We start from the raw sequence: 218,111 nt of genomic DNA on the forward strand, positions 1-218,111 counted from the left end.
GAACCCGGGAGGCAGAGATTGCAGTGAGCCGAGATCGCACCACTGCACTCCAGCCTGGCGACAGAGCAAGACTCCATCTCAAAAAAATGAAAACAAAAACAAAAAACTCAGAAAACATTGTTTCAAAGCATGGAAAAGGAAATAATAATAATAATAATAATAATAAAAAGGCAGAAACAAAATAAGATGCCATAAAAGCATATATGAATATGTTAATATATAAGATGTTTACAAAATCTTCATATTGCATTCCCTCACTTCATTCACATCTGTCCTCAAGTGTCCTGTTCTCTGAGGGACTTCCTGACTACCGTATCTACAACAATCCTGGTGTCCTATTACTCTTTATTCTTTTACTCTGCTTTATTTCCTTTTTGTATGGAACCTGATACATATTTATGTATTTGTTTCCTATCTCCCACACTAGACAAAACAGGGACAGTATCTTGTTCATAGATGTATCCTCAACACCAAGAATAGTCCCTGGCATGAAGTGCCTTCAAAAATTATTTGTTGGGCCAGGCATGGTGGCTCACACCTCTAATCCCAGCACTGTAGGAGGCAGGTGGATAGCTTGAGCTGAGGAGTTTGAGACCAGCATGGGTAACATGGCAAAACCCTGTCTCTACAAAAAGTACAAAAATTAGCTGGACATGGTGTTGTGCACCTGTAGTCCCAGCTACTCAGGAGCCTGAGGTGGGAGGATGGCTTGAGCCCGGGAGGCAGAGGTTGCATTGAGCTGAGATCGCACCACTGCATACCAGCCTGGGTGACAGAGCCAGACGCTGTCTCAAAAAAATAAAAAATAAAAAATAAAAAAATTGTGGAACAATAAAAACAAACACCTCAAAAAATGGGCAAAGGACTTGAATAGACATTTCTCAAAAGATATACAAACAGCCAATAAGCACTGAAAAGATGTTCAACATCACTAGTCATTAGGGAAACACAAATCAAAACCACAATGAGATACCAATTTATACCCATAAAGATGGCTATTATAAACAACAACAACATAAACCCAGAAAAATAAAAACGTTGACATGGATGTGAAGAAATTGGAACCCTGTGCATTGCTGGTGGAAACGTAAAATGGTGCAGTCACTGTGGAAAATAGTATGGTGGTTCCTCAAAAATGAAACATAGAATTACCTTTTAATCCAGCAATTCTACTCTGAGTATATACACAAATCAACTGAAAACAGAAATTTGGTCAGGCACAGAGACTCATGAGTGTAATCCCAGAACCTTGGGAAGCAGAGGTGGGTAGATCACTTGAGCTCCCGAGTTCCTGACCAGCCTGGGCAACATGGCAAAACTCTGTTTCTACAAAAAAAAAAAAAAAAAAAGAAAGAAAGAAAGAAAAATTGGCCGGGTGCAGTGGCTCACGCCTGTAATCCCAGCACTTTGGGAGTCTGAGGTGGGCGGATCACCTGAGGTCAGGAGCTCGAGACCAGCCTAGCCAACATGATGAAACCCTGTCTCTACTAAAAATACAAAAAATTAGCTGGGTATGGTGGCGCACACCTACGGTCTCAGCTACCCAGGAGGCTGAGGCACGAGAATCGCTTGAACCCGGGAGGCAGAGGTTGCAGTGAGCCGAGATAGTGCCATTGAACTCCAGCCTGGGATACAGAGCAAGACTCCATCTCTAAAGAAAAAGAAAAGAAAGGAAAGGAAAGGAAAGAAAAGGAAGGAAGGAAGGAAGGAAGGAAGGAAGGAAGGAAAGAAAGAAAGAAAGAAAGGAAGGAAGGAGGGAAGGAAGGAAGGAAGGAAGGAAGGAAGGAAGGAAGGGAGAGAAAAAGAAAAGAAAAATAAAAATTAGCTGGGTTAGCTGGGTGTGCTAGTGCATGCCTGTTGTCCCAGCTACTCAGAAGGCTGAGGTTGGAGGATGGCTTGAGCCTGGGTGGTGGAGGTTGAAGTGTGCTGAGATTGCACCACTGCACTCCAACCTGGGCGATAGAGCCAGATGTTGTCTCAGAAAATTAAAATACAATACAATACAACACAATACAATACAATACTATAACAGTGATTCAAATAGAATTTGTATACCGACATTCGTAGCAGCGTTATTTACCATAGCCAAAAAGTAGAAGCAACCCAAGTATCCTGATGAATGGATAAGCAACTGATGAATGAATAAGGATGCTATACACATACATGGGAATATTATTCAGCCTTAAAAAGGAAAAATTCTGATACATGCTACAACATGGATGAACCTTGAAGACTTTATGCTAAGTGAAATAAGCCAGACACAAAAGACAAATATTGTATGATTACACATACATGAGGTACCTAGAGTAGTCAAATGCATAGAGTCAGAAAGTAGAACAGTGGTTGCCAGGGACTAGGGGAAGGGGGTAAAGGGAAGTTTTTGTTTAAGTGGGTTCAGAGTTAATTCAGGTGGGCATGATGAAAAAGTTCTGGAGATGGATAGCAGTGATGGTTACACAACAATGTGAAGGTAGTTAATGCCACTGAATTGTACACTTAAAAAGGCTAAAATGGTAAATTTTATGTTATGTATATTTTACCTCATTTAAAAATATAAAATTTTAAAAAAGAAGCTCTGTGCACTTGGCACTACACTTTCCATCACATAATCAGCCAATGGCCTACTTGGAATTGAGACTTCCAATTCCACTTGCCTTTTGATTGGGAGAATTAAATCTATGAAACATGGCTCCATCTTATCTTCTAAATGCCTTTCTTCCCCTTTTTGATTTCACTTGTCACTATAGGAAGAAAGAGAACTCCATAAGAGAGGCCAGTGACTGCTTGGGTTTTTTTGCAATACTGACCCAATGGGCAGAGACTATTATTTCACTCCCTTCCCTTTTTCCTCTTCCATCCTCTGAAGATCTCTAGTGTTGCTTTGCTGGTTGTTATAGTGATCCTTGAAGCAATAGTCACTTTTGCAGCTGTTTTTTCTTTTTTTTTTTTAATTATACTTTAAGTTCTAGCGCACATGTGCACAACATGCAGGCATGCAGGTTTGTTACATAGGTATACATGTGCCATGTTGGTTTGCTGCACACATTAACTCACCATTTAAATTGGGTATTTCTCCTAATGCTATCCCTCCCCCAGCACCCCACCCCACAACAGGCCCCGGTGTGTGATGTTCCCTGCTCTGTGTCCAAGTGTTCTCATTGTTCAATTCCCACCTATGAGTGAGAACGTACGGTGTTTGGGTTTCTGTCCTTGTGATAGCTTGCTGAGAATGGTGGTTTCCAGCTTCAACCATGTCCCTGCAAAGGACATGAACTCATCCTTTTTTGTGGCTGCATAGTATTCCATGGTGTATATGTGCCACATTTTCTTGATCCAGTCTATCATTGATGGACATTTGGGTTGGTTCCAAGTCTTTGCTATTGTGAATAGTGCCACAACAAACATACGTGTGCATGTGTTTTTGTTTTTTTGGTTCTTTTTTTTTTTTTTTTTTTGAGATGGAGTCTCGCACTTTCACCCAGGCTGGAGTGCAGTGGTGTGATCTCGGCTCACTGCAAGCTCTGCCTCCTGGGTTCACGCCATTCTCCTGCCTCAGCCTCCTGAGTAGCTGGGACTACAGGCACCCACCACCAAGCCTGGCTAATTTTTTGTACTTTTAGTCGAGACGGGGTTTCACCATGTTAGCCAGGATGGTCTCGATCTCCTGACCTCGTGATCCGCCCATCTCAGCCTCCCAAAGTGCTGGGATTACAGGGGTGAGCCACCACACCCGGCCGTGCATGTGTTTTTATAGTAGCATGATTTATAATCCTTTGGGTTATAAATCAGTAATGGGATCGCTGGGTCAAATGGTATTTCTAGTTCTAGATGCTTGAGGAATCGCCACAGTGCCTTCCACAATGGTTGAACTAATTTACACTCCCACCAACAGTGTAAAAGCGTTCCTATTTCTCCACATCCTCTCCAGCATCTGCTGTTTCCTGAGTTTTTAATGATCGCCATTCTAACTGGTGTGAGATGGTATCTCATTCTGGTTTTGATTTGCATTTCTCTGATGACCAGTGATGATGAGCATTTTTTCATGTGTCTGTTGGCTCATAAATGTCTTCTTTTGAGAAGTGTCTGTTCATATCCTTTGCCCACTTGTTGATGGGGTTGTTTGATTTTTTCTTGTAAATTTGTTTAAGTTCTTTGTAGATTCTGGATATTAGCCCTTTGTCAGATGGGTAGATTGCAAAAATTTTTTCCCATTCTGTAGGTTGCCTGTTCACTCTGATGGTAGTTTCTTTTGCTGTGCAGAAGCTCTTTAGTTTAATTAGATCCCATTTGTCTATTTTGGCTTTTGTTGCCATTGCTTTTGGTGTTTTAGTCATGAAGTCCTTGCCCATGCCTATGTCCTGAATGGCATTGCCTAGGCTTTCTTCTAGGGTTTTTATGGTTTCAGGTCTAACATTTAAGTCTTTAATCCATCTTGAATTGATTTTTGTATAAGGTGTAAGGAAGGGATCCAGTTTCAGCTTTCTACATATGGCTAGCCAGTTTTCCCAGCACCATTTATTAAATAGGGAATCCTTTCCCCATTGCTTGTTTTTGTCAGGTTTGTCAAAGATCAGATGGTTGTAGATGTGTGGTGTTATTTCTGAGGCCTCTGTTCTGTTCCATTGGTCTATATATCTGCTTTGGTACCAGTACCATGCTGTTTTGGTTACTGTAGCCTTGTAGTATAGTTTGAAGTCAGGTAGCGTGATGCCTCCAGCTTTGTTCTTTTGGATTAGGATTGTCTTGGTAATGCGGGCTCTTTTTTGGTTCCATATGAACTTTAAAGTAGTTTTTTTCCAATTCTGTGAAGAAAGTCCTTGGTAGCTTTATGGGGATGGCATTGAATCTATAAATTACCTTGGGCAGTATGGCCATTTTCACGATATTGATTCTTCCTATCCATGAGCATGGAATGTTCTTCCATTTGTTTGTATCCTCTTTTATTTCATTGAGCAGTGGTTTGTAGTTCTCCCTGAAGAGGTCCTTCACATCCCTTGTAAGTTTGATTCCTAGGTATTTTATTCTCTTTGTAGAAATTGTGAATGGGAGTTCACTCATGATTTGGCTGTCTGTTTGTCTGTAGGAATGCTTGTGATTTTTACACATTGATTTTGTATCCTGAGACTTTGCTGAAGTTGCTTATCAGCTTAAGGAGATTTTGGGCTGAGACGATGGGGTTTTCTAAATATACAATCATGTCATCTGCTATCTACAAGCCAGCCAGATTTAGATGTGTTACTCTAGGACACCTGAAAAAACTTATGGGCCCTTTGGGGGTGGCTGGGATGTCTAACCCCAGAGATGTGAGCGGACCCAGAGAGCAGAGCCAATGATGGGAGATTGACAAAAATACCTGCAAAGTTTCTCAGTCAGGTAGGAGTATTCGAAAACATTGTTAAGCTGTGTTTGAAAGTAAATATAGTTCTCTGGGCCAGAGGAATTGAGAAATGGAAGGAGACAGGGTGGGAAGAGACAGAAGATAAAAGTGAGAAGGAAGGAGCAGAGAAAGACATTTGGAAGGACATCAGAATGAAACAGGAAGAGAAAACCCAGGCTTTTCCTGTCTAATGGTAGATATTTGGCCCCTTTACTCACAGGTGCTAGCTATAACAAAATAGCATTTCTGCCCACCCCACCTCCAGTTTGCACAAATACACACTTCAGTGTGAAACTTACGACTTCGAATGTTTACATCAGAGCAAGAAGAAAAAACAGAAGTTATTTTTCTGCTATAAATGTAAGTTATTCCTCTTGTCCTCTTCCTTGGTTTGCAGGGCCTGTGAATAGTTAGTATAGTACTCAGCATCTGCTTCTAAGAACCACCTTGGCCAGCTCCATTAAAAATGTCATATATTAAGAGAGCTCATATAGTGCAATTGGAGCATAGTATTGTTATTTGTTTCTTAATCTAATCCACTGTCTTTACATGCTAGGAATGAGAATTAGTCAGAGTCTAATCTCTCCGGGGATGTTTTCTTTCCAGGCAAGCCTGGTTTGTCTCCAATAGAAAAATGGATGAAATCCAATCGTGGTGTGATATGACAGGAAAGGAAAGGAAAAGAGAGGCCAACAGGGTTGAGAGAGGCTCAGAGGATGCAAATGGTCATAGAATGTGGAGAAATCCTTTTTTTGTAGAATCTCCAGAAAATGGGGAGCTCCTTTCTGTTTAGAGTCGACATGACCAATCCCAATCAGTTGATGTGGCTGGGCTAAAATAAGCCTCAATGATTGCAGGGGACCCAACTGAGGAGAAAAACTGTTGAATGCAAAAAGAAGAATAAATAATGCCACGAGAAAGATCTCATCCCTGTGCGTTATTTTACTTTTTATTTTTTATTTTTTTTGACAGGCTCTCACTCTGTCACCCAGGATGGAATGCAGGGGTGCAGTCATGGCTCACTGCAGCCTCGACCTCCTGGCCTTAAGTGATCCACCCAGTTCAGCCTCCCAAGTAGCTGGGGCTACAGACACTCACTATCACGCCGGCTAATTTTTTGTATTTTTCGTAGAGGTGAGGTTTCACCATGTTGCCCAGGCTGGTCTCGAACTCTTAGGCTCAAGCACTCCTCCTGCTTCAGCTGCCCAAAGTGCTAGGATTACAGGCGTGAGCCACCATGCCCAGCCAGCTTCTTTTACTTTAAAACAATTGAATATTAGTCAGGGCATATACTCAGAATCAGAATTTCTGCATTCAGAGTCAGAATTCTTTTGACTTTTACTTTTTGCACCAAGTTATCCACTGGTCTCTTTCCCTTAGAAGCTCCACACTAAGTCCTATATATAAAGATCTAGGCTAGGTGCAGTGGCTTGCCCCTGTAATCTCAGCACTTTGGGAAGCTGAGGCAGGAGGATTGCTTAAGCCCAAGAGTTTGAGGTCAGCCTGGACAGCATAATGAGACCCTGTCTTGACAAAAAAAAAAAAAAAAAAAAAATAGCTGAATGGATGTGGTGGTGCTCCCTTGTAGTACCAGCTACTTGGAAGGCTGAGGGAGGATGATGGCTTGAGCCCAGAAGGTTGAAGCTGCAGTGAGCCATGATCGCACCACTGCACTCCAGCCCAGGTCACAGAGTGAGACCTTGTCTCAAAAAGCAAACAAACAAAACAGATCTAGCCTGGGCAACAAAATGAGACTCCATCTCTACAAAAAAGAAAAAAATAAAATAAAAAAGTCGAGCGCTATTATAAAAAATTACCCATTCCAAAGGAGAAAACAGAAAGCTTCTCTCTGAGTCTCATGTATTCACCTGCCTTAATGACAAATTGTACCTTTGTCTACATAGAGTTCCTGCAAACACTTCTAAGCCAGAGTAAAGGAAATATCAAATATAGACAGGAATGGAATCTATAATTGTACTGTGGACTGATAGCATATCACGAGCTGTGTGGGTCACAGGCACACCATGCTGTGTATCCCTCACAGGGGAAGGAGGGCATCTGGGGATGAAATCTGAAGGAAAGAACAGATGGAGGTTGATGAAGACAAGAGATGGAGGAAGGCAGCAGGAAGTGGCCCTGAAGTTAAGGCTCTGCCACAAAGAATAGCACAAACTGGGGGAGGCTCTGGAAAATGGCTTGGATGCATGGAGATAAACTAAGAATCTGAGTATAAAATGTTCATTTTTGGAACCCCTGGTGTATATATGTAATTAGCATGCTAAGGGCCAATCTGAGGGCAAAATAGGGCCTCCTGTCTCTTATTCTTCTGTTCTTTTTGCCTCTGTTTCCTTAGAAACAGATCCATCAATATCTGAGAACCCCATCCAAGAGAGAACCGCTTTGAAGATATTCAATTCCCAAGTGTTTTGAAGGCAGATGCCAGCTATGCCAAATGAGTCCTTGAAAGACCTAAATCATTTCCTGATTTAAAGCAGTACGTAAAAAGCCTACCCATCTTTCATGGTAGGATGAGGTAAAATCAAGTGCTCAGATGATTCAAATCTTGTGACAATGAGACTGAGGTTCTGGGCTCAAACCCCTTGTGGCCTGTTTGATTCTCTCCTCCCCAGTTCCAAGTAGTAGAGACTGTGCTCCTGTCCACAAATTGGTCCTCCTGACCTAGTCGGTTATCATGCAAGAACAAGCCACAGATCATATGAGAATCTGGGCAAGGGTCACAGTCATATGGGGCTTAGTTGGTCAGGCGCTGCATTTAGACAGATCTGTGTTGAAAATTTGTCCTTCTACTCATTACTAGGGGCACCTTAATCGAATTACCCTCTAAGCCTCAGTTTCCCCCCCATGGTTAAGATAATTTAGCACATAACTACTCAATACATCATACCCGTTACTATTTTTATCATTGTTAATAATGGGTACAGATTGAGATCTAAGTGTAAATTTGGAAGCTGATCGCTACTGCCATGCTTCCCTCAAGAATTCTCAGAATGGTGGCACATGCCCGTAGTCCCAACTACTGGGGAGGCTGAGGTGGGAGTATTGCTTGAGCCTAGCAGTCTGAGACCAGCCTGGGCAACATAGCAAGACCCTATTTCTATTTTTAAAATTCTCAGAAGAGATGCAAATTCACCTGACCCAGGGACAACCTTTAATGCACCCCAAGAGGGGATGTGATTATCAATACTACTTAGTCATCTGAAGTCAGATGAAATCTATCTCCTTTCCCCAGCTGACTGCACCACTGGAACAAAGATCAAAGCTCTTGGCCTGTCGATGAGGTTGATAGCTTTATCTTCACATGTAACATGGAAGAGACAGTACCAGGTTAGGGTAGGGGACTTGTCTAAATCTAGAATGGATGTGGCCAATAGCTCTCAGAATTCTCCAGGGGTTCCCCAGCTAGCTTTCCAAAACTGCTTTCAGCATATTGATTCCTGACAGCATTGCACTTCAAGAAAAGAGCAACTACAAACTGCCAGCTTGCCCGCATCTCAAAATCAATCACACATGTAGCAGATGCTTGGGTTTCTCTCTTTCTTTTCCTCTTCCTCCCCTGCAGGAAAGTGTGTGGTTTCTAATAACACTCCTGCTATGTTGTGGCAGGACAGGATGTCAGTTGCACCTGAGGCTACAGAAGTAAAGGGTATTCAACAGAAAATTGGCCTACTTAACCCACTTGGGGTAGATTTGATTTCTGCCTTAGTATTAAAACATGAATATCTGTAATTGAAAATGGGGATATCCCTAAAGCAAACAATTATTGAGTGACTTACTTGCCAGACAGGGTACTAGCTAGTCTCCACACAAAGTACTTCACTGATTTTCACAACCACCCTCCAAGGTGGATACATGAAAGAACATATCACATATGAGGAAAAAGGCTCCGAGAGGTTAAGTCACTTGCCTCGGATTGCAAGAGTTTATCATTGGCAAGGATTTGAACCTGCACCTCTCTGATTTCAGATCCAATCTGTTCATATACTTTGTTATTCAAATATTGATTCATGAAATAAACTTGATATTTACTTTATGTAAATTTCACCCTCAGGGACTTAAAATATTTCTTGCAACATCCAACTTCTGCAAAAACAAGGGATTTGCATTTATGCATCCTAATGCTTGAAATATATGTTGTCTGTGAAATTTTAGCTATAAAACGCCTGTTTGTACATATTACCTAGCACACAGTGGCACTCCATACATGTTTATTAAAACAACAACAACAACAACAACAACAACAAAGGAGTGTGAAGAAATGCAGGCATTGGAAATGAGTCTTCCTCAGGAAGATGCTGGGTCTTCTATCTTCCATGCACCTGTGACTAGCTTAGCCTGGAATGAATAGGTTTGTGTCTGGATTCAGTGGAGCAATTCCTTCATTACTGTATCATGGCCTAGACAGAAAGGAGGAAAAATGAGCAAGGAATCCAAGATTCTAAAGCACAGCCTGAATTTGTAAGGCCAGTTTTTCACATCAACATTCCCAGTTGAAAGGAATATTAAAGCTAGAAAGGGCAAGGCACGGTGGCTCACACTTGTAAACCCAGCATTTTGGGAGGCCAGGCAGGAGGATTGCGTGAGGTCAGGAGTTTGAGACCAGCCTGGTCAATATGATGAGACCCTGTCTCTTCTTACTAAAGAAAATATAAACAAAGAAAAAATCTAATAAAGCTGGAAGGGGACTTAGAGGTGAGTGACTGAAATCCTTTCATATTCTAAAAGACAAAACTGAGGCCCAAAGAGTGACTTGCTCAAGCTAGTCAGATCCAACCCAGGTGTCCTGGTCACCATTTCCCTCATGTACTTTCAACTACATGATACTGCCACCCAGCCAAGTTTTTCCAAGCTGTGTCAAGGGCAAGGCCAGCAGCCTGAGTCCTGAAGAGTTCTCTGGCTTGCCCAGTATGCCACAGCAAGTTTTTGGCTCTGCCTGAGACCATGACATTTAACCACAGACCTTTCTTGGAACCCCTGGAATAAAGACTACAGCCTGACTCCTTCATGATTTAAATAGCCAAATAATGCCAAGTTGAGTTTTTTTATGATAAGGTAAGTGGCAGTTTAGGATTACAAGTCAAGAAAACATTTATCCGATGATAGTCAATTAATAGAATTAAGGGAAGGTTTAAATTTGGAAGCCTGAGGAGTAATTTGTTAGTCTTGAACTTTGTTTCAACTTGGTTTGGGCTTTCTAGATTATAAGTAAATGTTTAATAATGTCAATATCTGTTTAAAGTTAGTTTACCTCAAACCAAAGACTTTTTTTGTGCTGTCACTCAAGTTTTTTTTTTACTATGTATTTGATTGTACATATATGTACACATATACACATATGTGTGTGTGTGTGTATATATATATATATATATGGCTTCCCTGTGAAAGCATGCTTTTCTCATTACTGTCTTATTAAGATTTAATGATAGCAATCACCTTTTGAGTTGATATATCAGCAATATTGCAAAGAGCACTCATGTGTACAATATTATTTGTCCTGGGGATATCCTTGTGAAGCAAGGAGAGTTTGGGATGTGTATTTTTCTTCCAAATATGAGGAAAACGAAGCAGGAAGTGGGTTAGACAGCAAGTCAAGGACCCAAGGTTAAAACTTAGTTTGTTTCTCCTAGCATAGTGTTTTTTTCAACCATTAGGTCAGGTCTCTTATCAAGTGATACAGTGGGGAGCAAGTGAAAATTGCTGATAGAGGGATCAAGTAGGTTAGAAGTTGGAGATCCAAACAATGAAGTAAACTGTCAAACAAAAATAATCCACCAGATACTAGGGAACCATATGGAAAAGTTAGCTTGATATCTAGAGACTATGGGAGACTTACAAATAAAGTTCAAAGGTTGAAGGACAGAGTTATAGAGAGGAAATATAATTAAACCAAGAAATAAAAGGCAGGACGGTGATTCTCCACCCATCAAAGCTCTGATTAAAGAATTCTGCACAGTGGGAGAACTAAAGTTATTGTTGCCTCATGCTAGAGACTCTGAATGGAGACAGACAGTAAAGCTGCATCTATATGACTAGACTCATCTAAAATGGTTGTATGGTTTCTATGATGGGGAGAAGAGCTAGCATGTAGCAATGGACTTAGAAAAATTCAGAAATTTGGAATTGCCCTTAAAAATAAAATAGCTGCCAGGCTGGGCGCAGTGGCTCATGCCTGTAATCCCAATACTTTCGGAGGCCGAGGCGGGCATATCACCAGGTCAGGAAATCGAGACTATCCTGGCCAACATGGTGAAACCTCATCTCTAGTAAAAATACAAAAATTAGCCAGGGCTGGTGGCAGGCTCCTGTAATCCCAGCTACTCAGGAGGCTGAGGCAGGAGAATCACTTGAACCCAGGAGGCAGAGGTTGCAATGAGCCAGGATCGCGCCACTGCACTGCAGCCTGGGTGACAGTGTGAGACTCCGTCTCAAAATAAATAAATAAATAAATAAATAAATAAATAAAATAAAAAATTAAATTAAATTAAATTAAAAAGTAAAATAGCAAGGAAAAGGAGAGCAGCTGTGTCCAGTTTGTGTTATTTTGGGGTCAGCCATGGCATTCTGGGCTCAGTTCTGATGGAGAGTACAGGGGAGTATGAGGACTTTACTGAACTTTCACAAAGTAGGGTTGCACCAGGAGTGCCCTCCCTGCCACTCACATCCCTCACCTGCCAAGTATTAATCATGCTCTTTGGGATCATTCTGAAACTGGGAGGATCAGAATGCTTCCCATGCTCCTGGAGTCTAGAGGCTGAACTTACTGCAGCACACACTTTCCTCTTATTCCAGGAAGCTGGGTTCTGTTGCTTCCCAGATTGTGTGAGGTTGATGTATTCCAAGTGTCTTGAACAATTCTGTAGACATATGCTATCGGGACCCCATTGTTAATATCAGCTGTGGGATCACCACTGGAGTTATGGTGCCAGGGGTGGAGAAGGGCTTCTTGGCAACAGCAGTTCCCAGCTCTGCAATTAAAGACCTGAGCTTTGTCCTGAGTCTGATTGGTTTAGCATCTTCTACGTTCTTAGCATTCATTTCCTGACATAAGAAGTGATCTGATGAGCCTCACAGACAGAATGCTGAGCAAAATAAGCCAGACACAATGAATTAAATGCTGCACAATTCCATTTATATGGCATTCAAGAGTAAGCAAAGTGAATCTATGGTGATAAAAATCAGAACAATGGTTACCTCTGGGGGTAGGGATTGACAGGGAGGTGGACATGAAGATCTGGGTGGTGATTACAGTGGTGTATACATTTGTCAAACTCATGGAGCTGTACACTTACAACTAATAATGCATCTTAGTGTATGTAAATTGAACCTCAAGAAAAAAGAGAAATAAATTAGGCCAAGCACAGTGGCTCACACCTGTAATCCCAGCACTGTGGGAGGCCAAGGCGAGTGGGTGGCTTGAGCTCAGGAGTTCAAGACCAGCCTGGGCAACATGGTGAAATCCCATCTCTATTAAAAAAAAAAAAATACAAAAATTAGCTGGGCGTGGTGGCACAAGCCTGTAGTTCCAGCTACTTGGGAGGATGGCTTGAGCCAGGAAGGTGGAGGTTGCAGTGAGCTGAGATTGCGCCACACCACTGCACTCCAGCCTGGGAGACAGACCCAGACCCTGTCTGATAAATAAATAAATAAGTAAATAAATAAAAAAGAAAGAAAGAAAGAAATTGACAGCAGTGATGTCTTAATGGACAGTCAGCTCATCTACCAAGAACAGTATTGTGTATGGGTTCGGGTTACTGGCTTTGGAGCTAGCAGATCTGGGATAAAATCCCAGCTTTGGCACATACAAGCAGTATGACTTAAGCATACATTTTCACATCCATAAAATGGGGATTAAAACAATAGTACCTATTGTTCCAGGCTGTTTGTCATAAGGCTTAAATGAGATACTGTATGCAAAGCACTCAACCATTTAATGGTGTTTGCTCACCCCTAGTTAGATTTTCTTGCTTTATTGACTAGACCCATGGTAGTTTCCAATCTTAGTTTAAAAAAAAATATCCATACTGGCTGGGTGCGGTGGCTCACGCCTGTAATCCCAACACTTTGGGAGGCTGAGGTGGGCGGATCACCTGAGGTCAGGAGTTCAAGACCAACCTAACATGGTGAAACCCCATCTCTACTAGAAAATACAAAAATCAGCTGGGTGTAGTGGTGGGTGTCTGTAATCCCAGCTACTCAGGAGGCTGAGGCAGGAGAATCGCTTGAACCCAGGAGATGGAGGTTGCAGTGAGCCAAGATCGTGCCACTGCACTCCAGCCTGGGTGACAGAGCGAGACTCTGTCTCCAAAAAAAAAAAAAAATTCATACTAAGACTCTACTCCCAAAGCTTCTGATTGTATTGGCCTGGAGTGGGGCCTCCAAAATCAGTATTTTTAAAAAACTGGCCAAATGACTCTAAAACAGCAGTCCCCAACCTTTTTGGCACCAGGGACTGGTTTTGTGGAAGACAATTTTTCCAAGGACTGGTTGTGGGGGAGCAGGGTGAGGGGGCGTGGTTTCAGTATGTTTCAAGAAGGTTACATTTATTGTGCACTTTATTTCTATTATTATTACACTGTAATAAATAATGAAACAGTTTATACAACTCACCATAATATAGAATCAGTGGGAGCCCTGAGCTTGTTTTCCTGCAACTAGATGGTCCCATCTGGGGGTGATGGGAGACAGTGACAGATCATCAGGCATTAGATTCTCATAAGGAGTGCGCAACCTAGATCCATCACATGCGCAGTTCACAGTAGGGTTCATGCTCCTATGAGAATCTAATGCTGCCACTGATCTGACAGGAGGCGGATCTCAGGCAGTAATGTGAGTGATGGGGAGCTGCTGTAAATACAGAAGAAGTTTCGCTTGCTTGCCCACCACGCGTCTCCTGCTGTGCTGCCCAGTTCCTAACAGGCCACAGACTGATATGGGTGTGTAGTCCAGGGGTTGGAGACCCCTGCTCTAAAGTGCTGGAGCCAGAGCTAACATCCAGTAGGTTAGATTTATTACATCCTCAATCAAACGTTGCCTCTTCCTCTATGAACATGTTCCTGGCAATTCCTGCTCCTGGTGTTTTCCCTCTTTTCTGAACTTTTTTTTTTTAATTGAGGCATTACTGACATACAGTCAAATGTACAACTCTAAAGTGTGCACTCTGTGTAGGTTTACATATGTATACATCCATGTAACATCACCCAGATCAAGACACAGAGCATTGCTAGCATTCCAGGAGGCTTCCTCCTTTTCCCTTCCTGTCAGTATCTCTAGGGTATCTGCCATGCTGACCTTTCTCTCCATAGATGGCTTTACTTGGTGTTGAACTATGCCTGAATTCTTCTCACTCTCCTTGTTAGTAAAACTCACTTGACACATACAAGACTTGTTCTTGTGGTAGCAGCTCATATTTGCCTGGCTTGTGTTTATACTTCCCTTATTTATTGTTTCCTAACCTCCCTTGTTTGTGAGTATCTCCCTAGCTGAATTTTAAGCTCCTTGAGAGCGGACATTGCTCACAGGCAATACAGCATTCCTATGAACATAATAGAGACTCAGAAAATACTTACAGAATGAATGCTGGTGTCGAATGTTTTGCATGGTGGCAGAAGCAGTAAGCAGACCGTCAAATTAAGACAAAGACTTCTCTCTTCATCCCCCATACATATGCAGTTTATTTTTACTGCGAACACTTCATATAATGTTGGGAGTGTGCATTGTTTTTGCTTGTGAAAGATCATGTATGCATTCGACTCTCAGGTTCCATTGTGGACAGAGTGGTAGGAGTTGATTCAAAGAATAAAGTGCAGGAGGAGAAAAGGTAAGATGATGAAGTCAAAGAGAACGAGCTTGCTCTGGCTCCTACTGTTGAAAGATCACTGGACTGGGTGTTAGAACATCAAGTTCTAGTCCTCACTCTGCCACGAACTTGTGTGACCTTAGGCAAGTCACTTCACTTTTCTGAACCTCAGTTTGTCTGTGGTACAACAGAGGTTATAATTTCTGACACTTCCCTCCACAGTAGGTCAGCTGTGTTCATAGCTGGGAGGCACTTTGGCCAAAAGAATTTAGAGCATTGTCTCCCCAGGCTCATATCTCCAAGTCAGGTAGGTAGATTATCTTTCTGCTTTAAGATTCAAACCAGACTGGGATAAAAAGGTGGAAAGGTTGAGTTCGTAGAATCATAGAAGATTAATGCCAGCAGGTATTTTAGAGACCATTCTAGTCCAACCCTCTCATTTTGCTTCTGAGTACACAGATGCACAGAGAGATGATTTTCCCCAAGGTTTCACTGAACCAAGCCTGGATTCTGGGCTCCGTTTTCACTGTTGTGCTTCAAGGATCTACTTAAAAAGCAAAGTTGATTTGCTCTTGTTACTGGTTGGAGACAAGAAAGCTCTGGCCTGTGTCCCAGCAAAGATATGATCAGGACTTTTGCCTGCAGCTTTTGCAGTTCTAAATTCAACATACCATTTCAGCTCAATTATTACCTGCCTTTTACTTATGGGGACAACAATCTCCTAGTGCTTATTTAGTGCCTACTAGGAGTTTGCCACTCTGCTAGGTGCTGTGGGTGGGGTTTAGAAAAGATTAAGATCCATTCCCAGCTCTCAAAGAGCCTGGTGTGGGAGACAAGAGTCACAATGAGAGAACAATGGAAGGCAGTATGTGATTCAGAATAAAATGAGTAGTGCAGGCAATAAATGCTGTACAAGTTCAGAGGAGGGAGAGAGCTCCGGGAGCTGAGGGAGGGGGATTGGAAGGAGTGAAATTTTACGTGGGCTTTGAAGGATGGTAGGATTGTTTATGCAGATGTGGGGGAGGGCACTGAATTTGAGGTTGTGTGTGCGTGCACGTGCTTGGGTGTGTGTACACATGCAAATGCAGGGATGGGTAATAATAGGGAGCACTTAGTGAACCCTCTCTATGCACCAGACACTACCTTATGGTCCCCAACATTCAGCTCATTTGACTGTGCATAACCTCATCAATTTGATAATAGTATCTTTCAATTAATAGATGAGGCAATTGAGGCACAGGGAGGTTGAGTAAATTGTCCAAGGTGACACAGCAAGTAAATAATATAAATGGGGTTAGATTCGAATCCATATCCTAAAAACACTTTGTTATTCTACTTGTAAACCCAGAATAAAATTTTAAGCCCCCTAAATGACTGAACAGACACACCCCCCAACACACACCCCCTACCTTGGCTAAGAGGACCTGGAAAGAAAACTTGAAAAACAAGCTCAGGCTGGGCAGATGCAGTGGCTCATGCCTGTAATCCCAGCAGTTTGGGAGGCTGAGGCGGGCAGATTACCTGAGGTCAGGAGTTCAAGACCAGCCTGGCCAAAATGTGAAACCCAGTCTCTACTAAAAATACAAAAATTGGCAAGGCATGGTGGCACATGCCAGTAATCCCACCTACTCAGGAGGCTGAGGCAGGAGAATCACTTGAACCTTGGAGGCAGAGGTTGCAGTGAGCCAAGATTGCACCACTGCACTCCTGTCTAGCTAGGGGATAGAGTGAGACTCTGTCTCATGGAGGTTGGACGTTTTTTTTTTTTTTTTTTTTGCTTAATGGGTATAGGAATTCTATTTGGGGTGATGAAAACTTTCAGAAACAGAGTAGTGATGGTTGCACATTGTGAATGTGATTAAAGTCATTAAATTGTACAATTAAAAATCGTTAAAACAACTAGGCGCAGTGGTTCACGCTTGTAATCCCAGCACTTTGGGAGGACGAGGTGGGTGGATCACTTCAGGCCAGGAGTTCGAGACCAGCCTGGCCAACATGGTGAAACACTGTTTCTACTGAAAATTCAAAAACTAGCTGGACATTGTGCATGCCTGTAATCCCAGCTACTTGGGAGGCTGAGACAGGAGAATTGCTTGAACCCAGGAGGCAGAGGTTGCAGTGAGCCGAGATGGCACCACTGCACTTCAGCCTAAGTAATAGAGCGAGACTCCATTTCAAAAAAAAAAAAAAGAAAAGAAAAAATAGTTAAAATGACAAATTTTATATTTTACCACAATAAAAAATCATTAGAAACCTTGACAGAAACCATCACAGAATTTCCCATGTTCAAAAAACCTCGAGGACATTCTTCATTATACCCCCTCTCTTTGGAGTTTATGCACAATTGATCAGCATTCACATTAAAATAGAGATCATAAGACTGACAAAACAGACTCTTCGTGACAATAAAATACCAAATTCTAACCTGACCCTGGTATAGCACCACATGACAGAAAGCAGGCCCTGAAGGAAATCAAAGTATTTTACCCCAAAATACATTTCTTTGACATATTTTGAAATGGCCTTGCAAAGCTATCTCTTGTGGAGAAAATCTACATTCTGTAGAGAATCTCCTTCCCTTTCCAGGTCCTTTCATGATCCAGGAGAGATTTAACTAAGAGTCAGACACGTTTTTAGGTCCAATAAGAGATTTTACATCTATTCTCTCTGAAGGTTGCTACCTGTAGGCTTCATCTACATAGCAAGAATCTTGGCTTCCACAATACCCCTTATCTTAAGCATTTCTTTCTGCTGACTTCAACTCTTTTACTTTAAATAAAGCTTAACTTTTTCAACCAATTGCTAGTCAGAAGTCTTTGAATCCACCTATGACTGTGAGCTTCCCCCAACCACCTGAGATGTCCCACCTTTCCAGGCTGAAACCAATGTATACCTTACATGTATTGATTTATATCTTTGCTGTAACTCCTGTCTCTCTAAAATGTATAAAACCAAGCTGTAACCCGACCACCTCAGGCACAGGATCTCAGGACCTTCTGAGGCTGTGTCACATGTCATGGTCCTCACATTTGGTGCAGAATAAATCTCCTCAAATATTTTACAGAGTTTGGCTTTTTTCTTCAACATGCCTGTGAAAAAGAAAACTGGCCTGGCTACAGTCATTATTAACCATAGTCATTGTTGCAAACTCAGGACAGTCTAGGCCAAATTCTCAACAGAAGCTCAGCATGGAAATTGGAGGGATTACTGAAGCCATTGGCTAAGTGCTATATCCTCATTCTTGCTTCCTTGAAGATAGCAACTTGAGGTCTCGGGATGCTGTTTTCCATTGCTAGGTGCTCCACAGCTTTGTCCTTAATGTTTCTCGGTTATGTTGCTGAGGATTTAACAAAACACTTAAGGAGAATGAACTAGTGAGCCTCTGAATCAAGCCTTGTTTGTTGTTGTTTATTAATTGGCACTCGTATTACTGGAAAGGGGTCTGGATGCAGACCCCAAGAGAGAGTTCTTGGACCTCGAGCAAGAATTCGGGGCAAGAAAGAATTCGGAGTAAAGTCAAAGCAAGTCTATTAAGAAAGTAAAGGAATAAAGAATGGCTACTCCATAGGCAGAGTAGCAGCTTGGGCTGCTCAACTGATAATTCTTATGGTTATTTCTTGATTATATGCTAAACAAGGGGTGGATTATTCATGAGTTTTCCGGGAAAGGGGTGGGCAATTCTAGGAACTGAGGGTTCCTCCCCCTTTCAGACCATATACGGTAACTTCTGGACGCTGGTAGGAGTGACTTTTAGCATGCTAATGCGTTATAATTTGCATATAATGAGCAGTGGGGACGACCAGAGGTAACTTTCATCACCTTTTTGGTTTTAGTGGGGTTTGGCCGGCTTCTTTATTGCATCCTGTTTTATCAGCAAGGTCTTTGTGACCTATAATCTTGTGCCGACCTCCTATCTCATCCCGTGACTTGGAATGCCTAACTTTTTGGGAATGCAGCTCAGTAGGTCTCAGCCTCAGCCTCATTTTATCCAGCCCCTGTTCAAGATGGAGTCGCTCTGGTTCTAACGCCTCTGACACTTGGAGAACATCAGGCCTATGGTAGATGTTGTACAAAACTTGGAGTCAGACAAGGCTACCTGGCTGTACTTGTTCGGAAAACCAGACTTGGAAAAAACGGGAGGGCGATGGCCTGATAATACAGTAGATTGCATTTTATGTTTTGAGCCTGGCTTGCAGCCAACATCCAAAAGTGTTTCCTAGGCAAGGTGCCTAACTGTGTTTTTCTGGATATTCTTCTAACTCATCGTGAGTCTTCAATAAATATTAAATCAACATGAGGAAGGTCCTGAGAAGGTCCTTTTACTGTCCCTTGTCTCAAGAAAAGCAAACAGCCGATCGGTAAAAAGCAGCAGGTAAGAAGAGGGAATTTTATTTCCGTCAGTTGCCCTTATCCAGGTTTTGGGCTTAGAGCTGCTCCTCCACACTCATATAGTCCTGGCTGGCTTTTCCACGCATAGGTTAGGAAGTAACTGCTCTCGGGAGGGGGAAGGGGGGAAGAGGGGGAGGGAAAGAGGTCACGAGAAGCCTCCCTTCCTCCCACTGGCCTACCATTGAAGGCCTGTCAGGAGAAAGGGGAGAAGTGGGGTGGGGAGAAGTGGGGGAGGGAGAGGGTGTGGCAGGGGTGGTCTGTGTGGCAAGAGGTAGAGAGAAAATACTGGATCAGAGCAGGAGGTGGAGGAGCAGGGAAATGAAGCCCCTGTCCTAGGCACTTAAGTGTGGAGTGGGGCTGTGGCTAGAAAGGGGAGAGAAGATGCCTTTCTGGTCTTGCATGAGTCGTGGCAGAAAGGAGGAATCGCGAAGAGGAGCCGGCCATACCCAGCACACACCCCAAAGCCAAGCTGCTCATTACTAGAAAGGCTTATTCGCTGCACAAGAAGTTAGTGCGGGCCAGCTAAGTGCCTACTACGTGTCCAGTATAGAAAGAAGTGCCCTGGAGAACCAGGTCGCGGGAGGCGGAGCCAGTCAACAGGGCTTCACCGAGGGGGCGAATTCTGTTCACGGTTGTGAAGGAGGGTGGCTGTGCACGCGTGCAGGCTCCGAGTGCAGAAGACGAGGCAGGCCAGGGAGGAGGCGGAAGGAGGCGGAGCCTGAGCCGGAGGAGGGAGGAGGAGGGAGAGCCGAAGCTGCGGAGGGTGGGAGGTGTGAATGGTGGACGGGTGAGGGGAGTACCAGAGGCAGAAAAGGGAAGGAGGCGAGGAGGAGTAGTCGTGGCCCGAGGGCGTGTGGTGGGGCCAGAGCTGAACTGGACGGGAGGAGGGAGGCAGTGGCGGTGGCAGCGGAGAGGGGGAGGAGAGAGGGAGGGGAAGAAGGAGGAAGCGAGCGCGGCTGCTGCAGGGGGAGGAAGACGGGGAGGAGGAGCCGTGCGCCGCGGCGGCGGCCGCCAGGGGAACCGAGCGCCCGGCGCCGAGAGCGCGGGAGCGGAGCAGTAGCCGGATCCGGGGCCGCGGGCCGAGCTGCCGGTGAGTGAAGCCCCGAGGGGCGCGGCGGCCGGTCCCCGGGGCCGGGCGGGAGGTGCGGGAGGTTGCGGCGCCGGGGAGGAGGGAGGGGGCCGGCTTTAGTCCAGGGGCCAGCTTTAGTCCAGCTCCCGGCTGGCCCGGCCTCCCGCCCTCCCTCTGGCTTCCTCCCTCCGCTGCTTGCGCGAGGGGGGCAGGTCCCGGGCGGGCCGCTGGCTGGGGGTGGTGCTGCCGGGAGGGCGGGCGTCTGGGGCCGGAGGGTGGAGCTGGGGGCTCGGGGGTGTACCCGGGGGCGGGAGGCTGGACCAGGACGGCTCTAAATTGGCTGGAGGGGCCCGTCGGCGGCGCAGTTGCTAGCTGGGGGCAGAGACGGCCACGCGGTTGCAGGAGTAAGAGATCCCTCTGTGGCGAGTGCGTGAGACGAGGAGTCCGGCGTCCCTGCCATCCCCGTCGCCCTCCCCGCCTGCCCGGCCCCGCTAGCTCCTCTCCTTGCCTCCGCGTGTCCCCTAGCTCTGACCCCTTTTGGCTCCCGGTTCGCTGCCGCAGCACTGCCGGGTCTCCTTGGCCCCCGCCCTGACCCTCTCGGCCTCCGGCTTCCCCTGACCCCTGCTTGCTTCGCCACTGCCCCGTTCCCGTTTTCTTCCCTCGCTAGTTACCCCTCCCGCTTCCTAATTCCCGGTGCAATTGCCTCTTTGAGACCTTTTTTTTTTTCCTCTCCTTCCTTTTAGATTGGCCAACGGCTCCTTTCAACCCTGCCTCGTTGGTGGCCACTGGAGAAGCGCGGGGGGCTCCCCCAGACAGCCGTGGGGACAAGTTAGAGCCAGCACTTTACCCCGGGCCTTGCGTGTAGCTTCCCCTCCCCTACTCTCGGTGTCCTGGTGTCTGGAGGGGGGTTGTGGGGGTGTGCCCGCCTTACATGGTCCACCACCCGGGCAACCCTCTGGGCTTGTGTTCCATCTCACTCTTGCTTCCTGTACTGTGGTCAAGGGGAACCACTTTGCATCATGTCCCGGTATAGCTACCAGAGTCTCCTGGACTGGCTCTATGGGGGCGTGGACCCCAGTTTTGCAGGCAATGGGGGCCCCGACTGTGCTGCCTTCCTCTCTTGGCAGCAGCGGCTGCTGGAAAGTGTGGTGGTCCTGACCCTGGCTCTGTTGGAGATCCTGGTGGCCCTGCGGCACATCCTGAGGCAGACGAAGGAGGACGGTAGGGGTAGCCCTGGCAGCCAGCCAGAGCAGGTGACCCAGCGGCCAGAGGAAGGCAAGGAGAGCCTGAGCAAGAATCTGCTCTTAGTAGCCCTGTGCCTGACCTTCGGGGTGGAGGTGGGCTTTAAGTTCGCCACCAAGACCGTCATCTACCTGCTCAACCCCTGTCACCTGGTCACCATGATGCATGTGAGTCTGTTGACTTTTTCCTGGGCAGCCTAAGTGATAAGAGTCATTTATGTGCTCAGGACACTCCATAGTGTACAGCACCTCATCCCGGCGGGCAGTGGGACCCTTAAAAATGATTTTCCAACGAGTGGCTGCCTTTCTGCCGATTTCAGGTTTGGCTTTCTTTCACCTTTGCACAATGCGTCAGCCCCACAGTGGAGGTGAGGAACCTTGTGCCTGAACCCTAGGAACGACTGGCACTCACCCTGGCTGCCCCTCCCTTCCAGCCCAGCCCTGCCGTGCCCTGGCCTTTCACAAGCAGGAAGTCCAGTCCCAGCCAGGTGCCCTTTCTGAATCACATCAGTGGACCATGACCCAGCTCCCTTACCTTCTGTGGTAGTTAATTTCCCAGGGGCCTGGTGACACTCTTTCCTGGAGGTGGTCGCATAAACTTTCTCATCTACACTGTGGTACTTTGGGGAAATACTTTTACAGGTTTCTCTTAATGACTCTTTCATTTGGGAGTGTATGCTCTTAGAGTGAGGTCTGCCTTTGCATTTTGAGGCATTGGAGCAGCACCAAGCTCCTACTAAGTGAGTTCTGAAGCAGGTCCCCAGGCTGACATGTGAACTTTGGGCTGGTGATCACTGTGGTGAGAGGGTATTTCTTTTTTTGCGAACCTCTCCATCCTATTACTGTCATTCTGTCTCCTGTGGTCATAGTCCAAGGGTGCTTAGGAAGCTGATTTCTTTACCTCCTCGACTTCCACCCATTAGCGGTGCTAAGGAAAACAAATGGGATTGAAAAGGCAAGTTGCCAGATACATAAAAATAATCTGGGTGAGGACCAAGAGTGAGACTGTCTGTACTCAGCCTGTGTGGAGAGATGTTCTAAAGCTATAAAATCATGGAGGAGGAGGAAGAGGAGACTGGGAGAGCAATCAGTCTTTTTTAGATTTCAGGCTATGGAAAACCCGGTGTGTTTTATTCAGGGGCAGTTTTGAAACCTGTCATTAGCATCTTTACTGCCTTTATGTTTGTAGAAGGTTATTCTTTGGAGACTTGTGACAGCCTAGCATGGGGCAGGAGGTTGAGATTATTGTCTCCATTTTACAGGCCTGGAGGGGTTTAGGAATGGCAGGTCATTTGCTTGCAGCCAAAAGATGAATTAGTGCCTGGGTTGGAAAGCAAACTCATCCACCTTGAGGTTGCAAGCTGTCAACCCCAAAGTGAGGGTGGCGGTGGGTGGTGGGGCAGTCCTGTGGGAAGACTCAGGCAGATGAGCACCACACTCTCTACCCATGGCTTGGATACTAGGAACTCATTTGATTGCAGGCTTCTGGATGTGGTGAATGACCCCAGCCCCTTCCCTTCTTGCGGATATGGTAAGAAGGTATGGATAACTTTGGAATAAAGCGGCTGTTTTTGATTGGATGGCTGTAAGCATCGGGGCTGGAGTGGGCAGCATTTTTTAAGAGAGGGCTTCTTGGGAAGTGATGCCATTCACAGGAAGTCTAGGGCTGTCCCAGCTAGACCTTCTGTGTAAATTTGAGCCAGTCTTCTTTCTTTCTTTTTTTATGAATGGGCTTTTTGTTAATGATAGGAAACAACGCATCTCAGCCGATGCTGTGTGAGGCTGTCGGGACAGGAGTGCTTTTTTAGGATGGCAGGTGGTAAGGGTCAAAGGGTGCATCTTCTACAAAGTGGTCTTGAGGCCTCTGGCAATCACATATCTAGAAGGTCAACAAAGGACTAAATTCAGCCTGACTGGAGCTGCGGCTGATGTGATGACGTCAAGACTGGCAACACCATGGTTTTTAGAAGCAAGATTTTTAGAGGCTCTTAGAAGACTCTGGAGACCTAGTGCTGGCATTAATTCATTGTGTGACTTTGGAGAAAGTACTCTTCCTGGGCCTCAGTTTGCCTACCTGTGAAATGAGGCAGAGTTGCCCTCCTAGCTCTTGACAGTCTATGTGATTCTTGTCTCCATAAGTCGTAGATGGGTATGCAACAGAGAGCTATTCTGAAATGCTTTTGACCTCCTATGTGGAAAAAAAGGAAGCTAGTTTCTTCTCTGTGGAAGTTGGGTGGCCAGTCCCCATTCATTGTTTTCTCTCTGTGTCTCCCCAGGGCCATGCTTGGGAACACATGCAGAGGCTGATGGCACTTTAGGACTCTGAAGCCTTAGGATGGGGGCATGGAACAGAGCCATGCCGAGGAGTTCTTGAGCCCCATCAGAATTATGCTTCTTTGCCCTTTTCCCCTAAATCACTGCTTTGTATCATTTAAATAGTAACCCCTGGCGTACCAGGAGACCTAGCCTCTGATTAATCAACTTTCTATACCCTCCATATGGCTTTTCCTGGGAAGCAGGAATGTATGGATTTTTAAAAGTTGATGAGTCCTAAAAAAAAAAAATTAACAGCAGATGGTTGGAAATAATTTTCTGACTTGGTTGCAGCAATGACCAATGATAGTATGTATACCCAGAATACCATAATACCTTGCATTTATCTAGCACTTAACTGTTTATAAGGTACTTTCATATACGTTGTTACTTTTAGCTTAGGCCTGGAGAAAGGGATGTTAAAATGTTTCCTGCCACAGTGTTTATTCCAAAGACGAGATACTATGTACAAAGAAATGTTTGGCAAGTGAACTAGCTGAATTAGGCTATGTTGTAGTGGCAAATTCTGTGGAATTTAGAAGTCCTAACAAGGAAAGAGAGATATTAGCTGAAGTGAAAGGGATAGCTTAGCAGAGACATGTCTGATATGTGTCTCTCAACAGCATGACTCAGTTTTGGCTTTATAAAAAGGCCTTCTTCCTCAGAGAGTCAGTGTAAGTTTGTAACAAGGGAGGTATTGCTTTAGGCCAGGAAATAGATAAGTTGGAGGGAAATTGGTTAGTCTCCCCATCTCTCATTTTTCAGTCTGCAAAATATTCATTCCCAAGGCCTTGTTACACAGGCTGTCATCATAGCCATGCTGCCTTTGGGTGACTGCCAACTTTAGTAGCATAAGGAAGGGCAGTACTTGTGTCCAAGTTCTGTTATTGATTAATATTCGTCCTGTCAGATTTCTTTTTGGCCTTGTCTGATTTCTCAAATGTGTCCTGGGACTGTAGACTGATACAGGCATGTATGGTTGACCTAGCACTATCTCACAGCTAAGCCTCCAGCCAGAGATACTTGAGTGTTCTCAAGATCAGCAAGCACCAAGGTTACCACATGGTTGCTAAACCCCTTACTAAATATCAGTGGTGTCTATCAATTATACCAGTAAGTATTTCTTCAAGCATGGCTAGTCCCTTTTTGCTTATGATTTTGGCATGTATGGGTGATAGGGAGTGAATTTATGGAGTGACTGTACTGTTTACCAAAAATCACCCAGTAAGTTAGTGGCACAGGTGGCTATAGAACTGAGCTGCCACAGTGAGAATCTGGGCTAGGAAGAGATTCTCATAGCTATTTAAGTCTTAAAAATCTACAGTTTCTCAACAGAAGGGTTAAAATGCTAGATAGTTTGACTGATTGTTGTAAAGACTGGTGGTCTTAATTTAGTGGCCCTTTACCCTCCTTGAGTCCAGTTATATTGTCTTTGTCTTAGAAACTTAAGAAAAAGATCCCATTTGGGATGTCTTGTTTAATTGTCCAATTCCTGTTGGTTCTCTATGTGTCTGTGCCAACATCTCCTGATTAGGCACAGAACTTGGTGGAGTGCAGCATATGCAGTTTAACCCTCTATGTCTATGCGCATAAGGCAGGCTGTATCCAGGCTGGACATTTGGCAAAGAATAATTGGTGCTGTTGACCCCTTAGTCCCAAGCTGTTGGTTTTTAGTGAGTAACACTGAATCCCATCCTTTTTTAGAGTTGCTGTAGCTATTTGATTTTTTGTCTTCTTTACAATATATTAGAAATCTAACTTCAACCAAATATGGCTTACCCGCTTTTGGTTCACTGTTTGATTTTCTTACTTCCTCTCTCCTTGCTAAAAGTGTAGAATGACACACACTCAGAAAGTCCTGAGCTTTTTGTGAAACCCTTTGCAGCTCACTGAATACACACTGTTGCATTCCAGTTGTTATGTGATGAATTTGTTTTAGAGAAAACCTGATGGATTTGAGAAACTTGGCTTTCTGTTTTCCCCCTTGACTTCAGACCAGACACACCTCCTCATTCTCCATCTGTTGTCTGGAGCACTGATTATCATCCTGCTTGGAATTGACGTTGGTGGGTAATGGGTACAATAAGGGATCCAGCCATCTGCTGACAGCTTATCAGATGGACTGCGTCCTGTGTCATCAGTCCAGGGGGATACAAGGGGATGATGTTTATATGGGCTTCACTAGTGAGGCATGACATTCCTTTTTAGTTTATTTCTCCCCCCAGGGAAATTTGCAGAGAATTTTTCCATCTTTCGTTGTTACAGTCATTGGGGGCGTCCATATAAAGAGAGGTGTTGTGGATCGGTGAATTAAACAACCCACAGACAGCCCCAGGATTTAAAATTATGATGCTAGTTTTGCTCATGGCTTGCTACAGGAACCTCAGCAAACTATTTAACCTTTTCCTATCTCAGTCTTCTCTGTGAAACGGGCCACATGGAAATGAAGCATTTGAATTCTCTGAATAATTATGTGGTCACTTAAGCAGAGAAGCTGGGCAAAACTGGTCAAAGATGGCAGATGACCAATATAGTTTTAACTTCAGACTCAGAAACCGACAAAGCTCAACTCCTTATACCTTTCTTGATAGCTTCTAGAAGGCATTCCTCTAATCATTTTTGTTACTTTTCTCTGGATCCTTGCCTGTGTCTGGATACCTTTCTGATGCATGGCATGTAAAACTGGACACTGTAACTCTTACCAGAGGTCCAGCCCACACCAAGCAGAGAGGAAATATTTTTTTTCCCAGTCTTTTCATGCCTTGCACCTGTTAATACAACTCAGCTTGCTTTTAAATAACAGTATGTTGCTGGCCCCTACTCAGTGGATGATCCACAAGCTCACAGAATTTTTCTTTCTTTGCCACAGATGTGCCACCTTCTTTTCAGTCTTTGTGGGACTTGTTTTTAGTTTCCTCCCCCTCTGTAAATACTCCCCTGAAGATTCTCCTCTACGAAACCTTTCCATAGGAGCCTGACCTGACTCCAGTAACACTTTTTGTCCTTTCCCAGCCATCTGAATACACGTCAGAATGTTGGGCTCTTTAATGAATACCTTTGTATGCATGTAGGTAATCCTGTGTTTGGCCAGATCTTTTTTTTTTTTGCATGTTTCTTTAATGTTTCTCCACCATTAGTGGGAACACTTTTTTAAAGTAAAGAAATAGTGGGTTTTTCCTTTGTAACTCTTTGCAGAGCTGAATATAATCCTGTATATGCACATTAATTGTTTAATGTGTACCTGGATAATGGTGACTGACTGATTGATGGAACTGACTTTTTGCTTTCCTTTTTTCTCTCTCCACTGGTGGCCCTATGTTCCTATTAAGAGAATCTTCCAGCCAGGCACGGTGGCACACGCCTGTAATCCTAGCACTTTGGGAGGCCGAGGCAGGCAGATCACGAGGTCAGGAGATTGAGACCATCTTGGCTAACACGGTGAAACCCTCTCTCTACCAAAAATACAAAAAATTAGCCAGGCGTGGTAGCACGCGCCTGTAGTCCCAGCTACTTGGGAGGCTGAGGCAGGAGAATTGCTTGAACCCAGGAGGCAGAGGTTGCAGTGAGCCGAGATCGCGCCACTGCACTCCAGCCTGGGCGACAGAGTGAGACTGTCTCAAAAAAAAAAAAAAAAAAAAAAAAATTATTTCTGCCTGTTTTTTGAAATAGCCACAGGAGTGAGGCAATCTCAGCTCCTGCTTACACATCTTTTTGTAGAATTTCCATCACAAAGAGCTGGTTATTAGAATCTCTACTCTTGGCCCAAAGTGTCTGTTTGCTTTTCTCCCAATCAGGAAATTACACTGTTGGATCTTGATCTTAATCTCTTGGACATGCCAACTTTCTTGCTTCTTAATATCATATAAATAAAAAATGTTATTAAGCCAGAGACTCACTTTTCCTTTTTCTCCCCTCTTCTCTTTTTCATTGGATACCTCATTGTTATGCCTCATTGAAATGAAGAGCCAGGTTTCTCTGCTTCTCCTGGTCTTTCATATATTTTGTTAAATTGAGAATGTCTTGTCTCAGGTGCTCCTCTCCTGCCAGTAACTGGCTGAGTGAATGCGAAGAGACTCTGGATGTGGAGAGCGGTGATTGTCAAACTTTATTTGTAAAAGAGTCTCTTGGAAGCTTGTTATAATGCGGATACCTTGTTCTCTACACAGTGATTCTGAGCAGGTCTAGGGTGAGGATGGGAATCTGCATTTATACTAGCTCTTGGGTGATTCTAATGCTGGTCAACCTTGGACCCCACTTTTAGAGACATTATCTAGTGGCTGAAGTAATTAGGTGGGAAGTTGGTTTCAGTGCCCATCCTAATTGAGCATGAGTCTGGGTGATCTGTGGGCAAGGCATTAAGTGTTCTGGCACCACCTCAATACCTGTTAAATAGTGTGATTCAGATTAGAGGATAAGGGCCCCAAGTTATTGTGAAGAGGGTTTTAAGGTAGCTACAGAGTTCCAGTGGCTTGTTTGGTGACTGTTAGTTATGTCAATGGAGTATTTCAACCAGGCCACCTTTATTACCTTCCAGTGATATATGGAATATATCCCTCCAGTCCTTCTATATCCCCCCACCTTCCAGTCTCTAAGATCTGCAGGGACTAACAAGAGGGAATATTGACACATGGTTTGTTGCATGCTAACTCTCTGTTTGCAGGACTCTTGTTTTAAATGTTCGTGGGAGTTTTTCTTGGGTTCACTCAACAGATACTTATCGAATGCCTATTGTGTGCCAAACATTGGTGCCAGGCATTGGAGATTCAAAGAGCAATAAGAAGCAGTCATTGCTGATGTACTTTCAAAAACAAAACCAAAAAAAAAAAGAAGTAGCCTTTGTCTTCATTTTGCTCACAGTTTTGATGAGAAGGACAAGGAAATAGATGAACTAAATTACAACATTACATGTATAGTAACAGATTTGAACAAAGCATAGAGGACGGGGGTCTTTTTTTTCCCTAATGCAATTAAGGAAAGCTTCCTAGAAGAGGTGGCATTTGAGCTGGCTCATGTTAGCTCCATGAAAGCAAGGACCCTTGGTTTTTGTTCTCTTAGTGCCTAGAACAGGGACTGGCTCTAGCAGGTGCTCAATAAATGTACTTGAATGCGTAGGAATTCATTGGGTGATGGAGGAAGGAAAGCAATTCTAGGCATAAGAAACAATAAGTGCAAAGGCTATGTGCTATCTCCCCATTTCTCCTATTTAATATCTGGTCACTTACCCAGGGTTCAAGTAGACAGGAAGAGGATGGATGTGGAGAGCAGTGATTATCAAACTTTATTTGTGAAAGAATCCCTTGGAAGCTTGTTATAATGTAGATGTCTAGCTCTCTTCACAGCAATTCTGAGCAGGTCTAGGATGAGGATGGGAATCTGCATTTATAACAAACTCCCAGATGATTCTAATGCCTGTGAGCCTTTGACCTCAATTTGAGAGCTCCTACCATAAGTTCACAGAGTTGCTTCCTCCTTCACAGAAAAGTGTCTCAACTGTAACCTGGAATTATTTGCTTATTATTATCAGGGGTAGATGTCTTACTTCTCCCTTGGCCAACTAAGTGAAACTCTAGGAATGCTCTGTCATTTCTAGGCTGTTGATAAGCGAACTGCAGATGCCCTTGAATCCTCGATAGGGGATGAGATAGAAAATTGTGTTCTCTGTGCTGTCCCAAGGAGGGCCCACACTGTCAACAACAGAGGCACAGAACATTGGGGTAAGTGAACAGACATTAAATGTGAGAAATGAGATAGCAGGCATCCCACCTGCAACCAGTAGATGCTTTTTAGTGGCTTGTGGATAGTTGCTGCTCTAAAGTCCACAGCAGCACTAATGAAATGTGGTGCCATCTTTCTACCTTTCTTTTTCATATCTCTTCTTTCCTGTTTCCAAGTCTGTCCACCTGATCCACCCCACACAAGCTTGCCTTCTTCCAGAGTACTGCAAGCTCCAAAACAATCCTTTCTATAATTCAAAATGCCCATCTCATCAGAGGAGATGATAGCCATGGGGGATTAGGAAGAAAGCAGTTTTATTTCAGAGGTTCATACTGAAATGTGAGTGGACAGACTTCACTGGGCATCAGGGAGAGGATGAGTTTTAAAAAAGGGCCTTGTTACCCTAACATTATATCTAATTGGTAGACTGTGTCTAGTGTTTTTACGCAGATGTCATTTCTCATGTCCCTTGCTCAGGTTTTGGCCTCTTCTCTCCCCCTAAAGCCCCTGATCAGGAGAACCGGAGTTATCTATGCCTTGCCACCCTACATGCTGACCCCCAGGGTTTCATATTAATGTAAATCTCCCTCCACAGTGCTTGGATGCAGCAGTTAATCTGAAGGCCTGGGGAGGACCCCTCTTCTGGGCACCAGTCAGTCCTCTGTGTTTACTCAGCTCTTTCCTGGCTACACAGGGCATGCTTGTACATCTGTCAGTTCATGGGCATCAAGGCACTTGGACCTGTTACCAGCATGAGATCCTGAAGGGAAGGGTTTGGGGGATCTCTTGATTGGTTTTGGTTCCTGTCTAGTAGCTGCTGGAGGAAATGGCAGAGGGAGGAAGGATAATATGAGTTTTATTCTGAGCTGGGTGGTGTTGAGGGAAGGGAATGGATTGCAGGAGCCAGGAGGTCAGACAGGATTGGCCTGTTTGGCGAAAACATTGCAAGCTCTGCCCTGTGGCCATGTGTTTAGGTGGGTAGGAGAGGGAGGAGTGAGATCATCTGGAGGGGAAAGGAAGCATGGTACCATCCTAATTCTAGCCCAGTGCCTTCAGTCTCCCCATGTCCATCACATGCCAGTAGTGGTATAAAGTCAGGGTGTATTTTGCCTGTGAATTGAATTGTCTTTGCCAATCGACCAGCTGTGTTTGCAGAAAGACTCTGACTGACTGTGCTCTGGCTGTTGCAAGCAAAGAGACATTTCATTCAGGTGCTGATTAAATAAGGTGCAGAGCCAGATTGCACATTAAGGCCCTTAACTATGACTCTGGGAGTCCTGGGTAAACACTTATTAGATGTTCTGGGCAGAGCACAAAAAGGCTGGTAGTCAGGTGTTCTCTTCAGAAATCAGGTTGAAGGAAAATGGGGTAAAGAGAGACTTCTATAAAGAGTTTTGATCTTCTTTTCCTACGCTAATCAGATCTGAGTGGCTGGTGTGTACACATCAGGGCCAGATAAGTTTCCTCATTGGCATTTAGTTGCCAAATTCTTGCTAGGACATTGTAGGCTTGGATTGGGATACAGCGAGGATCCTGACTTAAGTAGGGCAGTAGAAATGCTTCATTTTCCTAATGCAAGTTCAGCTTGGTGGATAGAGCCTTTGGACCACATTTCCTGGGTTTGGGTTTGAGCTCCATCACCATGTGACCTTAGGCATGTTACTTAGCTGCATCTGTAAAATGGGAATAATGGGTTGTTGTGAGGGTTAAATAAAATAATTTAAATCAAGTATTTAGCAGAATTTCTGGCTTATTGTGTGCACTAAATAAATGTTAGCAGTTTTTAATAGTAATAGTATTACTTAACATTTCAAGATCATAGTGGTGTATTGGGTAAGAGTACAGGCTCTAGGGTGGTAAAAGCCTAGATTCAAATTCTACCACTAGCTCTGTAACTGTGGGCAAATTACTTAACCTCTCTGAGCCTGTGTTCCCACATTCATAAAATGATATGATCAAACTTGAACATTACCAGAGTTGTTGTGAGGATTAAGTGAGAAAAATGAGAAAATATTAATAAAGCATTTAAGATAGTATCTGGCACATAAGAAACATTCAATACATTTAAATGACGATGATGATGATGACAATGATGTCGGCAACTAAGATGGTGAGGGTGATGATGACAGCCATCATCATTCTCACTATGGCTGCTGCTTCGAGCCTGGGTGCCTGTTGTTGCAATGAGATGGTAGGGATTTGATACAGGAAAGCTTTTCCAGGAAAATCTTCCCTGGCATCATAATTTCATGCAGTGGACAAAGGTATTGGTTCCATGAAGTTAGCACCCATGTAATAATTTCTGCGGGACAGGGTTGTTTGGCTGTTTGAGGATTAAGGACATGTTTGTGGGTAACGCGAAGGTACTTTAAATTATCCAGTCCTTTCTGCGTGACTGGGTGATTCTGTTTAAAATGGCAACTCTTCTTACATCTCTAAGATTTAAAGAATTTAGAAAGTGGCTCTCATTGTTAGGAAGCTTAGCTTTCCGGGGACCTGCTGGCTTAATTATTACTGCTCTTTATCAATGGGCTGGCTCCATGGTGCAAACTCTCTTGAGATTGGTAGTCTAGGAAACCAGTGAGTTTGTGACAGAAGTATGAAGGCAGTGAGCTTGGGGGAATGGGGTGGGCATAGACTGGTGAATGGGTTTTTTGTTGTTGTTTTCTTTTTTTTTTTTTTTTTTTACTTTTTCATTTATTTCTTTTGATTAAGGGGAGTGCAACTTTCTCCAGTGCCAACTATTACCAGAGTTGGGTAACTGTTGGAGGAGAAGGGGCCACCCCCAGAGTTCCTGGGTGAAAGGCAGGTTTCAAGTGAACAAGTATCTTAGCTGAAGGAGAAGCACGGTATAGTGGAAACTGTGCTGCTTTCAGGAGAAGACTTCACTGTGCCTTGGCTTTTCGCATCAGCAAATGGACAGAAAAAAAACAATTATTCTTATATCTCCGGGATATGGTAATCCTCTCTCCTTAAGACCAGCTCTCCTCCTTTTCAAGACTTTGTTCTGGGGCCTCATTTTCAAGACTGAGGTCTGGGGCTTAAGCCATCAACCACTAGAGAAGGACCCCTTTAAGAGCAGCCTTCTGGGGCCTAGACCTTGGTCATGTGATTTCAGGCCTTGGGATGTGGGGGCTGTGCTGTATCCTGCCAAGGCCATTGGAAGGCCTCTGGGCATATTCCCAAGCATTGTGGGTAAGAAGGCTGTTTCTTAGTCTTGGAGGTGGGAGAATTGAGAAAGCTAAGGTCATGTTTTCTATGACCTGGTTCCTGGAAGAGGAGCTGGTTTAGAGGGCATTTCTAAACAAACAGCAACCCAAATAAACAGCAGCGCTTGGAAATTAGTTATGAAAGTTCACACATTCTAAGAGCTAGGGAAGATTGTAACAAAGGGTCCTCTTCGTATCAGCACTTGTTCATTGTTGGTTTGCATTTGTTAAGAGTTTCCTTTTTTAAGTTCCAGCAACTTGAGTGTGTGTGTGTGTGTGTGTGTGTGTGTGTGCGCCTGTCACTTTATTCTCTGCACCCTGCGGGAATGTTGCTCAGAGTCATGTGCACAAGCGCCTCATTATCAGCAGCGCTTTCACACTTGGTCCCTTGGGCTGTCACCGCTACTGGCTGCTGCTTCATGTGGGTATTTCTCCCTATTTCCTGGACCCCCAGCCCCACAGGGAATGTTGGCACCCTGAGGAAAGGGGCCGCCTCTACATTTGGATCTCCCTTCTGCTGCGCGGCAGCTGACTTTACTCTGCTTTCAAGTTCACCTTTCCTCAGAATAGCCCTGCAAGCTAGCACCAAGCCAAGGTCATGTTTCCTTGCTTGCATGTGGGGTTTCTGGCCAGTCAGCCAAGTGAACTGATTGACCCCCAGCCCTGTGGGGAATTTCAGGAGGGTATTGTCTTGGTCATCGGAGTCAGGGGTGGCCTTTAGGCCAAGGCTGCATTAGCTTTGTGGAGAAGAATGTGAAGCCCGCCGTGTCACAGGGTCTCCTGACCGGCTGGGTAGTGTTTGGCCATATCTCACAGCCAGTGCTGTGTTTGCTCAGATGGACGCACATGGAAACCAGGCTAGGATCATCTTCCCAAATGTCTTACTCCCTGCTTTGGGTCTGTCCTGAAAAACAATTTGCAAAGTACATTGTGGTCTGCACCTGTTGTTTTTTCATCCCCCTTTTCCACAGTCAGTTTGCAGTGAATGGAGGATTAATCCTGGCTCTTGCCACTTGTATTTTCTCTTTCCCTTCTTTCCTTGAGGTTAGGTTCTTGCTTTTCAGTTATAACTGTCCATGGACATTAAAGACAGCTGGTGCCCCTGCTCATTTAGGACCTCCCTTAGGCCTTTTAAACGCTGGAAATGTGTAACAGGGCCAGATGGGCAAAAAAGAGTCGAATTTAGGAGAAAACTCACGATAATTTCTGGTTATCTTTGTACACTCTCAGAAAAGGGAGGAGTGGTAGTAATAACAGTTGTAACATTTTTGAATACACGTTAGTTATGCTTTAGGCATGGTGCTTAGTCTGCTGCCTATATGTTACCTCATTTGCAGCCTTCCAGAAAGGTTGTTTTTTGTTTCATGTAATTTTTTGTTTTTTTTTTGAGACAGCGTCTTGCTCTGTCGCTCAGGCTGGAGTGTAGTGGTACGAATATGGCCCACTGCAGCCTTGACCCCTTGGGCTCAAGCGATCCTCTTGCCTCAGCCTCCCAAGTAGCTGGAACCACAGGCATGCATCACCACGCCCAGCTAATGTTTTTATTTTTTGTAGAGATGGGGTCTTGCCATGTTGCTTAGGCTGGTCTTGAATTCCTGGGCTCAAGCGATTCTTCTGCATCAGCCTCCCAAAGTGCTGGGATTATAGGAGTGAGCCACCACACCTGGCCTGTTTTATCTAATTCTTCTTTTCTTTGCTTCTAGCTGATTTCCCCTTTGGTAGACTATAGGCACTGGATGTTCTAGCTGTACTTTCTCAGGTTGTTAAAATGGCAGAGTGATATCAAATCAGAGCTGAAAGAAACCTCTGAGATCAACTAATTTGTTTCTCCTTCATCCCTTGTTTTCCAGATGAGCCAACTGAGACCCAGAGAGGTGAAGTGATGTGCCCAAAGTCACACAGCTAAATAGAAGCAGAGCTGGGCCTCCTGACTCCCATTTCAGTATCTCTCTATAATACCACACATGGCCTCCTTTTATCCTTAACCTTCCGGCATGAAAGGAACTAGACTTTTCTTCTTGCTCACTATTAGAGAAATGGAAATCTTGTGTTTTTTGAGCATCATTGTTTATTGCCTTCTTGAAAGTGAGGATCTGCTGGCTGCAGGCCACCTCTTTCTTTCTTTCTTTCTTTCTTTCTTTTTTGAGACAGAGTTTCACTCTTGTTGCCCAGGCTGGAGTGCAATGGCAATGGCGTGATCTCGGCTCACCACAACCTCCGCCTCCTGGGTTCAAGCGATTCTCCTGCCTCAGCCTCCCGAGTAGCTGGGATTACAGGCATGCGCCACCATGCCCGGCTAATTTTGTATTTTTAGTAGAGATGGGGTTTTTCAATGTTGGTCAGGCTGGTCTTGAACTCCCGACTTCAGGTGATCTGTCTGCCTCCACCTCCCAAAGTGCTGGGATTACAGGCGTGAGCCACTGCGCCCGGTCTGCAGGCCACCTCTTTACCTGGCTGGTATAGCAACTGTTTTTCAATTTACTTTCCTGCCCTTGCTTCCTGTCTTCCACAGAGGAGTATGGCCCTGGTGTCACCATTACTTGCTGTTTGCCCTAGACAGGCAGTTCACAGGGATGTGTGTGCTCAATGAGCCTGCATGTAGAGCCAGTATGGGTTGCTTGCAGATATTGGTTGTTTGGAAATGGGACCCACTCAGCTGTGGATATAACTGAGGCCATCATTTCCTGCCTCCAAATAGAGGCCTGCATCTGATCCTAGTAAACAGTTGTATGGGGCTCCAGGGCAAGGGATCAAAATTAGAACCTTAGTCTAGCAGAGGTGACAAAGGCCAAATAAGAAAAACATCAGAATAATCTGTCAGCCCAGTAGTAGAAGTTAGTTCATCTTGGTAAATGATGTTGAGTAGTAGAAACAGCACTGGATTAAGGGTTAGCCAGACCTGGTTCCTGGTTGTAGGTTCATCACTAACTGGTTGACAAAACTGAGTAACTTTGGCCATTCAGGTAGCCTCTCTGTGCCTCAGTCTTCTTATATAATAAGAAATAGAGTGTGGTAGTTAAAAGTGCAGGCTCTGGAGCCAGACTAGTCAGGTTCAAATTCCAGTTCTGCTGCTTTCTAGCTGTGCAACTCTGGGAAAGTTAATTGACATATCTAGGCATGGTTTTTGTTTTGTTTTGTTTTGTTTGAGGTCTTCCAAGTTCATTATTTTTCTTGTTTATTGCTAGATCAGTATACCTAAAGCCTCTGGGCCTGTTTTCTTATCTGCAAAATGGGGATTAATAGTAGTATCTACTTTATGGGATTCTTGTAAGAATTAAATGCATGACTACATGTGAAGTGTTTAGAATAGTGGTGCATGGCAAGTGTTTAATAAATAAGAGTATGGCTGTTATCATCTGTAAGACAGAGATGATCTTTGCCCTTCTTACCTTATAGGGTAAACATGAGAATCAAGTGAAATAAGGTATGTGAATGTGCTGTGAATATATGAATGTGCTGTGAATATAAGAAAGTGCTATCAAAATGAGAACAATCATCACGTCTTGAGAGCAGGAACATTTAAACATTCCTTAGCCCCCTGTTTCTAGGATCAGATATCGATGGTTATTTCCTTGGTAGCCTGGCAAAAGGGAGAAAGGTAGGTTTATATGTAGGGTTATATAAATGTTGGGGCCATCAAGCAATGTAGATTCTGCTTTTTTATTCCCAGTGTACTCAAGAGGGCTTGAAAGCCATGCATCCTAAGTAAAGTGGTTGGGGGATTTGGAATGAAAAGGAAGGACTGCTGTGATACTGTTCCTTCAGTACTCTTATCTTATTTAACAGCATCACAATCCATCCAGTGACTTGGGTTAAATCCCTAGAAACCTTGATACATCTCAATTCCCCCCCTTCCTCCTTTTCATCATCATAGTCTCAGTCATCTTGATTCTGCCTTTCATGATCTCTTTCATTTCTCTTCCTTTTCTTCTTTGATTCCCCTGCCCTGTTTCATGTTGTTGTTTATCACTGTCATCATCATCACCTGGCTTGTTAGAGCAGCCTTGTGATTGATCTTCTCTCCTCTATCCTTTACACTACTCTATCCTTTACTCTATGTACTACTCGACCGTTTACACTACTGCCAGAATGATGGAAGTAAAATACATGTTGGATCATGCCATTCCCTTCCTTCAAAACCTTCGATAACTCCTTAATGCCTTCATCAGGGATGGTAAACACATAGATAAATACACTTTATATTGTCCCTGGTCGACTGTGCTAATCAATCGTAGGCACGCTTTCCCAGGGAGAGTCCAAGTAGATTTAAAATCTTTTTAGCATAGCATTCTAGGTAGCCACTTATCAATCAGTCAGAGTTGGTATTAATATATAAACTAGGGATGGCACATAGATAAAGCCTGTACAGTAATCCTAATCTCCTTATGATAGGATTCGGTATCTTCTATGATTTTGGTCCCAACCTTTTTTTTCAGCCTTATTATTTAGTATATTCTTCCATGTGTTCTCTGATCCAGCCACCAGCACCATGCACTTCCATTCTTCTCTGAGTTTATACTTTGTTTATGCTGCACTGTTAGACAGAAATATTCTTTCTTTTCTCTTCCTGTTGAAATGCTAGTTATCATTCAAGGCTCAGCCCAAACACTCCCTCTTGTGAAGCTGTCTTCAAGCCTCTAAGCCAGATTTAGCCTCTCTTGTCTATTTTAGCATGTTATTCTGCCTTGTATTATGTAATTGTTTGTGTATCTTCCCTACTCCTTAGATTGTATGTTCCCGAATGTAAGGTCTATGTTTTTATTAATTTTTGTATCCTCCACAGCTTTTGGTACATTCTAGACTCCTAATTTTTTAAAAATTAAGTCTAGTCCAGTCCCTTTGTTTTCCAGATGAGGAAACTGTGGCTTAGAGGAAAAGGTCATTAGTTCATTTTGGGATTTGTTGATTTTCAGATGTTTGAGATGTTGAGGATGGATTGTCCAGCAGGCTATTGAGATGTGGTGAAGGCTAGAAATGTTGATTTAGGAGGTATTGGCTTTGAGAAGATAAAGGAGGAGAAGAGGAGAGCATCATGCAAGCTGGAGAAGAGAAAGAAGTATTCTGGGGAATGTCTCCTTTGGGAGCAGAAAGAAGACTCTGATGGAGCAGCCATCCAGGAAGTGGAATGAGATCCAGGAGAGGAAGGAGTTTCAGAAGGCAGGGAGCTGGTCCTCTATGTCATGAAATGTAGAGGGTGAGGCCAAGGAGGACCTGAGAGAAGGTAATTAGACTTGGTGTTTACAGGCTGGTCCCTGTGGCCAGCCACCCCACCCACTTTAAAATATTTACTCTACAAATGTTAATGTGTGAAGAGTTGCATGCCAGAATATTTATGGCATCAGTGTTGGTGGATACAGAACATTGGGAAACAGCCCATTAATAGCAGAATGGTAAATCTGGCCAATGAATAGTATAGCTTTTTAAAGGAGGCTGATGTCTGAATTCACTTTCAAAGTTATTCACAACATATTGCTAAAATACAAAAATGTTGGAGAACCATATGTATGAGAGAAACCCCTTTTTCTAAAAAAAAAAAAAAAAAAAAAAGCCCAAGCAGCCCCTTCATATGTGCATGTTTATGAGCACATTTAAAAAATCTGCAAGAATGTATACTAAATAGCACTTACTCCTGAGTGATTAGGGAAAGAGGGGAATTCTCATTTTTTAATGACTACATTTCTGTATTATTTGAATTTGGTATTAGTATAGATTTCTTTAGTAATTAAGAGAAATACTTATTTAAATAAAGAAAGGATGATTGGCAGCCTGTGAGAATAGTTTTACTAAAAAAGATTCAATGGACAAAGGAAGCCAACTCACGAGAGAACATTTGGCAACTGAGAAAACATCATGTGTTTTGGAGGCTGTGCCACAGGTGCCTTGCTGTCTGTGTGGCTGGTGGGGGTGAGGCAGGGGGCATGGAGAGATTATGGCTGGAATGAGGCAGTTATCCCATTGCCAGGAAGTTCAGCGGAAAGGCAGGGGATAAGTAGAAGAGTAGCTAAGTGGCCAAGAGGCAGGCAGGGGCTGATTAAGAAGGAATTAAAAAAGCAAATCTCTGTGTGTGTGTTTGTGTGTGTGTGTGTGTGTGTGTGTGTGTGTGTGTGTGTGTGTGTGAGATTCAGTGCTGAGCTGCAGAGAGAGAAGGAAGGGGACACTCATTGCTATGAGGAAACATCAGTGTGAAGCGGGGAGCAGGGTAGTTGAGAAGGGACAAATGAAATACCAATTTTAGTAGTAGGGAAGCTTCCAGAAAAGCATGAGATCTCAGGCCAATTAAGCCTCTGATACATGTAATGATTGGGGACTAGGCTGGACTAGCTAATCGCCTTCTCTAACGGTAGGTTAAGAAAGCTCCTTTTTGTTTATGTTTTGGTTACAAAAAATGTTTTGGCAGTAGCAGACTTATTGTGCTGGTTCAGAGAATAGTCTGGTGAGTGACTGAAATGGAATTTTTGTGAGCCCTTGAAGGCCTTTAAGTCATCTGGACCTGCCGCTAAGTTTGGGACTAGAAGTGGAGATGGAGAACAGTGGAGGTCAGACTCCTCAACCCTGGCTGCATCTCTCAGTCACCTAGGGCAGCAGATAATAAAACACAAACCAATGCCTGCTCCCACACCCTGTTCTTAGATAATTGATTACACTTGGGGCCTGGACATAGGCATTTAAGAAAAAACTCCTCAAGTGATTCTAATCTGTAGCCAGGGTTAGGAATCAATAGTTGAGAAGACTGGATTAAATGTGTTCTGAGCCTAAACTGACCACTAGAAATTGTGTGTGTGTGTGTGTGTGTGTGTGTGTATTGAGTGATATCTCAATATAGTTATTTCCTCCTCTGTATTCCCAAAGCCTTGGGAGTGGACTGCTTGTAAAGTGTTAGTTCCATTGCCTGCTAGTTAGTTGTTTACTTGTCAAGAGAGATCTAAGAAGTAAGATTCTCAATAATAGTAACTACCTTTATTGGGCCTTTTTCAGGGATAGGTTTTCAGACTTACCCTGAATCATACAGCTTGTAGGATGGGTGCCAGCACTAGGACCCATATCTGCCCCTTTTGAGCAGAGTGCCTGGCATATAGGTATTTGATCGTCACATGATGTGACAAGGAGCTTTGTTTCTTTGTGCAATGCTTCTTTTTATTAAAAAACCCAGCGGTGGTAAAATCTGACATATTTGAAAAGTCTGGTGGGAGAGAGGTTTGAGGAGAACTGCCTGGCATTCAAAAAGCTTATGATATGTTAGGTATTGTGTGGTGAATCTAGATCACATAACATGTATTAAGCAATTACTCCAAGCCTAGTCGTACTAGAGAGATACAAAAGTATTAGATGTGGTTTCTGCCCCCAGGGAACTTATTATCAAGGCTCATTAACAGTCTGACTACTGTATTTTTAGGTGGCAAGTATGTACAGAATTTATGACCAGAAAATGCTAGAGATCAGAGAGGCTTTCAAGTTCCTGAAGTTCAAGCCCATTGTTTTGCAGATAGAGAAAGAAGCCCAGAGCAGAAAGCTGCTTGCTGAAGGTCACACCACTTGGGAATGGCAGAGCCAAGGCTGGTGTATATGGCCTTACCCTTTGAGGTCCTATTACACTCTGTTCTGTCGCCCTTGAAGGACAGGTGAACCTAATGGCCCATGTTAAAACTTTAACGATATGCTTTATGCCTCCAGGCCTCCTTATGGTTTGGGGGAGGGGAGGTTAAATTTTAGTCTTTCTTAAAACGTTGAGTGGGAAGGGCCAGCACTGGTTACCTCTGGCTCAAGCCCAAGAGTTCTAAAGATGGCTAATTTTCCCTTTACTGAAACAACCACTGATTCTAGTCTAATTAGGGCACTTTTCTACTTCTCCTAAGGGTCTTTCCCAAGCTCAGTGTGTTTATGACTTTTCTACTTCAGTTCCTCATTTTTTTTTTCCTTTTTGTGAAACTCATCTTAAAGACAAGAGGTGCCTGTCCTTATGGGTGGGCCTGAGAATTAGAGGAGTGGGGCCAGTTCCTAGTGATACTAGCATCAGGCTGGTTCTTTTGACCTTGTCTCCTGCTGCTTCCCAAGCCAGAAATTTAGATCCAAGTTTGGGGCTTTCTCAGAAGATTCAGGTATAATTCAAGGTAGAGGTATTCTTCCTTCCAGACCCCTGTCCCCACACAGTTAGTATTAGGGTATAATTCTAGTCACCACTAACATCTATTGAACACTTACCAAGTGCCAGGCACCCTGTGGAATAGATGCTATTATTTGCATTCCCATTTTATAGATAAGAAAAATAAGGGTCAGGGAGGTTACGTAACATACCCAAGGTCACACAGCTAGAAAGTGACCAAGCTGGTATGGATGTGTAGATCCGGCTGACTTGTTACTGTTAGGCTAATAGAGCCTAACATGAAAATAAGTTACCAATTATATTTTTGTATTGACGAAGAACCATTTGCCAATTTTCTGCAAGCCAATTTAAAGAAATGGTCGAAAGAGAAGCATTCTACCTATAGTTCTGTTCCACTGTGGGGTGGACTGTATCAAGAGGCTTGCCAGTCACCTGCATTTGTCAAGTAAGTCACTTCCCTTCTCTGAGATTCAGTTTCTGCCTCTGTAAATGAGAGGGTTAGACCATATGGTATCTAAGACCTTTTCTGTCTTCATTTACTACTTCCTGGTAGAATGGAAAAATTGTAGAATTGGATGAAGGACACAATGCATTAGAAACACAAATGTGGAGAGAATACATAGTTCATGATGGATGGGTCAGTTAGCCAGTTACACACTGTTTCTGTTTTCCCTTTTGAATTTATAATGAAACATTTTTTTTTTTCTTTTCAGCAAGCTCCTTGCTAACATCAGAAAGTACTAGCTTTCCTTTTTTGTTGTTTGGTTCTTTTGTTTGAGACAGGGTCTTGCTCTATCACTCAGGCTAGATGCAGTGGTGTAATTACAGTTCAACTGTAACCTCGAACTCTTGGACTCAAGATTTCCTTCCACCTCAGCCTTTCGAGTAACTAGGACCACAGGCACATGCCACCACACCTGGCTGATTTTTAAATTTTTTTGTAGAGACAGGGTCTCACTGTGTTGCCCAGGCTGGTCTCGAACTTCTGGCCTCACATGATCCTCCTGCCAAAGTCCTGGGATTACTGTTGTGAGCCACTGTGCCTGGCCTCTAGCTTTCTTAAAGTAGCTGTTATTTAATTTCAGGGCTTGTAGTCTCTAAAACTGTTGGTAAACGTTGAATAAAGGCTGAAGGGTAACAGGGCACTTAAATATGAGATGCCATGTTTTATGGCTCTGTGTGAGAATTAGTAAAATTTGTGTTCTGTTTTACAAGAGGGCCTTGGGAGATGATGGTTTCTAGAAGAGAAGCAATTGAAACAACAGATTATACATGTAACTTTTATCTCCTTGCAGGGTTTACGAGCAGGCAGATACATAACTAGGTCTAGTGTATGGTATCATTCATTTATCTGTGTGTCGTGAAAAGATCTTGTATTCAGGAACACTAGGTTAATAATCTACAAAATCTAATACTATTAGAATGGTAGGCTTGATCTTAAAATTTTTGTGTTGTTGTTATTGTTGGGTGTGTGTGTGCGTGTGTGTGTGTTGGCATATGTGTTCTTGAACCCAGTGGCCTTTATTTTGGATGGTTTGTATATCAGCTTGCATCAGGGAAGGCTCTGAGGGCTTGTCCCCAAAGCCAGGCTCTTTCCTCCTCTCCTGCTGGCTCACATATGTCTCCAGGTTCTTATAAGGCAGAATAGACTAGGTACTGCTATTAGAAGGAACAAAATTATTTACCTTGGGACAGGAAGGAGAAGCCCTAACAGGTGGGCTCTGATGGCAGTGCTGCTTGGCACACAGTCAATGCTATACAAATGTCAAGCATTCTGCTCACTGGTCCTAGGTCAGAGTCCTTGGGATGCTCATCACTTGTGGGCTCAGGTATCAGGGCAGCTGAGTTAGAAAGCCCAACAATATTGCTATACAGAAGGAGTTAAAAACCAGATGGCATCAAAACCCAAGCTTCACACACATCTTGTTCTTCAGCTGCCAACCCTGCACCTCAATCTGATTTTACCTTATTCTCACCTAGGTCTGGGTAAGCTCATGTAATTGCATGTTCCTGCCATGAATATCCTGGGTTTCAGAAAAAGAGTGAGTGAGATGAGGCCACAGTGTGGCAGTATTTGTTTTGTTTGTTTGTTTTTGTTTTTAATATTGCTCAGTCATGCCACGAAATGGGTACCTCCTAAACACTAACTTGGATACCCCGCTGGTTTGCTGCCTTTCAGTTTTCTATTCACATAATTATTGTTTGCATTCCCATTCTAATTTTGGCCTCTGGTCTCAGTAAGAAGGAGAATTGAAATACTCAGCGTCACACGCATTACACCCACGACCCTCATTCATTTCACAAACTAGCCTCCTGTATTTCTTCTCTTCTTCTGGCTTGGCATAGGGCTTTTGAGTTAGATCTGAGCTCAAAGCTAATTTCTATTACTCATGAGCTGTGTGCCTTTAGGCAAGTCACCCAATCACTGTCATTATGTTTTTCATTTGTAAAACGGGGCTAAAAATTCTATCTACCTCTTCAAGTTATTTAGAGAATTATGTGAGTTAATATTTCTAAAGCTCTGGGAACACTGTGTGGTACATATTAGGTATTCAGAAAATATTAGTTACAGTCTTCCTCCTTGCTCCCCAAGAAATAGAGCCAGTAACAACAACCTTTCTTCTAATACCTCATGAACTTCTCCTGGCATTAGCTGTCTGAAGGGGCTGAGGTTTGCCTTTTCTTTTGACGATGGAGATTAGTCATTAGAAACTCTGGATTTCATCCTCACAGGAAACTTGAAGTTGTTGACTTTTGTTCCTTGTTAAAGAGTTGGTACGACTGGGGCGGAAATCTCCAGAGAAAAGGGCGTGTTCCTCTACTAATTACTCTGTAGACGGCAGAGGGTGTGTGAGTAATGAGCTGTATGCTGGGTGTGGGAGTTCAGTGCCCAGCCTTCGGGAAAACATGGGTAAGTTTCATTGGCTCTTACAGCAGTTTGTGGCTCCCTGACTATCTACCCTGGAGATGTATTGGAGTCCAATAGTTAGAACCTCAGATCCGCGGGTAATAGGCCTATTACTTACTTCCTCACAGTAATGGTAACAGCTCACATTTATTTTGCCCTTACTTTGTGCCAGGCACTGTCCTAAGTGCCTTATGTGCATGAACTCATTTAATCCTCACAAGAATTCTAAAAGGTAGGGTGCAGAGCAACTAAATAGCTTGCCTACAGTCACACAGCTAGTGGGGTGGAGCTCGGATTAGAATTAGGCAGTTCAGAGCCCATAAACTTAACCAACTGCTTGGTTGAGTCTCTAGTCCTTCGGTTTTCTTTTTTAACTTAACATGTTGTAATTTTGTAACTGCTGGTCTTTAGAAATGCAGTTGATCTTTGTGCATCATTTTTGTATCCAGCAACCTTGCTAAATGCTTTTAAGTTAATTATAATTAATATATCCGAGGATTCTTTGGGTTCTTTATGTTGGCAATCGTACATAATCTGCAAATAACGAGAACTTTGTCTCTTCCTTTGTGGCCATTATTTTTTTTTTAATATCTTTTTCTCAACTTACTGTTTTAGTTGAGACCTCCCGTATAGTGCTTAATACAAGTGACAATGTTGGGCAACTCTTATCTTGTGTTCTGCCTTAAAGGATATGCTTTCAGTGCTTCATCATAAAGTATGATCTTTGCTATAATTTTTTTTTGGTATTATTTATTAGATTATAGAAGTTCCCTCCTATTCTAAGTTTGCTAAGATTTTTAAAAAATCATGAATGGATGTTGCATTTTATCAGAAGCTTTTTCTTCATCTGTTGAGATGATCATATTGCTTTTGTTCTTTAGTCTTTCAGTGTGGTCAATTATACTGATTGATTGTCTAATATTAAACTGTCTCTGTATTCCTGGAATCAAGTCACCTTGATCATGATGTATTATCTTTTTTATTGTTCCTGGATATGGTTTGCTAGTATTTTACATGGTATTCTTAAACACTGTGAGTGGGCTGGGCACGGTGGCTCACGCCTGTAATCCTAGCACTTTGGGAGGCCAAGGTGGGTGGATCACCTGAGGTCAGGAGTTCGAGACCAGCCTGACCAATATGGTGAAACCCCATCTCTACTAAAAATACGAAAATTAGCTGGGCGTGGTGGTGTGTGCCTGTAGTCCTAGCTACTCGGGAGGCTGAGACAGGAGAATCGCTTGAATCCGGGAGGTGGAGATTGCAGTGAGCCGAGATCATGCCACTGCACTCCAGCCTGGGTGACAGAGCAAGACTCCGTCTCAAAAAAAAAAAATAAAAATAAAATAAAATAAATCTGTGAGTGAATCTGTCTCTAGTTTTCACTGTTCATACTGCCTTTGTCAGGTTTTCTTATTAAGTTTGTGCTAGCTTCATAAAATGGATTGGCCAATGCTGCTTCCTCTTTTTCTAAACTTTGGAAAAGTTTGCATGAGATCAGAGTGATTTGTTTCTTAAAGGTTTGTTAGAACTTGCCTATAAAACTATCTGGGCTTTCATATTGTCTTTGTGGGAAGATTATGGACTACTGATTCAATTTCTTTAATGGTTATAGGAATTTTCAGACATTGTATTTTTCTTTAGTCAGTGTCTTTATGTTTTGCTAGGAATTTGACCATTTTGTCTAAATTTTCAAATTTATTGGTATAAAATTGATAATAGTCTCTTAACTATAAACACTACAGATATTTAAAAGATTTCTTCCTTTTCTCTCATACTATTATTTGCTACTAAAAAATCAATCTCACCAGTAGTTTGTAAGTTTTATTTATCTTTTATAGGAAATAATTGAGGCTTTGTTGATGGAGCTATTATATGTTTGTTTTCTATTTTGTTAATTGCTGCTTATTTTAAAAATCTGTTTTCTCCTTCATATTTTCTTTGGAGTTATGTCTCTTGTTCTTTTCCTAACTTAGGTGGGATGCTTAGCTTATTTATTTTTAGACTTTCTTATTTGACTATATGAATTAAAAGGTTAATAATTTTTGCTACCTAATGTTTAGCTACATTCCACTAATTTTGATATGTTATAACATTTTGTTATTGCTCAGTTCCAAGTATTTTGGAATTTCCATTGTGCTTTCTTAACTCATGGGTTGTTTAGAAGGATTAACAGTTTTTTCCTAAATGTTTTAAAAGTCATCTTTTTGTTGCTGATTTCTAACTTGATAACATTGTAATCAGAGAATGTGATCTGTATGTTCTCTTTCTTTGAATTTTGTTGAGATTTGTTTTGTGGCCCAGTATGATACAGTGTCCACTAGATCAACCTTGTTAATTTTGCTGCTCTTCAATCACTTTACCTTATTTTTTCTCTGCTTAATCTGTCAGTTACTGGGAGATTTTTAAAAGTTTACCGCCACAGAGGTATATTTATCTATTTCTTTTTTTAGTACTGTTAACCTTTACTTTATATATTTTTGAGGTTGTGTTATTAGGTATAGTATGTTAATTTTTGCATTTATTGTTACATCTATTGGTCAAATGTTCAATATAGGGGTCCTGTGGCAACTTAGAGTGTGGATAGATCTACATGCTATAAGGGTGGCTTGGTAATGGCGAAAGCATCCCTCTGGGTGGGCTGGGTAAATTGGATTTTCAGCTCCAGGGAAGAAACACCCTTAAAATCAAAATTGCACCTTCTTGAAGAATTCTTAAATTTGACATTGCCAAACAAAATTAACACCCTCATATCCTCAAGTGCCAGAGGCTTTTGTCGTTATTGAAAACACTCTTAAAAGCTGCATTCCTTCTGGGATGCATGAGGGGTTGGGAAGGAAAGCTTTATTTTTCATGGGCCTTACAGACATTACTTCTGGTTGGTCAGACATGTTTCAGACCCTTGGACTTTCTTCTTCTTATTGCCTAGTATATTTTCTATGAGACCTGAGCCAAATCCTGTTACCTCTCTGCTTTTTAGGTTCAATGACTGGTTCCCTTTTCCCCTGACAGAAGTGAAGTGTGGAGAAATTGAAATAATAGTTGCATAGGGATTCTAAATAATTTATTAGTTCCCTCACTTGCTCTGCTGGAAACAAAAATAAAGTCTATAGAAGACAGTGTTCACAAGGATCAAGCAACAGAAATGATGTCAGCGATTCCCCCTTTTATTAGATTTTCGAATGGAATCAGACTGTGTGAAGCTGGAAGGCATACAGAGAGACAAATTACATTTGGTCACATATGGGTGGGAATGGAACTTTTCAGTCCAGCTCTTGAGCCTATGTGGTGCTGTGAAATCTTATTTTCATGCTCTGTTAGGGCAGCAGCTCCTGATTCTGATTGCGTTTCCTAAATAAGCACTCTGAGCTGGTCCTCTTTGCTAGCCCTTCCTTACTACTCAGAGAGTTTCATTGAAGTGGGAGCAGGTGACCCAGTTAGGGTCCCCTGTTTCAGGTGTTCTTTCATTTGCATGTAACAATACTTCTCTGTCTCTTTTTTAAAAAAAATTTATTTTTTGATTATAGAAGTAGCATATGATCATAAATTAAGAAATTAGAAATATAGAAATATATAAAACAAAAGTGAAAGTTTCTGGTAATCTGTCTCCCTGACCTGTTCTCTTCTCTCCCTTTTTCTCTCTTTCTCTGTTTTTTTTTGTTTTGTTTTGTTTTGTTTTGTTTTGTTTTTGAGGCTGGATCTCACTCTGTCATCCAGGCTGGAGTGCAGTGGCATGATCATGGCTCACTGTAGCCTTGACTTCCCTGGGCTCAGGTGATCCTCCTGCCTTAGCCTCCCGAGTAGCTGAGACTACAGGTGCATGCCACCACACCTGGCTAATTTTTGTATTTTTTGTAGAGACAGGGTTTCACTGCGTTGCCCAGGCTGGTTTGAACTCCTGGGCTTAAGTAATCCTTCTATCTCTGCCTCCCAAAGTGATGGGATTACGGGCATGAGCCATCACATTTGGCCTCTTTTTTTTTTTTTTTTTTAACATTTTTTTCATGTTTTTAAATGTGCGTTTTATTATTGTTCAGATGTGAAAAGGCCAACGGATCAAGAGACAGTTGCCATTTAAAAGATAGTACCTTCACTGGGTGCAGTGGCTCACGCCTGTAATCCCAGCACTTTTGGAGGCTGAGGTGGGCAGATCACAGGATTTCGAGACCAGCCTGGCCAAAATGGCGAAACCCCATCTCTACTAAAAATACAAAAATTAGCCAGGTGTGATGGTGGGCGCCTGTAATCCCAGATACTAGGGAGGCTGAGGAACTAGAATTGCTTGAACCCAGGGGACGGAGGTTGCAGTGAGCTGAGATCACGCCACTGCACTCCAGCCTGGGCGACAGAGCAAGACTCTGTCTCAAAAAAAAAAAAAAAAGAAAAAAAAAGAAAAAGAAAAAAGAAAAGATAGTACATTCTTTTCAAAAGGAACTATTATGGTACATTGTGTCTTATAATTTTTAAATTTTTAAAATTTATTATACTTTCAGTTCTGGGATACATGTGCAGAATGTGCAGGTTTGTTACATAGGTATACATGTGTCATGGTGGTTTGCTGCACCTATCAACCCTTTGTCTACATTAAGTATTTCTCCTAATGTTATCCCTCCTCTTCCCCTGCAACTGCCAACAGGCACCGGCGTGTGATGTTCCCTTCCCTGTGCCCATATGTTCTCATTGTTCAACTCCCACTTATGAATGAGAACATGAGGTGTTTGGTTTTCTGTTCCTATGTTAATTTGCTGAGAATGATGGTTTCCAGCTTCATCCATGTCCCTGTAAAGGACATTAACTGATTCTTTTTTATGGCTGCATAGTATTCCATGGTGTATATGTGCCACATTTTCTTTATGCAGTCCATCATTGATGGGCGTTTGGGTTTTAACATTTTTTAAAGAGTTGATGTCTCACTCTATCACTCAGGCTTGAGTGCAGCGGCACGATCAGGGCTCACTGCAGCCTCAAACTCTGGTGCTCAAGCTATCTTCCCACTTCAGCTTTCCAAGTAGCTGGGACTACAGATGCACACCACCATGTCCAGCTAATGTTTTATTATTTTTTTAGAGATGGGGGTCTCACTATGTTGCCCAGGCTGGTCTCAAACTCCTGGCCTCAAGTGATCCTCCTGCCTCAACCTCCCAAAGTGCTAGAATTACAGGCATGAGCTGCAGTGCCCTGCCCTAGTCCTCCTTTTTGTAATAATTTTAAAAAGGTTTTTTTGCTTATTGTTATTATTTTTACTTAACCCATAATATTTTATATATTTTTGGAGTACAGTGTGAGATTTTGATACACGTATCCATTAACCAATGTCTCCCTAATCCTTCCTTTCCCCCTACCTTTCCCCACCTCTAGTAACTACTACTGTACTCTCTATGAGATCAACTTTTTTAGTCCTGCTCTTTTTTTTTCTTTTTTCTTTTTTTATTATTATTATACTTTAAGTTTTAGGATACATGTGCACAACATGCAGGTTTGTTACATATGTAAAGACCTCGGCTAATGTGAAAGAATATCTCCTTCTCTCTGATCTTTTCCTTTAAATTTGCATTTCTCACAAAAGTGTAGTGTGAAAAAAAATCCAACTTGATGGGGGAGAGGGCTCCAGATTTTATAGAATATGGCTGCATGAACTAAAGGTCAGGGGTTGAAGGAACTGGAATTAAAAATATCAATTACTCATCTTTATTTAAAAATGGGTAAATATAAGGCAGAAAATAATATTTTAGGTACACACATCCTGATCTAGCTATGTTTATGTGTGTTGGGGTGATGGATGGACAAGAGGTATAGTTCAAATGAGATCATTTTTGTGAAATGGCTTTGTAAACTGTAACATGCCCTATAAATATGAGATTAGCTTTAATATTGGCCCTGACTCTCCAGTGTGGCTTTGTGTGTTTGTCTAAACAGTTAGTATCTGTCAGTGCTCCATTGCACAAGGAACTGACACAATGGTATCCCGTGCCTCTGTTGTTGTTGTTGTTTTTGTTGTTGTTTTGCAGTTCTAAAAGCTTAGTTAATTGCCTTCATTAGCTTAATATATACCATGTGAAAAGCGTAGAAAAGCAGAACTCAAAACTCAGAGAATAAAGGACAGAACATAACTAACTACCGATGTGCACAGTAGTTACCTGCTGCAGGGAATTGAAGCATATAAGCTTCATCTAGTACTACCTCAAATACAGTAAAGTGGATGACAGCACTCTATAAACTGTAAAGCTGAATAATAATGCCAAGGATTGTTGTCATCATGACTACTGAGATTGGCTGTCACCCAGCGACTCAGCTGTGATATGCTTCCAGGCAGTTCCTGAGAGCTCCTGCAAGCCCCTTTCCTGTACAGGTGCTGGAAAGTGCCATAGAAATACAGTCTCCTGATGACTGTAAAAGCCAGGCAGCTAGATTTAATAAGACATTTGTCAAGGAGATGGAAGATTATGGCCAATTTTGGTAGACAGATAGTTGCCGGCTAAAACAAAGCATGTATTGAACTGTTTTGGAGTAGGAAGAAGCATTGCTATGACAACAAATTACTTATATTTGATTTAGAAGAAGGAGAGCAGTGTAGCTTAATGGTTTAGAAAGCTCATGAGAACAATTGTTGGCACGGGTTTATGTTAAAATATAAAATGTTAAGTATGATCTGTTAAATAATTGAGCACCTCAGTGCATTCTGTCTCTTCTCTCACTCTCTCTAACCAATAAAAGACAATATAAATAAATTCAAAGAAAAAAAAGCTAGCAGAGTTACATGCAAATTGTTCCATTTTATAAGGTGCCCAGATGAAATTCACAGCCAAAATTTGCTGGAATGCAAAAAATGTTATTTCTTTATAGGAAAAAAAGAACCCAGAGACCTATTCACTGTGTTTTCATGCCATGCAAACCTGATGATGGTAGTTTGGAGTTTCTCATTCTGTAGGTGATTAATCTTCTTTGTGATCGATAGTATGTTTTATTTGAAAAGAAACTACACTTCAGACCATTTCTGTCCTTTGACTGTGTTCATGCCTGAGAGAATGAGTAAACAGTCGTTTGTATGAACTGGTTATTTGTAGTTCCCCTGGGGAAGTAGGTATCAGGCAGGTAGCAAAGGCATCTAGCATCTGGAGGAAGCTTGTGGATATAGATGCTTTCTCTTAGAAAGATAGCTCTTTCCTGTTCCTAAAGGTAAAACCAAACAGATGGCCCATATTCACTGGGGATAGGTCTCAGGGTCTTCTTCATCAGGTTCTGAGGGTGGGTAGATCTAAGGACTCCTTGAGGGCTCTTGAGGCAGAGAATCAGATACTTTCTAATCTCTCCTTTTTTTGCTTTTCCCTGATCCCCACTTTTACCCAGTACCATCTTCCTGTTTTCCCCTTATACTTCTAGAACAGTACAGTAAAGTAGGAAACAGGGAAAAGCTTGGAAAATGGAGGACTGACTCCAAGAGGACAGGAATAACTACCCTCAACTTTTAAACTGCCTCTGCAGGCAAAACTCACAAATTTGTATTCCCCCCACCCCACCGCCCACCCAACTTCTTTGGAGGGAAAACTTCCATTGGTCATTATTACTGGGAGGAGACCGTGTCATGGAGTTCATTCAGAGGAGGAAGACTGAAAATAATAAGCCAGATCTTAGGCTAACCTCCTGTGAAAGAGAAGTGGCCCAATATCACAGCTGTTTGATGAATCATAGAATTTGCCTGGCATATAGTTTAAATTTCACCTTTTTATGCGACTTGGTGTTCTGTGTTTTACTAGTTGGCATCATGTCAGATCATGTTCTACCCTTCTCGGAAACTTCTAGTGCTCCCAGTTACTTACAAAATAAAATCCAGAATTGGTGAGCTGTTCCTTAAGGCCCTTCCTGATGTGGAAATAGACCTCTTAGAAAAAGGTTGCAAAAGCAACACATACTCATTATAGAAAATTTGGAAACTAAAGAATTTGGCAAACTTTTTCTGCAAAGGGCCAGATAGTAAATGTTTTAGGCTTTGTGAACCATGCTGTGTCTGCCACAACTACTCAACTCTGCTATTGAAGCACAAAAGCAGCTACAGATAATGCCAGTATGTGAGTGAATGTGTGTGGCAGTGTTCTACTAAAACTGTATACAAATCAGTCAGTGGGCCACGTTTGGTTCGCAGGTTATTGTTTGCTGAACACTGCTATAGAAAATAAAAATCACTCATAGTCTTGCCACAAAAATGTTAACATTTTTGCTTATTCTCCTTCTTCTCTTCATATTATTTTATGTGCTTGTGTCTATACTGTACATTGCCAATTTTATACCTGATTTTTTTCACTAAGCATCCTCATAAACGTTTCCTATGTTATTTAAAACTTGTTGGCTTAACTCTTAATGCCTATATGGTACTCCATCCTGTAACTGGATCATAATTTACCTAGTCATTTCCTTTTTGTTTTTAGGCGGGGATGGATTCTTGCTCTGTCACCCAGGCTGGAGTGCAGTGGCACGATCTCAGCTCACTGCAACCTCTGCCTCCCAGGTTCAAGCGATTCTCGTGCCTCAGTCTCCCAAGTAGCTGGGACTACAGGCTACCATCACCGCAGCCGGCTAATTTTTGTATTTTTTAGTAGAGATGGGGTTTTACCATGTTGTCCAGGCTGGTCTCGAACTCCTGATCTCAAGTGATCCGCCCACTTCGGCCTCCCAAAGTGCTCCTATGGTTTTTTTTGCAGTTATAAACTTTAAAAAGTTTCTTCTTGTACAAATCTTTGTGTTTCACATTATTTTGTAGGTCACTTTCCTTGAAGTGGAGTTACCAGGACGGGGGTATGGATGTTTTTAAGGAGCTTAATATCTCTTTTTTTTTGTTTTTTTTTTTTTAAAAAAGGTAGTGCTTATGTACATTCCTACTAGCAGGGGGACAGAGAGAGCCTCTTCCAACTCATCCTCACCAACGTCAGATATTGTCACTAAAGCAAAATCTTTTTTTTAAAACAATTTTTTTAAAAATGGCATCTAAGTTAATGTGTAATTCTTTGATTATTAAGGTGATTGGAGAAAAAGTTTCAAATGATTGTTGAATGATGAGTGGGATCACATAGTTCTTCTGTGGCTCAGTTTTTCATAAATGTACCTTGGGCCCTAACTTGCTTTTCCTTTTCATCATGCAGTTCCCCCCTTTCATCTTCCTGGCTCCTTCTGTTAAAATTTTATTCATTCTTTAGGGCTCAATCCTATCTGTATTCATGTACCTGTCTGTGGAGTCCTCCCTAGTTCCTCCTACTCGATATGATCTCTCTGTCTTTGAATCCCTGTAGCACTGTGTACCTCTCTTGTGGTATTTATCTCTTTTTGCCCCTTTTTGTGGTTATCTCTGTACTGGCTTTATGCCTATGTCATGGACGCTGGGTAATATTATCTTTGCATTGACTCCCAGAGCCTAGTAGAGAGCTTAGTGTACAATGGGCTGATTAGCCTACCAGAGCTATGTTGAAAGGTGCCTGAGGACTGCTGCAGATGACCTTTCAAAAAATTCGATGTTGCAATTACCTGTGATGTTTACAGAATGGATTGGGATCACTGATAAGAGATGCTTTGCTGGTTACTTAAGATGGGCTGTATCTATAAGTCCTAGTCACTCTTTTTTGTGAAATTTGAATCATCAAAATTTCCAAGTAGTGATAAAAAACAGTTTTAGCATATGTTAGGCTATTCTCTTGTGTATCTGGTAGTTTATGTGATGATGGAAATGTTTTATATCTGCACTGTCTGATATGGTAGTCACTGGCCACATGTGGCTGTTGTGCACTGTATATGTGGTCACTGCAACTGAGGAACCGATTTTTTTTTCGTTTTACTAATTTTAAATACTTTAAATAGCCACATGTAGCTAGTGGTAACCATATGGGACAGTGCAGGATAATGTAGAATATTTAAAGTTATGGTCTCTTTTTTGTGGCCAAAAGAAGCTGGATATGTATAGTGACCCACGGTAACATTGACATTGTAGTTTTCTGGAATTTTGGAGAGGCAGTCTAGACCCTGATAGAACCGTAGAGAGAGAGAGAGAGGGGAAGCCATAAATTTGGTTCAAAATGGAAACTGATTCCAGTGGGAGGTGTATGTTGTGCGAAAAGGGAGATGATGCCAGATTGGTAGGGTAGAGGCAGAGTACAATAAGCTGGAATACCTAGAGGAGACATTTGGACATGATACAATTGTTGATAGGGAACCATTAAAGATTCATGAAAAGAGGAGTGACAGATGACTGTGGGGTTGCAAGGTCACCTTTGCCTGGCATATGAAGCTGCTGGGAAAGGATGTGAGTTATTGGCCCCTCCTTCAGTGGATAGGGTTGGGCAGTAGTGATTCACAAACTCCATCAAAACGCAGCCACATCAGAAAACACAAATGATTTATTTTTGCATTAGCTTCCAGTTATTGTGTGCCTTCCTGTGGTTCAGATATACACCACCATATATTGCGGAGGGCTTGTAGCTGGGGGGCTGTGGAGAATGGCGGCCTGCGTGACAGGAGCAGGCCAGTGACCTCTGCTTAGCCACAGGCAAAATTGCCATCTGTGACCCTGGTACCTTGAAAGGTGTGTCTTGAATGGCTCTTTGACTCTTCAGAAACAATCTGGGAGCCCATTCATTCTGTTCTCACTTGCCTGCTTCCTTTAAGGGCCGATAGCAAATTTCTAATTTTACTGTTAGGAGAATATTTTCAATCTCATTTTTTAACCTTTAAATTAAGTTGAACCTTTCAATTAAGTTGAATTAATATTTCTTCCCACTACCTACTCCTTACTGCCCTCACTCTGTCCTTTATTAGATTGCTTATATTTCCATAACTGCATCGTGACCTTAGCACATGAACTTAATCATTAACTATCATATTCCTAAAGAACAGCCTTTGGACTCATTTTTAAGAAAAAGAAAAACACTATTAAAGGGATTCTCTCTCTTCTCACACTCTCCCACATGCCCAGCTAACCCAGCCACCCTCGTTCTCTACCCTACCTGTACTCCCACCCTCCATGCCCACTTTGGCTCAGGGAGATGGTCCAGCTGAGGAACAGCCTCCCTTTTGGGAAAACATGCTCCATTTAAATCATACCTAGTAAGTCTTCAGAAACCCTGACCCAGGAGGGGCTTTGGGACACAACTGACAATTAAATCTCTCAGTGTCAGGAGATCTTGCAACTGAGAACTGAGTGCCCCTTCCACCTCACTCATAATTGACAGGGGCCAGTGGCTTGTGTGAGCCTCACCTCACCTGGCATCACCACTCCTCACCCCACCTTACCTCACCTTACCCCACCTTACCCCACCTTACCCCACCATACCTCACCTCACCTTCTCTCCTGCTCTTGAGAGACAACTAGGTAACTGTGAGTAGCACTTCTCCCTCGGCAAAGTGAAGCAGCTTCCTCACTGATGCTCAATTCAAGGAAAGAGAAAAGTTCTTGCCTTGAGTTACCATGGGGCGGGGGGGAAGGGGAAATTTTTTTTAAAAACTACTTTGAGCTTCACACTTAAGATTTTTACAAAAATCAATTATATTTGGTTTCTCTTTTGATCATGAAGGCGGTATAGTTTAAGGGTTGAGGCATGGATACTACTGGAATCAGACACTAGTGGACTAGAATTTTGGTTCTATCACTTGCTAGCTGTTTAAACTTAGGGAAGTTTCTTAATTTCTTTGAACCTCAATTTACTTGTCTGTAAAATGGGGATAATAATGCTTGCCTTGCATGGTTGTTGTAAAGATTAGAGATTGTCTGTACAGCATGATTCCTGGGACCCAGTAAGGACTCAATAAAAGGCAGTTGTTATTATTAAAGCAGGTCATTTATGTTTGTAACAACCACAGGGTTAAGCTCATTGTCCCAACATCCTTTTTTCTCATCCCTCAGCATGCTTGCTTTTGCCTTCCTGAAGCTGAAGATATTTATCCTCAGGGCAAGAGACATTGGGTGTGAGGGATTTAATGAGACAGATTTTCTTGACAGAGGGATTCTTAGGTAAGGAAAACTCGAGTAAGGAAAACTCGAGAGCTGGATGAGTAAGGAAAACTCGAGTAAGGAAAACTCGAGAGCTGGATGAGTAAGGAAAACTCGAGAGCGGCCTTTGCCAAGGAAATCTAAAGCAATTGCCACCCTGTTGGAGAGGTTTCTGTCCTGTCTGAAGGTAGGGATGGGGGATGGATGGATGATTGGGATGACAGCCTTCTGCTGGCCTTTTAGAGTACATTCCCAGGAAGATAGCCTCTACTTTCTGCATTGTGGGAGTGAGGGCGGGGGATGGATATTGTTTTTGAGTGAAGGAAACCTTGTGTTCCATACTTAAGCATCATGTTCCCCCACCTGGGATGCTCTGTTGGCCTGATTTAAGGAAAGCTTTCCAGTTGATCTTTTAATCTTCAGAAATAACACCAGAAATCAGTTATGCCATCACTTTCCTTATAAAACTAACTAGCTTTCACTTAGCAGATTTTGTTCTAGGGATTCAGTGTGTCTGGATATTGAATTTTTGTACTGCCCAGGCAAGGTTTTCTGAGAGTAGTATGTGTGATGTGTGTGGATAAGGGGTTGGGGGTGGCTCAGAGGGTGAGGGTGTGGAGCATTGTCTTCAAAATCCCTGAGCAAGGCTGAGGGTGTTTCCATGTCTACTGCCCTAATGGGGATTCTAGCAAATAGGGGCAGTGCTGGCTCATTCATAGATATTAAAATAAAATGTTAAGGGGGCTTCCTTCTAAGAGCCAACTCTAAGGCATTCTCTCCAAATTTACTCGTCTCTGTTGCTATCTCTTTTGTTAGAATGAGAAGATACTCTTGAAAAACTGTTTATGATACAAATCTATATGTTAAATCCTACTTTTAGTGCAGAGAGGCAGCTTGCAAAAAGTAAATTCCACGGAGAGCCTTTTAGACAAACTCCTTTGGTAATGTGAATTGTAGCCTTTGAATTTCTTGGTTGTTAAATCTTGATTTTTATATATAGGTTTGCTTCAAGCAGTTTACCTATTTTTTACATTTTAGTAGAATGACTGGGTATGTTCCTTTTATAAAATACTCAGGAAAATGGAACCAGTGTCATGGTCTCCCTTGATCTAAGTTCCCAGAGACTTAAGATCTCAGAGCTGTAGCAGCAACTCAGTGAGTTCCATCAGCATACCAGTTCCCAGCAGCTTTTCTCTATCTGTATTTTAAGGAGTTGTATACAGAGTCACTTTTCATGATGACAAGATGCAGGGTGATATGATTTGAAAAAAGAACTGAATGAATCTTTTTTTTCCCTCTGTATTTTAATGGAGGCAAACTGAATGAATTCTTTCCTTAGTCCCTTCTGCTGGTCTTTGCCTTGGTTGAAACCTCCTTTTCCCTTTGCTCAGCCACCCTTTGGGGTTACCTGCTGCTTGGGCTGAAGTCCTAAGGCTTAGCGACAAGTAACCATGTTGCCTCCGAGGCTAGTGGGCACAGCTAAACACTAATATTTGGGCCCTAACTTTCAGCTTGATTTGAGGAAATGCCACTGCTAAATGTCATCTTTTTTTGTGGATCCCTATTTGACTGACTCTTTGGATAAAACAGGTGGGCAGGCAACAAATTAAGTGGGAAATGTTTCTGTGAAACAAATCCGTTTAATAGTGTTACCTCATAAATAAGTAACAAACACAACTCTATCCCCTAACCCGCAGTAGCCCATATAGCCAGAAAGGAAAAGTAGATTGTTTCTTTGTCGCTTCTGTTATGGTTTTACTTAAGTGAATTATCAGATCAGACCCCTGTTTGTACAGAAGTTTCAAAAATGTTTGTTGTAAATTGATCTGAGCCAATTTGGTTTTCCACAGTTAATTTGATTCTATTCTGGTAGGTATCATTAATCTCCAATAGTCAGAGGTAGGTAAGGGCTATAGGTTTTTCCCCCACAACCAGTAGATTACAATGAAAGGAATTCTGATTAAATTCTGCCATGTAACTTTATTAATAATCAGGCACAAGACAGTTACACAGCCTGACCTGTACACCCAGAGACAATTCCAGTACTTTTTTTGCAAACCACCATATTGTGTGAAAGATTCACTGGAGATAGATGTGACAATATTTTAGCAGTAGGATTCAGCTTACCTTCTAATTAGAGGGCACATCTGAGTCCTCCATTAAGTGTCTGGACATAAGATTTGTTGGGACTCCTGAGCCTAAGGTATCATTTTAAAGGAGTGAAGAATGTTGGGCTAACCAGAGTCTTATATCCAATTCGTGCAAAAGTGGGAGCAACTGAATATTTCTAAATGATATACCTGTCTTGAACACTAGGCAGTTTCCCTAATGAAATATTTCTAGTATTCATTGTTGTAACGAACAAACGATCAGAAGTACTTCAGAGCTGAAGCATGTAAGTGTGACTTTTTTCCCCATTAGAAAAAAATTAAGGTATATTTAACATACAGTAAAATTCACCCTTCTAATGGTACAGTTCTCTGAGTTTTGACAAATGCATACAGTTCTATGAACACTCCAGTCAAGATAGAGAATATTCCCACCACCCCCAAAGATTCCCCTGTGCCTTGATTTTGGGATTTTTAAAGAGCAGCTTTACTGAGATATAATTCATATACCATAAAATTCACCTACTTAAGGTGTATAATTCAGTGGTTTTCATATACTACATTTAAAAAAAATTGTGGTTAAATATATACATATAAAATAAAAAATTTGCCATTTTAAGCATATTTAAGTGTACACTTCGGTAGCATTAATTTCATTTGAGATGTTATGCAACCACCACTCCTATTTCTAGCACTTTTTTTTTTTAAATCACACCAAACAGCAGCTCTGTACACATTAAGGAATAACTTCCAATTCTTACCTTCCCCAGGCCCTGGTAACCACTGTTCTACTTTCTGTCTCTATAAATGTGCCTATTCTAGGAACCTATTATCGGTGGAATCATATAATATTTGTCCTTTTATGTCTGGCTTGTTTTACTTAGCAAAATGTTTTCAAGGTTGTAGCATGTATCAGAACTTTGTTCCTTTTTTAAGGGTGGGTAATATTACATTGTATGTATAGATCACATTTTATTTATCTGTCAGTGGACATTTAGGTTGTTTCTACCTTTTGGCTATTGTGAATAATGCTGCAGTGAATGTTGGCATACAAGTATTTGTTTGAGTCCTTGTTTTCAGTTCTTTTGGGTATGTGTATACCTAGGAGTGGAATTGCTGGGTCATATGGTAATTCTATGTTTAGCTTTTTGAGGAATTGCCAAGCTGTTTTCCACAGCAACTGGCCGCTTTACGTTCCCACCAGTAATGTACAAGGGTTCCAATTTCTACATATCCTCACCAGCACTTGTTATTTTCTGTTTTTAAAATTATAGCCGTCCTAGCAGTATGAAGTGGTATATCATTGTGGTTTTGTTTTGCATTTCCCTGATGACTAATGATGTTGAACTTTATTTCATGTGCTTATTAGCCATTTGTATATCCTCTCTGGAGAAATGTTTGTTCAAGTTCTTTGCCCATTTTTTGAAAAAACTGGGTTTTTGTTGCTGAGTTGCAGGAATTCTTGATTGTAGGCTTTGATTAGAAATTTCAGTTGGTAACTAATATCACCCCTGGAGTTTGTATTCTCGATTAGGGGTCTTCAGATGTTAACAGTGGTGTGTGGTAAATGTTTAAAGCTCTGATTAATGGCATTTGCCAATTTCCATGGTCAATTTCAAGCTACCAGTCTGGCCCCTCACTAAGGTAACAAAGGAGTTCGGAAGAGATGTACACAATCAACTCTTTCTAGCCAGTGCTATTGGGCTTCCAGTATGCAACAGAATGTTAACTCACCACCCTATGGTGTAGAATAAAACTAACACAGAGGCATATTTATCACAGTGTCTACACTGAAACTATTTAAATTAAATTAGAAATAACTAAAAGTAAATGAAAATAATTTTCAATTACAACACTTTAGCTCCTTCAATAAAAGCAAGAATAATTATTTGTTGAGCACATCATATGCTAGACATGTTCCAAGTATTAATAGATATTATCAGTAAATAGAGGAGGAAATGTAGAATAAGTTAGTAGTAGGCTGGGACTTGAAGTCAGACTCCAGAGCCCATGTGTTTGATCTCTTTACCGCACTGTCTTCTATCCCATTAGTGGAATTTACTTACTGAGTGTTGACTACTATAAACAGAGTAGACTACTTTCTTCTAACCCCAGGGATGCTTCTGTGTTACTTTGTACCCTCCAGCCTCTCTAAATCCTGTTCAAATTGGAATTGAAAACTAAAGCTGTGGTGGTACCACATATCAACGAACTGTAAGGGGTTAAAAATATCCTTTTCCTGGTTGCAAAAAAGCATGTGTTGTAAGAAACATTTAAGCAAGTGAGAAATGGCAAAAATAGAAAGTGAAAGTACCCCATAAACCCATCTGCCAGAGATAATCATTATCAACAACTAGCATTTATTCTTTCAGAGCTTTTTCTTTACACATTTTTTAAAAATAACAATGGGATGATTCCTTATAATCTGAGTCTCTTTTCACTTCATAATATAGTTAGGCTATTTTCCATGCCAGTGTGTATAGCTCTACTTCATTCATTTTAACAGCTTTACTTCATTCATTTTAACAGCTACATAATATCCCTTGTGTGAAGGAAATGTAAGGGATTTTGAAGGGCTATTTTGAAGTGATGATAGGTGGCACATGGGACAAAAAGGTTGAAAACTACTGTTGGGTACCAACAATAGAGGCACTATACTTTCCATTTCTCCCCCCAGAGGCTACTATAACTTACCTGAAACGATAAGACGAAAATCCATGAGCACTGGGAAGAGTTACAGGAAAACTCAAACTAAGCTAGTCAGGGATAATTGAGAGATAAGACTACATATCAAATTCCTTCACATGTCTTTAGGGCTTTACAGTTCTGGTCTTTGAAACTCTATTTGGAATCTTTCTTAATCTCCAGTAGGCCCTGCTTTGAGTTTGGGAAACATTGTTTTCCAGGAAATACAACCTTTTAATTTCCCCTCATCTGTTCCTCATCTTGAGAGATTGCCACCGTCATGTTTTCTTGCTGTGATAATCTGTCAGGATTTTTTTTTGTTGTTGTTGTTATTTGTTTTTGAGACAAGGTCTTGTTCTGTCACCCAGGCTGGAGTGCAATGGTGTGATCATAGCTCACTGCAACCTTGAACTCCCAGGCTGAAGCAATCCTCCCCACCACAGCCTCCTGAGTAGCGGGGACTGCCACCATTCCTTGCTTTTTTTTTTTTTTTTTTTACTTTCTTCTACAGATGGGGTCTCACTATATTGCCCAGGCTATTTTGGAGCTCCTGGGCTCACATGATCGTCCTGCCTTGGCCTCCCAAAGTGCTGGACTTACAGGCATGAGCTGACATGCCTGGCCTGATATGTCAGTTTTCAGTGGTTGTCAGTATTTCTTTGTTTTCTCCTCTGTCCTAGGCACTTGTCACTAGGAAAGTGCCTAATGACTCCATCAGGTGTGGCATTTATTATTGTTGCAACAGGGAATTGATAAGACAAAAGAAGGCTATCTGGAGGATGAGTTAGCCAAGAAGTGGAAGAAGACAGCTGTTATTAGGTTGCTGTCAAAATAGCTTGCTTTACTCTCTGGCATGTATCACTCCAGGGAATGAAATAATCCAAGAATGATAAGCTCTCAATTGCCATCTGTTGGTTTGTGATGCTGCTTGCCTTGTTCTAGTTAACATTGAACACTGACCTCACATGGCACTTGGAGAAACTTAGAGGAGGATAAGATGATCATAGGGTGTAAAGCAAACTGACTGAACGCTTGCAGAGAGATGGGCTAAAGGCCTGTGGTATCAGTTTATCAGGATTTGTCTGCCTTACACTCTCTTATCCTTCCCTCTTTACCGCAGGGAGCTGGCAGAATGGTGTTTCCTCTGTAATATGACATATTTAGATTCTTTTACCAGTTTAAAGAAGTTAATTTAATGGGGGTAAAGGGGGCTAAGTTTTTAGGGTTGGGTCAGATACTGTCCTTATAAGAAAGATTATGGGTGTTTGAAGCTCATGAATGGACATGTCATTATCTTTCAAATTACATGCTAAGGATCAGGTTTGTATCATATGTATTTTACTATGCCTTCTGGTCCATATCTCAGACAAACCACTCTATGCCAGCTGTGCTAGGTGCCAGCAGCCATGAACTGTGCCAGAGATCCTGCCTCCCTGGCTTAGGTTGATTGGACTGAGTGGCCACCTGTCACCAAGACAGCCCATCTACCACCTAGCAGGTAACATGGGCTTGACGAGCTGAGAGCTGGGCCTTTCGTATTCCTCTCTTAGGAAATTAGAATTGGGAAACTGAGAGCCTAAGGCAGTTTGTAAACAGGGAAAAGAGCCAAAAGATGATGGGGAGTGGAGCAGTCATGACAGTCCATGTCCTAGCTGGTTTTATGAAGGGACAGAAACCATGAGCAAACAGAGGGACCTTGCAAGGGAGGAAGAGAGATGCCTTGAGAGACAGAAGAGCTGTTTCCTACAGACACCATGAACCCAGAACCACTTTCCAGTTCTCCTGAGGACCAGCTTTATCCTACCCTAGGATTCGAATGGGATACCTGTATTCTTTCCACAAACCTCCCTTTTCTTGAGCCAGCTTGAATGAGACTCTGTTTTCCCACAGTGGAAATTATTAGACCAGATCTAGGCTCCTACCTTTACAGTCAACTTCTGGGTTGAGTCAACAACAGTTGGTTTACATTTAAGGCTAACATGAAGTGCTGAAGACTATTCTAGGTATTACGGGGAACAGTGGAAAAACACAGATACCTGATTATTTCTGTCAAGCTCAGTGCTGACGTTATGGGCTTTGAATCCGTGTTCCTGGCAAACAGTGAGAATGAAAAGAGGCAGGGATCCTGACTGTTCATTTATCACTTCACAGCTCTCAACCAACAGGGGGCCTTCTTTATCCTATTTAGCCTCTCAGTAGAGTATTTGCCTTTTGCTTATTCCTCTTTCCAGTCAACTCTTGATTATTCATGTAATAGAGGAAAGCATTAATGTGAATGATAGAAGACTGCCCCACCTTGGCCTCTCTTCCCTGCCACAGCAGCATCCAGTCACAGAAATGGAAACAACTAGCAGGAGAGGTAAGGAGGCTGAAAAAAGGTGGGATGGGGCCAAGCAAATTAACATTGTTTCTTCTACTTTTATACCTTCTTTCTGTTAATAAATGCTGCCTGTTTGAGTTTCTCTTCTGGTGTCACTAGGAGATTGCTGGAACAGCAATGCCATTTGCTTGATTTAAGTCAAAATATGGGATCTTTTCAAAAACTGAAATAGAGTTGGGAGCAATTGACTAGGCTGTTAGTTTCCTCTCCCATCTATTGTACCCCCTTTTTGTCGGTGCCACCCAGCTTTCTTGTTGGCTGAGTTTAATGTTGGGCCACTAGCAACCATTCTTCGTTCAGGATTTTGGACTCAGCTAGCCAAAATATCCACAATAGTATTTCTCAAAGTATGGTTCTTGACCCACTTGCATCAGAGTCACCATGGGTGCTTTTTAAAAATGCTGATTCCTTCCACCTTGAATGCATTGAAGGAAAAATGCTAATTCCTGGGCCCTATCCCAGAGCTATTGAGTCCAGATATTGGGGTGGGGGACAGAATTGGCTTGGAAATATGAATTTTAACTCACCCACCTCCAGGTGATATTTATGTGCTCTCAACTTTGAGAAAGGCTACTCTGTAAAATGGCCTGAGGGGATTTGGAGGGTAGCTCTGGGAAATTACCAACACTTCTCTTTCACTCACTATTTGTAGAGCAAGTGAGTGCGTGGGGAGAGGAAAGTGGGGAATTCCAGGTGTCAGAAGGTATTTTTCTAAGTGCAGATAGTTAAAGGCTGTCTACTGAAAGGAAAGTGAAGAAAAATAGTAAATGCCAGCATGCTAAATTAGATGACACTTAACACTCAAATATTTGTTGAATTAATGCCTGAATAATTAAGAGTTGATTGGGCAGAGACACAGGAAGATTGTGTTTAAGTTACAGACTTGGCTTGCATCCGTGTTTCCTTCCAAAGAGACCACCTTCTCCGTTTCTGCATTGTCTTTCTTTAGAGTGAAAATTGCTAGTCATCCCCAACATATTTGGGGTTTTGTGGTAATTTAAATATCTAATAGGCACTGCATAATGCCATTCAATGGTTGTACCTAAATGTAACCCTACTAATCAAAATGAGGATATTGTGTTTAAGAGTCTGGCTATATAGTCTCTGGTCTGATTATAGTGTTGAGTCTTTTTTCAAAAACTGTCTCTATGGAGTAAAGCAGGGTCCTGTGTTTCGTTGCTTTCCAGACATTCCCCAACAAGTGCTGAATGGATTTTGTTGCAAAAGTTTCTTTGGAAGTCTATTTAGAATTCAGATTGCATTTTCCCAAGGACACAATATTCTTCTTGTGGTTCAGGTTCCCAGACCAGCTGGCAAAAGCCTATTTAATGTGAAGTAGAGTAGAAGTCCAACCCCACCAGCCCCTTACCAGAATGCCTAAAAATATTTTTGATGGGGAAAATCCTCAGCGTTCAGACCTGTGATCCTAGGCATGCATCCCAGCTTCATTCTCTGAGCAGCATCATAGGGATTTATTGTTGGAGGGAACAATTCAAACTCCTTTTCTAGGCCTCCTAGGCTTTGTGTGATCTGACCTTTCTGCTCATCTCTCCAGTATCATTTCTTACCATGTTTCCTCTGGCACTCTATACTATCCAGGCAAAAGGAACTACTTTAAGTTCCCTGAACGCGTCTTTGTAACCTCTGGGTCATTTAAGCCTTTAGCTATGCTCTTCCCTCTGCCTGGAGCCTTCTCTTGCCTACCCCTTCTCACTGGTGTTTTGTGTTACAGCTCTCAAAGCTGTGATCACCGTTTTTGTTATAGAGTGATTTTTATGCTTTATGTCATTTATCTTCCCTTCTGCCAGACTGAATACTCCACAGAAGCAAAGACCATGTCTATGTTACTCACTGTAGTATGCCCAGCACTTAGCATAGTGCCTGGCAAGTAGTAGGGTCTTAATAATGATATGGCCGGTGAATGAATGATCTTGTCCAGGGGTTCTCACCCTCTTGTACAGATGTGGACCCTGATATTTAGAGGGGCCAAGTTTTTTTTTTTTCCAAGTCCATAGCAGCTGTTTTGGAATTAGAACTTAGGCCTTCTGACTTCCAGGCAATGGTATTTGCTTCCGGAGGTATACATTTCTATAAATAAAGTCTGAATGCATTGGAATAACTTATCCTGGGGGTTATTTGTAGCAGTCTCAATCATTTGATGAGGGTCACTACTGGTGATATATAGAGGGAAATAGGAGAGTGAAGTAATGCAGAATATACCTTCTGTAATTTAGATTTGGATCATTTTTGCTGGGCCTGGAGAGGAGGAGCTAGGGGAGTACAGCTTACCCATGGCGCTGCTTACGGAATTTAGACATAACAGATGGCTGTTCATTATTCTGGGATTCCACATCTGTACAGAGTGTAGAACATAACTGAATACTCAGTGGGTATTTCTTGATTATGCAATTTGCTAAAATCACTCTGCTAGTGTGTTAAAAATACCATTTAGAGTTTTCTATACCATTTGCCATTTAATTGATAAGCATGTGGTTTGATAAATGTTGTTATTAGTAGTAGTAGTTTAATGTAGTTCTTATAGAGACATAAGGGCCTTTAGATCATTTGATTTGGTGCCCTGCCTCAGCTATTAAAAATTGCATTGTGCCTTAAATACCTGTTGCCTAATATTATTTGCCTTCTTATTGTGGCTCTTGGGGGTTTCTGTTGCTCAGAATAGAATGGAATCTTTCATAAGACTGGATTAAAGGGCATACGGCCTAATGCAGCAGTCTCTAACCTTTTTGGCACCAGGGACAGGTTTTGTGAAAGATAATTTTTCCATGAACTGAGATGGGGGGTAGGGGAGGATGGTCTCAGGATGAAACTGTTCCACTTCAGATCATCAGGCATTAGATTCTCATAAGGAGCATGCAACCTAGATCCTGAGCATGCAGCCTAGATCCCTCTCATGCTCCTATGAGAATCTAATGCTGTCACTGATCTGACAGGAGGTGGAGCTCAGGCGATGATGCTCATTCATCTGGCACTCACTTCCTGCTGTGTGGCTTGGTTTCTAACAGGCCATGGATTGGTACCATTCTGTGGTCTGGGGCTTGGGGACCCCTGGCCTAATGGATCATCTTAGTTAAAGTTCAGAGGCATTTAGGAGGAAGACCCATCTGATGACATGCAAGGAGGAAATATCTGTAGACCCCTGGAGAAGAGGGAAAGCAGTGCTTTTCCATATGTAAGCTTGGGACTGAGGGTTGAATTTTTGTGGTAGGTACATGACTGGGTGGAGAGGATGACATTCCTTAGTTCTCCACTTGGCTTTCAGTAGGACACACTTCAGGAGTCCCACATCAGGATGGCTTTTTTCTCCCTGTGGTGAAGAAAACAGCTGGCAAGTGGCTAATTAAAACCATCGTAAGCCCAAAAGCTAAACTCAAAGGCCTTTGAGAGCCTTCCATTGGGCTGCCCAAAGTCCTTAGAGGCTGGTTGGCCAATATAATGAATAATAAAGGAAATTCATTGAACACCGTTAAGAAAAGGTAATGCATGTCTTCCTTCAAACCATCAATGCTTTGCCCCATCACTGATTTGCTTGTGTGACCCTTTTATGTCACTCTGAATAAACTCCCCTTTGTCTTTCTGGGCCGAGGGAACCAAATGAGTATAGAGGGACTCTTCTTGGAGTCACACATTTCTTTCCTCCTTGTGACTGCCAAACCACCAAACTCTGGGCCATTTGTGTGTGTCTTAATTTCTCCTCATAATGTGGCAAAACACGTTTTGGTGCTAGGTACGATACAACCCTTTCTGGAGTGAACCAAATGTGGAAATTGCTGTAATTTGAGGCAGTTTTCAGAAAAGAGTCTCTTCTGGTACAGAAAGGCCCTTTTTCCTTTTTCCTTTCTCTTTTTTCATTTATGCCTCATCATATTTTGTCCAATTTCAGCTCATCTCAGGCTGAATTTTCCTTTTGATGTCTGCTTTATAGAATAGCCCTTGCCTGAGAAAAGAGAACAAAAGGCCAACTCTGTGGCTTTCAATTTGCAGCATCCCCAGCCCTTTTATCCATCTCAGTGCTTCCCTGGTTGGGAACAAAACCCAAGCTCCAGGGTCAGAGCACATACGGAGGAAGAACCCTTTTTGAAAATCCAAGCACATGAGGAATTCATGTTTAATTGTCATCCTGCTTTGCAATTGGGTCAGGTACATATGGGGGGAGGAGAGAGTGGTCTTGGAAGAAAAAAAATTGTGGGCTTGGAAGAGTGGGCTTGGAAGAAAAAAGCAGACATTCTGATTTCCCCCCAGAAGTTCCATTAAGAAGAAAGCAAGTTTTTAAGGGTTTAATTGCTAATTCAGGGTTGCTGTCAGCCTTAGGGTATCTGTATCAAGGCGCCTAGTTTGGGAGGTGGAACAGAAGTTTGACGTGCTAACATTTGGGAACTTTCTCTGACAGGATGTCTTTGTTATCTAGTTTCTTTCCATTTTTCAGTACCTGCTTTCAGATCTCTACTTTTTCTCTTCTGCTTCCTTTGGTTTCAAATCACAGAAGACCTATCTCTTTGTGCTCCCAGCTTGTTGTCTTGGTTACAGGCTTCTTCGGCTTGCCTTCCTTTGAGGGGAGTATACAGTGTAAAGAAGATTTTTTAAAATGGTGACTAAGGTCCCTTTCTCTAAGGTTACTGGGATATTAAGCAGTGGGTAGAACAGTGACTTGTAAACCAGGCTGTACATTGAAATCAGCTGGGGCACTTTAAAATACTGATGCCCAGGCCCCAGGCCCAACCAGTTGAGTAGGGATCTTGAAGAGTAGGTCCCAGGAATTTTTTTTCTTTTATGAAACAATAAACTGCCTGCATGAGTCTAATGTGCATTCAGGATTTAGAACCGCTGGGTTTTACAGCAAAGCCAAACAACTTGGTTCTAGCTGTTTGAGCCAGGTGAAGGAAATAGAATCAACTTTTCTGTACCTTAGTTTTACCTGCCTAGAACAGAGAAGCAATAAAGCTTAAGAATTTAAAGAGGCTCACTGTGAGCCCCCTGTCATTATTGTTGCATACAAAAGAGAGGTAACTTTCTTTAAAAAAAAAAAAAAAAAAGAAAGAAAGAAAGAAAGAAAGGAAGAAAATCCAATTATTCAGCTGGCTTGGCTTCTGGGCTGTAACAGTGGCTTGAGGATTAAAAGAAATCTTTCCAGTTGCTTGAAGAAGGGTTATCTGTATGGAGGAACAGCAGCTTCATTCCCAGTATGGTTTGGACAGCACATTCCAGGTTTTCAAACCTGCCCCAACTTCCAGCTGACTTCCTTCTCATGCCCCAGGTGGTTAGCAGAGTTAGGCACCATACTTATATTTTTAGTGAAATTGCCTTTTAATAGTATTTTCCTAACATAAAAGCAACAGATGTTCATGATTCAAGCCCGGAACATTATAGGAATATGACACATAGCAAACAAAAGTCCCCTAGAAGTCGGTCTCCCAGACGTATCCATTGTAAGCATGTTTTTCCTTCTGATTTTATCTCTGCATATGCTAAACATTTTATATTTTTATTCTAAAAAGGGGATCATTCAACAATGTTTGTATTTTTTTTCCTTAATATCTTAGCCATCAATCCATGTTAGTACATATAAATCAACCTCATTCTTAAGGACCCCTGATTCTTAGGATTTTAGTCACACAAGGGCACAATCTCCTTCCGCTTCCCTCCAAGATTTTGCTTTCCTATGGAAAGCTTGGGTTTTGTTTGTTTCTTTGGGCTTCAAATAGAGCAAATCCATTGTATCTGGTATATTTATGTTTGGTTGTTATTTAAAAATTCATACAATTTTAAGGGAATAGAATAGCATATATGATTCCCTCCAATCTCTGACCCCTGATCCACTAGTTCTTCTCCCCAGAAACAAACTGCCGTTACCAGATTCTTGGAAATCTTGAGAATTACATAAACAAGGCTTGAATATTCTAAAATGGCTTTTGCTTAGGTAACCAAGTCTATCCATATTGTATAGAGACATCTTGTTTCATTTATTCATTCAGCAAGTACCTGATGAGCATCTCATATGTTCCAGGCACTGTGTTAAGTTCTGGACTTACAGTGAGGACCATCACACAGCTCCTGCTCTCCAGGAGCTTATGGTCAGCAGGGAAGATCAATATTTAATGAAAACATAGCTAAATATAAATGAGAAATGGTGATATGTGTTGTGAAGGAAAAGAACAGCGTTTACATGCATCTTTTTTTTTTTTTTTTTTTTTGAGACGGAGTCTTGCTCTGTCGCATAGGCTGGAGTGCCGTGGCGCCATCTTGGCTCACTGCAACTTCCGCCTCCCAGGTTCAAGCGATTCTCCTGCCTCAGTCTCCCGAGTAGGTGGGGCTACAGGCGTGCACCACCATGCCCAGCTAATTTTTTTGTATTTTTAGTAGAGATGGGATTTCACCATGTTGGCCAGGATGGTCTGGATCTCTTCACCTCGTGATCCACCCACCTTGGCCTCCCAAAGTGCTGGGATTACAGGCCTGAGCCACTGTGCCTGGCCTACATGCATCATTTTTTAAAACAGTGATTAATGGAGTCCCCTTTCCCAATTTTTTAATACAAAGGTGTGGATGGGAGATTTGCAGCAAAGATAGGAAAGCAAAGATATAACCCACAATCTTTACTCTTGCCAACAGCTCTTACCTTCTTTCCCACCAAAATTTTCCTTTGATAAAATGTCTTGCTGAGAGTTAGAGTGACTCACCAACCAGCTTTATTTTTGGTTGACAGGGTGCCGTAGAAGACCTTTGCTAGCCAGACTGTGAGCTTCTTGCAGACAGATATTATGTCCTGCATCACTGTGTGCTCAGAACCTCAGGAAGAACAGACTGATGTAGGCACCAGGAAATAGGTGCTTTTATTACATTCTCATTTTATGCCTTAGAAGCACTGCAAATGGTAGGTATTCTTATTTCTGTTTTAAACGATGAGAAAACTGAGGCTTAAGGAGGTGTAAAAAATACTTCCTTTTAAAAAAATAAACCTCTCCCCCACCATCATAAAGACCCCAACTTTGGCCATAGAGTTCATTGGTGGTGGAGCACTGCAAACATTAGCTGTCCCATGTGGCTTTGACTCTGACACAGTTGGTCCTCTTGCTTCAGGGAACTGGATACCATCCATCCCTCCCATGGGTTGGCCTAGGCTCTGTTATTTCAGAGTTTTCTTGACGAGTTTCAAGGTAACCAGGCCATCTTGTTCTAGATATTTTTCTGGGATTGAGGTCAAAGAGCAGTATGATCCTCTCTTAAAAGGGTCAGAGGAGGAGGACTCCTGTGGCTCCCTGAAAGGTCAAGCCCCTTCATGCTAACTACACCGTCTTCCCCTCTCTTCCAGCTTATGTGCTGGGCTGGGCTCTGGACAGGGAGCAGAGGTAGATGTGCGCATGTGTTCTGGAGGACTTTTATATGTCCGATGGTGTGTTAGGCACTATGTGGAGTGGAGGCAGAGGGAACTCCAGAAAAGACAAATTATCTTATGGTGGAGACAAAAGGTAGTATTGGCAACAAGCATGACCTCTGGAATCAGATAGTTCTGGGTTCCAGGCCTGATTCTTTGACTCACTTATTAGTTGTGCGACCTTAGGCAATTTAACCTTTCTGTAGCTCAGTTTCCTTGTATGCAAACGGGGAAAATAATAATCTCTTACACAATAGGATTGCTATGAAGAATATATGAACTAATACGTGTAAGACATTGACTGTAGTGCCAGGCACCTAGTAAGCACTCAGTAAGGAATAACTACTGCTATTATTGTTGTTACTAACAACAGTATGAGACTAATAACTGATTAGTGTATAAGTACCAACAAATACCAATGGAGTTCAGAAAAAGAATGCTTAATTTTTGTGACTTATCCAGGAAATCTCTAGAGGAGACAGAAGAAGTGGAATGAAATATTCCAGATGGAGCAAATATGAAAGTGGGAGGCTGAACTGAACTGGAATGGGGAACAAAAAGAAGAAACAAACCCAACATCTGGCACCCTTGAACTCTACCACCAGCTCACCTGTTGTCACTACCAGTATGTCCAGTCCTTTATGGCTTTCCATTTTGGAGTGCCCTGAATTACTGGCTGCAGTTTTGACTTGGCCAGCTAGTTGGCCAGCTGCTCTGGCTGAGCTTGAGGGTGTCTGTGCCTTGGTGGAGTTGACATGGGTCCTAACTCTGCAACTTGGTTTGTAGGTTCAAAGCCTGATTTTTATCAGCTTACCCAGGGCTGTTGGTTTCTAGTGGATTGAGTCACACTCCCCAACATTACAAAACACTTCTTAATAAATCATCAGGCTGATAAGTTGATTGATGATGAGAGAGAGACCTTTATAGAGATGAGAACACTTGTGTGTATCAGCCCTTTCTGATATCAAGGTACCTGAAGCCAAATTAAACAGGGATTGTTTTATAACCTAAAATCAGAACCTAATGGAGTTGAAAAGTCTCATGAGCGAGACCATATAGGCTTTGGTAGTCCATGGAAAACTGTACCTTTTTTGCATGTCTGTCATAGCTTTGTAGTGTGACCAGAATGTGTGTCCTGTTCTCTCTCCACTGCTGGAGAAACATCAGTAACAATTTTTCTCTTGGATGTTCCTGTTTTCAATTCCATGCAAATGCTGTTTGTGTGCTATGACCATGCTATTCTCTTGAGTTTCTTTTTTCTTGACAAGATTTTTGAGTTGCCTACTTCTCAGCAACAACATAGTGATTCTCTCATTGAGTGTTCTTTTTGGCTTTGTTCTCAAACACTAGGAATTTTTCCAAGCAGGGCCGCCACGCATGGCTATGCACTGCACAACCCTAGGAGAGGGTGCCATTCACATAGACTATAATTGAATGGCGCCACTAGGGTTGTGCAGTGCACAACCTACACAACTGTACTCGGCGGCCCTGGCATAATGTAATGTCAGTACTTTCTTCATCAAGGTACCAGTTTGGGATTGTCCTCAGGGTAAGGGGGCTGAAGTAGTGAGCTGCTGCTGTGACCAGGAAAGGAAGAAAGAAGTAAAGTTGTGGCTTTGGGAGGATTATCTTCTCTGTAAATGAGAGCCATCATATAGAAGAACTACGTACCTTCGTTCTTTCAGTAAATAGTTTTTTGAGTGCCTACTATGTGAGGGTTGAAGAACAGGGAGGAGTTTGCATAGGAGGGAGCATTTGAACTGGGCTGTGTGAAAGAAGTAGAATATTAACATGTGAAGATGAGTCAGGAGGAGAGAATCTCAGGGGGAAGGAATAGCGAGAGGAAAGACAGATGGGAGACCACAAGGGGTATATGGATAATGGTGCATAATTCATCTTGGTTGGATAGAAAAGCATGTAAAAGGGAGTAGTGAGCAGTGATGCTGGTCGGGGGTCAAATGATGATGCAGGAGGGGAGGGAGTTGAATGCCCAATTAAGGAATTTGGACTTTTATTTATCAAGCAATAAGGAGCTATCCAAAGTTTGTTTTTTAAACAGCTTTATTGGGTTATAATCGTATACCATATATAATTCATTCGTTTAAAGTGTACAATTGAATGTTTTTTAGTATATTGACATATATGTGCAGCCACCACCACAGTCAAATTTAGAACATTTTCATCATCCAAAAAATAACTCCATACGATTTAGCTCACCCCCCTCCCTACCTTTCCCCCACTCACCAGCCCTAAGCAATGGTTAATCTACTTTCTATTTCTATAGATTTTATCTATTCTGGACATTTCATATAAATTGATTAATTATAATATGTGACCTTTTTCCACTGGCTTCTTTCACTTAGTATGTTTTCGAGATTCATCTATGTTTAGCATGTATCAGTGCTTCACTTATTTTTATGGCCAATTAATATTCCATTTTAAGGATATGCCACATTTTATGTATCCATTTGTCTGTTGGTGAGCATTTGGGTTGTTTCTGCCTTTTGGCTATTACAGATAATATTTCTGTGAACATCTGTGTGTAAATTTTCAGGTGCACATAGGTTTTTATTTCCCTTAGACATAGATTTTCATTTCCCTCAGGTATAGGAGTGGAATTGCTGAGTCATATGATAACTCTATGTTTAACCTCTCAAGGAGCTGCCAGACTGTTTTTCTAAAATGGCAGCATCGTTTTACATCCCTACCAACGGTATAAAAGGGTTCCAATTTCTCCACATCCTCATGCACACTTATGTTTGCCTTTTTTATTTTGGCCATGCTAGTGGGTTTGAAGTGTCATCTCATTGTGGATTTGATTTGCATTTCCCTGATGACTAATGATGTTGAACATCTTTTCATGTGCATGTTGAGTACCCGTATGTTTTCTTTGGAGAGATGTCTATTCAAGGTTATTTGTCTTTTTATTGTTGAGTTTTTTAATACTTTGGCTATTTTTAATGTACATATTTAAGGTTTTCAACTTAATGATTATGTATATATGAAAATCACCACAATCAAGATAACACATACATTACATCATAGAGTTATCATTTATGTGTGTATGCGTGTGTGTGTGTGTGTGTTGGAAATACTTAGGATCTATTCTTATAGCAAATTTTAAGTATACAGTACAGTATTTTTACCTATAGTCGCCATGCTGTACATTAGATATCCAGGACTTACTTGTCCTGGAAAATTAAAACTTTGTACTTTTTGACTAACATCTTATTTTCCCAGCACCAGCCCCAGCTAACCATCATTTTATATTCAGCTTCTATGAGTTAGACTAATTTACATTTCATATTTATGTGACATCATAAGATATTTTTCTTTCTGTGTCTGGCTCATTTCACTTAACATAATGTCCTTTGGGTTCTTCTGTGTTACTGCAAATGATAGGATATCCTTCTTTTCAAAGGCTGGATAATATACCACATTTTCTTTATTCATTCATCCATCGATGAACATTTATCTTGTTTCTGTATCTTGGCTATTGTGAATAATGGTGCAAGGAATATAGGAGTGCAGATATCCCTTTGAGATCTTGATTTCAACTCTTGGATAAGTATTCCAGAAGTGGGATTGCTGTGTCATAGAATAGGTCTTTTTTTTTTGGAAACTATACTATTTTTGATAATGGCTCTATCGATCTCCATCAGCAGTTTTCCAGGGTTCTATTTTCTTCACACTCTTCCCAATATTACCATCTTTTGCATTTTTTGTAATAGCCATTCTGACAAGGGTGACATGAGATCTCACTGTGGTTTTCATTTGCATATCCCCAATGATTAGTGATGTTGAGCACCTTTTCATATACCTGTTGTCCATTTGTATGCCTTCTTTGAAAAAATGTCTATTCAGATCCTTTGCCCATTTTAAAATTGGGTTATTTGTATTTCTGCTATTGAGTTTATGAGTTCTTTACATATTTTAAATATTGACATCAAATTTGTGGTTTGCAAATATTTGCTATATAGCTTTTTAGGTTGATGTAGTCCTAATTGTTTTTGTTTGTTTGTTTTTTACTTTTCTTGCATGTGCTTTTGATGTCATATTCAAAAAATCATTGCCAAGACCAATTTCAAAAAGTTTTTCCTATGTTTTCTTCTAGGAGTTTTATGGTTTCAGATGTTACATTTAAGTCTTAAGCCCATTTTGAGTTGGTTTTTGTGTGTGGTGTAAGATAAGAGTCTAATTTCATTACTTTGCATGTGGATATCCAGTTACCCCAATATCATTTGTTGAAGCAAGCATCTTTTCTCCCATTGTGTATTTTTGACCCTCTAAGGTTCTTTATTCCTTTTCATCCTTTTTTTTCTTTTTCTCTTCTGATGACGTAATTTTAAATAACTGTTCTTCAGATTTGCTGGTTCTTTCTTCTGCTTGATAAGTCTCCTGTTTTTAGTTCAGTCATTGTATTCCTCAGCTCCAGAATTTGTTTGGCTGTTGTTTACAGTTTCTATCTTTTTATTTAACTTTTCATTTTGATCATACATTGTTTTCCTGATTTCATTGAGTTGTCTATCTGTTACTTTTCTTTTTTGTTGTTGAGTCTTAAGAGCTATTTATTCTGAATACTAGACTCCTATTAGATACATGATTTGCAGATTTTTTTCTCCCATTCTTTGGTCCCCTCCCCTCCCCTCCCCTTTCTTTCTTTCTTTCTTTTTTTTTTTTTTTTCTTTTTTTTTTTCCAGACAGAGTGTCACTCTGATGCCCAGGCTGGAGTGCAGTGGTGCGATCTCAGCTCACTGCAACCTCTGCCTCCCTGGTTCAAGCACTTCTCCTGCCTCAGCAGGAGAAGTAATCCCAAGTAGTTGGGATTACAGGCACGTGATGTGCCACAACGCCTGGCTAATTTATTTTTTAAATTTTTAGTAGAGACAGAGTTTCGCTATGTGGGCCAGGCTGGTCTCAAACTCCTGACCTCAAGTGATCTGCCTGCCTCGGCCTCCCAAAGTGCTGGGATTACAGGTGTGAGCCGCCATGCCCAGCCTGGGATGTCTTTTCACTTTCTTAATAGTGTCATTTGAAGCATAAAATATTCTAATTTTGGTGAAGTACAGTATATTTATTTTTTCTTTTGTTGCTTGTGCTTTTGGTTACATCTTAGAGTCCATTACCAAATCCTAGGTCATGACATTTATCCCTGTGTTTTCTTTTACAAGTTTTATAGTTTTTGCTCTTACAGTTAGGTCTTTGATTTTGAGTGAATTTTTGTATATGGGTTATGAGGCAGGGGTCCAACTTAATTCTTTTGCCTGTGGATAACCAGTTGTCCCAGCATCATTTGTTGAAGAGACTATTCTTTCTACCGTTGGATGGTCTTGATACCTTTGTCAAAAATCAGTTCTGAGGATTTATTTCAGTACTCTCAATTCTATTCTGTTGGTCTCTGTGTCTTTCCTTAGGTTAGTACCACACTGTCTTTGTTACTGTTGCTTTATCATAAGTTGAAATCAGGCTGTGTAAGTCCTCCCACTTTTTCTTTTCAAGGTTGGTTTGGCTATTTGGGGTCCCTTGCATTTCCATATGAATTTTAAAATCAGCGTGTCAGTTTCTACAAAAAAAAAAAGTCAGCTGGGATTCTGATAAGTACTGTGATGAATCTGTCATTTAAAACTTTCAAGGAGGAGTGTAACAGGATCAGAATGCTATTTTAAGAATAGGAACCTGACAATACTATATAAAATTAGAGCAAGCTTGTCCAGCCTGTGGACTGCATGCAGCCCAAGACAGCTTTGAATGCAGCCCAACACAAATTCATAAATTTTCTTAAAACATTATGAGATTTTTTTGCAATTATTTTTAAAAGCTCATCAGCTATCATTAGTGTTAGTGTATTTTATGTGTAGACCAAGACAGTTCTTCTTCTTCCAGTGTGGCTCAGGGAAGCCAAAAGATTGGACACCCCTGAATTAGAGTGATGAAGGAAAAACATTGGATACTTGGAGATCAAATAGGAAACTGCAGTAGTAGTTTAAGAAAATGATAGGGACCAAACTAGGAAAAGATAGTGAGGGTGGATTTCAGATGTATTGAAAAGGTTGGGCTGGGTGCAGTGGCTCACACTAGTAATCCTAGTGCTTTGGGAGGCTGAGGTGGGAGGATCACTTGAAGTCAGGAGTTTGAGACCAATCTGGGTAACAAAATAAGACCCCGTATGTACAAAAATAAAAAATAAAAATAGCTATGTATGGTGGCACATGCCTGTAGTCCTAACTACTCAGGAGGCTGAGGTGAGAGGATTGCTTGAGCCTAGGAGTTTGAGGCTGCAGTGAGCCATGATCACACCAATGCACTCCAGACTGGGTGACAAACCAAGACCCTGTCTGAAAAAAAAAAGAAAAGAAAAAGAAAAGGTCTAAGTGACAAGACAGGATTTGGGGACTGAATACATGTGGGGCTGAGAAAGGTGGGGGATCAGGGATAACTCTGAGGTGTGAAGAGAGGCTAATGGATTAGATTATAGTACCTTTTAAAACTTTGTATTATTTTGAAATGACTTTTGACTTACAGAAGAGTTGTAAAGATGTTACAGAGAATTCATGTATATCCTTCACCCAGATTCCCCAATGTTAACATTTTACATAACTATGGTAAAATTATTAAAACTGAAAAATTAGCATTTATACAATGCAATATGAACTTAACTACAGTCTTTATTTGGGTTTTACCAGTTTTTTTCACAAATGTCCCTTTTCTGTTGCAGGATCTATCTAGGATCCTTAATAGCATTTAGATATTATCTCTCTTTAGTCTTCTCTAATCTGTGATAGTTGCTTAGTCTTTGCCTTTCACAACCTTGACTGTTTTGAAGAGTACTGTTCAGTTTACTCTGTAGAATGCCCCTGATTTGGGTTTATCTGATGTTTTTTCATGATTCCATTGAGATTATACAATTTGGGCATCCAATAAGGATGATGCTATCAATAGCTCATGCTTATTTTATTCCCTACAGTGTGCCAGGCATTTGAACTAGGTACCTCAAGCATTTAAATTTTACAGTTACCCTATGAAATAATACTATTGTAATTCTCACTTGACAGATAAGGGAACTGAGCCTAAAGGGTTAAGTATTCTCTCTAGGCAGCTGGACAAGGGAAGCTGAGTAATATGTCAGAATGTTGTTATTGCAAACATGGAATTAAAACAAGTGAAGTTAGAGGAATTGAAAATTTAATATGATTTGTTGCTGAATTGGCTCATAGTAGGGATGAATTTTCTATTGAAATCAGGATAATTATAGCTATTATGTATTGAGTGCTAGCTATGTGCTAGGCATTGTGCCAAATGCTTTTCTTGCTTTGTTTCATTTTGTCCTCTCCCAAACCTTGTGAGACATAGATACTATTTTTGTCCCTATTTTACAGATGAAAATTCCTCTAATCTCTTGCCCAAGGCCAGAGTGCTGGTGAGTGGCAGAGCCACCATGTGGATCCAAGTTTGTCTTAACTCTAAAGCCTGTATTCTTAACCACTTGGCAATGCTAACTGTCCTCCTTCCATCTTCTTAGTTGGGATGAATTTGCCAATGGGACTAGAAAACATGATATTTTTGGCCTTGGATGTAGACACTGCTTGGTTGTGGACATTACCAAATACATGTTTGCAACTCTCCTTATTTTATACCTCAGTGGTTGGTCAACCCCATTCTTTCTTTGGGTATATTTCAAGCGGGTTACAATCTGGTCTTTCAAGTCTGGGATTTTAACGCTTAACTCTTAGTAGGCACTCTTATTTCCCTTTTATTCAAATTCTTGAGGGAAGCTTCTTTATAAACTCCTTAGACTGACAAAAATAGTAAAATCTCAGAAATAGGCAAATCAAGGGAGATAATGAAATCACCAGAATGGGCGTTTAACCGTGGAGTGTAAGGGCAGCTTTCCTGGAGAAAATAATGTTTAATTTTGCATTTGAAGGGTAGATAAGAGCCACAAGAGGAAAGTTGGAAAAACCATCTGGAAGAGGGAATAGGATTAGCAAAGGCACAATTTCTTGATGTTAGAGATTTAAATTTAAAAAATAAAATTATGAAAATATTAAGAAAACAATAGGTGACTCTGTAATCCCACTGTTATAAAAGATTTTCAAAGTGTGATATCAAAGACAGAAGCCATAAAGGGAATGACAAATACATCTAATTACATAAGGATTTTAAAAGCTTCCATAAATAAAAACCTACCATAAACAGAGCTGCAACAATGACAGCCTGGGAAAATTTTTTGCAATAAATTTCAAACAATCTATATTAGCTGTCATTAATATATAAATAGCTCTTTACAACTCAATTGAAAAGAACACACCAGCTGAAAAATAGTCAAAGTGCACAGATGGTCACATCCCAAAAGAAGAAATATGACTGGCCAATACACCTGTTAGAAAATAGTTTAACATTTCTGGTAATCTGAGGCATGCAAATTGTGTGTGTGTGTGTGTGTGTGTGTGTGTGTGTGTGTGTGTGTGTGTGTTTTGCCTTTTAAACACATGATAATTACCAAATGATAATGACCTGTTTGTCAGGTTGCAGCAGAAAACAGATTCTTGTATATTGCTGGAGGGAATAGAAATTTAAATAATTTTTCTGGAGGGCAGTTTAGCATTATGGGTCAAAAGCCTTCAAATGGATATTCCCTTTGAAGATCTAGACTGTCTTCTACCAATGTGGGCTAAGGAAATAATAAAGGAACTGAAAATTTAGATGTAATTTACATGTGCAACCAGAGGATATTGGTTGAGTAAATTATTGCATATCCATATAATTGAATAAAATGAAGGTATTGGAAAATGAGATAGTAGAAGTGTAGTAATTGACATGAATACGTTCAGGGTACAGCTTGACATAACGCACAAGGCTGTCATGCTGGAGAGGTAGGCAGGATCCAGAGCAAAGAAGGCCTTGTCTGCCATCCTAAGAACCTTGAGCTTTTTCGGTAGGTAGTGGCAAGCCATGGAAGGATTTAAAATGGCAGATCAGAGGGGCATTTTAGATAGATCCCTCTTGTAGCAGTGTGCCTGGAGGCAGGAGACCAGTAAGGAAATTATTGCAGTGGTCCTGAAAGAGATGATGAGGGCCCGAGGGTATGAAGTAGATGCAGTCATAGGACCAACTTTTTGGCAGCCCAGGGAGTTAATCTTCCTTATGGTGGGTAACAGTCATAAGCACTTGGCCTCAGCGATCCCCAGATAGCCATGTGCCGTCACAGGAGGCGGTGACAGGAGAACTGGAGCTTGGGGAGATTGTGTGCTAGGCCAAACACCACTCTTCTGTACCTCTCTCACTCTCTGTTTCCCTTTCATTTAGTTTGCCCATATCCCTTCATTGCTTACCCTGGCTAGCCTCTCATTTAGGATGGCCTGTGGTCACTGGCCCTCCTTCCCAATTACATTTCTCATAGTACTAACACTTGCTCCAGTGTACAAAAGCTATCTTCTTTAAGTGCTATGAAAATGGGGATTGTTGAATGTAACACTTGGGTGGAGCAGAAGTGGATGGGAGGCTGAACAATGGTGGCAGTGAACTTGGGGCTGATATGACTAGGGGAACAGGAATGGGAAGCAGGCAAGGTGTTGGCTGAGAGGTTTGGTAGAGAAGGTGGGAACCTGGAACCAGAGAGGTTCACAGGTAGAGGATGAACTGGGATAACAGCTGATGCCTAGATTGGATGCTTAGGAAAGAACTAAAGGTTAGTACAGGGATCTTTCCTGAGGAAGCTGAGAGAGTGTGTGGTTTTGAATGGAACCTGTGGATTTTTTCTGGGAAAACCAGCCAAAAAAGACCTCAGTTTTATAAGGATTGCAAGTGCCTACCAGACCTGGGGATGAGGCAGGTGGAAGCTATAATAAACCTGTCTTTGGGACTCTGAAACTCATCTGTGTAAATGCAATTTGCTGTCCAGTTGAGTTTGTGTTTTGAGATGTCTCACACTGTAGAGAGTAGATATTATGAGCTGGCTGATGGCACAGGTGTGGGGCTGTTGGGGTGACTCCCTGTGTGCCATGTGGTCAAGGGCCAGGGCTAGAGTCTAAAGAAAAGGAGCTCCCATGAGCCCTGGTCTGTGTCAGGTGTGAAGTGGAAAGTGCATTGAACTGGGAGTTAGGGGACCTAGGCTCTCGTCAGAAAGCTTGTCAGCACCTTTTCCCCTCAGTTTCCTCATCTCTGAAATGGTGTTTAATAATGTGGTTCTGCCTGCCTCCCAGGCGATGGGAAAGTGGAAGTGCTCGGTAGCACTTCTCTATATGCTACCTGCTCATGCCTTTTGTTTCAGGTGCTGAGCTGGGCAGATTTCAGCATGAATGCAAAGTGCCAAGTTGGTACTAGGGTATGCTCAGATATATTCTCATCTTTGTACCATCCTTGTTTGAACTTCTAAGTCTCATCTCTTCCTATTCCATTTGCAGCCAAAGTGATAGTTTAGCTTTTCACCTCCTAGTCTAAAAATGCATGCCACCAAAATTTTCAGGCAGTTGGAAGCCAAGCAAAGAAGAAAGCAAGGATATTCAGGCCAAGGCTGGGGGCCCTTGCACCTCTGAATTAAAATGTTAGTTCCATGTGGCTCTGTTGGCTAATGTCGAATATGAATGTGACTCTAGCATGATGGGGTGAAGAGGTTCAGTATCATAAATCTGAGAAGTTGCTAAAGGAGGCCATGAGTTTTCTGGAAATGGAATATGAATAATCAGGAATCCCCAGGTAACTGTGTACCATCATAGGAGGTGGAATGTAATGTAATAAGTAATCTTTCAATCAGATACATTTAGTTGTATCAAGTCAGCAGATTTGAAAAAGGATCCTAGAGGCCAGGCAGAGTGATAAACCTGTAATCCCAGCACTTTGGTAGGCTGAGGCAGGAGGATTGCTTGAGGACAGGAGTTTGAGACCAGCCAGGGCAACATAGTGAGACTCTGTCTCCACAAAAAATAAAATAAAAAAAAATAAAAAATAAAAAAATTAGCCAGGTATGGTGGTGCACACCTGTAGTCCCAGCTACCTGAGAGGCTGAGGTAGGAGAATTGCTTCAGCCCAGGAGTTGGAGGGTGCAATGAGCTATGATTTCACCACTGCACTCCAGCCTGGATAACAGAGTGAGACTGTCTCAAAAAAAAAAAAAAAAAAAAAAAAAAAAAGATACCCTCTATGCTGCTATGCTGGTGATAGAAATAGGCAAGACAGAAAAGATGAAACGACTAAAGTTAGATCCACGACTGATGGAGGATAACAGGACAACGAACTGGGTTGAAACTGGAGGCTTGTTCTCTTTAGTAGTTTTCTGGGCTTCTAGCCTAGGGAAATTGTGGATCAGAACCAGCCAAATGGACTTATAAGGGAAATTTGTCCCTGAAAATCTGCTTACCTCCTCTTGTCTGTGGGTATAGAAAAGTAAGATTTAACTGTGGTGCCCAGTGTTGCATTTTTACTTCTCTGTTTAGCATGTTGGAAGTGTCTTGGGTATTCCAGAAGCTCAGGAAGGCTGCTGGCATGACTCTGGTGACTCCAGAAGTATTGAGGACCTTTCTAAGGGTTGGGGCCCCTGCCTCTTCTCTGTGTACTGTAGCTTCTGAGTGTAGACTTTGATGGGCCTGATGCTGGGTAACTATGTGCAGCCTCCAACTTGGTCCCTTACCTAAGGTGAGTAACTTTACTGCTGGATCAAGGGTAAAAAATATTAGCTTTGTTTATTTCTTGGACTGCTCCTGAGGGGTGGGATGGGGAGTGGGGATAAGTCAATGTTTGGATAATTGAAATTTCAAGTCTGTAATCCTTATCCAAAACCATTAAGATCAGATATATTTCAGAAATCAGATTTTTTTTGGATTTCAGAGAGGCTGTACAGTGAATGTAGAGTCTTTTACATACACTCCCAGTGGGGTTTGAGGCAGCACCCCACAATTAAATACATTATTATTTTTATGGGAAACATGAATATTCACCATAAGTGGAAGAAATAAAGTCTATAAATAGCCTCACCTCAATTCAAGTCGCATTTTGCTGTAACATTAGCTTTGAAGAAAGCAAACTTTCAGTTTTTAGAGCTTTTTGGATTTTGGGATTGCCAACAAAAGATTGTGGACATGTAATTATCATCAGCTTTGTATGTTTAATGAAATTGATCAAGGGAAAAGGCATGTTCTTGACAGATATTTCCTTTGATGAGGTATCATGCAGGTGATGGACTCCTGACTGTGTTCTTTTAAAGACCCTTTCTCATTTTCATTCTTCTTCCTCTTCTTATTGGCAGGGATTCATGCAGGTGTCTTTCCTTATAGTGATTTTTCTTATAATACCCTTTTCTTCTAAATATGGACTCTGAGAGAACAGAAGAACCACATACTAAAGAACATACAAGTGACAAAGCCAACAAGTCCATAATGCAGATATCCTATATTAATAAGAGCTCTCAACAATATAGGGACACATGTCAATGATTTCTAAACCACACCATTAAGTCACTACAGGTGAAGAAACTCTACAAACATGAGTTTCATTCCTTTGTCAATCCTCAGTTCTGCTGAATGTTTTTGACTCCTGTAGTAGTTCAGTCCAAGGGCAAAAATTCAGCATCTCAGGCTACCAGGAGTGATTCAGTCTCCTGGGACATTTGTGAAACATGATGATTCCTGGAGTCCCATACTTGGGGAATCAGAATTCTTAATGGGGGAACCCAGGAATTTGTATGTTTTACAAGCTCTGCATAGGACTTTTTTGTTCTTCTTGATGTTTGAGCACCACTGCATGGGGGAAGGTCAAACTGCCACAGCTGCAGGTTTCCAAGGGCTGTAATCTGGGCCCACGTCACACCAGGTATCAGGGAACTGATTTGTCTGTTAGGACAAGGTTCTTTTCGTTTGGTTTTACCTGGGAGGAGAATGGAAGAGTAAAACCACCTAGGCATGCTTACAAACAAAAGAATCAATCAGAGGGAGGCTTGGAACCTGGGGGTGGCAGTTTGATAGGGTTGCCAGCTAAAATAAATACAGGACATATTTATACTAAAACTATTCATTGTTTATCTGCAATTCGAATGTAACTGGGCATCCTGTGTTTTTATTTGCTAAACTTGGCAATGTTGAGTATTGATAAACCCACCTTCTCCCCTGGGAGGCAAACCAGATGGCATGGTGTGTGTGTGTTCCATGCTCAGAATCTATTTTTACCTGCCCTGGGTTAAATTTAAGACTGACTACTTGTGTCATATTGAAACTGAAGCATTGAAATATTGAGTCTTCTCACCCTCCTTCTCCCTTTCTCATGTGTGCATGTGCACGTGCGCGCACACACACACACACACACACACACACACGCATGCATGCAAGCACAAACATGTACCTGTTGCCTTTAAAAATTTTTACATTACATTATTGTGTTGGAGTTTTGGTTATTTTTTGTTATTGTTAAAGTAACATTGTCTCACTCTGTCTGGCATTTTTTCTTGCTAACCATTCTTAATTCTTCTTCAATTGCAGATCTTTCTCCTGGCCTGCCCTCCATGTCGGGGAGCTATCGTCGTCTTCAAGTAAGAGAAAATTGGCTTTTGCTCTGTTGCTCTTCAGAGTATTTTTGTCTGTTTGCTAACAAGACTGATAACACATTGCTGTGAACACCTTGGGATTGTACCATTTTGTCTTTGCACTTCCCAAAGGGATAAAGGTCTGTGAGGGCCTACTGAAACAGGGAAATATTGTTTGTGAAGACCTGGTTTTTGTCAAGCCATCAAATCCTTTTTAGCAAATCCTTCCAGTAGGGGATGTATGGCCAAGGCATGCTCCCTTGGAAGGTTGCTGCCCTGCTAAAATTTCTCTTGAGAGAATGCTAGGGGCCAGACAGCTTCCTTTCTCTCAAGAATCTTTGCTTTGTGAGCCTACTGCTCCACTGAGCATATGGTTCTTCATATTGAAGGGCATTGTTCTTATGTTTTTATGGGGTTTTTCCCCCTAAAGTGCAAATTAAAGTGAGGAGAGAAAAATATCCACTATTACAAGTTTGGACTTTCATAAAAATAGCAAGCATCAAATCTATTAAAGTATATTGCAGGCAAATAGTGTTTCTCTGAAGGCAGGTTTATTTAAATGAAATTATCAAGAGTCCTGGAACCCTCATTTTAACCATGAGTTGTGACCACCTCGCTTATCAAACCTTTTATTAGAGTTGCTAATGAGAAGCCAAATCGACTGAATTAATTTCATCTCTTTTCTCCTTTCCTGGCCCGGGTTCTGGAGATGTTCCTGAGCAGTGAAATGGCTGCAAGCCAGAGGAAGGGAACAGGAAATAAAGAGCCCAGCAGATTCTTGGATAATTGAGAGTGGTGTAAATGGCTTTCTGATTTACTTAAGTCATTAAAGTGTTAGGTAGGGGAAAAAGGACCCCATTTGCTGCTTCAAATAGCACCTTGAAATAGCCACTTAGTCTCTTGCCTTAGGTGAGTAACTTTCAGCTGCGTGAGGGATAATGGATCCTGATTTCATGTATTTCCTACTTGAACAGCTCCTAAGGGAAAGGGGTATTTAACCCTGTTTTCCTTTCTTGATTTTCCAAAATGAGCTCAATTATTCAGTGTAATGTTTTAAAAGTAACATTTATTGGTTCTATTTCATTATGAAAGTAACAATTCTCATTATGGAAAACACAGGGACACATAAGGAAGAAACATCATCCATCCCTAATCCAAGCACCAAGAGATAATTTTGCTTATTACCTTTCTTAAGAAGCAGAGATCATATTGTAGATTGAGGTGTTTACTGTATCTTTTCTGAATTTAACTTGGTTTATTGATACATTCGTATACGTGTGTAAATCATAAATATGATTGCTGGATTTTTTTTTGTAGTGGTCCTTTCTTTTCCCTTTTTTTCTTCAGCTCCTAGTTCTACCTTTCCACACTATCCCTTTGTATTACCAAAACAGTATGTATCTTTTCACATTTTTCTCCATGTGCATAGATACACACACGCATACACACATACACACACAAGTTTTGGAATGTTTTGTTGTTGTTCATTGTTTGTTTTACAGAAATAGAATATTACATATACTTTAATATATCTTTTTCATTCTACAATATCTCATAGAAATCTATCACAGTCTATTGATGTAGCTCTTATTCTTTTATAATGTTGTAAAATATTCCATGAATGCACAATAAGTTATTCAGCCATTCCCCCTACTAATGAACATTTACTTTCTTTGCACATTTCTGCCACTACATTCAATGCTGAAATCAACATGATTTTGTATACACCCTTATATACTGTTGCTTTCAGTTTAGATATAGATGTAGGTAGAGGTATATAGGTATATGTGGATGTTTAAATACATATTCATGTTAATAGATGTCGCCATATTGATTTACAAAAACAGGCTGTTATGCTACACTTTTTGCTTTTGTATGTAATATGTGAGATTATTATTTTCTTCATATCCCTATCAGCAATAGGTGTTATGGTTCTTTTGTAATTTTGACAACCTAATGGATGCAGTTTCTTGGCTACTAGTGAATTTCAGTATTATCTCAATTTTTTGTCCAATTAAATTTGTTCCTCGAATTGTCTATTCATATCATCTGCACATTTTCCTATGGGTTGTTTATATTTTTCTAATTTCTAAGACCTCTTTATATATTTTAGATTTTAGCCCTTTGTCTATCATCATTGTTACAGATGTCTTTCCCAAATATGTTTATATTGACTTTGTTTTTTTTTAAAAAAATTATTTTTTTAGTAGAGATGGGGTTTCACCATGTTGGCCAGGCTGGTCTCGAACTACTGACCTCAAGTGATCTGCCTGCCTCGGCCTCCCAGTGCTGGGATTACAGACGTGAGCCACTGCGCCCAGCCTATACTGACTTTGTTGATGGAATATATTTCCATATAATTGTTCGCATTTTTATATCCAAATATGACTCTTTTCTTATATAGCATCTGAATTTCGAGTCTTGGTTAAGATAGTTTTCTTGAAGATAGGTAGCCAGTTGTATTGGAATAATATGTTAAATGATCCCTATTTTACCCTGTGATCTCTTTGCAGCTATTAAATGTTTTATATGCTAGGATCTACTTATGGATTCTCTATTCTGTTTCCTCTTTTTGTCTGTTTGTGTACCTAAATCTCATATATTTGATTACATTAGGCTTTAGAAAATATTTTTCTGGGGCCGGGCGCGGTGGCTCACGCCTGTAATCCCAGCACTTTGGGAGGCTGAGGCGGGTGGATCACTTGAGGTCAGGAGTTCGAGACCAGCCTGGCTAACATAGTGAAACCGCATCTCTACTAAAAATACAAAAATTAGCCAGGCATGGTGGCACATGCCTGTAATCCCAGCTACTCAGGAAGCTGAGGCAGGAGAATCACTTGAACCCAGGAGGCGGATGTTGCAGTGAGCCAGGACTGTGCCACTGCACTGCAGCCTGGGGAACAGAGTGAGACTCTGTCTCAAAAAAAAAAAAAAAAAAAAATTCTTGGCTATTTGTTGTCACTTTGTTCGTACACACAGGTTTTAAGATCACTTATATTCACCTACCTCTCTCAAATACTAGTGGAATTCTAATTAGAATTGCCTTAAGTATATATTTCAGTTTTTAAATTATATGGCTCCTTTTATCTAAGAAATGGTATTTCTTTCCATCTGTTCACGTCTTATTGTTTCAATTAGATTTATCTTTTTCTTCATATCTGCTCTATGCCTTTCTTGATGCATTTATTCCTCAAGAATTAACAGCTTTTCTGCCAGGTGAAGTGGCTCACGCCTGTAATCCTAGCACTTTGGGATGCTAAGGTGGGCATACTGCTTGAGCTCAGGAGTTTGAGACCATTGTGGACAACATGGTGAAACCTCGTCTCTAACCCCCCGCCAAAAAAAAGAATTATGAAAAGAATAGAAAAAGAATTAACAGCATTGCCCCCTACCCCAACCACGCCGTAACGAGTGGAATATTTTTCCCCTTTCTATTCCTAAGTGCTTTTTGCTAGAATAGGAAAAGATTGTTGATTTTTAAAAATATCTTATATCTGGCGATCTTACCAAATTCTCTTGTTCTTGTAAATTTTATTTTAGTTTTATCTCTTCTTTTCTTTAGTCATACCAGTTATTTCATTTTCTTGTTGCATTTGCTAGACATTCAGAGTTAAATAAAAATTGTGCTGATGGGCTACTCTTGCCTAAAACTGATTTTAAATGGAAATATTTTCTGTACTCCTCCATATTTGTTGTTGGTGTTCGTTAAATAGTCTATTATACTTAAGTAATTTTCACATTTATGTAGAGATTTTTAAATATTTATTTATTTATTTATTTATTTAGACAGTGTCTCACTTTGTTGCTAGGATGGTCTTGATCTCCTGACTTCAAGCAGTTCTCCTGCCTCGGCCTCCCAAAGAGCTGGGATTACAGGTGTGAGCCACTGTGCCCAACCAAGATTTTTTAAAAGAAGGAATGGTAGCTGTATTTTATCTAATGCTTTTTCTACATCTATTGATCATGCGGGATTTTTTCATTTAAATTTTTGATACAATAAATTACATTGATAGATTTTCTGGTTTTGAACTACTCTTACATTATTGAAATACACCCGCTGATCATAGTATATTATTATTTTGATACGTTGCTGGGTTCTATTTGTCAATATTTTATTTAGAATCTTGCTTCAGTATTCCCGAGATTAGAGTCATGTTTTTCTTAGTGTTCTTTTCTTCAAGTTTAAGGATTGAGGCCAGGTGTGGTGGCTCACGCCTATAATCCCAACACTTTGGGAGGCTGAGGTAGAAGGATTGCTTGAGGCCAGGAATTCGGGACCAGCCTGGGCAACATACCAGGACTTTGTCTCTACAAAAAAAAAAAAAAAAAATTAGCAGGGCATGGTGGTGTGTGCGTGTAGTCCCAGCTACTTTGAGAGGCTGAGGCAGGAGGATCACTTGAGCCCAGGAGTTCGAGGCTGCAGTGAACTATGATTGTGCCGCTGAACTCCAGCTTGGGCTACAGAGCAAGACTCCGTCTTTTAAAAAAAACGTTTAAGGATTAAAGTTATGGTGGCTATGTAAAATATGCTGCAGAATGTTCATTCTTTTTCTCTTGCCTGGAATACTTTAATTACCATTAAATTACCAATTTAATTCTAATTACCATTAGAAATTATGTATCCTGGCTGGGTGTGGTGGCGGGTGCCTGTAATCCCAGCACTTTGGGAGGCTGAGGTGGTCAGACCACCTGAGGTCAGGAGTTCAAGACTAGCCTTACCAATATGGTGAAACCCCTTCTCTACTAAAAATGCAAATATTAGCTGGGCATGGTGGCAGGTGCCTGTAATCCCAGCTACTCGAGAGGCTGAGGGAGGAGAATCACTTGAACTTGGGAGGCGGAGGTTGCAGTGAGATGAGATCACACCACTGCACACCAGCCTGGGCGACAGAGGCTCCGTCTCAAAAAAAAAAAAAAAAAAAAAAAGAAATTATGTTATCTTTTAAAGGTAAGATAATCTGTGAAGCCATCTGGTCTTGGTGCCATTTTTCAATGGGTAGACCCTTAATCACCTTTCTGATGTGTTCTGTGGTAATCTATTCAAATCTTTTTGGGTCAATTTTGGTCGTTTGTGTTTTGCTAGGAAATTATCCATTTCTTCTAAATTTTCAAATTTGTTACCAAATATTTGGTTGAGTATGTAGTATCCTCTTATTTTATAATTTAAAAATATCTCATCTGTAGTCATGTATTTTTTCTTGGACTTGATCTTGTCTGTTTTTGTGTTCTCTCCTCTATATATTAATCAGGTTAGTAAGCACTTATCTGTTTTTGGTTGCTACATAGAACCATGTTTTCAATTTATTTATTCTTTCTACCTTATTTTTTTTTCTACTTAATTTTCAGCTTTTATCTTCATTAATTCCCTCTTCTGTTTTTTTCTTAATCTCTCAAGCACAAGGACGAGTATTTATTCCTTTATTTATTTTTTGTCTTTTTTTTTTTTTTTTCCAATTCTTCTTCTAGATCCAAGGGTTACATGTGCAGGTTTGTTACAAGGGTATGTTGCACGATGCTGAGGTTTGGGGCATGACTGAACCTGTCACTCAGGTAGTGATGAGCATAATACTCAATAGGTAGTTTTTCAGCCCTTGTCATCCTCCTTCCCTCCCCTCTCTCATAGTCCCCATTGTTTGTTGTTTTTATTTTATTTTATTTTTTTTGACAGGTTCTCACTCTGGTGCCCAGGCTGGAGTGCAGTGGTGAGAACGTGACTCACTATACCCTCGACCTCTTGGGCTCAAGTGATCCTCCTGCTTCAGCCTCCCAAGTAGCTGGGACTACAGGCACTAGCCGTGATACCTAGCTAGGTAATTATTTTAGTTTTTGTAGAGATGGGGTCTTTCCATGTTGCCCAGGCTGGTCTCAAACTCCTGGGCTCAAGAAATTCTCCCGCTTCAGCGTCCCAAAGAGCTGGAATTACAGGCATGAGCTACTGTGCCTGGCTTGTTTTTCCTATCTTTATGTCTATGTGTATCTAATGTTTAGCTTCTACTCACAAGTGAGAACATGTGGTATTTGATTTTCTGTTTCTGTGTTTGTTAGCTTAGGGTAATGGCCTCCAGCTGCATCCATGCTGCTGCAAAGGGCATGACTTCATTCTTTTTGTGGCTGCATACTATTCCCTGGTATACATGTACCATATTTTCTTTATCCAGTCCACTACTGATGGACATCTAGATTGATTCCTTGTCTTTACTATTGTGAATAGTGCTGCGATGAATATACGGGTACTTGTATCTTTTTGGTAGAATGATTTATTTTTCTTTGGGTATATACCCAGTAATGGGATTGCTGGGTTGAGTGGTAGTTCTGCTTTTAGTTCTTTGAGAACTCTCCAACCTGCTTTCCACAGTGGGTATGAACTAATTTACATTCCCATCAACAGTATATATGCATTCCTTTTTCTCTACAGCCCCACCAGCATCTGTTATTTTTCAAATTTTTAATAATAGCCATTCTGATTGGTGTGAGATGATATCTCATTTTTGTTGTTGTTGTTGTTGTTCTTTGAGACAGAATCTCGCTTTGTTGCCCAGGCTGGAGTACAGTGGCCTGATCTCGGCTCACTGCAAACTCCTTCTCCCGGGTCCAAGTGATTCTCCTGCATCAGCCTCCCAAGTAGCTGGGACTACAGGCACATGTCACCATGCCTGGCTCATTTTTGTATTTTTAGTAGAGATGGGGTTTCACCATGTTGGCCAGGCTGGTCTTGAACTCCTGACCTCAGGTGATCTGCCCACCTCAGCCTCCCAAAGTGGTGGGATTACAGGAGTGAGCCACCACGCTTGACCTAATTGTGGTTTGATTTGCATTTCTCTAACTTAGTGATAAGAGACTTTTTCATGTGCTTGTTGGCTGCTTGTATGCCTTCTTTTGAGAAATGTCTGTTCACGTCCTTTGCCCACTTTTTAGTCAGGTTATTTGTTTTTTGCTTGTTTATTTGTTTAAGTTTCTTATAGATTTGGGTTATTAGATCTTTGTCAGATGCATAGTTTGTGAATATTTTTTCCCATTCTGTATGTTGTCTGTTTGCTGATAGTTTCTTTTGCTGTGCAGAAGCTCTTTAGTTTAATTAGGTCCCACTTGTCAATTTTTGTTTTTGTTTTAGTTGCTTTTGAGGACTTAGCTATAAATTCCTTGCCATGGCCAATGTCAAGAAGGTATTTTCTGGGTTTTCTTCTAGGATTTTTATAGTTTGAGATCTTACATTTAAATGTTTAATTCATCGAGTTAATTTTTGTATATTGTGATAGGAAGGAGTGCAGTTTCATTCTTGTGCACATGTATGGCCAGTTTTCTCAGCACCATTTATTTAATAGAGAGTTCTTTCCCCATGGTTTACTTCTGTTGACTTTGCTGAATATCACATAGTTGTAGGTGTATGGCTTTATATCTGTGTTCTCTATCCTATTCCTTTAGTCTTTGCATCTGTTTTTGTACCAGTACCATGCTGTTTTGGTTACTATAGCCTTGTAGTATAGTTTGAAGTCAGGTAATGTGGTGCCTCTGGGTTTGTTCTTTTTGCTTAGGATTGCTTTGGCTATTTGGGCTGTTTTTTGGTTGTGTATGAATTTTAGAATACTTTTTTCTAATTCTGTGAAGAATGACTTTGGTAGTTTGATAGGAGTAGCATTGAATCTGTAGATTGCTTCGGGTAGTATGGCCATTTGAACGATGTTGATTATTCTAATCCATGAGAATCTAATACTTTTCCATTTGTTTGTGTCAGCTATGATTTCTTTTAGCAGGGTTTTGTTGTTCTCCTCGTAAAGGTCTTTCATCTCCTTGGCTGGCTGTATTCCTAGGCAGTTTATGTTTTTGTAGCTATTGTAAATGGGATTACATTCTTGATTTGATTCTCAGCTTGAATGTTATTGGTGTATAGAAATGCTACTGATTTTTTTATATGATTTTGTATCCTGAAACTTCACTGACGTCGTTTATCAGTTCTAGGAGCCTTTTGTTGGAGTCTTTAGGGTTTTCTAGGTATAGAATTATATCGTCAGTGAAGAGAAGATAGTTTGAATTCTTCTTTTCCTATTTGGATGCCTTTTATTTATTCCTCTTGCCTGATTTCTCTGGCTAAGCCTTCCAGTACTATGTTGAATAGGAATGGTGAGAGTGGGCATCCTTGTCTTGTTCCAGTTCTCAAGGGGAATGCTTCCAGCTTTTGCTCATTCAGTATGATGTTGGCTGTGGGGTTTTCTTAGATTACTCTTATTATTTTGAGGTATATTCTTTCAATGTTTAGCTTGTTGAAGGTTTTTATCATGAAGGGAAGTTGGATTATATAAAAAACCTTTTTCTTTGACTATTGAGATGATCATATGGTCCTTGTTTTAAATTCTGTTTATGTGTCAAATCACATTTATTGATTTGCATATGTTGAACCAACTTTGCATCCCAGAAATGAAGCCTACTTGATTTTGGTGAATTAACTATTTGATGTGCTGCTGGATTCAGTTTGCTAGTATTTTGTTGAGGATTTTTGCTTCTATGTTCATCAGGGATATTGGCCTGTAGTTTTCTTTTTTCATTGTGTCTTTGCCAGATTTTGGTATCAAGGTGATGCTGGCTTTGTAGCATGATTTAGGGAGGAGTCTCTCCTCCTTGATTTTTTTTTTTTTTTTTTTTTTGTAATAATAAGATTGGTGCCAGCTCTTTCTTTTTTATCCATCTGATAGAATTTAGCTCTGAATCTGTCTGGTCCATGGCTTTTTTTGGTTGGTAAGTTTTCTTTTTTTAAAATTACTGATTCAATTTCAGAACTTGTTATTTGCTCAAGGTTTTAGTTTCTTCCTGATTCATTCTTGGGAGGTTGTGTGTTTCCAGGAATCCATCCATTTTCTCTAGATTTTCTAATTTGTGGGCATAGAAGTGTTCATAGTAGTCTCTGAGGTTCTTTTATATTTCTTTGGGATCAGTTGTAATGTCACATTTGTCATCTCTGATTGTGATTATTTGGGTCTTCTCTCTTTTTTCTTTGTTGATCTAGCTATCAATTTATAGATCTTGTTTATCCTTTCAAATAACCAATCTTTATTTATTGATCCTTGGTATGGATTTTTTTGGGTTTCAGTTTCATTCATTTCTGCTCTGGTTTTAGTTTTGTCTTTTCTTCTTGCTTTGGAGTTGGTTCTTGTTTTCTAGTTCCTCTAGACACAACTTCAGCTTGTTAATTTGAGTTCTTTCTAACTTCTTGATGTAGGCATTTAGCACTATAAATTTTCCTCTTAATACTGTTTTTGCTGCATTCTATAAATTTTCATATGTTGTTTCTATGTTTTCATTAATGTCAAAGAATTTTTTGATTTCTGCCTTAATTTTATGGTTTATCCCAAAAACGTTCAGGAACAAGTTGTTTAATTTCCATGTAATTGGGTCTTCTTGGTATTGATTTCTATTTATATTCCACTGTGGAACAAGAGTATGCTTGGAATGATTTCTAGCTTTTTGAATTTATTGAGACTTACTTTATGGCCAAACATATGTTTGATCTTAGAGTATGTTCCGTGTGCAGATGAGAAGAGTGTTTATTCTGTGATTGTTGGGTGGAGTATTCTGTAGATGTCTATTAGGTCCGATTGGTCAACTGTCAAATTTAAGTCCAGAATTTCTTTGTTCATTTTCTGACTTGATGATCTGTCTAACACCATAGTGGAGTATTGAAATCCCCATTATTATTGTGTGGCTATCTAAGTCTTTTTGTAGGTTTCAAAGTATGTGTTTTATGAATTTGGGTGCTCCAATGTTGGGTGCATATGTATTCAGGATAGTTAAGTCTCCTTGTTGAATTGAAGCCTTTACCATTATGTAATACTCTTATTTGTCCTTTTTTACTGTTTTTGGTTTGTAGTCTTTTTATCTGGTATAAGAATATTGACCCCTGTTCTTTTTTGTTTTTCATTTGCATGATAGATTTTTCTCTATCCCATTACTTTGAGCCTGTGGGTGTCATCACATGTGAGATGCTTCTCTTGAAGACAGCAGGCAGTTAGGTCTTGGTTGTTTTTATCCATCTTGCCACTCTGTGCCCTTTCAGTGGACATTTAGACTGTTTACATTCAACATTAATATTGATATATGAGGTTTTGTTCCTTTCATGATGTTGTTAATTGGTTGCTTTGTAGTCTCGATTGTGTAGTTGCTTTTTGGAGTCTGTGGGCTATGTACTTAAATGTGTTTTTGTGGTAGCAGGTATCGTTCTTTTGTTCCCATGTTTAGAACTCCCTTAAGGAGCTCTTGTAAGGCTGGTTTAGTGGTAACGAGTTCCCTTAGCATTTGCTTGTCTAGAAAAGATTTTATTTCTCCTTCTCTTATGAAGCTTAGTTTGGTGGGATATGAAATTCTTGTTTGGAATTTCTTTTTTCTAAGGATGCTGAAAATAGGCCCCCAGTCTCTTCTGGCTTGAAAGGGTTCTGCTGAGAAGTCTGCTGTTAGCCTGACGGGATTCCCTTTGTAAGTGATCTGACCCTTTTGTCTAGCTGCCTTTAAGATTTTTTCTTTTTCATTGACCTTGGAAAGTCTGATGACTATGTGTCTTGTGGATGGTCATCTTGTATAGTATCTTGCAGGAGTTCTCTGAATTTTTTTAATTTGCATGTTGTCTTCTCTAACAAGATTGGAGAAATTTTCATGAACTGTATCCTCAAATATGTTTTCCAAGTTGCCCACTGTGTTTCCTTCTCTCTCAGGAATGCCAGTGAGTCTTAGGTTTGGTCTTATCACATAATCCCATATATCTTGAAACTTTTGCTCATTTTTAAAAATTCTTTTTTCTTTATTCTTGTCTGACTGGGTTAATTCGTAGGACCATTCTTTGAGGTCTGAATTTCTTTCCTCAGCTTGGTCTAGTCTGTTGTTAATGCTTCCAGTTGTATTTGGAAACTTCTGTAGTGAAGTTTTTCAATTCCAGCAGTTCTGTTTGGCTCTTTCTTAAAATGTCTATGTTGTCTTTTAACTCTTGGATCATTTTACTGGCTTTCTTCGATTGAGTTTCAGCTTTCTCTGGAGTCTCATTGAGCTTCTTGCCATCCAGATTCTGAATTCTGTGTATGTCCTTTCAGACATTTCAATCTGGTTAGGATCCATTGCTGTGGAGCTAGTGTGATCCTTTGGATCATCACATTTTAAAATTAAACTTTAGGTTGGGTGCAGTGGCTCACACGTGTAATCCCAGCACTTTGGGAGGCCGAGGCAGGTGGATCACCTGAGGTCAGGAGTTCGAGACCAGCCTGGCCAACATGGTGAAACCCCGTCTCTACTAAAAATACAAAAAATTAGCTGGGCAAGGTGGCGGGCGCCTGTAATTCCAGCTACTCAGGAGGCTGAGGCAGGAGAATTGCCCGAACCCAGGAGGCGGCGGTTGCAGTGAGCCGAGATTGCGCCATTGTACTCCAACCTAGGCAACAATAGCGAAACTTTGTCTCAAAAAATAAAATTAAATTAAACTTTATACTTTGAGATAAGTATATAATATGAGGAGATTTCAAAAAGTTCACAGAAAATGGAATTAAAGATAAAGATAAAAATTATAAACTTCATTTCTCAACAGAAGCTCCATGAACGTCAATTTAATTCATCCCTAAAGAATGCAATTTAATTCATCCCTAAAGAACTGAGGGTACTGGGAATGTAACTGTCAATGCATTCTTTTTTACATTATTAACTAAAGATAAATGAGGGCCTTTAAGATATATATTTTTTTAAGTTTAAGAAACAAAAAGAAGTCAGAAAGAGCCATATCAGGACTTTGAGATGATTGCCTAATGATTTCCCATCGAAACTGTCACAGAATTGCCCTTGTTTGATGAGAGGAATGAGCAGGAGCATTTTCCTGGTCAAGAAGTATTCCCCGGTGAAGCTTTCCTGGGCATTTTTTCACTAAAGCTTTGGCTGACTTTATCAAAACATTGTCATAATAAGTAGGTGTTATAGTCCTTTGACTCTCGAAAAAATCAACAAGCAAAATGTGTTGAGCATCCCCAAAACCTGCTGCCACGACCTTTGCTCTTGACCAGTCCACTTTTGCTTTGACCGGATCACGTTCATTGCTTGGTAGACATTGCTATGATTGTGCTTTGTCTTCAGGATCATGTTCCATCTCCTGTTATAATTCTTTGAAGACATGCTTCAGGATCTTTATCCCACCTGTTTAAAATTTCTATTGAAAGCTCTGTCCTCTTCAGCTGATCTGGGTGCAATTTTGAAACCCATCATGGGGAAAGTTTGCTCATCTTTAATTTTTCAGTCAGAATTGTGTAAGCTGAGCCCATTGAGATGTCTATGGTGTTGGCTATCGTTTCTGCTATTAATCATTGGTCTTCTTCAATTAAGAAATGAACAAGATGCAAACTGATGTAGGTAGTCTGCCACTGCAGGCTTCATCATCAACATCTCACCCTTTCTTAAAATGAGTTATCATGTAAACTGGTTATTTCTTCTGGGCATTGTCTCTGTAAACTTTTTATAAAGCATAAATGATTTCACCATCCCTCCACCCAAGCTTCACTATAAATTTGATGTTTGTTCTTGCTTCAATTTTAGCAGAATTATTGTTGTTCTGGTAGGGGCTCTTTTCAAACTGGTGTCTTATCCTTCTTAATGCCTCAAACTAGATCCTGTTCAGACATGTTAGAATAAGTTAGCACAAGTTTATTTTGGTGCTAAAAATTTGAAATCTGTGCATAGTTTTTTTAATAATATGTATTTCCCATTAACTTATTGAAGACCTGTTGTCTATTAAGTATAATAATGTAGAAAAAATAATATAGGAAAAAACACAAAGAAATCCCATGTACCTTTTACCTAGTTTCCTCCACTGGTAACCTCTGGCAAAACTGTAGTGCAGTATCACTGCCAGGATATTTTCATTGATCCGGTCTGATAAAGCAGAACAGTTCCGTCACCATGCAGATCTCTTCTGTCATTCTTTTATAGCCATACCCACTATCTACATATCTAAACCCCATCCCTGATCCTGGCAACCATGAATCTATTCTTCATATCTATAATTTTGCTATTTTAGGAATCTTGTGTAAATATAGTTATACATTATATTACCTTTGGGGTTGACTTTTTAAAAATCACCTAGCATAATTTCCTGGAGAGTTATCCAACTTTTTATAATACACAACATTTTTTTCTTTGTTTTCGAGACCACGTTTTGCTCTGTTGCCCAGGCTGGAGTGCAGTGGTGCATTCACGGCTCACTGCAGCCTTGGCCTGCTTGACTTAAGTGATCCTTCCACATCAGCCCCTCAAGTAGCTGGGACCACAGGTGTGCACCACTATGCCTAGCTAATAATTTTTTTTTTTTTTTTTTGTAGAGACGGAGTCTCATTATGTTGTTCACACTGGTCTGAAACTTCTGGCCTCAAGTGATGCTCCTGCCTCGGCCTCCTAAAGTGCTGAGATTACAGGAATGAGCCAACACGGTGGCTGATACATACCATTTTTAATGGGTGCATATTATTCCATTGTGTGGAAATACCATGTTGAGTTAAAAATCAGTATTTTAAAAAGTAGAGAGCCCTTAAAATACTTTCACTTTACATTAGTATTGTTCTTTACTGTTTAAAAGTTCTTTGCTTTAAATTTTCTCATCTAATCTTTAAAATAGTATTGGGGGATAGCGAATACATTATCCATACTATAAATAGAGCAGTAGGGGACCAAGAAATATTATATAACTTGGCTAAGATTACTTCGTGGCAGAGTCAGGATTCCTATTCTTTCTTCTCTTGCCAGTGATCATAACATAATCAGGTTTACTGTGTGCCTAGGCATGGTGGGAAACACTTAACATTGATTATTTTATTTAATCCTTCTAACAAAACTGTGTGGGAAGTACTAATAGTAGTACTGGTACTATTAATAGTAGTTTGGTCAAGAGAACTGAGGCTCAGAAAGTTTACATGACTGGATGTGGCTTGCATGTGGTACATGCAGGATTTGATCCATAGTTTCTCTCACTCCAGAGCCCATGCTGCTAATCATGACCTTGTGTTGCTGAAGCGAATATTTTCTACTATCCCATTGTTGTTTAAATTGTTAAAAGTATGAAAGCATCTTATTTAAAATTCCCTATGTCTCAGTATACATGGATGAGCTCTGTTGTGATCTTTATGCCCGTGTGTTCTTTGGGTTTGTTGACTAGCATTGTATACCTATCTCTCTTGCTTTCTCTATGGGCCCTTTGCTGTGCCAGCCACACATGAGTTTACCAGCTTCCCAGCTAACCAGGGGCCAGCATGTTCTTCCTGGAGGCACGCCCAGCCACTATAGGAAAGGGGTATGACGTGTGCAGCAGGCTGCATGTCCTGTGCTTGGCAAAGGCTGGCAACTCCCATTGGGGTGGAGAAGGGACAGGATTCTCCACATGGTTCCCATGGTACACTTGACAAGAGGGAATGATAGTACCACAGTGTTATGTCTGGGTCCTGGAATGCTTCATTTATATGTACCTCAGTTGACATGTGACTTGCTAAGTCCTGCTGCTGTAGCCTGCTGCTGGAAAGGCTGCCTCAGTGGAAAGCATGCATCCAGGGTGTGGAGCCAAAATTAGAAGGGGTTTCTACCTGGCCCACTACCACAGCAACCTTGGGCATTGTGTTCTTTTGATCTCTACTATCTCCAACTCCTAGAATTCCAGCCTGGCAGCCTTCTGCCTCTGAAGGCCTCTTATCCTTCCTGTTCTTGGCTCCTCTTCTTTGTGAATGCTTACATAGCAGCGTCAGAGTTGTTTGTTGTATTGTGTCTGCACATGCAGTGCTGTTCTATATCTCTTTGAATCTGAGCCATTTTCTTTTGACTCATTTGGCTGATGTGAATGGTACTTTCCTGAAGAGCTATCTACCGGTGCCGTTGACATCCAAGCCACAGAATTCGTTTCCTCACTTCGGTTTGAATAAGACCAACATATCCTTAGAGATGGTTTCGCACTTACTATCCTGCTACTAACTTGGAAAAACGTTACATGTCTCATTCACCTTAGGGAACCTACCCAGTCCCAAAATATGAACTAGCCTGCCTCACCAGTTATTAACAAATAAGATTTCCTTTTGAAAACCTCAGGGATAGGATAAAGGACTGTGTTGCAGTGTAACCGGACCTCCCCCTCACCCCCCAGTTCCCCCAACATATCTCACATCTCACTGGTGGCTTCTCTTTTCTTTTTCCCTTGTCTTTTGCGTCAGTTGTTTTTTCTTTCAAATATCATTATAGGTAATTTGGAACATATACATAATATGGTTGTTACTTATATCTATTAGCTATTTACATATTTTATTCTGTAGATTGTCAACTCATGGTCTCCGCTGAGTTTTGATGTACAGGTGTTTCCCTTGTTGATTTGTATGAGTTTTACATATATAAAGAGTGTTAATCCTTTATCACTTTTGCAGTAAATGTTTTCCCCAGATTGTCTTCTAACTTTTTAATGATGCTTTTGATAATAGATTTGGTTTACATTTTTATTGGTTAAATTGATTGATTTCTAAACCCCCTTCAGATCATGGTAATTTCTTCCATTGCTTTTACACTTGAAAAGACATTTCCCATTCTAAGGTTAGATAAACAATCCAGTTTTAAAATAGTTTTAAAAATATTTAACTTGTCAGCCCATCAAAAATTCATTTTGTGACTAGTATGAAGTAGAGTATAGCTTATATTTTCCCCTAGAGAGTCATTTATTTGAGCACCATTCATCAAATAACTATTTTCCTATGATTATTGCTATTATACTTTTATCATACATAAATTCTTATATATGCTAGGATTTATTTTTTCAGCTTGTATTATTCATTGATCTCTCTCTTGGGTTTTCCATCAGTTTCATACCCTTATATTTGCAACAGCTGGTAAACCAGATTTCCTTTGCTTTCTCTGCAGCCTAGCACATTACCCACACTTTTTTCTTAGCTAGTCTCAACCATTTTTTGAGACCTACCAGGATTTTGATTGGAATTACTTTAAACCTAAAATTTCATTGACATCATCACAACACTAAGTCTGTCATCCAGGAAAAGACATGATATGTTAATCTATTAATTTTCTTTTATCTTCCTTAGTTGGTCACATGCATGTGTGTGTATCTCATATATTTCTCATCAAGATCATCCCTGGATAGTTGATAGTTTATGATATTTATTATATTTTCAAACTAGTTATTACTGGTAGGTAGGAAAATTTTTGATTTTGTGTGTCTATGCTTAATTCTTATTTCTAATAGTTTTTCAGTTGCTTCTCTTGGATTATTTTTGAAATTAATCACATCAGCTCCCATATGATAACTTTATTTCCTTTTAAAGAACAAAACTGCTGTTTTGCTTTCAAACCTGATTGTATTGGCTAGATCTTTTGGGATAATGTTAAGTAATAGCAGTACTAGCAGGAGTCCTTGTCTTGCTTTTGATTTTAATGGAAATGTTTCTAGTGATTCACTTAATAGAAATGTTTCTAGTGGTTCATATTAGTTGGCTCTGATGTTGGCTATTGGTTTAAGTTAGATGTTTTTTATAATATTAGGGAATTACCTTATTCTTAAATTATCAAGTCCTTACAAAAATCAAGAATAGTTGGCCAGGTGTGGTGGCTCACGCCTGTAATCCCAGCACTTCAGGAGGCTGAGGCAGAAGGATCACTTGACATCAGGAGTTCGAGACCAGCTTGGCCAACATGGTGAAATCCCATCTCTACTAAAAATACTATATATAAAAAATATATTTAGTCTATATATAGAGAGACTATATATATATATAATGTATTTAGTCTATATATATAGAGAGAGACTATATATATAATATATTTAGTCTATATATATAGAGAGAGACTATATATATAAAATATATATATATAGTCTCTCTCTCTCTCTCTCTCCATATATATATATATATAGACATGGTGGTGCATGCCTGTAATCCTAGCTACTCAAGAGGCTGTGGGAGGAGAATCGCTTGAACCCAGGAGGTGGAGGTTGCAGTGAGCCGAGATTGTGCCACTGCACTCAGCCTGGTTGACAGAGTCAGATTCTGTCTCATAAAAAAAAAAAAGAATAGTTGTTCAGTTTAGCTGATGTTTTCTAGGAATCTATTAAGAGGTTCATTTGTGTTTTCTACTTTGATCTCCCCATTTGGTATATTATATTATAGATTTCCTAATATCAATCTTTGTTAGTTTTCTAAGATAAATTTTCCTTTTCCTTTGCATGCTTGGGAGAGCCTCATATTTGGCTTCCATACTATTAATTTGATTGATTTTGCTCTCTGCTGTCTCCAGTGTGAAATTTATTTATTTTTGTTACAATGTTAATTTCTCTGTATTTCTTTCTAGCTCTGTTGAGCTACTTACCCTAGCTTGTCTTTCCTTCTTAATGTTTTATTCTAGTGGCTTTCTATACCTGTTTTATAGAGTCCATGTTTTCTTTCATTCTATTGAGGATGTAAACAGTTTTCTAAGATATTTCTTCTGGTTTATACACAAAATTAAGACATTTTTGTTTCCTCTGAGTTGTCAGAGTGATATGCATTTCCCTTGTGCTGCCAGAGGTTTTCATATGAACTATTTTTTTTTTTTGTAAAGCAACATCTTGCTCTGTTGCCCAGGCTGGAGTGCAGTGGCATGTTCATAGCTCATGGAATCCTCAAACTTCTGGGCTCAAGTGTTCCTCTCACCTCTGACTCCAAAATAGCTGGGACTACAGGAAAACACCACCATGCTTGGCTAATTAAAAAAAAAAAAAAAAAAAAAAAATATATATATATATATATATATATATATATATGGTTTTGTGGTGTTGCCCAGTCTTGAACTCCTGGCCTCAAGTGATACTCCCACCTTGGCTTCCCAGTGTTGGGAATACAGGCATGAGCCACCATGCCTGGTCAGGTTTTTTGTATGGTTTATGAATATTCAAAAAAGGATCTGTCTTTCATCAAATACAGGGTATATAGATTGCCTTTGACTCTCCTCAAGCTCAGATTCTCTTTCATATTGGTTAGAACCCTTTTCAGCTCCACTGTTGGCAGGCAGGTTGATACACATAGCTTTTAACCCGTTTCACAGTGTCTGTCAGCTACTCATCTAGTGGGTTCTGCTGGACCCATATGGAATTGTCTACCCCTACTACAATGTTCTCAGATGCTCTGAACCAGATAAGCTATGCGAAACAGTACAGCCTCCCACATGTGTTACTACCTGAGTGTTACTTGTGAGGGCTCCCACTCCTAGCACACAGTGTTCCAGCACCAATTCTGCCACTTCTGCCCTTTTGATTTTGGGGAATTAGAGTCTCCGTGTGAATGTAGACCAGTTTTGAGAATTGCTGATTTCCTCTGCAAGTAGTAACCACATAGTCCAAATGGATGTCCAGTTTGCCAGTTTCTAGATGAACTCTTGGCTTCTAAGCCATGAGGCTGACAGTTGTGGAAGGACTCAACGTTTCCTATCTTCTTTTAGGTTTCTGTGGGCTGCTGCATGAATTGGCCAGATTGTTTTTTCTCATTTCAGCATTAGGCTTATTGTTAATGGAGATTTCTCCCAGATCCTGGTAATAAGTTTGCCATCAGTCTAAGTTTCCAGTGTTTGGGGAATTTTATCTTTTTCTATATCTTCATAGGTATTTGAGTGGGAAATTGAGAGAGGCTATGTTAGTGACTGCTAGCCAAGTGCTATTTGAAAGTAGAAATCCAGTGTATATTTTGGATTAGAGCAGAGATTGGCAACCATTTCCTGTAAAGGGCCAGAGAGTAAATATTTTAGACTTTGCAAGCCATATGATCTCTGTGTTTTAACTATTTAACTGTTGTTGGAGCATGAAAGCATCACAGAAAAATGCAAACAAATTAGTGTGGTTGTGTTCAAATAAAACTTTATTTACATGAACAGGAGGACCAGATGAAAAAGTTCTGGAGATAGCTGGCAGTCATGGTTACACAACAGTGTGAATGTACTTAATGGCACTGAACTGTACACTTAAAAGGAGTTAAGTTGGAAAAAATTTTATGTATATATATAAATGTATATATTTTTATATATACATTTATATATATAATATATATTTATATATACATTTATATATTTATAAATAAATGTATATATAATTTATATATAAAGTTATATATAATTTATATATAAATGTTATATATAAATGTTATATATTTATATATAAATGTTATATATTTATATATAAATGTTATATATATAAATGTTATATATTTATATATAAATGTTATATATATAAATGTTATATATTTATATATAAATGTTATATAATATTTTTATATATAAATGTTATATAATATTTATATATATAAATTTATATATATTTATATATAAATTTATATATATATAAATGTGTTATATATTTATATATATAAATGTGTTATATATTTATATATATAAATGTGTTATATATATTTATATATATAAATGTTATATATATATATAAAAAAGAAGGACCATATTTTGCTGACCCTGAGTTTAGAGGAATTAGCTCTAGCATAGGCAGAGAGAGAGAGGAAGAAATTACATATGTACAGTAGGACAGTGACTCTGTTAATAAGCTAGAAGGCAGTGGAAGACATTTGAGTATTTAAGGGGAATACCATAATGGGGATGGTGAGATCTTGGTAAGCTACAATTCATCCTAGTGATGTCATCTTACGATCTTTACAGATGGAGATACACAAGAGTTCACATTCACATTCTTTGACATAAGGATCAGAGCAGGGCTTTTCTACTTCTCTAGAGGCTTGAGAAACCTCTGCAGCTGTCAGAAGTGTTCATATCAGAAACAAAAGCTAACCAGTCATTTCTTTTTGCTTGTAGTACAAATGGTGACTAGTGATGCTTCTGGTAGTTGATCTGAGCTCTTCCCAGGACTAGAAGATCCTAGCTTTTTAGTTATTAATCACAGCACACTTACTCAATAAAAGAGTGTTCATCAGTCTGAGTCAACTGTTTATACAGCCTCCAGCCTAAGATTCTTCCTTATCAGCTAGAGACCTGGGCTCAAGAATTTCACAATAGGCTAGGAGCCTCTTAGAGAAACTAGCCTTTTGAGACTTTCTCTGAGTTGGGCTCTCTTGTTTGTTGTTGTTGTTGTTTTTGAAACTGTCTCACTCTGTTGCCCAGGCTGGAGTGCAGTGGCGTGATCATGGCTCACTGCAGCCTCGACCTCTGAGTTGGCATATCTTGAAGGAATACATGAAGGAAAAGGGAACAGAGATTAAGGTTTCCCAGGCTTTGGGTTGTAATCAGACGGTTTAGCTGTATTCTGGACACCCAGCACTTAATGTGCGTGGTTATCCGTGTGTATGTAGCAAGGGTGGGGGAACTCATGGAGTGAGTCATGAGTGGTATGGTTTAAATGGCAGGAAACTCTTCCCTCACCCCGCCTTGGGTAAGAAAAGTGCATAGCAGAGCGCTGACACACATCCCTCTGCTCCAGAAAGTGTACAGTACCCCTCTGCTCCCCACTGAAACCCTAAAGTTGCTCATCTTCATGTGTGCCAGGAAAGGAGTGGATCTGTGATGCAAGTAGGATTATTTGGTCATATCTGCTGACTCAGTCTAAAGAAGCTTTTGAAGGGGATGAGATGAAATTTCATCTGTGCTGCAGAGAGCAGGAGGTGCGTTGCTGGATGGAGAGAGGACTGTAGGCTGCGTGTGAGCCAAAGTAGATGAGGGAAGCGTGGGGGTAGGCATGCGGAACTGGGACAGCCTGACACGTGATCTTGGCATTGCAAAACTGATATCCTGTTGGCCTTTGGGCCACATGATATTATGACAGTGCAGTATCCCCATGGCCCTTTCTTTTTCTAGATTTCATTTATGATACTCTCAGATTTTTAAACAGCATGACTTTCCCCAGGGAGAAATTCAGACCTCAGATCTCTAGGACTGCTCTGAGGTCATGAGATAGACTCAGTTTGAACCTGTTGAGTTTAAATGTCTTGGAATGATTTTAGCATCTCAGTACCCCCTTTCCCAGTGCTCATCTGGTCAGCTGCTCTGGAGCCTGAGGGATTCTAAACTGAGACTTAGTTTGGGGTCATATGCAGTTAAAAAGGGACAGTCTTTTGGCACCTTTGCCTCGGAGGTGGCTGCTTTTTGGCTTAGCGTTGGACTCATCACTGAAAAAGATAGTTGAGAGGTTGTTTTTGACCTGAGCAGCCTTATTAAGACTCAGTTATTGGCAAAGGAGAGAAGGCTCTGCTTATAAATGCTGCAGATTTTTTTTTTTTTTTTTTTTTGCAGAACAAAGATGATTTATTAGAAGACAAGGCTTTGGGGGAAAAATATTACATTATCTGATTAAATTATTGTGAATAGATGTTTGAGGAAGGAATGAAATAAAGGGGAAAGAGGAAACCACAGTAAGTAAAGAGCAATTCAGGGAGACCAGTTTCTCTTTTTTATTCAGAATGCTGCTCAGGTATCTGCTTTCCTAGGAGCCACCTTATTGTCAGGTTCTGCCTTCGGTTTATGTGTATTATTCCCTTACTTCTTAGAAGAGGGAAGATGCTTTCGGGTTGTTCACAGGTCTCTCTTCCCATTCAACATAAAATAGAAGCTGCCTACCTTTACATATACTCAGTTTTATCTTCTCCAAGTCTCCCAGAAGTTCTCTTTGAAAGTTCCTAGAGCAGGGACTGCTTTTATTTTTTTTCCTTCTCCTAGGCTTTAAGCATGTGTTTAGATGTATGTCATCATTGGGTAAAAGAAAGGCTAAAGATTCAGATAACTTTTCTCATCTGCGGAAACATGGAAAGCAGTACTCAGCAGAGGAATGAGGACTGATTATTTTGGGCCTCTTTTTTCTTTATCCAAGTGAAGAATCTACTGTGCTATATATTGGTCAAAAGCAATTCCAAAGCGGGGAGGGGGAAAGCAGTACGGCATAATAGATAAGATTTGGGCAAGTTAGATAGGAGCTGTGCAGTTGGTAATGAAGAAGCAGAACTGTTTCTTTCTCATTATAAAAGTAATCCATGCTAATTGTAAGGAAAAGAAATAAAATATTATAGAAAGCAATAAAGAATACAATAATAATAACTGATAATTCCTGTTAATATGTTGGTATAATTTCTTCTCAGTTTTCTGTAGGTATAGATTTCGGCTCACTGCAACCTCTGCCACCCAGGTTCAAGCGATTCTCCTGCCTCAGCTTCCCGAGTAGCTGAGATTACAGGCACTGCCACCAGACCCGGCTAATTTTTGTATTTTTAGTAGAGACAGGGTTTCACCATATTGGTCAGGCTGGTCTTGAACTCCTGACCTCATGATCCACCCGCCTCAGCCTCCCAAAGTGCTGGGATTACAGGCGTGAGCCACCATTTTTAGAAACAAAATAAAGATCATTCTACATATGATACTTTGTAATATTTAAAATATAGCATGATTGTTTACCCATCTAATTAAGTATTCTTAACATGATTTCTGATGGCTACATAGTATTCCATTGTTTGGATGAATATAATATAATGTATTTAAACACTGTTCTGTTCAATTCAGCATTTGATTTATCGGATAGACATGTTTTGAAGGGATCTTGAATAGTACAGTGGAATTATAGTTGCAGTTCTGCTTAATTCTTAGCTCTGTGATCCTGAGCAAAGATTAAAGTCTTAGCTTCCATTTCCTCATTTGTAAAAGAATGCTATTAATAGTAACCACCCTCCTGAGTAACAATGATTAGATGACATGACCCATGTAAATTTCTTAGCATGAAATCTAACATATACCAGGTACTCAATAATTGTTAGTAGTAGCGTATAGCATTATCCTTGTCTTGACACTTTGTCATCTGTGTACTCACTGTTAGAATTTGGGTCTCAAGAAAAGAAAATTGCTTTCATTCAGATAAGTAAAATTTCAGAATGAAAATTGCCTTTAGATAAGTAGCCTCTTTTACCAGTTGAGTACCTTCCAGATAGGGGCATTTGCCAACTTCCTGAATTTCACAGGGAAAAAAGAAATTCTGCAGTCTCTCTGGTTGTGTAGCCCCATTTGGTTCAGAACAAGGAAGTGGGAAACCACCAGCTGCAACCAGGGAATTATCTTTGTGTCCACAGGCAAAGCCAGCCAAGCCTCCCTGTTCTACTTATCTTTTTTTTTTCTTTACTTGCTTGTTTTTTATGTTCTTTTAGTCTGAATTTTTTTTTTTTGAGCGGAGTCTTGCTCTGTTGCCCAGGCTAGAGTGTAGTGGCACAATCTTGGCTCACTGCAACCTCCGCCTCCTGGGTTCCAGCAATTCTCCTGCCTCAGCCTCCTGAGTAGCTGGGACTTCAGGTGCATGCCACCACACTCGGCTAATTTTTTGTATTTATTTTTTTTTAGTAGAAGTGGGGTTTCACCATATTAACCAGGATGGTCTTGATCTCCTGACTTTGTGATCCACCCGTCTCGGCCTCCCAAAGTGCTGGGATTACAGGCGTGGGCCACCACACCTGGCCTGGAAATTTTTAAACATATGGAAAAGTGAACAGTGCAGTACATAGAATACTTGTATAGCTTCCGCTTAGTCTCAGCAGTTGTCCTACTTTCTTTATTTTTATTTATTTTTGTTTTTTATTATACTTTAAGTTATAGGGTACATGTACACAACATGCAGGTTTGTTACATATGTATACATGTGCCATGTTGGTGTGCTGCACCCATTAACTTGTCATTTACATTAGGTATATCTCCTAATGCTATCCCTCCCCTAGCCTCCCACCCCACGACAGGCCCCGGCGTGTGATGTTCCCCATCCTGTGTCCAAGTGTTCTCATTGTTCAGTTCTCACCTGTGAGTGAGAACATGCAGTGTTTGGTTTTCTGTCCTTGCAATAGTTTGCTGAGAATGATGGTTTCCAGCTTCATCCATGTCCCTACAAAGGACATGAACTCATCATTTTTTATGGTGGCATAGTATTCCATGGTATATATGTGCCACATTTTCTTAATCCAGTCTATCATTGATGGACATTTGGGGTTGGTTCCAAGTTTTTGCTGTTGTGAATAGTGCCACAATAAACATACATGTGCATGTGTCTTTATAGCAGCATGTTTTATAATCCTTTGGGTATATACCCAGTAATGGGATGGCTGGGTCAAATGGTATTTCTAGTTCTAGATCCTTGAGGAATCGCCACACTGTCTTCCACAATGGTTGAACTAGTTTACAGTCCCAACAACAGTGTAAAAGTGTTCCTATTTCTCCACATCCTTTCTAGCACCTGTTGTTTCCTGACTTTTTAATGATCGCCATTCTAACTGGTGTGAGTATCTCATTGTGGTTTTGATTTGCATTTCTCTGATGACCAGTGATGATGAGCATTTTTTCATGTGCCTGTTGGCTGCATAAATGTCTTCTTTTGAGAAGTGTCTGTTCATATCCTTTGCACACTTTTTGATGGGGTTGTTTGATTTTTTCTTGTAAATTTGTTTAATTTCTTTGTAAATTCTGAATATTAGCCCTTTGTCAGATGGGTAGATTGTAAAAATTTTCTCCCATTCTGTAGGTTGCCTGTTCACTCTGATGTTGGTTTCTTTAGTTTAATTAGATCCCATTTGTCAATTCTGGCTTTTGTTGCCATTGCTTTTGGTGTTTTAGTCATGAAGTCTTTGCCCATGCCTATGTCCTGAATGGTATTGCCTAGGTTTTCTTCTAGGGTTTTTATGGTTTCAGGTCTAACATTTAAGTCTTTAATCCATCTTGAATTAATTTTTGCATAAGGTGTAAGGAAGGGATCCAGTTTCAGCTTTCTACATATGGCTAGCTAGTTTTCCCAGCACCATTTATTAAATAGGGAATCCTTTCCCCATTTCTTGTTTTTGTCAGGTTTGTCAGAGATCAGATGGTTGTAGATGTGTGGTATTATTTCTGAGGGCTCTGTTCTGTTCCATTGGTCTATATCTCTGTTTTGGTACCAGTACCATGCTGTTTTGGTTACTGTAGCCTTGTAGTATAGTTTGAAGTCAGGTAGCATGATGCCTCCAGCTTTGTTCTTTTGGCTTAGGATTGTCTTGGCAATGCAGGCTCTTCTTTGGTTCCATATGAACTTCAAAGTAGTTTTTTCCAATTCTGTGAAGAAAATCATTGGTAGCTTTATGGGGATGGCATTGAATCTATAAATTACCTTGGGCAGTATGGCCATTTTCATGATACTGATTCTTCCTATCCATGAGCATGGAATGTTCTTCCATTTTTTTGTGTCCTCTTTTATTTCATTGAGCAGTGGTTTGTAGTTCTCCTTGAAGAGGTCCTTCATATCCCTTGTAAGTTGGATTCCTAGGTATTTTATTCTCTTTGAAGCAATTGTGAATGGGAGTTCACTCATGGTTTGGCTGTTTGTCTGTTATTGGTGTATAGGAATGCTTGTGATTTTTGCACATTGATTTTGTATCCTGAGACTTTGCTGAAGTTGCTTATCAGCTTAAGGAGATTTTGGGCTGAGACAATGGGGTTTTCTAAATATACAATCATGTCATCTGCAAACAGAGGCAATTTGACTTCCTCTTTTCCTAATTGAATATGCTTTATTTCTTTCTCTTGCCTGATTGCCCTGGCCAGAGCTTCCAACACTATGTTGAATAGTAGTGGTGAGAGAGGGCATCCCTGTCTTGTGCCAGTTTTCAAAGGGAATGCTTCCAGTTCGTGCTTATTCAGTATGATATTGGCTGTGGGTTTCTCATAAGTAGCTCTTATTATTTTGAGATACATCCCATCAATACCTAGTTTATTGAGAATTTTTAGCATGAAGGGCTGTTGAATTTTGTCAAAGGCCTTTTCTGCATCTATTGAGATAATCATGTGGTTTTTGTCTTTGGTTCTGCTTATATGCTGGATTACATTTATTGATTTGCGTGTGTTGAAGCAGCCTTGCATCCCAGGGATGAAGCCAACTTGATCGTGATGGATGAGCTTTTTGATGTGTTGCTGGATTTGGTTTGCCAGTATTTTATTGAGGATTTTTGCATCGATGTTCATCAGGGATATTGGTCTAAAATTCTCTTTTTTTGTTGTGTCTCTGCCAGGCTTTGGTATCAGGATGATGCTGGCCTCATAAAATAAGTTAGGGAGGATTCCCTCTTTTTCTATTGATTGGAATAGCTCCTCTTTGTACCTCTGGTAGAATTCGGCTGTGAATTCATCTGGTCCTGGACTTTTTTTGTTTGATAGGCTATTAATTATTGCCTCAATTTCGGAGCCTGTTATTGGTATATTCAGGGATTCAACTTCTTCCTGGTTTACTCTCGGGAGGGTGTATGTGTCCAGGAATTTATCCATTTCTTCTAGATTTTCTAGTTTATTTGTGTAGAGGTCTTTATAGTATTCTCTGATAGTTTGTATTTCTGTGGAATCTGTGGTGATATCCCCTTTATCATTTTTTATTGCGTCTATTTGATTCTTCTCTCTTTTCTTCTTTATTAGGCTTGATAGTGGTCTATCAGTTTTGTTGATCTTTTTGGAAAGCCAGCTCTTGGATTCATTGATTTTTTGAAGGGTGTTTTGTGTCTCTATTTCCTTCAGTTCTCCTCTGAACTTAGTTATTTCTTGCCTTCTGCTAGCTTTTGAATGTGTTTGCTCTTGCTTCTCTAGTTCTTTTAATTGTGATTTTAGGTGTCAATTTTAGATCTTTCCTGCTTTCTCTTGTGGGCATTTAGTGCTATAAATTTTGCTCTACACTCTGCTTCAAATGTGTCCCAGAGATTCTGGTATGTTATATCTTTGTTCTCATTGGTTTCAAAGAACATCTTTATTTCTGCCTTCATTTCGTTATGTACCCAGTAGTCATTCAGGAGCAAGTTGTTCAGTTTCCCTGTAGTTGAGCGGTTTTGAGTGAGTTTCTTAATCCTGAGTTCGAGTTTGATTGCACTGTGGTCTGATAGACAGTTTGTTATAATTTTTTTTCTTTTACATTTGCTGAGGAGTGCTTTACTTCCAACTATGTGGTCAATTTTGGAATAAGTGTGATGTGGTGTTCAGAAGAATGTATATTCTGTTGATTTGGGGTGGAGAGTTTTATAGATGTCTATTAGGTCTGCTTGGTGCAGAGCTGAGTTTAATTCCTGGATATCCTTGTTAACTTTCTGTCTCATTGATCTGTCTAATGTTGACAGTGGGGTGTTAAAGTCTCCCATTATTAATGTGTGGGAGTCTAAGTCTCTTTGTAGGTCACTCAGGACTTGCTTTATGAATCTGGGTGCTCCTGTATTGGGTGCATATATATTTAGGATAGTTAGCTCTTCTTGTTGAATTGATCCCTTTACCATTATGTAATGGCCTACTTTGTCTCTTTTGATCTTTGTTGGTTGAAAGTCTGTTTTATCAGAGACTAGGATTGCAACCCCTGCTTTTGTTTTCCATTTGCTTGGTAGATCTTCCTCCATCCCTTTATTTTGATCCTGTGTGTGTCTCTGCACGAGAGATGGGTCTGCTGAATACAGCACACTGATGGGTCTTCACTCTTTATCCAATTTGCCAGTCTGTGTCTTTTAATTGGAGCATTTGGCCCATTTACATTTAAGGTTAATATTGTTATGTGTGAATTTCATCCTGTCATTATGATGTTTGCTGGTTATTTTGCTTGTTAGTTGATGCAGTTTCTTCCCAGCATCGAAGGTCTTCACAGTTTGGCATGTTTTTGCAGTGGCTGGTACCGGTTGTTTCTTTCCATGTTTAGTGTTTCTTTCAGGCGCTCTTTTAGGGCAGGCCTGGTGGTGACAAAATCTCTCAGCATTTGCTTGTCTGTAAAGGATTTTATTTCTCCTTCACTTATGAAGCTTAGTTTGGCTGGATATGAAATTCTGAGTTGAAAATTCTTTTCTTTAAGAATGTTGAATATTAGCCCCCACTCTCTTCTGGCTTGTAGAGTTTCTGCTGAGAGATCTGCTGTTAGTCTGATTGGCTTCCCTTTGTGGATAACCCTACCTTTCTCTCTGGCTGCCCTTAACATTTTTTCCTTCATTTCAACTTTGGTGAATCTGACAATTATGTGTCTTGGATTTGCTCTTCTTGAGGAGTATCTTTGTGGTGTTCTCTGTATTTCCTGAATTTGAATGTTGGCCTGCCTTGCTAGATTGGGGAAGTTCTCCTGGGTAACATCCTGCAGAGTGTTTTCCAACTTGGCTCCATTCTCCCCATCACTTTCAGGTACACCAATCAGACGTAGATTTCGTCTTTTCACATAGTCCCATATTTCTTGGAGGCTTTGTTCGTTTCTTTTTATTCTTTTTTCTCTAAACTTCTCTTCTCGCTTCATTTCATTCATTTGATCTTTAATCACTGATAACCTTTCTTCCACTTGATTGAATCAGCTACTGAAGCTTGTTCATGTGTCACCTAGTTCTTGTGCCATGATTTTCAGCTCCATCAGGTCATTTAAGGTCTTCTCTACACTGTTTATTCTAGTTAGCCATTCGTCTAATCTTTTTTCAAGGTTTTTAGCTTCTTTGCGATGGGTTCGAACATCCGCTTTAGCTCGGAGAAGTTTGTTATTACCGATCGTCTGAAGCCTTCAGCTCTGAACTTGTCAGAGTCATTCTCCGTCCAGCTTTGTTCCATTGCTAGCGAGGAGCTATGTTCCTTTGGAGGAGGAGAGGCACTCTGATTTTTGGAATTTTCAGCTTTTCTGCTCTGGTTTCTCCCCATCTTTGTGGTTTTATCTACCTTTGGTCTTTGATGATGGTGACATACAGATGGCGTTTTGGTGTTGATGTCCTTTCTGTTTGTTAGTTTTCCTTCTAACAGTCAGGACCCTCAGCTGCAGGTCTGTTGGAGTTTGCTGGACATCCACTCCAGAACCTGTTCACCTGGGTATCACCAGTGGAGGCTGCAGAACAGCAAATATTGCAGAACAGCAGATGTTCCTGCCTGATCCTTCCTCTGGAACCTTCCTCTCAGAGGGGCACCCGGCCGAATGAGGTGTCAGTCGGCCCCTACGGAGAGGTGCCACTTAGTTAGGCTACTCGGGGGTCAGGGACCCACTTGAGGAAGCAGTCTGTCCGTTCTCAGATCTCAAACTCCATGCTGGGAGAACCACTACTCTCTTTAAAGCTGTCAGACAGGGACGTTTAAGTCTGCCGAAATTTCTGCTGCCTTTTGTTCAGCTATGCCCTGCCCCCAGAGGTGGAGTCTACAGAGGCAGGCAGGCCTCCTTCAGCTGCAGTGGGCTCCACCCAGTTCGAGCTTCCTGCCTGCTTTGTTTACCTACTGAAGCCTCAGCAATGGTGGACGCCCCTTCCCCAGCCTTGCTGCCGCCTTGCAGTTCTATCTCAGACTGCTGTGCTAGCAGTGAGCGAGGCTCTGTGGGTGTGGGACCCTCCAAGCCAGGTGCGAGATATAATCTCCTGGTGTGCCATTTGCTAAGACCATTGGAAAAGCACAGTATTAGGGTGGGAGTGTCCCAATTCTCTATGTACCGTCTGTCACGTCTTCCCTTGGCTAGGAAAGGGAATTCCCTGACCCCTTGTGCTTCCCGGGTGAGGCGATGCCCCGCCCTGCTTTGGCTCATGCTTCATGGGCTGCACCCACTGTCCGACAATCCCCAGTGAGATGAACCCGGTACCTCAGTTGGAAATGCAGAAATCACCGGTCTTCTGCGTTGCTCATGCTGGGAGCTGTAGACGGGAGCTGTTCCTATTCAGCTATCTTGGACGGGTGAGCGTCCTACTTTCTTATATGTGAATTCTGAAATGCAAGGTCCTAACTGCACTCCCTGCCACAAGACAGACAGGATTGCGCGACAGGACCTCACAAAGTGGGAAAAAAATATGTACACTCTTAGATCCAAGGGTTTATAGAAACAGAAAGTCAGTGCGGAAGGACTCTGGACTCTGGGATGGTAGAAATAGATTTTATTTTATTTTATTTTTTCAGACGGAGTCTCACTTTGTGCCCAGGCTGGAGAGCAGTGGCATGATCTTGGCTCACTTCAGTCTCCACCTCATGAGTAGCTGGGATTACAGACGCATGCCACCATGACCAGCTAATTTTTGTATTTTTAGTGGAGATGGGATTTCACCATGTTGGCCAGGCTGGTCTCGAACTCCTGACATCAAATGATCTGCCTGCCTTGGCCTCCCAAAGTGCTGAGATTACAGGCATGAGCCACTGTGCCCAGCCAGATCTTTTGTTTTTGTAATACAAATCACAGAAAGTAAATCTCAGTGTCTGGCTGAAGGAAAAAAGTAGATCCAGATGTCCATCAACATGACAGTGGGTAACTACCTTGTGGTATATTCATAAAAGTGAATAATATTCAGCAGTGAAAAACAGATGAAGTAGAGCTACATGTATAAACATGGATAATTAGAAGTTAAGTGAAAAATGTAATTTGCCTAATAGTCTTTCTCTATACAATGTACCTTTTATTTAAGGGTATAAACATGAAACAACACTATATGTTATTTGTGGATACATACAAACATAATAAATGTATAAAAACTTGGGCAACAAGGAAGTCAACTACTTTAGAGTAGAGATTCCCCTTGTAGATGGTTGGGGGAGATGAATTGTGTTCGGGAAGGGTACATAGAGGACAACCGAATCAATATATTCAAATTTATTAAAGCTGTATGGTAGGTGCAGAGGTGCTCATTTTTTAAATATTTTACTGTATGTTTAAAACTTTTAGTGTAAAGAAAAAAACTAGGGCAAAAAATGTTGTTTAAAATGCTCAGAATCCTGGATCACTTATTTCGTGAGTGTGAAAGCTGAGACTGGGAGAGTTCAGTGTTTTGCTTCTCATATACATGTTTGAATTTTGTTCAATTATCATACAGCCAAAATGTTTTTTTTGGGAATAAAGTTCTATGAATTTTAAGACATGTATAGATTATTATAATTACTACCACAGACAGGGTTTAGAACTGCTCCATCACTTCTAAAAACTTCTCATACTCTTCCTTTAGTGTGATACCCAGATTTCTAAACCCTGGCAACCACTGACCAGTTCTGCATCACTGTAGTTTTGTCCTTTGGAGAATGTCATACAAATGAAACCTTGCAGTATGTAACCTTTAGAGAGTGGCTTTGTTTACTTAGCATAATGCCTTTGAGATTCATCTGAGTCAATACATGTATCAATTGTTTATTCCTTTTTATTTCTGAGTGGTTTTCCATGGTCTGTAGGTACCACCGTTTGTTTATCCATTCAGCCATTGAAGGGTACCTGGACTGCTTCCAGATTTTGTCTATTATGAATAGAGTTACTGTAAACATTGTTGTAGAGGGTTCCATGTAAACATAAGTTTTCATCTTAGTAGGGAGCCAGGAGCAGAATTATTGAGTTGTAGGGTAAGTACTAGTATTTTTAACTTATAAAAGTTTTTTTCTTTTTCTTTTTTTTATAAAAAAGAAACCTTTATAAGATACCATCAAATAGTTTTCCAAATCAGTACTTTCACATTTACATTCCCACCAATAGTGTATGAGAATTCCGGTTTCTCCACGTTGCTATTGTCTTGTTTTTTTGTTGTTATTATAGCAATTCAGGTGAGAAGTGGCATCTTATTATTGTTATAGTTTGCATTTCTCTAATGGTAGGGAACATTTTTATCTGCTTACTTGCCATGAAAACAACAACATATTCTATAACAACTTCTTTTGGTGAAGTGTCTGTTCACGTTTTTTTTAGCCCTTTCTTTTTCTTTCTTTTTTTTTTTTTTTTTTGAGAGGGAATCTCGCTCTGCCACCCAGGTGCGATCTTGGCTCACTGCCGGCTCCGCCTCCTGGGTTCACGCCATTCTCCTGTCTCAGCCTCCGGAGTAGCTGGGACTACAAGGCGCCCGCCACCACGCCCGGCTAATTTTTTTTTTTTTTTTTTTGTATTTTTAGTAGAGACGGGGTTTCATCGTGTTAGCCAGGATGGTCTCGATCTCCTGACTTTGTGATCTGCCCGCCTCGGCCTCCCAAAGTGCTGAGATTACAGGCGTGAGCCACCGTGCCTGGCTAGGTCGTGTGTTTTCTTATTGTTGAATTTGAGGATTCTTTATATATTCTGGATAAAAGTTCTTTGTTGGATATGTGATTTGCAAATATTTTATCCCATGTTATATGTTATATAGCTTGTCTTTTCATTGTCTTAAAGTGTCTTTCACAGATCAAAAGTTTTTCATTTTGATTAATGTCAGTTTATCATTTTTTTCTTTTATGTATTGTGTTTTTGGTGTCATGTCTAAGAACTGTTTGCTTAACTGAAGATCACAGATTTTTTCATACATTTCCTTCTAAGACTTTTATAGTTTTATATTTTCTATTTAGACTTATGACAGCTTTTATATAAGTTGTGAGGTTTAGGTTAAGTTTGTTATTTTACATATGAATGTCCAATTGCTTCAACCCCATTTACACTCTTTTCAAAAATCAAATTATTATATTTGTGTGGGTCAAATTCTGGACTATTATGTTTCATTGATTGATGTGTCTATTCTTGGGCAATACTGCATTGTTTTGATTGTTGTAACTTTGTAGTAAGCCTTAAAATCAGGCAATGTGACTCCTTCATTATCTGCTTCTTTTACAGAATTATTTTAGCTATTCCTGTTTCTTTGACCTTCCATATACATTTTAGAGTCAGTCTGTCTATAAAATATCCTGTTGGGATTTTGATCAGAATTGCTTTGACTCTATAGATCGTTTTGGTGAGAACTGACATCTTTCCTATGTTGAGCCTTTCAGTCCTTGGACAAGGTATGCCTTTCCATTTATTTAGGTCTTCTTTTATTTTATCAGCATTTTGCCATTCTCAACATATGGATCCTTTAAATATTTTGTTAGATTTATACCTAAGCATTTCAGTTTTTTGAAACATTTTAAGTGGTTCTTTCAAAAATTTTGGTTTTCAGTTGTACACTGCTACTGTGTAGAAGTGATTGATTTTTGTGTGTTAACTTCGTATCCTGTGACCTTTAAAAACTAATGTATTTTTTAGGAGCTTTTTTGTAGATTCCTTGGGATTTTCCATACATATAATCACGTCCATTGCAAATAAGGACAGTTTTACTTCTTCCTTTTCAATCTCTATTATTTTTGTTGCCTGATTTCCTCGCTAAAGCTGCCAGTCTAATAGTATTGGTGAGAGTGGACATCCTTGTCGTGTTTCTAATGTTGTCGGGGGGAGCATTTAGTCTTTCACCATTAAGTATTAGATTAGGCGTAGTAATTTTAGGTGCCCTTTATCAGGTTGAGGAAGTTCCCTACTATTCCTAGTTTGATGATAATTTTTATCATGAATAGATACTGAATTTTGACAAAATACCCTTTCTGTATCAGTTGATATGATCACGTACTTTTTAGTCTTTTTTAGTCTTTTCAGCACTGATTTGGTGAATTATATTAATTGAATTTCAAATATTGAACTAACCTTGTGTTACCAGGAGAAAACACACTTGGTCATAGAGTAGTATTCTTTCTTTTTTTTGAGACGGAGTCTCGCTCTGTTGCCCAGGCTGGAGTGCAGTGGCACAATCTCGGCTCACTGCAAGCTCTGCCTCCCGGGTTCACACCATTCTCCTGCCTCAGCCTCCAGAGTAGCTGGGACTACAGGCACCCACCACCATGCCCGGCTAATTTTTGTATTTTGTATTATTATTATTATTATTTTTGGTAGAGATGGGGTTTCACCTTGTTAGCCAGGATGGTCTCGATCTCCTGACCTCGTGATCCCCCCACCTCGGCCTCCCAAAGTGTTGGGATTACAGGTGTGAGCCACCGTGCCTGGCCGAGTATTATTCTTTCTATACTGCTACTTTAGATTTGCTACTGTTTTACTGAGGATTTTTGTGTCTGTTGTTCATGAGGAATATTGGTCCGTCCCTTCCTCCCTTCCTTCCTTCCTTCCTTCCTTCCTTCCTTCCTTCCTTCCTTCCTTCCTTCCTTCCTTCCTTCCTTCCTTCCCTCCCTCCCTCCCTCCCTCCCTCCCTCCCTCCCTCCCTCCCTCCCTCCCTCCCTCCTTCCTTCCTTCCTTCCTTCTTCCCTCATATTCTTCTTTTTCCTCTATTTTTTTCTTCTCTTCCTCTCCTTCCTCCCCACTACCCACCTCCTCTAGTTTTGGTATCTGGGTAATGTAGTGATGGACCATTCTGTTTAATTGATTGATGTGTTTATTCTTTCCCCTCTTCAACTCAAAATGAGAAATGTTTCCTTCTCTTTTATTTTCTGAACATGATTGTATAAATATTTGGTAGAATTGGTCACTGAAACTATCTGAGTCTGGAGATTTCTTATTCAGATGATTTTAACTATGAATTCAATTTATTTAATAGGATTATTCAGGTTGTCTTTTTCATCTTGGGTGAGTTTTGGAGTTTGTGGTTTTTGAAGAATATGTCCATTTCATCTAAGTTGTCAAATTTATGTGCATAGAGTTGGTTGGAGTATTATTTTATAGTTTTAATTGCTAGGGTTCTAATATCTTCTTTCATTGCTGATACTGTTAACTTTTTTCCTTCTCTCTTTTTATCCATGTCATTCTACCTAGAAGTTTATAAATTGTATTGACTTTTTTCAAAGACAAACTTTTGGTTTTATTGATTTTTTTTTTTTTTTCAAGACAGGGTCTCACTCTGTCGCCCAAGCTGGAGTGCAGTGGCATGCTCATGGCTCACTGCAGCCTCGACCTCCTGGGCTCAAGTGATTCTCCCACCTCAGCCTTCCAAGTAGCTGGGACTACAGGCTTGCACCACTACACCCAGCTAATTTTTTGAATTTTTTTTTGTAGAGACAAGGTTTCACCATGTTGCCCGGGCTGGTCTTGAACTCCTGGGCTCAAGTGATGCCCCCGCCTTGGCCTCCCAAAGTGCTGGGATTACAGGCGTGAGGCACTGCGCCCTGCCTCTCTATTGTTTTTCTTTTCCATTTCATTGATCTCTGCTCTTTATTATTTCATTTTTTCTGCTTGCCTTGGATTTATTTTGCTCTTTTTTTTTTTTAATTAAGGTGGGAGCCTAGATTGCTAATTTGAGACCATTCTTTTTGCCTAATATAAGAATTTCCGGCTGGGTGCAGTGGCTCATGCCTGTAATCATAGCACTTTGGGAGGCCGAGGTGGGTGGATTGCTTGAGGCCAGGAGTTCAAGACCAGCCTGGCCAACATGGTGAAACCCCGTCTCTACAAAAAATACAAAAAACAAAACAAAACAAAACAAAACAAAAAACAAAACACCAAAAACTGGGCATGGTGGCGGGCACCTGTAATCTCCTACTTGGGAGGCTGAGGCAGGAGAATCACTTGAACCTGGGAGGTGGACGTTGTAGTGAGCCCGCATCCTGCCACTGCACTCCCATCCTCCAGCCTGGGTGACAGAGTGAGACTGCCTTAAAACTTTTTTTTTCCTGTTACTAGCATATTTTTGTTGTTGTTGTTCAGTTCAAAATATTTTATAATTTCCTTTGAGAATTCCTATTTATGAATTTGCCTTTCCAGCCATCCAGAGAATTTGTCATCTGTTCCATATCTTTTTGTTCTTGGTTGTTATCGAGTACTAAATTGAAATAGAATTCATCTCGTGAAGGATCATAATAGCTTCATTTGTTATGAATAATGTGATATTCATTTACATTGATCTATTAAGGATAATACAGCCACTGTATATTGAGTGCTTATTATATTCTAGGCACTACATTGATCACTTTACATGGTCTTATTTTATTAAATTCTCTAACCCTTTCAGTAGGTACTGTTATTAGTTCAATTAACAATTGTGAGGCAATTGACACATATTTTAAGTGATTTGTCCATAGTCACTTGGCCAGTAAATGGTAGAGATGGGATGGAATGTAGACTTGATTCCAAACCCCCTTAACCATTATACTACATTTCCTCTAGTTATTTCACTACTTGCCTTCTCATAAAAATTGTTAGCTTTTTGAGGGCAGATACTGTGTCTTACTCGCTTCTTTTCCCTACAATACCTGCAACAATGTTAGGCACACAGTAATGGATGAACTAATGTTTGTGGAACTAAATTCAACAAAATTAACTGATCTAGAAGAGAATCAAAACCATGGTGCTTGCCATATTGCCTCAGATTCTTACCAGCTAAGCAGACTCAGTGTAGCATCCTATACAAAACCAAAAAAGCTTATAGGAGATATTTGTGTCAATAATAATGGCTATCTTGTGTTCTTTTGTGATGATCAGTCAGATGTTGCCACGAGTAGACAGAGGAGAGGGTAAGGAAAAAACAAAGTTTATTATATTCACAGGTGCTAGAGACAAGAGGCCCAGGATACTAGGCAAGGCCACTTGGGAAAGACATTAGAGTGGTCAGGAGGCAGGAGATAGGAGCAAGGAGGAAGTTTTAGGCCACTGCCTTTATTGGGATTTCCACAGAAAAAGCAGGGCAGGGCAGGGCAGGACAGGGTGAATAGTTAAGGATTGGCTAGTTTGAATAATTTCAGCAGGCCTCTAAGCTGTAGGGCTGTACCCTAGTTGCCTGGTGTCTGGTCCTGGGGCAATTAAGGAAGAGGAATATAGCTTCCTGGGGTGTAAGGGGCAGATAGAGGAGGTCTGGCTTTGGATTGGTTAGTTTGCATATCAAAGGCATGTTTCTGGCTGAGCACTTGCTATCTCTAAGAATTGGCTGGAGGATGGGGGTGGAGGGGGTGGGCAGGCTGTCTCTAGCCAGAAAGGTTTTTAAAGATATCAAAATATCACAATATACAGAAAATAAAATATATGCTGCATATCAAGCAATTCAACTTTTTCTTGTAATGTCATGACTTTTCTTTGCTTCTTGGGAGCACTTCCAGCATGACTGGTGGCACTTCATCTGGATCCCCTGGTGTTATTCAAGGGTTACAGTATCACACTAAACAGGATGGAAAACATGAGGGAAGGGTCGACCCTTGAAAAACATGGGTTTGGGCTATGCAGGTCCACTTAGAAGCAGATTTTTTCAATAAATATATTGGAAAAAGGTTTGGGGACTTTTGACAATTTGAAAAAATTTGCAGGCAAGTCTTATAGCCTAGAAATATTGAAAAAGATTAAGAAAAGGTTAAGTGTGTCATGAATGAATATGTGTAGACACTAGTGTATTTTATAGTTTACTACTCTAAAATATACACAATCTATTATAAAAAGTTAAAATTGGGGAGGAGCCAAGATGGCCGAATAGGAACAGCTCCGGTCTACAGCTCCCAGCGCGAGCGACGCAGAAGACGGGTGATTTCTGCATTTCCATCTGAGGTACGGTGTTCATCTCACTAGGGAGTGCCAGACAGTGGGCGCAGGTCAGTGGGTGAGTGCACCGTGCGCCAGCCGAAGCAGGGGGCGAGGCATTGCCTCACTCGGGAAGTGCAAGGGGTCAGGGAGTTCCCTTTCCAGGGGTGACAGACGGCACCTGGAAAATCGGGCCACTCCCACCCGAATACTGTGCTTTTCCGACGGGCTTAGGAAACGGTGCCCCAGGAGAGTATAGCCCACACCTGGCTCAGAGGGTCCTACGCCCACAGAGTCTCGCTGATTGCTAGCACAGCAGTCTGAGATCAAACAGCAAGTCGGCAGCGAGGCTGGGGGAGGGGCGCCCGCCATTGCCCAGGCTTGCTTAGGTAAACAAAGCAGCCTGGAAGCTTGAACTGGGTGGAGCCCACCACAGCTCAAGGAGGCCTGCCTGCCTCTGTAGGCTCCACCTCTGGGGGCAGGGCAGAGACAAACAAAAAGACAGCAGTAACCTCTGCAGACTTAAATGTCCCTGTCTGACAGCTTTGAGGAGAGCAGTGGTTCTCCCAGCACGCAACTGGAGATCTGAGAACGGGCTGACTGCCTCCTCAAGTGGGTCCCTGACCCCTGACCCCCGAGCAGCCTAACTGGGAGGCACCCCCCAGCAGGGGCAGACTGACACCTCACACGGCCTGCCAGGCACTCCAACAGACCTGCAGCTGAGGGTTCTGTTTGTTAGAAGGAAAACTAACAGAAAGGACATCCACACCAAAAACCTATCTGTCATCACCATCATCAAAGACCAAAAGTAGATAAAACCACAAAGATGGGGAAAAAACAGAGCAGAAAAACTGGAAACTCTAAAAAGCAGAGTACCTCTCCTCCAAAGGAACGCAGTTCCTCACCAGCAACGGAACAAAGCTGGACGGAGAATGACTTTGACGAGCTGAGAGAAGAAGGCTTCAGATGATCAAATTACTCCGAGCTACGGGAGGATATTCAAACCAAAGGCAAAGAAGTTGAAAACTTTGAAAAAAATTTAGAAGAATGTATAACTAGAATAACCAATACAGAGAAGTGCTTAAAGGAGCTGATGGAGCTGAAAACCAAGGCTCGAGAACTACGTGAAGAATGCAGAAGCCTCAGGAGCCGATGCAATCAAATGGAAGAAAGGGTATCAGCCCTGGAAGATGAAATGAATGAAATGAAGCGAGAAGGGAAGTTTAGAGAAAAAAGAATAAGAATAAAAAGAAACGAGCAAAGCCTCCAAGAAATATGGGACTATGTGAAAAGACCAAATCTACGTCTGATTGGTGTACCTGAAAGTGACGGGGAGAATGGAAACAAGTTGGAAAACACTCTGCAGGATATTATCCAGGAGAACTTCCCCAATCTAGCAAGGCAGGCCAACATTCAGATTCAGGAAATACAGAGAACACCACAAAGATACTCCTCGAGAAGAGCAACTCCAAGACACATAATTGTCAGATTCACCAAAGTTGAAATGAAGGAAAAAATGTTAAGGGCAGCCAGAGAGAAAGGTCGGGTTACCATCAAAGGGAAGCCCATCAGACTAACAGCGGATCTCTCGGCAGAAACCCTACAAGCCAGAAGAGAGTGGGGGCCAATATTCAACATTCTTAAAGAAAAGAATTTTCAACCCAGAATTTCATATCCTGCCAAACTAAGCTTCATAAGTGAAGGAGAAATAAAATCCTTTACAGACAAGCAAATGCTGAGAGATTTTGTCACCACCAGGCCTGCCCTAAAAGAGCTCCTGAAGGAAGCGCTAAACATGGAAAGGCACAACCGGTACCAGCCGCTGCAAAATCATACTGAAATGTAAAGACCATCGAGACTAGGAAGAGACTTCATCAACTAACGAGCAAAATAACCAGCTAACATCATAATGACAGGATCAGATTCACACATAACAATATTAACTTTAAATGTAAATGGACTAAATGCTCCAATTAAAAGACACAGACTGGCAAATTGGATAAAGACTCAAGACCCATCAGTGTGCTGTATTCAGGAAACCCATCTCACGTGCAGAGACACACATAGGCTCAAAATAAAAGGATGGAGGAAGATCTACCAAGCAAATGGAAAACAAAAAAAGGCAGGGGTTGCAATCCTAGTCTCTGATAAAACAGACTTTAAACCAACAAAGATCAAAAGAGACAAAGAAGGCCATTACATAATGGTAAAGGGATTAATTCAACAAGAAGAGCTAACTATCCTAAATATATATGCACCCAATACAGGAGCACCCAGATTCATAAAGCAAGTCCTGAGTGACCTACAAAGAGACTTAGACTCCCACACATTAATAATGGGAGACTTTAACACCCCACTGTCAACATTAGACAGATCAACGAAACAGAAAGTCAACAAGGATACCCAGGAATTGAACTCAGCTCTGCACCAAGTGGACCTAATAGACATCTACAGAACTCTCCACCCCAAATCAACAGAATATACATTTTTTTCAGCACCACACCACACCTATTCCAAAATTGACCATATACTTGGAAGTAAAGCTCTCCTCAATAAATGTAAAAGAACAGAAATTATAACAAACTATCTCTCAGATCACAGTGCAATCAAGCTAGAACTCAGGATTAAGAATCTCACTCAAAACCGCTCAGCTACGTGGAAACTGAACAACCTGCTCCTGAATGACTACTGGGTACATAACGAAATGAAGGCAGAAATAAAGTTGTTCTTTGAGACCAACGAGAACCAAGACACAACATACCAGAATCTCTGGGATGCATTCAAAGCAGTGTGTAGAGGGAAATTTATAGCACTAAATGCCCACAAGAGAAAGCAGGAAAGATCCAAAATTGACACCCTAACATCACAACTAAGAGAACTAGAAAAGCAAGAGCAAACACATTCAAAAGCTAGCAGAAGGCCAGAAATAACTAAAATCAGAGCAGAACTGAAGGAAATAGAGACACAAAAAACCCTTCAAAAAATCAATGAATCCAGGAGCTGGTTTTTTGAAAGGATCAACAAAATTGATAGACCGCTAGCAAGATTAATAAAGAAAAAAAGAGAGAAGAATCAAAGAGATGCAATAAAAAATGATAAAGGGGATATCACCACCGATCCCACAGAAATACAAACTACCATCAGAGAATATTACAAACACCTCTACGCAAATAAACTAGAAAATCTAGAAGAAATGGATAAATTCCTCAACACATACACCCTCCCAAGACTAAACCAGGAAGAAGTTGAATCTCTGAATAGACCAATAACAGGAGCTGAAATTGTGGCAATAATCAATAGCTTACCAACCAAAAAAAGTCCAGGACCAGATGGGTTCACAGCCGAATTCTACCAGAGGTACAAGGAGGAGCTGGTACCATTCCTTCTGAAACTATTCCAATCAATAGAAAAAGAGGGAATCCTCCCTAACTCATTTTATGAGGCCAGCATCATCCTGATACCAAAGCCTGGCAGAGACACAACAAAAAAAGAGAATTTTAGACCAATATCCTTGATGAACATTGATGCAAAAATCCTCAATAAAATACTGGCAAACCGAATCCAGCAGCACATCAAAAAGCTTATCCACCATGATCAAGTGGGCTTCATCCCTGGGATGCAAGGCTGGTTCAATATACGCAAATCAATAAATGTAATCCAGCATATAAACAGAACCAAAGACAAAAACCACATGATTATCTCAATAGATGCAGAAAAGGCCTTTGACAAAATTCAACAACCCTTCATGCTAAAAACTCTCAGTAAATTAGGTATTGATTGGACGTATCTCAAAATAATAAGAGCTATTTATGACAAACCCACAGCCAATATCATACTGAATGGGCAAAAACTGGAAGCATTCCCTTTGAAAACTGGCACAAGACAGGGATGCCCTCTCTCACCACTTCTATTCAACATAGTGTTGGAAGTTCTGGCCAGGGCAATTAGGCAAGAGAAGGAAATCAAGGGTATTCAATTAGGAAAAGAGGAAGTCAAATTGTCCCTGTTTGCAGATGACATGATAGTATATCTAGAAAACCCCATTGTCTCAGCCCAAAATCTCCTTAAGCTGATAAGCAACTTCAGCAAAGTCTCAGGATACAAAATCAATGTACAAAAATCACAAGCATTCTTATACATCAATAACAGACAAACAGAGAGCCAAATCATGAGTGAACTCCCATTCACAATTGCTTCAAAGAGAATAAAATACCTAGGAATCCAACTTACAAGGGATGTGAAGGACCTCTTCAAGGAGAACTACAAACCACTGCTCAAGGAAATAAAAGAGGATACAAACAAATGGAAGAACATTCCATGCTCATGGGTAGGAAGAATCAATATCATGAAAATGGCCATCCTTCCCAAGGTAATTTACAGATTCAATGCCATCCCCATCAAGTTACCAATGACTTTCTTCACAGAATTGGAAAAAACTACTTTAAAGTTCATATGGAACCAAAAAAGAGCCTGCATCGCCAAGTCAATCCTAAGCCAAAAGAACAAAGCTGGAGGCATCACACTACCTGACTTCAAACTATACTACAAGGCTACAGTAACCAAAACAGCATGGTACTGGTACCAAAACAGAGATATAGATCAATGGAACAGAACAGAGCAGTCAGAAATAATGCCACATATCTACAACTATCTGATCTTTGACAAACCTGACAAAAACAAGAAATGGGGACAGGATTCCCTATTTAATAAATGGTGCTGGGAAAACTGGCTAGCCATATGTAGAAAGCTGAAACTGGATCCCTTCCTTACACCTTATACAAAAATCAATTCAAGATGGATTAAAGACTTAAATGTTAGACCTAAAACCATAAAAACCCTAGAAGAAAACCTAGGCAATACCATTCAGGACATAGGCATGGGCAAGGACTTCATGTCTAAAACACCAAAAGCAATGGCAACAAAAGCCAAAATAGACAAATGGGATCTAATTAAACTAAAGAGCTTCTGCACAGCAAAGGAAACTACCATCAGAGTGAACAGGCAACCTACAAAATGGGAGAAAATTTTCGCAACCTACTCATCTGACAAAGGGCTAATATCCAGAATCTACAATGAACTCCAACAAATTTACAAGAAAAAAACAAACAACCCCATCAAAAAGTGGGCGAAGGACATGAACAGACACTTCTCAAAAGAAGACATTTATGCAGCCAAAAAACACATGAAAAAATGCTCACCATCACTGGCCATCAGAGAAATGCAAATCAAAACCACAATGAGATACCATCTCACACCAGTTAGAATGGCAGTCATTAAAAAGTCAGGAAACAACAGGTGCTGGAGAGGATGTGGAGAAATAGGAACACTTTTACACTGTTGGTGGGACTGTAAACTAGTTCAACCCTTGTGGAAGTCAGTGTGGTGATTCCTCAGGGATCTAGAACTAGAAATTCCATTTGACCCAGCCATCCCATTACTGGGTATATACCCAAAGGACTATAAATCATGCTGCTATAAAGACACATGCACACGTATGTTTATTGCGGTATTATTCACAATAGCAAAGACTTGGAACCAACCCAAATGTCCAACAATGATAGACTGGATTAAGAAAATGTGGCACATATACACCATGGAATACTATGCAGCCATAAAAAATGATGAGTTCATGTCCTTTGTAGGGACATGGATGAAATTGGAAATCATCATTCTCAGTAAAGTATCGCAAGAACAAAAAACCAAACACCACATATTCTCACTCATAGGTGGGAATTTAACAATGAGAACACATGGACACAGGAAGGGGAACATCACACTTTGGGGACTGTTGTGGGGTGGGGGGAGGGGGGAGGGATAGCATTGGGAGATATACCTAATGCTAGATGATGAGTTGGTGGGTGCAGCGCACCAGCATGGCACATGTATACATATGTAACTAACCTGCACATTGCGCACATGTACCATAGAGCCTAAAGTATAATAATGATAATAATAATAAAAAAAAGAAAAAAAAAGTTAAAATTTATCAAAGTTTATGTACACAAACACTTATAGACTGTACACTGTGCCATCGTAATTGAGAGATGTACACAGATATAAAGATGCACTATTAAAACATAACTGCATAAAATTAACAGTAGTACATACTGTACTCCTGTAATAATTTTATAGCCGCCTCTTGCAGTGAGCTCAGGTGTTGTGAATATCCCTTAGAATGCCCTGTGCCCCTAATCATCTCCGAATGGGCTGTTCTTTCTCCAGTAAATGGTTGATCCCAATAAAAAAGTGATCTTTGTGGTTCTCACATTTTTCATTGTGTTTAGTGCAATACCATAAATGTTGAATAACACCAGAGGACCCATACAAAGTGCACTAGTCATGCTGAAGTGCTCCCAAGAAGCAGAGAAAAGTTAAGACATTACAAGGAAAAGTTGAATTGCTTGATATGCACCATAGATTGAGGTCTGCAGCTGCAGTTACCCACTATTTTAGACGACGATTCATCTTGTGAACATATGATGCAAACTTATGATATTGATAAATGTAGTGCAGTACTCTAAATGTATTTTCTCTTCCTCATGACTTTCTCAATATTTTCTCTTCTCATAAGAATACAATATATAATACATATAACATACAAAATTTGTGTTAATTGATCTCGGTAAGGCTTCTGGTCAACAGTAAGCTATTGGTAGTTAAGTTTTAGAGGAGTTAAAAGTTATAGGCAGACTTTAGACTGCTCAGGAAGTCAGTGCCCCTAACCTCAACATTGTTCAAAGATCAACTGTATATACAATACAATGACCAATACTCTGAGCTGGCAAGGAGGTTTGTAAGTATGACTAACCAAATATAAGTCTGCCCCAAGCTCCGCTTTTTGGTTCTGGCCTTCAGTCTGTCCATCTGCTTTCTCTGGACCTCTTTCTCATACTTTGAATTTTTTAAATAGTTTGTCTTTCATATGATTTTTTTTCTATTCCTTTTTCCCTTCCCGTGCTTCCTTCACTCCTTTCCCTCCTCCCTCCCTCCCTCCCTCCCTCCCTCTCTCTCTCCCTTCCTTCTTTCCTTCCTTCCTTCCTTCCATCCGTCCATTCATCCATCCATCTATCCATCTTGAGGCTTTAGGTGAGTTCTTCACCATTTATTTAACAAACATTTTATATGAGTCTTACTATATGCCATGCACATTTTAATGCATTTTTAAAATATTCCCTATAACAATCCTATGAGTTGGGTACTATTATGGTTCCTATTGTACAGATGAGGGAACTCCCTCACAGGACTTTCTAGTGGCCCTATAGCCATTTGCCACACCCATTACAAATTTTTGTGGCAGGCTGGAGGCGGGTATAAAGTTAAAACAAAAGCCTCTGCTTCTGAGTTGGTCAGTCATTTACCTGTAGAGCTGTGCTTTGTCTGTAAAGGGCAATGTAGTTGTGTGATCAGGATAGTTGCCACAGAACACACAAGGGGTTTAGGCATGACCTTCCTTGCCCCACTGGCACCCAAGAACCTTTTCCTTCATGGCCTGCAGTCTGATACATACACACATAGAAACACAGACACACACACACACACACACACACACACACGCACACACACACAGAGAGAGAGAGAGAGAGAGAGAGAGAGAGAGAGAACATATGTAACATTCATGCCATGGATTTAAAGCAGAGTACAATGGCAAAAATACAAGCTTGAAACTTGGCGACATCTGAGTGTGACTTCAGCCTCTGCCACTTATTGTCTGTTTGATCTTGGGCAGATCACTTAATCACTTGGAGCTTTGGTTTTCTCCACTATGAAATGGAGAAGATGATGGTGGTTATAATAAAAACTCTGATGACTGAATGAGAGGATATATTTGAATCCTTAGCCCAGTGATTTGCACGTAGAAATGTTCAGTACATGTTAGAAATGTTTGTGATTATTAATATGCAAGGCTTCTTTATGTATTAAAGATAATTCACCCTCTAGCATATATATAGCTTGTATAAACTGAATTTTGAGAACCCAGAGCAATGCTTGTCTTTATCTAGGGACTTAACTGTTTTGGATCTTGATGTTAGTTTTATCTTCATCTTTGGCCGTCTGTAGGTCCTGATCAGTTCCATCAACCTCAAGATTTAACTTTTGGTGTCCAAATGTCTAATTGGCCCTGTGCAAATGCTAACATTTCTTTTGAGGTCCATGGCAAAGCCTGGCATCAGAATCCAGCTTTTTTTTTTTTTTTTTTTTTTGAGATGCAGTCTCACTTTGTCACCCAGGCCAGAGTGCAATGGCATGATCTCGGCTCACTGTAACCTCTGCCTCCCAGGTTCAAGTGATTCTCCTGCCTCAGCCTCCTGAGTTGCTGGGACTACAGACACCTGCCACCATGCCCAGCTAATTTTTGTATTTTTAGTAGAGATGGGGTTTCGCCATGTTGGCCAAGCTGGTCTTGGACTCCTGACCTCAAGTGATCCTCCCGCCTCAGCCTCCCAAAGTGCTGGGATTACAGGTGTGAGTCACCACGCCCAGCCCAGAATCCAGCTTTCATCTGGACTGTTGATGTGATTTTTTTTTTCATCTCCCAGGGTGAGTCTTTATGTTGTGGCTGTCATATAGGAGGGCCCAGGGGTGGGGTTGAGCCAGATTCTACTTCACTGAAGGCCTGGAATGACTGTTAATAGCTCCTGCTATAGACAGTGAGGCTTGAGCCAGAATTTTTAGTACTCCATTTGTCAGACACAGGGTGCCACCTTGAATGACACTGCTGAGAAAGGGTCATGGTAACCTGGCCAGCCCCAGGGAGGTTGGAGTGACATTGCATTGGTGTGCCTCTTCCCTTTTATGGACCATGCCAAGCCCTATTAACCTGAAGGAGTGTGATGGCCTTGTGTAGCCAAACAGCCTTTTCCACTTTAGTCATCCTTTGAAATCTTATTAAGCCAGGGGCAGGGAATGAAGAAGGAGGCGGAGAGACTCTTGAAACTAAAAGGAAGGAAAGAGGAACATTCTAACCCTCCACCTGAGGTCATACTTTGGCAGGAGGAAGGGACCAGGGAATTTTATACAAGGCAGCAAGAGAGATATAAGAGTTTGGGGTCTGGAGTCAGATAAACCTAGTTTTGAATTCTGACTCTACTCTCTTACGTGTGGTGTTGACCAGATCACCTCACTTCTCTGAAACTTGTTTCCTTATCAACAAAATGGGAAAAGTAATTGTACCTATCTCAGAAGATTGGTATAAAAATTAAGCAAGAAAGTTCATGTAAAGCAGTTAATCAGATACTTGCCTGGAATATTATTATTTTTCTTCTGGTTCTTGATTAAGGATGCCTGGAATATATTAAGTGCCCACCATCACTATTCGCAAAGTTTTGGTGACAAAGAACAATAGGAAGAAACAGACTAGGGGAAGTGAAAAGCAGTCTTGGGGTTTCTGTGCCATTCTCCGGGGTCTCCTTGTAACATCTTTCTGTCTCCCCTTCTTCTCTTCTTCCCTTCTTCCCTTCCCTCCCCTCCCCTCCTTTCCCCTCCCCAAGTCTTGCTCTGTCGCCCAGGCTGTAGTACAGTGGCATGATCTCGGTTCACTGCAACCTCCGCCTCCTGAGTTCAAGTCATTCTTGTGCCTCAGCCTTCCGAGTAGCCGAGGTTACAGGCGCCTGCCACCATGCCTGGCTAATTTTTGTATTTTTAGTAGAGACGGGGTTTTGCCATATTATCTAGGGTGGTCTCGAACTCCCGACCTCAGGTGATCTGCCAGCCTCTGCCTCCCAAAGTGCTGGGATTATAGGCATGAGCCACCGCACCCAGCCACATCTCTTAGTGTTGCAAACACATCTGTGAGTGCCAAGAGAAGAGCTAAAGTTCTAGGGAGTCTTCAACATGTGGACTGTTTTTCCCAGCCAGGGCATAGGAGGTATGGGGGGTGTGTGTGTGTGTGTGTGCGTGTGTGTGTGCGCGTGTGCGTGCGTGTGTGTCATTGACCCCCAGCTAGTGTTGAGGTCCAAGAGGCATGTTGCCTCGGTGGTGGTTGTCCATGACCCATCAAATCAACATTTCTTCAAGAGGAACAGACTGTCATTCTTTTCATCTCTCTTAGTAGTAAAGAACCATTTGCCTTTAATAATGAAGGAAGCTACTTAAATCCATCCTCAGAGCCCTCACAAGCAGAGTTTGTTCCTGAGTTAATTGTGCTTGACTTATGAAGGGTTTCTAATATGTATGTATTTTAACAAGTCTGGCATTGGGATTGGGAAACAGTGTCATTAACCAGTGCTGGAGACCAGTGGTTTTCTTCTTCTTTTTTCTTTTTTGTTTTGCTTTTAAGTCACAGAGCCCAATATGTAAATGAAAGCCTAGAAGGCTGCCCACTTTTGCTCCTGAGGGCATTTCTAAGAAAGTGGGGAAATATAGTTTGCAAAACACTGCAGTTGGCTTCCTGGGTTGTAGCAATCTTTCTTTCTGTCTAGGTCTCTGTTTGGGGAAAAGGATTATACATGACAGTGTAAATAAGCAGCCAAGTTATAATAAATAGGTTTCTACTGTAATAACAGAACACTTACCTCCCGCAGTTCCCCTTTTCTAATGCCGCCCAAGCTATAGCAGTTGAAGCTGTTGATTAGGAGCGACTGAATGTTTAGGGAACACGGAGCTCATTATTTAATAAATTGTTGTAACCAAAGTATGTTCAGGAAGTGTTCAGGGGATTCTGAGCCAGTGATGGTGCTCTTCAGAACATTTCAGTTAATACAAAATATGCCACTATTAATTCATTTTGTGCAAACTCTAGTGCCATTTTCCACATAGAGCAACTTGTATACATAGTTCTCTTCCATATGCTGTGGCTTAACCTGACATGTCTTTTTTTTCCCTTTGTATCAGGGTCTGAGTATGACCTGAACTTTATCTTTCTCCCCCTCTAGGCTACAGATGCACATGTTGAATGGAGCTCTTCTGGCATTGCTGTTTCCTGTGGTAAACACTCGGCTGGTAAGTAGCATCTTCTAGGAATGTAACAGCAACATCCAAAGCAGTACTTGCCTATGTGCCCATGTGATTTTAAAAATATACATATAGCTGGCTAGGCACGGTGGCTCACGCCTGTAATCCCAGCACTTTGGGAGGCCGAGGCAGGCGGATCACTTGAAGTCAGGAGTTTGAGACCAGTCTGGCCAACATGGTGAAGCCCCATCTCTACTAATAATACAAAAATTAGCCAAGCTGGTGGTATTTGCCTGCAATCCCAGCTACTCGGGAGGCTAAGGCAGAAGAATCGCTTGAACCCGGGTGGCAGAGGTTGCCGTGAGTCAACATTGTGCCACTGCACTCCAGCCTGGGCAACAGAGCGAGACTTGGTCTCAAAAAAATAAAAAAATAAAATAACCAGGGCAGACCAAAGCCTATACAAACTCTTGGAGAGGTTTAATGGAAAGAAAGCAGCTTTCAGGTGTCCTAAGGGGCTCTCGTTAGATTCAGCCACATTGGCCTTGAATAATTTGCTGTGGGAGCCTCATAACCTGTCCACTTCTCCAAGGACTTCCTAGGGCAAGAATTAGATTCCTTCCCCCTCCACCCAAACCCATGGGCCAGTTTGGACCAAACAGCCCCTTGTGGCTAGCAGGGAGAATCCCATGGTCGCAGCGGGCTGGGTGATAAACCAGCCCAGAAAGAAGCAGGAGCTATGAGCCATGTCCTCAGACTCCCAAATGTGAGACTGTGGAGGGATTAGCAGGTCACATTGAGAAGCTCAGAAAAAGAAATCACTTGTAAAATTATTACTACTGCTTTCTGACTTAAATTTGCCGTAAACATTAAGATCATAGTTTAAATTTTTAATTGATAATCATTTTTGGATAGCATTTTACAGTGTACAAGGTTTTTCGCATAACAGTGTTTGAGGTAGACAGGGCAAGAATTATGGCCTCTTGTTTTACAGAGGAAGAAAATTTTACTCAGGGAGTAAAATTCCAAGTGGCAGTTAGGATTGGAGCCTAAGCCTCTTGATCCTAAAACCACAGCTATGCTTTGCTCCCTCTCCACAAATATTCCTGTCATCTCCTCCCCACAAATATTCATGTATACCTTTATGATAGTTAACAATTTTCAAGATGCATGTCATATATCAGTAGAAATTAATAGAGAAAGCATTCATCTAAAGCAGCGATTTTGAACCCTAGTATGTTCCAGGCTCACCTAATTAGCTTGATTTAATCATTTCACAATGCAAACATATATCAAAACATCATACTGTACATACCTTATAAGTACCCACAATTATTTATCAGTTAAAAATAAAATTAAAAACAAACACTGATGCCCTGCCCCACCCTTGGAGAGGATGAGTTCATGATCTGTGATGAAGCCTGAGCATTGTGTTTTAAAAAGTTCCCCAGGTGATTCTAGCATGGAGTGGGAGTTGAGAACCACTGATTTCATGCAATGATTCTGAAACGTAATGTTCATAGCAGTCAACTGAAGGGCTTTTTAAACATGAGGCTTGTCAGGCCGCATCCCCAGAGGGTCTGACTGAGAGCGTCTGCAAGTAATGGCAGGGACTGAATGTTTGTAACAAGTCCCCAAGTGATGCCAGTGCAGGGGTCCTTAGACCATTCTTGGAGAATCACTGTCGTAACTCGCAGTTACTCCAAGTGTGTAACTCAAAGTATGGTCCTAGGATCAGCATCACATGGGTGTTGCTTGTTAGACATGCAGAATTTCAGGGGCCACCTGCAGACCACCTGCATCAGAATGTGCACTTTAACAGGACTCCCAAGGTAGCTTATATGGACTAGACCTTTTCCGCCAAGGACCCCAAAGCATCTTACAGATAAAGCATTTGAGCTCTCGATGGAGGGGAACGTCTGTGTTGGGGAGGGCAGGGGGCACAGCCTCTGTCTTAATAGTCAGGGTGCACTTGGTTCAACATTCCCCTGTGAGCTGGGATCAGGGTGCACTTGGTTCAACATTCCCCTGTGAGCTGGGATCAGTAGGCACGGGCCGCTGACACAGGCACTGTTGCCCTGCCTTCTACATCTCCCACAGTCTGTGACTTGCCTGACTTCACCTGGTGAACTGTAGAATCAGAACTCCTGACTTGGTCTCAGAGTTAGAGGGGATAATTCCAAAGAATGGTAAAAATAAACCAAATTGAAAAATTTAACAAAAAACGGTGAATTTCCCATACCACAGCATAAGTCCTTCCTGCCTCAGGGATGTGGGACAGGGTTGGAGCAGAAGTTACTTCCTGCTTGTGGAGGTAACCTGCTAGGGTAGAAAAGTAGATCCAGTGCTATCTTATCATCTCTCTGCTCCCCCTTGTACCTGTTTTCTCAGGAGACTGAGAGGTCAGGCAGATAGAGAGGTGCTTTCTCAAATTTCAGCAGCTCTATCAGATCCCAGAAAAGGAAGGTGCATCAGAAAATCTCCCCCTAGGCTAATAGAGTTAGTGATCCTGAATTGGGGTGTTTCCAGCCCACAACTCTGGCCAAACAGCACCTGCTGAGGTGGATAGATATAGTTCCTCTAGACAGGCCACCTTCAGCTCTCTTTCTAGTAGGACCTTTCCCCCAATGAAAACCAAATAAGCCTCTTCTTGCAAAGCCATCGAACATAAACAGAAATTTTGATTCTCATTGTAAAAGCATGAGAATGAAGGCCCCAAAATGCTCCATTACATACCTGAAATCAGTTAGAAAGCTGGTGGTGAAGTTTTCATTCAGTCAATATTGTTACACAAAAGGTACATATCTCCCTAGGTCTGCTGAAGTATCCTTAGTCCCTTTATCAATAACAGTAGCAGTTGCTGGGTGCAGTGGCTCAGACCTGTTGTCCCAGCTACTCAGGAGGCTGAGGTGGGAGTATCACTTGAGGCCAGGAGTTTGAGACCAACCTGAGCAACACAGTGAGAACTCATTTCTAAAAAAAATTTAAAAATCGTCTGAGCCTGGTGGCTCACGCCTGTAATCCCAGCACTTTGGGAGGTGGAGGCAGGCAGATCATGAGGTCAGGAGATCGAGGGCAGCATGATGAAACCCCGTGTGTACTCAAAATACAAAAATTAGCTGGGAATGGTGGCATATGCCTGTAATCCCAGCTACTTAGGAGGCTGAGGCAGGAGAATCACTTGAACCCAGGAGGTGGAGATTGCAGTGAACCGAGATCACGCCACTGCACTCCAGCGTGGCAACAGAGTGAGACTCCGCCTCCAAATAAATAAATAGATAGATAGATAGATAGATAGATAGATAGATAGATAGATAGATACAAATTAACTGGGCATGGTGGTACAAGCCTGTAGTCCAGGCTGCTTGAGACTTCCGCCCTCCCTCCTGAGGTGGGAGGATCGCTTTATCCTAGGAGTTCAAGGCTGCAGTGATTTATGATCATGCCATTGCACACCAGCCTAGGCAACAGAGTGAGACTCCATCTCTAAAAAAATAAAAAGTAACAGTAGCAGCACTATCAGCTGCTGATTCTTGAGTGCTTACTATGTGCCACTGTTCTAAGTGCTTTACATGGCTTAATTTATTTAATCGTTGCAATAAACTTATGAGGCAAGGTACTGTTATTATTCCCAAGATCACAGTGCCAGCAAGGTTAGTTTCTTCTGAGGCCTCTCTCTTTGGCTTGCAGATGGCCACCCTCATGCCGCCTCTTCACTTGGTCCTTTCTCTACACACACATCCCTAGTGTCTCTTGTTTAGCCAGATTTCCTCTTATAAGGACACACATCTGATTGCATAGAGCCCACTCTAATGGCCTCCTTTGAACCTAATCACCTCTTTGAAGGCCCTATCTGCAAATAGTGTACAGTCACATTCTGAAGTACTGAGAGTTAGGGCTCCAACATATGAATTTTGGGGGGACACAATTCAGCTCATAGCACCCATACTACCCTACATAGAAACCATTGTTTCTTCCCCCCACCCTGCTTTCCTTCCTCCCTCCCTCCCTCCTGCCTTTCCTTCCTCCCTCCCTCCCTCCTGCCTTTCCTTCCTCCTTCCTTTTCCCCCATCTCATAGCAGATGTGCTGGTGTATCTGTTACATTAACAGCTAATACTTTCCAAGTAATGTGAGGCTGTAGTCAACTAAGTTATCAAAAATGTTCAAGTAACCTCTCCTGACATTGAAACTTCTTTGTTGGGCTGTCTCTTAACTAGTGATTCCAGTCAATCTGGTCAATCTTTGTGCTCTTTTTCTAAAGTGATGCTTAGAAAAGCTGGGGATGTCTCCATTTGTCTATGTCTCAATTTGCAATTGGTTTAGGTCTGGTTCTTTTAGATGGTTGGGACCCCTCTTGGACTACTCTGGCTTTAGGGCTTTTTGCCTTGCAGCCCCTTAGTTGAGCTCAGATTGACTTAACATGAGACACATGAAGATTGGCAACTCTTTCTTAAACCTGATGATCCAATTAGGTAGGAAGCCAGCTTTTGACTTTTGCCCTTCCTTCTTGGCCCTTTATCTTTTTTAATTATTTTATTTTTTTGCTCATTAGCAGTAATGAGGAAGCAAGAAAAATAAAATGAACTGATTAGTGTGTGTACTGGTACCACAGACATACATGTACTCACATACACAAAGACAGAGTGACAGGGCATTGGAAGTAGTTGTCACAGTCAGCTAAAGGATTTGGGGCCCTCAGTGAATTTCCATGTGTTCTACTCTGACCTGTGACTTACTGGCACTGGTATTTGCGAATCAGCTAGAGAATGCCTAGGCTTCAGTTTCTCTGGGTTCTCCATCTTCAAAGCTGAACCCTAAAAGAAGGACTGTGTATTCCAGTGGCCCATATTACAAGTAAGGGCTCTTTACACCTAGGATTCTGGAAAAAGGTCTTTTTCTAGATTCAGATGAATTATATTAAAGGGCGATTTCCAGTGATATGCCCTTTTCTTTCTTGGAATGAAGGAGGGGAAGTACATGATGAACCTATTGATTATTAGATTAGCAGGGAGCTCAAAGCTTGTCTGATGTAATCTTATCTTCCAGAGGGTGAATCTAGGAGGACAAATGACGAGTTTAAGTAGTCAAGGTGGGTGTCCCCAGAACCCATATCTCTTGACTGAGCCTTCAGAGTTATTTTTCTATTCCATGAATGAAATTCAGGGAGAGTTTGTGTGCTGGTGATAGAGTCTCTTCCTAGATAAATGCACAAACACACAATTTTGCAGACAATTTCAGGAGGGACACAGACTACAACTTCCTCTCCTAGCCCCTCTTCCCTGTGTAAGCCCACCTATGGATCCCATGTTAATGTCTTCCTGCCTAGGCTACAAATAGTTCATAGTTTAGGGAATAGATGTGCTGTCTAGTTTGTGAGTTCCTTGTTATAGCCACTGGCCATTTGTCCTGATGGTGATGCTAGGTTCCTTATCTATACCCGTGACTTTGCAAAGAATATCATCCAATCCAGGATAAACCACTTTCAGGAAATTAAAGCCAAGAAGTGGAAGCTAAGTAGGGTGTCCATGGAACCTGGTTACAGATTAGATTTTCAGTTACAGTACTCATGTGCAAAGCTAGTGATCTGGCCCTGAAATGAGACACTGGGCCCATGCTGCAACTTCAGCACTCTGCTTTTCACCCTCTAACCCCCATGAGAGTTTCTTCTGAATGCAGCATGTTCTTAGCAAGGGAGACTGGATACAGACAAGAAAGTTAAGATACTATATCAGCCCTCTTCCCAGACCAAACACTCTAGCCTGGCCTGCATTTGTGTTTGTACCCATCTGTCTTCTACTAGGAGAAGCATGATAATTATTCTTTTCATCAAGCTCCTTTCTTCTTCAAGGCCTAAAGCCTCAAGTACCTTATTATCTTATTATCAAACTTGCCGATTATTATATATCCATGTTGATCTATTATGTTAGTTCCTTTTTACCCCCTTTACTACCACTCTCCTTTTGCCCAGTTCTTTTTGCTCTGTTGGATGGGATGGTTCTTTTGAATATTCCTAACTTTCAGACTGAGTGGAAGAAGATAGTAATGATTCTGTCATTACTGAGGTGTCTAGCCTCCATTCACAAACATTATATCGATGTTCTTGGGATGCAGCTTTTCCACTGACACATCTTGTACCCATGTGTGCTGCTGGAAAAACCTTGTCACCAATGCAAATAGGCTTGAAAATCTCACTCTTTGCTAATTGGCACATCAAAATGTGCTAGTTGACCTAGAAAAGTTATTTCTGTGACTGGCAAATTGGGCTATTTTAAAAAGTTATAGTTTGGATTTTGGACCTGAACTGAGGACAGAATGTCCCTTTATTATCCTGAGGGTTCTTAAAGTGTACAAAGCTTGGTTTCAAAAGAGGTATTAATTTTCTAAAGAATTGAGTCAGGCAAAATAGTGCCTCAACCTTCTGCAAAGGCCAGTGTGTTTCTGATCAGATGAATGCGTTGTGTCTGAGGATGTGGGGGTACTGAGATGAGTTTGGGATTCCTGGTCCAAACCAAATTCTAAGGACTATCCTAGAATATGTCAACTTACTAGCTTTATTTTAAGACTAAGCTTTGAGGGTCTTAAATCCTCGATGAATCCAGTCTAGATCACACCAGTCAATCCACAGATTTTTATTGAGCACTTTCCTGTGTTAAGTATCATGCCATGTGCTGCAGAAGATACAAAAACAACCAGTGTACATTTCCTGGTCCTCAAAGAACTTGCAGTTTAGTTAGAAAGATAAGGTATAAATGCCTGAAAAGTTATGGCAATATTAAAGTCGAAAACATGAAAAAGGAAAAATCATGGTTGGGCATGGTGTCTCATACCTGTAATCCCAACATTTTGGGAGGTCAAGGCAGGAGGATTACTTGAGCCCAGGAGTTTGAGACCAGCCTGAGCAACATATAAGACCCTGTCTCTACAAAAAATAAAAAATTAGCTGGGCTTGGTGGCATGTGTTTATAATCCAAGCTACTTGAGACTCAAGGCTGAGGTGGGAAGATGGCTTGAGCCCAGGAGGTCGAGGCGGCGGTGAGCTATGGCCCACACTACCGCACTTCAGTCTGGGTGACAGAGCAAGACCCTGTCACAAATAAAAAAATAAAAATTACAAGGCATTCAGGCTTGACTGCTAAATTGCAGTTGCTCTATGTTTCAAGAAATGGGAAAAAGATTAATATTAGCATTCACTGAGCCCATACTATTTTCCAGGTAATTTACATATATATTATTCAATTCTCATAAGAAACCCATTTTACATATGAGGAAACTGAGGTTCGGATCAGATTAAACGACTTGCTCAGAGTTACATCATTTATAAGTGCTAAAGCTAAACCTGTGCACTTTGTACCTTAATACACAGCCTCCTGGAGTAAGTGGTCTGGAAAGGCTTCATGAAGAAATAAAGCCTGAGCCAAGCCTTGAAGGATGGTTAGAATGTGCATGCAAATTGCATAGGAAGGAGGCTGTTCAAGCTAAGGGAACACATGGACATGGAGGCAGAAAATAGTCAACTAAGTATTGAGATTCTGAAGAGCAGGGTGGGAGTCACCGATTCCAGTTGTACACAGAGACATTACCACTTATTTGCAAATCACAAGAAGACACTGTTTCTGTCATGTCTCTTAACCCTTATAGTATTTAGATTTTGTGTACATTTCCTATCTTTTCAACCTCCACAAATAAGAATTTCTTATGTGTGGATGGGACTTTGGAATCAGAACAGCTCTTCTACACATATCTCACCCTAGTGTAGTTGTTAAGGGGATTGGCTCAGGGATCAGATTCTCTAGGTTCATGTTCTGGCTGGGCCACTCCCTTGTGTGTGTGTGTGTGTGTGTGTGTGATGTGTGTGTGTGAGGGGAGGCAGGGGTGGGAGACAGAGAAAACACAAGGAGAACAAACTTGTGCAAGTTACTTATCCTCTGTGGGCCTCAGTTCTCTCATCTATAAAATGGGGGTGATAATAGTGCCTATTTCATAAAGCTATTGTGAGGATTAAGTTAGTTAATGTGTGTAAAGCAAATAGTATTGCACCATTAGCCATTATTAGTCTTTGATCCTCACCAAAACCCTGTGAAGTGTGTATTAGCATGTCCATTTTACAGACTGAGCCTTAGAAAGTTTAAGTAACTTGTACAGGGGGGCACACAGGAAGTGACAGAACTAGCATGAAAACTTTGGTCTTTCTGATACCAAAGGTCATCATACCAAAGGAAGGTTTGGTCTTCTTCTTTCCTAATTATTTAGATTGATTTTTAAGTATTCAGCCATATGACTGCCTTTTGGTAAATTTTATACAGTATCAATTAGCAATTTGGGGGCTTAATTTTACTTTTAGGATTTTTTTGTTACAGAAATAGTAGATGCTCATGACTACACTGGCAATAATATATTGTATATTTCAAAGTAGCTAGAAGAGAGGACTTGAAATGTTTCTAACACATAGAAATGATAAATACTCAAGGGGATGGATACCCCAAATACCCTGACTTGATCATTGCACATTCTATGCATGCAAAAAATACTCACATGCACTCCATAAATCTGTAAAATATTATGTATCAATAAAAGGAAAATTTTTTTTAAAAAATGAGATATGTGAAATATAGTGAATTATTTCAGATAAGTTCTAGGAAAAAAAATAATACATGGTCATTGAAAAGTAACTCAGAGGACTATAAAGAAAAAGCTAATCATTTTACCAGCTTTGAGTCCTGTTGCCTCAAGGGTAAATTGTGTTAAGAGTATCTTTTTACACTTATCCTTTGCTTGTACATGGAGATTAAAGATTTTCACATTTCTCGGATTGTTGGTTTATTTGGGTTCCAGCTTCTTACACACTTGGAATTCTACAAATACTACTCCAGTATATTTCTTTCTCTTTTTTTTGAAGTCTCATTCTGCCACCCAGGCTGGAGTGCAGTGGTGTGATCTTGGCTCACTGCAACCTTTGCCTCTCAGGTTCAAGTGATTCTCCTGCCTCAGCCTCCCAAGTAGCTGGGATCACAGGCATGCGCCACCACGCCCAGCTAATTTTTGTATTTTTAGCAGAGGCGGGGGTCTCACCATGTTGGCCAAGCTGGTCTTGAACTCCTGACCTCAAATGATCCACCTGCCTTGGCCTCCCCAAAGTGCTGTGATTACAGGCGTGAGCCACCATGCCTGGCCCAGTATATTTATTTGTTTGACTTAAACACTGGATAATCAGTAATCTCTTCAGGCATGGACATAACTGATTTCATAGTTTGGTTGGACTGTATATTCGTATATTCCGCCTATTCTCTGTGGGTAAGGACAGTGTCTTTTTTTCTTTCAAATGAGCACTTTAATAGGATAAAAATATTGGGGACCACTGAATTATTTCAAACCCTTCATGTTACACAAAAAATAGACACAGAGAGATTTGTTCCAGGGTCCACTGTTAGATAATGGTAAGCTGAAGTACAGACTTAGAATTCCCGCTTGTTTACTTCAAATCCAGGACTCTTTTCTGCTTTGCCATTCTTATTATTCCCTAGTTCTGAAGACCATAGTTTCCACAGAGTGTATGTGCAAGTGGATTATCGCTGGACACCAAATTCCAAATGCTCAAGTACACATCATTTCAGTACACACACATGTGGCTAGTGTCCTTTCCAACCTTTGCCAAAGTACCACCTCACTTTATGAGGCAAAATGGGTAATGGAGTCAAAGTCTGAAGAACCAAGCAGTAGATTGTAGAGCATGGATAGAGATCAATAATAAATACTTCAAAGTTCAAAAATGGCAACATTTGATTCATTGTGAATTGACTTGTAGAAAGCCCCATTGGAGCTGAGGACAACTGTCTTTTGTTTTGTGGCTGCCCCTACATAGCCTTGTACTTAGCACATGGTAGATAACTATAGATAGAATAAATGAATTCATCAGCCAACCTGAACCTCTATGTTGCTTAGGGAAATTCTGGGGATCCCTCTCACATATGTCCTGGGATCTTGGGTGCGAAGACAGAGGGGTGATAGATAATATTTTTTTCCAGGAGAATTATTTTTTTTCAACCACCTAAAATAATGCCATTTTCTTGATTACAACAAAAGACATATTTACTGTTGAAAATTTGTGAAATATAGAAAAGTAGAAATTTTTAAAAAATCATCACCAATGCAAAGGTGATTATTTTTCTGGACACTGCAAAAAAAAGGAGGAGGCTTTGTGCCTTTTGTCTTTATACATTTATGTATCATTTCTTTACAGAAGTAATATATGTTCAAAATAGAAAAAAATGGAGGCCAGGTGCAGTGGCTCCCACCTGTAATCCCAGCACTTTGGGAGGGCAAGGCAGGAGGATCACTTAAGCACAGGAGTTTGACACAAGCCTGGGCAACATAGCGAGACCCCATTTCTTAAAGAAAGGAAGGAAGGGAGGGGAGGGGAGGGAAAAATAGAATAAAACAAATCATTGAGCAATAACAACTATTAACATTGTTTGTTACATATTCTGGAAGTCTTTTTGTCTCTGTATAGATGTTAAGAGTTTATAGTGTAGTGGTCAAAAGTACCAATCCTTGAACCAGCTGGTCCATGGTTTTATGGCTGGCTCTTCTACCTGTAGCTGTGTGACCTTGGGTAAGATACCTAACCTTGCTGACCTCATTTTCTTATCTGTAAAATGGTGCTTGGTTGAACGGAGATGATGTGTGGTAAGCACTTAGCCCAGGGCCTGGCGCATAGGAAATAACCAATAAATGTCAGATGCTGTTGTTTTTACTACTATTACTACTATTATCCTAAACACTGAGGAGGTGCGTGCCCTTGTTGGTGTTAGTCTTTAGAGCTTTGACCCCAGCTCCCTGAGCTTTTCAGTGATGGTAATGTGAAGGGGGCTTTGTTTCTGCATTAGCCTTGCTGAGTGAGATTAAAATTCCCAGGCAGGCTTTCCTATCCACATTGACCAACACTGCCTTTGTTTTTCACATTTGTTTCAGTGACAGCCTGTTTGATTAGGGAAATGGCCAATCTGCTTTTCTCCCTCCTGACAGATGAATTGGGCCCACTCCTTTTTGGGTTTTCAAATAAAATGTCCAGACCTTTTAGGTTTGTCAGTAGGCCCAAGCCCTTCAGCCCATTTAGGGAGTGGCAGCAGTGAGTGCCAGGCAGCAGCCTGTTTGCCTCCAGAGCTTACTAGTTTGCCTTGGCCCTGTCTTCCTACAATCACATTAGAAGGAATAGCCTCTGGCAGTCTTACCCAATGTCTTCTCTCTCCACCTTGAGCCACTACTTCAAGCAGTGTTTCTGTAAGCCTTATCTAGTGAGTGCTTCCCCTCCTTAGTCTGTGTATCAGTGGTTCTCAACGCTGGCTGCACAATTAGTATCCCCAGAGCCACTTTCAAAACACACTCATTTAAAAATTTTACATTATTTTATTTTTGGCACCTAATAATTGCACATATTTTGGAGGTACATAGTGATATTTAGATACAGACTGTGCGAAGATCAAATCAATCTTGTTAGCATATCTGTCACCTCAAGCATTTATCATTTCTTTGTGTTGGAAACATTCAAATCCTCTCTTCTAGCTATTGGAAAATATACAATACATTATTGTTAACTATAGCCACCCTACATGGCTATAGGACATCATAACTTATTCCTTCGATCTAGCTATAATTTTGTATCTGTTAACCAACCTCCCTATCTCCACCCTCCCCAGCCTCTAGTAACCACCATTCTACTCTCCCTTTCTATGACATTAACTTTGTTAGCTCCCGCATATAAGTGAGAACATGTGGTACTTATCTTTCTGCACATACTCATTTTTTAAAAGCACTCCAGGCAATTCCAATGTGTGCAACCAGGGCAGCTCTGCTGTACACCTTGTTCTAGTTCTGCCCTGCCACTGGCTGGAGCTTGGGGCTTTGAAGGATTTAATTTCACCATATTAAGCATCAGTTTCCACATTTTTCAAATGGGATTTGTAAAATTTACCCTCTCTACCTTTCAGATAAGTTATAAAGAAAAGATAACAGAGATAACAAAAGATAACAATGAAAAGATAACAAAGAGCTTTGGAAAATTAAAAGCACTACACAAATGAGCACTTGCCTTGTTCTCTCTGACTTCAGTCACAATTTTTTGTAAAGGGGGTTTAATTGAGATATAATTTACAAATGAAAAGTTTATCCTTTTCAAATATACAATTCAATGGTTTTTAATATAGTCACAGAGTTGTTCAATTAGCACCACAGTCTAATTTTAGAACACTTTCATCACCCCAAAAAGAAACTGCATAAACATTAGCATCATCCCCATTCCTCCTTTCCTTGTTCTGGACCCAGGAAACCACTAATCTACTTTCTGTCTGTATGGATTTGCCTATTCTGGACATTTCATGTAAATGTAACCATACAATATGGCATTTTGTGACTGGCTTCTTTCACTCAGCAGAATGTTTTCGGGGTTCATCCATGTTGTTGCATGTATCAGTACTTCATTCCTTTTTATGGCTGAATAATATTCCTTTGTATTATATATCACATTTTGTTTAGCCATTCATCGATTAGTGTACATTTGGGTTGGTTCTACCTTTTGGCTATTGTTAATATGCTGCTATGAACATTTGTATAAAGCTATCTGTTTGTCTGCTTTGGAGTATGTACCTAGAACTAGAATTGCTGGGTCAAATGATAACTCAGTGTTTAACCTTTAGAGTAACTGCCAGACTATTTTCCAAAGTGGCTATACCTTTTTATATGTCCACCAGCAATGTATGAGCATTCCAAGTTCTCAACATCTTCACTACCACTTGTTACTGTGTCTTTTTTATTATAGCCATTCTAGAGGGTGTGATGTGGTAGAGGTTGAGTATCCATTATCCAAAATGCTTAGAACTTGAAGTGTTTCAGATTTTGGAATGCTGCACTTTGTACTTACCAGTTGAGCATCCCTAGTCTGAAAATCTGAAGTGCTTGAATGAGCATTCTTTTGAGCATCACTTTAGTAACTCAAAAAGTTTCGTATTCAGGAACATTTCAGATTTTGGATTTTTGAATGCTATTTCTCTGATAACTAATGATGTTGAACACTTTTTCATGTACTTACTAGCTATTTGTATGTCTTTTTGGAGAAATATCTTTTCAGATCCTTTCCCAAGTTTTAATTGGGTTGTTTTCATTGTTCAGTTATAAGTGTTCTTTCTGGATATTAGACCCTTATCTGATATATAATTTGAAGTATTTTCTCCCATTCTGTGGGTTGTCATTTCATTTGCTTGATTGTATCCTTTGAGGCACAAAATATTTTAATTTTGATAAAGTCTAATTTCTCTATTTTTGATTTGGCTGCTTGTGCTTTTGGTATCACATCTAAGAAACTGTTGCCTAGTCTAAGATAATGAAGATATATGACTGTTTTCTTCTAAGAGTTTCATAGTGTTGGCTTTTACATTTAGGTCTATGATCCATTTTGAGTTAATCTTTATGTGTAGTATGAGGAAGGGGTCCAAATTCATTTTTTTCATGTGGATATCCAGTTGTCCCAGCACCATTTGTTGAAAAGACTCTTCTGTCCATCCCCATTGAAATATCTTGGTATCCTTTTTAAAAATCAATGAAAAATAAATGTGAAGGTTTATTTTTAGACCCTCAGTTCTATCTCATTTCTCTATATGTCTATCCATATGCCAGCACCACACTGTCTTGATTGCTGTAGCTTTGTAGAAAGCTTTGAAACTGAGTGCGCATTGTAACAAGATCTTCTGGGGATTAGTGTGTGTGTGTGTGAATGTTGAAAAGGGCTGGAAAGCAAAGTTGAAAGAAAGCAAAATGAGCAATATGGTGTTCAGATGATAAGGCCCAGGGGGACTGACTAGCCTGAGGCCACATAGCCAGTGATTGGCAGATCTTGGATCAGCACTCAGGTTTTCTGACTTCCACATCAGTGCTCTTTCCACCTCCCCTGTTGCATAAGTACTGAATGAGATGCCTTTGGTTAATGGACACTCTGAGCAAGAGACTTCGGGGTTATTTAAGCAACTGAACTTTGCTCAATCGCCTCATCTGTAAAACAGAAATATTACCTCTATCACTGGCTGGGCCTGGTGGCTCACGCCTATAACTGCAACACTTTGGGAGGCTCAGGAGGAAGGATCCCTTGAGCCGAAGTGTTGAGACCAGCCTGGGCAACAAAGTGAGACCCTGTCTGTACAAAAAATAAAATAATTAGCCAGGCATGGTGGCATGTGCCTGTAGTCCCAGCTAGTCAGAAGGCTGATGTGGGAGGGTCAGTTGAGCCCAGGAGTTTGAGACCAGACTGGCCAATATAGTGAGACCAGTCTCTACCAAAATTTTTAAAAAAAAATTAGCCAGGCGTGGCAGTATGTGTCTGTAGTCTCACCTACTTGGGAGGCTGAGGCAGGAGGATCACTTGAGCCTAACAGTTCAAGATTACCATGAGCCATGATCATGCCATACACTCCAGCGTGGGTGACAGAGTGAGAACCTGTAATAAGAAACGAAAGGAAGGAAGGAAGGAAGGCAGGCAGGAAGGCAGGCTGGCTGGAGGGAAAGAGGGAAGCAGGGAGAGAGGGAGAGAGGTACATCATAGTTATGAGGATTCAATGAAATAATCCTTTGTTGGGTGCCAACTGGCAAGATGAATGCAGTTTTCCATTGCATAAAAAGAGTTGGGGGGTAGGCAGAGCTCCTCCTGAGGCCCATCTCTTACCTCAACAGGTGGCCTGCCAACCTCCCCTTCGGTCCCACACGCCTAGGACCTTGAGTGGAGTGAACTGAGACTTCAGGGCAAACTGAGGGTTTCTTTAGAAAGTCCAAGGAAAGAGTGATCACTTCTGGGTCCCAGTACTGCATGGGTGCCAGTTGAGGAAGCTTTGGTGGTAGGATCAGGCCAGAGGAGCTAACACAGGAAAGAAGTTTAGGGTGGAAAAACTTCGTAAGCTAGGAGGTCCTATGATGTAGTGGATAAGAACAGGAGTGTATGTATATAATTTTATATTGTAGAAAATTGAAAGCATACACAAAAGTAGAAAAAATGTTCTCTAATGCATCTCTCACCCAGTTTCAATGATTGTCACCACATAGCCCATCTTTTTTTTTTTAACAATACACCTCACTCCACCACAAATCCATTCCACCCCCAATACAAACACCTATCCCTGGATTATTTGGAAGAAAATCTCATGTAATTTTAACTGTAAGTATTTCATTATGCATCTCTGAAATGTAAAGACACAGTAAAAAATAAATAAACATTACAATACCATTATCATACCTATAATAACTAGCAATAATTCCTTAATATCATCAGAGATACCTAATCAGCAGAGCCCAGGCTTTTAATCTAGCCAAATCACTGTTCCAGTCTTCCTTCTACAGCATCAATAGCCTGTCTCAGAGCCTGTTTTACATTGTAAAATGAGGACGGTCGTAACAATTCCTGAATCTTTAATAAGGTAATGCATGTAAAGTGCTTACCACAATGCCTGATACAAAGTAGTAAGTGCTCAATAAAGGTTAGCTAAGATTATTTATTAATAATAATAGGACATATGTGAGTTGCTATTAAGGTGCTTTTGAGAATGGCTTTGACTTAGAATCAAGAGGCAGATTTGGAGCCCAGCGAAATGATTGTTGCAGGGAGGAATAACGACAAAAACAAAACAAAAAAACTTCCAAAGTGGCTGAAAAGAGAGCACTGGTATGAATTGGAGCTGGAGATGATGAGCACTGGTATGAAGAGAGCACTGGTATGAAGAGAGCACTGGTGTGAAGTGGAGCTGGAGATGATGGTGTCCTGGTAATTTTCCTCCACTGTATGTAGCTTATTCCCCCTGCAATTCCCCTGGAGGAGAGAGAACTGGCTCGGGTGGGGGCTGCAAATACTAGAAAGTATTCCGGGCAAGAAGGGGCACTGCAATCAAAGGGCTGGGGGCCCCCAGAGTCCTGGCTCAGGAGAGGAGGTCTCAGGTTCCCTGGGCTCATGGGCCTAAAGCCCCACCTTGTGGGGAATGGTCTGACCGACTCTGTTTCTGTGCACGGAGTTTGGAGGCATGAGGCAGGCTCACTGCATCATGTTAGAAACATTCCCCTTGTTCAGGAATGGTCTTGCTCTCTGCTGCCCATTCCAGGCATCAGCTGAAAGCTTTTTAATAAAAATGGAACCCAAAGGAGACGTGATAAGGTACCTGATTTTAACCTGAAGTGAGAGAACACCAGATGTTTCATTCTGTCTGAGGGTTTGAGAGAGGAAAAGCAATTAGCGGCTGCTACTGATTTAGCAACAGACACCTGCTAAATGAAAATCTGTAAAACCGGCCAGGCTTGGCAGCAGAAGCGCATACACTGCTTCTTAGGCATTTCTGGGAATTGTAAATTGTGTTGGCTCAAATGGCAGGGCGGGGGGCTTCCAGTGAAGCTGAACATGCTCATCTAGACCAGGAGTGTGTTTTTCTAAGATGGCAATAACTTAGAAATGGCTGTTTGGTTGGTGGATGGAGAGGACAAGATGAGAACGAATCTTCCAGAAGCTGCCTGGTTCGTCTCTGCTGCTGGCCTGGCTCACAGGTTGCCCTCTGGGAGTCATCCTATAGCTGCCCTCTGGGGACAGATAGGGCTGACAGAAGGACAAGGGAATCCTGCCTCCCCTCTCCTGCTGATCCAGAACACATCTCTCCCTGCCACCAAAGGCAGTAAGTCTCAAAGCAGGAGGAACACCCAACTCTGGACTCACAGCATCTCCTGCTCTGGGGCAGTTACAGACTGTTGGCTTTAGCAGTGATTTGGAGACTTTGTGCTTTGCTTTGGCTGGGAAAGAGACTTATCCATAGCTACTGCCTTTCAGGATTCTTTTCTAAGGGGAATCAATGCCTGCTCTCCACTTCTATTTTCTTGAGGCCCACAGTGGAGCACAAACAATGGAACACAGGAATCCATGAAGAGGGCTTTAGTGATCTCCTGGGACACTGCTTCTGTCCTGTCTTTTAGCCCTTATAGTTTATAGTTTAGATTTTACATGTGTTTCCTATCTTTTCAGCCTTTTCTAGTAAGAATTCCTTACATGTGGATGGGACTTTGCAACCAGCAAATCTCACCTTAGTGTAGTTGTTGAGGATGGGCTCAGGGGTTTTCTAGAAAATAAACCTATTTTCTAGGTTTATTTCCTGGCTGGGCCACTCCTGTGTGTGTGTGTGTGTGTGTGTGTGTGTGTGTGTGTGTGTTGGTGGGAAGAACATAAGGTTCTTCATGGAGTGGGTGTTCAATATATGACTGATTGAAGAGAAGGTCAATTTGTAAGTCATCTAGGTGGTGCTGAAAGAATTGAGCGACTCCCATTTGTGCCTTATGCCACATGCACTGTACATAACTGTGTCTTGGTCTCCAAACTAAGCCAGAGGTCAACTGTAACTTGGGCCAAAGGTGCCTTCTGTTTCCAGTTTTGAGCAAGGGAATGGCAGCTCTTCATATGGAGCAGGGACCAGGGGGTGCTGTTGGCAGATGCATGGTGAGAGCTGTCCTGAGGAAGTACCATCCAGAGTCTCGTCCTAGCAAGGTGTTTTAGTGTGGTTAAAGGGTCACTCCTGGCCGGGTGTGGTGGCTCATGCCTGTAATCCCAGCACTTTGAGAGGCTGAGGCGGGCAGATCACCTGAGGTCGGGAGTTCAAGACCAGCCTGACCAACATGGAGAAACCCCGTCTGTACTAAAAATACAAAAATTAGCCAGGCATGGTGGCGCATGCCTGTAATCCCAGCTACTTGGGAGGCTGAGGCAGGAGACTCTCTTGAACCTGGGAGGCGGAGGTTGCAGTGAGCCAAGATCGCACCATTGCACTCCAGCCTGGGCAACAAGAGCAAAACTCCGTCTCAAACAAAACAAAACAAAACAAAACAACCACAACTCAACTCCCGCTTCCAAAGATGGAAGTGAGAGAAGATTATTTTTCCTTTAACTGAGTGGGCCCTTAGTTGAGATATACAGACATGTTTTAATTTCACTAACTCTGCCCCACAGTGTAGGAGGGGGAAAGGAACAGCAAGTAGTCCAGGTAGAGGAAGAGCTAGCGTCCCCACACTCTAGCCAGAATTGGGGGAGCTCCACCTTCTCTGATCAAGGTAGAGACAGGATTCCCATCACCTCCTTCCAATAACTAAAATAACCACAGCACAAATATGTGTCCTGTGTCAGCAAGCTGCCATTGAAAGAGGGCCAGGGACCCTGCGTATGATAGAGCATGCTAGGTGCACTCATGGTCCTTATAAAAGCAGCCAGGTATGCATGGGCTGGGCCCTGCATGCACAAGTTACCCATTGGTCCACTAAACGTATGTTCCTAAAAACCCATTATGGTCTTAAGAATTCAGACTGGCATGGATGCAAAAATTCAGATAACCCCTAAGTAATAAAAGTACTTATTTTTCTTTAGAACCTAAGATCTGTAAGTCTCAACTAATTTGAAGAATACTGTGGTGACCAAAGGGAGAATGCCTCTTCAAAAGATTGCTTTTATTTGGAGGTTGCAGGCCTTGCATAGGGTCATTTCCCTAGCCCCCGGGGACTCTGTTAATGAAGGGGTTTGGGTAGGGCTTGAGCCTCTGCTCCTTCAACATTTCAGCATACACACAAAAGAACCTACTTCTCAGCACAGATGTGACTACTGTGTGTCCACTTGGATGCCACATTTCAGGGCAGGTTCATTCATAATACAGATAAAATGTTACTATATTTTATTCTCTGTTGTTGCCTTGAAAAGTCAGTGGTCAGCCTTTTTACTCCTTTGAAAGTAATCTTTTCAGGTCACTTTTGAGGTTATTTTTTTTCTTTTTGTTTGGTGTTCTGCAATTTTGCTATATGTTTTAGTATTGATTTGTTCTTTCTTATTCTGTTTGGGAGTCTTTGGGCTTCTTGTGTGTGGGTATATATCATTCATCAGGTTTCAGAACATTCTCAGCTGTTATAACTTCAAACTCTGCCTCTGTTCCATTCTCTTCTTCTGGGACCACATTTTAGAGATATGTTAGTCCATCTTACTGTGTCTTCTTATCTCTTAATCTTCCTTTGATATTTTCTAATTTGTCTTACTGTATTGCACTTTGGCTAATTTCTTCAGCTGTATATTCCAGTTTATTATTTATTTCTTTAGTTCTATCCATTGAGTTTTTATTTCAATTATTATATTTTTAATTTTTTTCAAACATACAAAACAGTCTGTAGGTAATAATTTTATTATCTGCAGTCTTTAAATTTCTGTTTTCAGGATTCCTGGCTTGTTTCCTTGTGTATTTAAGTTTTCTTTGTTTTAAATATTATTATTTTTGTTTCTTTACTGTAAGTTGCTTATTTTCCTTGGGATTTTATTTATGGGAAGTTTTTGACTCCTGGTTTCCTCTAGAAAGGATCTGTCTTCATTCTTGCTAGGCACCTGAGAGCTGCCAGTCTGGAATCATGCTAAATGAAATTCTTGACCTCAGGTTTTTTGATTAGCCAAGTAGTGTACATTCACTTTTCAAATACACATGATGGCTGGCTTGCAGTTCCAAGTTTTTATTGGAGATAACCTAGTTCCTTTCCCTGCTACTCCAACTCAGTGTAAAGATTGAGAGTAGATTTTCCTTATCGTCCTAGGGGGCAGGAATAATTTGTATTTCTAGTACACGTTTACACTGAAGTGTAGCTTTTTGGGGTCCCAGCTTTATGAGAGTTATCTCCTATCAGACTCTTTGGGATATCTTGACCTTTGTCCCCCATCCCTTATGCCCTGTGAAGCTATGAGAAATCAAAGCTCAAGTTCAGCTGGCTTAGCAAATCTACTTTGGGTGAAAATTGGATGCCGTATCCCACTTATGTCTCTGGGTTCCCACTTTCACTTTTTTTTCTGGCTAGAAAATTCCTTGTGTATTTGACAGTTCATAGATTGAAAAAAAAAAACAATTTTAAAAATATTTTATCCAGGACTTTTGGATGTTTTCAGTGGTAGATTTGTTTAAGAACTAGCCTTTTATATGCTCAGAAATGAACATCTGGGTCTTGTTTTCCAACCCTTTTATGGCTGTGTCCTTACTTTCAGGAGCAACCAGGAGGACATTCTAATTCCATTACTTGGTTGTCAGTGCTCTCCTGAAATATCTCTAAATAAGTTGATAAATACCTACTATGTGTCTAGTATTGTGCTAAGTTCTATGAAATATCAGGAAGCCCATGTAGCTTCTCATGTAGCTAACAGAACATTGGCAGTAGTGGCCTTAAGCCCTTGGAACACTGATTTAAACCATATTTTCATTTCCAAATCCTTTTAAGCCCTAGAAATTAGCATTTAGATTGATGTGGTTGTAAGACTGTAAGGTACATAAAGGCAGAGGCCATTTGTATCTTGTTTATAATAGTTGGCACATAGTAGATGCTCAATAAATACTGAATGAATGAGTATCTGGGAGGTCATGGAGGCAGATTCCAATGCTGATCAGTTCCCATGGCAATTTAATTAGAATATTCCATATCCATGCTCACAGGTGTGGAGGAGAAAGAATCTCTCAATAGCAGGAGGTCAAACTATCATGTGTTTGGGTCATTTGTATATCAAGTTTCTAAGTCAAGGGTCCCCTCTCTACCATAAAGGGCCTCAGGGCACATGTAGGTAGTATGTCTGTGATTAAGAACATGGACTGTGAAGTCAGACTGCCCATTTTCATCCTGGCTCTGTAAGTTACGTTGGGTCAGTTACTTAACCTCTTTGTGTCTCAATTTTCTTAGGTTCTACCTATAGAGTTGTTGTAAGAATTAGCTACTACATACCAAGTATGAAGACAATGCCTGGCAGAGAAGTGCCATGTACTAACAATTATTACTTATTATTTCTATTATTATTATCTCCTTTGTTGTTTTGAACACCAGTCACATCATAAAAAATACATTCTCCTGGGAGTTATCTGTCATTTCTATATGAAAATATTCTGAGTTTTCACACCTACCCCTTAGGATTTTGGAGCCTCCCCTACTGGAGTATTTCTCTAGGTATGGGTTGAATACCTCTGTATCCACATTTTTTTTTTGGGAAATATATTAAAATACAGGATGCTGGGCCCCATCCCAGTTGGTCCAAAGAAATTTCTGTCTCTGAAACTCTGTGATGAAAATAAAGATTCTACACATTGTCTGTGTGTTGGGTTAGCCAGGAACTGCTGCAGGTTTAAGTTTACCATCCTTCAGTGCTGATGGAAAATCTGGGAGCAGGCTTGGAGCCTGAGAAGAAATAGAGAATTGGAGAGTTAAACAGAAGAGAAGAAAGAAAGAAATAGAAAGAAGTGACCAGAGTGTACTCATGTCAGGAGGTGGTCAAATCCCATCCATCTCTGGTAGCCTCCAGGGGATATGTGACATTTGCTTTCCCTTGATTTAGGGATTTATGAACCTGGCTCCAACTTAAAGCAGAGGTCATGGGGATTGTTAGGGGGAGATGTTGGAAGTAACAGGCCAGGGAAGCCTGCCTCACAAATGACTGCCAGGCCCACTTGTTGCCTTTAAGCAATGACCCCCAGGGAGTAGATTAACCAGATTCCCTTCTTGGCGGATGGTGGGGTGGGGGGTTAGGCTGAGTGCCCTTGAGCTGTTTTTGACTGGCCTGAAAGCCAAATCCAGATGCTTTCCTGCTTGCCTTTGCTCTAGTGCTAGTGGAGGGTTGGCTTTTAAATCAATCATGCCATCTAATGCTCAAGTCTTTTAAAGACATTACAACGTGGGTGGAGGGTAACACAGACTACCTGTGTGGATGAAGAACTAGGAGTTTAGTACCTTTCCTCTCATACCTACCGCTCTACATGGCCTAAATTTTCTGGGTGGAATCTGTAACCCAGGGTAGAGGAAAATGATGTGTTGATCCTGTCATTGGTGGAAAGGGGCCTCGTTGATCCCCTTGTTCCACTACCTAAGCAGGAATGTTAGGCCTGGGCAAGTCAGTCTGCAGGCACAGTTTGGCCTCCACATACAAGCCGATTTTCTTTTGACTTGCAGCTGCCCTGGTTCCTCGGTAGGCTTTTGAACCATCTCTCTAATTAATTAGACTTTCCTCTGAGTTCTGTGGAGAGATCTGTACAAATACTAACTTTCCCTTATTGAGTAAAAAGTCAAGTAATGTGTTCAGGGCTGGACTTTGAAGTTCTGAAACACCATCTTGTATACTCAAAACGTCTTTCTTTCTTCTGTATGAAATTCAGCCTTTGTCTCAGTTTGAAGAAGTGATAAATAAATTTGCATTTTGTGAATTTGGAGCTCCCTGGGTCCACTTTGATGGCTAAGTAGTACCTATATTATGGCAGCTAGGTAGCGTAAGGCCTTCCATTTTCATAGTAGACTCTATTTCTTTTCCATCAGGGAGCAGCCTGAAGTATGGAACAGACAATAATGGTTAAGATGATGGGTTCTTGAGCCACGTTCCCTGGATTCAAATGCCGGCTGAGCCACTGAATAAACCCGAGACCATAGGCAAATTATTTCACTGAAACCCTATCCCTTTTTCTTTTAAAATAGACCTTGGATACACATAATTGGAGTAATCATATTTCTAATCCTTGACTCATTTCGTGCTGCACCATTCGTCCATGTATAGCCTGCTTTAATTTTATTTATGTGTACATTTACTTTTTTATGGATAATAAGACAACTGTGAGCCCAACCTAAGAATTAGCCACATTGATGAGAACTCAGTCTGCCTGTGTGCCGCTCCCCCAATCCTGCTGTCTACCTCCCTCTCCACCCTGAAGGAATCGCTGGCCTGAATTTTGGTTATTATTCTTCTGCTCTTTTTGAAGTTTTATCTCTCTCATATGCACAGAGATATTTATATTCATATTGATATAGATATGGATATATAGATATATACATGTAGATTTATCTTCCTAAATAAGATATTACTTGGTTGTTTTTCTGGCCCTCATAAAAAGAGTATTATGTTTTAGGTAGTTTTCTGGTACTTGCTTGTTTTACTCATCATTATATTAGTATGATTCATTCTTGCCACTGAGTATAACTGTAGTTACAGTTTCACTGTGGCATAACATTTCATCGTGTTAATATACCACAGTGTATTTATCCAGTCTCCTTGGGATGGGTTTTTGGTCATTTCCAGTATTTTACTATCATGAAAAATTCCTCTGTTCCTCAGTTTTCTCATCTTCAAATTGGGGAATAACCATAGGAGCTACCACATAAGGGTGTTATGAAGACAAAAGGAGTTAATAGTTACAAAGTGCTTAGAACAAGACCTTGCTCATAGCGTATTGTTGGTCTGTGTATTGGTTTGTTAGGGCTGCTGTGACAAATATCACAGACTGGGTGGCTTAAAAAACAGAAATTTATTTCCTCACAGTTCTGGAGGCTAGAATTCTAAACTCAAAGTGTTGGCAGGGTTGGTTTCTTCTGAGGGCCTCTCTTTTCCACTGGTCAGTGGCTCTCTTCTCCCAATGTCTTTGCAGGGTTTTTTCCTCTGTGTCTGTCTGTGTTGTAATCTCTTCTTCTTTATTATTTTTTTCTTTTTAGTTGGAGTCTTGCTCTGTTGCCCAGGCTGGTGATCCACATGCCTCAGCCTCCCAAAGTGCTGGGATTACAGGCGTGAGCCACCGCGCCCCAGCCTGTAATCTCTTCTTATGAGGACACTGGTCATATTGGATTAGGACCCACCCATATGACCTCATTTTACCCTAATTACCTTTTTTAAAGGCACTATCTCCAAATACATTCACATACTGAGGTATTGAGGGTGAGGAATTCAGTGTATGAATTTGGGGAGAGACACAATTCAGGCCATAAGAGTCAGTAAGTATTCATTATGACCATCATTCTCTTCACCCTCCTCCTTATCATTAAAGCTCAAGAAAATTCAGTAGACTTAGTTATGACATATCCCCTAGGAACACTATTATGTGAGCTATTATTATTATCCTTAGGCAGACCAAACACCAGAGCTTCCTTCCCTGCCTTTTCAGAAATGACTTTGGATACCAGCAACAAGTACTCAAAAATGGTACTTTGTGGTTTCTTGAGATGATAGGCAGCAGCTCCTTAAGTCAGTTAGATGTGGGAGGAGGAGAGTGAGGAGGTTTCATTTCCATCTTGGTTAAAAGAAACAGCTAAGTGAGCTCTTGTAGAGTATCTAATGGTATACAGACTCGAAATTGCCACTTGGTAAAGTTCTGTGGTTTTTCCTGAAAGAGGCAGGCAGGTCTGGGCTGCTATATTTTTCAAACCAGGAAATACACTTGCACAAGTGGCTGTGCCACCAGAACAAACAGCATCTTTTGTGGGCTCAAAGTATTTGACATTAGGGAGCTGGCTGGGGGAAGGCACCTGATGACCACAACTCTGTTCCGCTGCTCTCTCAAGGGCTCTAAGCACTAAGGAGGAAGTCAGGAGTAGCCCTGATGGGGTTTGGACTCCAAAAGGAAGGACCAGCCAGGCACAGTGGGTCATGCCTGTGATCGCAGCACTTTGGGAGGCACAGGCAGGCAGATCACTTGAGGCCAGGAGTTCGAGACAAGTGTGGCCAACATGGCAAAACTCTGTATCTCCTAAACACACACACACACACACACACACACACACACACACACACACGCCAAGCACAGTGGCCTGTGCCTATAGTCCCAGCTACTCGGCAGGCTGAGGCAGGAGAATCTCTTGAACTCAGGAGGCAGAGGTTGCAGTAAGCCGAGACCACACCACTGCACTCTAGCCTGAACAACAGAGCGAGAGTCTGTCTCAAAAAAAAAAAAAAAGAAGGACCAGTGGCCACCACCCCCCTTAATTATGCCCCCCTGCCCTTTCCACATCAGATGATGAAAATTAGATGGAATAGCTTGTGCCTGGCAGGGCTGTGGGCATCTGTCCTTACTGGAGGTGAGGTGAGGAGTGGGAGTAGGGTCTTGAGGGAAAAATACAATGAGAACAAGGGATTTGGGGGTTTATGGATGCCCCTTTTACACATTATTTTCTTAACATGCTGTGATTCTCCAAAGGAGGGAATTCTTAAAAACTAGAACAAATTAACGCTAATCATCATTAATAATTTAATGCATCCTCTTGGTTAAGGATTCCTGTAATGTAGAGATGTAAAGAATATAACATAAAAGTTCCCACCTCCTACTCCCCAGAGAGAATTGCTGTTAACAGTTTGGTGTACTTATCTTTTAACTTTTTTCATCCTTTAAAAGAATTTAGCTACATGATTAAAAATGAGTACATTCATTTGTTATAAAAAATATATATATACAAGTATATAGAGCCCAAAGTCAAGATCTTCCCTTTCCTATCCCAGTCTCTCTTCCTCAATCCTGTTTCCTTCTCCAGTTTGGGGAATAGTAATTGGGTGCTATCTTAGATCCATTTTATATACACCCAGAAATAGATATACAAACTTATTCCTTTTCTTCTAAAAAAAAGGATCATGCCTTATACAATACAGACTTGCTCTATTTTACCTAGAAATGGTTGTACCTCCTTAACAAAAATAAATAAATAAATAAAAGGTGCAGTAATACATCTTCCAGAGTGTTTTTTGATGACTGTCTTACTGATGATGGTCATTTAGGTTGCTTTTTTAAATTACAAATTTTTTGTAATTATAAATAATGCTGTAGTGAACATCTTTATGCATATATTTTTGTGCATGTAGGCAAGTATTGCTGTTAGTACAGATTCCTAGAAGTGAAATTACTGAGTCAAACTGAATGGGCATTTTAAAGTTTTCATAGATATTGACAAATTGTTCTCCAGAAATAATGTATCTTGTTTCTTCTTCGGTGTACTGTATCTTGGGGTTTCACCATATTAGTTCATACTTATATCATTTAAATTTAGTTAAATATTTAAAAATTCCTAGGTTTTTACTATACAAATTTTCAAACATATTGAAAAGTTGAAATAGTAGCATAGTGAACAATGACTGTACATCCTCCAGCTAGATTCAACAATATCTAACATTTCTCCATATTCACTTTCTATCTAAATTTGCTGAATCATTTGAAAGTTGCAGACATCTTGACGCTTCAGTCTAAGTACTTCAGCCTGCAGCTCCTAAGACTAAGGGCATTCTCTCGTATAACTACAATACCTTACCACACTTAAGAAAATTATCAACATTTCTATAATACCATCTACCTTATTTAATCAGCTTACATTTAAATTTCCTTAATTGTCCCAAGAATGTCTTTTTAAAAAAAATCAGGATCTAGTGAAGTTTCAAGTATTGCTTCTGGTTGTTCATCTCTTTACTGGTTTTCATTTTTTTAACCTAAGAACAGTACCCCCTTCTTCATTTATGATACTGAAATTTAGGGAGTTATTTTGTAGAATATCCCACATTCTGGATTTGAATGTTTCCTTAATGACACCTTGTTGTTTTTAATGGCAACGTGGTATTCTGTACCATGAATTCATCGTGGTTTTTTTAACTAGTCCCCTATTGATGGTCATTTAGGTCGTGGCATTCCTTTTGTGGCTCCTCTAACAAGTGGTATTTCATCCTAAGGAGTTTGTGGCCCCAGTAGGCCACAGTTAAAGTCTGTGGTTAGTTAATGAAGATACAGTGTTCCAAAACCTAACTTCATTGGGAGGAACATTATCAAGGGCAGTTGTAAACTGTGGATTGCATCCTTTCCCCTCTAAAGGAGATGGATTTTCTTTTTTGATTCCCTGATTTATTTTGAGAGGCTGTAGTCTAGGGCTGAGCCGAGACCAGGGTTCTGTCTTTGTAACTACCTATTTTCACTTGGCACCTAATCATTAGCCATGGACTCTTCTGGTAAGGCCAAGTCACCTGAGGTATGGTGTGAACTCCCTTAATTTGCAGTGTGCGGCCCTCCCTCAAGCAGTTATTCTCACTTCAGCCTGTTCTTCCTTCCTCATCTCCTGGGATCCCAAAGCTAATCCTTCCATCTGTGCTTTGGGTCCTATTCCCTCCCACCTGCTTCCGGTCCTCTCGCTGTCTAGCGCCTCCTGCCCCTTATGCTTCTCCAGCACCTCCCTGTCCACTGGCTCCTTCCTCCAGTCTATACAGAATCTCTCCTGTTCTTAAAAGTTATTTCTCAATATTGATACCACCCTTTAGTTATAGTTTTCATCTTCTCCAGGCATTTACTCTTCTCAAAAGATTACTGAGGACCAGGGGTCCACCAAATGGGGTGCAAGAGATGTTCCATTGGGTGTGTGAAGAAAATATTAGATTTCTATTCTAATAAAATTTCATCCTTTTAAATTTCCATGTTTGTGTGTCCTGATGTACATTTAGGTGTGCATATTTTATAATGTACAGTTATACATGTATATCATTTGCCTTACTTTCAATTCTTCTCATCCTCTCTAGCCCCCTTCAGTTCCACACCCACCTACATTCCCACCGATTTATGAGCTTCTCTCCCAGGCAGTCACACTGGCATCACAAATTCAGCATGGCCCCAGCTTCTTTGCTTGTACCTCACCTCCTCCAATCTGCACCCTAGACTGTGGGTCCCAACATAGGGAGAATCCCCAACATCCCACCATCCATCTAAGCCATAGCCTATGAGTCATCTTCGACTTCTTTTCTTCTCTTACTTCTGCACAATACCCTGTCCAGTCAATTAATTAGTCCTGGCAATTCAACTTCCTTACCTTCTCTCAAGTCTGCCCATCCTCTCTTCTCTCACTGTGTCTGCCTTTGTTTAGGCATTGCTATTGCCAGCCCCTAACTGGTCCCTCTGCCTCAAGTAGCAAACCCTGCATACAACCACCAAAAGGAGCCCTGCAAAACTACATATCATTCATGCCTCTCACTCACTTAGAAAATTCAAACCAAAGCCAATACATGATCTACAGGGCCTCCCATGATCTTTTCCTGCACTGATATTCTCGCCTTATCTGTTAGCCTCCTCAACTAGACCATGAACTGTTGTAGGGCAGGGGTCCCTACCCTGCAAGATGTCTTCATTATTGCCACATAGCAAGAGGCAAGCACATTACCTATCACCTAGGCATGCCTTAATAGGTGTTTTTGGTCAACTGGATGAAAGTGAGAATAGGACTGTTTTGGGTAAGAACAGGAGAGTGGAGTTGACCTTCCTTTGAGAAATAAAGAGGTTTCCGGTGAGAAACTCTGGCCTATAGATAGACCAAATGAATGGACTAATGTGGGGAGCTAAAGTTACCCTGGTAGTCATCTGATAAACGTACTAATATGTGACTTAGGACTGTGGGACAGGCCCGGGTGATACCATCTCTTCTTGCTAAGGCAGAATGATGAAATGAAACCCCAGCTTTCGACCTAGAAAGACCTGGCATTAAGTCTTACTGCCTGGGATGGAAATTCTGGCTTTCCTAGTTACTGGCTGGATTGATGTTGAAAAGGGGGATAGTGATTATAACAGCCAGCATTTAATGAGTACTTACTATATGCCAGCACTGGGCCAAGGATTCTACAGGTATTATTTCACCACAACTGGATGAAGTAGATACTATTATTCCCATTTATGAATAAGTGAACTGAGGCTCAGCAAGATTAAATGATTTGCCCAAAGTTGTATAGAGAATAAATGATGGAGACAGAATTTCAATCTCAGCAGCCTGACTCCAGGCTGGAGATACCGATTGGGAGTCATCAGTATACAGATGGTATCTAGAGCCAGGAACCTGGATAAGATTACCTAGTGATTGGGAGTAGCTATAGAAGAGGGACATGGAATTGGTTCTTGGCCCCTGTAGTATTTAGAGATGAGGGACATAAGGGAAATTCAGCAAAGGAGATTGAGAAGGAACGCCATTGAGGTAGAGAAAGAACTGAGGGTGGTGTGCGAGAATCCCAGCACAGAAAGTCTATTCAGGATGAGGGAATGATCAACTGCATCAAATACTGTTGATGGACCAAGTAAGATGAGACCTGAAAATAGACCAGGACTAGTATCTCTAGTTGTGCAGGTTGTTGATTGCATAATGGAGTGAGTGGTATCTAGAATCTCTCTGACACCCTGGCATGGGGTTGAGCCTTGGCAGAAGAAGGAGCGCCTATTTCACCTAAAGATGCCATGTGGGCTAACTTCCATCCTTGTGTTGCCTACTGGAATTAGAAACATGGAGATCATTGGTAACCTCAACAAAAGCAATTTGAGTGAAATGGTAGGAATGAAAATGTGATTGAATTGGGTGGAAGAATACTTCAGAGGAAAGGCAGTGATGGCAATGAGTAGAGACATCTTTGGGGGAGTTTTGCTATAAAGTATAAAGGAAAGCAGAGAAATAGAGGCGGAAGCTCCATTACTACCACAAATGGAAGTGAGCTCAAGAGGTTTTACTTCTTTAGATGAAAGGTATTTTAGCATGTTTGTTTTCTGATAGCAATGATCCAGTGAGTAAAACAGACAGTTGCTGGTATGACGTTCTTGAGTAGGTGAGAAAGGATAGGATCTAGTATAGGAGTGATGGTACTAGCCTCAGCCAGCAGCACAGGTGCTTCCTGCATAGTAGCATAGGAAAAAGCAGCTGTGGGGATGGGTGCAGGGAGGAGGGAGATGTGGAGGTGGGAGCTTGTGCATGTTATCTTCCAATGGCTCTCCATGCCCCCTCGCCCCACTGAAATAGGAAACCATTTCCTCAGCTGAGAGGGAGGATGGGGAAGGTCTGAGGAAAGCAGGAGAAGTTGTGAAATAGTGGCCTGGGAGAGAGGAGAGTGAATGGTCTTGGGAATATAGTGAGATTGTAGAGCAGCATGAAAGTCTGGCACTAAGTTTGTTGTCATGAATGTAAAGGGTTAATAGCATGGCTTTATATTTTTCTCCAGACATGTTTGCTTGCATGGGTTTAGGGACGTGAAGTCAGACAGTTGGATTTAGCCAGGAGTGTGGTATTGCGAGGTAAGTAGGACAAAAGGAGAGAGTGCGACAGGAGAGTTGGGAATGTACTGAAGGAAGTGATGGGCCTTGAACTCAATGCTGGTGAGCATAGAAATGAGGACATGAGGTTGGTGAGGGGGCAGTAAAAAGGTGGTAGGATCAAGACTGTAGGTCCTGGTGAAGTGGGAAAATTGTGAGACTAGGGATATTAGAGGGAGTGAATTGGCCAGACACAAGGTGGTGGCTGGAGAGTAGGGTGCATGACAGAGGTTATGGAGAGATCACAGCCATTAATAATAACTGGTGTGACCATGTGAAAAAGGTATGAGGTAAAATGGAGAGGAGATCTTGAGGAGCATGGAGCGCAAGGCATTGAGAGGCCAGGGTGTTGCTAAATATTGATACCGCAGGGATTTTGACAAAGGAATGTTGGAAAGGCATCACAGGGAGGGGAAAGGCAAAACCTTCAAGGACTGGAGAAGGGAGAGTATACATGGAGGGGGCCGTAAATGACTGCAACAGAAAGGAGTAGTGGGTGCCATAGTCTCAGGACGTGAGATTCAAATCAGCAGAGTGGTTAGCAAGGAGGCAGAGAGAATGGTCTGGAAGAGACAGCAATTTAGAAACATCTGTGAGGCACAGAGAGGCACTCCCTTGGCCCAGTGGTGTAAGGTTATATGAGAAGAAGAACCCCCACTACTTGAGAGAGCTGTCAGGATAGCAGTGTCTTCAGAGAGGGAGAACTAAGCTTTTCTTAAAGAAAGAAGGTGAAGGGACTGCTCAGGTGACTGATGTAAACAGGGAAGTAGGGGCGTGGTGGGATCAGTGGTCTCCATGGCAGAGGACAGTGGTGTAGCTGTCAGGGTTGTAGAGTGGGAGGAAGGTGGTTGAGATTCTTGCCACGAACAGAGTCCATGCACCTAATGTTTCAGGCAGTCTAAACTCTAGAGCCCTGGAGAACTTTACCACTCTGGTCTTTTGATTCTAAAAAGGATGTTGACTTGTGAGAAGGTAGTTAATGACCTGTGTTGCTTAAAGCATTTTTATTGCTTTTGACTTTAAATTGCATTGATGCAGGACTTTTTGTCTACAACCTCTGGATTCCTCCAGCTGAAAAAGAACCAGGCTATGTATATTAGAGTGGAGTTCCAGGTATGAGTTCTCTAGTGTGTAGAAATGAATTAACCAAGTGGAACTCTTTCTAGGGAAGTATGGCATTTCACAGATACTACTTGTAAAATGGGGAAAAGAGGGTCGGGGAGGCTCGCTGAGAAAGTTCCTGGAACTCAGCACAGACTCGGTGCTCAGTAAAGAACTGTCTTAGCTGGGCATGATGGTGCATGCCTATAGTCCCAGCTACTTGGGAGGTTAAGGCAGGGGGATTGCTTGAGCCCAGGAGCTCAGGGCTGTAGCATGCCATGATTGTGCATGAGAATAGCCACTGTACTGCAGCCTGGGTGACATAGTGAGACCCTATTTCTTTAAAAACAAAAACAAAAACTTTTTCCTCCATTGTTGAATGCCCTTTTCCCCCATCCCTGTGCCTATTGCTGTTTCTTTGGATGTTATTTAATTTCTCTGTGCCTTAGTTTCCTGTCTGTCAAATGCGCATGATCATAGTCCCTACTTCATAGGAAAGTTGTAATGATTAAATGAGATAACACATGTGTATTAGTCCGTTTTCATGCTGCTGATAAAGACATACACAGATGTCTTCTTTTGAGAAGTGTCTGTTCATGTCCTTCGCCCACTTTTTGATGGGATTGTTTGTTTTTTTCTTGTAAATTTGTTGGAGTTCATTGTAGATTCTGGATATTAGCCCTTTGTCAGATGAGTAGGTTGCGAAAATTTTCTCCCATTTTGTAGGTTGCCTGTTCACTCTGATGGTAGTTTCCTTTGCTGTGCAGAAGCTCTTTAGTTTAATTAGATCCCATTTGTCTATTTTGGCTTTTGTTGCCATTGCTTTTGGTGTTTTAGACATGAAGTCCTTGCCCATGCCTATGTCCTGAATGGTAATGCCTAGGTTTTCTTCTAGGGTTTTTATGGTTTTAGGTCTAACATTTAAGTCTTTAATCCATCTTGAATTGATTTTTGTATAAGGTGTAAGGAAGGGATCCAGTTTCAGCTTTCTCCATATGGCTAGCCAGTTTTCCCAGCACCATTTATTAAATAGGGAATCCTTTCCCCATTTCTTGTTTTTCTCAGGTTTGTCAAAGATCAGATAGTTGTAGATATGTGGCATTATTTTTGACTGCTCTGTTCTGTTCCATTGATCTATATCTCTGTTTTGGTACCAGTACCATGCTGTTTTGGTTACTGTAGCCTTGTAGTATAGTTTGAAGTCAGGTAGTGTGATGCCTCCAGCTTTGTTCTTTTGGCTTAGGATTGACTTGGCGATGCAGGCTCTTTTTTGGTTCCATATGAACTTTAAAGTAGTTTTTTCCAATTCTGTGAAGAAAGTCATTGGTAACTTGATGGGGATAGCATTGAATCTGTAAATTACCTTGGGAAGGATGGCCATTTTCATGATATTGATTCTTCCTACCCATGAGCATGGAATGTTCTTCCATTTGTTTGTATCCTCTTTTATTTCCTTGAGCAGTGGTTTGTAGTTCTCCTTGAAGAGGTCCTTCATATCCCTAGTAAGTTGGATTCCTAGGTATTTTATTCTCTTTGAAGCAATTGTGAATGGGAGTTCACTCATGATTTGGCTCTCTGTTTGTCTGTTATTGATGTATAAGAATGCTTGTGATTTTTGTACATTGATTTTGTATCCTGAGACTTTGCTGAAGTTGCTTATCAGCTTAAGGAGATTTTGGGCTGAGACAATGGGGTTTTCTAGATATACTATCATGTCATCTGCAAACAGGGACAATTTGACTTCCTCTTTTCCTAATTGAATACCCTTGATTTCCTTCTCTTGCCTAATTGCCCTGGCCAGAACTTCCAACACTATGTTGAATAGAAGTGGTGAGAGAGGGCATCCCTGTCTTGTGCCAGTTTTCAAAGGGAATGCTTCCAGTTTTTGCCCATTCAGTATGATATTGGCTGTGGGTTTGTCATAAATAGCTCTTATTATTTTGAGATATATCCCATCGATACCTAATTTATTGAGAGTTTTTAGCATGAAGGGTTGTTGAATTTTGTCAAAGGCCTTTTCTGCATCTATTGAGATAATCATGTGGTTTTTGTCTTTGGTTCTGTTTAAAATGCTCACCATCACTGGCCATCAGAGAAATGCAAATCAAAACCACAATGAGATACCATCTCACACCAGTTAGAATGGCAGTCATTAAAAAGTCAGGAAACAACAGGTGCTGGAGAGGATGTGGAGAAATAGGAACACTTTTACACTGTTGGTGGGACTGTAAACTAGTTCAACCCTTGTGGAAGTCAGTGTGGTGATTCCTCAGGGATCTAGAACTAGAAATTCCATTTGACCCAGCCATCCCATTACTGGGTATATACCCAAAGGACTATAAATCATGCTGCTATAAAGACACATGCACACGTATGTTTATTGCAGCATTATTCACAATAGCAAAGACTTGGAACCAACCCAAATGTCCAACAATGATAGACTGGATTAAGAAAATGTGGCACATATACACCATGGAATACTATGCAGCCATAAAAAATGATGAGTTCATGTCCTTTGTAGGGACATGGATGAAATTGGAAATCATCATTCTCAGTAAAGTATCGCAAGAACAAAAAACCAAACACCGCATATTCTCACTCATAGGTGGGAATTGAACAATGAGAACACATGGACACAGGAAGGGGAACATCACACTTCGGGGACTGTTGTGGGGTGGGGGGAGGGGGGAGGGATAGCATTGGGAGATATACCTAATGCTAGATGATGAGTTGGTGGGTGCAGCGCACCAGCATGGCACATGTATACATATGTAACCAACCTGCACATTGCACACATGTACCCTAAAATCTAAAGTATAATAATAATAATAATAATAATAAAGGAAAAAAAAAAGACATACACAAGACTGGGTAACTTATAAAGAAAAGGAGATTTAATGGACTCACAGTTCCATGTAGCTGGGGAGGCCTCACAATCATGGCAGAAGGTGAAAAGCACGTCTTACATGGTGGCAGGCAAGAGAGAATGAGAGCCAAATGAAAGGGGAAACCCCTTATAAAACCATCAGATCTCATGAGACTTATTCACTACCACCAGAACAGTATGGAGGAAAATGCCCCCATGATTCAGTTATCTCCCACTGGGTCCCTCCCACAGCTCGTGGGAATTATGGGAGCTACAATTCAAGATAAGATTTGGGTGGGGTCAGAGCCAAAACATATCAATGTATAGAAGTATTTGACACAGTACATGGTACATAATATAAGTACTTAAATATGATTTGCTATTAAATGACAAGTGGTAAGTTCTTGGCTCCCATTCAACTCTCTTATTCTTGCCATTATGTTTCTTCTTACTTCACCACCTTTCTCTTACATCTTCTTCTTCCCTTTCTCTCCTTCTTTTTCCACACTTCCTCCTTAACCTATTTCCTCTTTCCCTCCCCTGGCTTTGGTTGCAGTGGCATATGCACCTAGTTCAGTACTCTTTGTGGCCCCCTGAAGTAGAGAAGTCTTAGAGTAGGGGTGAGGCAGCCATCAGAGGAAGGAAACTGCTGGTGGGGACAGTCTCTTGGCCATTCCATCTGAAGTCTGTAGCCACGGTGGCTGCAGAGATGCTAAGGGCCAGTGACAAGAGGCTCAGGAGCTGGGAGGCCTATGTTGTAGGGCAAGTTTGGCTACTGTGTGATGTGTGGCTGGGGCACCAGACAGTAGGCAGAGCATGCTATGAAGATGAGGATCATTTGAACAGGAAGGGACTGGGCTAAATCACCATGTGGAGGGACGAGTGAGGACATGTGCATGTCCTGCTCCTGGTCCTGTTGCTAATACCACTATGACTACTCCCATTCATAAAGGTGGCTCCTCCCCATGGAGCATCTCCTATGAGTCGGACTTCTGTGGGAGGGAGCGAGTGAGCAAAGGGATAGCTGAGTGTGCTGGCTAAGACTATACATCCTAGAGCCAAACTGCTTGGATTTGAATCCTGGCTCTGTCACCGAATGAGAATGTATCCTTGAGTAAGTTATCTAACTTTTCTGTGCCTCAGTGTCCCATCTCTAAAATGGGTATAATTGGAACAATACAGTTCTTATGAGGATTTGTTTAAATTAACAGTTTACAAAGTGATTTTCATAGTTCATGGCATAAAAGAAGTACCATGTGAGTTTTTGTTATATTTTTAAATTTTTAAAAATCATACAACAACCTTAGAAGACTTACTTTCATTTTACTGATGCCAAAACGGAGGTGGAGAGGTTAAGGGCCTTGGCCAAGGTCACGGAGCTACCGAGCAGCAGAGTCAAATCTAGAACACAGCTTTGACAGACTCCAAAGTCCTAGCTTGTAACTGCAATGCTTAACTGCCTCCCTGGACATTCAGGTGGAGACTTTGCTTTCTAGGAGAGCTGGGAGGCAGGGTGAGGCAGGTGGGCAATGTGAGTCAAGGTGGGTGGTCAGCAATTGGAGTCTGAGAGGTTGGCAGAAGTACTGCTTGAGGACACACCTGGGACTAGTAGCTGCATGCCCTTGGCCCGGCTCCTTGGTGGGGGAGAGCAGCCTGGCTTCCCAGGCCCATTTCAGGGAGAGGTCAAGTCCCTTAGGTGCATGAAGGTGCTGATTTCAGCCAGAGAGCTAAGCCTTCTTGGGACTTTTTCCTTCCTTCCCTATTTTCCAGGTGACCTCAGTGAAGTTAATAACCCTTTTGCACCTCAGTTTCCTCATCTGTCAATTGAGGATAATACTTTACCTGGCTGCTTCCTGGGGATTTCGAGATGTTGAGTAGATTGTGGATGTGAAATCATTTGAAAAGCATAAAGCAGTACCTAAATCGAAGATACTAGAGTGATCTCAGACCACATTACTGTGAGGGTCCAGTGTAGATCTCTCAGGCCTCTCCATAGCTACCTTGTGCTGATAATGCCCAGTGTCCAATTTCATGACCTTTTCCAGCTGGGGTCTACAGTGATACTTGGAATCTTACCTCCTTTTCTCAGTTTTTACATTTCCCTTGGTGAGTGTAAAGTAATAGTTGAGCAGCATATGGGTCCCTGGGAAATTATTTTCTATGTGGATTTTTATTTTTAAGAGCCAGAGCCAATGTCTGTATCCAGCCTCCACAGTTGTCCCAGCTCCCATTCTGGGAGCTCTGCCATCTTCTTGGTTTCAGCCCTTGGCATAAGACAGACCTGGGCTCCTGTGCCTGGGGAGCCTGTAACTGCCTCCTCTCATTAGCAGACAGTCTTGGTTATTTGCTTGCCCTGTAGGGAACAGGGAGGCAGCTGACCCTTTCCCCTGGGTGCCTTTGTCTGTCCTGGCATTCTTTGGGGTGTGTGTGTGTGTGTGTGTGTGTGTGTACACGTGTGTGTGTATGTTAGGGATTCTGTAAGCCCAAGAGGCTAGGCCTCTTGTCAGCTGCCAAAGTTCTTTTTTCCCCAGAATTGAGTTAGCCACCTAACTGTTTCCATTCTCTGCCCTCTGCGAAGCTCTATGGCAGGGCTGCTATGGCAGGTCAAAACATGCTCTGCTTTGAGAATACAGAGATTCCGTTTTGAGAGAGATGGGAAACAGGAGCGAGTGAGTGGGTGTGTTGGATGTAGGGAAAGTGAGGACATTCTTTTTGGTAAGCTGTGCCAAAATTGGCCCAAAAGCTTGGTATAAACTCAAAAGTAGGGCTAATGCTGGGCTGACACCCAAATATCCAATGGGGAAAGTTTATTCTTAGATCTAGACCCTATGAGACCTAGCAATCATTTTTTTTTTCTCATCTGGAATATGGGGATAATTCTACTCCATATGTTCTTCATGTCAAATGAGAAATAAACTTGTAAATAGTCTACCATCTAGTCTCCAGGAGCAGGAAGTTACATAAGGTTGTGATTCTTAAAGTATATTTTGCAGAATACAAACTGTTACTAAAAAAAGAGTCACTCGCTAAATAAGTTTGGGGAACACTGGATAAACAATGGCAAGTAGGTTTCTTGTCTGTAGGGACCACTCAGGTCCTTCATATTCCAGTAATACACATGGGAAACCACCAAGGGGATATATTATATACTACATCTCCTAAATTTTTAACCAAACTTTCTTAGTGGAGCGTTTACAAGTACCTTCTCTACAAAAGACATCTAGGCAGATCCTGATCTAGATCAGAAGAATATTCATTTTGTTTATTTTTTTTCCTGCAATTGTAAAGAGAAGTGAATTGGTGAAATGCATGGGATTGCTAAAATATGGGTCCTGCTTTGGACTCTATTGAAATGAATGCTTCCTGGTCTGAAACACTTCTCTCCCTCCTATCCTCACAGCTCCCCTTTGAATTGGAGATTTACTACATTCAGCATGTTATGCTCTACGTGGTACCCATCTACCTGCTTTGGAAAGGAGGTAAGGCCAGCAAACCACATTCCTATGCAACCCCCACACCTAACCTCTCCCTTCTGTTTTTGGGAGTCACAGCCTCTTGGGTGCTTCCCAGGATCTTCAACTGCCGCTTGGCTGAGTTTCTTCAGCATAATTTATGCCGGGCACCAGGAAGTGGGGAGATGGGAATGGACGAGGCCTGCAAGGGGTCTGGGGACTTTTTAGACCCATCCTTCACTGGGTGACTATGGTGCTGCTGACTGTCTGTCACAGGGCCTGGGCTTTGGGTTCTTGGTGGTGGCATTGTGTTTGCATGGAGCCCCCCACACTGTCACTTTCTTGTACTTGTGCCTTCCCCCTGCCTCAATGTGCAGTGTGAGATAGAAGGAGAGAGTGAAGCACTCGGTCCCCTCAAGAACAAAAGAAGATATTGTAAGGGGCAAGAGGTCCAGGGACCAGGGCAATTATGGGATTGAGAGGAGAGGCAGGTGAAAGAGCAGTGGTCACCCATGTAAAATAAACCACTGAAAACCTTCATTTGGTGAAGAGGAAGAGACCACCAACCTGGTAGAGGCAGCCTGGAAAGGAAGCTGATCTATTTGTAACCTCTCAGTAACCCTTAGATTTATCCCTTCCCTCTATTGTGTAACAGACAAAAGGAAAGGGGTGCCTATCCATCTAGGCTTGTTGTGAGAGCCACTCCTTCTCAGTGTTCTTTACTTTCTGAAAGGCCCTGTGACTGGAAGACATCCTCTTTCAGTTTTAGCCCCAGCCTCTCTATCTCAGTTGTTGAGACTTTTCTGCTCCTACCTCACTCCAGGCAGCAAGGATTTCCTTTCTACCGTACTGAAAGTGGCATCAGGCCACGTGGGCCCTTGAGCTCACTGGAAGATAGTCTGGGAGTTCTGCTGGGCACTGCTGCTTCTTGGCTTATGCGTGGATGCTCTAACTCAGGCATTCCGGCAGATCTTAAGATCTGGTGTGAGATAGCCCCAAGGACTGGTCAACCCAGGAACATATTACAGGATGGAGTCTACTTATAGTCCAGAGATTTGCCTCCTATGCCTTGATTTCTATCAGTTCTCCATACTTGCCTAAATATTCTTTGAGACTGCTTTTACCCTGTGCGGCCACTTGGGGTCTCACGATGTCCAAAAACACTTCCTTTTAATTTGCTGTAAAAGCACTATTTTTCTCACGAGGCGTTAAGGAAAGTCTGAAGTTCCAATATCCAGGAGACTTGTGCCATTTCTCACGTCTGTCCCCTGTGGCACAGGAAACAGCCTCTTAATATTAAGTCTCAGAAATACACACATTCTGAATAGAACCAGGAAGATAGGTGTTCCTGGGCCTCAGACCCCTGCTACTCATCGTTCCTGGCTTCTGAGGTGTGTAATGGAAGTCCTAGCCAAATCTGCATGGCTGTTATTTAAACATATTTGTACTCTAAGGTCACCATAAAAATCTGTCAGGTAGCTGGGTTAGACTGGTCTGACATGGAAAATACCAAGTAGCCATCTTTCCTCCCTCCAAAAGAATAATCCAGGAAGCCACATCCTGAAGACTTGGCTAACTCTAAGATAATTGTATCTTCTTAGAACAGATCCTCCCGATAGCCCAGTTACCTAAGTGGCGAGGTGAGAGATAGTAGGGCTGTAATGAGAGACAGTATGCTCTGTTATTGCTAATAACCCATAGATACCCTGGTGCAGTAAGGGTTTAGCTTGCAGCACCAGTGGAGTGATCTCACCAAACTGACTTTTACTCCAGGACCTCAATGAGAGCATCTACCACCCCGCAGAAGTTGATGGGCCCCAGTACCTTCTACCTGGCCAACTTTAAGCTATTTTGAGGGCTCATCTCCCATCTCCCTTTCCAGCTCTTTACTGCCATCTGCTGTTCACTTGGGGGGAATTATGAGCATTGAGAGAAACATCTGGATTTCTTCACCTTTGATCCCAAGCCTTGGACCTAGGCCTTGCAGAGGGAGAATGGATCTGAAGCGAGCTGTCAGAAGATTAGTTTTCTGTAAACCAAGAGAGCCAAGAGTTTAGGGCTTCTGTTCCCTAGAAGTCTCTTGTAATTTTGTAGAAATAAATGGCTTAGCAATTTTTACCCAATACAAGACACCTCTCCTATTGGTATCTCCCATGCCCAGGAACCCTGTTTTCCTGAAAGGCAAGGTCCTGCTTGAGCATATAGTGCCTCTTCCTATGGTTTGGGGTGGGTGGGTAGGTGGCGCCTTGTGGGAAACCCACTCATCCCTTATTCTTGCAGACCTTATGCACTGTCACAGTACATGGGACCTCTCTCATCCACACTGCTCTTTTCTTCCTCTGGCCTATCCCTTCGTTTCCCTGTTTCCTTTCCTTCAAACTTGTTGCCTGTGGCCCTCTGGAACTGTATTTCTTTTTCTTCTGTGTTACAGTATTTTTAAATTTAATTTTTATTAGATACTGACAAATTATGCTTTTATATATGTATAGGGTACAAGGTGATGGTACGCTATATGTATACAATGCAGAATGATTGAATCAAGCTAATTAACAAACTATATTTCTTACAAACCACTCCCAACCCCACCGGCAGCTCCGCATGGGGCACAGAGCCTTCCTGTCTCTTGCCTGCAGCTTCCTCTAATGGAGGCTGCTCTTTCTGCCCTGACCCATATGCTGCAGAGCCCCCTCTGTCTCTTCTACAGCACTATCTTATCTGTATGTTAGGGGAAAAAGGCTTTCTCTTTTACCATTCTCTCTCTTTTTTTTCATCACCACCATCACTTGACCTCTTGGTCACTTCCCCCACATTCCTAGAAGTCTCTGGCCTGTAGCTCTCAATATTCCCATTACAATTTGAGCCAACATCCTGAGAGACTTCTTGTAAGGACCACCCATCCACCCCAGTTTCTCAAGATTTGGGCTTCTTAATTGCAGTGACCTCAGCATTCCCTTCTTTTCAGCCACCAGGACCTTGTTTTCCCATAAAGCTCCTCTATGTGAGAACATAACTGCTGTTATGTTCTTTCTTTAACCCAAATCTCCACTCCTTTCCTCTTCTTTTCTTCCTGTTCAGCTTGTATCTCCATGACCTGTCATCGAAACGTTCACTAGCTCCTGAAAGTGTCTCACCTCCCTTGTCCCTTCCAACTGGGATCAGTGTCCCATGCCTTTTCAGTGTGCCTAGTCTTGGCCTACTGGAGGAACTCTTTCAAGCCATTCTGATTAGGGCCATGAAAATTTCATGATGTCTATTATAATTGTGCTCTCAACACCATTGCTGAATTTATTTTCTGTCTATGGTCAGCTCCTCCACACATTGCCCTCACAAGTCCTGTGCTAAATCTTTACCACCCTCCTCAAATTTCCTGTCTACTCTATTCAAACCTTCTGTTCTCTCCACCCTCAATAGATCCCCCCTCTCCCCACAAATGACTGAGAAAATTGAGGTTTTGGGATGGAAATTTCCTCAACACTTCTCTCTACCTCTACAAGCTTCTTTACCCACATCCATCCCTATCTTCCTCCTTCTCATCCTGGAAGAAATGGTGTTCATTCTGTTCTGGCCAATAATACCCCTGTGTGATTAGCTCCCACCCCTGCTACCACCTCTGGAGCCTCATTCTATCAATTAATCACTTATACACCTGGATATTCTTTTTCCTTCTTTTTTTTTTTTCTTTTTTTAGACAGGGTCTCACTGTATCACCCAGGCTGGAGTACAGTGGTGCAATCACGACACATTGCAGCCTCAACCTCCTGGCTCACATGGTCCTCCCACCTCAGCCTCCTAAGTAGCTGAGACTACAGGCACATACTACCACACCCGGCTCTTTTTTTTTTTTTTTTTTTTTTGTATTGTGTAGAGACAGGGTTTTGCCATGTTGCTCAGGCTGGTCTTGAACTCTTGGGCTTGAGTGATCTTCCCACTTCAGCCTCCCAAACTGTTGGGATTACAGGCGTGAGCCACTGTACCTGGCCATTAGCTGAATTTTCAACCCTTTCTTCACTGCTGGCTTTTCAGCCAATACAGATGTTCAAATCTTTCCCATTCTAAGAAACTTTCTCGCAATCCCATGCAACTCTGTCTTCCCTCTTCCTTTCACACCTAAGCATCCTAAAAGAATAATCTAAACAATATTTTCTAAAATTTAGTTCTTTGGGCAAGACAATTTTTGTCTTATCCACGTAACCATCTGTGTTGTTATATATGTAATACACGTCCTTAAATCTATTGAGTTTTTTTTTAACTAAAATATATACGCTTTCAAGAGAAGCCTCATAATATCCATGAAATTGTGGCTTTGATTTACTGGTTATCTATTTTAACACAGTTTATATACAAAACTATTAAAAATGAAATGTTTATCTGTTTGCCACCTGAAATCACCTCATACATGGTGCATAACTTTGGGAGACACTGGGGGCTGCCCTTGAGTTTTCTTCTCAATTACCCTTTATTCCTCAGACCATTTACTCTGATATCTAACCCTCTACCAGACTTTTCACAGAAATGGTGCTTCTAAAGATCACCAGCAACGTCTGTCTGACCAAATCTAATGACCATCTCTCAGTCCTTACCCTATGGAATGCTGCTGCATTGGATGGTATTGATCACTCCGTTTTGGAATGCTCTGCTTCGGGGCTTCCAAAGTTCCTCCCTTTCCTGGCTTTCCTACCTCACCAATCACGTCTTCTCAAATCTCCTTCACAGGTTATTTTTTCTCACTCCTCTGAGATGTTGATTTCCTCAGAGTTCTATTCTAGGCTCACATCTCATTCTAATTCTCTGGTATGGTTTTGCCTGCTTTCATGGTTTAACTACTAGTCTGTCTAGTTATGGCTGCTACATCACTGTCTACAGCTCAGACTTACGAGAGTTACATTCACATAGTTTACTCAACTTCTGTACCTGAATGTCTCAAGCATATGTCAAACCCAACCTGTCTGTGTTAAACTCATTATCTTCCCTGTCAGCCCTCCTGCTCTTCTTGTGGTTCGTGCCAAGTAGCAGCATCCAATCACCCCAGCTAAAAACTGGGAATCATCCCTGCCTCCCGTATACAATGCATCTGTTCATCTCACATATATTAACATATGCCTTCTTCCTGCCAGGATCCAGACTGACCACTGGGGTGCCCTGATAAGCAAAAATCAGACACCACCCTGTCCCTCATAACCTTTATAAGCTAGTGAGGGTAGAGTGGGGAGATGGATATGAATCAAATATCACATGAATATATAGTTATGACTGAGATAATTACTCTGAAAGAAAGGAACATGCTCTTATGAGAACTTAGAACAAAACAAGCTGACTGAATTTGGGGGTTTGGAGGAGAGTTCCCTGAGGACATGACATTTAAACAGAAATCTAAAGGGTGAGTTGGAGCTTATTAGGCAAATACAGGATTAGGGGAGGTGACTTCTTGTAGACGGGCAAAATGGCGTGTACAACAGCACTGTGGCAATGGGGAACACAAGGGGAGTGCATGACACTGGGCCTGAGGGGCAGGCTGGGGTCAGATATGAAGGCTTTGTCACCCATGGTCAGGGGTTTGGCCTTGATTGCCAAAGCTATGGGAAGCTTGTGAAAATGTGAAGAAGGGATATAACATCAGCTTGCTTCACCAATTGATTCTTCTCTGATTTAACTTATTTACACATTTTATACATTTTAATTCAAAAATCTAAAATATAAAAAGCCATACTGTGAAAAATATATTTCCCGTCCCTTCCCTCCATCCATATAGTTCCCTGCTACAACTCTACAAGTAACTACCATTTTTGTTTTTTGCATATCCTCCCAGAGTTTTTTTTTGCATATACAAATAAATTTTTAAAATATTTTCCCCCTTCTTCAGACTTTCATCCTAAAATAGCAAATACACAACCATCTTGTTGTTACTGTTTTGCTTAGCAATATTTCTTAGAGCGCTTTCCATGTGAGCCCACAAGAAGCTCCCCCTTTCTTTTTTTTATAGTGGCATAATATTATATTGTGTGGATGATAGAATATAGTATAATAAAAATGGCAGAGCTTTGATATAAGACAACTATATGCCAGATATTGTCACACACTTTTCCCATGCATTAACTCATTTAATCCTATAACAACTCTGTTAGGAAGGTGTTATTATTATCTCCCTTTTATAGAAGAGGAAACTGGTACTCAGATAGCAAGTGACAGTCCCCAGATTTGAACCCAGTAGTATGGTTCCACGGTTCTTGCTTTTAATCATAACACAGTTACAACACTATACCATAATTTTATTTTTTTCAGTCTGCTATTGATGGACATTTAGGTTGTTTCAAATCTTTTGATAATATAAATAACACTGCACTGAAGGAACTGGTACTTTTGCCATTTTGTGTGTGTGCAAGAATATCTATAGGATATATTTCCATAAGTGGTAATGCTGAATCAGAGTATATGCATTTGTATTTTTGTTGGATATTTCCAAATCCATGAAAGTTGTACCAGTTTAAATGTTTACTAGCAATGTATGAGAGTGTCTGTTTCTACACAACCTCACCAAATTGGATTTTTGCCCATCTGATGGGTTTTAAAAAAAAAAGGTATATCAGTTCGATTTTAATTTTAATTTCACTTTGAGTGAAACCAAGTGTCTTTTTACATATTTAAAATTGGCATTTGGCTGGGCTTGGTGGCTCAAGCCTGTAATCCCAGCACTTTGGGAGACCGAGGTGGGTGGATCACCTGAGGTCATGAGTTCAAGACCAGCCTGGCCAACATGGTGAAACCCCCTCTCTACTAAAAATACAAAAATTAGCCAAGTGTGGTGGTGCGCATGCCTGTATTCCTAGGTACTCGGGAGGCTGAGGCATGAGAATCGCTTGAACCCAGGAGGTGGAGGTTGCAGTGAGCTGAGATTGTGCCACTGCACTCCAGCCTGTGCAACAGAGTGAGACTCAGTCTCAAAAAAATAAAATAAAATAAAATTGACATTTGATTTCCTCTTCCTTGAACTACATGCTCCTATCACATGCTCATTGTTCAATTGTGTTGGCCTTTTTACAAAATTTGAATCCTAAGAGCTTGTTATATATAAATATTAACAGTTTACCCTTTATGATATGAGCTACAGATATTGTCCTCAGTTGTGTTTTCTTTTGACTTTGCTAATGTTTTATTCTTGCCATGTGGGATTTTTAAATTTCTTCTTCTTTTTTTTTTTCTTTTCTTTCTTTTTTTTTTTTTTCTGAGATGTAGTCTCACTCTATTGCCAGGCTGGAGTGCAGTGGCGTGATGTCAGCTCACTGCAGCCTCCACCTCCCAGGTTCAAGTGATTCTCCTGCCTCAGCCTCTCAAGTAGCTGGGACTACAGGCACATGCCACCACGCCTGGCTAATTTTTGTATTTTTAGTAGAGATGGGGTTTCACCATGTTGGCCAGGATGGTCTTGATCTCTTGACCTCGTGATCTGCCCGCTTCGGCCTCCCAAAGTGCTGGGATTACAGGACTTTGAGTCACCCTGCCCAGCTGGGTGAGTCACCCTGCCCGGCTGAATTTTTACCTTTCTATGTAATTTATCTTTTATGGCATCTGAATTTAGAGTCATGGTTAGAAAGCCCTTTACTACTCCAAGGTTATAAAAAATATATATCCCATATTTTCTTCTGATATGTTTATAGTTCCTTTTATTATTATTTTTTTACATTTAAATCTTTTATTCACTTGGAATATATCCTGATATACAGTGCAAGATAAGGATCCAACTTTATTTCCAGCTGGCTTCCCATTTGTCCCTACACTGTTTATCAAATAGTCCAACATGATCCAATCTGCTTGTGGAGAAGATCATATTGGCTGCTGTGTGGAGAAATCACTGGGTCCTCCTGCTCTTACCTCCTAAATATCTCTCAGACTCATCCACTCCTTACCATCTCTAGGACCACTACCTTGGGCCAAGCCTTGCGCATCTCTTCCCTCAATGATGATAATTGGCTCTGTGTGATCTCTCTCCAGCCAGCCTCCTTTGCTCCCCCTAATCCCATTCCTGGAGCTTCCAAAGCTATTTCTATAGCTCAAATAGGATCATACCACTTTGTCATTTGGAAGCTTTCAGTGGCTCCCCATCTTCCCCAGTGCACAAGACCGTGTGACCTGGTACCCAACCCCTTCTCCAACCTTATGTCTTTACACTCCCTTCTTTGTACTGTACACTGTGGTGATACCCAAATCCTTGGGGTTCCCTGAGTATTTTATCCAATTTTCATGCCTCCGTGCCTTTGAAAATGCTGTGACTTCTGCCAGGAATGCTCTTCTCCAGCTGTGGGCCTGGAAAACATTCATTTCTCAAAACTCACCTCAGTAGTTACTTTCTCCAAGAAGCCCTCCGTAACTATTCTACCCCAGCTCCCGCCAGCTGCCTCTGTTCCTCCCATTTTTGTCATCCTCACAGTATAGTCTTTACATGCTGGTCTCCCTGAGGACAGGAATTTTTCATTTCTTCTTGGTATGTAGGTGATGAATGAATGAATGAATGACCTTCTATTCAGGGATGTATTCATGTACTGCAAATTGCACATAATTTATTATACATCTTACAAGCTAATATTTACTAGGCACTGGGTTTGTTACATGTGTGATCTTGATCTCATTTAATCCCCACAGTGTCCACTAGACTTATGGGAGTACATCACGTGAGGCCCATGACCTTGAACAAGAAAAATAATCACATCTTTATGTTCATTAACTCCAACTGAAATACAGTCATCTCTCGGTATCCATGGGGAATTGGTTCTAGGACTTCCCCCACCACAAATACCAAAATCCAAGGATGCTCAAGTCCCTAATGTAAATGACATAGTATTTGCATCTAACCTACACACATCCTCCTGTATACTTTAAATGAAGCTTGTCTAACCTGTGGCCTAGGATGGATTTTAATGTGGCCCAACACAAATTTGTAAACTTTCTTAAAACATTATGTTTGAAAAAAATTTTTTTTAGCTCATCAGCTATCAGTAGTGTATTTTATGTGTGGCCCAAGACAATTCTCCTTCCCATGTGGCCCAGGGAAGCCAAAAAATTGGACACCCCTGCTTTAAATCATCTCTAGATTACTCATAATACCTAATACAATGTAAATGCTATATGAATAGTTGTTATACTGTTTTTTTATTTGTATATTTTTTTACTATTGTTATTTTTATTTTTAAAAAATATTTTTGATCTGTGGTTGGTCAAATCCACAGATGTGGAACTTGCAGATATGGAGGGCTGACTTTGTGGTATATCCTTTAGTAAGGAATGTAGATAGCAAACCACAGTTACATTAGCAGCACTTGGCATGCTGTCGTTAATGTAAGTTACACATATTTTCCTCTTTATGTTACAGTTGTTGCAGATATCTCAAAAAATCATTTGCATTCATCATTACCTCAAAATTTAAAAACAGATATGCCTTTTAAAAGCATTTTGATAACTATATTTTAACATGATTATTTTCTTTTATAATCCTATATATTTTATTTCATATACTTGAATACTTTATTCTGAGAGAGAGCCTTTACACTTCCCCAAACTGCCCAAGGAGTGCATAGTACCACCAAGGTTAGGAGTCCCTTTACTAGAGTTCATTTTATTTTTATTTTTTTTGAGACAGATACTCGCTTTGTCACCCTGGCTGGAGTGCAGTGACCTGATCTTGGCTCACTGCAACCTCCGCTTCTCGGGTTCAATCAATTCTTACACCTCAGCCTCCAGAATAGCTAGTATTACAGGCACATGCCGCCACGCCCGGCTAGTTTTTGCATTTTTTGTAGAGATGAGGTTTCACCATGTTGGCCAGGGCGGTCTGGAACTCCTGGCCTCAAGTGATCCGCCTGCCTCTGCCTCCCAAAGTGCTGGGATTATAGGCATGAGCCACCGTGCCCGGCCTGCACTAGAGTTTAAACTGGTGTTTGAAACCAGGTGGGTAGAGATGCCTCTATGCTGCCTGTCCATGGAGTCGCTGGATTCAGACAGACTGTAGGTACAAATCCTAGTTATCCCACTTGCTAGTTAGTTCTGGCATTTGGGCGAGTACCTTGACCTCTCTGTGTCTGTTTTCTCACTTGCAAAACAAGGGTAGTAATAGTACCTACCTCATAGGGTGTTGTGAGGATTCACTGAGCTGATACATGAAGAGTATACAGAACAATGACTGGCACATAGTAAATACTATGTATTGGGTTTATATAATTATTAATTACCCACTGTTCTGCCTTGTGTTAATTTTACATCTTTCTTCCAACTAGACTGCCGTCTCTAGAGGTCAGGATTGTGCTTTGCTGTGTTCTAAAGCCACAGAACCTTGCATGAACTGAGAGCATGCTTGTCAGTGGATTTAACATTACTGGTACTCCCTCCTTTGAGACACCTGTTTCTCCTTTGAACTCCAGGATACCTCATTCTCCTGGTTCTACTTCTCTGGTTCTTTCTCCTTGGGCTCTTTTGCTCTGCCTGTCCCATAGATCCTGGTGTTCTCCATCAATAGAGATAACACAGGCTTGAGAAGCAATACAGGTACTTCAAAAATAACAATTAGACTCCTCATTTCTGTACCCCTTCTCTCATCCTGCTTGTCTTCCTCCTCTGTTTCCTGTCTTGGTTAGTGGCTCTACTCTCCATCCACTACCAAAGCAAAAAATGTAGGCAACATCCTGGATCTCTTCCTCTGCATCTTCCCATATACCAATCAGTTCAGAAGTTCTGACAGTTTAAATTCTCAAAATTGTTTGCAAATTTGGCCCTTCCTCCCCAATTCTCACCACCCCTGTCCGACTGTGGGCTCTCAGCCTCTATTACCAGGACTACTTTGCTTCCTCTTTCCTCTCCCTGCCCCCTGATTTCCCCTACCTCCTACCCAGGCTGTCCTCTATACAGTCTCCAGAGTGACCATTTTAAGGAAAGAGGAAATCTGATCTGATTTTGCTTAACTGCTTAAAAATCCCATCTAGGATGAAGACCAAACTTCTTTATGTAGCATTCAAGACCATTCACAGTCTGATTTTTGTCCATCTCTTTGGCCTCATTTCTCATTGCTTAGACTCCGATTCTGTCACTTTACCTTCTGGTTTTTATTTGTTTTGTTTTTTTAGAGATGGGGTCTTACTATGTTGTCCAGGCTGGAGGGCAGTAATGCAATCATAGCTCACTGCAGCCTGGGCTCAAGTGATCCTCCTGCCTCTGCTTCCCAAGCAGCTGAGACTGCAGGTACATCCCACTGTGCCCAGCTCATTACTTTACTTTCTGAATAAACAGATCTGCTGACAGGTTTGCCCAGCCTTCCTTGCTTTGTGTCCAGGCTCATGCTATCTATTCTACTTGAAACCTGGCAAACTTCGTGTGTTCCTTTGCAAGTTAGCTCAAGGGTACTACCTCCTCTCTGGAGGTGTCTCTGACTTTCCTAGGCAGCCAAGGGCATGTATTCCTTAATGTGCCTTTCTCCTTGTACTTTTATTATAATATGCCATGAGTGTAGTAACCACCATTTCTAGTTGTCTGTATTTTGCCACTAGGTGGCAGTAGTCACATCTTTTCAGGAGATTAAGATAATTAATATTGGACATTGATTTATTTTAATTATTAAAAATGTTGATTAAATTAATAATTGTTGTAAGTGAGGTGCTATGGGAATAAGGGTGCGAGTAAAGTCCATGAGGCCCCTGGATTTTGGCCTGAGTGACTGGGTGGGATACAGTATCATTAACTGAGAAGGGGGCGCAGAAGGAAGGAGCATGTTTTAGAAAGTGTCTTAGTCTTTTTGGGCTGCTACAACAAAAATGCTATCAACTGAGTAGCTTATAAACAATATAAATGTATTGCTCGCAGTTCTGGAGGCTGGGAAGTCCAGATCAAGGTCAGAAGATTCAGTGTCTGGTAAGGGCCTGTTCCTCCTAGATGGGGTCTTCTCACTGTGTTCTCGCATGTGGAAGGGGCAAACAGGCTTTCTTGGGTGTCTTTTATAAGGGCACTAATCTCATTCATGAGGGATCCACCCTCATGACCTAATCAGCTCCTAAAGGCTCCACCTCTTAATACCATCACATTGACCATTAGGTTTCAACATGAATCTGAGGAGAGGAACATAAACATTCTGACCATAGCAGCGAGGAAGATGATTTTACTTGAGTTTGAGGTGCTTATAGGCTATCTAGGTTGAGATGCCCAGGAAACATTAGGATAAAATATTCTGGAGCTGTTCAGGGGAATCTGGACTAGACACTGACTTTAGTGTCAGTGGTTATAGAACTAGTAGATGAAAACATTGGAATGAATGAGCTGGTCCAGGGTAACTATGTAGGTAGGGAGAAAATAGGACTTAGAGAAAACCTTGGGGAACATCAGCTTGCAAACAGTAGACAGAAGAAGAAGAGTGTAAGGAGATTGCAGGAAAGATCAATGTTAGAAGGAGAGGCTGGTTGTCCTGAAAACTAAGGCAGTAGAAATTTTTCCCAAAGTGGTATTAGCCAAGCCACGTTGGATCTAAGAGGTACAGTAAAATCAGGTCCTCAGAGAAGTGGGAATTACAGGGAAGAAGTTAAGGGCATTAAGGAAGGAGGGGTTAAGGGTGTTATAGAGCCAAGGGAGGGCGTTTCTCCTCCTCCTTTCTCCCCCTCCCTTTCTCTCCTTTTCACCTCCTTTTCTCTTTCTCTCTGCCCCAGGGCTGAGCATGTTCAAATGCTAAACTGAAGCCCAGTAGAGCCAGGGAACATTGAAGGTACCGGGGAGAAAGGGGAGTGGATGAATTACAAGTTGATGACAACTGCTGAGAATGACAGGGGTTTGGTGGTGGATTGAGAAGGGTAATGACAAGAGAAATAAGTGCTATGGGAAATGGAAGAAGGAGATAAGCCTAGACTCTCTCAACACTGTCCAATAGAATTCTCTGTGATGATGAATATATCCTGTATCTGTTCTATTCCACATGGTAGCCACTAGCTACATTTGGCTTTTGAGCAGTTGAAATGGGCCTGGGGGGACTGAGGAGTTGGATTTCTCATTCGATTTTAAGGTTAATTAATTTGAATTGAAATTGATTGGTTGATTGATTGATTGATTGATTGATGAGATGGAGTCTCGTCCTGTCGCCCAGGCTGGAGTGCAATGGCGAGATCTTGGCCCGCTGCAACCTCGACCTCCCGGGTTTAAGCGATTCTCCTGCCTTAGCCTCCTGAGTAGCTGGATCTACAGGCACATGCCACCATGCTTGGCTAATTTTTATGTTTTTAGTAGAGATGGGGTTTCACCATGTTGGCCAGGCTGGTCTCAAACTCCTGACCTCAAATGATCCACCCACCTCGGCCTCCCAAAGTGCTGGGATTACAGGCGAAAGCAACTTTGCCTGACCTGAATTGAAATTTAAATGGCCATATGTGGTTAGTGGCTATTGGACAACATAGCTCTAGAAGGTTAGTGACTGGCACTGTGGGGCCCTCCTGAAAGAAGAATCTGTGGATTTTTCTGGCACTGGTCTGTACGGTTACCCCATTTGGGGTTCAGCAGCCTAAGTGGAGGTGCAGGACATCTGGCTGGAGGGATCCGTCCAATGTTGAGGCTTTGTAAGTAGGGTCAGTATTGTTGAAAATCTAGAAAGTGAGGGATGTTTGAGGGGTTCTGGAGAGTTTTGGTAATCCTGCAACGCACTGTATTGCTTTCAGGTTTCTGACAGGTCACCCAAGGAGCAATAGCAGAATGGGAGACAGAGCAGCACTTGATTATTAGCTGAGCAGGCATCCAGTATCTTTAGTGCTGGGCGAGAGCTTGCAGCTTTGTTCTCAACATCTAGGTGAGCTTCCCACTCTGTACCTAGAGAATATAATGTGGCTAGATGTGTAGCACAGGCCCCCCCTTACTTTCCACTCTATCAAAGGCATTGAGAAGCTAGAGTAGAGAGGAAAGTGAAGAGGCCTGGCTATGCAAAGCGACAGGTTCTGCTGAGATGCACGTGACGAAATACACAAGCTGCCCATTACAAAGCTAGACTACCTGGTTTCAAATACTGGTTCTCCTCCTTACTAGCTGTGTGACTTTGGCCAAGTTCCCTTACCTTCTCCAAGCTTCAATTTTCTCATCTGTAAAATAAAAATAATAACAGTACTTCCTCATATGGTTGTAATGAGCATTAAATGAATTAATGTATTAATATATAAAGCGCTTATAACAGTCCCTGTCATGTAATGGTGGTATATAAGTTGTCTGCTATTATTAGTATGGTTTCAGCTTGCCAATATACTGTGGCCCTGCCTACTAATCTAATAAAATGTGGTTTGAGCAGTGTTTTAGGTTCTCACCTTTAGTAAGCCACCCTTTGGGGATGATGTAGTGAGGGGATAGGTAGAAGTGTGGGGAGAGGGGGATGAAGAGTTCTCCTTCCCACCAGGGAGTTGAGAGTGCTGGTGTCAGAGTTTGAGGCCATGGGGTCCAACCTGGTGTGGAAGAAAGGCTAGAAGAGAGCTGGGGAACAAGCAGGAATTCTATGGAGGGAGGTAAGGAGCATCAGGGGATCACAGGTCACAAGGAGGTCTAGGGGCATGTGCATAGTAGGAATAAGGATATGAAAGCTGAACTGTCGGGAGGTTGTGGTCAGATGATCCCAGCAGAGGCAGGGCAGTTCAAAGTGATGACAGAAGGCAGGCTGTGGTTAGTGCGGTGGAGTAGACCTGTAGAGTTGAGGAGGTTCAGGAGGCCACGAGGTTAGGGTATTGGAAGAGGTGCCTGCATGGATGTTAAAATCACCCAGAATGCCATCAGGAAAAGGTATAATGTATAAAAGAAGGTGGTAAGCTAAGTGACACTGATCTGAGATGAATTCAATGACCTGGAGGCCAACAACAGGTGACAGTGACAAAGAGGAGGAACTGAATCTTGAAAGAGAACGAGGGAAGAGTAAACATCTAGAAGCAATAATGGAGGGCTACAGGAATCTTCAACTTCCCTTCCCCCACAGAAAATTGCTGCAGGAAAGAAGGATTAAAAAAGAACAGCCTTCTCAGAGCTGTTAGTGGAAGAAATCACACCCTCAGCGGGCAGCCAGGGTTCCTTAGGGTGAGGAGGTGAAAGGGACATTCTGGGGAAAGGTGGCAGGTATAGACAGATTGGTTGATCATAAACACCCCAGGCCAGTCGTGGTGGTGGGCTTCCAGAGGTTCTAGTGGGATGGGTTGGGAGGAAGTCAGCCACAAGGTGGTTGGAGGAAAGTGCCCACACAGCTTTAGGCCCACAGCTTGGTCCTGCCTACGGCTGGTGACACAACTCAGGAGTTCCCCTCTCTTCATCCTTGTGATGTGTTTCGATTGGTTGGTTGTGTTTGTTTTCATTTCGGCAGCAGTTCTTAACCTGGGGTTAATAGGATCTTGGGTTCATTCACTTGAATGGGGGGAAAGTCACATCTTTATTTTCACTGACCTCTAGCAGAAATGTAGCACATGAACACAGACAACAAGCATCAGTGGTATTAGCCCTACCTGTGTCTTTGTTGTCAGTAGCAATCACAGATGGCTTCCTATCACATTACAGTAGTAGCGGCCATCTCAGGATAGTGTTTCTGCTCATCTGCTTTGAAAGTGATGGTAGTTATTAGGCCTGCTGCTAGATCTTGTGATTAAATGTATTTATAAAGAAACATAATTAGTATATTACAAAATTTTAAAAATATTTTGGTAACTGTGTTTTAATATAATTGAATTCCTTTGCCTTTTATTTTATGCATTTCAAACATTGTTCTGAGAAGGAGTCCTTTGGTCTCCCCAGGCTGCTGGGGTGCGGGGGGTGGGGTGGAGGGCCTGCAAGTCTACTGGGAAATCCCTTTCTATTTCACTAGAGGGAGCTCTTGTTTCAGAATTGGTGAGCAGTGACCCTCAGGCTTGACACCCAGTAATAAGGTTGTTTTTTTGTTTTGTTTTGTTTTGTTTTTTTGTTTTGAGACAGAGTCTTGCTCCGTCACCCAGGCTGGAATGCAGTGGTGTGATCTTGGCTCACTGCAACCTCCACCTCCTGGGTTCAAGGGATTCTCATGCCTTAGCCTCCTGAGTAGCTAGGATTACAGGCATGCGTCACCATGCCCAACTAATTGTTGTAATTTTAGGAGAGGTGGGGTTTCACCGTGTTGCCAAGGCTGGCCTTGAATCCCGAAGTGCTGGGATTACAGGCGTGAGCCACCGTGCCTGCCTGAGAAGGCTGTTTTGAAATACAGGCAATTCAGATGTCTTTGGAGGACATTTCAAGAAACTGGGGTTAAGAACCTCAGTGTTGTTTGTTCTAGGCAGGCCACCTCTCTCTTGAGTGGGCTTTCAGCTCATCTTCTGGAGGATGAGGATTGGACCTCCTGTGCTAGTTACTTTCTGGGACCAGTTAAAGCGGAAGCACTTTGGCCAATGGCAGCTCAAAAACTGGCCCCAAGGTCATGCTGACATCAGTATCCAGGTTGAGTTTCCTGTTTCTCCTCCATACCAGTGAGCCCATTGCCCCTCCCATCTAGCTAGTGTTAGGATGTTAGAGAAGTTCCCCCCTTCCATGAGGGTTCCCTGCTCCACTATACTGGTCAGGTAAGGGCAGGTGAAAGTATAGGAACTCTGGTAAATCCTGAAGGCTCCTAAAGGGTTAGTGGATGAGGGGGGACCTGAGGGATTTGACTGATTGGCGAAGGGCTGAGCCTTGTACAACAGATGGGTAGGTGAGTTTCTGAAGACCACTGGATTGTCCCTGCTGAGGAAGAAGTGATTGGTGCTCAGGAGTCCTTTGTGGGAGCAAATGGTTAAGTCAAGTGTCTTCTGCCTTAATTTTCTCACCTTCCAGGAGACACTGCTCCTCACACCTGGCCAGACTCTGTCCCCTTCACTGGCAGCTTTTCCCAGGTCTCTTGGTTCATCTTCCAGCTCCAGGATTCCCTCTAAGTCAGTGTTTCTCCTATATGGGTGGAGGACCCAAGCATCAGGATCATCCTGAAGCGCTTGTTACTAAAGTGGAGATTCCAGGGCCCACTCAGACTTCCTGGATTCAACTCTATGGGGCAGGGCCCAGGAAGCTGCATTTTCCACAACTTCCCTAGGACAGTTGTTTTCAAAGTGTGATCCCTGGAATAGTAGTATCTGCCTAACCAGGGAACCTGTTATTAATGAAAATTCTCAGATTCCAGATTCCAGGCTTCGCCCTAGATCTACTAGAAACTCTAATCAGAAACTCTGAAGTAGGGCCCAGCAAGCTGGATTTTAAGAAGCCCTCCTAGAGATTCTGATTTTGACCCACACTCAAGTTTGAAAGCCACTGCTGTAGCGGATTCTGATCAGAACGAGTTGAAACCTTTTTGCCTCAGATGATCCAAGAGTTGGCTCCCCCTTGCGTAAAGCTCAGCAGAGACACAGCTAAGGTCACACAGCAGCTTGGTAAGAGTAGAAGCTGGGACCTGGGTCCTTGGACTTCAGTGCATATTCTGCTAGGTCAGGTCCACCTGTTGGATTCTTTGCCAATTCAGGGCCCTCATCCTGTGTATTACTGTCAGGGGGCTGCCTCTCTGATCCTCATGGATGAAGGTGGGTCTTTAAGTTGCCTTAGCCACAGGCTGGGTGGCCAGTCAGCCCCAACTAGGCTCTTCGAGGGTGAAGCATGGCCTGGGTAGACTCTCCAGCCTCTTAGGATGGGAGGTTGACAAGATGGACCTTCCATGTGAACACCTAACCCAGGACATCCTCCACTTCCAAGTACAGTAAACAGAATAGAGGATAGGTTTTTCTGGTCAAATGCCTGGATGAGGGGAAACCTGACTTGAGCCTACACTCAGTGGCTAAGAATGGGGAATCAAATATTCACGATCATCTTGGGGTTGTGCCATGCTGAGATATCTTTTAGGCAGCCACAGCTTACAAAGGCTAAAAATGGAGGTATCTCATTTAAATAGTACCAAAGATGGGAATACATTATTGTCAGGAACCAAACTTGTCATTCTCTTCCCTATCCCCAAACCTGCACCTTCTCTGATGTTCCCCATCCTTTTCAGTGATACCATCACCTATTTGTTGTCCAGGCCAAAAATCTAAAGCCAATACTCCTATCCCTGCCCCCATCCAATCAGTGACCACATCCTATTAATTTGACCTTCTGATCATTTCTCAAATTTATTTCCACTACTCCAACTTTAGTTCAGGTCAGATCATCCCTGACTTCGTTTATTGCAACAGCCACCTAACTGGTTTCCCAGCCTCTAGTCTCACCCTGTTTTGTCCTCAGGGCACATAGGATGAGGCCTGAGAACTGGCCATTGGATTTAGCAATGAAAAAGTCATTTGTGACCTTAATGGGAGCTGTTTTGATGGAGGGAGGGAAGCCTGGTAAGAGTGAGTTTAAGAGAGAACAGTAAGAGAGAGGAATTATAGGTAGGGAGTATACCAGTGCTGTCCAATAAAAACATGTGAGGCACGTATGTAATTTCAAATGTTCCAGTAGTCGCATTAAAAGCAGGTAAGAGAAACAGGTGAAATAATTTTAATAATAGATCTTACTTAACCCAGTATATCCAGTATTTTATCATTCCAATATAATCAATATAAAAATTATTACCAGGATATTTTGCTTGATTTCCTTTGAAATCCAGTGCACATTTTATAATAACAGCACATCTCAAGTTCAAACTAACCACACTTCAAGTGCCCACCAGCTGCATGTGACTAGTAACTACCATATTGGACAGCACCGGCATAGACAATTATTTCAAGGAATTTAGCTATAAAGGGGAGCAGAGGAGTGAGATAGTGGCCAGATGGGGAAGTGAGGTCAAGTGTTGACTTATTGGTTTTAGAACGGGAGCTATTACAGTACTTTTCGTTTATACATTAATGGACTTAATCCAGTAGAGAGGAAGAAATTGTTGACATAAGATGACGAAACAGTGACTGGAGTGATGCTATTGTGTAGGGGAGAGGGGATGGAATCTGGATGCAAGTGGAAATGCTGGCCTTGGCTAGGACACAGGGCAGTTCATCTGTAGTGACAGGGAGCAGGGGAGTGAAGGAAGAGCATACTGGGCACTGATGCAGATAGATGGGTAAATGTGATTGTGGAAGCTTATGGAAGTTTTTGTTTGATTCTTTTTTTTCTCTGTGAAGTGGGAAGCAAGGTTAATATCTGAGAGTGAAAATGGGATAGAAGTATTAAAGATTTGAGAAGAGAGAAAATATTAATTTGTGGCCTAGGAGCGTGACAGAGTGAATGGACTGGGGAAATACAGTATGATTGCCTGGCAACATGAAAGATGCACTTGAGGTTTGTGATCACGAATTTGAAGTGAGAACAGTCAGCGCTGTTGTTTTTCTGTAGTACATTCAGCTGTGAGGGACAAGCAAGGCAGAGGAGGAGCTTTGGATTCAACCAGGGCTGGGTTTTTTTTCCAGCTGAGTACAATAATGAGAGGAACAATGGAGTCAAAGGCGTATGCAAGGGATAATTAGAATCATGGGCCATGGAATTTAAGGACAGAAAAGGGAGCCATGAGGGACAGTAAAAAGATGGTAGGACCAATGGATCACAGACTCCAGTGGGGTCAAAGAAGTATTGGGGTCATGGTTATCGGGAGTGAGCTGGAAAGGTAGAAGTGGTGGTTGAAGTGGGAATGCTTGACTTGGAGATTAGGGAGGGGCTACAGATACACATAATTATGAGGTCTCAGGCACGACCATGATAATGAGTGGCTGAGATGTGGTAGAGGGCAGGGTCATTGAGAACAAGAGGCCAAGGAACTGACAGACCAGGATGCTGGAAGGTTCATCTAGGTGCATGTTGAAATTAACAAGAAATCTGATGAGTTGTAGTGAGCCAGGTACTAAAGGAATGAGGGCCATGACCCATATGTCTGTAGATGACTGTGAAAGGGAAGGATAGCAGGTGGTACAGTATGGTAGTGGTAGGATTTTAGTGAGAAGGGAGGGCCACTCGTCTAGAACTACAATGAAAAGAAAGAAGTTATTCACTCTACCTACATGGGCCAAAGGAGAAAAATCAGTCACTACTTTAGAGGGCCACAGATGAAGCAGGCAAGGAGAGGTAGGTTGGGTAAGAACCAAAGGGTGAAGGGAACATTCAGAGAAGAGATTGAGAACATAGGAATTGAGCTAATGATTTATCTGTGATTGTTGCCTATCCTGTCCCCTTTTCCTGGAATTTCCTTCCTTACCTTGTACACATAGAAAACTCTTCTTCATCTTTCCTCATCCAGCTCCTGCATTGCTACTTTCCTGAAACGGCTATTGCAAAGATTACTAACTAGTGATTGGCATGTTGCCAAACCCAGTGGAAGTGCTTGTCTTTACTGTACCCCTATAGAGAAGTGTGTTCCCAATGGAATTTTCTGTGGTGATGGGAATACTCTATCTCTGCACTGTCCAATATGGTGGCCACCAGGCACATGTGACTGCTGAGTACATGAAATGTGGCTGATGTGACTGAGGAACCAAAGTTTTAATTCTGCTTAATTTTAATTCATTTAAATGTAATTAGCCACATGTGGCAAGTGGCTACCTTATTTATTGGCTGGTGCAAGTAATAGAGCACTTAACATTATTGATCCTTACCTTCTTGAAACTTGATGTTCTCTTGACTTCCAGCACACCTCTCTCCTAGTTTTACGATTGCCTCTTTAATTTTGTCTTCAATCTTGACTTCTCATGGATCTTTCTCCTTCTGCTAGCCACTTAACTGTTGCTATTTTCCAGGCTTCCTCCTTGATCCTTTTATCACATTTTGTGGACTCTTTCTCATTGATCTTATCCATACCCCAAGTCCTGTTTCCAGGCCATCTCCCTCTCCTGAGCGCTAGACCTGGACATAACAGCCTGTTGGAGACATCTGCTGGCGTAGTGGATAGGCATTCAGTGCTGGCATGCTCCAGCCTGAGCTCATCTCTTCCCTAAATTACCTCCTCTCGGTTACTGAAGTCATAGACCTGGAAGTTAGTCTAGATGTCTCCTTCCTGTCTGACAAATTGCCAAGTCCTCTATGCCACCGCAGTACCATTTGAACTTGTCATCAGTCTTGTCCCTCTCCAGTCCATTGTCCACATTGCTGCCAGAGCAGTCTAGGTAGCTGAAACATAAATTTGACCTTTTTATTCTCCTTGTTAAAACCTTTCAGTGGTTTCTCGTTGTATATAAGATAAAGGCCAAGTTCCCAGCATGGCAAACAAGGCTCTTCATGACCCAGCCTCACCTGCATGTTTTTCCAGCTTCATCTCCTGACACGTGTCCCTTCTCACAAAGTTCTCTCCTTTCCAGTGACGCAGAACTCCTAATTGCACACAGACAGCATGCTGTTTCATGTCTCCACACCTTTTCTCAGGCTATAACCTCTGCCTGGAGTGTACCCTCCTTCCTTCAAGCCCTACCCCAACCCCTTCTGGTTCTGCAAAGCTCACCTCAACTGTCATCTTCTCCAGCTACTTTTCCTCAGTGTCCCTGTTACTTAATGCACTTACCTAACTACACGATTGCATTATTCACTTGTAAACACAGGTAGTTCCTAAGAGCGGGGACCATCTTTGCCTCCTTCTTTCCACTGTCTGGCATGGAGTCTTACTCCCAATGTGGACTCTATAGATGTTGAGTGAATGGGTATAGATGTTGAGTAAGTGAGTGATTGAAGGAAGCAGGAAGAAGATTGGAGAGTGGGATGTCACACTTCCCAGTCTCATCTCCTTAGTATAAGTCCTTCACGGGTGGGATTATAGGATGAGAAGAGGGGCCCCTAGGAGGCCTGTGGGGATCAGTCTTGGCTGCTGCTGGTGCAATTGACTTCTTTCCCAGGACTCATAAAACTTGCTTCTGGCAGAAATTGATTTTAGAAAAAGCTATTATCTAGGTTTTCCCCTACCTTTACAGCTGACATGCTTCTCTCTTCCTGGGATATAAGATGCTAGCAAAAAAATGTCACATTTTTTCTTAAAGGAGACAAAGGTTTTATATGTTTAATTTTTTGAAAGTGCTTAAGTTTCTGTTTTCTTTTAGAAGAAAACTGGTTTTTCACTGGGATTTTCCCAAGGGCCACATGCAGGTATACAGAAAAGAGAATGATATGTGTTTGCATACAATTTGCATATATCTGTGTAGACTGGATCATCTATTCTCAGAGTACTTTCTTTTTCTATTTTTTCAAAAAAATTGAATACTTGATCAACTTTTCAATGAAAAGAATCAGTAACAGTGAAAGGCAATGGAAACCATAGTGGAAGTCCTCCCTCATAGAGAAGATCACCTCTTTAGAAGATTCCCCATCCTCTTCTAGTCTTTTATAAGATTTTGGATGGTTGTGGTCGCCATAATAAAAAATAGCAGCAGCCATCTGCATGTCAGGATAGCTGTCGTATATACTTTTATCTCTCTTTTTCCACTCACCAGCCCTTAGAGGTAGATGTTACCCTCAGCCCACCAGCAGGAAAACAGGCTTAGAGGGACAGCACAGTTTGCCCAAGGTCACTCCTGTGGGTAGTGGCACAGCCGTGATTCAAACCCAAGGCTACGTGGCCCCAAGGCCTTTGTTTTTAAACTACTAAGCTGTATTTTCTGCCATTTGTGTACTGCCTGGTGTTTTGTCTTTTGTCCTTGCCATTACCAGCCATAGACAGATACATAGTTTGGCTGTCATTTGAATGGTAGTGGACTCTGTTGCACAATGTTGAGGTACCATAGTTTATGTAACTATCTCCCCACTTGGTTTGTTTCCAGTTTCTCAATATTATAGATAGCGCAGGTATAAATATCTTTGCGCAAATTAGGGTGGTTTGTTAGTTTTTAGGTATTTGATGGTGGTCCGCAAAGTAGTATTTTTGAGGCAAAGAGTTATAATTTTATGATTCTCCAGAAAGTCTATACCATTCATTGACCCAAGCAGTGATTACTTTTGGAGTGCCCACTGTGTACCAGGTGCTGGATGTGAAGAAGTAATTCAGAGACAGCTTCTCTCTCAGAGAACTAACAGTCTGGTATGGGATGGATGATGCAGCACAGAATGAATGCTACTAAAGTGGGGGTTTGGGCAAGGGGCAGTGAGAGCACTGAGAAACAGTGTCCCCTGGTAGTATCTGTGAGTGTTCCTTTCCCTCTGCAGCATGGGGCAAGACGGGAGGAGCATGATAACAGGGCTAGCTGCAGAGCTGCCTCCTGGCTGAGGACACCCCCTGCCAACACCCACGGGCTTTCCTGCCGCCGCCCATTGGCTCAGTCACTGCTGCCCATCTGCCACTAGGGGGTGCCGAGCAGAGAGGATGGAGGGAGGGGGCACCCGGGACAACAGGACTGGGGGCTCCAGCAGTGGGAGGAGTGGCAGCCTAAGCACTTGTCTGTCCTCCAGGCCTCCTCTTCCCCTGTATGCCCACCACAGCCAGGGTGACAACACGGTGCCCAGTCCACACTCATTCAGCAGACAGGAATGTGTGCATGCCTTACGGGCATAGCTCTGTGCATTTTCACGCACCAAGCACTGTGCTAGATGCTAGGAATGCAGAAGTGGCCTGACGTGGTCCTTGACTCTGAGATGCACTTGGACTAGAGGGTTAGATAGACAAGGGAAGAGACAATCCAACTTGTGTGCTGGAGGCCTTCACAAGTGGCAACAGGAGCATTGAGCTCCCTAGTGAGTCCCCTGGCAGTGCGTGAGAGTTCATTTCTCCAGTGCTCCACTCTTATGACTTTGGCTGTGACGTTGCCCATCTTCTAGCCTGGAATTTCTCCATCTATAAAATGGAGGGAATGATATCTATGTCTGCAAGGGCCTTCTGACTCAGATGTGCCATGAGCCTAAAGCAAGCCTGAGCTGCTTCTGCAGAAGAGCCCCCAGCCCTGGTCCCCACTTTAGTCACTGAAGAAAGTCTCCTTTCTCTTCCCCACATGCTCTCCTTACATGGTTTTCCTTGGCATTCTGCCTCTGGCCTTTTCCTTCTCTCTTTCTACGTATGTTCCCATGACTTCAGTTACCACTGTGTGCTGATGACACCTACATCTCCATGCTCGCCCCCATCCTCTCCACTGAGTTTGTGACTCATATAACAATGAAAATAATCAGCATTTGCTAAATCCCAGATACAATACTGTGATTACGGTATATTATCTCATCTCATCTCTCCAACAATATTGTGAATTAGGCAGTGCCACCCCATTTTATAGGTGAGTAGAACCGAGTTCAAGAGATGCTGAGACTTTCCCAAGGCCCCAAAGTTGATAAGTGATGGGGCCAGGATTTGCAAACCTCTACCTGTTGAGCTCCACTGCCCACGCTTTTATCCATCACACTATATGTCCTAGAGTACAGGCAGCTGCCAAAGACCCATTTCCACTTGGATATTCCACATACACCTCAATTTCATGTCTAAACTTGGCCTTATCATTTCCCTTCTGTCCCAATCTGCCTTTTCCTCTCTTCTCCATAGCAATAAATAGCACCATCAACCCAGTGATACCCCAGCCAGAACCCTGGGAGTCTTCCAAGATCCTTCCTCTCCCTTACTAACCCCCGTCTCCCCAACAATCTTCTCTAATCTTCTTCCACATCATGGTGATTTTCCCTCCACTCTCCTCCAACCTCACTGCTGTTGCCTTCCAAGGCCATTCATCCTGTTCTCTTTTTGGGCTCCTGCAGCAATCTTCTTACCAGCCTCCCTGCCTCGACTCTGTCTGCTTGAGTCCATCCCCTGCACACCAGCCAGGGCGATCCTTTGCAGACACACGTGTGATCACCTCACCTTACTGCTTCAAAACTTCTACTGCTTTCTGTGACTCCACACTAGAGCTCAAAGCTGGCCACCCATGGGCTGAAATCCATTCAGAAGACATGTTTTGCTTGGTCCAAAATGTTCTTAAAACATTTTGAATTAGTTGCCAACATTGGAAAATCAGGAAATTTCACATAAAAGTTCATATATATTGGCTTATCTTGCAAAAGTGAAAAAAACTGGTAACTCTGGGTCCACATCCCTTCAGGGCAATGATTTGATGGAGCTGAGTGGTGGCTGCCCTCTAGAAGGGGTGTGGGCTTTTCAGTTTGATATTCTCCAGCATCCCCTAGTGTCTCTTAGGCCCTGGTCGCATGCCTGCTTCCAATTACCTGCCTGAGAGTTGGGGCATTTGAGTTCATGACCCTGGTGCATCGGATGAAGCCCAAAGCCCTTAGCATGGCTTCTAGTGTCCTATGTGTTGCAGCCTGGAGCAGACCAGCCCTGCCAACCTCTGAGTCTAGTACCTGCTAACTGCCCCATTACACTCTCCCCTGTGGCCCCATGGAACCCTTATCCATAGTTCTCTGAATTGCCCCACTCTTGTCTGTCTCCATGCAAGCTTGTGCTTTGGAATTCCTAGGCCCCTCCTTAAGTCCTATTTGTCCTTCTGGGCTTTGCACCAGTACTCACCGTACCAAGAAGCATTCCTTGTGCCCCTGGCTGTGTTTTGTTTTCCCATAACAGGTGGCGCAGACCTCAGTCATCCCACCAGCTACCCTGTGTTGTAGTTGTTGACTGTGAGTCTGCAGTTGCAGGGAACCTGCCTTCTTTATCTTCCTGTCCTCAAAGCTTTGCACAGGACTTGGAATACACAAGGTGCCCCACAACTGTTGAATGAATGGATGAATCAGTGAAAGACTGACTTGGGAAAATAATAGTCTAGGATATGATGTCAACCCTAATTGCTTAGGGTGGGGGTTCCAGGTCCCTTTCATTCTTCAGCATTCTCCACTCTGAGTTCCCACTCAGAGTGAAACCCACAACATCCTATAAACCATGCCCCCATTCTCCAAGCTCTGGAATACATCCAGGCCTACTGGAATGGTACTTTTTAGCAATGATAGAGGGAAAATATATCATTTTTGGTATCCCTGGGGGAGAGTTGGCACATTCTTCAGTTATGTGAATAATAATTAAGATAATGCCAGCATTTAACACTCACTGAGCACTTACATTGTACCAGACCCTGAACTAAGAGCTCTCAGTATATTGTTTCATTTATTCCTCCAACACTAAGAAGTAGGTAGTACTATTGTCCCCATTTTATAGGCAAGTAAACTGAGATACGAGGATTTTAAACAACTTTTCACATGGCCCGTAAGCGGTAGAGTCAAGATTTGAACTCAAATCTAACTTCATAGTTAACATTCTCAACCACTACACCATACTTCTTCAGTGACATTTCTCTTTAGAAACACGAGGAAATAAATGTGGGAATGAAGGGTATACAATTATATGTACAGTAAGATTGCAAATACTAATTTAGAAAAGAAAGAAAAGAAAATCCTGAGGCAGAGAAAATGACCAAAGAGACAAACTCATGTGAAAATTTTCTTTAATGAATACATACCACTTTTATGATTAAAAAAAAGTCCTTTCTTTGTAGTGACCCCGGAAATAAGTGGCAGGACAAAGGGCAGGAAGGGGCTGGGTTGAGTACCCAGCTAATCAGCGGGGCTGTCTCTTGAGTAGTTGCCAATGATCAGTAAAAGGAACAGTCATCAGGCAGCAGCTGTGACCTCAGTACCTGCACCCTCATGATACAAAGGTGAAGTGGGTCACTATTCCTGCCATCTCACCATCTCCCCTCTTCCTCCAGGTGCTTACACTCCAGAGCCCCTCAGCAGTTTCCGGTGGGCTCTTCTCTCAACTGGCCTCATGTTCTTTTATCACTTCAGCGTCTTGCAGATCCTCGGCCTGGTAAGTTTGGTTAGATCCCCTTCTATCCCCTCTGTTTGCAGTTCTCCATAAATCTCGATAATCCTGGTTGGTGCTGGCGTATCACTTTGTTTTGAAAATACAAGATGCTAAAGGCCAGGATGTCAGATTGTTGTGTCTGGATTGCTGATTTATGATCTACAGCCTTGGCCTCTCCAAAGAGTTTTCTGAGTCTTTCAGTAATGACTGTTTCTTTCATCCCTGGGGAGGCAAGGATGCCTTTCACTCATGGCCACTTGGGTCGGAAACAATGAGCTGCAGCTGGAAAGTGGTTTGTTGTGGACCCCATGGGGAGGCAGGACCCTAACCCTGCCCCTTGGCCTGGGGGAGTCTTCTGACCTCGGGTCCATCCTGGGCCCATTCATAGGCCCTGAAGGCTGCGCTCTTCCCTGAGCTTCATGGCCAGTGGAAGTGTGGTGTTGGGGAAATCCTGTGGCATTCTGGGGTGTTTAGAACTTCCTGGAGTCATGAAGAATGGTTGAATGGTTGGACTCAGTAGCTGAGTTATCCAGAGCCCAAAATTGCTGAGTGTAAGAGTGTATATCAGTGGCAAAATGAGTAGGAAGAAATCAGGACTGGGGCTGGGGGTCAGGAGACCCAAGTTCAAGTCCTGGCTCTGCCACTGCTCTGAATGAGTCACCTCACCCTTGAGGGCAGAGAGTTCTCCACCTCTCTTTGACATGGTATAAAAGCCCCAACTTCCCTGAGAGGTGGTGAGGACTTGTCTTTAATGTGAACAGGCTTGAAGGGCTTTGGAAGGCAGGTGCCGCGACCATCCCCGGGGCAGGTGTGGCATGTCTGGTTTTGTGTGCAAGTGGCAGTAATGTAGCATTAGCCATGTGGAGCCTCGCGTGACCTAGCATGACTAGGGCGTGTAATTGATGTCCCCAATACCTTTGTAGAAGCAGTCACTTTCTCTTCCTCATTCTGGTGTTTGGCTCTGCTCTGGTTTGCTGGGGGCTTAGTCTGAGCTCCTTGCCAACAGTGTGAATGCTTCCCGTGCTCTCAGGAGGAAGCCGTACAAAGTTCACACCCTTACCACTTGCTGCTCTCCACTGGGACCCAGATTCCAGAGGCATCAGTGTGCTCATGTCACCCTACATACCATGCTCAGGCAACGCCTCCTACAAGGAGGGCAACCCTCACCCCATTCCTCACCATAAACCCCCATCCATCTTTCATGAGTCCATTCAGGTACCAATTCTGTCATGAAATCTTCTCTGAGGACTCAGCCCCCATATTGTATGCTCCTCAGACCGCCTCATAGTGTATAAAGCTGGGTGAGCCCTGTCTGGTTTGGGGTCAGATGTAATAAACCTTTGACCACCCCCACTTGATTGATTGCCAGTTACGTGGAGGCAGGGCCCATGCTGTGGGCTGTACTTTTAGCCCGTAACACCTCTCCGGGGTCTAGGCACATAGTAGATGCTCAGGAATGGCAACAAGTTCTGGGCCCAACCAGAAGGCAAGACCGTGAGCAAAACTGAACAGCTTTTCCACCGGACGGCCCTCCCCCATCACCTCCAGAGGCCTCTAGCCTTGACTCACTCAGAAAACCAACGGGAGAGAAGAAATCCCTTTATAAACAGGTGGGGATTGGTCAATCCCTCCTTGTCTAGTCCCCCATTAGGTAGAGATGGCTGAACTGGCAGAAGCCAGAGAAAGCCTAAGGATGGTGAACGCTCACTCTACCTCCCTTGTCCCTGCAGGTCACCGAAGTGAATTTGAACAACATGCTGTGTCCGGCCATCTCAGACCCATTCTACGGCCCCTGGTATCGCATCTGGGCCTCGGGACACCAGACTCTCATGACCATGACCCACGGGAAGCTGGTCATCCTGTTCTCATACATGGCTGGGCCCTTGTGTAAATATCTGCTGGATTTGCTCCGGCTTCCAGCCAAGAAAATAGACTGAAGGTGCTTATTTTTTTTTTTTTTTTCCTCCCTGAGGAAGCAAGTCGTGACTTGACTTGGAGAACACCCAGTTCTTGATGAAATCATGGGAGAGGGCAGTAGGATGTTTGGTGTATTTCTTTTTCCTCCTTTCTGTCCCTTTCTTCTACCACTCTTCCTTCCCCAGCTCTTCCCCCTACGATGTCTCCTTGAGCCTGGGGTGTAGTGCTGGGCGCTGGATTTTCCTCCTTCCCTTTGGCTCTCTCTCTGCTCCTAGTGGCCTTACATGGGGAGATTGCAGTGAGCGGCTCTTTCACTCTGCTTGTCGGTGCTTTAACAACAGCTGGTTGAGGAGAAAGGGAACAACAAGTAGTAGTTCTTTTGGCATCGAAGCAATGAGATTGGGTTGTGTTTCATTTCTCCACTGCCAGGGACCTCCAGGCTTATGCTGGTGTCCCATTTAGTCTCCAGCACAGCCCTTACCACGGGGGACTGAGGCCTTGTTTCTATACCAGCGGCAAGCCCAGAGCCGAGGGATTTCACAGCTCATGGTCAAGACAGAACCAGCCAGATTCTGGTCACTGGTGTCCCATGACTCAAAGTAAGCAGCCAACCAGCCACTCCCTCCAGGATGCTGCCTGGGGTGGGAAGTGAGAGCACCACCCAGCCCAAGGGCTAGATTCCATTGAGAGGGTTGGAGATCTATTGCAATGACAAATCCAAAGTGAAGAGGGTCAAGATATATACAGTACTAGGCCAGACCCTGTGTAAATTCTGCCTGTGAGAGTTGAGAACTGATGCATATCCCAATCAGAAGTGAGCACAGAAAACTGTGATTTGAATCATACACTCTGTTTTAGGAAAATGTTGATAATGGATACCATTTTAATCTTGAGTGCCCCTTAAATGTGTTCCCTCTCTCTTTCCCTCTGCCCCACCCCTCCCCCTCCCCCCTCCCTCCCTCTCTCCCTCTCTCCCTCTCTCAGGCAGCTTCAGGGAAGAATGAGCTGGAATGGGCTGGTTGGTTGGTTTTTGAGTTTGGAGAATCCTCACATCAGGGCCCATTTCTGGAAGACCCTGTAGATCTGTTTCTTGGTTTTACAGGGAATGTCAGCATCCCGGGGTTGAGCAGCTATAGCTCTTGCCAGTGTTGTTTCCCTAGGGCCAGGTTTCTTCAGTGTATCCAGACTCAGTGCTGAATTGTTTAATGTGGGGGACATCACATCCTCCTCATCCTGTCTACCCCAAAATCCCATGTCTAGGTTGAAAGGGGGCTGCCAAAGAATTAGGTCCTCATGGGTGGAGGTTCAGGTGCTCCACAAGGAGGAGCTTTTGTTGAAGGACTTCAGCTCAGTTGTGCACGGACCTCAAGCAGGCAGGAAGTGGCTGGGCATTGCTGACTCCGCATTGACTCCCACTAGGAACAGATTTGCTTAAGAACAGAAAAGATCATTTGGTGACTTTGTCTGATGAGCCTCCCTTCCCCTGTCCCACTCTAGGCAACGCAGTTGACCTAGGCCAGTTCCAGTATTTCCAGTTTGACCGTGTTTGACCTACAGTGAGCTTCAGTGCCTCAGTGGTCATAGTTTTAGCAAATGGACCTATAGGAAGCAACCCTGGGAGGGACTGTCCTTCTGCAGAGGCCTGCGGGCATTGAGGCTATCAATCCCCAGGGCTTGGGGAGCAGGAGGGGAGAACACCAAGTGCTCTTACTCTCCTGAGCTCCTTTTGATGTGTAAGCCTTGTTTTTGGCCCTCTTTGAAGGCAGGGCCAAACTTTTCTTAGTGCCTCTCACCCTAGGGTGGCCCTCCAGGGGAGGTGCTTCTTGAATGGCTGGATTGGCCCTGCCCTCCATCAAACTGCTACATGTAGGAATAGCTGATGAGGAAATACACAGGCCTCAGTGGCCCTTGGCCTCTTTACAAAAGGAGAAGTTGGAAGGGGATTGTGGGAGGAGCCCCTGGGGGCTTGGCCTGTCCTCCACCAGAACTTGGAGTTGCTGCCAGCAGAGGATCTGTGCCTCAGCTGAGGACTAGCTCCGGAATGTCATAGGAGTGTGACTGTGTAGGCCTTCTCCTCCTCCTCGTTTCTGTGGCATGGCACAGGTTGCCTGGTTGCTCGAGCCTTCCCCATGTTGACATCTTCCACAAGCTTGCCTTTGCTCTGTCTACAGCTTAGCACCCCATCCTGGAGGGCACTTTCTGGTGCTTGGAAGGAGAGAAGGAAGCAAAAACCACATGCCTGGCATGGCCAAGCCGGAGACAGATCCACCTGTCAGAGGAAGGAAGAAGTAAAGGGGGCATGCAGGGCTTTTGGGGGCCAGATTGGCTCAGAAACATGTAGGTCAAAAGAATAGAGGGGGCCCAGTCTATAGGCTTCACAAGAAGCCATGGCCTGTATTTGGGGCATTGGGGAGCATAAGGCATCTGAACTGGTCCAGATCTCACTCTTATCTTGGGCCAAGCCAACGTGGAGAGAAGCAACCCAACCAGACTCTTGGCAGCCTGCCTTACAGGGTAGGCCACCTTATAGGGTAGCCCTCATATCTGCCCAATGCCGGCCCTCTACTGCCCCAGCTTTGGTACAGGAGTGAGGGAGAAGCTGGAGCTTGCACACCCAGTGGCCAGTGGGGCTGTCTTCCCAGCTCCTCCTCAGGGCTTTCCTGTCAGTGCCAAGCCAGTTCCCCAGCCAGGTTTCCATATGCCATTTGCCAGCGTGTGGGAACTCTGCGCGTGTGCGAGGGTGTTTGTAGAAGAGGGCAGTTTCCTTTCAAATGGCCTCAGGAAGGGAAAAGAGTGCTCCCTCCAGCCCCTAGGTAGCCTTGGCCAGGGATGTGGGCCAAGAACAGTCTGTGGAGCTGGCCAACTTGTGGCATCCGCTCCAAATAGCAGAGACCCAGTCACACCTGCTTCTGGTCCTCCCTGCCCTCAGTATTTGGTTTTGTACACCAAAGACAATCTGGCCCATCTTCCTCCCAGAGGCACAACAGTAACATGTTCCTCTGTCAGCCTGTGAAGGCATGCAGGGTTCTGAAGCCACAGACTCAGTCTCCCCAAGTCAGCAATCTCTTTCTCTCTCTTCTCAAACTTCATCGCATTCATAGAAGCTGCTTGCAGGGTCGCCGGGCTAACCAGGGTGATCGGCGAACTTTACCGTACAGTACCTCAGTCTAGCTGTCAGATCATCCCTTTTGCTGTAGCCTCTGTTGAGGTTTTTATATTTGTGATCATTGGTAATTCAGTGTCTTATTAAGTGGGCACAGCTCCCCACAGAGAGCAAGTTGTCAGCAGGTCTCTGTGCACTGGTGTTGGGGCAGGGCAGTGCCCTGGGGGTAAGCTAGGTGGCTCAGGGGGTGGCAGAAGGGCCCTTTTTCCCCCTCCCTCTGCCAAAAAGACTTCCTTGGATTTGTAGATGTTGACCCAGAGTCATCTGTCCCCTCCTGAAGAGGATTTTCTTACTGGTTTCTACTGAAGGGGAGGTAGGGGAGGAGGAAAAATGGACCATGTGTGATGCTGTTAGACAAGACACTGACGCTGACTATGGAGGGTCTCCTGTAGGCCCTTGTGGGCTCCTTGGCAAGGCTCCAGGCTGGGAAGGAGCTCCCCCCACTGCCCATCCTGCCCGCTTTGTGGTGGGTAGAGTCAGTGACAGGGAGGCAGCCCTCCTTTTGTGTATATAGAGTGAGCTGATTTGGGCTCAGGAAAACCTAGTCACTTGTTGCTCTTGTCTGTGACATTTTTGTACACTGGTTTGCTACTCATGGCAAGAAACAGACAAAGCCCCATGAAAAATAAAACAAAAGTCATTTCAAACAAAGCTGTTGTTTTGAAAACTCTTGCTTTCTTTTGGTGTCCATTTTGTGTTCTATTTCAAAGAATCTTTCATTTATATTGGTGTTATTGTAGTGAAGAGAATATGATAGGCCGATCTATAATGGTTTCTGTGAGGAGCTTAGCAAATGCCTCTGCCCCTCTTCCCCTACCCCTGTCCTTCCTCAATTCTCAGCTGGGATTGCTATGCACTGGGCAGACCCGTTACTGTCTCCCCTGAACCCCCACACAGTGGCTTCCCTCAGAACCAGTCTTTGTACTCTCCCTAAACAGCAGCAGGCTTAAGGATTTTTGTCAGGCTGGTTCTTGCGTGCTCTGTGCCCCCACCAGTTTGCTCACCTCTTGGGGCATTTTGTAATGTGTTTTCTCTGTCTTGTAAAACCTTTTGATTGTACTGAAATGGTTTCTGCAGTCGCCTTTGGAAATAAATGGTCATTAATTTGTGTACTTAGCATTCTGAATTTTAGCCTCAGGTGTTTCTGTTGTTGAAGATCCTTGAATGAAAAGGAACCCGCACCATGGGGCTTACTGTTATAATGTTTCTTCATTTACTGTTACTAAAAGATTTATGAGAACCCAGGAGTCCTGGCCTTGCTTCCCAGAACCCTCTCAGAAGGCCCTCTGCTTTGAAAAATAGACAAAAGGGGCCTCTGGCCCTCCGTGCTGTGGAAGACCCTCAAAGGACAGCTGGGCTTTCTCAGCACACCTTTGTCCTGGGAGCTGTGTGGCTGGTTGCCCTTGAATTCCCACACATTGCCTACTTCTGCCAGGGACCCAGCAGGCCATTTGCTCTTAGCAGAGGGCTTGTCTGCCGGGCACATTTGCTGGGCTCTCTGGTACCCAAAGTGCACTGGGCTAGGCTGGAGGACTGAGCTGGAGAAGGCAAACACATTCAGGCCCACTCAACCTAAATTTCCTGAGGGCCAGCTCTGCACCAGCACTTCTCAGCACAGGCCTGCACCCGGCATGGGTCGGACCATGAACGAGATAGCCTTACCCTTTGGAAGCAGACCTGCTTTTCCAAGGCTACCTGCTGAGCAGCCCATGATGACTGTGATTGGCCCTTTTTACACAGGACAGAGGCCCTGTTCAGGCTTTCACCTGGGCTGCTGTTTCTAGAGGGGAGAGGTAGCCAGATAGGCAGGGGTAGCAGAACTGAAAGGCACAGGAAGAAAGGGGGCCAGATATGGCGAAGGCGAAGGATGGAAAGAGGCTGGTGGGGAGGAGGTGAGGAGAGTTGGTTCGTGTCCTTCCCCCATGTGTTCTTTTTCAGGAAGAGAGCTGAAAAAGACAATGACCTAGGCCATTGCCATCCCTACTCTGGGCAGTCTTTGTACAGCTAGCCAGACCTGGCAGCCAGTGCAGGTGGATCTCCTCATTTGCCAGTGGTTGGGCACCCAGGCTATGAATGAGGCAGGGTCTTGCAATCGTGGACTAGAAGATTAGCAGCCTAGAAAAGTCACTTATCTTGCTGCCTCAGGTTCTTTATCAGCAAAGTAGTAGCTCCAACTGCGTGCCAGGCATGGAGCTAAATCCCTCCCATTACCTCTTAGAATCCCCATCAAAGTACAATTAGCTGATTGGCAATGCTGTCCTTGTACGGTAGGGAGAAAGTGAGAACATGGAGGCTCACTCATAAATGGAGGAGCTGGAATTGGAAACTAGTTTTGTTAGACCCCAAAGCTCACATGGTCTCCACTCTCCACCAGCTTCCGCTGCCTTTCCAGTGTGCTGGCGCTGCTGGGTAGACCCTTGCCCAGGGACGCCCGGTCCTTATAGAAGTGGAAAGAGAGCCAGGCAGTGGTGTGGAAGATGAGAGAGAAAGGGGAGGCCCACGAGTGCAGAAAGCAGAGGAATCAAGGCCTGCCAGCAGCAGCCTCAAAGCAGACCTGAAAGGCACAGGAAGAAAGGGGGCCAGGTGAAGGGGAAGGATGGAAAGAGGCTACGGAGAGGAGGTGAGGAGAGTTGGTTCGTGTCCTTTCCCCATGTGTTCCTTTTTAGGAAGAGAGCTAAGAAAGACGATGACATAGGCCATTGCCATCCCTACCCTGGGCAGTGCATCTGCCCCTACCACCATGCCCATCCCCACCCTAGTCTGTATTCCCTCCTGCAGGAAACAGTCTTTTCCAATGCAAATCTGCATCACTTCCCTGGGCCCCTGGCTCTAGAATATAAAGCCCAAGCCCTTTCATGTAGCACACAAGCCCTGGGCTCTGCAAGCATCTTCAACTACATCTCCTCCACCCCACACTCCCAAAAGAAGCATGCAGAGAGACCCTTCACTCCAGCGGGATCGTACTCCCCTTTGGCATGCCACACCATTTCCCAGGTCCTTGCCATTTGTTTCCTTTGTGCTGTTTTCTCAGCTTCCCACTCTCCCGTTTCATCCTAAGGCCTCCACTCAAAGGTTAGCTCCTCTCTGCAGTCTTCCCTGAGCCCCAGGCTACGTTAGGTGCCAGTCCACTTTGCTCTTACAGCACCTGGTACTAACTCTGGCCATCATTTGCCTCCCTCTTACGTGATTCATTACTGGTCTCTCTCCCTCTGTAGATGTTAAGCTCCTTGAGGGCCAGGTGGGGTCTGATTCATCCTCCAGCCCCTGGCACAGGGCCCATTCCATGGAAAGTGCTCCGTGAACAAGGATCTTACACCTGAGTGCTAAAATATGGTAGGAGGCACCACTGGTCTCTGATGGAGAACCCTAGGCTACATAAGCCATGCCCATCCCATGAATTCTCCTGGATGGGGCTGGGATGCCTTTGTTTGCCCAGGTACCTCAAGCTTCTTGCTGAGGGGCCCCATCCTGCTTCTCTGCAGGGCTCTATATAGTTGGTGTCATGGATAAGGAGGCAGTATTGTGAGGGAAAAGCACTAAGACCAACAGCAACTGTTCACCTGACTCTTCCCTGGACCTCTGGGCAAGGTGTCCAACTGCTTTTCCATACCCTTTATAGCTATTCCTCACCACCAGGGTCACCCCTTCCTTCCCTGGAGGCACACAGAGTTTGTGTCTGCATGGCAAAAGCCCCACCAGCCCATGGAATGTGTCATCCACCCCGCTGAGGGGTAAGGAGCAGCTTGAGATGGTTACAACCTGATCCCCCAATGAGCTTTTCCCTTGTCCTGGTTTGCCAATGCCAGTGGAGGAACAGAAATACACAGATGTCAGCCTGACAAATGCAATGGTTTAATCAAAGGATGTGTGGTTTGCTAACCTTGGCAACAGGCAAGGCTAACGTAGTTGAAAGTCAAGGACTCTGTTACTGCCTGAACCCGCCCTCTCCACAGTCAGCACTCTGCCTAGCATCTGAATTGCACACCTGGGATGTCTGAGCTGCTGGGCAAAGGCGTTTAAGAGCCAGGGAGGCAGTAGGGGGAGGCTTCTCCTGTGGCTAATGGATGCCCTCCACAGCTGACTTCCTAACTTTCAATAACTCCTGCATCCCAGCCAGCCGGTAATCTCTGCATTTTCACACTGAGGCAGGTCTTTGCAGTGGGGGTGGATGCTTCCTTGACACATCTCTGCTAGGAAACAGGGCCAGTAGCATGAGTCACAGAGCTGTTCTCCTGTCCAACAACCTATTCTCAGCCTCATCACTGCTCCAGCCAGCAGGCCTCTCTGCTCCCTTCCACGCTTCCCCTCTCCATCCAAGGGGCTTGCCCAGGTGATGCCAACCTGCCATTGTTGTCCCTTCTCTATACTCAGGAGGCTTATGCTTTTTAGTATTGCATTTTTAGAAAGACCTTGGGCTCTCTAGTATTCTGTCCCCTGAGAACAGAGGGACCTTCCTGTGCATTCCAAGACATACACTCAGATTTCTAGCATGTCGGCGCTAACAAGATACCTCTAGTACAGTGGATTGTCGATTTTGTTGCACATTAATCCCCTGGGGAGCTTTAAAAATCTCAGTGCCCAGGCCTCACCCAAGCTCATAATTCAAAGCAAACTTCTTTTGCTTTCCAGTTTCCAGGCAGGTTCTGAGTCATCTCTTTGACCTGACCATCTATAGCAGTGCCTTTTTAAAAAAGGAAATATTTAAGATATACCAAAAGGTGTGAAGAATAATACCTAATAAATCCAGCTTAAAAAAAGAACATTACCAATACAGTTGAAGCCCCCTTGCTCCAGAGGTTTACAGATTCTTCCTCAGCACCTCAGGGATGCTGGGTAGGTGCCTCAGAAGCCACCTCAGGCAGCGGGGGATGCATCAGAGTAGAGTGAGTGGTGCTCTGGCTTTTCCCCTGGCTTCACCCAGGACAACTCCAATTTTATTCTGTTTTGTATATTGAGGTTTTGGAAATAACTTTGTTGGGAAAAGGAGTTAAAAGTTACTTATTTACAACCTCAGTAGTTACGTCTCTCTCCTTTCCCTAAATAATAGTTGTTGTCCTGTAGTAGTCAAACCAGCATTGTAGCAGGACTGAGCAGGCAGGGCCTGCTCTCCCAGTTCTTCCCTTTCAGGTCCCGAGTGCCCTTGGCAAAGTCATACCTTTCCTGAACTCCATTTGTAAAACAGTAATAAATATCCTTGTCTAGCTTACCCCACAGGACATCTATGAGGAATCCAGTGAGACTAGTGGGTGTGAGAGGGCTCTATAAAGTTCTGTCCAGTGGAAGGGGTTCCTATTTCCAGACAGTTTGGTTACTATGCTTGTTCTCAGAGCACAGAGGTTAGCTGGGGTTTTGACTGCACTCATGTCCACTCTGCCTTAATGTGCCCTGTGTGGTTGCGGTCTGTGGTGTGTATGTGAGCGGGTGTTTGTGTGTAGGACAGGTGATACCTCAGTTTATTTCATGGACTCTGAAACACATTTTTTCACATTTTAACATCACTAAAATTGGAATGCATCTTAAAATCAGTGGCATGACAGTTTAATCAGCAACTTTTTTCTTTTTCAGCAGCATATAAAATAACAGACATCTTATAATCTAAGGCATATTAGACTCAATGAAATACTGTAATTGTTAACTTAGATTCCTCTTCCTCTTCTCCCGTGAAAGTCACCTTCTTGCTAGAGAAAACCCTTTTGGAAAAATATACAGACTTTTAGCATACAGCCTCATTCTAACACTCCTCTTTTTCTTCCCTGCCAGCATCCACCCAGGCCAGGCAAGCTTTCTGCTTCTTGACCAGAAGGGGACCCCCTTTGTTGAGCTCTCTCTTGGGACAGATGGTTTGTGGGACATGAGAGGGAAGAGGCAGAGTATACCTGCATAAGGGAGCCCACCGTGCCAAATGACAGGGAAGAAGTCAGACAAGCCAGGCCAGCCAGCCGCAATAGCTCTGGTTTCTTTCTTTCCCTAACAGCAGCCTGGCCAGACAACTCAGCCTGCTTGCCTGGGGAACTCCTAGGGCTAGTCATTGCCAGAGGTGAGGTGAGCTGGCAGAAGTAGGGGTGGGGGTGTGAAGCCCAACGTGTCCTGAACTCCCTGGGTTGACGTGAGTGGCTGTCTGGCCCATGCAGAAGAACACAATGATTTCCCTACCTCCTCCAACAAGGTGGAAGAAGAGTCAGGTAGTAAGCCTTTCAAGGAAAACAGCACTTTGTCCTAGGGCACCCTGAGCCATGGGCATTTCACTGCAGTTAAGAATTGCCACCAACATCCCCTCAGTCCTGGCAGTCACTCAAATTAAGCTCTGCCCTTGTAACCTTTAGGCCAACCTCTTCCAGAAGGGAAGAGGAGTGTCTGCATAGTGAGATCTAGGGATACTTGGTCACAGGAAGCCGCTTTTGGACATTTCTCCCCCAGAGAGCTTAGCAAGACATGATCAGCCTGGATTACAGCTGCCCTCACGTAACTGGGTTAAAGTGTTGGCCTACTTAGGCCCCTCCTGCAGTGGCCTCCTTCAAAGCTGATGAGGCCGATTAGGGGGCTATTTCTGAGATCTAGCCGTGTACCCAGAAGCCTGAGGGCGGTCCTCCCCTGACTAGAAAGACAATGACTAAGGCTGGACAGCCAAGGGCAGAGTCAGATTTGCCCATAGGAGAGCATTGCCGTCAGAACTCATGTATCCTTGTGAAAGAGCCAAATAATATCAAGGCTAAGTCCCTGGATTTTGAACTTCAAAAACCAAACCAACCAATCAGTTTTTAGGGATAGGCCTAGTCCTACACCTTTGCCATCTTCGGAGCTAAGGAGAGATAGCAGGTCGTCAAAATAAAATCTTCAATTATAGTTGTAGTCACTAGCCGCCACTCAGTAGGTTCTGTGCATTTGAGATTGTTAACTAACCTCTGAGCCTCAGTTTGCTTACCTACAAAATGGCAATAATGATAGCATCTACTTCATAGGCTATTGTGAGGATTGAATAGAAAAGGCACATAAGGCACTTGGCACAGTACCTGGCAGCACATTTGTTAGATACCACCATTACCATCACCACAACCATTACCACCACCATTGTCACCATCATCATCCTCATCAAGACAACAGTGAATGGGAAAAAGCTCAGTCTCTGGAGCCTGACAAACTTGCTTTGAATCCTGGCTTTGCCACTTCACAGCTACGTGGCCTCAGATAAGTGACAACTTCTTTGAACTTGATTCTTATTCTGTAAAATGGGAAACTCATAAGGCTATTGAAAAGTGTATAACATGGTTCTTCACAGTAAGCACTCAATAAATGTTAGCTATTATAGTTATTAAAAAGGAGTGATCAAGGTCAGTGGTTGCCAGGTGTTAGGAGGATACAGAGATGAATGGGCTAAGCACAGAGGATTTCTAGGGCAATGAGACTACTATTCTGTGTAATACTATAATGGTGGATACATTTCATTATATATTTGTCAAAACTCATAGAATATACAATACCAAAAGTGAACCCTAATGTAAACTTTGGACTTTGGATGATAATGATGTATCAGTGTAGGTTCATCAGTTGTAACAAATGTGCCACTCTGATACAGGATATTGATAGTGGGGTAGGCTGTGTGTGTGATGGGTATATAGGAAATATGGGGGAACTGTCTATACATTTTGCTCAATTTTGCTGTGAACCTAAAACTTCTCTGAAAAATAAAGTATTTAAAATGAAAAGGAAAAAAATGGGAGTGATCATACTAGATTGTTATAAACTTAGTATGTTAGCTATACTCCCCATGATAACCACTAAGAAAATAACTAAAATAGAGAGAAGAGGAAATGAAGTGGGAATCAAAGTGGATATTACCAAAAAAAATACATCAAACACGAAAGAAGGCAGTATAGGAGGAACTGAGGAACAAAAAAAGATATACAGCACAATGGCACAAGTCCTTTATTATCAGTAATCACTTTGAATGTAAACGGATTAAGCTCACCAATTAAAAGACAGACATTGGCAGAATGGATTAAAAAACAACATGATCCAATTATATGCTACTGACAAGACACTCAGTTTAGACCCAAAGATACAGGTTGAAAGTGAAAGGATTAAAATAGATATTCTATCCAAATAGTAACCACAAGAGAGCTGAGACGGTTACGCTAATATTAGACAAAATAGAGTTTAAGTAAAAAATTGTCATAAAAATGAAGAAGGAAATTTTTACTGATAAAGGGTTAATTTGTAAAGAAGATATAACAATGATAAACAAGTATGCACCAAACAACAGAGCTCCAAAATATATGCAGTGAACACTGATGGAATTAAAAACAAATAGTGGACAGTTCTACAATAATATTTGGAGACCTCTGTACGCCACATTAAATAATGGATAGAACAACTAGACAGAAGATCAGTAAGGAAATAGTGTTCAACAACACTATAAACCAACTAGATCCAATAAACATACAGAACACTATACCCCACAACAGCACAATACACATTCTTCTCAAGTGTACATGGGATATTCTCCAGGTTAGAGCATATATTAGGCCATAAAACAATTATTTTAAAACATTTTAAAATGCTGGAATTTTACAAAGTATGTTTGATCAAATGGAACAAAGCTAGAAATCAATAATGAGAAAAACTGGAGATTTTGCAAATGTGTGGAAATTAAGAACATACTCTTAAAGAACCAATGAGTGTCAAAGAAGAAATCACTAGGGGAATTAGAAAATGCTTTTAGATGAATGAGAATGAAAATACAACATACAACAACTTATGGGATACAGTGAATGCAGTGCCCAGAGGGAAATTTATAGCTATAAACACCTACATTAAAAAAGAAGAAAGATCTGAAACCAGTACTCTAACTTTACACCTTAAGGGACTAGAAAAAGAAAAGCAAACGAAACCTAAAGCCAGCAGAGGAAATGAAATAATAAAGATTAGAGCAGAGATAAATGAAACAGATAATAGAAGAAAAAGAGTCAATGAAACCAATAGTTGGTTGTTTGAAAGGATAACAAACCATGACCAAGTGGGATTTATTCCAGGAACTTAAGGGTGGTTTGATGTAAGAAAATCAACCAATGTAGTACACCGCAGTAATAGAACAAACTAGGGGGTGGGGTGGGGACATGACCATCTCAATATATGCAGAAAAACCATTTGACAAAAGTTAATACCGTTTCATCATAAAACACTCAGCAAACTAGGAGTAGAAGGCAAATGCCTTAACATGATAAAGGGGCGTTTATGAAAAACCCACAACTAACATTATACCTAATAGACAAAGACTGAAAGCTTTTCTCCTAAGATCAGGAACAAGACCAGAATGTTTATGTTTATCTCTGCTATTCAACATAGTATTGAAAGTCCTAGCCAGAGCAGTTAAGCAAGAGAAAGAAATAAAAGGCATCAAAATTGGAAAGGAAGAAGTAAAACTATCTCTATTTGCAGATAATATGACTATATTCCCATAGAATAAACACACCAACAACTACTAGAGCCAGTAAATGAGTTCAGCAAAATTGTAGTGTATAAGATCAACACACAAAATCAGTTATGTTTCTAAATGCTGGTAATAAACAGTCTGAAAATAAAATTTAAAAGAAGCAATCTCCTTTATAATAGCATCCAGAATAACAAAATTCCTAGTAATAAATTTAACCAAGGAGGTAAATGACTTGTACATTGAAAACTAGAGAATATTGCTGGAAGAAATTTTAAAGTGTCTAAATAAATGGAAAGGCATCCTGTGTTCATGTATTAGAAAGAATATCCAAATGGCAATAGTCTCCAAAGCCATCTATGGATTCAGTGCAATCCCTATCAAAATTCCAATGGCCTTTTTTTTTTTTTTTTTTTGCAACAATGGAAAAGCCAATCTTCAAAATCATAAGGAAACTCAAGGGGCCTTGGAGAGCCAAAACAGTATTGAAAAAGAAAAACAAAGTAGGATTACACTTCCTGATCTCAAAACTCACTGCAAAGCTACAGTAATCAAAACAGTGTGGTACTGGCATAAAGGTGGACATACAGAGCAATGGAATAAGATTGAGAAATAAGAGAAATAAACGCAGACCTCCATGGTCAACTTATTTTCAACAAGGATTCCAAGAACATTCAATGGGGGAAAGAATAGTATTAACAAATAGTGTTGAGACAATTGGATAACCACTGCAAAAGAATGAAGTTGGACTGCTACCTCACTACACATACAAAATAGCTCAAAGTAAGTCAAAGACCCAAATATAAGGAATAAAACTATACAACTAATAGAAGAAAACATAGAAGTAAATCTTCATGATCTCAGATTTGGCAGTGGATTCTTAGATTTGACACCAAAAACATTAGCAACAATAGAAAAAAATAGATAAATTGGACTTCATAAACATGAAAAACTTTTGTCCGTCAAAGGATCAAAGAGATCAAGACCATCCTGGCCAACATAGTGAGAAACCCTGTCTCTACTAAAAATACAAAAATTAGTTGGGCATGGTGGCATGCGCCTGTAGTCCCAGCTACTTGGGAGGCTGAGGCCGGAGAATTGCTCGAACCCGGGAGATGGTGGTTGCAGTGAGACGAGATCATGCCACTGCACTCCAGCCTGGAGACAGAGTGAGACTCCGTTTCAAAAAATAATAATAAAAGTCAAACAGTCTGATTAAAAACTGGGCAAAGTACTAGAATAGACATTTTTCCAAAGAAAATATACAAATAGCCAATAAGCACATGAAAAAGTGTTCAATATCAATGATCTTTAAGGAAATACAAGTCAAAACCATAATGAGATGCCACTTCACGTCCACTAAGATGGCTTTAATCAAAAAAAGAAAAGTAATGATGGTGAGGATGAGAAATAGGAACCCATATACCTTGCTACTGGGAACATAAAATGGTACAGCCACCTTGGAAAATGGTTTGGTGGTTCCTCAAAAAGTTAAAGGTAGGCTGGGCGCGGTGGCTCATGCCTGTAATCTCAGCACTTTGGGAGGCTAAGGCAGGTAGATCACTTGAGGTCAGGAGTTCAAGACCAGCCTGACCAACATAGTAAAACCTCATTTCTACTAAAAATACAAAATTAGCTGGGCGTGGTGGCGGGTGCCTGTAATCCCAGCTACTCAGGAGGCTGAGGCAGGAGAATCACTTGAACCCAGGAAGCGGAGGTTGCAGTGAGCCGAGATCGCAACATTGCATTCCAGCCTGGGCAACAAGAGTGAAACTCCGTCTCAAATAAGTAAATAAATAAATAAAAAGTTAAGGATAGAATAACCACATGACTCAGTAATTCTCCACTCCTAAGCATATATCCAAGTGAATTGAAAACATATGTTCACACAGAAATTTGTACACAAATGTTTATATAGCATTGGTCCTAAGAGCCAAAAAGTGGAAGCAATCCAAATATCCATTATGATGGATAAACAAACTGTGTTACATGATACAATGAAATATTATTCAGCCATAAATAGGAACAAAGTACTAAAACTTGGTACAACTTGGATAAACCTTGAAAACATACTCAATGAAAGAAGCCACAAAAGATCACGTATTGTATGAGTCCATTAATATGATACATCCAGAATGGGTAAATTCAGAGAGATGGAGGGAAGATTAGAGGTTACTTAGGGGTTGGGGGTGGGAGTTGGCGAGTGACTTCTCTTAATGGGTGTGGGGTGTTTTTATGGAGTGATGAAAAAGTTTTAAAGCTAGAGAGAGCCAGGGGTTGCACAACATTGTGAATTCACTAACTACCAAAGTGTGCATTTTAAAATGGTTAATTGTATGTTATGTGAATTTTCCTTTAAAAATGTCCAAAAATGGAGGGAGGTTGAAAATAAAGGTGTTGCTTTTTCACTTTCAAGTGCTTTGCGCACCCTGCTTGCAGGACCCACTGTGTAACATTCCCTAGAGCAAAGGATGTTACCTGCACTTTCCCAGCCTACTGCTGACTATTAGCAATGTCTATTTGACCTTCTCCAAGGCTGCAGGGCCAGTTAGACCCATCTACCCAACAGGAACAATCCCATCCTATTTGGATCCAACAACTGGATTAACCCCATGTTTCCCTTTTAAGCCCCATCATTCATGAATACCACAGACCACAAGATATGCTAGGCCAGATAAACAAGAACCAATTAACCAAGGAGCATGACTTCATGTCCACAGGTCACTATGGCTACCCACATCTGCCCCGACCACAATTCTGGGAAGGAGGCCATTGCTGAGGCATATGCCAGCAGGGTGGCAATGTCTTCATGCAGAGTTCCTGAAATTCATTTGAATGTCTGAAGTAGAGAAAGCTTAGGGAAATGTTTGCATTACTCACACCAGCACTGTCCCTCAAAAAGATGGGGGTTTCCCACTCTGTCCAGTCCAAGACACCCTTTCCATTCTTCTAGGATATGTGGGAGTGGGGAATATGATTGTTCCATCCAGCTGTTTGGCCAGCCCCCATCTCCTATGCTGATACACAGAAACCCACTTATACATGTTGACCCATATGGTAACCTTGGGTCATTCCAAAATACCATTTAGATGGAAAGTGACTATAGCAGCTCTTAGTTTCAATATCTGCCTGATGTTCAGAAACTCTCAGCAGCTTCCTGTCAGTTAAAATGTGATTTAAACATTCTATTGTATACAAGTTGCGCTTCCTGCTTTACAAGAGCCCACATTTAATACTGCCTTCCTGTCCTTTATGCATAGCTAGTGATTCTGAAGGTTACTCCGATTTTCCTTTCCATGTGGTTTACTCTTACTACTCTTTCCTTCTGCCTCATGAATGGATTTTTTCTCTCTGTGGGGTAATTTTCAACCAGTAAACATACTATAAACTGTCTTCTCTTCTTCAGGCCTCAAGATAGCCTCTTAGAGTCCTAGCCTCTCTCTGTCTCGTCTTATCTCCTCATCATAGGAAGGGCCTAATGCCTCTAAGAGGGCAGCTTCACAGTAAAGAACACAACTCTCAGCCACCTAATGCCATTCTGTGTGTCCAAACCTATTTCTTATACAAGCGCATCACTTCTCTTCCAGCCACCTTGCATATTCCTGCTAAGGAGCAAGAGAGCCACATTATGGGAACAGAAACAGTCTCCTCCATTCAGGAAATTATGATCATGTCCAGTATGGGGTGGCTTCTGGTGCTGACATATTGGAGTGCAAAGAAATATAATTTCTCAACAGGGGCAGTTACAACTATGTTCTAATGCCACTGAGGTGGAAGCTATTTAGTGAAACCCTATAAAACCCTAATGTTACCTGGGCCCCAGTCTGAAGGACTTTACCCAACTAGACCAAACTCATATGCTCCTTACAACTCTTAGCCCAGAGTGGATTGTTAATTTATCTTACAAAATTATACTATATTCATTCTGTAACCAAGCAAGGTGCCATGCCTCTGGAGGGACAGGCACTCAATAAATATTGATGGATCATGTCAAGCCTGACATTTGGGAGGAAAAGGCCAAAAAAAAAAGCTGTCAGTTCATCAAATGATGGCTTCCCAAAAGCTCTCAAAATAACTGGGCATGTTGAGGCTCCAGCAGTGGTTTTGATTGTCCTGTGGGATCCTGGGGTTCTGTCGGAAGAGCCCCAAGTTTCCATAAACTTTTTTTTTTTTTTTTTGAGATGAAGTCTTGCTCTGTCGCCCAGGCTGGAGTGTAGCAGCGCAATCTCGGCTCACTGCAACCTCTGCCTCCTGGGTTCAAGCGATTCTCCTGCCTCAGCCTCCTGAGTAGCTGGGATTACAGGCGTGCGCCACCATGCCTGACTAATTTTTGTATTTTTAGTAGAGACGGGGTTTCACCATGTTGGCCACCTTGGTCTCAAACTCCTGACCTCAGGTGATTTGCCTCCTGGGCCTCCCAAAGTGCTGGGATTATAGGCGTGAGCCACTGTGCCCGGCCCTCTATAAACATTTAATTCAAAAAACACGTGTGTTGAAATACGTAATATTTTGAAACTGTAATAATAAAAACAGAAACAAAAAACACTGAACAAACACCTGGTAAGTTATATACAGAATGGCAATTGAAGACCACCAGTGCGTTAGCAGAAGCCATCAGGTTACTTGTCTTCAAACCTCAGGAGTTATGCTTCTCCTGCCCGAACTTCTTGTAAGCTTCAGATAGCTGTGGACTGTGCTGGGTTTTTACACTTTAGACCTATATGTACACACTTTCATAAAAGTAAACAATCTGATCTCCGTGCAAATCAGGACCTTCTTCTTGTTGTAGAGCTAAAACAGAAATAGACCGCTGAGACTATTCACTGTCATTCAACCCAATTGCAACATTTTATAGGTATCAAAACAACCTCGTTCTCCTTAATAAGTAGCTTGTATACATTTGTGCTTAATAGCGATGAAATAGTTCTTTCAATCTGATTTTCAACATAACGAGGTGCCAACTAAGATTCTGAGTAAAAAACAAAGAGCTTCTCCCACCATGGAGGGAGACTAAAGGGGGAACAAATTACCCGCCCCTTGTGACTTGGATGTGTCCTTTTAGAATGGGAGCATGAGCTCAAAGATGCCATGGCAGTTGGTGAGCACAGAGGCATGTAATTCAGCCACTGCCCAGCTCTGTGCTGCAGACAGAGAGCATACTCTACATCTCACCTCTGTCAAAGTAAGTAATCATCTGTCATGATGGAAAGCTGTAAGTGCAGGTCAGTGTTGGTTTACATACAGCTGAACCCTCCACCAGCTCTCTGGGTGGGTCCATTTAAACAATTTGAGATATATAGTCAGTACTTTCCAAACATAATACATTAAGAGGTAATTTTTAATTTTTTAATTGATACAAAATTGTACATATTTATGAGCTACACAGTGATGTTTCAATACATACAATGTATAATGGTCAAATTAGGGTAATTAGCATATCTGTCACTGCAGACATTTATCATTTCTTTATGTTGGGAATATTCAAAATCCCGTCTTCTAGTTATACAAAGATATGATATATATATCTTAAATTCTTAAATACAGACATCCTACAGTGCTATAGAACACCAGAGCTTATTCCTCCAGTCTAGTTGTATTTTTCTATCCTTTAACCCAGTGGTCCCCAAGCTTTTTGGCACCAGGGACCGGTTTCATGGAAGACAGTTTTTCCACGGATGGGACGGGTGGCATTAGATTCTCATAAGCAGCACACAACCTAGATCCCTCACATGTGCAGTTCACAATAGGGTTCATGCTCCTGTGAGAATCTAGTGCCACCACTGATCTGACACGAGGTGGAGCTCAGGCGGTAATGCTTGCTTGCCCACTGCTCACTTCCTGCTGTGCAACCCGGTTCCTAACAGGCCACAGACCAGTTCTGGTCCATGGCCCGGGGGTTGGGGATCCCTACTTTAACCAACCTCTCCCTTTTCACTCTCCCAATCCTTCCCAGCTTCTAGTAACCACTATTCTACTCTCCACTTCTATGAGATCAACTTCTTTAGCTCCCACATGAGTGAGAACATGTGGTATTTACCTTTCTGTGTCTGGCTTATTTAACATAATGTCCTCCAAGCTGATCCACGTTGCTGCAAATGACAGGATTTCAATCTTATTTATGGCTGAATAATATCTCATTGTATACATAGAGCAATTTTTATTAAGGGGTCACTTCAAGGTTGTAACCAAGCGCTTGGGGTGAGGATGTAGATTGGCTTCAGAACAGTGCTTGAGATCTAATGTGATTCCCTCCAATTCTTGAAAGATTTCTTCCAACAAGTTTGAGGTTTGGAACACGAGATTGTCCCATGGGGCTACAGGTGTCAAGGCGGGCCTTTTAATGCAGTAGCCAAAAATGGTATATCCAGGGCTTTCCTCACTTGCATCCTCCCATTCATTTCTTCCTCCTGTAGGTGAAAATCTTGAGCATACAGATGGGAAGCTATGAGAGCTTACCCAACCCAAACCCATACTTATCTTGGCTCATGTGGTTGAAGCTGCAGGAAGTGGGAGAAGCCATTCTCTGAATGGGCAGTCATTCACTGGCTCTCCTGGCTGGCAGCTCTGAATCCCGGTGTGACTTCTCCACCGCAGACTTCTCCTTACCTCACACTGATAGGACCCCTTAGATATGGTAGTATTTCCCAGCAGCAGAGAGACACTGCTTTGTCCTACACGCCCATGCTTGCCCTCGGAAGCAGTAAAGCTATTTACACAGTGTCCAGTGGGGCATGAAATCTAAAGTGGAAATGCTGAAACTCTGGGAAGAATTTAGGTAGGTGGAGTGTGATTACTGAAGTTGAAATTTGTCCAGACCAGAGTTAACCACTAATGCTATAAAAAAGAATGCTGTGGGCTCATTAAGCTACTTCATTCTACCTGAACCTATTAATATGGTTGAAATCATTGAAAAATCTTATGATGTCCCATTAAACATGAATGATGAAAACAGGTAAACCCTGAGCAGATGGCTGCCTTTATGGAGCACTGTTTAAAACCACAATAGTCCTCTAGGATCTAAGAACACTGTTTTTAGCCACTGTGATTGACATAAGCACGTGTCATAAAATTTACATGGTTAACAGGGCTTTGGGGCAATGTAACAGAAAATCGTCCTGGATATATTCAACTAGCAACTAATCCTGAAATGTGCGTGAGACAGCAAATGTTTTAGAAAGAGCCAGAGGTATTTCAACAATGTCCTTGGTAGCCTTTCCATAGAGAAAGGGATAAGGCAACAGTAGGCAGAGGCAGCACCCCAAGAGATTCCTTTCTTGACATAGGCTCTTATCTGGCCCTTGAAAGTCAGTAGCACCAGTTGCCCTACCCTACACTCCAGGTGTTTTCCCCAAGCCCAAGTTGGGGGTACCAATCTGGAACTGGAAAAAAAAGCTGGTAATAAGTGTAAGCGTGC

The 218,111-nt window shown here is 42.0% G+C and overlaps 2 protein-coding genes across 11 annotated transcripts; both read left to right on the top strand.

Moving 5' to 3' along the window:
• Window positions 1-20,327: 20,327 nt before the first annotated feature.
• Window positions 20,328-202,396, top strand: TMEM164 (transmembrane protein 164). Of its 10 annotated transcripts, none has more exons than XM_054473161.2 (8): window positions 20,499-20,670; window positions 21,393-21,477; window positions 21,777-22,058; window positions 84,131-84,180; window positions 132,202-132,268; window positions 169,465-169,543; window positions 196,093-196,193; window positions 197,921-202,396. In XM_054473161.2, exons 3-8 carry the CDS (start codon window positions 22,050-22,052, stop codon window positions 198,125-198,127), a joined length of 513 nt encoding a protein of 170 aa, XP_054329136.1. In that variant the 5' UTR covers window positions 20,499-20,670; window positions 21,393-21,477; window positions 21,777-22,049; the 3' UTR covers window positions 198,128-202,396. The 10 variants fall into 10 exon arrangements, with proteins under 10 accessions (XP_063516349.1, XP_054329136.1, XP_054329137.1 ...); XM_054473163.2 differs by lacking the exon at window positions 20,499-20,670 and adding an exon at window positions 20,982-21,075; XM_063660279.1 differs by lacking the exons at window positions 20,499-20,670; window positions 21,393-21,477 and adding an exon at window positions 20,328-20,350.
• Window positions 200,659-202,396, top strand: LOC129025373 (uncharacterized). The gene has a single exon (XM_054473165.2). The coding sequence runs from the start codon at window positions 200,659-200,661 to the stop codon at window positions 201,118-201,120; it is 462 nt and encodes a 153-aa protein (XP_054329140.1). The 3' UTR covers window positions 201,121-202,396.
• Window positions 202,397-218,111: the final 15,715 nt, after the last annotated feature.

This window comes from Pongo pygmaeus, chromosome X (genome assembly GCF_028885625.2).
Source record: "Pongo pygmaeus isolate AG05252 chromosome X, NHGRI_mPonPyg2-v2.0_pri, whole genome shotgun sequence".
NCBI lineage: Eukaryota > Metazoa > Chordata > Mammalia > Primates > Hominidae > Pongo > Pongo pygmaeus.

Coding starts and splice junctions, on each gene's coding strand:
- TMEM164 (XM_054473156.2), top strand. CDS start 21,669: ATGTCCCGGTATAGCTACCAGAGTCTCCTGGACTGGCTCTATGGGGGC. Junction 22,059..84,130: donor ACCTGGTCACCATGATGCAT/GTGAGTCTGTTG, acceptor CTTCAATTGCAG/ATCTTTCTCCTGGCCTGCCC. Junction 196,194..197,920: donor TCTTGCAGATCCTCGGCCTG/GTAAGTTTGGTT, acceptor TTGTCCCTGCAG/GTCACCGAAGTGAATTTGAA.
- LOC129025373 (XM_054473165.2), top strand. CDS start 200,659: ATGCCGGCCCTCTACTGCCCCAGCTTTGGTACAGGAGTGAGGGAGAAG.